A 231553-nucleotide genomic window follows, 5' to 3' on the forward strand; every position below is an offset into this window, starting at 1 on the left:
ATGCCCAGCGCGAGAAGGACGAGACGGCACAGCCGACACTGTGAGTATGTGCACGCCTGCCTTGGCGCGAAGAACAGACAGACGTGGAGCGAGCCTATATAAGAAGGGCGTTGACCGCCCGAGCCGCCGTTTAAGCTTCAGTGAACAAATTGTGCTTTTTTTTGTTTGCCTCTCTCTCTTGTGGTAGTGCACGTTAAGTGCAATAATTCTTTTGTATTCTGATCTCTCTCAAGTGTATAAATTTGCACGAGTTGCATTGTTTTGTCAATCACTTTGTATGTGCGTGTACTAGACACTGTGAAATCCTCTGTATCATCTCATTGCAGTATAAACTTTGTTTCGTGAACCTTTGGCTACGACCCATTCTCTGGCTTGCGACCGGCGAAAGATGGGCACCAAACGACCAAAAACCTCTTGTCACTTGGTAGCTAGTCTCCGCTGAGCTTGCCACGCTGTGCCGAGGGCATCTCCTTTGTGTCCGAGACCGCCACCCCACACGCCCTAAGTTTGTCTGGGAACGCTCGCAGCAAGTGCGCGGAGTTGGGTGACAACCGCCCGAGCCGAAACGCATAGCCGCCGCCGTTTGTCACTGCGAAGCGCCTGCTAATATAAATAGTTTACTCTCTGCAACTTCTTTGTGAGCCATGAGCGAGGCAAGCGGTGTAAGTCCTTCGTCTGCCGCTGCTGCTAAACCAGAGCAGAGCCAGAGCAGAGGCCCAGCGCCGTCGCCGCCAGAATCCAGAGGTGCATGCCGCCGAAGCAGAAGCTTCCCGCCGCCGCCGTCGAGATGATCCAGAAGTGCGCCTCGCTGAGGCACAGGCTAAGCGCCGCCGCCGAGAAGACCCTGCCGTTAGCGCCGCTGAAGTGGGGGCTTTAATGTAGATATAAAGATGTTGTATTGAGTTGTGTTTTCATTTTTAATTCTTTATTCCCAAGGGGCAGCTTCTGTTCTTCTTTATATATATGACTGTAGATTTGAATAAACGGGCTGTGTTTGCGTCGGGACCGCTGGAGTCTTTCACCTTCGAAAATATCACATTGGCGACGTGGATTCTGTGAACGTACCCCCCAGCCCAGCTGCATCATCCGGATCCGCCCTCCATGAGCTTCACCGGGCTTGCCCCGCCACCGTTTTTCCTTCCGACAACCGGCCGCACATCATTGCCATGGGAGCAGTGGGATCAGATGTTTAACTAGTACTTGCTGGCATCCGGAGTCGCTACATTCAAGCCGGAGCAACGCAAGGCTGTTCTTTTGCATTGCTTGGGGGCGGAGGGCCAGCGTATTTGTCAGACGCTTCATGCAGGGACCAGCGCCGCAGCACCGGTAGCGCCAATTCTCGCAGCACCCACAGCACCCGCAGCCGCAGCACTCGCCGATGACAAGTCTGTCGTGGCCCCTCCTGACGAATACGACTCTGCCCTCGCCGTATTACGGCGCCAGTTTTCGACATCGTGCAACGTTATTGTCGAGCACCGTCGTTTTCATCGCCGCAGCCAAAACACAGGCGAGTCCGTTCATGACTTCGTTGCCGCTCTACGGAGCTAGCGTCACATTGTTCGATAGATTCGCAAGATGAGGCTCTGCGGGACCAATTCGTTGCCGGCGTAGCTTCCAATCGCGTACGTGAGCGGTTACTGCTCGAGGGTTCCACACTGTCATTCCATGATTCAGTTCGAATTGAACTTCAGGTTGAGCAGCCGGCTGGAGAGCTAAAGGAGCTTACTGCTTCGGTCGACGCAATTTCATTGCGGGAGCGTCGTAAACCATCCTCGGACCTTCCCAAAAGAGAAATGCACAGCCGGCAGCCCCCTTTCAGCAGAATTTAATGAGGAGCGCGGGCGGCTCGCGTGCGCTTCAGCGGAACCGCCCCCCTGAGCGGAACCGAGAACGGAGTAGCCGCTCCGGTTCACATTGTTTCCGATGCGGTTCGTGGGGGCACTTCGCATCAGCGCTGCATTACCCAGCGCATGGCAAGATTTGTTCGTTATGCGGTCACAAGGGCCATTTTCTAAAAGTATGCAACTGCAAGCGAACTGAAATGTAACGCCGAGTCCATGAAGTTGAATTTCATGAAGATATTTCGTCATTTTGTAGTGCTGAGCAAGTCTTGACTGTGCAACGTTCCGCGCGTAGCAGAATTCATATTCAAGTGCAAGTCGCTAATGTCACTTTGACATTCCTTGTCGATTCAGGGTCGTCTGCTTCAATCCTGTCGCAGCAAGAATTCAGTCGATATTTTCAGAGCGCCCCGCTCCTGCCTGCTCCGCTTGTCGCTCTGTTTGACTACTCTAAACGGCCAATTGCCGTGATAGGCTGTTTCCAGGCAGACGTACGGTTTAAAGGCCGCACAGCGTCACTATGTTTTTATGTTGTTCACCGAGGAACTTGTCTGATCGGTCTTGGCGGCATTAAAGCCTTGAATCTTCGCATTAAGGGTTCTGCCCTTAAATGCTTGTATACGTTCGTTGCTCCGCTGCCGACTGTGATTGACCCGCTATCCCGTTCCATTTCCACACCATCAAGCGCGTTGCCCCGTAACAAAGTTCTTCCACCAGCCTTAGCACATGAGTTCAGTTCGCTTTTCAGTCCCGAGTTGGGTCTTGCCAAGGGGTTCACGCATCGCATCAAAACGCGGCAAGGTGTGCAGCCTGTAGCCTCAAAACTTCGCCGTCTGCCATATTTTCTCTGGTTACCAGTATCGAATGAGGTTCAGAGGTTGCTGAGCCTTGACATCATCGAGCTCATCGATGCTTCTGAATGGGTGTCCTCGATTGTTGTTGTTGACAAGAAAGATGGCAGCATCAGTATAAGTGTAGACTTTCGAGAGCCGAACAAAGGTATTGTTCCAGACAGTTTCCCATTGCCCCATACAGAGGAGCTGCTTCATGCTTTGGTAGGCGCTGCACATTTCTCAAAACTTGACTTGGCTTCCGCTTGCCATCATCTGGTTTTCCTGCACCCTGACAGCAGGGACCTGACAGCTTTCATCAATCATGACGGGCTCTTCCGTTTTAAAAAGAGTTTGCTTTGGGTTGGCTTCTGCCCCAGCGGCATTTAAGAAGTTGACGGCGACAATCCTCTACCGCTGCCCTGGCGTGTTGTTCTACATTGATGATGTGATCATTTTTGGCAAGACCGCAGGAGAACACCTTTCCAACTTGAAGACCAGGCTGCAAAACATCAAGAACGCAGGCCTGAACCTGAACAACAAATGCCTGTTCGACGTTCCAGAACTCGCGTTTCTAGGGCATAAGATCACTGCACGTGGTATCTCGCCACTTCCAGAGAAATTCCATAATTACCACACCAGTGCAAACTGATATTTCCGCCCTCCGTCTGTTCCTGGGTCTCGTAGAATACTACTACAAGCTTGTTCCACACTAGGCACAAGTGGTCGAGCCTATGAGAATCTTGGTTCGCAAAAAATGAGCCGTCCGTCTGGTCAGCCGAAGCAGACAGCAGCCTCAGAAGGGTTAAGGAAATGCTATCGTCGAGTACAGTCTTCTAGATGTTCTATCAGTCACTTCCAGTCATTGTGTCGACTGACGCGTCCGACTGTGGACTGGAAGCTGTCCTGCAGCAACAAAGTGGCCACGAGCTCCGGACAGTCGCTTTCGCATCCCATACACTGTCGCCTGCGGAGAGGAAATATTCAGTCGGTGAACGAGATGCACTTGCATGTACTTGGGCAGGTGAGCGATGGCACACTTACCTTTCGGGCCACCATTTCACAATTAGGACAGACCACCAGGCACTGGTGTCCTTGCTGTCGTCAGAAGGACATGGAAGACGCCCACTCCGAATCGCACGCTGGAAGGCACGACTGCCTTGCTAAAATTTCACTATCCAATACCGCAAGGGGTCCAGAAACACTGCAGCAGATGCAATTTCTCGGCTGCCAGCACCTGCCTCGGAGGCAGAAATTGCTAAGCAAGAAGAAACTGTCTCGTTCATTGAGCAAGCCTGCATGGCAATGGAGATGTTCAGGCAGGCCGCCCTCGACGACGTTGCTTGGAATCCATCAAGTCATTCGTGCTTTCTTGGCCGCCAAAGAAGTCAATACCAAAAATACAGGGGGCACTTTGTTGACCTAAGTGCGGTGAGGCGGAAGCCTTGGTTAAGATGTTAAGCTCCGCCTCTAAGAGTGGAACACGACAGCGTCTTGCAACGCTGCGAGGGAGTCCATAGAACGCCATCGCCCGTTCGGTTGTACGCATTGCTCCTCGGTAAATTGGTTTTTGAGGAAAGGAAATGTGTCTGTCTCGCATATCTGGGGACACCTAAACCTCGCTGTAACGGAAAGGGAAGAAGATGGGAGTGAACGAAGACACCGTATTCACTAGACGCGTCTTTGTTCTTTCCAAACGATCGAGCTTGACAAGGACACAATTCAACAATGCAGAAGTAGTTGTGAGATCTCCACGCGAGCATTTCATTGAAGGTGTCATACGTCTGAAGGAAGTGTATCAGGCACTACCTGATCAGCCAACTTGGTTAAATGTGTTGGATGACTTGGTTGAACTGAAAAAATTTTAACCTGCTGTGTCAGTGCAAGTGTTGCTGACAAGTTTTACTTCTTTGTACCCGTTGTGAAAATGCAATAAAGAAAAAAAAGCTGGCATGGCGGAGTGGTTAGCATGCTCGTCTCGCACTCCGGAGACCGGGGCTCGATTCCTGAACTCGACCAATTTCTTATTCGGTTTTATTTATTTATCTTGCCTGACTAGAAGGGTTAATTAATCTAATTAAGTAATTAAGCAATTCACTAAAATTAGTCCCACTTACGTGGAGCATCACTATACGATCCCTTTAATTGGTTGGATGGATACTATCCAAAGTACAATTGGCCCCGTCTGAAATTCGCGCACTTTGACGTCACGACAGTTTCGACCAATTGAAAAGCGTGACAATTCTGTCGACAACTCCGCCTTACAACGATGAGGCATTAAAGGCTTCCGCCTTAAAAGAGGCGAAACCATTCTACCCTATTCGGGAAGAACTTTCTGTTGCTGATGACCTGCTACTGCGTGCAGAGCGTCTCGTTGTTCTGTCCTCCATCATGGCTCAGATCATCGGCACCGGGCACGAGACACATCCGGGTAACACGCGCACGAAGGCGCGACTGCGTGAGCGGTTCTGGTGGGCACGAATGGATACGCAAGCGGAAATGGCAATAAAAAACTGCCACCTCTACCTGGAGGCAGATAAGTCCGCCAGCACATCACCAGCACCGTTGCAACCTTTTGAATCGCCTGAGCAACCGTGGCAGAAGCTTGGCCTAGACATTGTTGCTTCTTTGGTGCATGGAGCTTACAACAGCAGATTTGCTGTAACGCTTGTTGACTACCGTTCTCAATGGCGGGAGGTACATTTTTGCAGCGAAGTGTCCACGATCACCTTGAAAGGCTTTTAACAAGAGTTTCTGCCCGTGAAGGCGATCCAGAAGAAATCGTTCGTGACAAAGGACCTCAGTTCACTTCACCTGAATTCATAACCTTCCTGCAAAACAGAGGCATCAGTCTTTGACATTCTTCGGTATACAATCCCCAAGCGAAAGGGCAAATAGAGCTGTTCAATCGCAGAATTAAAAACTTCATTCAAGTCGCACTCCTCCAAAGACGACCACTCCGGCAAGAAGTCACACAATATCTTGCCATTTACCGATGTACTCCGCAGGCCACCACAGGGGTCACCCAAGCAGATATGCTGCATGGTAGAATGCCCCGAACCAGGCTAGATGTCCTGGGTTTCTCAGCACCAGCATTTGCGGAAGACCACGCCATGGAGTTGGCGCGACTCCGCCGAAGGGAACGGCGTCAACAGCAGAGCAACAAGCACTACACGGACAAAAGGAGAACTGCCAAGGAGACGAATATAGACGTAGGCGACTTTGCTTGTGTCAAAAAACCGTCCATTCGTTTCAAGGGAGATTGCGCCTTTTCTTCACCAACTAAAGTTATCGAGAGGACGGAACGAGCCTTTTTCCGACTAGGAGACGGCCATGCGTGTAATGCCTCCAAGCTTTCCAGGGTTCCAGACAGGGACACCTGTAAACCAGGCCAGTTTATTGCAACGCCGCAGCCGCGGTCTCCTGGTGTGCCGTAGCCACGGTCTCCTGGTGCGCCGCAGCCGCGGTCTCCTTATGTGCCGTAGCCGCGGTCTCCTGGTGTGCCTAACCGCGGTCTCCTGGTGTACCGTAGCCACGGTCTCCTGGTGTGCCGTAGACGCGGTCTCCTTGTGTGCCACAGACGCGGTCTCCTGGTGTGCCGTAGCCGCGGTCTCCTAGTGCGCCTAGCCGCGGTCTCTTGGTGTGCCGTAGCCACGGTCTCCTCGTGTGCCGCAGCCGCGGTCTCCTGTTGTGCCGCAGCCGCAGTCTCCTGGTGTGCCCTGCCACGGTCTCCTGGTGTGCCGCAGCAGCGGTCTCCTGGTGGGCCCTAGCCACAGTCTCCTGGTGTGCCGGAGCAGCGGTCTCCTGGTGTGCCGTAGCCGCGGTCTCCTGGTGTGCCGTAGCCGCGGTCTCCTCGTGTGCTGCAGCCGCGGTCTCCTGATGTGCCATAGCCGCGGTCTCCTGGTGTGCCGTAGTCGCGGTCCCCTGGTGTGCCGTAGCCGCGGTCTTCTGATGTGCCACAGCCAAGGTCTCCTGGTGTGCGTAGCCGCGGTCTCCTGATGTGCCTTTGCCGCGGTCTCCTGATGTGCCTTTGCCGCGGTCTCCTGATGTGCCTTTGCCGCGGTCTCCTGTTGTCCCTTTGCCGCGGTCCCCTGATGTGCCTTTGCCGCGGTCTCCTGGACTGCGCGGTCCCCCGATGTGCCGCAGCTACGGTCTCCTGGTGCGCCGCAGCCGCGGTCTCCTGGTGTGCCTTTGCCGCGGTCTCCTGATGCGCCGCAGCCGCGGTCTCCTGGAGTGCCTTTGCCGCGGTCTTCTGATGTGCCTCTGCCGCGGTCTCCTGGAGTGCCCTTACCGCGGTCTCCTGATGTGGCGCAGCCGCGGTCTCCTGGAGTGCCTTTGCCGTGGTCTCCTGATGTGCCGCAGCCGCGGCCTCCTGGTGTGCCGTAGCCACGGTCTCCTGGTGCGCCGCAGCCGCGGTCTCCTGGTGTGCCTTTGCCGCGGTCTCCTGATGCGCCGCAGCCGCGGTCTCCTGGAGTGCCTTTGCCGCGGTCTGCTGATGTGCCTTTGCCGCGGTCTCCTGGAGTGCCTTTGCCGCGGTCTCCTGATGTGCTTTTGCCGCGGTCGCCTGTTGTGCTTTTGCCGCGGTCTCCTGATGTGCCGCAGCCGCGGTCTCCTGGAGTGGCCTTTGCCGCGGTCTCCTGGTGTGCCTTTGCCGCGGTCTCCTAATGTGCCGCAGCCGCGGTCTCCTGGAGTGCCTTTGCCGCGGTCTCCTAATGCGCCGCAGCCGCGGTCTCCTGGAGTGCCCTTGCCGCGGTCTCCTAATGTGCCTTTGCCGCGGTCTCCTGGAGTGCCTTTGCCGCGGTCTCCTGATGTGCCGCAGCCGCGGTCTCCTGGAGTACCTTTGCCGCGGTCTCCTGATGTGCCGCAGCCGCGGTCTCCTGGAGTGCTTTTGCCGCAGTCTCCTGATGTGCCTTTGCCGCGGTCTCCTGGAGTGCCTTTGCCGCGGTCTCCTGATGTGCCGCAGCCGCGGTCTCCTGGTGCGCCGCAGCCGCGGTCTCCCCCCTACGACGCAGCAGCGGTTGCCTTCCCCTACGACGCAGCAGCAGTCTACGAGCCCGTCGCCATTGTGGACAGTGCGACGTCCAACCCGAGAGCGCCGGCCACCGGCCTGGCTCCAAGACTATCAGACCTATTAGTTGGCGGTCTGACGTTATGTAGTAGATGGTCTGTAAATATGTGTAAATAAGTACGGCGTACATGCCTTTAGATTTTCTTACTAATACTTACTAACAACTAATCACTAAAAATAAAGGGGGGGGCAGTAGGTTGTATTAAGTTTCGTTTTGATTTTAAATGCTTTTTTCTTCAGGGGGCGCTTCTGTTCTTCGTTATGCATATGATTGTATGTTCGAATAAACGAGTTCTGTGTGCGTCGGGACGGCTAGAGTCTGAGTTCCACCTTCGAAAATATCACAAAAGACAAGCGGCAATTTCTTCCCACTTATACGGGAGAGAGCGAAAGAGAGAGAAACACTTTATTTGAAGAGGAATTCGGGGCACGCCCCATGGTCCCCGCACGACCCCACTGCACTCATAACAGAACGGGAGAACATCCCGTTCTTCTGGTTCGTAACAGCTCCCACATCTGTGACAACCTAGAGAAAAGCTGAAATTTGGCCGAGTTGGTAAGTGTTTATCTTATGGGGAACAGCACAACAAAGGCGGGACACACACACAGAAATCAGCGCTTGTCTTCTGTGTGTGTGTGTCCCGCGTTTGTTGCGCTTTTCCCCGTAAGATGAACCTCGAGAAATACTTGCGCAGACCTCGTCTTTGAGAACCAGGCATTGGTGCAGCAAGTCGAGCATATATCCATCTATTTCTCCGTCCACAAAGCTGCTTTCAGTACAATCAAGAAGTGTTAGCGGAGTGTTTCTTGAAGAAGGAATATGTGTGAAAAATAATACGTTGTCTTTAATTGTACGTACATGTCTTGCTCGAATTCTTTGACTCGATCTATCAAAAAGCTGGAACAGCTGATGAGCTGCGCTAAAATTTCGCATTAGGAAGTGACGCAATCGTCGGCAATTTTTGTTTCAGAGACGCTCGCAGCCGCTGCATCTGCATGGCGCGCTTATTCTCCACAGTGCCTGCACCTGGCTGCTTCAGGTCTGACGCGAGCAGTCGTTGCTTTTTGCCGCTCCATGGCGCTGGTGTCAGAGTGGAAAGGCCGACAATACGCCGTCTTCCGGCGACGTCTTGTAGCATTAAATTTTTGCTCATGCTTCCAGCAAGGAGTGTCGGAGGACCGTTTCGCCGCTTTTATCTTGAATTGGCTTTAATCCCAGCAAAGGTTTGCTGTCCAGGCTGCATCCCTCTTTCATTTTCGTCGTTGTTTATACTTTCTGAGAAGAGCATTAAAAGGGCAGAAGGGCTGATTCATATTACCATTTAATGGCACGATTTCACGGGCAACAGACAGACAGCTTGATAACAGATCCGACGCCAAAAAGATGGCCAACGATTAGCGCACTTAACATTTGCTGTGGGCCGCCCTGGCTGATCCTGACGCCCACAGCAACGCCTTGCACCGTCCATCCCTCGAGCAGTGAGCGTGGTCCATGCATCGGTCTCGCAGCTGCGTAAACAGTCGCTTCCTAAATGATGTAGTCACACTCACAGAAACCGGGGCCGTTTTGAGGTTCAACAGGGAGGCCCCGCCTGAGGGTGAAAAAGAGGAAGACAAAGTTTGAATTAAGATCCTTCAAGGAAGCCACTAAAACTAGTTCACGCACTCTCCTAAGGCACACAAATTAGTTCTTTGTGATACTCTTTCAAGTTGGGCTAGGTTGCCCGGCTTTCTAATCGAGTCACGTGCATTGAAGTGTAAGCACAAATCCCAATTGGCGGGCAGAATAACATTTTCGACTTGCACTCTGTCACCCTAGCGAAACATTGATTGTCCGCTCATCCCATCCCGTGGCCGTTTGTTCCGTGAACCACTGCGGTCTTCCTCTTGACGTTACACCAGCCTGTCCGCATTCTTTGCTTTTGCTCATGCTCTTCCTTTGTGTTTGCAAGTAACCCCCTTAGGATAATCCCCAGCGGGCGCGGCGGGTATTTGTAATAAGTAAATAAATACACAAGCAAATCGATGTGTGCTGCCCGATTTAGGTTTCAGCCTTTTCGTTAGGCCAAGTAGCTTCCCCAGAGGTGAACACTGGAAAGATACAACTACTATACATTATTTTCTTGTCTGCTCGGCTCACAACCTGAGAACGCCTACCAAATGGAACCTACAGCATTGTGATTTTTCAGATTACATCTTTCCCACGGCACGAACCTACGGTGATTCCTTGGCCTAGGCCGATGTACCAGCTTAAATGTTCAGCCACTTCAGCACCTATCGTGAACTGAGGTCCACTTTTAAGAAAGGTAAATCTTAGCTTATATTGAAATGAAATTTAAGCGCACACGAAAAATGCACACAAGAGGAGGATACACACAGGACAGGCGCTAACTTCGTCTGATTTATTCGCAGGTAAGCGAGCGCAAATATATACATAAAAGGAGACATGCGCAGTAAAGAAACAGATCGTCATATCACAATGCGTGCTCAAGGTATCTGTATTCTGCCTGCAAAAGATTAACTGACGTGTCACTCACACAGTCATGCCCCCTCTTCCTGATGTGAAATGCTTCTAATAATTCACGTGCCGTCTTATCACCGCTTCTGCCAAGTATCTTTATCTCCTTCAGCCGCGGCTCGCACGCTCTGCAGTTCGCACAGTGGTCTGCCAAATGTGTCCCTCCACCCCTTAATGCCCGCAAATGTTCCCCCGCCCGGTCATTGACACACCGCCCAGTCTGGCCTATGTAAGCCCTACCACAGGTCAAAGGTATCTCGTAAACGACACCGGAACAGCAGTCGACATACTTCTTTGAGTGCTTCTTCCTGCAGCCACTCTTCTTTTCCGCGTACGAAATGCGTGAAGAAATTTGGGCGAGTTTCTTCGGTGCGGAGAACACCACAGGAACGCCGTATCGGCTTGCCACTTTCTTCACATGATGGGCAACCTTGTGAATATACGGAACTACTACTGGTTTAAACGAGTTCCTTTCTAGTACGTTCGCTTTGGCGAACATGACCTGCTTGGTTTTCCGAAGTAGGACCTCGGCCACAGAAACAATGACCGCGCAGGGGAACCCAGCCGAAAGTAGCCGGTGTACTTGTTTATTAAAGCTACACTGCATAGCATGCGGGCACGACTTCGAGATAGCAGACCCCAGGCATAGGCCGGCAATAGACCTCTTGACAGTTTTCGAGTGAGCGGAATCAAAAGGTAAAAGCTCTTTCTGTGCCCGCGGAGCGTACTCCCAACATACATGATCAACTCCTATAGTAAAATTGACATCTAAAAACTGCAACGAACCTTGTAAAGGGAGTTCATGCGTAAATCTCAATCCCCTCCCGTTCTGCTGAAAGCTCTCCAGGATGCTGCCAACTGCTTCGGTGTAAGAAATGTTGTTCAGTTGTTTCAAAACAATAAGAAAATCGTCTACGTACCTAAAAACTTTCAGCACTCCCTTCCCATTAAAGCTTTGCTCAAGGGCGCGGTCAATAAAAGCTAAAAACAGGTTTCAAAGCACGGGGGCTACGCAGGACCCAATGCAGATCCCTTGTCTCTGACGATAAAATTTATTCTCAAAAGAGATAAAAGTAACACCTAAATAAAACTCAAGAACGCGCATAAAATTGTCCACTGTAAGACCATATGAGTTCTGGAAATCCACCTCTCCGCTTTCTTCTATCGCGCTCCTAACAACACCGAGGGCACAGAATGAAACAGATCTTCCACGTCTACCGAGAACATATACCCAACTGAAGAATTACCCTCGAGAAACCGTACAACCTGTAGCGAGCTTTTTACAGTGAAGGGGTCATGAACCTGTAGAGAGCCTAGGTGTTTCTACAGGTACCTACTGAGGACGTGCTGCCATGTACCGTTTTCGCTTACTATACACCTAAACGGTGCATCTGCCTTATGGGTTTTAGCTTATGGGGGGGACACATTTGGCAGACCATTGTGCGAACTGCAGAGCGTGCGAGCCGTGGCTGAAGGAGATAAAGATACTTGGCAGAAGCGGTGATAAGACGGCAGTGAATTATTAGAAGCATTTCACATCAGGAAGAGGGGGCATGACTGTGTGAGTGACACGTCAGTTAATCTTTTGCAGGTATAATACAGATACCTTGAGCACGCATTGTGATATGGCGATCTGTTTCTTTATTGCGCATGTCTCGTTTCATGTATATATTTTCGCTCTCTTACCTGCGAGTAAATCAGATGAAGTTAGCGCCTGTCCTGTGTGTATCCTCCTCTTGTGTGCGTTTTTCGTGTGCGCTTAAATTTCATTTCAATATAAGCTATGCACCATCTAGCCCAAACAGAAGTTTTGTTAAATTGACTAAATCTTAGTTTTCTTTTAATCTCGTGTGTTCGGCCCAACGATGCGCTAAGCTTGACCCTGCCCTGAAACCCGCACTTGAGTCCTTCCCCTTAGTTACTTCATAGTACAGGGTCATCACTAACGCTAACTCTGAGACCAAATTCGTTTCCCCCGACCATCTGAGTGTATCCTACAATTACGCAGAGAATAACAGCATAGTGACTGTACAGGTTTTTTCATGCTTTTCTTGGTCGTTTTGCATCTCCACTCAAGAAGAGTGCTTTGGTCACTGTGCATTTCGTCAATGCTTTTTTATCGCCGTTATAATTTTTTCCTTCTCCTGTTTACAAGCCCCCTCGACAGCTGCTGATGTTTATAATAAACTTAATGCTTTTTACTTCGCTATCAAGAACAAAAAAGGGCCACATTCTACCCACTTTCGGACACACTGACAAAGAATTAACAGGTAGTCTATAGATTGTTCCGGAGAAGGTTGGTTGGTTTATGGGGTTTAACGTCCCAAAGCGACTAAGGCTATGAGAGACGCCGTAGTGGAGGGCTCCGGAAATTTCGACCACCTGGGGTTCTTTAACGTGCACTGACATCGCACAGAACACGGGCCTCTAGAATTTCTCCTCTAAAGAAATTCTAGCCGCCGCGGCCGGGATCGAACCCGCGTCTTTCGGGACAGCAGCCGAGCACCATAACCGCTGAGCCACCGCGGCGGCTGTTCCGGAGAACGTACTAAAATAAATTCCTGGATATAATGCCACTGTTATTATTCTATAGAACGCCACAGTCGGTACTTCGTAGACAATGGTCAGTAAGCTAATCTGTCTATAATTTTCTAATCTTTTTACGCCGCCTTCCACATCACGTTTTCATTCCTCCGCGCTTTTGGTGGCATTCTCAGAAACGCTTTCCTAGCACAATATATGGGCACTCCTTTCACCGCTTGTAGGCTTCTAATTGTGACCTGCCGTGTTTTCTTGCTGGACTGCTTTTGATTACTTTATGACTGCGGCCTCTATTTTCTTTGCGCCCGATACTTCCCCCTTTACGTCTCTGTTACGTCAGCTCGTCTGGGTATCCCGGTAAAACTGTTCGGCTCCTTTAACTGCGCAACTAAATTTACAGTAGCCGAGCTCTCTTGGTGTCACTGCGTACGCCCACGTAGAATATTTTTCTTAACGTCTTGAGAAAAACAGCGCTTGCAGACAAAGGACCAGAACAAGAAGGACACACAACTGCGCAGTTTGTGTCCTTCTTGTTCTGGTCCTTTGTCTGGAAGCGCTGTTTTTCTCAAGATGTACCCCAACCAACTCGGCCAGCGACACACCTTGCTCAAGTTCATTTCTTAACGGCCTCCGTGCTCACTTTTATTGATATTAGTGGTGTTGTGAGGGCAGCTATTAAATTCGGCACGACGCACTTCAAAGACGACGTTGGTATGTGGCCCCTGCACGAACCTCGATTCATACAAGTGCTGTTCGGTTTGCCGTCATGTCAAGCGCATCACGCGCTCCAGGTCACTGCTACTAGCACGCACACAACTGAGCTGCCGAACTGAAGCCGCAGCAAATCTCGCGCACCTGAGCATCCTGCACCGGTGTTCCTCCAGCCTGGGCGCCGCCTTCTCCGCGCTGTTGACGGTCGAGGGACTCCACAGGCGTTCGGCGGCCGCCGACGCTCGAGGCCTGCAGACAAGGTCCGATATCAGCGCTCGCGTTCCAACGGAGTCAGCAGCGCTTTCCGCTAGGGCTCGTTAGTGAACCGCCAAGTGTGAACGGAAGAGCCCAGAAGCAACGCAGCTGATCAAGACAAAGGAGCTAGATGGTCACTCCAGGCGGTGGTTTTCAATAGGTTCCAGCCAGATCTTTTCGCGACAACCACACTTGCTAGGCTTACAAGCCCAGGGCAGAAAAACCGCTGTTGCGGTTTGACTCCGGTCATTCTAGAATAGTAAAGTGAGCTGTAGCAGCGTATTGCCTGAAACTAGCTATAAAAAAATCTTGCATCCACTCGATAATTCACAGCGTAGACCAACATGTCTCCAGATTGAAGGAGAGCGGCTATCCGGAACAATTACTCTGCGGCATTGCTGAAAGTTTACTAAGAGAACCTGCTGGGTCCCAAAAAACTAAGAAAACGAGCACCGAGGGACGGCCTGTTGTGATGCAGTTTATTCATAATGTCTCCCACAGAATAATTAGGACAGCTAACAAATACGGAGTCCAAGTGGTTTTTTCTGCTCCCAATAAGCTCATTGGAATGTGCAAAAAGGTCCACAAGAATGAAGACCACAAAAAGAAACCTGGATGCAGCATCAAGCACGAAATCACCTACGTAACGTGTGACGAAAATGTCCTTTACACCATTCCGCTCACCTGCCAACGAACCTACGTAGGGCAAATGGGCAGGCGCCTTAACAAGAGGCTCATAGAACACGAAATATCATGTGAGCAACTTGCAAAATCCGGGAATCTGGCACCTCATTGCGCACACTGTTAATGCACACCATTGCTAAAAAATACCAAGGTAATAGGTCGGGCTAGAAAAAGACGGCAACGAGAAATTATCGAAAACTTCTCCATGCACGTTGTTCCACATAAGCAATGCGTCAGCTCGCCTTCGGTAATGTTAGGGGCAACTGAATTTACCTACCTCAAGAATAGTAACCTTCGGCTATTGTAAGCGTACGTGTTGATCGTTTTTTCCTGGTTCTTTCTCCTGTTCTTCCCTCATTTTTCCATCCTCACATACTTTCTGGGTACAGCGCGTAACGTGTTTTTTACACAACACGTGGTTGGCCCTACAGCCGAGCAGCCGCCGGCATTTTTCGTTAACGTGCGTCGCACACTGGCGTCGTTGTCTGCCAGCGTGCCCGATCTGGATGTTGATGAAACCCCGCCCTCCAGGATGTGTGAAGCACTAACGGTAGCTGAGCTGACACGCGAACAACTCCAGAAAACGAGACGGGCACGCTGCCGCCAACTGACCTCAGCTCCGCTTCCTGCAGATGTCAGGGACTTCGGCTGGCTGCGAGGCTGGCGGGTCCTGCCCACAAGAGACCGCCTTGCGGCGTGGGGCGTGGCGCCCTCCGCCCGATGCCCGCAATGCGATCTTTTAGAAACGTTGCGGCACGCTATTTTCGACTGTGTAGTGGCGCGCACCTTTTGGGTACTGGTGTCACGGATGTTTTTAACCCGCCTCGAAGCGCGCACTAGTTCACGCGAACTGTTTACAAATATGCTCTTGTGTGTCGGCATGTTCGTGTTGTGGCGGCAGCGTGGAGCAGCTTCCTTAAATGGGCGTCCGCAAAGAGCAATGTTTCCAATGTTGCAGCGCCTCCGCACGCGTCTCTTTGAGCAAGCATGCGTGAACGCACTGACAATGAGCGAGGCTGAGTTCTTGCGCAAATGATCGACATACTTTATCGTCCTGCGCGGCGCTCGAGTGTCGGCTTTCATACTGCCATACTGACGTGCTCAGTGCTGCGTCACTGCACATGTGCTTGAAAGATCAGACTTCAGTTCAACTGTTTTGTTTCGTATTTTTGTTCCTTTCGGAAAAAATAAACTTCTCTTTCTATGCCCGAGCTCGTCCAGAACCAGCGAAGTTTTTTCGGCGCTGGATTCCTGAGAAGTTTCAACGATAAGTGCAGGCGGGCCCCGGATCCACTGCGACCCGGAGGTACCGCAACCAGCCTCCCTGCCCAGGCGCCGTGCCTTTGCCGGTGCTCGGGCAAACTGCGTGAAGTTCGGGCAAGCAGCAGCCCAGTCGGCCGCCCGTGACGTCATGGGAGGCCCGGGACCTGCTGCCCCTCCGGTGTTCCGTGCGCCGCCCCCAAAGGCGCATTGTTTTCGTTCACAGTTACTTCCGACGCGACAGCTGACGACATCGTCGACGGCATCGAGTTGGTTGTCGGCCCGAAAGGACTAGAGAGCCTCCAGCACCATGGACGCATGAAGTTCTGCGTCGCCATGGCGTCGGCTGCGGCGGCGGAGAAGATGCTCGTGGAAGGCGCCTTCAACGTGAACGGCACTTCCGTCCCAGTAGTCTGCGTGGGTGCTGCCGTGGTCCACGTGACGGCTTTTCGTGTGCCGCTGGTCGCGGGAGACGCGGCGCTGGCAGCGGCACTGAGCTCCTACGGCAAGGTGCTTGACATCACCCATCCCGTCCTCAAGGGCCGTCGTCACGTCGGCAACGGGACGCGCGTGGTCCGGATCGAGATGAAGCAGGCGGTGCCGAACTTCTTGACCGTCCAGGGCCACCGCGTCATGTTTGACTACCGAGGCGTCCGGAAGGTGTGTTCCCGCTGCGGGCAGGACGGCCACATCGGCGCGGCGTGTCGAACGCCGCGGTGCGCTCGCTGCGAGGTGTTCGGCCACGACACGACCGGATGCGGAGCGGCTTGCAGGCGCTGCGGTGGAAGCCACGCCACAGCGGACTGCCTGCGACCACGGTCCTATGCGGCGGCCGCCGCCTCGACAAAGGAACCGAGCAAGGACAACGTGGTCGCAGAAACGCGGAGCACACCAACCTTCCGGACGCCTGTTGCCGACGCGGACCCTACGACCAGCAGCCCGAGGGAACCCGAGCCCACCCCCGCGACGGAGGTGCCCGTGAAGGAGCAGCTCGAGGGGACGCCTTCAAACGAGGTGGAGCCGTTCGGTGCTGTTTTCGCGGAACCCTTGCCGCCGCTACCCCGCACAGCTTCCTTCAACACCGAGAGCAGCAGCGGCGATGAGTCGAGCGTGGCGTCGGGCGACCTGGTGGACGTACCGGACAAAGTCACGCCGCTTCGCCTGACAGGCGACTTGACGTGCGGCCAGGTGTCGGGACCGACGACTCCTGGAGGTGCGGACGACGCGCGCTTCCGGTCACCAGCCAGCCACACCCTCCCATCGGCGACCCTGGCGTCGGCATCGGCTTCAGCTGCGAGCGTCGCCAAGACCACGCAGCAACCGGTGAGCGAGGCCACAAGCGCCGACGACCCCGAAAACATGAACTTTTCCCGACCAGACTTCAAACGTGCCCACCCCCAATCATCGGAATTTGAAGGGACAGTTAACGAACGTTGTAGTAAAAAAGTGCCGCGCGCGTGAAGCGCCGCCCATGGCAGCGCTATTTAGGTTGTATGTTATGCCGTCGGTGCTCTTGGCAGTCATGGCGGTTGTGCATCTCCTCTCCCTGAATGTTCGGGGATTTCAATCCGTAGACAGACAGAGATGGTGATGCACTTTGCCAGGGCTAGGGGCGTCGACATCCTGTTTTTACAGGAATGCAACTTCCGTACTTCACTTGATGTGCTGAATTTCACCACCCGGTTTCTGTTTTTGCTTATTTTTCGTTGATTGATTTTCATATGTGCGGTGTTGGTGTCGTTTTTGTAAACCCCCTCCTGCGCGCGGGTGCTCATTGCACTTTCGGGCTGGACGGCCGCACTCTTGCGGTCGACTTCACACTAAACCAGCGGCGGGTACGTGCGGTGGTTGTATGTGCGCCAGCACGGCAGACTAGTAGTTCTGATTTTTTTGAGCGCCTCGACTCATTCCTCCTTGATCCCTACCCCACTTTCATCGTCGGTGACTTCAATTGTGTACTTAACATCGACCGTGACGTCCGCGGACAGGGTCACGGTCGCCGTTATTGCGGTGCCCCCGCGCTCCGCGATCTCGTGACTCAGTTCCGCTTGTCTGACGCGTGGGTGCAGCTTCACGGGGATGCCTTTGGAGCGACGTGGGAGAGAGCACAGTCAGCGAGTCGGAAGACAAATTCTATTTTCCACCAGAGCTCGCTTCTTTTGTCGTTAGCTGCGAAGTTCTCGCGTTCCCTGCAGGCACGCCGGTGATTTCCGATCACCACCCCTTGTCAGTCAGTCTCGACTTTGGTGAGGACACCCCACGTACTGTTACGTGGCGCACGGACACGAGCCTACTGGCGGACCCGGAAAGCGTGGCGTCGCTGCGTACGGCGTTGGCCGCATCGTGCAAGAGCTTCGTTGCGACTGATTCATGGGACACACTCAAGGCTCGTTGGCAGGCAACTCTGGTGGCAGCCGGTCAAGACCGCAGACGCCGGGTAACTCATGCACTGAATGACACCCTCAAGTGCATCCGTATAGTGCAAAGGGGAGCACCCTTAACCTTTGCCATGAGCGATTACCTGAGCCTACTCAAAGCACGTTACCACGTGTTGCTCTGCCAGTCATCACGGGCAGCTAGTCGCGCACACCAGCTCGGGCGGCCTATATCAGACCCGGCTGTGCTACGACACGTACGCGCAGGCACGGCAGAGGAATTCGCTCCCGCTACTGTGCCTTTCGTGACACTCCCATACGGCACCCAAAGCAAAACCGCGTCCGATATCTGCACGATCTTTGCAAGTCACTTCTCGAACCTGTTCTCTACGGACAGTTGGCTAAATCTTCAAGATGGTTATGACGGGCTTCTACAAAGCTTTTTTGGAAACTTGCCACGAGTAGTTGAAGAGCTGCATGAAAACCTTTGCGCACCAGCCACAAGCCAAGAGCTGCACGCCATCCTGCAGAGTATGAATGCAGCCTCTGCCCCCGGTCCAGACGGCATTCCAACAAGTTTTTATTCAACGTTTTTTTACCAGATCCAAGGAGCACTGCTGAATATGGTCAACGGCTTTCTCACGGATCGGTTACGTCCGAACTCTTTCCGCGAATGTCGCATCATACTCATTCCGAAAGCGGGCGGTGACCCCTCCGACCCGCAAGCATGGCGGCCCATAAGCCTCTTAAACACAGACTACAAACTAGTCGCATCTTTACTAAACAGAAGAATGCGGACGATCCTGCCTCACCTAATCCACCGGGCTCAAACCAGCAGCGTGCCTGACCGCTCTGTGTTTTCTGCATTGGCACTCATCAGAGACCTGTTCACATTTGCCAGCAGGACGGGCTTCACCGGGTGTTTTGTTTCGCTCGATCAGGCGAAAGCATTCGATCGGGTGGAACACTCGTATTTGTTCGGAGTCCTCGAAGCCTTCGGATTCCCGCCGCAAATTGTCAGCAGGCTGCACCTACTTTACGCAGACCTGAACGCTCATCTCTCCGTAAACGGCCACCAGAGCGCTCCCTTCTCAGTCACCCGGGGCATAAGGCAAGGATGCCCTCTCTACCCAACATTCTTCGTGTTATGCCTGGATCCACTCATCCGGCGCATTAACGACAGTCCATCCATACGCTTCTTCCGTCTGCCTGGCGAGGGCCAAATCAAAGTTTCGGCCTACGCCGACGACGTGTCGCTTTTCCTCAAGGACGAGGATAGCTACGCCGCTTTTTCGCGGCTGTTTCTCGAGTACAGCGAGATATCAGGGGCCCTATTGAACAGGAGAAAAAGCAAGGCACTAAAGTTTGGCACCTTCACACCGACCCTTGCGGGCGAGGTGGAGTGGGTGCAGGGAGTGAAAGTCCTGGGAGTAGTATTCCTCGCCAGCGGAGAAGTAGCCCGCGAAACCTGGACTAACCTCCGCACGAACGCTGAGAAACGCCTCTCGGTGGCGTCAACTTTCCGCCTTTCAATGGCACAGCGCTGCTATTTAGTTAAGTCCACAATCCTAGCCGCATGTTTTTTTGTCGCCCGCGTCGCAAACCCACCGCGCACGTTTGCTCGCAGGCTAACCTCGGCCTGTGGCTCTTTCTTTTGGGCGGGCAAAACCGAACTTGTGTCACGAATGTTCATGCGCCTTCCATCGTACATGGGTGGGTTTGGTATACCTTGTATCCGCACCATGTGCAATGTGCTCGCCTTGCGAGGAGTACGAGATCTTGTACGCAACCCAGACTATCCCGGGAGAACACTCCTCACATACTTTCTGGGTACAGCGCGTAACGTGTTTTTTACGCAACACGTGGTTGGCCCTACAGCCGAGCAGCCGCCGGCATTTTTCGTTAACGTGCGTCGCACACTGGCGTCGTTGTCTGCCAGCGTGCCCTATCTGGATGTTGATGAAACCCCGCCCTCCAGGATGTGTGAAGCACTAACGGTCGCTGCGCTGACCCGCGAACAACTCCAGAAAACGAGACGGGCACGCTGGCGCCAACTGACCTCAGCTGCGCTTCCTGCAGATGTCAGGGACTTCGGCTGGCTGCGAGGCTGGCGGGTCCTGCCCACAAGAGACCGCCTTGTGGCGTGGGGCGTGGCGCCCTCCGCCCGATGCCCGCAGTGCGGTCTCCTTGAAACATTGCGGCACGCAATGTTCGACTGTGTAGTGGCGCGCACCTTTTGGGTACTAGTGTCACGAATGTTCATAACCCGCCTCGAAGCGCGCTCTAGTTCACGCGAACTGTTTACAAATATGCTCTTGTGTGTCGGCATGTTCGTTTTGTGGCGGCAGCGTGGAGCGGCTTCCTTAAATGGGCGTCCGCAAAGAGCAATGTTTCCAATGTTACAGCGCCTCCGCACGCGCCTCTTTGAGCAAGCATGCGTGGACGCACTGACAATGAGTGAGGCTGAGTTCTTGAGCAAATGGTCGACATACTTTATCGTCCTGCGCGGCGGTCGAGTGTCGGCTTTCTTACTTCCTTACTGACGTGCTCAGTGCTGCGTCTCTGCGCATGTGCTTGACTGATCAGAGCATTGAGTTCAGCAGTTTTGCTTTGCATTTTTGTTGACATTAGTTGAAAATAAACTTCTCTTTCTACGCCCGAGCTCGTCCAGAACCAGCGAAGTTTTTTTTCGGCTCTGGCTTGCTGAGAAGCTACGACAAGTGCAGGCGGGTCCCGGATCCACTGCGACCCGAAGGTTCCGCAACCACCCTCCCAGCCCAGGCGCCGTGCCTTTGCCGGTGCTCGGGCAATCTTCAGGACCTTCGTGCCAGCAGCAGCCCAGTCGGCCGCCCGTGACGTCATGGGAGCCCGGGATCTGCTGCCCCTCCGGTGTTCCGTGCGCCGCCCCCAAAGGCGCACTGTTTCCAGTTTGCAGTTACTTCCGACGCGACGGCTGCCGACATCGTCGACGGCATCGAGTCGGTTGTCGGCCCGAAAGGGCCGACACGAGTAGCTGAAGAGCTGCATGAAAACCTTTGCGCACCAGCCACAAGCCAAGAGCTGCACGCCATCCTGGAGAGTATGAATGCAGCCTCTGCCCCCGGTCCAGACGGCATTCCAACAAGTTTTTATACAACGTTTTTTTACCAGATCCAAGGAGCTCTGCTAAAGATGGTCAACGGCTTCCTCGCGGATGTAATACGTCAGAACTCTTTCCGCGAATGTCGCATCATGCTCATTCCGAAAGCGGGCGGTGACCCCTCCGACCCGCAAGCATGGCGGCCCATAAGCCTCTTAAACGCAGACTACAAAATAGTCGCATCTTTACTGAACCGAGTGGGCTCGGCAGCAGCACATCGGACACAATGGTCAACCCATTCTGCTTTGTCGTGCAGGTTCTAGCTCTCTTGCTGCAAATGCAAGCGCCGCACACTTGCGCAGAAGATGGAATTGCCATGCAGCGCCTGGTCATCGACGTATCTGCACGAGACAGTCACTGCCCCGTAGACAACATCTTCCAGCTACTCATCGTGGGTACTACGCCTGCGCCGGCATCAGTTACGTCGCATCATAGGCTTCCACCAGCGGGTATAAGAAGCAGCAGCCTGACGTTGAAGACCAGTGGGCTCGACCCGAATAACCTGCGTGAGGTTATACGGCAAGTTGTGCGAGAAGAGCTCCGTCGATTGCTGCCAACGGGAACGCAGCCGCAGCTTACATCGCTCAGTAACGTCTTCTGGAACGAGGTTCAACAGGCCTTAGGTGTGACGCCGAACACCACGCCGCCTATAGAGCCCCAAGCCAAGACAAAGACTGGAACGGCCTTCCACACAACGTCGCTGCAAACACCTGTCCATCCTCATTTTTGAATTGTATAACTGCCATATTTAAAGAATAACATCTTTGTACATAAAGTTTGATTCTTACTGTACCCACCCCTTATGTAATACCCCCTAACTGGGGGTCTTTAAGGTAATAAAGTGATGTGATGTGTGAAGACAACGTGCAATATGAAAACGCGAACAAGTGACCTTGAAGTTATGATCGACGGTCACGCGGTTATTGCCTTGGTGGACACCGGAGCTGACTACTCCGTCATGAGTGGGCCACTCGCTGTCCAACTCCGGAAAGTAACAACAACTTGGGACGGCCCGCTGATCCGCATCGTAGGTGGTAACCTGATTACGCCGTCAGGACACTACACCGCGAGAGTTACTGTAAATGGGCGAACCTATGCTGCAACCTTCCTGGTCTTACAGCAATGCTCGCGAGATGTGATTTTGGGAATGGACTTCCTGAATGAACATCAGGCGTTCATAGACCTTCGATCTAAGTCAGTCAAGTTTTCCACGGACAAAGCCATACCTTCTGCGACGAGCGCAACTCATCACGTTGCCTTAAACGTCCTCGATGAAGCATTGAGCGTGCTGCCCCGATCGAATGTCCTCGCCTGCATAGGTACAGGAGACATCGAAACTGCCGAAGGCGTCATCGAGGGGAACACCCAGCTACTCCTGGATCGAGGACTGGGCGTCGCAAGGGGAGTCGCCCAAATCCGAAATGGCTAAGCCCAGGTGTTGCTAACGAACTTCACCGAAGAATACCGGCATCTAAACAAAGGTACTACGATCGCTTTCCTCGACGAGGTGGCAGACATCAGAAACATATTTGCCCTACCCGACCAACCTGTAGAACAATCTGACCAAGGCCATCAAACAACGTTTGATATCAACCCAGCATTACCACAGAGCAGACAACACCAAATACGCAGTCTTCTTCAAAAGTACAGCGATTGCTTCTCATCAGCATCGAATGTGCGACGAACGAGGCTTGCCAAGCACCGCATTGTCACAGACGAACACGCCCGACCACTTCGACAGAGCCCCTACCGCGTATCACCGTTAGAGAGCCAGGCTATCCGCTAGCAAGTTGAGGAAATGCTTCGTGACGACGTCATCCAGCCATCGAGGAGCCCCTGGGCAGCATCAGTCGTCCGAGTGAAAAAGAAAGACGGCAGCCTTCGCTTCTGCGTCGATTACCGCCGCCTGAACAGCATTACGAAGAAAGATGTCTACCCCGTCCCCCGCATCGACGATGCATTGGACCGGCTGTGCAACGCTAAGTACTTCTCATCGATGGACCTGAACAGCGGCTACTGGCAAATTGAAGTCGACGAAAGAGATCGCGAGAAGACTGCGTTCATCACACCAGACGGATTCTTCGAGTTCAAGGTGATGCCATTCGGCCTCTGCTCTGCAGCACCCACGTTTCCTATTACGTGAAAACATGCCGTTAGTGTCAGCGACGCAAAACGCCTCCGATTAGACCACCCGGACTCCTGAACCCCACATCGCCTACAACTAAGCCCTTTCAGCAAATAGGGATGGACCTCCTCGGCCCTTTCCGGCTTCAAGCAATGCAGGAAGTTGGGCGAGTTGATAATACATGTTGAACTTAGCAAAGTGGAATAGAAAGACAGGGACACGAAGAAGCACACAGGACAAACGCTTGACATCAACTAGTTCTTTACTCGGGAAAAACCCATATACAGAAACATAGAGGGCGGAAACAAATTACAAACCAAGCAATGAATCGGCTTTATCACAATTGTGTTAAGCGTGAACAGGCATCAAGGAAGGCAATTTCTTTGACGGAAATTGCTTACCTTACAATTTCCTTGGCAGTACCTTGACGTTTGTTTGAGTATAGATAAGAATAAAGCCTGCTGGGTGTATAAGCCGCGTACCAAAAAAGGCAATTTGAAATATGATTCGTCCCACTCAAAGGTAGTAAAGAGGGGGATTGCCCTAAATTGCATACGTGAGGCCCTCAACAAATTGTGCCAGCATAAAGTCTCGGCCAGTGTGCAGATGCAGTCACAGCGCCTGAAAAGGGCTGGTTTCCCACAAGAAATCATCGCTTCTGTGGTGGAAAGCCTAGTGAAGGAGCTAAACTATGGGAAGCGAAAAGAAAAGGCTCCCCAGACTAGGCGTCCGGCGGTGATCCCCTACATACACAATGTGTCGCACCGGCTTAAAAAAGTGGCCGAGAAGTGCGGGGTATCCGTAGTGTTTTCAGCGCCCAATAAGCTCTCACAAATGTGTCGAGCTGTCAACGAGGTGAATGACTATCCTGGGTGCACAACGAAGCATGCCACCCGTTTCACAGCGCGTCAAAGGGGTGGTCTACGAGATTCCACTCTCGTGCAAGTAGTCGTACATTGGCCAGACAGGCAGGTGCCTGAACCATAGGTTGAGGGAACACCGTCGTGCTGTGCAAGCTGTAGCAACGGATGGGCACCTAACAGAACACTGCAAGTCATGTAAAAAATATAAAGCAAATGAGCCGCAGTTCAATGCCACTCGCACGTGCGGTAAAGGAAAAAAGAGGCTTGACAGACAAATTATAGAGGCTTATTGCATTATAAAGAAAGCTGAAAAATATATCAGCATTCCTTCCCTGACCTTATCACGCAAGGAAATTGCTTAACTTGATGCCTGTTCACTCTTAACACACTTGTGATAAAGCCGATTCATTGCTTGAAAAGGGTGGGAATTTGGGCTGGTTGGTGCATGATCCGAGGCTAAAAAACAGCGCAAACGGGGACGAAGCAGAGAGAGGGACACGAAGCTGACTAACAACCAAGTTTTATTGCACGTTCACCGGTTAAATACCTCTCGTTAGGCGATGCGTCAGCACCCGACACGACGACGAGGTTGTTGAACATGGGACCCAAGTTTTGCGTTCCCCCACGTCCTAACAGGACCGAGCTCTTGGGACTTGTGAGGAGCGTGGCATCCAAGGCAAAGAATGGCGGTAGAGACAGGTGCATTGACAGCGCAGTGGAGTGCCTTCCCAGAAGACAGCCTCAAGCGGGCCTTGACCTTCTGAGGTCAACGGTGACGACCCTGCGTGAAGCTGACCTGCGGCTACTGCAGTCGGACAAGGAAGGAGGATTTGTCCTAGCCTCACCTCATGTGTACAACGATAAAGCGGACAAGGCAGTGTCAGACGACTTCAAGGAGCTGGTAGGTGTGAAACCGGCGAGATTGAAGAAAAAAGTGATGACGATGTGCGAGAATATGGGCCTGACGAAAATGGCATCTGCCATAAGCAAGTGCGAAGAGACAAGTCTGACAGTCTTCTTCACAGCCAAAACTCACAAAGAAGAGTGTCCTTTCAGAGCCATTGTGTCGGAAAAAAGAACCTGGCAGAGTATTGTGGGCGGTTTTTTACAACGGGCCCTCACCGAACTCACGGTGGACGACCCGTTCCTGATACGCAAGCCTCAAAGCGTGGACGACTTTCTTCAGGGTGCCTGTCAGCCCAACGCGAGTGGCTTATCGATAGATGTGAAAGACTTGTACTACTCGCTCCCGCAGAATTTGGTGTGCAGAGAAGTCGAAGAATGCATTGACCGACACGGCGTGGTAAAATTTCAGAACTCTTGCGGCCTGTGGAAATGAAATTTTATGGAATTATTAACGAGCAACTTACAATGCCCCATCATCAGTCATAAGGGTAGTTTTTACATTCAGCGGGAGGGGATATGCATCGTGTCTTCGCTCGCCCCCATTCTGAGTGATTTGTTTCTGGCGCGTATTGACAGAAGTCTTATGACTGCTATTCAAGTGACAAGCATCATTAAGGTGTTCCGTTATGTAGATGACTATCTAATTCTTTATAAAGAGGATGAGACAGCACGACAGCAACAGCACGTTGGCCAAATCATTGACGTTTTCAAAGAAGAACTAAAAGGACTAGAAATAACGAGCGAACTCCCAGGAAACAACGTTCTGCGATTCCTTGACTTGACGCTAACCTTTTTAGACAGTCATGTTTGTTGGCGGTATGGACCACGAAGCAAAGAGGGACTGCTTCCCTACACCTCAGCCCACTCCAAGATCATCAAACGGGGAATAGTGAAAGCAGCAATGAAAGCCGCATTGACAAGATCTTGCCACCATGATGTACAAGCTAGTTTCGACGCCCAAATTTGTCGGCTGGAAGCAGCAGGTTACCCGACGCAGCTACTGTCCAGTGTCGCAGAAGGAGTACTGCAAGAGCTTAGAGGCAGGAAAAAGATCAAGGCCACATCACAAGAAAGGAAGCCGTATGCAGTAATTCCGTACATTCATGGCTTTTCACACAACCTCAAGAAGGTAGGCGAAAACGTTGGCGTAAAAGTGCTGATGTCAGCACCTAACAAGTTAAGGAGCATGTGTGCCAAGGTAAATAGTGAGCGACCGGGAAGGAAGCAGTGCCAAAAGAAGCACAAGAACATGCACGTGAAATGTATTAAAAACGTCGTCTATCAGATACCACTGTCATGCGGGCACACCTACATCGGCCAAACAGGGCGCTGTTTAAATGAAAGGCTGCAAGAGCATAAAAGATCTTTGAAAGGCGCCATCAGCAGTGAACTGGCAAGACATTGCCGAGAGCATGAATGTGCTCCCCAACTTGGCAACCCCACAATCATATCTACCTACCCAGACCAACGGACGAGAGAAATTGAAGAAGCCATCAACATTCGGCAAAATGGTGAAGACTGCGTCAGCATCCCTTCCATTTCACTTCGCGACAGCGAAATTAACTATGTTTGAATGCATAATCTCACGCCACGTGTTTTTTCGTCTATCACGCCTTCCCTCTTCCTCTTTTTTCTTCTTTTTCCTTCCTTTTTTGCACGAACGAGAGGTATTTAACCGGTGAACGTGCAATAAAACTTGGTTGTTATTCAGCGTCGTGTCCCCCTCTCTGCTTCGTCCCCGTTCGATCTGTTTTTTAGCCTCAGATCATTGCTTGCTTTGTAATTTGTTTCCGCCCTCTATGTATCTGTATATATGTGTTTTTCCCGAGTAAAGAACCAGTTGATGTCAAGCGTTTGTCCTGTGTACTTCTTCTTCGTGTCGCTGTCTTTTTATTGCGCTTTGCTAAGTTCAACATTTCCGACTTCATCATTACGCAACAAGTGGATCATCATGGCCACGGACTACATGACCCGCTACGCCGAAGCAAAAGCGTTGCCTAGTGGTACCACAACACAGGTCGCAAAAATTTTTCATCGAACGAATTCTAATGCGACACGGCGCCCCCGAAGTGCTCATAACAGACAGACGAACGGCGTTTACAGCGGAGCTGACGCAAGCCATTTTAAAGTACTGTCAGACAAGCCATCGGAGGACAACTGCCTATCATCCGCAAACAACGGACTCACAGAGCGTCTGAACAAGACCATCGCAGACATGCTCTCCGTGCACATCGACGCCGTGTATAAGACGTGGGACACCATTCTGCCCAACGTGATCTTCGCCTATAACACCGCCGTCCAGGAGACAACCAGGTTTACCCCATTTCCAGCTTCTATACGGCAGGAAGCCCAGAACACACGACGTAGTGCTCCCGCACGTTTCTGGCGGAGACAACCTCGACGTCGCCGCCTACCTGCATGGCGCCGAGGAAGAACGAAGACTTGCGCGGTTTCGCATTAAAGACCAGCAGCACACCAACGCCCGACGCTACAATCTGCGCCGTCGAGGCACGCATTACATTCCAGGTGATCGTGTTTGGATATGGATGCCAATTTGCTGCCGTGGATAGACTGAAAAGTTCTTGGGACGCTACTTTGGCCCGTACAGGGTTCTCCGTCGCATCGGTGACCTCGACTATGAAGTCGTCCCCGACGGCACGACAGCATCTCAGCGACGACGCACGCGCACGGAAGTCGCACACGTCGTAAGCCTTAAACGATATTATGAACGCTAAATAACTCGAAGTTTGTTTTATTGCCGCCGCGGTGGCTCAGTGGTTATGGTGCTCGGCTGCTGACCCGAAAGACGCGGGTTCGATCCCGGCCGCGGCGGTTGAATTTCTTTGGAGGAGAAATTTAGAGGCCCGTGTACTGTGCGATGTCAGTGCACGTAAAAGAACCCCAGGCGGTCGAAATTTCCGGAGCGCTCTACTACGGCGTCTCTCATAGCCTTAGTCACTTTGGGACGTTAAACCCCACAAACAAACAAACAAACAAACAAACAAACAAACAGACTCGAAGTTTGTATTATCCGCGTTTATTTTCATTTTTGAAGCAATGAGGTGGCGCTTCTTCGGGATGGGGCTAATGCCATGTATCATAGTAGTGTCAGTTCGTTCGCGCTCAAAGCCGCAGGAAAGGGGTGTTATAATTTTGTTCGTGACGCGAGATACGATCAGACTAATCGCGATTGATCGCAGGCATGAAGAGCTGTATCTACGGTTTTCCAGATTACTGTATATGATCTTGACCCGCTATCTCGAAGTTTCCTTGTGGCTTTAAATTGAGAGATGCAGAGAGCGGCGGGCATTCGTAGTTCGACGACTGACGAGCACGTTTGTTGCTTACGCCGCCGCCGACTCATTAGGTTCTTTTGAGGGCGCAGTAACTGTGAGACAGTTACTGCGTAATTTTCTTTCCTCAAATACAATTTTCATTTTCTTCATTACGGGCCATCTTCGTCTTTCTTCTTTCACTCCCACTTCCTCTGTTCCTCTACGGTCCGTGTTCGCCAAATGCAGCCGGTACGATGGATGAATGGATGGATGGATGGATGGATGGATGGATGGATGGATAGGAGCGCCCCCTTTGAAACGGGGTGGTGGCAATTGCCACCATGCTCAGCTTTTCTTTATTTATTATTTTTTTTGTTTACTGTGTTGGGAATTCTCATTAAGATTCTCCATCACCTTTGCCTACGGTTTCCTACTATTCTAACCTTATGCCACATCTCTGCTTTTCAGCCACCAATCCTCCAATCGCTTTTTGCTGACTTCCACTGCAGATTCATTTACATGACCATTGTTATCTTTAAACTTTAGGGCCTCAGAAAGAGTGACTGTGCCTGCATCGACATCCGGATGGATACCATCACATTTGATTATGAGGTGTTCAATTGTTTCCACAGATCTACCACACACTGCACATGTGTCATCTTCTTCGTTAAATTTCTTTTTGTAGCTGCGCGTTCTAAGACATCCTGATCTAGCTTCAATAAGTAGGGCACTGCCTCTTGAGTTATCATAGAAAAATTCTTTCCTGATCTGCCTTTTCCAGAATCGATATAGTTCTACACTATGTTTCTTTTCCATTGAATTCATCCAATTTTTAACTTCCGCGTTTTTAACCTGTCGTTGAATGCTCTTTCTTTCTCCGTCCTCATGACCGGCATACTTACTGGTTAGTTTTCTAGTTCTTTTCCGCCACTGTGAGTCAACGTTCTTTCTGTATAAATATTTAAATACCTTAGCTGCCCATCTGTTATCGTCCAATTTCCTCAGGCGTTCTTCATATAGTATTTTACTCTTAGCTTCCCGCGCCTCCAACGATGCCCAGCCCATATCCCCTTGTACTGCCTTGTTTGTGGTTTTGCCGTGGGCACCTAGTGCTAATCTTCCAACAGCTCTCTGATTTACGTCTAATCTCGACTGAACTTCTGCCCTTAAGCACAGAACCGCATTGCCGAAAGTAAGTCCCGGCACCATTATTCCTTTCCAAATACCTCTTAGTACTTCATATTTGTTGTACCCCCATAATGCCCTATGTTTCATTATCCCGGCGTCTCTTCGTCCTTTTGCCCTAAGAGCCTGTTCATGCTTTTCCGTGTATATCTGCCCTTCGTTTAGCCATATCCCGAGGTATTTGTATTCGGCCACTTTGGGTATTTCGTGGCCTTGTATTGTAAGCACCTGATCAGTTGTATCTTTAAAAATCATCACACCTGATTTAGTTGCGCTAAAACTGAATCCTAGAGCGTCTCCTTCGTCTCCACAGCAATTAACCAAAGTTTGTAAATCTTCCTGGCTATCTGCTAACAGTACAATATCGTCCGCATACATTAAACCCGGGAGTCGCTTCTCAACTACATTTCCGCCTAATCTGTACGATAGATTATAACCCAGATTACTTTCTTCTAGCCTTCTTTCCATATTTATCACGTAAAGCATGAACAGCAGCGGTGATAGAGGGCAACCTTGCCTTAATCCTTTGTGCACCCCTACAGTTGTGGTACTTTTTTTCCCTTCCCATGTAATTTCAACTTCATTATCTCGGTAGATTTCCTGTAAAAAATCAATTACCCCATCACCAATACCTAAATCTTTAATATGCTCCACAGGAGTTCCCTGTTCACGTTATCGTATGCACCGCTTATGTCTAGAAAGGCTATAAACAGAGGTCTATTTTCCGCCTTAACTATTTCTATGCATTGGGTAAGCACGAACAGGCTATCATCTAACCGCCTACCCCTTCTGAACCCATTCTGAAGTTCTCCGAGTATCCTATTCCCTTCTACCCATGACTGCATTTTTAATTTCACCGCCTGCATTGCCAGCCTGTACATAACAGATGTTATCGATGGCTGTTCGATGTTTTCAAAGAAAAAAATTGCCGACGGTTACGGTACTTGCTAATTCGGACTTTGAGCGCAGCACATCAGCTTTTCCAGCTTTTCGATACATTGAGGCAAAGAATTCGAGCAAGGCATGCACGTACAATTACAGACAACTTATTTTTCACATATATTCCTTCTTCAATAAACACCCCACTAACAGTTCTTGATTGTCATGAAGAAAGCCTTATGGTCGGAGAAATAAATGGATATATCCTCAACTTGCTGCACCAATGCCTGGTTCTCAAAGACGAGGTCTATGCAAGTATTTTGCGAGGATGTGATAGCCGTGGAAGGCGTTACGAGCGAACGGAACAGGATGTCCTTTCATATGAGTGGTAAATAATTCCTGTTTGTTTGTCTTTATATGTACATAAAAGTCCCCACCCACCCTGGCATGTGGCAGTTAGTAGTTGATCGCGAGAGTTCGCTGACTATTGTCAGCGGTGACACATACGGCTAGTTCACCTCTCTCTCTCTCATCACCCCACGTACCTATAAACGCGTTCCAAGCGTCCACTGACCCAGGGAGCCAGTTATGCGCACTTCCTTTCCTTGAAATGATCGGAGTGTAAAACATTCTCAACGCCAACGCCCATGAACACAAAGAACGCCGAAGGCTTATGGCTTCAGCGCCGCGTTTCTGGCACAACGTTGTCATTGCCAACGCATGCAGTGCACATCTGTCACTGCCGCCACGTTGCTTCAAGCACGATTGCAGTGTACAGTCTTTGTCAAAAGTAACCAGGCTGCATGGTTTGCTTCTGGCTCGTACAGTGGAGCCCTTACAGCTTCCCTGAAGCTCAAAATGGTCGTTAAAGGTAAGGACTGAGGGTCTTCTTACCTTCCAACACGTTTTGATATTTATGAAAGCCACAAGGGCTCCAATATACAAGCTAGAAGCAAGCCATACAGCCTGGTTACTTTTGACAAAGACTGTACACTGTTTCAAGAGGGCAGATATGCGCCTTCCCTCTGGTTCAGGTGTCCACCGAGATGTGTGAGACAGATAGTGCTCCATTTCCTGTCCTCAAACACCAGTTTGCCTATTTTTGTCCTGTGCTTTTCAAGCTCCCGCTCCATTGGTTTGACAGCTTCAAGCGCAACTAAGGTGTCCACTGCTGGTTACAAGGGACAACGGCGACGGCGATGCCGTGAAACGCCGACACGGGTGCCAAAGAGCTGCGCTTTGAAACAACAGAAATTCAACAGAAATTATCCACCATATTTGCATTGAGTTTTTGGGAACAGAAATTCTCTTAGGTGAGTGTTGTGTAAACTCAATACAAGTTGAATTTCCATTGAATTTCTGTTGGCTCAACACGTTCTCAACATTGCGTCAACAGAAATTTAAAGCTCATTTTTATAAGGGTCCAGAGACAAGCCGGCCAGTTCACCCCCTTCTATTTACTCCCCAAAATGCGGCACGCACACCACACCAGCTTCAAATTTAGGCTCGAAGGCTTCTGTTATTGCTGTAGAGTCCAACTTGCCCATGGGTTCACCATCGAAGCAAAGCAAAAAATCATCCACATACCTCAAGCACGAATTTGCACCTCGATTGGCTACAACAGGTTTCAAGGATCGGCTGCCTTTCGCCATGTGTATTTCCGACTGCGGTGGTTCAAAGTGAGAAGAACCTATGGAAATTCCTCCCTGCTGTCCATATCGTTTTCCATTCCAAAGGATGTTAAGGCAATCTACGTCGGGTGAGAGTACGTCGAGAAATCCAACGACCCCTTTGCCATACATATTGTGGAACTTCGTGGCACCAAAGTTTTCGATAGCCTCTTCTACGGCCTTCATACAATGAGCTTTGTTGTTCTATAATACATGTATTTTACATTAACAGACTTGCAGGTGACTGGCGATTCCTTCTGCAAAAAGCTGATAACTTGATTCGAGCCTGGAACTTTGAAGGGGCCTACTACCGACAGCTTCGACAAGTTCGCCTGCAGATATCTAGCGACATGATGCTGCGACGTTCCTTTATTCACTATGATGAGTCCTCTTTATGGGTTTTTATGGCAAAGAAAGGTCTGAACACGGAAGTTTTGAAAGCCCTAATATCCTTCTCCAACCTGTCGAGGCTGAGTCTTGCACAGATTTTGCTGCAGTCTGCTTGACTTTTTTGAGACTCTTGTCGCCTGACGCAACTTGTTCAAAATTGTTCAGAATCGCTTTTCGATTTTTGCTCCTGTGCTTCTCTCTTCAACACCTCCAAGATGACGGTCTCCTCTGAGAGCTGCTGCATGAGACCCTTGTCTTTTAGAAACCGAATAGTGATGCTCGGTGCATAGTCACTGTTTCTTGGCTCAGAAAATGACTTCGCAATGCCTGAACCTTCAGCTATACTGGATGACTTGAATAGCTCCGGTTTCTTTTTGCTACATCGTGAACCCCGCCAAGCAGCTGCACTGGTTCCACTGTAATGTGCCTAGCAAACATGGGGTTAGGGTGGATCCTGTCTTTGGTGGGAATTCGATAACTGTGGGGTTGATGTGGCTTTTCTCCGTTCTGCTCGTATTCCTTTTCCGAGGAAGCATTGCAAAGGAAACGTTTCCACTGCTCCTCTCTTAGTTCTTCCGCGAGTTTGTTGAAGTATCTTGCCATGAACCTGTTAGACACGGTTGTCAAGCGTTGCTTCACATGTGGTTCAGATATAAACCACCAGATGCAACTCTTACACTAGTTCTCCGCACGTGGAATTTGCCCATGCACCCCGAGGATTCATTTACGACATGGGACCGCTTTGTAGAGGAGCTAAAGAAGTGTTTCGGCGACTCTGTCACAAAGAAGGAGCGGGCTGAACAAGCGCTTGCGCAAAGGGCTCAGCTTCCAGGAGAGCCCTGTACAAAGTACATTGAAGAAATCATAAAGTTATGCAAGGTCGTCTCTCCTGACATGACTGAAGAGGATAAAGTGGGCCACCTGCTTAAAGGATTTGCAGGAGACATTTATAATTTTCTCATTAGCAAAGCAAGTCTCGAATCCGTGTCTGATGTCATCCAGCACTGCCGCACATTTGAGACATTGAAAATGCGTCGCATCACGCCGAAATTCGGACGTTTGGCCGGAGTGACAACGGTGGCAGCCGTAGACACAACATTGTCATGTGATCTGGCTTCCACGGTCCGCCAGATCGTGCGCGAAGAGTTGACCAGGTCGCTGGAACTCACTCGGGATAACTTCAGTGCTTCCCCCTGAGTGTCCCACGCACCCTCCTCCGTCAGCCGCAGTTAACGCAGCGGAATTTCAGGACCACCGGGTGCCCCGACGGCTGCGGCCGAGCAACATACCGCGATCGCCTCCAGAGCACCGGCCCCGCTTTTTACCAACATCCGCCGGCCACATACGACGAGAACATTTGGCCCAATACTAGGCACGAAGACTACTTGCCGGCTCGACGTGCTCCTGGTCCCTCTCTTGCATGTTACCGCTGCGGTCAGCCCGGTCTCATCTCACGATTTTCTCCCCACCGCCGACCATCGCGTTACGGCTCCTCAGGCTATCCTTCGCGGCAAGATTACCAACCTGTACCTTCTCGGCGCCCGTCCTACCCGCCTGATGTCGACAACCGATGGTCTGCACAAATGCGGAATAGTTCACCGGCATCGGATAGAAGCGTGACTCCACCTCCAGCTTCACGCACTCGTCGATCTCCATCACCCCGACGCTGCTCCTCCTCGCCTCCGTCGCCAGAAAACTAGTCGGCGCGACCGATGGGGGTGAGGTCGCTGGAAGTCTGCCGCCGGAAGAGATACCCCTGCCTGTAGTTATGTTGCGGAACAAAGTGAATGTCCTAGGGAATGTCCTAGTACCTGTGATGGCTTTAGTAGATACCGGTGCTACTGTTTCCGTTATGAGCGCTGCTTTTAAGTGCCTCCTTGGACGCAAAGTTTTGTTTCGGTGGGACAAAAATGTACAGTTTTGTGGTGTGAGTGGCGAACCGTTGCCTGCAATCGGAGTGTGTACTGTTAAGTTTTCTTTGAGTGGTGAAGTGTTCAGCACGGAAATGGCGGTGGTCGCCCGATCGACGCATGACGTCATTCTTGGGCTCGACTTTTTGCAAATGTGTGGCGCCAACGTCGACTGTCGCACCGGTGACCTCAGCGCCGGCAAATGTTTTACCACTGGCCTTTTGGAAGGCTCTCACCCTGGAGAGAGTGTGCTCGTTGTTACCGGAGATACTGTCGTCCCTCCTTCTTCGGCCGTATGCGTACCAATTTCCTGTCCCGATACCACTGTCGACGTGTTTGATGCGACTGTGGAACCGAACCAACTCACCTGCATGAAGTAGAATATTTTGGTTCCGCATGCCATGGTTTCCGTCACCAACGGTCGCACTGAACTGTGGGCAGTGAATTGTTATACAAAATCTGTAGTTGACCAAATATTTAGGGGGAATCACCCAAGGTGGAGAAGATTTGTATGGCTGCGCTCGGGGGGACGTCAATGAGTAATTACTCCCTTATTACAAATCTTCTCCACCTTGGAGGATTCCCCTAAATATTTGGTCAACACTGTTCCCACTTCGAGTTATTGATCAATTCACTCTCGCCCTACCATAAGCTTGCCGTCCCGGTTAGCTCAATTGGTAGAGCGACTGCTCCGGTGTAGCGGTGGTCCCGGGTTCGAACCCCGGACCAGGATGAATTTTGCTTTAACTACGAAGTTTCTGTGAAAGCTGTATAGCTTTCCTTTGTGGCCGTATGGCTGCGCTCGGGTGGACGTCAATGAGTAATTACTCCCTTATTAAAAATCTGTAGTTCTCCCTGAAGGCCAGAAGCTTGCGTCGTGCAGCCACGCCTGACAGGTGTCCGTTGCTTTGGTTACCGACGCCTTGCACACGGAAGCGCCAGAGTTTTGTGACGAGCCCAAGCTACTTAGCATGATTGACAACTCGCTCTCGACGCGTGAGCGCCGTGCTCTCTTGGCCGTTCTTCTGCGACACACCACCATATTTGACTTTTCCCAGCCCGGTGGCCCACCTTCCATCCCCTCGTCTCGGACCCTTCACAGGATTGACACTGGCGCCTCACATCTGATCCGGCAAAAGCCCTACCGAGTGTCCCCGTCTGAACGTAAGCTGATCAATGAGCAAGTGAAGGTGATGTTAACTAAAGGTGTTATACAAGAGTCGTCGAGTCCCTGGGCTCCTCCAGTAATTCTTGTTTGGAAGAAGGATGGGTCATGGCGTTTTTGCGTGGATTACCGTCGCCTGAATGCCGTCACGAGAAAAGACGTATACCCTCTACCTCGAATCGACGATGCCATCGGCTGCCTTTTTTCAGCCTCCTACTTCTCTTCTATTGATCTTCGGTCGGGATATTGGCAAATCCCTATGCATCCCGCGGACAAAAAAAAACAGCATTTATTACACGTGATGGCCTTTATGAATTTAATGTGATGTCATTCGGCCTTTGAAATGCGCCCGCCACTTTCGAGAGATTTATGGGCACTATACTCCGCGGTTTGAAATGGGAAATATGCATGTGCTACCTCGACGACGTTTTAATTTTCGGAAAGACGTTCAGTGAGCACAACGACCGTTTAGCTCTCGTCCTAGACTGTATGCGCCAAGCTGGCCTTGTGCTTAACTCTAAAAAGTGCCACTTTGGTGCGCGTCAAGCGTTAGTGCTTGGACACCTCGTTGATAAAGACGGTGTCAGACCTGATCCAGCCAAGACTGCAGCTGTCGAGTCGTTCAAGCCACCACAATCTGTCAAAGAGCTGCGGAGCTTCTTGGGCTTATGCTCTTACTTTCGCCGCTTTATTCATCGCTTTGCGGACGTAGCTTACCCCCTGACAGGTCTACTTCAGAAAGATGTGGCTTTCGAGTGGACACCTCAGTGCGACTCCGCCTTCCGCCAACTAAAATTCCTTCTGACATCCCACCCTGTACTTCGCCATTTCGATCCCTCCGCTCCCACAGAGATTCATACTGACGCCAGCGATGTTGGGCTCGGCGCTGTTCTCGTCCAGCGATGCGACAACAAAGAGCACGTTGTTGCGTATGCGAATCGCTCGCTCAGCAAGCCGGAGCGCAATTATACAGTCACCGAGCAAGAATGCTTGGCCGTCGTCTTCGCCACACAGCGTTTCCGTTCCTATCTGTACGGACGACCGTTCACCATCGTCACCGACCATCATGCCCTCTGCTGGCTCGTTAACCTTCGTGACCCGCGCGGGCGCCTTGCACGGTGGGCTCACCGGCTACAAGAGTTCGATTACACAGTCGTATACTAACTCTTTTAAATTTTCTTTTTTCCCGAAAACTATTGACGAATGGAACGCCCTGCCTCCACAAGTGATATCGGCTGTTGATTTTGACAACGCACTTTGTGAGCTATTTTAGATTGTATATGTGCTACACTGTTGTGTGAATGTGTTTTTCTGCCCTCCCTGCCTGGACCCAAATGAGGGTCTGCAGTATTGTGAAAATAAATAAATAAATAAGAGTGGTCGCCGTCACGCTGACGCGGACTGTCTTTCGAGGCTGCCCCTTCCTGAGTCGGAGTCAACCATCGCTACTTTGGACCACTGCGTCGCGTCAGTGTCACCTGCTTTTCCTGATGTCGCAACATTCAAAGCGAAACCGCGGAAAGATTTAACCGTAAGGTCTCTCCTTGCGGAGGCTGAAGATCCTTCCAATGTCAGCCACTTTTGTGTGCGCGATGGTTCTTCTGTGGAAGAAAAACTATTATTCTACGGGCCACCGCTTCCTGTTGGTAGTACCGAAGACAGTGTACAACTCTGTCTTGCAGGCCATGCACGATGACCCTACATCTGGACATCTTGGTTCGGCACGGGCGCTCCACCGTACCCAGACACGCTTCTATTGGCCGAAAATGCGGGCCACGACTGAGCGGTACGTCGCCAGCTGCATTCAGTGTCAACGATACAAGCGATCTACAAGCCTTGCATCTGGTCAGCTTCACCCTGTGACACCGCCTGCAGCACCTTTTGAGCAAGTTGGCATAGATCTCCTTGGCCCGTTTCTGAAATCATATCATGGAAACCGCTGGATAGTGGTTTGTGTCGAATACCTTACTCGTTATTGTGAAACGCCAGCCCTACCCGAGGCTACAGCGTATCATGTGTCCTCTTTTCTGCTACGATTCATGGCTCTGCGTCATGGACCTCCAAAAGTTATCATCAGTGACCGTGGTCGGCAGTTCACCGCTGATGTCGTGGAGCAGCTTCTCGGTTCCTGCGCGTCGCATTTTCGCCATTCCTCGCCTTACCATCCCCAGACGAATGGACTCACTGAGCGCACGAACCGCACGATCACCAACATGCTGTCAATGTATGTTGATTCAGGGCACAAGAACTGGGACAGCGTCCTGCCGTTCATCACGTACGCGTTCAATACCGCGCGCCATGAGACTACTGGCTACAGCCCCTTCTTTTTACTTTATGCTCGCCCCCCCCCCCCCCCCCGCTACACTCTGGACACCATACTACCCTTTTCTGACGCGCTTCCTGAGGATCCCTCCATCGCTGCGACATGGTGTCTCGCCGAAGAAGCCCGGCGCATTGCTCGCCTTCGTGTTCTCGGTCCAAAGCGCGGTCCAAAGATCGGTCCAAAGCGCGCTACGATGCCCGCCGCCGTCACGTCACTTACAAGCCTGGTGATTTGGTCTTGTTGTGGCGGCCTATCAGAAAGCAAGGATTGTCTCAGAAGCTGCTGTGCCACTACGATGGACCGTATGCCATTATTGAGCAATTTAGCGAGCTCAATTACCGCATAGCTCGTCTCACGGCAAGCGGCCGTCGTTCAGCGCGAACTGAAGTCACTCACGTTGTCCGGCTGAAGCCCTATAATTCGTGCGGCGCTCCTTAACTCGCCCAGCGGCCTTCGCCTGCGTAGGGGAAGTGTGACGCCCATGAAAAGGCGATACCTATTCTGCATGGTCGGCGCTGTTGTCTAAGCCGAAGTTGAGGAGAACGAGGTTGGTGGCGTCTCGTGCTTGGCTAGCGGACCCAGCTGTTTTCAATCCTCCGTCCCGGTCCTAATAAGCCCTTGGACGTAACAATGTGTGTGTATATATATATATATATATATATATATATATATATATATATATATATATATATATATATATATTATCATCATCGGCCTGACTACACCCACTGCAGGGCAAAGGCCTCTCCCATGTCTCTCCAATTAACCCTGTCCTTTGTCAGTTGCCGCCACTGTATCCCCGAAAAACTTCTTAATCTCATCCGCCCACCTAACTTTCTGCCGTCCCCTGCTGCGTTTGCTTTCTCTTGGAATCCACTCCGTTACCCTTAAGGACCAGCGGATATCTTGCCTTCGCATTACATGCCCTGCACAAGCCCATTTCTTCCTCTTGATTTCAACTAAGATGTCATTAACCCGCGTTTTTCCCTCCCCCACTCCGCCCTCTTCCGATCTCTTAACGTTACACCTATCATTTTCCTTTCCATAGCTCGCTGCGTTGTTCTTAACTTGCTGAACCCTCTTTGTTAGCCTCCACGTTTCTGCCCCATAGGTGAGTACCGGTAGGATACAGCTGTTGTATACTTTTCTCTTCAGGGATATTGGTGAGCTACCATTCATGATCTGAGAAAACCTGCCATATGCGCTCCACCCCATTCTTATTCTTCTAGTTATTTCCCTCTCATGATCCGGATCTGCGGTCACTACCTGCCCTAAGTAGACATATTCTCTTACTACTTCCAGCACCTCGCTACCAATTGCGAACTGCTGTTCCCTTGCTAGGCTGTTGAACATTACTTTGGTTTTCTGCATGTTAATTCTTAGCCCCACCGTTCTGCTCTGCCTGTCTAACTGATTGATCAGGCTTTGCAGTTCTTGTCCTGAGTGGCTTAGCAGGGCAATGTCATCAGCGAATCGCAAATTACTCAGGTATTCTTCATTAACTCTTATCCCCAACTGTTCCCATTCCAGTCCCCGGAATACCTCCTGTAAGCAGGCAGTGAAGAGCATTGGCGAGATCGTGTCTCCCTGCCTGACACCTTTCCGTATTGGAATTTTATTGCTGACTTTATGGAGAATTATAGTAGCTGTGCAATCGTTATAAATATCTTCCAATATTTTCACATAACACTCTTCTACACCCTGATTCCGCAATGCCTGCATGACAGCTGAGGTTTCCACTGAGTCAAATGCTTTCTCGTAATCAATGAAGGCTATATATAGGGGTTGGTTATATTCTGCGCATTTCTTTATCACCTGATTGATACTGTGAATGTGGTCTATTGTCTAGTATCCTTTACGAAAGCCTGCCTGATCATTTGGTTGACTAAAGTCCAAAGTTGTCCTGACTCTATTTGCGATTACCTTAGTAAATACTTTGTAGGCAACGGACAATAAGCTGATTGGTCTGTAATTCTTCAAGTCCTTGACGTCTCCTTTCTTATGAATTAAGATAATGTTAGCGTTCTTCCAAGCTTCTGGTACTCTCGAGGTCACAAGGCATTGCGTATACAGGGTGGCTAGTTTTTGTAGCACAATCTCACCTCCGTCCTTCAACAAATCTGCTGTTACCTGATCCTCACCAGCTGCTTTCCCTCTTTGCATTGCTCCTAAGGCTTTCTTTACTTCCTCCTTCGTTACTGGTAGGATGTGCCATTGCTGTGCTCGACTGCCTCCCTCAGTAACTTGATGATTACATTCGCTACTGTATAGATTTGTGTAGAACTCTTCGGCTAATTCAACTGTCTTATCCATATTGCTGATGACATTGCCCTGTTTGTCTTTTAGCGCATACTTCTGGTTTTTACCTATTCCCAATTTTCTCCTCGTTGATTTTAGGCTACCTCCATTCCTTAGAGCATGCTCGATTTTCTCCATGTTAAATTTTCTGATGTCGGCTACCTTGCGCTTATTTATTAACTTCGATAGCTCTGCTAGTTCTATCCTGTCTGTGGAGTTAGACGGCCTCATGCTTTGGCGTTTCTTAATCAGATCTTTAGTCTCCTGAGATAGGTTGCTGGTATCCTATAGAACTATCCTACCACCTACTTCTGCGGCGCACTCTGTAACGATAGCTGTAAGATTATCATTAATTGTTTCAACACTATGGTAGTCTTCTGCAGTTAAACGGAAAATCTGTTTTGCTGCGACATTCTGAATTCCTCTACCTTCCCTCTCAATGCTGACTCGTTAATAGCCTTTCGCTTCACCAGTTTCCTCCATTCCCTCTTCAAATCTAAGCTAACACGAGACCTTACCATTCTGTCGTCGCTACAACGGACCTTACCGAGGACCTCCACATCCTCTACGATGCCAGGGTGTGCACACAGTATGTATTTCAAATAGTATTTCATACTATTTCAATCGTATATATGATTGTATATTTCAATAACCGTGTCGTGTGTACATCGGGGCGGCTGGAGTCTGACTTCCACCTTCCACCATCGACGACAGTGCGACGTTCAACCCGAGCGCACCGGCCACCGGCGTGGCTCCAAGGCTATCAGACCTATTAGTTGGTGGTCTGACGTTATGTTCATAGTCTGCAAATATGTGTAAATAGTACAGTGTGCATGCCTTGGGGTTTCCTTACTAAAACCAACAACTAATAACAAAAAATAAGGGGTAGGGTAAAATGTTATATTCAGTTTAGGTTTCATTCTCAATTCTTTATTCCCTAGAGGGCGCTTCTGTTTGTTACATATATATATATATATATATATATATATATATATATATACGTTGTAGTTACGGCAATCCAGCGGTCAGGAAGACACCAACAAGACTTGGAAACGAAGCTCTTTATTTGGGCTGACTTGCGCCCGCAAAAGAACTGAATAACTCGGCGACGGCATAAGCAACAAACGTGCTCGTCAGTCGTCGAACTACGAATGCCCGCTGCTCGCGGCATCGTTCAATTTAAAGCCGGCAAGGAAACTTCGAGATAAGAGGTCGAGATCATCTACCGTAATCTGGAGACACGTAGATGCAGGTCGGCATGGCTGTGCTCAATCAAGATTAGTCCGGTCGCTTCTCGCGTCACGAACACAACTGATAACACTCCTTTCCTGCGGCCTTCCTCGAACGAACACTACAGTGATACGTGGCATTACCCCCTTCCCAAAGAAGCATCGTCTCGATGCTTTAAAATGAAAATAAACACGGAGAATGCAAACTTTGATTCCTTTAGCGTTCATAATATGGCTTCAGGAGTACGACATGTACAACTTCCGGGCGTGTGCGGCGTCGCTGAGATGCTGTCGTGCCGTCGGGGATGACTTCATAGTCGAGGTCACCGATGCGACGCAGAACCCTGTACGGGCCAAAGTAGAGTCGCAGCAACTTTTCACTCAATCCACGGCGGCGAACTGGCGTGCATATTCAAACACGATCACCTGGCTTGTAATGCGTGTCTCGTCGGCGCAGATTGTAGCGTCGGGCGTCGGTGTGCTGCTGGTCTTGAATGCGAAGCCGCGCAAGTCTTCGGGCTTCCTCGGCGCGATGAAGTTAGGCGGCGACGTCGAGGTTGTCTTCGTCAGAAATGTGCGGGAGCATTGCGTCGAGTGTTGTCGTGGGCTTCCTGCCGTATACCAGCTGGAATGGAGTAAACCTGGTTGTCTCCTGGAGGGCAGTATTATAAGCGAAGATCACGTAGGGCAGAATGGAGTCCCACGTCTTGTGTTCGGCGTCGATGTACATGGAGAGCATGTCTGCGATGGTCTTGTTCAGACGCTCCGTGAGTCCGTTGGTTTGTGGGTTTTATGCAGTTGTGCTCCGATGGCTTCTCTGACTGTAGTTGAGAATGGCTTGCGTCAGCTCCGCTGTAAACACCGTTCCTCTGTCTGTGATGTGCACTTCGGGGGCGCCATGTCGCAGGAGAATTTGTTCGACAAAAAATTTAGCGACTTCTGTTGCGGTACCACTAGGCAACGCATTTGGTTCGGCGTAGTGGGTTATGTAGTTGGTGGCCACGATGATCCACTTGTTACCTGATGATGAAGTCGGAAAGGGGCCGAGGAGGTCCATCCCTATTTGCTGAAAGGGCTTAGTTGGCGGTGGTATGGGGTTCAGGAGTCCTGCTGGTCTAGTCGGAGGCGTTTTGCGTCGCTGACACTCACGGCACGTTTTCACGTAATGGGAAACGTCGGTAGCTAGAAGCGGCCAATAGTATTTCTCCTGGATGCGGTGCAACGTGCGAGCAATCCCGAGATGCCCTGCAGTCAGCTCATCATGACTTGTCTGCATAATTTCTTGCCTGAGAATTTTGGGCACGACAAGAAGATGCGCTGTCCTGTTGGGCGCGAAGTTCTTCTTGAGGAGGACATTATTGTGAAGGACGAAGGACGACAGTTGGCGCTTGAACCCCCAGGATGGCGATGCAGTCTTGCCTTTCAAATAATCAACTAGGCTTTGCAACTCAGGATCCGAGCGCTGCTGCTGCGCGAAACTGCTGGCGCTTACAGGTCCTAGGAAAGCGTCGTCGTCTTCCTCTTCCGGTGCTGCGTCTACGGGGGCTCGCGATAGGAAGTCTGCATAGGAATACTTGCGGCCAGATTTGTAGACTACAGTTATGTCGAATTCTTGAAGACGTAGGCTCCAACGAGCAAGGCGGCCGGAGGGATCTTTCAAATTTGCCAGCCAGCACAGAGCATGGTGATAACTCACAACTTTGGATGGTCGTCCGTATAGGTAGGGGCGAAATTTGGACGTGGCCCAAATAATGGCGAGACATTCTTTCTCTGTCGTCGAATAGTTGGCTTCGGCTCTCGACAGTGAATGGCTAGCGTACGCGATAACATTCTCCTGTCTGCCATTTTTCTGAACGAGGACCGCTCCTAAGCCCACGCTGCTTGCATCGGTATGAACTTCGATTTCGGCGTTTTCATCAAAGTGCCAGAGCACAGGAGAGGACTGTAAGCGGCGCTTCAGCTCGTTGAAAGCTTCTTCTTGCGGCCTTTCTCATTTAAAAGGCACGTCAGAGTTGGTAAGTTGGCTGAAAGGTTCAGCGATGCGCGAAAAGTTCTTGACGAATCGCCGGTAATAAGCGCACAATCCAATTATTCTGCATATAGCTTTCTTGTCATTAGGCTGTGGAAACTCTGCGATCGCAGCCGTCTTCTGGGAGTCTGTGCGAACTCCGTCCTTGCTTACGACGTGACCAAGGAACAACAGCTACTCGTAGGCGAAGTGGCACTTCTCTGGTTTCAGTGTCAGGCCTGAAGACTTGATCGTTTCCAGCACTATCCGAAGCCTTCGTAGGTGGTCTTCAAAGCTTGAGGAGAAGACAACAACGTCTTTAAAGTAGACTAGGTAAACCTTTCCACTTCAAGCCTGCGAGCACCGCATCTATTACTCGCTGGAACGTCGCTGGGGCAGAGCAGAGACCGAATGGCGTCACCTTGAACTCAGAGTCTGTCTGGCGTGATGAACGCTTTGTTCTCGCGATCTTTTTCGTCGGCTTCAATTTGCCAGTAGCCGCTCTTCAGGTCCATCGATGAGAAGTACTTAGCGTTGCATAGCCGATCCAGTGTGTCGTCGATGCGGGGGAGGGGGTAGACATCCTTCTTCGTAATGCTCTTCAGGCGGCGGTAATCGACGCAGAAGCGAAGGCTGCCGTCTTTCTTTTTCACTAGGACAACTGGTGCTGCCCAGGGGCTCCTCGATGGCTGGATGACGTCGTCACGAAGCATTTCCTCAACTTGCTTGCGGATAGCTTGGCGTTCTAGCGGCGATACGCGGTAGGGGCTCTGTCGCAAAGGTCGGGCGTGTTCGTCTGTGACAATGCTGTGCTTGGCAAGCCGGGTTCGTCGCACATTCGATGCTGATGAGAAGCAATCGCTGTACTTTCGAAGAAGACTGCGTATTTGGTCTTGTCTGCTCCGTGGTAATGCTGGGTTGACATCAAACGTTGCTTGATTGCCTTGGTCAGATAGTTCTACGGGTTGGTCGGGTAGGGCAAATATCTCTCTGATGTCTGCCAGCTCGTGGATGAAAGCTATCGTAGTACCTTTGTTTAGATGCCGGTATTCTTCGGTGAAGTTCGTTAGCAACACCTGGGCTTAGCCATTTCGGATTTGGGCGACTCCCCTTGCGACGCCCAGTCCTCGATCCAGGAGTAGCTGGGTGTTCCCCTCGATGACGCCTTCGGCAGTTTCGATGTCTCCTGTACCTATGCAGGCGAGGACATTCGATCGGGGCGGCACGCTCAATGCTTCATCGAGGACGTTTAAGGCAACGTGATGAATCGCGCTCGTCGCAGAAGGTATGGCTTTGTCCGTGGAAAGCTTGATCGTCTTAGATCGAACGTCGATGATCGCCTGATGTTCATTCAGGAAGTCCATTCCCAAAATAACGTCTCGCGAGCATTGCCGTAGGACCAGGAAGGTTGTAGCATAGGTTCTCCCGTTTACAGTGACTCTCGCGGTACAACGTGCTGACGGCGTAATCAGGTTGCCACCTGCGGTGCGTATCAGCGGGCCATCCCAAGTTGTTGTTACTTTCCTGAGCCGGACAGCGAGTGGCCCACTCATCACGGAGTAGTCAGCTCCGGTGTCCACCAAGGCAGTAACCGTGTGACCGTCGACCATAACTTCAAGGTAACTTGTTCGTGTTTTCGTATTCCATGTTGTCTTCGGTGTACGATCCCGGCTTTGTCGGGCAGTGAGACTGCGGTGGGCGTACTCCGACGTTACTTCTCTGGGTGGTGGTATAAGGTTCAACACTATAGCCAAACGGGCGAGTTGGTGGTACATATTGAGTGCAGGAAATTGACTAGAGAGCCGTATCCCTCCCTATATTTCTCAGTCTGCGTTCTTGATAAAACCGCGGTACACTCCTCAACGCATCTCAACGGTTTCGAAAAAACCAGGAAAGGTGAAAGCCGGAGCTCTGCGTTTGCTGGAGGGTATGAACCTGGACCGGCTTAAAGCAAGTGTCAATAAGGCAAAAGGACTTAGTTTAAGACAGCGCTTGTCCTGTGTTTTCTTCTACTTTGTCTGCGTCGTTTGCGCTGTTGGCATTCAATAAGGTTCAAGTCTGGCCGTGTCGTCGTCGTCGGTGTTGTCGTCGTAGTTGAGGCATGGTCTTGCGTTTTCGTCGATGGAGGATCTTTGATCTTGCGCTGAGAAGCAACCTCACCTCCAGAGGCTGCTTTATTCAGTTCAACCTTCGGGGGCTGGGGGAGCGTCCACGCATCGTGTAACCTCGGCTAGGAGATATAAAGCGCGGTGACGATGGCGACGGGCAACGTGATAGGCGGCTCGGCGGTGAGCATCCTTCCCGACGCAAAAACTCCTCGATTTCGGCTGTTCGCTGGCCGGGTAGGGGTCGTGGAGCGTTGTAAGAGAACCCTTAGATGCCCAGTCTTCTGTATTGGCAGTGCCGGAGGACGTGACCGGCTTCGCCACAGTGGAAGCATAGTGGGCGGCGCTGGTCGGGAGTTCTCCACTCGTCGCATTTCCTCGGCTGTGTGCGACGCTCGTAGGACGGCCGGGTTCGGGCGGGAGGGCGGCGGTCCGACGCAGCTGGCTGAGGGCGATAGGGGCTTGGGTCTCGTCGTCGACGTGCAGGACGGCGCACAGCTGCGGCGTAAGTCATAGCTGTGGGCTGCAGAGGATGCGTGGTTGTCGACGTCACACCCAAGGACTGTTGAACCTCATCCCGGATGACGTCTGTGAGCGATGAAAGCTGCGGACGCGTTCCCGTTAGCAGCAATCATCGGAGCTCTTCTCGTACAATTTCACGTATAAACTGCCGCAGGTTATCGTTGTTAGCGGTGTCCATGCAACTTGCTGACACAAAGAGCTGCTGGCGGTCACACTGGCGGGCTCTGGCATCCAGAGTTTTTTCCATGGTGGATGCCTCTTCGAAGAATTCCGCGACGGTTTTCGGTGGGTTCCGTACGAGGCCCGAAAACAGCTGCTCTTTAACTCCTCGCTTTAGCAGCGTTACCTTTTCTTCTTCCTTCATGTTTGCGTCGGCATGCCGGAAGAGACGCTTCATCTCCTCAGTGTACATTGCAACGGTCTCGTTTGGATGTTGTATGCGAGACTGTAGCAGCTGCTGGGCACTCTCTTTTCGCACGACGTTCGTGAAGATCTTCAAAAGCTGCTCCTTGAAGGTTTCCCAGTTCGTGAGGCTAGCTTCCTCGTTTTAAAACCAGATTCTTGCTGGTCCCTCCAAGGCGAAGAAGACATACCTAAGTTTCGTAGCATCATCCCAGTTGTTGAAGACAGCCACACGGTCGAACTGTTCCAGCCATTCTTCGGGGTCGGCGCCAGGCGAAGCGTCGAATGTTGGTGGTAACCGGGGCTGGTGAAGCATTATTGGAGTCGTCGTCTGGGGCAAGCTCATGGTGGACGTGGCTACTTGCTTTCGCTTCCGGGTAGGGTCTGGCAGAGTCCCGAACTCTGGTGCGTCGCCTAGCAGACGTCGGCTTGCGCGGTGGACTGGACTCAGGTCCTGCGGTGGATGACTCAGAGGGCTGGCGTCACGTCTTGTAGGGGGTGTCCGGAAATTGGAAAGCTACGCAGCACCTCCACCAGATGTCACGTTGTAGCGACGGCAATCCAGCTGTCAGGAAGACACCAACAAGACTTGGAAGCGAAGCTCTTTATTTGGGCTGACTTGCGCCCGCAAAAGAACTGAATCACTCGGCGACGGCGTAAGCAACAAACGTGCTCGTCAGTCGTCGAACTACGAATGCCCGCTGCTCGCGGCATCGTTCAATTTAAAGCCGGCAAGGAAACTTCGAGATAAGAGGTCGAGATCATCTAGAGTAATCTGGAAACACGTAGATGCAGCTCGGCATGGCTGTGATCAATCGAGATTAGTCCGGTCGCTTCTCGCATCACGAACACAAATGATAACACCCCTTTCCTGCGGCCTTGCGCGAACGAACACTGCTGTGATACGTGGCAATATACAGGGTCTGCTCTGAAAGTAGTAGGACTGGTTTTTTCCTGGGCGAACGGGCGGACGAGAGGTGGTATGCGCGTGCACGATCGTTGTCACGTGACCATCTGCTCGCTCACTTTTCTGTCCCAATGTGCACCCAAAGTCTCATCGAGGAGAGGACTTCAGAAAAAATGGCTGAGGCTTAGCTTAGGTTAAGCCTAGTCAGATGCGAAGCATATTGTCGCCGAGTTGCATATCGAGCACGCCGCTTGGCTAGACGTTCTTCACGCTCTTCATCAGTCTCTGTAGCACGCCGCAACTTTTGCTTCTCATTCCAACGAGCAGCCCTGTCTCCAGGAGGCATCTCTATCCCGTGTACGCCTAGCAGAGGCAGGCGCACCCCCTTGTATAGACCAGATTTTTTTTACCCTCGCACGCAGGCTGCGGACGCGCACCTACTCTCGACGCCAGTCGCCATCTGTCGGCGCGCGCGGCCCGAGGGACTGCGGGTCGCGCCGGCGCCGCGCATAGAACGCATGTTTACGTGTTCGCTTCTGCCGTTTTGTGCTCCATCAGCTAACGTATGAGGGTGTGTGCTGTGCGTCACTACTCACATTTGCCCTCTTCCAGACAGTGCTGCGGTTATCTTGTGCGCAGTTACTCGTTAACGTGACATCCGAGGGTAGTCGACCAGGTAGTGTACGGACTGGAAACCGGCACTTCAAAGCAGATTTCTGCGCTGTCGTGTCGTTTGTTGTCGCCTTTTATGTGCGATATCATCTATGATGATATTATGCATCAGAATGTAGATCTATTGACTTGACTCAGTGGAGTAGTAACTGGATAGGCGAGCTGCAGACTGAAGGTTGTCCCGACGGAGCGCGTGTTTTCGATCACCAGTACGTGTTCAGCATCCTTGCGCTGAGCTTGCTCTTGTTCCCATTAAGAACATTTCATGCACAGGATTGTAAGCACGACCGCTACCGATTTCAGCTGCTTTTTCCGCACGCATGTCAGAGGTATCTGGGGGGTAAAGGTTTATCTATAGTATCTTTCTGCTGTTGGTATCTACCTTAGCTTGGTTTGGTTTATTAAGGTTTTACGTCCCAAAGTGACTGAGGCTATGAGGGACGCCGTAGTGAAGGGCTCCGGAAATTTCGACCACCTGGGGTTCTTTAACGTGCACTGACATCGCACAGTACACGGGCCTCTAGAATTTCGCCTCCTTCGAAATTCGGCCGCCGCGGACGGGATCGAACCCGCGTCTTTTGGGCCAGAGCAGAGAGCCGTAACCACTGAGCCACCGCAGCGGTGCGGTATCTACATTATTCATAGGAAAATATGCGCGATTTCATTACGTTTTCCACACTTAGCCAAACGCCTACGCAACGCTCTCACAAGCGGCGAGAGCTCCTGAATAAAATAACGCGACTTCGGACCTCAGAATTAGTGAAAGCTGGATTAGCTGCTCATATCTATTCAAGCTTTTATCAATTAAGCGAAAGTACGTTTTTATGCATCAGGTTGCATAAACCATGACAAAATTTGTTTTCTGTTGGCGCTGCGACTCAGTTGAGCTCACAGCGGTAATTTGTTGATAAACTGGCGCGGCGACAAGAAAGCCGTTTGTGGAAGGGGGGGGTGCTTTATGGCCGGCAGGAAGGAATAAGAGTGCATGGGAATTGGAACTGCATACTAGCCGCACACCTAATTCTTGATATTGAATAAAAAGTTTCTTTGCGGTGGAGCACCAAGACGGAATTCGATTAAGCACGAGCGCGTTCTAAGCGCCGGCACAATTAACCTGAATGTCAAACTAAATGTCATTAAAACGCGTCAATGTTATCGCTTTGATAACGTAAATACTTCCTGCAACACAGCCACGCAGCGGAAGTATGCTCGACAATGTTTTTTTAGCGCCCGAAGCGCGGCTATATGCAGGCGCGGCCGCGGAACTGCCGCAGCCCCGCAGTCCCCAAAGAAACGCCCGCACCGCGGCGCGCCAGTCGGTGCAAAATGGCCGCGCCCAGGAGAGGCTAAAAAATCTGGTCTATACCGCCGCTCCAGCATCACGTGTTCACTACAGCGCACCTAGCGGCAGAAGCAGGAAACAGATTGGTCGCGACACTTGGGGCCCCGTTTCTCCTATGTCGTTACGTCACGCATCACGTGGTCCTCCTTGGTCGCGACGCCTCGCGCGACGGCGCGAGCTGGGCCCCCGTTTCTCATCTGCTGTGACGTCACGCACCACGTGGTCATCCTTGGTCACGACGCCTCGCGCGATGGCGCAAGTTGGGCCCCCGTTTTTCATCTGCTGTGACGTCACACATCACGTGGTATGACATGGAGGTCACGAAAGGTCAATGGTAACGACACCGCCGCGCTCGAGGAGCTGGGTTGAGCTATTTTATTATGCTTCGCATAAAAAACGGATTTTATTCTTTAAGGCGCGTCATGGGACGTTGAAGTGGCACAGTTGTCATGTGGAAGCTTTTTCTCATTGTGCGGGTTGTGGTTAAAGGCCGGTAAAAAAAAGTACTTTACGTAAATATTGCGTTGCTGCAAATGTCCCAGTAAGCTGTTTCTCAAAGCTATCTACAACTTTTCCGCTTGCACTTTGTTCCTCAAGCCAATAATTAAAAAGTTAGTTAATTAAGCTTAACTAATTATTCAACTTTGAGGAACGAAAAAAATACTGCACACTAGGTCACGCGACTCTAAACAACCCTCAATTGGTTTCAGACGGCTAGGACACCCCGTGTTTTTTAAAAGCTTGGTTGCATTTAGCTGGGACACCTGGTATATGTGTGATCGTATGCTTGAATAAACGTGTTGTGTGTGCATCGGGACCGCTGGAGTCTGACTTCCACCTTCGAAAATATCACAACTTTGTGTGCGCAAAAAAGAATTGTGAGAATGATCGAACTAGCCCCACAACGCATATTGCTTATCTACCCAGCAATGTTCGGGAAATGATATGGCATGGCTGGCCAAAAAGTGCGCCTGATGAGCTAAAACCATTCTGGACGCGCCGACTGGAGCTGAGTATAGACGACGGATGCCTTGTATGGACAAACAGACTGGTCATTCTTGAGTCGTGTCAGAATGTTGTGTGGGGTTTGTTGCACGAGCAACATCTGGGCATTTGTAGAATGAAAGCAGCAGCGAGATCCATGGATGTTATGGTGACATGATATCCATGATGCTGTCGCGAAAATTGGGCGGAAGTGTGAAACACCCGCTAATTGTTTCTGCGAAGGCAACTGCGGACTCGCCTCTCGTTACTGCGACCAAACCCGGCAGAGGCAATGAGTGCGAAGGCCGAGAAAATTGAAGCATCTGCTGATAAACGCAGAGGTGGGCAGGGAGTGTGTGCTGTTGGCGATCGTGTGAGGATTCGCTCTGTGCGTGATGACGTGGTGAAATAGTGGCCTGGAAGAAGTACCCGAATGAAGTCACCGTCAACGTACTTGGTGTGTGTGAGAGAAATAATGCGGTTTGCGCACGCGCACCGCCTGTGACGATCCTGCATCGCATCAAGTGCACGATCGATCGTTAACCCAGAGGAGGAAGTTCCGCATGAACCAAGACATGGTGCCTCATTCATACGCTACAGGACAATCGGCTGAGCCACCCCAGTCTACCCGACCAGCACAGCGAGCAAGCAACCGGGGCCACTGAGAAGGAGCACCAGCATCCGCCTGACTTGAGCTCCTTTCTAGACTGTAAAGTGGAGGGAGTGTCTTTGCGTCGTATCGCGTTAAAGGCTGAGCGCGCAAAACTAACGCGAATGCGAAGGCCATGGTGGCAAGCGACGAAGCTTTCTTGCCGTGTCGCTTGCCTCGTCGCTCGGACGAGCACGAACAGAAAATTTCGCTCGTTGCCCGCAAGTCCCCCGGGATTAGCTCACCCACTGGCCGTTTGTTACCGGTTCTCCTCCGAGACCTCTCTTCACCTCAACAAGCGCGTCGTTGCTGCGGTAGAGAGAATATGTGCTTTTCTGCAGCTGTTTGGCAGACTCGGAACATTTAAACAGTGAGAACGGCCTGCTTGTCGGTTACGGAGGGCTGACAAAATTTGGAGCGCTCGGACTGCAGGGAGAGATGCGTGTCGGGTACCGGCCGGCGTCTGGATGCAGCTGTGTTCATTGAACATAATTCGAATATGCTCTGCCGAGTGTGCGACGTTTTTAGGTGGATGTGTGACGTCTACGTTGAACTTTATCCTTCATTGGTTCCTGATATATTACCTGCACATAACGGCACTTTATCTTGCTTTGTGTAATGCTTTCACTGTTTTTATTTGTGTGCATACGTTGCCCCACCACTCTTCAGCGGGAATGCACTCACCACGTTCTGCTGATGAGGTTGGTGGCGTCAACGTACTCGCCCCACATGCAGGCCTCGCCACCGATCACCAGGGCCTTCTGGGCGGGAGTGCCTGCCGGGTGGAAAGAGCATTGCAGTTCACTTGCCTGGACGCCAACGGCGCGAAAGCGGAGCAACGACTTTGTCAATTTTCATCAGTGTCTCGGATTAGCTCTTTTATTAAATGGCAAGCCTTTCTGGTCGTGATGAATCTGTTTATGGAAAGGACCGCACAGATTCTCGAGGGGGTGGTGCACAGATCGCTTCTGGACCGGAATTATCTTGTTCACCCATCCGTCTCCCATCTAACTTAGGGATACTGTGGCTTTTGTGCTGTACTTAACCACATTCAGTCATAATTGGTGTGCGTTATAGGCCTCCGCATGCTAGCCGAAACTTTCCCCGTGAACTCAACAACATGATAAACTAGCTCATGACATCTTATCCGAACGCGTATATTCTTCTATTTAGTGATTTTAATTATCCAGGAATAAACTGGCTCAACCGCTCTCATTCACTGCCAATCAGTGCAGAATCAAGGGATTTTCTAGATGTTTGTTTGAACTTCAATCTTTACCAACTAGTAACCAGCCAAACACGCATCGCAGGCGATTCGAGCAGCATTTTAGACTTAATACTAAGCTCTCATCCTGACAGTTCGTCATTCATTACATACTTAGGGTTTATTAACGACCATAAAGTCATTCAAGCAGATTTTTTCTTCCGCACCGAGCGCCATGAAACACAAAAGAAAACAATCAAAGGGTAACTACAATGCCATTAATCGTGAACTGAGCATTTTTTCCCACTCTTCCAAGCCGGTTATAACCAGAGATCTGTTAACGAGAATTGGCTAATATTTAAAGATAAACTCCATGAACTAACACAAAAATTTATCCCTAAATAACCTTTCGTGAAAATCGCTCTAAACCTTGGTTTTTTAAGAGACTAAAAAGACTCGAGAACAAAAAGAAGCGGCTTTTTCGCGCTGCCAAATTTAAAAGCAATTCCTAAGCGTGGGAGAAATACTTTTCAGCCGAAAAAGAATACTTGACTTCCGTCACCAACGCTAAACACTCATTCTTCAACAGCGACCTACCACTCATGCTATGCGATAACCCCAAAAAGTTTTGGCGCGTCATCAATCCCGCATCATCAGACTCAATCACTCTCACTCATGCATCCGGTATTCAAGCCTCCGACACAGAATGCGCTAACATCTTCAATACGGCATTCTCATCAGTTTTCACCCAGGAGCGCAACCCGTCTCCAAGGATACCTCCTACTAATGCCACCTCACCGATGGACGCAATAACTCTTTCTTTAACAGGGATTTCATCTTTAATTGAGAAAATGAAACTTTCCTTGTCAGCCGGCATCGACGAGATCAACACTAAACTACTAAAAAACACGAAATGTATTAATGCAGTGTATCTTGAATTGTTTTCGCGATCACTCTCTACAGGTCTCATTCCGGAAAACTGGAAAGTTGGGAAGGTCGTTCCACTCTACAAATCAGGTGACAATTATTCCCGCCCTAAACTACCGTCCTATTTCTCTAACTAGCGTCCCCTGCAAGATCATGGAACATGTCATTTACTCTCAGGTAATAGGCTTCTTAGACGCTAATTTCTTCCATCCATCCCAGCACGGTTTCCGCAAGGGATATTCATGCGAAACACAACTAGCCATGTACCTCAACGACTTACATGCTGACCTGGACGCTAACCTTCAAGTTGACGCCATCTTTCTAGATCATGCTAAAGCATTTGATAAAGTTCAACATCAACGATTAATACAAATTCTACACCTACATCCTAACGTGCTTAACTGCATCAAGGCTTTCTTAACAAATCGCTTTCAGTCAGTCATTGTGAATAACCAGTCTTCCAACCCTCTCCCTGTAACATCCGGCGTCCCACAAGACTCCATTCTTGCACCCCTATTGTTTTTAATATATATTAACGATCTCCCGCAGTATGTATCCTGCCAAATTCGAATGTTCGCTGACGACTGCGTAGTTTACCGCCAAGTAACAAACATAACTGATCAAGAAGCCCTCCAGCAGAACCTTAACCAAATTGAACAGTGGTGCGCAGGTTGGCTCATGACCCTCAACCATAGCAAATGCAAGCTTCTTTCCATTACCCGTCGCAAAAAAAGTAATGCCTTCCAATACCAAATCGCTAACGAGTCGGTAGAATCTGTATCATCTTTCGAATACTTTGGCGTCACATGACCTAATGACCTAACATGAAATGCACATGTTGCTAACGTTGCTAACGTGATTTTTCTACTTAAACAGGCTGTCACGAGGAGGAGGCGTGGCCATTTATGTAAAATCTTCTTATAAATGTGAACTCATTGCAGAACTTTCAGCCTCGACAAAAAACTATGAAATACTAACATTACGTCATAACAAATACATAATATCTGCAGTCTACCGGCCTCCCAGTGGAAACTATGATCTCTTTTGCCAAAATCTAAACCATCTTCTAGAATTCTGCTCTTTAAACCAATACAGCTTAATTATGGGTGGAGATTTCAATATTAATATGAATGAGAAGAGCCCAGCATCATTAACATGTTTCAGCATAATTGAATCGAATGGATTTACTAATGTGATCTCTTCTCCAACAAGAATTACGCCATCTAGCTTAAGCATCACTGACCTTTTCATAGTTAATGTTGGTATCACCGTTCATTCTGCTGGCACTTTGTCATGTGATATCATTTGCTAGCAATCTAAACAACATTTTTTGTTCATGATAACAAATTGCATTGTTTTGTACCTTTTCTGCTCATCCCACACCTTATGCAATACCCCGCGAGGGGTCTTTAAGGTAATAAAATGAAATGAAATGAAATAAATGAAAGGATCCCATCTTCTGGATCACTGCCAAGCCTGATGGGTGAAGAATCGTGTCAGCTGTGAGTCTCACATATCGGAATGTCAAGTGTGAATGAAAGTCGTAACGAAATAGAACGTGAACTTGTAGAAGCCTTTTGCAGTGAAACGTACAGCTGAGCTAGTTTGTACATCATTGCAGATGGTAGAGCGCAATACGGATGAAAGACATGGGCGAGGTCATTGCACAGCAGTGGGCGTAGTCAGGCTGATGATGAGGATGATCAAGACAAAACCGCACGGACGAGCGCTTACTAACAACTGAAAGTTCCCTGCAAAAGGCATGGATAATACACACTCAATCCACAACCACGAGCGCATGCGCGTCCCCAACCGAAACAGAACGCGTTGCTGATGGCAATCTAGATACGCAGTTCGCAGACATGGATAAGGACCGAAGGAGTGTTCACACATGTGTCGCTCTCCTTGTGAATTTGATACGCCTCGCAGATTTTTCTTTTCAACTGACAACATTAGCTTGATTAAAAAGAGGAGTGCGTGCATTTTTATTCCAGAAACTGGAATTTTCAAGAAACTTTAACAGAGCTAACTTCTGAGCTAGTTGGTTTTCAAAAATATTACAGAGACATTGGCGCAACGAACCCATACACGGAACAGTACAATACGGGCGCTGACTACAACTGTTTAATCAGGTGGCATTGAAGCGCCCTGTTGAAGCGCACGTCTTGAAGGCCACACGAAAACCTGCACCAATGTTATCAAAATAGGCGTGAAAGAAATTGCCACTCAGCCTCATAGACATAAACTGAAGTGTCACTGAAAAAGCTCGAACCCACCTATTTAATGTAAACGGCTTCCAGAGCTTCACGCTCTGTCTGTCTCGACTGTGAATCCTCACATCGCGGAACCGCGGTATACAATTGGTGCAAACCCAACGGCGTTCGAGAAGTCTCTCACCCTAATTATTTTTAATATCTTTTGCATATTCCACGAGTCGGTCATTCACACAACGTCCAGTCTGTCCAATATAGGATTTTCCGCAAGACAGCGGAATTTCGCAGACGACCTTAGTCGTGCACTTCACGAAACGCTGGCCAAGTCTCTTTTCACAGCCGACCTTTGATTATTGATTATTAAAGTTAGGTTGCACCACATGAACGCACAACTTCCGGAGCGAGGAGTCGAAGCAGATGTTTGCGATGCTCCTTTTCAGAAGCTTTGACTGGGCAGAAATAAACGGCAAGAGACCCTTTTGCGCACGAGGGGAATAAGCGCAGCAAATCTGCCTATCTAAAAACTGTAATGTAAATCTGGAAACTGCAAGCACGCCATTATCCGTTAGTTCAAAAGTAAAAGTTAGCCCTCTCCAAAGTTGTCTAAGAACGTATAAAGACTGTTTACTGTTGTCTCAGAAGACAGTCAGTTGGTTGTTTAAAACAATTACGCGTAAGGTGAAGATAAGGCCGTTAGTTACGCGTCGATGAAAAGAAGGCACTTTGTTGCGCGCTCAGTAGTTAAGCTTTTATTGATGTCTAGCCCAGTTTGCATGCCAGGGGTGAAGGTAAAAGAGTGGAATGAGAAAAATGGCGTTGTCGGCAAAAAGTTCAGCCATCGTCGCCTTGGCCTGTACCCCGTGCCAATGCTTCGACGAGCTGCGCAAGGAACGCCTTTGCGCTTGTTGCCCTCCCACGCCTGCAGAGTCAATCTCTGTCCCGCACGTCAGGAATGACTTGTTCGCTCAAGACATCGTGCGGGATGAGTTCATCCGGCAGCTTTCGCTCCTGTCAGGCACGCCCCCTTCCTGAGATCCGGCACATGACTATGCCGATCCTGGTCTTTGCCAGCTGGCTGCTCCCATCGCTCCCCTTGCCGGTCTTCTTCCGATACAGCCCTTGAGATGAGGCCCTCCCGTAGCTGTGCCTCTCCGGTATGCCGAAGGCGTCGCACTACCATCGCTGCCGTAGGCATGCGTCTCGACAGCGGTATCTGTGCCTGTTGCTTCCTGACAACGCTCCGCGCACAGCTGACAACAACCGGCCCATTTACTGCGCCTGTGGTCTTCCAGGCCACGTGGCGCCCCTCTGACGCCGTACTCTGCCTTCGCCTGTGCCCCCTCAGCCGGACTATTCCCATTCGTACCGCATCTTTCGCCGGCCTTCAATATCTCCCCCAGAAACATCTCCAGGCCACGCGCAGTCGCTCCTTGTCGCCTCTGCAGATTCGACGAACTAGCAGCAGCAGTTCCAGGTGCAAGAACTGCGAACTCTTCATACTAATTAAGTCCTGGCCTTTCTCTGCTTTCGGCGTGCTCGTTGACGGTGTCAGAATATTAGCGCTTGCGCACCCTGGCGCCGCCTTTTCTGTCATCAACGAAAACTTCTGCCTTTCGTTCCGAAAAGTTACCACCTCGTCTTCTGGACTTGTCTCCACAGCGCCGAGCCCGTTCATACCTCTACCGCTTGCGCAGCGCAAGTCTTAATTGAGGTCGTTTTATGCGTTGCTGAATTTATAGTGGTCCGTGCAAGCTCCCATGATGTCATTTTTGGGCGCGATTTTATATCTCGCCGTGGTGCCGTCATTGACTGTTCCCGCGCTCACGTCCTCTTCTCTTTTTTGTACGGTGCGCCCTTCGACGATTCTACGTTTGGTCTTAATGTGAAGACTGACACCGAGGAAGCTGGCACTCCACACCGATAGTACTCTGCTCGTCTTTGCGTGCGCCGCCTCAGTTCATGACGCCACCGTTCACTTCTCGCCGTCCCCTTTCTTTGCCTCTCGCTAACACGTTTCTTTTCCCTTCGCCGTCATCGACATACATGGTCTGTTCTGAAAGTAGTAGGACTGCTTTTTTCCTGGGCGAACGGGCGGACGAGAGGTGGTCTGCGCGTGCAGGATCGTTGAAGGGGGATATTGGGAATGCTGTGGAAAATCGGCAGTCGGCTCTCGGCCGTTAAAAAGAGGAGGTCGCTTGTACTGTGAACCCCTGTCGAAACGTCTCGTCACGCAGAATCGTCGAGCGTTTACTGCATCAGCGATACGCGATCAAATTTTGAGTAAATCTTGGTAAAACGGGCAAAGAGACTCACAACATGATTAAGGAGGCCTACGGTGACGCTTCCATGGGTAGATCGGGTGTTTTTGATAGGCACAAGCTTCTCCGAGAAGGTAAGGAAAGAGTGGAGGAAGACGACCGCTTCAGACGCCCTTCGACCAGCAAGACCAACGAAACTGTGTAGCGAGGGAAACATTTACTTAACAGTGATCTATCAGAATGATTGCTGATGACTTGAGCATTCCTAAAACCCAAGTTTTTGGGATCGTGACAGAAAACTTACCCATGAGGAAAGCGTGCGCGAAGTTGGTGCCGGGAGTGTTGTCAGAGGAGGAAAAGGCCAACCGGTAGGATCTTCTTTGTAATCTGAATGAGGACCCCGATTTTTTGTCCCGCACAGGGCGGCAACGCTGTCTCAGCCCCCCTACAGCCTCGACTTGGCCCTGCCAGACTTTTTTCTATTCCCGAGAATAAAATCGACGCTCGAGGGGAAACATCACGGATCGGTAGAGGTGGTTCAACAGGCCGTGACGAGGGAGCTAAACAGCATTCCGGTCCAGGCGTTCCTGGAGGCGTACGAAAATTGTAAAACTCATTAGCAGCAGTGAATAGGTGCGGAAGGGTGCTACCTTGAAAAATTATAATAGTTTGTACTATTCTCTTGAATAAATTTTGTTTAAAAAAATGAGGCCTACTACTTTCAGAACAGACCACGTATACACGGTGCTACAAAAATTATTCTCCGGAACACTTCATGCGCTGCGCTTTCCTTGATCTGTGGAGAGCGCCTAGGCCAGTTTCAAACCTTTGAACTGGTCTCTTCCTCAGACGATGATGTGACTTCCCATTCTGCCCTCATTCCAGGTAGCGCTACTCCGAACCACCCGATCTCCTCGGACATTTTCCACCTCTCCGGGGACCTCGACACGGCTCACCGCTCGAGGCTTTTTGCCCTGCTCAACCAGCTTCGCTCATCATTTGGCCATCAGAAAACTTCCTTCGACCACTGTCCTCTCCAAATCAACAACGGTGCCCATGCTCCATCCTTTAGGGCCCCTACCGTGTGTAGTCCCAGAGCACCGCGTCATCATTGAGCAAGTTGACGACAAGGTAATTTAACGCGAGAGGGTTAAAGATGCCGCTCTCCAGAAAATCCGGCGTCGGCTTTATCGGCGTCGACGTTGTGAGCGAAAAATCACGAGTATGGCTGTGGCAGGTGGTCTCCAGGGAGGCAGGTGGGCCGCCTAGACCAGGTGATCTTGCGGCGTCATACTAAGCAAACTGCCCACCGTGGCAGGTGGCAAAAGAAAATGGTCAGTTGGTAAGAGCAACTTGCGTCGTAAAAGGCCCACCACTTGTAGGCAAACCTGTTTGCACAGCCGTCCCACAAGGCAGCATGCTGGGACCTTTACTATTTAACCTGTACATCAATGATATAATTAACATATACAAGTCTGCTACATGTATTATTTATGCAGAGGACGCGAGCATTTTTTTTACTGAATCCACAGTACCTGAACTACAAGAAAGGGCTTGATCGACTACTCAACTGAAGCACATCTTCATCTATGAAAATTAATGCGACAAAAACGAAGGCTATTATACTCTGCTCTAAAAACAAATCCCATGATTTTAGTCCCATTCTAACACTCGGTTCCGACACATTAGAAATTGTGTCTTCAATAAATAATCTGGGTATTATATTTCATGAGAACATGCTCTGGAATAATCATATTAATCATCTTGTTGACAAACTTTCTATAGTAGTAGGAATCATCTCCAGGATACGCTTCTAACTGCCTCAGAAGCTTTAGGTTGACTGATTTGATTTATTGGGGTTTAACTTCCCAAGGCGACTCAGGCTATGAGGGACGCCGTAGTGAAAGGCTCCGGAAATTTCGACCACCTGGGATTCTTTAACGTGCACTGACACACAGTACACGGGCCTCTAGAATATCGCCTCCAACGAAATTCGGCTGCCGCGGCCGGGATCGAACCCGCGTCTTTCGGGCCAGCAGTCAAGCGCTGTAACCACTCAGCTACCGCAGCGCGTCAGAAGCTTAAGGTGTTATTATATATTTCATTGTTTCATTACAATCTGAAATACTGTCATTTGGTATGGGCCACGACAACGATCTCAGACATAATAAAATTGAAAATTCTGCAAATAAAAGTTCTTCCCATTACTGCCAGCGTAGCTTACGATGCCCACACGTCTAGGCTTTTTGCCTCATAATAATAACACCTGTAAATGAACTTTACATCATGTTACTAATTCCTCGTTATTGAACCCGCCGAAAAAACAAGACACCATTTTTCGACATTATAGCTCCTTAGCCCCCAAAAGACAAGCCCTACACTACACGAGCTAATGATTATTGGTACATAGCTCGCCTCCGCACTAATTATGGTTGCCAAATGCTTCGAGTTCTGTTTCCCAAGTGCTTAATAGTATATATAACTCATGTATTGGTAAATTACCACCTTAACGAATTTGAATGATGCATTTGCTTTTTTTACGATGTTTTGTTGTTCTGTCTATTAGTAAGCCTGTATAGTGGTCCTATGCAATTAATAACCTTTGCTGCTGCACACAGATACCGCATGATGTTTTTATTGTTTATTTGTTGATCACCCCACTAATGTAACCACCTATAATATACCCTGCACATGGAGGCACATTCCCCGTCAAGCCCTTTTTTGGCTTTTTGAGTGTGTCCACGCAACATGACGATATTAAAATAAAGCTTTATTGATTGAACAAATAAATGGCAGCGCAAGGAGACGAGGACAAGTCGAGACAACAAGGACAGCGCTGGCTTGTCCCCGTCTCCTTGCGCTGCCATTTATTTGTTCAAGACATGTACCAACACGCCCAATTTTCCACGTTAGTCAACTTTATTGATTGACCGATTGAAATTGCTACACTACTGTTTTACCAGAATTTATTAAATCTTACCCCAAAAGTTCTGGCGCCATCTGCGGGAATCTAGGGATGAAGGCGTGAAGTTAAAAATAAATGGAGAGACCATCACAGATCCAAAAGAAATTGCGAATTGTTTAATAAGTATTTTCACATGTCTGCTATCATGTTGAAATCACCTTGATGGTCTGACGATAACTAATGAGGCTATTGTAGATACACTGCTTAAATTGAATATTGTCACCGACAAACAAAGCCGAAAAGCGGGAAGCACAGCATTTCCTAGGACGAAGCCCGCTGAACCGCCGCGCTCGAGCAGAACGAAGACGACGCTCAGCCACGCGCTGGGAGCCAAGGTTCGACCACCAGGTGGCGCCGGCAGAGTGCCAGCAGTGTGGCATTGCCCCCCCCCCCCTCCCCCCTCTTTCAAGAGGCATCGACCCGATGCCGCATGGGCGGAAACAAAATAATAAAGGGGAGGGCGGAAAGTGAACGGCGCGAGTGTCTGCGTGAAAAGGGGCTAACGGAAGTAATAAGGCTTCAGGCGCGCCACGTGGACTACTTCGGACGTCGGTTGTTGTGAGGACCGGACAGTTCCTTGAGGGAGCACCACGTAGGTCACCGCGCTTAGGCGGCCTAACACCTGGTAGGGACCAAAGTAACGGCGAAGAAGCTTCTCAGAGCGCCCGCGCAAGCGGATCGGGCTCCACACCCAGACTTGCTCACCGGGTGTCTAAATCACTTCCCTGCGGCGGAGGTTGTAACGCTCGACGTCGCGTTGCTGTTGGTGCCGGATTCGCTGTCGAGCAACATGGCGAGCGGCTTCGGCGTCACGAGCAAATTGGTTCGCTACGAAAGAAGAGGGAGCAGGATCCGGAAGAAGCATGGCGTCCAGCATGGTCAAGGCTTCGCGACCGTGCACCAAATGGAACGGAGTGAAGCGTGTCGTTTCGTGTAGAGCAGTGTTGTAAGCGAACGTGCTGTAAGGCGGTATCCGGTCTCAGTTCCCATGGTTATCTCTACATACATCGAAATTATGTCGGCAATTGTCTTTTTAAGCCTCTTAGTCAGTCCGTTCGTTTGCGGATGATAAGCTGTAGTCCTTCGATGGCTGGTGCCACTGAGTCGAAGTACCTCGCTCGTAAGTGCCCACGTGAACGCGGTGCCAGTGTCAGTATATACGACTGTAGGGGCTCCGTGACGAAGCACAATGTTGTGAATGACGAAATGCGCAACTTCGGCTGCGGCACCACGGGGAAGGGCCTTGGTCTCACAGTAGCGGCTAAGATAGTCAGTGGCAACAGCAATATACCGGTTACCCATGGAAGACGCCGGAAATGGGCCGAGTAAGTCCATGCCGGCCTGTTGAAATGGGAGGCGCGCGGGATCGATCGGCTGCAGGAGCCCGGCTGGTTTAGTCGGCGGCGTCTTCCGGCGCTGGCACTCACGACAGGTTCGGACGCAGCGGTGGACAACCGTAGCGAGCCTGGGCCAGTAGTACTTGTGACGTATGCGCGCCAACGTGCGGGAAAACCCGAGGTGGTCCGAAGGAAGGTCGTCGTGGCACGCACGCAGAACTTCGTCACGAAGCGCTGTAGGTACGGCAAGCAGATAGGCAGTGTCCGTTGGGCCGTAATTGTTTTCATAGAGGACACCATCGCGCAAGCAAAACGATGACAGCCCGCACTTGAAGATTCGAGGAGGAGATGGAGCGGCTCCTTCGAGATACTCGATGAGAGGAAGCAGTTCGGCGTCGACCCTCTGTTGGCGGGCAAGGGTGGACGCGGTGACAGCATCGAGAAAAGCGGAATCATCGTCGGACTCGCCCGTGGGGCAGGGAATAGGAGCGCGGGATAGACAGTCAGCATCGCTGTGTTTCTGGCCGGACTTGTACACGATGGTGACATCAAATTCTTGTAGCCGAAGGCTCCATCGAGCAAGCCGCCCCGAGGGATCTTTCAGATTCGCCAGCCAACACAGTGAATGATGATCGCTCACAACCCTAAATGGGCGGCCATACAGGTACGGACGAAATTTCGTAATGGCCCACAGCACAGCCTGACATTCCTTCTCAGTGGTGGAATAGTTGACTTTAGAACGGGACAAAGTGCGACTGGCGTAAGCAATCACGCGTTCTAGACCATTCTGCCATTGAACAAGGACCGCACCGAGACCAACATTACTGGCATCAGTATTGCCACCTAGTATTGCCAGGTGGCGCATACGAAGTAGAGCTCGCGCCGTGTGGAATCTGTCGCTTTTGTTGCCCCAGCTTGCCTGGCCTTCCATTTCGTGCCTGCTAATAAAGCCCCCTTCGTCAGCAAGTACGCTACAGTCTGGTGGAGTGTGCCGGCTACCCGTGAGCTCATGTAAGAGACCCCTCCAGGCAGCCGTCGAGCCAGCCCTGTACCGCTTGACACCCCGGTACATCGCTTCAGCCGGAGGATCCAGGGACTGCCATCGGAGGTTGGACCATTAGAGAGCGGCGCCATGGCGACAGACGCTCCTCCTCCTCTGCAAACCGCTGCTGCCGCGCCATCCCACTACACCTTGCAGACTCCGCGGATTCCCAAGACGTTTCGTGGGGAACTTTTTGAGGATGTGGAGGACTGGCTCCTTCACTTTGAACGCGTAGCTGCGTTTAACCAATGGGACGACGCAGCCAAACTCCGGAATGTTCACTTCAGCCTCGAGGATGGTGCTCGCACCTGGTTTGAGAACCGAGAGGACGTTTTAATCTCGTGGCATGAGTTCCGTCGTCGGCTGCTGGAGGCCTACACAAGCGCTGATCGTCGCGAACGAGCTGAGCGTGCGCTACAATCCCGCATCCAGCTGCCGAACGAAAGCGTTCAGATGTACAGTCTTTGTCAAAAGTAACCAGGCTGCATGGTTTGCTTCCAGCTCGTACAGTGGAACCTTTACAGCTTTCCTGAAGCTGAAATGGTCGTTAGGGGTAAGGACTGGGGGTCCTCTTACCTTCCAACACGTTTTGATCTTTAGGAAAGCCACAAGGGCTCCACTATACAAGCTACAGGCAAACCATGCAGCCTGGTTACTTTTGACAAAGACTGTACGTCGAGGACATGACGCGCCTCTTCAGAAGAGCTGACCCGGCCATGCCGGAAGAAAAGAAACTCCGGCATTTGATGCGTGGCGTCAAAGAGCAGCTTTTCGAAGGCCTCGTGCGCAGCCCACCATCGACCGTTGCTGCATTCCTTACAGAGGCCACAACGACGGAAAAGGTGCTGCAACAACGTTCTGCGACCTACGACCGGCCCGTGCATGCTGCTGCTGTCACCGCATCGTTTGCTACCTCCGGGAGCCACCCTGAGGATCTGCGCGAACTGATTCGCACCATCGTGCGTGAAGAGGCCAGACGCATCGTTGCCTCTCGAGTTCTTCTTGTACAAGAGACCTTGCCGCAAACAGAAGGAGCCAAGACGTCGAGAGAAGTGGCGAGGTATAGCCGTATCACTACCTTGAAGGGCGTCAATGAGAGGGCGAAGGTCCGAGTCCGACCTCTGCCGAGTCAGTAGGTCGGAGGCGGTGAGAGTACCAAGGAAGCCGCTGTCGTCATCGGGCGCTGCGTCGGCAGGATCAACTGGTGCACGCGACAGTGTGTCGGCGTCTTCGTGTCTGCGGCCGGACTTGTAGACAATAGCAATGTCAAATTCCTGGATCCGTAAGCTCCAGCGTGCCAGGCGTCCAGATGGGTCTCGCAAATTTGCCAGCCAGCATAGGCAGTGGTGATCGGTGACCACTTTGAATGGGCGGCCGTATAGATAAGGGCGAAACTTCATGGTGGTCCACACGACCGCAAGACATTCTTTTTCAGACGTGGAGTAATTGCTCTCGGCGCGGGACAGAGTACTGCTAGCATAGGCGATAACCCTCTCAAGGCCCTCTTGATGTTGAACAAGGACAGCGCCAAGACCGATGTTACTGGCGTCGGTGTGGACCTCGGTATCGGCATCTTTGTCGAAGTGCGCAAGAACGGGAGGTGTTTGAAGGCGCTGGCGGAGAGTAGAGAAAGCGGTCTGTTGCTCAGTGGTCCAGACAAAGGAGGTGGTATTCCTGGTGAGGCGCGTCAACGGCTCAACAATCGTGGAAAGTCCGCAATAAAGCGCCGATAATACCCACAGAGACCCAGAGGCCCGCGTGAATATCGGGCAACAGCAGAGCTCGGATGCGCGCCGTTACAACCTTCGCCACCGACAGGTTGACTACAAACCTGGTGACCAAGTCTGGGTGTGGACTCTTGTTCGTCGCCAAGGCTTGTGTGAGAAACTGCTCTGCCGCTATTTTGGCCCGTACAGAGTGGTACAGCGTGTGAGTGAGGTTGACTATGAAGTGGTTCCGGACGGTGCTGCGCAACCACGACGCCGACAGCCCGACTCTGACATTGTGCATGTTTTGCGGCTTAAGCCGTACTATACACGGTAACGCAACCGTGCTGATGTTTTCGCGCGCTTCAGTTGCGACACTTTGCATGTTTTTTTTGTTTATTGTTTGTTTCACCCTTACGTCGACAGCGACCGCGCTCTTTTTTTGTTTCTTCATATGGGGGGAATAATGCCAGGTGGCGCATACGAAGTAGTGCTCGCGCCGTGTGGAATCTGTCGCTTTTGTTGCCCCAGCTTGCCTGGCCTTCCCTTTCGTGCCTGCTAATAAAGCCCCTTCGTCAGCAAGTACGCTACAGTATGTAGTTCCGTGTCGGCTTCCTCGTCGAAGTGGCCAAGCCCAGGCGTACATTGGAGACGGGACATGAGTTCCGTGAAGGCTCTTTCCTGGTCCTGCACCCATAAGAAGGGTTCAGCGTCTTTCCTCAGGCGGGTCAGAAGCTCAGCTAGCTTGGAGAAATTATGAACGAACCGGCGGTAGTACGCGCAGAGGCCCAAGAAACGACGCAGGCTCCGTTTGTCTGTGGGCTTGGGGAAGGCAGCTACTGCGGCCGTCTTTTCGGGGTCTGGACTAACGCCTCGAGCGCTGACAATGTGACCGAGAAACTTCAGCTGATGAAAAGCGAAGTGACATTTCTCTGGCTTGAGAGAGAGACCAGCGGAACGTATGGCCTCGAAAACAGCACGCAAACGTTTCAGGTGCTCATCGAACGTGTCGGTGAAGATCACGACATCGTCGAGATATACGAGGCACGACTGCCACTTCAGTCCAGATAGAACGGTGTCCATCATTCGTTGGAATGTGGCAGGGGCCGAGCACAAGCCAAAAGGGAGCACCTTAAACTCGTATAAACCGTCCGGGGTAATAAAGGCGGTCTTCACTCGGTCGCATTCGTCGACCTCTCTTTGCCAATACCCACTGCGGAGGTCAAGAGACGAAAAATAGGTGGCATGGCGCAGGCGGTCTAGAGTCATCAATGCGTGGCATAGGGTACACATCCTTTTTCGTGACGTTATTGAGGCGCCTGCAATCCACGCAGAACCTGAGGGTGCCATCTTTCTTCGTGACGAGGACAACAGGTGACGCCCAGGGGCTCGTCGACGGTTGTATGACGTCGTCGTGGAGCATTTGTGTAACTTGGCGACGGATGGCGTCACGTTCTTTTGAAGATACCCGATAAGGGCGCTGACATATTGGTTTTTGGTCGGCAGCAACGATAATTCGGTGCTTTGTAAGCGGCGTCTGTCGCACCTTGGAAGTTGACGCAAAACAATCGCGGAAGGAATAGGTGAGGTTTTCTACGCAGCGTTTCTGACTGGCCAAGAGGTGCGGGTTGACGTCGGTCGGGATGGCTGTAGCTGTCGCCTCGTCGTGGTCTGACGTCGTGAACAAGGAGCACTGCCTGGTATACTCTCCGAGCTCGTCACAATAAGCGGCGACCTCTGTTTTCGTGAGATGTTGCGGTTCACGGGTAAAGTTCGTAACTAAGATGTAGGTGCGACCGTTGGTAAGGTCTACTAGGCCTCGAGCTACACAATCATGCCGAGCAAGTAGCAGCGACATGTTCGCTTCAGCGATGCCAATTGGGTGCCGGTGCTGCCATTACACTCGACTGTGACGAACTTGCTGGCTCGCGGTGGGATCGTTACATGGTCGTCACATAGGCGCAACATTACTCTGCAGGGCTCGCTGTGGGTGTGAACGGCTCGCTGGGCGGAAAAAAATACCATGAGTTCCCGAAGGTCGATGACCGCACCATACTCTTGAAGAAAATCCATGCCTAGAATGAGGTCTTTAGAACAGTCACGTAAGACGGCAAAGGAGCCAGTGAAAGTAAGACCTCGGATCTGGATGCGGCAGGTGCAGGCGCCGATCAGCGTCACTAGGTGGCCACTGGCGGTGCGAATCACGGGTCCACACCAAGGCGTCAGAACCTTACGGAGAGTCGTGGCGAGTTGACTGCTCCTCACAGATAAATCAGCGCCGGTATCGACGAGTGCGGTCAGTTGATAATTGTCGGCGGTTACAAAAATTTCAGATGAAGCTAATCGTTCGCAGCACGTCGGTGAGGTCGTCGGAGAGGTCGTCGGATAGGGTCGCCATCCCCCGGGCAGTCGCGTCGAATAGTCGGGTGGAGGCTGTTGACTCTGTGCAGTGGCGGCGTCCCTACCCCCGGAGGACGCCGTCTTCAGTTTTCCCGGCGAGGGGACGTGCGTCTGAACTGACCAGAGGTTGAGGGCCGACTGGGCGAAGTAAAGCGCCTCGGGGACGGCGATCGCGATTGGTGCTGCTGCGAGGCCGGGGGCAGCACGTGAGCGGCGAGGTACTCGTCGATGTCCTGCGGTCTTTCACCATAGCGAGGCCGAGGCGCGTCGGGCGGAAATCCTCTCAAACCCATACGCCGGTACGGGCAATGCAGCAGAATATTGCCAGGCTCCCCGCAGTGGTAGCAGAGCGGGCGATCGTTGGGCGTGCGCCACACGTGCGCTTTGCTGATAGGAGGGCGCAGGTAACGGTGGGATGGTCGAGGTCCGGCAACGGGGCGAAACTCTTGCGGCATGGGGGCAGGTCGGCGCAGGGCGTCGCTGTAGGACATGACGTGTGGCTCCGGTAGCGGTGATGGTGGTGGCTGAACCGCTCGCTGGATTTCGTCACGGATGACGTCCCCTGTAGAAGGTATGCTTGCCGACGGAGCATCCATGCGGAGGTGTCGCAGTTCTTCGCGGACAATGCTCCGTACAAGCTCTCGCAGCGCCTCATCCCCGGGGCCTGGCAAGGGCGCGAAGTATTGAGTGGCCGCTACATTTGCCTGACGGCCGTATTGGGCGCTCCGTTCCAGCAACGAACGTTCCATGCTCGTAGCTTCCTTGGCGAAGGCGGCGACGGGTAACGGAGGGTCGCGCATGAGGCCAGCAAACAGCTTCTCCTTCACCCCACGCATAAGGTGCCGCACCTTTGTAGCTTCTGGCATGGTAGGATCGGCCCGATTGAAGAGGCGCGTCATGTCCTCTATAAACATGCACACGCTCTCGTTGGACTGCTGTGACCTGGAGCGAAGGGCAATTTCAGCGTTTTCCTTCCGTTGGCTCGAGCTGAATGTGGCGAGCAACTCACGGCGAAAAGCTGCCCAGTTGGATAACGACGCCTCGTGGTTCTCAAACCACGTTTTCGCCGAGTCGAGCAGTGCGAAATATACATTCAGCAGCTTCCGCTCATCGTCCCACTCGTTGAATGCGTCCACACGGTCAAAATTGGCTAACCAGTCTTCTACATCCTCGAACCGGTCGCCGTGGAAGGATGGTGGCGGCCGAGGTGCGAGAAAAACGCACGGCGGGGCACTGCCGTAGGACTGACCTGTCTGGCTGCCAGTGGTGGACGTCATAGCTCTCACATGCCTTGTCAGTGGTTTAAACTCGGGTTCAAGGCCTCGCAGGCGACGGCTCGTTTTGTGGACGGGTGTGGCGTCCGCGGGTCGGGGAGAAGCGTCACGGCTGTCGTTGGGGTCAGCGTACATGGGATGGTACCCAGCACGGCTCCACCAAATGTCACCGACAAACACAGCCGAAAAGCGGGAAGCACAGCGTTTCCTAGGACGAAGCCCGCCGAACCGCCGAGCTCAAGCAGAACGAAGACGACGCTCAGCCACGCGCTGGGAGCCAAGGTTCGGCCACCAAGTGGCGCCGGCAGAGTGCCAGCAGTGTGGCAATATTTAGGAATCCGCTGGGCCAGACAATGTGCCAAATGTAATTTTAAGTCGTTATGCTGAATATATTGCGCCCTTCTTAACTAAGCTCTTTACGGTATCGCTCCAATTTGGTGCTATACCGAACGACTGGAGGATGGCAAGGGACTTCGGCTACATGCGAACTACCATCCAGTGTCAATTACTAGTGCATGTTATAAGGGAGTAATTACTCATTGACGTCCACCTGAGCGTAGCCATACGGCTACAAAGGAAAGCTATACAGCTTTCTCAGAAACTTCGCAGTCAAAGAAAAATTCGTCCTAGTCCGGGGTTCCAGCACTAGTACATGTTTCCAGATTCCCGCACTAGTTCATGTTGTAAGTTTATGGAGCATGTTGTTGCAAACTTCATAGCGGAATTTTTCACTGAAACAAACTTTCTGTCTTCTTGCCAACATGGCTTTCCTGAAGGTAAGTCTACGACGACACAGCTTCTCCTGACAGTATATGAGATTGCCCAAGCACTTGACACATCCGGTCAGATTGACATGTTATTCCTGGATTTTAGCAACGCCTTCGAGAAGCTGCCACATGCAAGCTGGAATTATTGGCCCTACCTCCATTCATTATCTGTTGGATAAGTTGTGATCTAAAAAGCAGGAAGCAGTTCGCAGAAATAAAAAAAAATATGCATGAGGAGTGCTTCCAGTAGCATCTGGTGTTCCTCATGGCAGTGTGCTGGGGCTACTTTTGTTTCTTATTTATGTAAATGATTTAGTTGATATTGTGCGGTAGGATGTCACTATTGGGTTGTTTGAGGATGACGGCATTATTTTAAAAGAAATATCAGAGGACCGTCATATTGCCTTTCAAAAAACTCTTGCGAGCAGGTTTGTTCGTATTGGGGAATGGTGCTAAACGGTCAGAAAACAGTGCTTTTACGAGTAACGAGAAAGAAAAGCCCCAGTCTTTTATATATTTTCAACACGACACTCCTGTTTTAGTAGTTTGTAAACACAAATACTGAGGTGTCACGCTTAGCAACAAATTTGGTTGTCTGATCTTATTGCTCATTTTTCTAGCTTTGCTCTGCATAAGCTCTGGTTTCTTCAGAGGAGATTAAAAAGTTGCCCAGCAAGCACTGAACTTCTTATATAAAACATTCATACGTTCTAAACTGGAATACGCGGCTCTTGTGTGAAATGCTCAACTTCAAAAAGATATACAGCGACTTGAAAATATTCAGAGGAAAGGTGTCACATTTATTTTCCCGAAACATAAGATGCAGGATTCGCCGACCTCATTGATGAAGCTTAACAACATCCCCACACTAGACATAAGAAGAAAGATTAGCAGGCTTTCATTCCAACGCGACTGTTTTATTGGAAAATTGAAAATTGATCTCCCAATGCAAGTGAGGCCCCTCTAGACAAGGACTACAAGACAGAGTCATAAATATTCTCTGACACCTATTTTCGCTTGTACAGAATCTTTTAAAACAGTTTTTTCCCCGCACGGTGGCTGAGTGGAATTCAAAACCTCCTAATGTTTTCGAATCTACAAACTACGTGGCTGAGATTGAACGCCTGTTCTTTTCTCTCTGGAAGTTTCATGCTTTTTTTAGCAGTGCCTGGTGTATTTTATTGTGTTGCTTGGTTTTGCTCTATTCTTAACATTATCTTTTCTCATGATGTTATTTATTGTGGATGCATTCTTTTATTGTCCCTCCTGCTTGGGCGAAAATGGCCTGCAGTATTTCGTAATTAAATAAAAAGTAAATAAATGTTCAGCTAACCCAAACGAAAGTACTTTTATAGCGATGGTGTCAGGTGGCGGCCAAGATATCTGTAGGATAATGCAGGGTCAATAAAAATGAGCCAATACTATATTGATGCTGACTCACAGTGCATTTTCTGGTGAGCGAAATTTACTTGCATTTCTTTTTAATCTCTATGGCGAGCAGGGAGTTATCACACCAAGAGGCGAGTGCGTCAAGATTCTACTGAAGCAAAGATGAATCGTTGGTCGCCCTGTATAAGAGGCAGCCAAGTGCAGAAAGCCTCAGTTCATATTTTATGTTGTAAAGGAGTAGTGTGAACAGTCGGGCGGCCTGAGGTGCGCCTCATAATACAATGTAAAGAGGGGAGCGGCTGGCATCTGTCTAAGTCATGTGTTTGCTTCCTGAAAGGAAATTTCCGATCCAGCGAGTGAAGTTGATGAGAACTCCCAGTGATGGAAGCTTTTGAAGTAAATGATTACGGGGTACGTCTTGAAATGCTTCACAGTACCCTTAGCGAAAAAGAGGATTTGCTAAAAATGTATTTCAAACGTATTGTATTAATTTCATATTTATTTCGCATTTTTTTGTCCCTATGCTTAAACTGCAATACGAATGCTTTTTAAGTATACTAGGAATAATATTTTGAACGTTGTTAAAAATACGTGAAAAATACATTTTTGCCCGCTTAGCATATTTATAATGCATTAAATATATACTAAAAATATACATTATAAATAGACTAAAAATATACATTTAATACATTAAACATATATTTACTCGGGCTTAAAAAAACGTCTACAGGGCGGCTCCATGGAATAAGACGGGTTAATGCTACATCTGGAGAACAACTTGTACACGAGTATTTATCATCAATTAACAGGAATCTGAAATTATAAGGTCACGTGACTGAATGGGAACGGCAGATACCTACACACACCATACCAAGACTACAGTGACGCGGCAAACTGGAAATCCTACCACAAGCGCTGTACTTGGCTTGCCTTATATATACCCACCGAAAGCGACGCACTATGAGGCCCGATGAGGCCTTTTTTTGCGCAAAGACTGTGGGCTGCCAAATTATCGCAGTAGTACCCTACTGATTGCGTTCGAATGTGCGGCTAATCAAGAACGGAATTGCTAAGTTGAAACTTGCGTCAGGCATAGGTCAGGAGTCAAACTGTCAACCAAAAGATACATGGGCGTCTAAGGAGCCGGTCGGTCTTGCCAGTCGGGGTCCTTTCCGCTGGCGTATTCGGGCCCAGAAGTACCCAAGGCGCTTTTGCTGGTATAATGCTACCACGTTCCCACACGGAAATGTTCAAATGACATCTGAGTCGAATGTCATTCGAAAATTGGAGTGACATTCGGAATCGACGGACTCCTGCGGTGCTACACGACACTTTCCAAACGCATTCGAAAGCCTCAGCTCGTTTTTAGTGTACAGCGACGACGACGGCGGCGGTCACACTAGTCCGACAAGGACAGTAATATCACACTTAACAACAGCATGTGATTATAGTGAACTATCTAGTATACTATAATATGATTGCAGAGGGACATGTCTTTCAGGCCAACGACACCGACGAATCCGGTCGGCGGACGGTGAGCCTTGTCGGCGGCTGAGCGAGAGCACGGTGATGAGGCGGCGGTGTGAATATGCTCGCGCTTCTAAATGAGCGAAACGAACGGCTATATTTCACATGTGCACACCTGAACACTCACCAGCGATAAGCGCTTGCCAAATCAGTTTCAGTCGACGACGGCTCTCTTTCCTTCAGCGACCACTAGGCCCAGCGAGTCCGCAGGGTTGGATCAGTGATTGCGGCGGTTGTGAAGAGCGAATCACAAGCTTTAGCGAATGCAAATTGTCACCGGGTATAGTTTTGGCAACAGTGACCTGAAATATGGGCGACCAACTCGTTCCTTCAGATAGCCCGACTGCAGTTACGGTGTGTGTTTGCCGCGCCGCGCGCCTGTGGCGCTACTGCCGTTGTGACGTCATACCAGCTGTATATTATGTCTTCTTTCTCTCAGTCGCAACAACATCAAAAACAAAATATACAATAATTACCGAAGACACTTTGAGTCGTCGCGCAGCGGCGGCCAGTAGCCACGCGTGACCTGTAGACGCGGCGCACTGCGTTCCTTCAGTTGGAGGCGCTGCGCTTTTGCTTTTGCAACCTACCACGCTTAACCAAAGCTAAGGCCCCGCCAGTCTTTTTGTGTACCTGGTGGTCTCCTCTGGAAGAGCTAGCTTTGCTCCGTGGGCGCTCATTTCCTACTCGTGGTTCGACAAAGCTTTCTGCCGTCTGGTTTGCGCGTCCTGCACGACGGAATCAAGTGTGGTCATCTGGGATCGGTTCGAACACTCCGCCGGCCGCAAGTACGGTTTTGTTGACTGAAAATTCTTTCGACGACAGAACGGTACGTAACCATTTGTATGCAGTGTCAAAGCCACAAACGCGGCATGCCGCTGCTCCAGCCGGTCTACTGCATCCTGTGACACCTCCCCGTGCTCCTTTCGAGAACGTCGACATAGATCTGGTGATCAGTTACCGAAGTCTTCAGATGGCCGTCGCTTGGTCGTCGTCTGTGCACTCGCTGCTGCGAAAGAGCAGCCCTCCCATTGGCTGCTGCTGGCCCAGTGTTCCTGTTTCTAATCCTCAACGATATCCTACGCCATGGACCACTGCGAGTGGCTGAGGCCTTGAGTTCACTGCGGATGTCGAGGAGGCGCTCCTGCGTCTGGGCACAACTTTACGCCCATACAGGTCTTACCTTCTACAATGAAAGGCTTGGTTGAGCACGCGAACAAAAATTTGACCAACATACTATCGATGCATATGGCCTCTATACGTCCAAAACGGGCACCCATCCTACCTTTTATCACCGACACTTTCTACGCTGCGACCCATGAGACGGCGCGCTAAAGCCCTTTCTATCTCTTGTACACACGGCCACTGCGCTACACCCCTGAAACCATCTTCCCTTTTTTTTCACCAGTGGGGACCCCTACATCGCATCGCGGGAGCCCCTGCCTTACCTGCGAAGCACGGCATATCGGCCGCCTGCGGACAATACATGGTAACGTAGCGGTGACTGCAGTGCGGAGAGCAGGAAGGCGGCGAAAATGGCTTCTAAATAAAGTTGTATTACTTGGGCGGATTTGTGACCGCTAAGGACTGAATAAGTCGGCGGCGGCGTAGCAACAAGCGTGCTCGGTGGCCGTCGAATCAAATGCCAGCCGCTCTGGGCCGTGCTGAATTTAAAGCCGATAGCAAACTGTCGACATAAAGTGTGCAAAGTTACTAGAACGTTCTGCAAAAACGTAGAAGCGACTCCACATAGATGCGATCAGTCGACATAAATCTGGTCGCTCCTTGCATCACAAAGTGATAAAGCGGCCTGCTGGAAGCTTTAAGGAATGAACAATGAAACACTAGAAAGATTCGAGACAATATCTTCGCAAGAGTGCTCTTAGGCACGCTACGATGGGCGCCGTTTGCACGTTACCGACGCTCCGGGCGATACGGTCTGCTTTTGGATACCGCTCAGGCAACGCGCCCTTCTTCCTTACACTACAGGCAGACTACGACGGGCCTTGCATAATTATTGCTCCCCTCAGTGGCGTAACCAACCTGATGGCTCGTCTTATCGCAACTCGTAGCTATTCAACAAAAACCGAACTCTAACACGCGGCACGGTTGAAGCCGTGCACCCTCGTCAAACTCCATAAATAGCCGTCTGGGCTTCGCCTACTCAGAGGGAAACTGCAGCGACCGTGACGGTGTTGAATCACTCTGTGCGTACAAAAGAAAAGCACGGTCCCAGCTCTCATCCGCAAGGCTCTCAAGGGAATCGCTGCTGGCACACGGACTCTCTTTACCTCGTTCTCTGAGAGGGCTTCAACTCGAAACAATTTATCAACCAAGATCGTAATCATCGTATGCCTGACTGCAGAGAGAGGCCTCTCCGATAACTGTAAAATTAAAACGGTCCTCTGCCAGCTGCTGCACCATATTCCTGAAAAATCCATCATTGCCCCCGCTCATCACCGCTCTCTGCTACGCTTGCTTTCTCTTTGAATCCAGACCATTACAGTGTACGACCATCAGTTATCAGACCAAACCAAAATCTTCCTCTTGATTCTGAAAAAGATGCGACCGTTAACCCCTGTTTGTTCCCTGACCCACCATGCCCTCTTTGTCTGTCTTAACATTACATCTAGAATTTTTCTTTGCAGAGCCCGCTGCGTTGTCGCCCACCTCATTTAGATCGGTAAGATGCAGCTGTCATATACTTTTCTCTCGAAGTATTTTTATTATCTTTCATTTCGCAATCATGCAGACCAGTGTTTTGGCCCTAGCAGGAGTCACACAAATTAAATCGTAGTGCAAGCAAGAAAATGAAGAAAAGACAAGTCACCTGTGCAACTAACAATCTAAGGCAATCTAATCTAACCTAATGGCAAGAATTCAGTGGAGCAGAAGGAGCGAAGGGAAAAAAGAAGTTATCAGTACATCAAAATAATCAGTAAATGCAAAAAAGAGTGCAAGAACGAACGAACTTCTTCCATCAGGGTCCGAGGAATATTGGTAAATTACTATTAATTGATTTAGAGAACCTGCCTTACTGCCAAATGCGCTGCATATCGGCCTTATTCTTCTACTTATTTGACTCTCGTTATTCAGATCTGCGGTTACCATCTACCCTATGCAGATATATTCCCATACATTTACAACTCCATGCTACAAATTGTAAGCTTCGGTTCTATTCCGAGACTGTTGACCATTGCTTTGGTTTTCTGCATATTAATTTTTAGATCCACTGTTATTCTCTGCTTAAGTCATTGATCATTCTTTGCAGCTCATGCGTTGAGTTACTTAGCGAGGCAATGTCGTCAGCGGATCGCGGAAAATTGGGCTATACTTTAATAACTGCTATTAATCCGGTGTTGTGACATTCGACAGTCATATCATTTCCCTTCATCCATGTGCGGTCATCCTTTCTGGTCACTGTAAACGGTGGGCTACGCACAGGCGCACTGATGTTGCACCGTAAAACCTTCAGTAAAAACCTTCAGTTGCTAGTTTCTTATCGAACTGTCTATTAAGCTGCCCTAAGTTCAGTCCCATGTAGCGGTTCCTTTTCTTTTCGAACATGTCGAACCCCAAGACTTCACCCTGTCGATATTCTTTGTTCCTTCGACGACCGGCTTGCAGGGTCTTGCAGGACGTCTTGCAGCTGCTACACGACGTCCGACCGCGTATATGTCACGATCCACAAAAGGCCGCAACATATTGTACCCTTAGCAATGCATTGACTTTTTCGGAATGTAACATATAGCATTGACACAAGTGTTTTGTGTGCGTGGTTGGGTGCCAGATTTGCTAGTCATGCACCAAATTCTGCATTGGGTAGCAGGATAGGTGTGTAACGTAACAAGCGCCTTCTCGAGCCCAAATTTTGGCTTTCTAGCTCCCCGTCCTGGCATCTAGAGATCCGCTGTGTCGCGTGAAAGACTGTACCCCCCCCCCCCCCCTCCCCCCTTTGAAATTTTTCGTGCCGTACAAGCATTGTGTCCAGCTTAAGCGTGAGCTTATCGAGGTGTACCAAATATGAATGTCTGGTCAATCAAAACAGAGTAGGTTTTTCGGCATACATTCTTTTTGTAATCATGAGTCCGTCTTGTTGTAATCTTTTTTTCTCATTTCGGTCACCCGCAACACGCGCATTCGGTACGCACTGCATCTTTCTTGCCTGTCCTTCTTATGTGATGCGTGGCCTCTGCGAGACGTTTTCCTTCTTGTCCTGCCCTAGGTTTTCCTTCACAATTCACCTTGAATAAAGGTCAGTTGTGAGTCCCGCGCTGTGTGTGTCGCACTTCCTTCTGCAGTCCTGTCTTGAATTGCTCCGTTATGGGTACGTACCGACAAGCCAGATCGCCACTCTTCAGGAGTAAGCATTCGAGAAGGGGCTCACAATCCTACCAAGGCAGTCGGTGCGCGCGTAGTTCTGCGCTGCAAACATGATCCACTCTATTACGCCACCTGATCAAACTATTACCCTTTCTGAAAATGTAGGTAGTTGGAACCAAACTCGTGTGATGGATCACAAGTCATTTTTCGTGGAAATCACGCTGCTGTGACTTTCGCTTTACTTTGCGAAATAAATAGCAAAATGCAGTTCGTCCAATAATGCGAGTAAGACACAATTCGTGTGCCTGACCAAAACTTTTTCAATGTGCGGTGTTGTAATACTTCGGCATTTAATGATTTATTATGGTCATGCTAACTGGCCATGCACGAGTTAATTCGGGCCGAAGAATTTCAGCTTGCGATGAATGTGCTTACCAGGGAAGTTGTGCGGGTCGCAGATGTAGTACTTCTTCCAGTCGCTGCCGTACGATATATGGTCCAGGTACCAGCAGGCGGAGAGCAGAGCCCGGTGTCCGGCAGCCGTCACCGAGGCCAGCTCCAGCTGCTGCGGCTGCTTCCATACGTGGACCACCGTATCCGGGGCAATCTGCAACCAAGCTATGCTGCCGATCTTGTGGGGGGTTTGTACAAGCGAGTTGAACGAATTGCGCGACTCTGCAATTTAATAAACGATTTTCTGCCTGTCAGGGTGCATGGGGAGCAAAAGCGCCGCAGAAAAACCCCAAGGAGCGATCCTCTAGACTCCTGCTATTACATCATATGCACAATACCGGCTCATACACCAAGCACAGACTGGATAGCTTGAAGAATAATGACGGTTATTTTCATATAGCGCTCTTGCTTCACTTCACCGCAGGGCACAAAATACGAACACGGAAGGACACCACAAGGCACCAAAAAGCGTTGACTATTCCATTCCTGCACGCTGCGCTTTTAATCATACAAATAAGCGCTTTAGCAGACCCAGGAAGAAAAACATAAATATCAAAGCGATATCTGTCATCCCTCCGTCATAGCAGTCATGGCTGCGAGGCTTCTTCCTTTATGTGCATGTTCCCGGGGACTGCCGGCGTTCGACTCCACTGCATTGTTCAAGAGTCACGTCAAAATAGCACCGACTCAACAGAGGTGCCGTCATAAGTCGCAGGCAACTAAGCATCTGTGGTTGTTTCCATCTACAGCTGTGCTGCTCGCTTTATGAAGATCGCAGCCAGTGCGGAGTAGCAGGCCAGGCCCATGTTACCACCGGCCGACCTGTCCTCCTTTTCTTCTCATAAAAATTCCTTTCTCACTCGCAACCGCTGAACGAACATCGCCTATTACACTCGCTTGTGAATGTTCGCTGCGAATAATTCAAAGCAAGGAAATGGCAGACAATCGCGGACAGAACGCATCAAAGGATCTCGAAGAAGCTCCACTATTCAAAGGCATAGCTCGGAAGAGTTCACGCCCACGGCATATTTCGAAAAATATAAAACGAGCACGATAATTCCTCGGGTTACTAGTGTAGACGACACCATTCTGTTTCTGTTTCGATTACAGAAATGTAATCGATCTGAGTGATCTGAAATGGTTTTCTTAGATAGATTTCTGTAATCGCGTACCTTTGGATTTCTTTTGGTGTTCTCTGGTACCCACGTGCTTGTAATTCGCACAGTGGTGCTTGGGTAAAGCGAAGGTATACTAACGGTCTACGTCGAATAAAGCCTGTTGATAGTAAGCGCTCGTCCCTGTCTACTTCTATGGCCGTGTCTTTTATTGCGCCCCTGTGTCCTCCTGAAAAATTGAACACTCTCTCATCTGTGTCCTTCATATTTTTTACCTTTCCCCGCCCTTTTGGCTACTTTTTCATAGTTTTTGTTAATGTTACCTACCTGACCACTGTTACGCGGCCCTTTACACCGTCTTTTTATCGCTTATAACTTTCTTTTGTTGCCTGTTGTGTTTTTGTGTCATCCTGTGACGCGACCACACTGACTGCCGGTAATCGCTGAGCAGCCCTGTTACCCACCCCCTCATGTTTTCTATTTAAGGGTCTTTCCACCCGAATAAACTTTCAGTTGTGAGTCAGCGCTCGTGTGTGTGTCATTTCTTCGTGTGTCCGTGTTTCGTCGCGCTGTTTATTCCTTCAAATGCATTACCAACTAGCCCGGAACATTGCTCTTCTGAGTCATTTCAAGAGTGGAGCCTTTAGTCTTAACACATCATTTTCACTTGACCAAATATTTTTAGGGGAATCCCCCAAGGTGGAGTAGATTTGTAATAAGGGAGTAATTACTCATTGACGTCCACCCGAGCGCAGCCATACGGCCACAAAGGAAAGCTATACAGCTTTCACAGAAACTTCGTAGCTTGCCCTCCCGGTTAGCTCAATTGGTAGAGCGACTGCTCCGGTGTGGCGGTGGTCCCGGGTTCGAACCCCGGACCAGGACGAATTTTTCTTTAAATACGAAGTTTCTGTGAAAGCTGTATAGTTTTCCTCTGTGGCCGTATGGCTGCGCTCGGGTGGACGTCAATGAGTAATTACTCCCTTATTACAAATCTACTCCACCTTGGGGGATTCCCCTAAAAATATTTGGTCAACACTGTTCCCACTTCGAGTTATAGATCAATTCGCTCTCGCCCTACCATAAGCTTGCCGTCCCGGTTAGCTCAATTGGTAGAGCGACTGCTCCGGTGTGGCGGTGGTCCCGGGTCCGAACCCCGGACCAGGACGAATTTTTCTTTAACTACGAAGTTTCTGTGAAAGCTGTATAGCTTTCCTTTGTGGCCGTATGGCTGCGCTCGGGTGGACGTCAATGAGTAATTACTCCCTTATTACAAATCTACTCCACCTTGGGGGATTCCCCTAAAAATATTTGGTCAACACTGTTCCCACTTCGAGTTATAGATCAATTCGCTCTCGCCCTACCATAAGCTTGCCGTCCCGGTTAGCTCAATTGGTAGAGCGACTGCTCCGGTGTGGCGGTGGTCCCGGGTTCGAACCCCGGACCAGGACGAATTTTTCTTTATAACTACGAAGTTTCTGTGAAAGCTGTATAGCTTTCCTTTGTGGCCGTATGGCTGCGCTCGGGTGGACGTCAATGAGTAATTACTCCCTTATTATCATTTTCACTTGCTTGCTCTGTGCTTTTTGGTTTTTTGTCCTGCAGTTCTTTGTTGATATCCGGGATATCAGCCGAAGACCTGGAACCCCTTCATGTGCGCCGCCTGGTTTCCGGGCGAGAATTCTTTTATATGCTCTCTAACAACCGGTTTGCCACCTGCATTTTCTCTGAACCCCATAGATTCAGAAGGCTGAACCACTGCGACGTAATCGGCCCCTATTTTGTAAGGACGAAACTTTATCACAGTTCCTACTTTCCCCTCACAACTTACCAGTAGAACTGTTTGTCTTCATTTACTGTTGATTCTACCAGTGAATAAAGTTTTGCTGAATAGTTACTACAGCATATGTAACCCTCTCCTGCTTCGGCAGCATTGCTGCCTGCAGTGTTTGTAAATAAATAAAAAAGGGTGCTCCGGCGACATTCTTTCAGAAGTTCAAGCTAGCGCCTGAGGTGTTGGGAAAAGCATCGTGAATTCGTCAGGGCCGCCCGCGCCAAACGCAATGCCGTCACATCCGTTCACGGTGTTACTGTTGACCACATATCTGACAGCTAAACAACGCTGTTGCAACTGGTACGTCGAGTGAGCTGCAATAAATGCGGATAATTCTACCGTATGATATATGCGTATTTTGCTACGACACATGCCTGTACCGCCGCACATCACTGACGGGCGGCAGTGCCGAATGCGCTTATCAGAACGCCGAAATCGTCGCGCCAAAAAAACCTGACCGTTCGTACCTTCCGCCCCATTCCTATATGCATGCGCAGTCTCAACTACGCGTGAGAATGGGCCTCGAAAACGATCGTGCGTAGGCCTTAAACAAGTGGTCCACTCGAATCCCCTCCCTCCTGCCCTCTGCGCTCCACAATGGCAGCAGGACATGATTGTTTTCGGCAGGCGCCACTAAATGTGACGTAGGTGATCGCGGCAAGCAACACGGATTTTGTGACGCACACAGCGGCCTGCCAGGAGTGCAAAGTCTACAAAGCGAAGTTCGAACTGCGGGAAAACAGAGTGCTCACTCCGACGTACTCATTTTTTCCTTTGTAGAAGTTACGAAGGACGTTGAAGCCGCCGACAACCCTCGCGCATGTTTTGTGGCTGCTGCCGAAGTGTGCGCTTATCGCAGCCGCTTAAGTTGGACGCGATTTTCGTCTTTTCGCTTCAGGGAATATGTTCGTCCAGGGACGGAAAGATTGCAGCCAAAGAAAATTTAACTGCGCTTACGTGGCGAGAAATTTCACCATTTTTTTTTGTAAATAAAAGAGACACCGCACAAAAACGACGCCATTGCAGAAAGAGCCATTATCTTTGCTTGCGCTGAATTTTCGCCAGATGCGCACACGCCTCGCAAGGTATCATCGGCAACGAATGAACCGCGAACAAGAAACCGTAGGTGGCAACCCAAAAACACCAGCATATTGGCTCATTGAGAGCAAACGCCAGCAAGGTTGATTAACCTTTCCGAAGAAAGAATCTTCACGCTTTCGAAGTGAAATTACCCTCCGCTAGTACTGACCTTCCCCTGGCTAAGGGAAGCTCTTACCGATAATTGTAGAAGCGCATCTTGTTGGTCCAGTTAGCGCATAGGTACTCGGGAGAGAAACCAGCAGAATCGTAGAAAAGAGAATGAATTCACATGGAAGACGCTGGAGCCAGAAGGCAGCCTGCTCTGAAAGATTCTGAAGATGTAGAAAGTTGCCAAATATGAAGCGTTGTGCCCGCGTCCTGGTCTGCTGGTTTCTCTCCCCCAGTACTCTTGCTGGTAGTATATACCGTCCAGACAGATGCAACAGCAGCGGGTCGCGCTGAGCGGAACACACCGCTGTACCAAATGTCCACCCCGTGTTTTGCTCTGACCCGCGACGGGTTTCGCTATGTTTCACTCACCTGAACCCTGTTGTCGAACACCTCCTGCCACACCATGTAGCTCTTGCGCAGCCTGTGGATTATTTCCAGCAACCTGCGAACGTGAGACGCATTCAGTTAGGCCGGCCATGTAACAGGGAAGCGAGCTGAGGTTCACCTTCCCGCTGTTTCCAGCTCCCTTGTGGCACAGAAGCCGCGAGAGTTTCACATCATGGTTGCAGCTATCACAGCGCGATGAGACACAAATACCAGCCCAATGTGCGCACCAGATGTCTTTGCCTAGCTCGCACAAGAGCCGCACCTATGCTACTGCTGAACTTTCGGTTCTGAGCCCGTTCATTTATCCTTCTTAATTGTTGGTTGTCTTGGCAAGTCGACACGGAGATGAGAAAGACGCATGAGGTCGCTTCATTTGGCCTTGCTTGGCTACATAGAAGAGAGCCCGTGGTACTTGACAGATGTTTGAGTGCAACTTGTGCCAGTTGGTTCTTTCTATCCATCCGTAATGGACCATATAATGTGGTAAGAGCCCGCCTGTACATTGTAGCTCATAGTCTTCTGGGTAGATTGCGTGAACTCCTGCTGGGCATGAGTGTGTGCTTTTTTCTACTCTTCTCAGTGTTATTTCTTGTTCTTTGTCGTCCGGTGGGGCATATTCCCTCCTGCCTAGCCCGTATGTTGCAGGATATCTCAGTATGTAACCAGCAGGTTTAAGTAGGTGTGCTTTGAGTGGGGCGCCCGCGGGCTACGAAGTGTGCGCCCCCCCTTACCTCTGCGGACAGATGCGCTGGTGTCCATGTTCATCAGACCGCCATTGGAAACTGAACTTGGCAACGTTTAACGCAAGAACCTTATCAAGTGAGGCTAGCCTAGCAGTGCTGTTGGAGAAATAAGCCGGTATTAAAAGAGGTGTCATAGGGCTCAGTGAGGTTAGGAGGACAGATGAGGCGTATACAGTACTAAAGGGCGGGCACGTACTCTGCTATCATGGATTAGCAGATAGGCGAGAACTAGGTATGGGATTCCTCATAAATCAGGATATAGCTGGCAACATCGACGAGTTTTATAGTATTAACGAGAGAGTGGCAGCTTTCGTAATTGGGCTTAATAAGAGGTACTAGCTGAAGGTGGGGCAGGCCTACGCGCCTACGTCAAGCCATGATGACCAGATAGTTGAAAGCTTCTATGACGATGTGGAATCGGCAATAACCAAAGTAAAATCACAGTACACTGTACTGATGGGCCACTTTAATGCGAAGGTAGGTAAAAAGCAGGCTGGAGACCAGGCGGTAGGTGACTATGGCATGGGTTCTAGGAATAGTAGGGGAGAGTTATTAGTAGAGTTCGCAGATGGAAATAATTTACGGATTATGAATACCTTCTTCCGCAAACGAGCAAGCAGGAAGTGGACGTGGAAGAGCCCCAATGGTGACACTAAAAATGAAAAAGACTTCATACTGTGCGCTCAAACTGGCATCGTAGAGGATGTGGAGGTCCTCGGTAAGGTCCGTTGTAGCGACCACAGAATGGTAAGGTCTGGTATTAGCTTAGATTTGAAGAGGGAACGGAGGAAGCTAGTGAAGCGGAACGCTATTAACGAGTTAGCATTAAGAGGGAAGGTACAGGAAGTCAGGATATCGTTGCAGAACAGATTTTTCGCTTTAACTGAAGAAGACGACCGTAATGTGGAAACAATGAATGACAATCTCACAGCTATAATTACAGAGTGCGCCGCATAAGTAGGTGGTAGGATGGTTCGTCAAAATACTAGCAAGCTATGAGACTAAAGATCTGATTAAGAAACGCCAAAGCATGAGGACGTCTAACCCCAAAGAGAGGATAGAACTAGCAGAGCTCCCGAAGTTAATAAATAAGCGCAAGGTAGCTGACATAAGAAAGTTTAACATGGAGAAAATCGAGCATGCTCTAAGGAATGGAGGTAGCCTAAAATCCGTGAAGAGAAAACTGGGAATAGGTAAAAACCAGGTGTATGCGCTAAAAGACAAAGCGGGCAATGTTATTAGCAATATGGATAACATAATTAAAGTTGCCGAAGAGTTCTACACAAATCTATACAGTAGAGAATGTAATCGTCAAGTTACTGAGGGAGGCAGTCGAGCACAACAATGGGACATCCTGCCAGTAACGAAGGAGGAAGTAAAGAAAGCCTTAGGAGCAATGCAAAGAGGGAAAGCAGCTGGTGAGGATCAAGTAACAGCACATTTGTTGAAGGACGGAGGAGAGATTGCGCTACAAAAACTAGCCACCCTGTATACAGCCTTGTGACCTCGAGAATACCTGAAGCTTGGAAGAACGCTAACATTATCTTAATTCATAAGAAAGGAGACGTCAAGGATTTGAAGAATTACAGACCAATCAGCTTATTGTCCGTTGCCTACAAGGTATTTACTAAGGTAATCGCTAATAGAGTCAGGACAACCTTGGACTTTAGTCAACCAAATTATCAGGCAGGCTTTCGTAAAGGATACTCGACAATAGATCACATTCAGACTATCAATCAGGTGATAGAGAAATGCGCAGAATATAAACAACCCCTATATATAGCCTTCATTGATTACGAGAAAGCAATTGACTCAGTGGAAACCTCAGCTGTCATGCAGGCATTGCGGAATCAGCGTGTAGAAGAGTGCTATGTGAAAATATTGGAAGATATTTATAACGATTGTACAGCTACAATAGTTCTCCATAAAGTCAGAAATAAAATTCCAATACAGAAAGGGGTTCAGAAAAGAAAAAACAGCGCTAAATTTTACATAGACCACAAAGAAAGACGGACAGGACGGGCGCTGACTCCAACTAAGTTTATTGAAAGCCACATGTAGCATATATATAGCCCGAAGAAGGTGAACGCATGCGCATTTCCCACATGGCAACAACACCCACACACACAAGTACGATAACTTGTCATAATCGCGTATTTTTTAGCAATCTGTGTTCACTTCCTCGTAGGGAAATAGAAGTGGTGCTGACGCACATGCCACCCCTCTCTTTGATAAAAAAGGCTTCTGCCAGTTCGCGAGCTAATCTATCTTTACTTCTGGTTAGAATTTTAATCTCTTCAAGTCGTGGTGCACAGTGCTTTTTATTTCCATCAATGCAAGAGCGGCAATGGGCGGGAAGGTTTTCGAACGAATCCGATGCGTTCCCTAAGGACCTTCTGTGTTCCCCGGCACGCTCGTTGACGCAGCGTCCGGTCTGACCTACGTACACTTTGCCACATGTAAGGGGGATCTCGTAGACCACTCCCGTGGCACACCTTACGTACGGCTTTGAGTGCTTCTTCCCACACCCAGATGTGGCTTTCGCACCGCTGCTGATCTTGGGGCACATCTTTGCCAATTTGCAGGGGGCGGAAAAGACCAAGGGGACTCCGTACTTGTTGCCAACTCGTTTTAAATTGTGGGACACCTTGTGCATATACGGTATCACCACTGGTCTGGCTTCACCGAAAGGTTCTTTCCTCCGTTTCCCCTTTGGCTTGCCCTTAAGCTTCTGCAGCAATGCCTCGGTTACGGCAGTCAAGACGTGGTCAGGGAACCCTGCTTTACGCAGTCTGTTCACCTCGCCCTCGAAGCTCTCCCGCATCATGTGAGAGCACGACTTGAGGAGTGCTGATTCCATAGAAAGGGTGGCGATAGCCCTCTTGACAGTTTTGGATTGAGCCGAATCATACGGTAAAAAATCTTTCTTGGCCCTGGGCAGGTAGCGCCAGCAAACACTTCCCGCTCCGAGAGGGAAAGCCTTGACTGACAAGGTGATCGCATATTGCAAGGATAATGGCCTGTCCCTGCTGCAGGCGGACAAAGAAGGGAACTTTGTTCTCATGCCTTCGGGTCTCTACAATGAGAAAGCCTGTCAAGCAATATCGAAGAACTTTGTGGAACTCAAGCCGTCCGCCACCAGGATCAAGGGCAAGGCTGTTGACCTGTGCAAATCCATGGAGCTGCAGAGCCTGGCAAGAGGTGTTTTGAACTCTTCCGTGAATTATCTGTCAATCTTCTTTGCTGTTAAGACCCATAAACCAGATGCACCGTTTAGGGCCATAGTTAGTGAGAAAGGTACTTGGCAGCAACACATCAGCCGCTTTTTGCTTAAGAACCTGAGGGATTTGCACGTTTCTGATCCTTTTTTCACGAAAAATTCTTTAGATGTAGTGGGCGCGTTGGAGAAGGAAAAGGAGGTTGGTTACGCCTTCTCTATAGATGTTGTAGATCTCTTTTACTCTGTGCCCCATAGCGACCTGTTCATTGCTGTTCGACAATGTATTGAGGCAAGCGGCACTATTGCATTCCAAAATAAGGCAGGGGTGAGTGTTGATAACTTTATGTCTCTTTTAGAGTTTTATATTAAGTCCACCTTCATCCAGTTTGACAACCGGCGGTTCCTACAACGCCAGGGCATTTGCATCGGTTCATGTGTCGCGCCAGTTTTATGTAACATTTTTCTCGCATCCATTGACAACATTTTGGCTTCACTAACTGACGACGGAACTGTCCTAAAGATTTTTAGATATGTTGATGATTTTTTAGTGATCTTAAAGAGACATGACACAGGCCGCTATGAGGAGACTGCCACAAAGATTTTAGAAATGTTCGGACAACATGGGAAGGGGCTCTCTTTCACATTTGAGCTTCCTGAACAGGACCGCCTCCAGTTTTTGGACCTTAATATTAAGCTGGGGGACGGAAGTGTTTGCTGGCGCTACCTGCCCAGGGCCAAGAAAGATTTTTTACCGTATGATTCGGCTCAATCCAAAACTGTCAAGAGGGCTATCGCCACCCTTTCTATGGAATCAGCACTCCTCAAGTCGTGCTCTCACATGATGCGGGAGAGCTTCGAGGGCGAGGTGAACAGACTGCGTAAAGCAGGGTTCCCTGACCACGTCTTGACTGCCGTAACCGAGGCATTGCTGCAGAAGCTTAAGGGCAAGCCAAAGGGGAAACGGAGGAAAGAACCTTTCGGTGAAGCCAGACCAGTGGTGATACCGTATATGCACAAGGTGTCCCACAATTTAAAACGAGTTGGCAACAAGTACGGAGTCCCCTTGGTCTTTTCCGCCCCCTGCAAATTGGCAAAGATGTGCCCCAAGATCAGCAGCGGTGCGAAAGCCACATCTGGGTGTGGGAAGAAGCACTCAAAGCCGTACGTAAGGTGTGCCACGGGAGTGGTCTACGAGATCCCCCTTACATGTGGCAAAGTGTACGTAGGTCAGACCGGACGCTGCGTCAACGAGCGTGCCGGGGAACACAGAAGGTCCTTAGGGAACGCATCGGATTCGTTCGAAAACCTTCCCGCCCATTGCCGCTCTTGCATTGATGGAAATAAAAAGCACTGTGCACCACGACTTGAAGAGATTAAAATTCTAACCAGAAGTAAAGATAGATTAGCTCGCGAACTGGCAGAAGCCTTTTTTATCAAAGAGAGGGGTGGCATGTGCGTCAGCACCACTTCTATTTCCCTACGAGGAAGTGAACACAGATTGCTAAAAAATACGCGATTATGACAAGTTATCGTACTTGTGTGTGTGGGTGTTGTTGCCATGTGGGAAATGCGCATGCGTTCACCTTCTTCGGGCTATATATATGCTACATGTGGCTTTCAATAAACTTAGTTGGAGTCAGCGCCCGTCCTGTCCGTCTTTCTTTGTGGTCTATGTAAAATTTAGCGCTGTTTTTTCTTTTCTGAACACAATGTCACACCAACTAGCCCAGCAAAAGGTACTGTTAAACAGAAAGGGGTCAGGCAGGGAGACGCGATCTCTCCAATGCTATTCACCGCCTGCTTACAGGAGGTATTCCGGGGCCTGAAATGGGAAGAGTTGATGATAAAAGTTAATGGAGAATGCCTGAGTAATTAGCGATTCGCTGATGACATTGCTTGGCTAAGCCACTCAGGACAAGAGCTACGAAGCATGATCAATGAGTTAGACAGGCAGAGCAGAAAGATGGGGCTAAAAATAAACATGCAGAAAACCAAAGTAATGTTCAACAACCTAGCAAGGGAACAGCAGTTCGCAGTTGGTAGCGAGGCGCTGGAAGCCTTTCGAATGACCTTAAAACTAGACTGACATAACACATGGCTTGTTTTGTTATCATCATCATTATCATCATCATCCTGACTACGCCCACTACAGGGAACGGCTCTCGCATGTCTCTTTAACGCTGTCCTTTGCCAGTTGCGGCCACCGTATCCCCGGGAACTTCCTAATCTCATCCGCTCAGCTAACTTTCTGCCGCCCTCTGCTACGCTTGCCTTCTGTACCTATTCCGCCGGCCAGAAATGGCTAGTGGATCAGGCTTTGCGTGAAGCACAAGCCCGTGGACTCCTGGACCAGTAGGGGACCACCCTGGAAGTTTTTTTTTTTGTGTAATAAAGTTGTTTCCATCCATCCAATCCGTTACAATTAAGGACCTGCCACTATCTTGCCTTTGCATTACATCCGCTGTCCAAGCCCATTTCTTCGTCTTGATTTCGACTAGGATTCCATTAACCCATGTTTGTTGCCTCACTCACTCCGCCTGTTTGCGATCACTTTATGTTACATCTGTCATTTTTCTCTCCATAGCTCGCTGCATTGTTCTTAACTTAAGCTGAACACTCTTCGTTAGCTCCACATTTCTGCCACTTAGGTGAGTACCGGTAAGATAAAGCTGCTGTATACTTTTCTCTTGAGGGATATTGGTAGACTGCAATTCATCATCTTAGAGAACCTGATATATGCGCTCCACCTGATTCTTATTCTTCTAGTTATTTGCCTCGCATGGTCCGCGTCAGCGGTCACTACTTGCCCCAAGTAGACATATTCTATTATTACTTCCATTACCTCGCTACCAATTGCGAACTGCTGTTCCCTTGCTAGACTGTGGAACATTACTTTGGTTTTCTGCATGTTAATTTTTAGGCATGCACAAAAACATTACCATGTCTGGTCCACTTAGTGGACTACCTTTGAGCATGCACTTTGACCTTGGCCTTTCACCTTGAACTTTCTTCTTGGCCTTTGATTTTCATCTTTGACATTGCATTTTGATCATGCAAGCTGTCGGCAGAGGCAGTAAGAAAGCCACATGGTAATCGCTTTGTGTCACGTGATTCAATTCAAAGTTGTGGCGTCACGTGTACGGTCAATATAGCCAGAGCGGTGCGCTTGACTTATACGCTTATGGAGGAGAGCGCGCTGAGGAGAGCACGCATAGTGAACTACACCTTCGAGCATTGTGGCAAGCCGCTTCTGATTATCCGGCACACATTGCTCGCCTTGAGCGGGCTCACAGGAAAAAAAATGAGACTGGCAAGGCTAAACGAGCAGTGGAAACCCCAGAAGAACGAGAAGATCGCCTTGCCAATAGACGGTGCAGAGACGCGGAGAAGCGACGAAGGCAAGGCACCGGCGACACATCGGTCACTACTACTTCTTCCATCGACTCTGAGTGGTTGATGGACATCGTTGCGCACACAAATACGATTCACGCGATTTGTTTAAGTTAAAGTGCCACCTCTGCGAGACATTTCCACCAACAGTTTACCGATAACCCGCTTGGCAGTGTGTGTGTGCCGTGTGTGCCTATGCAAACTATCGTGTTTGCTCTCAAGAGCGTCTACGCGCGCAATCATCCACGTACCCTTCGTCACGCTCTAGTAAGATAAGACCATCAAGGTCTTTGGCATAGGCCCGACAATAGATCAGTCTTTTCCTTCATCACGCCACTCAATGAAGACGAATAAGCGGCTGTGACGTGGTGGAGGGAATTAGGAAACAGCAAAGGATGTGCCAAAGAAAAACTATGTTTATAATGGTTACGTAGATTTCGTTACGTAAAACTCGGTTCGGCACAGTTGAGCCGGTTCTAACTTTTAATCTTTTTTATTCACTGTTTTATAAATTGGCCTTAATATTCGCCATTTTCTTTAAACACGTTTATAATCCACTCAAAGCGGAAAGCTGGGCTAGTTGGTTTGACATAGTTAATTAAAAGACTAGCGCATAAAACTAGGACAAAGACAGAGAAGGAGACAGGACGAGCGCTAAAGCGCTCGTTTAGCGCTCGTCCTGTCTCCTTCTCTGTCTTTGTCCTAGTTTTATGCGCTAGTCTTTTAATTAATTATAATCCACAACATATAACCATATGTCACCTCTCTGCTTTCGAGACACCAACCTTTCCATGGCTTTCTCCTAACATCCACCGCAGATTTATTTACATGGTCATTGTTATCTCTAAACCCAAGGGCATCAGAGAGAGTGACTGTACTGGCATCGACATCCGGACGTATGCCATCACATTCTAGTATGATGTGTTCTATTGATTCTACAGATTTATCGCACACAGCACATGCGTCATTGGCAGCGAGCGCAATCCCGCTGTGTTTGTGGGCCTCAAGTCACCGCTATGGCCTGCCGATTCCTGCCGCCCCACCTCACCAAAGAAACGCTCGCCCAGGTCCTCAGCCAACATGGCAAATCCTTCCTGGCGTTCTAGGTGGGCTCTCGCACGGGAGTTGGGGTTAATTGTTAATTAAAAGACTAGCGCATAAAACTAGGACAAAGACAGAGAAGGAGACAGGACGAGCGCTAAACATCAACTGAAGGTTTACTAGAACAAACAGGTACTTAAAAACACTTCAGTGGCACATGCGCACACTGGGTTACAAAGAGCTCAAATTAATCAAGAAGTGGCAAACTGTTTCGAAGATACATGGTTTCTTTCCTGGTCAGGGCAAGTGACGTCGTGCTAACACACGGTGCCACGGACGCGGTATGCGCGCGTATAGATGTCTGCCGCGCGACCAGTCCCAACTACCTGCTCGTCGCTGATGATGATGTGACGCTTGACTACCGAGGAATGCACGCGTTTCCAGGCGGCGTGCTCCTGGGGCCAATTTCGGTCGCAATGCTCGCCGCCGTTCTGCAGGCGCTGCGGTGTCCGCAGCTACCAGAGTGAAGGCTGTGCAGTGCCCTGCCGGCGCTGGGGCGATGACCACTCGAATGTGGCGTGTCCTCTACCCCGCTCCTCAGGTGCCTTTCCGCCCCTCACACCCACAGCGCCCGATGGTCGACCACGAACCGAGAGGAGTCATAAATGGACCCTCCGGAGGGCCCCACGCCAAGTGTGCTGCCGCATTCATATTTTGGCGCAGAGGCGTAAAGAACGGCCAGCAATGATGATGTGGCGTTCGACAAGACTGCGGCTGGTCGAGCCGAGCCTGTTGTTGCTGCATGCGCGTCCACAAGTGATACTGCGGTGGCCCCCTCGGGTCTGCCTTCCGCTGTAGAGGTGGTTCCTTCTGTAGTATCGACGCCTCCATTCCCGTCGTGCGCGTCTCAACTTCGCGGCGTCCAGGGCAAGCAAGCGGTTTGCGGAAAGAAGCTGCACTGAACACCCGTCGCTTTAAGCACATCCAAAGTCCTCAGTGCGCTGGCAGGATCGTGAAGCTGACGTCGACTCGGCGCCTTCGCGAAACAAACGGGGAGCGTGGAAAAGCTGCCGGCGTTGCGCAAAGACTTACAGGGGCATCCACGGTGGCATACCAGCTTGCGCCGGAGTCCAACTCGTCCTCAGCGAGCCCAACTCGTCCTTAGCGCTTTTCAGTTTACCGACGCGATCGCACTCAGCGACCAGGCGGTGGTGTCTTGCTTGCTATATCAAAAACAACAGTCCTCTCACATTCCTGTGCAAACTAACCTAGAATCAATTTGGGCCTGCGTAGAACTAAACCATCAAAAATACGTGTTTGGTGTATGTTATCGACCTTCCAATTATCCTTCCACGTTCGCGTTAGAATTGCATGATGTGCTTGACTTTGTTGTTACGCGGCACCCTGCAGCACCCATTACTTTGTTAGGCGATTTTAACTTTCCTGAGCTGACATGGTCTTCGGAAATAACTCCTAAAACATCCCCATCGTCGCAAGGCAATGAGTTCTTGAACCTATATTCACTCTTTTTTCTCTCTCAGCTAGTATCACAACCAACCCGTCTATCAGACGCCACTGCTAACATATTAGACTTAGTGTTAACATCCCATTCTGATCTCGTTTCAGACTTGACCTGCATGCCCGGCATAAGTGACCACTTCCTAGTCTCGTTTAATTTCTGCATTCCTTCCAATAACTCTGACAAGAAAGTCAAGCGTATCCGTGATTATAGCAGAGCTGACTTTCAGGCTGTCAACGAAGAACTATCTTTATTTCTCGATGCATTATTAACAGCTTTTGATAGCCGGGAGGGGCAGGTGAACTGGAACATTTTCGTTGCTAAGGTTAACGAACTAACGGAAATATATATCCACCTACGCACCATTGCAACCCATAAAAATGCACTGTGGTACAACGCTCTCATAAGAAGGCTTTGTAACAGAAAAAAACGATTTTACCGAAACGCAAAAAATGTAACTCCGTTTTTAAATGGGAAGCTTATCAAGCGGCAAATAGCGTGTATGTATCGGCAATGGAAAACGCAAAAGCTCATTTCTACAGCCCACACTGCATAACATGCTCACAAATGATCCCAAAAAAATTTGGCGTGCCATTAATCCCAATAGAAATCATTCAATTAAATTGTTAGATGAAAACGGTTCAACTATCGCTGATACTGAATGTCCTAAAAATCTAAATGAAACATTTTGTCGCAATTTTCTTCTTTCTTCCAACGTCACGTTTCCTACAGTGGAGGACTGCCAATTCTCAATGATGGATGCAATATTCATCGAGCCCCTAGGTATAGAAAAATTAATAGAAAATCTTAAAACCTATACAAGCCCTGGAACAGATTTAATTAACGCGATGTTCCTGAAGAGTACCGAACTTTATTCCTCAATCATCCTTTCCAAAATTTTCCAGCAGTCACTTGAGACGTCAGTGCTTCCAGCGGACTGGACGATCGGGAAGGTGTTTCCGTTGCACAAGTCAGGTAGTAGTAATTCCCCTCTTAATTACCGCCCAATATCACTAACCAGCATACCATGCAAAATTTTTGAGCACATTCTATACACTAACTTAGTTACCTTTCTCGAATCTAACTCCTTCACTGACGCTCAACACGGCTTTCGCAAATCATTCTCGTGCGAGACGCAGTTACTTACCTTCACGCACAAACTTCACGCTATTCTGGATCGTCGTTCATGCGCGGACTGTATCTTTCTAGATTTCGTCAAAGCTTTCGAAAAGGTTAGTCACAAACTACTACTTTTTAAACTTAGCAAGCTAAATCTTCTCCCGAATGTTTTAGCATGGTTAGAATATTTCCTTTGTAATAGAACACAGTTTGTAATGGCTAATAACATTTGTTCTCCATTGACTTCCGTGCATTCTGGGGTCCCACAGGGGTCCGTCCTTGTTGGAACTTGGTTCAGCGCAAAAGACGAACACAAAAAAAGGAAACGCCACACACGGAGCGCTCCGTGTGTGTCGTTTCCTTTCTTTGTATTCGTCTTTTGCGCTGAACCAAGGTTCAACTATGTCCCGCCAACTATCCCAGGACGAAGTTTTGTTATAGTCCGTCCTTGGGCCCCTTTTGTTCCTGATATATATTAATGACCTCCCTAATTCCGTTACCTCCCACATTCATTTATTTGCAGATGACTGCGTAATATTTCCTGAAATTAACGACTCTAACAACACTCTTTTGCAAAAAGGTATTGATGGAATTCGTGAGTGGTGTAAAACGTGGTAAATGGAACTAAATAAAACCAAATGTAAAGTACTACGTGTGTCACGCATTTCTACACACCCCACTTCTTATCATCTAGATAACATCGAACTGGAACAAGTGTCTTCATACCGCTATTTAGGCGTTCACATAACAAGTCATCTAACTTGGTCTTTTCACATCAATTCAATGATTAACAACGCCAACCGTGCCCTCGGCTACCTTCGCCGTAACTTTTTCTCTGCCCCCACCTCCTTCAAACTTCTCCTCTATTAATCTCTCATTCGTAGTAAATTGGAATATGCTGCGTCCATTTGGGATCCCTTCACGGAAAACCTGATCAGTTCCCTCGAAATAATTCAGAATAACTCGGCACGTTTCATCCTTCAGAACTATAACCGTACCGCTAGCGCAACCTCTTTGAAGAATACATTACAGTTACCATCTCTTGCTAGCCGTCGAAAGCACGCTCGCCTTTGCTTAATTCATAAAATAATGTATCATAACCCAGACGGGACCGCGATCTTATACTTCCTCCGTCATATGTTTCATCACGAGTTGATCATGCGCATAAAATCGGCATTCCTTTCTTTAAAACAAAATTCGCAGCTGAGTCTTTCCTTCCACGAGCAGCAAAGGACTGGAACCACCTTCCCGGAAGTACAGCCTCCATCATCGACCATCAGCTTTTTTGTTCCGCCTTAGCTTCCATTCTATAATTAGAAATGAACCGCCCTGTACTCACCCACTGTATACAACTCCCCTCTTCAATGCCCTCGGGCCTTGAGGGTAGAATAAATGAAATTCAATTCATTTGAATTGAATTCAAATGAAATTAAATGAGCCGGGAGAGGGACGAAAACGACTCCAGCGACTCCTTGGTGTAGGACATTCCCCGACATGGACTGAAATCAGTGAGTGTGATGAGGGCGTGAGGGGATAGGCATCCAACCTTTGGTTCGGACATAGCACGCGATGGCCGCCCGGAGGAGTAAGAAGTCCCTTCGGAGGGGCGGGAAGCCCCGCCTAATGTGAGTGAGCGGCGCCTGAGTGATGCCGTCTTAAGGCGCCCTTTCCGGCCTTCTAAACCCGATATTTGATACCCGATATACCTTTCCTATATTAATATCATATTTTTTTTTCTAATCAGCTGTGTCTCGCCTACTTTATCTGTCCGATGCTGTGACGAGAAGTGCGACTCGCGCGTACGAGTTAAAGTTTGAAAGCACAAGCTGATGGGCGAGTTGGTTATTCATTGTTTGATTTCAAGCAGCGCAAGGCCGAAAGCCAAAGAAGAGAGTAGAGCAGAGAAAGAAACGGACGACACAGCGCTGATGGACGACACAGCGCTGTGTCGTCCGTTTCTTTCTCTGCTCTCTTCTTTGGCTTTCGGCCTTGCGCTGCTTCAAATCAAACGAGTTAAAGTTGTTTCTCGCAATACCTGCCTCAGGCCAGCTGCCAAAGCTATTACAGCCCTCGCTACCAAAGAGAACAATGCCACGTGAACACGTGAGAGGACCATGTCAACTGAGAAAAGCGTGAGAAAAGACCTAAACGCCTTCTGGAGGAGGAGAAGGTGCGCGGAAGACACTCGGTTTGTCGTGTCCAGCATAGGCCAGCTTATCAACTGTGTGCACAGCTAAACTCGCCGGCAGTGAAGAGGGCGGAGAGTTGTTCGCTGGACTTAGCACAAAATAGAAATGACATTGCCGCCGCAAGATTGCTGATCTCGTATTGGACACAGCTACGAAAAGAGCGCTGTTACATTGTTTCCGTCAGCATGGGTAAGCCAGAGCGTAGGGGAGGCACAACACCACGGAAGGAAACGCGTTGCGCAGATGGGACAACTGTTTGCCAACGGTCTCCTCCGCGGCCTGCTACGTTGGTTCAGAGGATAGGAACGTCATGCTATGTGCTTACGAGGGTGTTATTGCAGGCTAGTTGGTTTAACATTACTCAGAAAGGAATAGCGCGAACACAGGCCAAAGAGAGGAACGTAGAACACAGGCGCTGTGTTGCACGTTCCTCTGTTTGTCCTGTGTTTGCGCTATCCCCTTCTGAGAAGTGAACTTAACCACAGTTGATGTTGCTGTTGCGCGCTGCTCCTGTAAAACAGAACAAACGCAAAAAATTGGTACCTACCTCTGGATGTAGTACTCTTCCAGCTTATCGAAGCGCATGGGGATGCCCATTTTTCGCATGAAGCTGGTGACGTTCGGGTTCGACATCCTGCGGAAATAACACATGGAAGCAATGTGTTCCTCGTTCGTTAATCTCTCCTCCTTTCAATTCAACAACAGATCTGCAGGCCAGAGAGATACCTAGAGTACAAGACAAGAGAGGATAGCGGTGTTGGTACAAGGCGGCAAAAAAAAAAGGCAACCTAGAAGATGACACTAGACACACGCGTAGGCGCTTTTGGGCGCCTTTAAATAAGAATGTCGAAGCAACTCACTGCCCCCCCTCCCTTCCTCCTGTACGTGCTTAGGGGATAGCAGCAAGGCAGTGAGCCCCCGTTCGCCCAAATGGGACTCAGCGCAGACTGTGTCTCTGCGCACGCTTTGCCTCTCGCCACTTTTCTCCCCTACGGCCGGCGTCCAGCTGCGTACCAATGGCGTCGTAACACCGCTGCAACGTGGCCCGTTTTTTGCAATAGAGTTATCGTTCCCTGCAGTAGAGAGCGTCGAAGAACACGAAGGCGCGGAACACATTCACTGCCGGCAGTCACCGCAGCGTTGACGAGCCACAGGTCGGCCGCGTCAAATCTTAACCCTGGGCGCATTTCCTTCCGTTAACCTTTCAGCGGATGCTGTAGTGGGGGCACGCACGGCTGGCCGCTTCAGTGCTTGCGCTCTTACGCGGAGAAGCTGTTTTGTGGATCTCGTCCGCAGTGACCTTCAGAGTTCTGCTGCAGAGCTACTCCCACTGTTTCAACCCTCACACAAATAATACAGACGCACCACCTACACGTAACCGTTTATTAATTAATTTATTGCGCATACCCTCAATCGCCGAAGCATTTCAGAGGGGAGGGGTTACAAAAAGCAAAAGCAGAACACGAAAGCGGCAGGTATATCGTAAAAATACAAAATTACTCCTATAGCGTGAAAGGTTAAAAATCGAGAAAATGAATATAACTGCACTAGAAAAGTAAATCGAAATGTGAAACAAGACATGAATAACAATAACGAGAAAACGGCAAAAAAGGAAAAAGATACTAATAAACAAACCCGCCGAGGTGGCTCAGTGGTAAGGCGCTCGTCTACCGAGCCGGAGTACTCAGGTTCGAACCCGACCGCGGCTGCCGCGTTTGGATGGAGGCGAAACGCAAGAGGAGCCCGTGTGCTGTGCGATGTCAGTGCACGTTAAAGATCCCCAGGTGGTCAAAATTACTCCGGAGACCTCCACTACGGCACCTATTTCTCTCTTCTTTCACTCCTACCTTCCTCTCTTTCCGTACGGCACGGTTCAGGCGTCCGCCGAGATATGTGAGACAGATACTCCGCCATTTCCTTTCTTCGAAAACCTATTTACCATTAATAAACACTTAGGTGACATCACAAAAATGATTGCACAATGCTTGCCTGGAAAGAGTGTAATCTGATATATGGACGATTTCTTCGAGGAGGTGGTTCCAGTCGTTAGATGTGTTTGGCAAGAATGAGCAAGAAAAAGTGTTAGTGTGGCAATTAGGAAGAGCAACCTTGTGACGATGGTCGACACGTGAGGAGTGGTAGCGAAATGATGAATTCACGAATTAGAGGCTCATGGTAGAAAACTTTATGAAACAAACAAATGCGAAAAACTTTACAGTGCAAAGACAGGCACGGCAAACAGACATTAGACATCATTAGCGCTATGCTGGCTGTTCGGTTATAATTAGAAAATACATAACGAATAGTGTACATTAAACGGCGTGGGATAAAGTCTTTTGGTTGGGATCCCAGATGGAGGCAGCATATTCTAGTTTGGGTCAGTATAAGCGTTTTATAAACGAGAAGCTCTAATGGAGTAGGGGATTTACTGAAATTACGTTCTAAATATCCAAAGGTGCGATTGACGTGCTAATAATTTGGTCAGTGGAGCTTTCCATTTAATGTGTAAGATTATGATAACAAAAAGTAACTTCGCAAAAGGACGGGACAAGAGAAAGAGAACCACACGGGACAAACGCAGACTGACAACTGATTTATTCCACCAACTCCTCTTTCCTTCAGCAGCAAAGCGCATGCGCACGAACCACAAAAACAAAAAACAAAAAACAGAAGCGACACTCATCTCGTGGAATCAAGGAACTCGAACTCCTCGCGGTACAGGTGTACTGAAGCATCGCTAATACACTTATCAGGCCCTAACCTCGCGATTTCCAAGGCCTCGATAATTTCTCGTTCTTTCTTATCCCTCGAGCGTCCGATAATCTTAGTCCTATCGAAAAGCGGATTACATTCTTTCTCATCATGCTTGCAAGTGTGACAATGCTTAGGCAGATGCTGCCCCCTTGAATCTTCTAAGGAATTCGCGTGCTCTAATAATCTAATGTTGACGCAGCGGCCAGTTTGCCCTATGTAGAACATTAGATTATTAGAGCACGCAAATTCCTTAGAAGATTCAAGGGGGCAGCATCTGCCTAAGCACTGTCACACTTGCAAGCATGATGAGAAAGATTGTAATCCGCTTTTCAATAGGACTAAGATTATCGGACGCTCGAGGGATAAGAAAGAACGAGAAATTATCGAGGCCTTGGAAATCGCGAGGTTAGGGCCTGATAAGTGTATTAGCGATACTTCAGTACACCTGTACCACAAGGAGTTCGAGTTCCTTGATTCCACGAGATGAGTGTCGCTTCTGTATTTTGTTTTTTGTTTTTGTGGTTGGTGCGCATGCGCTTTGCTGCTGAAGGAAAGAGGAGTTGGTGGAATAAATCAGTTGTCAGTCTGCGTTTGTCCCGTGTGGTTCTCTTTCTCTTGTCCCGTCCTTTTGCGCAGTTTCTTTTTGTTCTCATAATGTCGTACCAACTAGCCCCTCACCGAACTCTTCTAAATGTGGAAGAAAAGGTTAGGCCAAGCCATTTATATGAAGACACGGACTCAAGGGGAGTGTTGTTAAGTGTGTACACCGAGGTACATTCACCTTGTCGAGAGACATGCATTATTTTACATTTGTTAATGTTTAGTTATATGCTGAAAGAAGGGAATTGCGATAAAAAGACACGGACGAGAAAGGACAATGAACGGGCGCAAACTCGCGACTGATTTTATTCATAAATAACACAAATATAAATATATACACCTAGCTGGATGCTTATCCATTCATTGCCTAAGCGCACATGCCAGGAATGTTTTCTCTTTCATTGAATGGATAAGCAATGAATGGATAAACATCTAGCTAGGTGTATATATAGTGAACTACGGCCTCTCATTGAGTATCTTGAAGGAAACGCTGAGTCTCCACCGCGAATCTTCTTACGTGTACTGTCGTCGTTCTGTTTGCGCGATGGCGTTCTGTATAAGAAAAACTACCACCCGACGCAAGCTGTCTATCTGCTCGTCGTACCTGCGGCCTTGCGCGACGAAGTCCTGCAGGCGTGCCATGATGACCCATCTTCTGGTCACCTGGGTTTTTCCCGCACTTTGGCGCGGATACGCCAAAAATACTACTGGCCCAGGGTTGCTGCAGTTGTACAGCGTTACGTCAGAACTTGCCGCGAGCGCCAACGTCGCAAGACACCACCGACTAAGCCAGCCGGACTACTGCAGCCTATTGATCCACCTCACGTTCCTTTCTACCAAGTCCGCATGGATTTACTCGGCCCCTTTCCGGAGTCTTCGCTGGGTAACCGGTACATTGTGGTCGCCACAGACTACCTCAGTCGATACTGTGAGACGAAAGCTCTTCCCCGTGGAACAGCTGCGGAAATTGCCGCCTTCTTCATGCACAACATCGTGCTTCGTCATGGCGCACCCACGGTCGTTATAACTGACAGAGGGTCGGCCTTTACCTCGGCGCTGACAGAGGAAGTTATGCGACTCAGCGGCACCAGCCACCGACGAACAACAGCTTATCACCCGCAAACTAATGGACTCACTGAGCGCCTAAATAAGACGATCGCCGACATGATTTCCACGTATGTCGACGACGACCACCGCAACTGGGATGCAGTACTCCTTTACGTTACTTTCGCATATAACACTGCGCTGCAAGAGACGACTCACTTCACACCGTTTCGCTTAGTCCATGGTCGCGAAGCCACGACTATGCTCGACGCAATGCTTCTTCCTGGTAGTGTAAACTTCGCTGTTGTGGGGGCCGACCGCTTTGTTCACGATGCTGAGGCCGCCCGCCAACTTGCTCGGCAACATATCCGGCATCAACAAGCAAAAGACGCTCACCGTTACAACCATCGCCACAGGGATGTCACTTACCAGCCCGGAGAAAATGTTTGGGTGTGGATCCCAATTCGCCAACGAGGGCGCTCTGAAAAGCTGCTTCGGCGGTACTTTGGCCCCTATAAAGTGATACGCCAACTCGGCGAGGTAAACTATGAGGTTCTCCCTCAAGGAACTGTTCGTTCCTCTCGACGACCAACGTCCGAAGTTGTGCATGTCGCACGAATGAAGCCGTACCACGCCCGCTAGCAGCTCCCTCGTGTCTACCTGCGGGCGCCGAAGACTAAGGTGTTCAGCGTGCGCGCCCGTCGAGATGGTGGTCGGCCAGAACCGCCTCATGGAATCCCACACTCCCCCTGCTGTCCAACCACAACACGCTGCCGCTTGAATACTCCGTCGAACAAAGTTCCCACGCCTCGGTTTCGGGAACGCTCAACGACCGCGTGCTGCTCGAACTGGAAGTAGCAAATATCCAGACGACTGAGAGTTCTGCGCCCATCGACGATAACTGCTACATGCACCAGGACTACTGCCCCTCTGCACGGGCACCCCATGAACACCAGGTGTTCGTGTGCCTAAATCAAGTGCCCGGGGAAGCCCCCCTCGGTCCACACGTCCTGCCGCACCGAGGGCGGCGCTTTCCAGAGGGGGGGATCAATGCCACATTCCTGGGCACTCTCGTGGCGCCGCCTCCTCGCCGAACTGCCTTAACAGCTATTCTGTCTAGCCTTAGCCATGGTGGCGGGCAGTGCTGTTTCTTCTTCGTCGTCTCTTCTGTGTGGTGCCCTCGGGAGTCCGCTGCTGCCTGGCGCTTCACAGTACAACGTGTCCTGGCCGTCCCGACTGTCTAGCCGTGACAATATATATTTGTGTTCTTTCTGAATAAAATCAGTCGCGAGTTTGCGCCCGTCCATGTCCTTTCTCGTCCGTGTCTTTTTAGCGCAATTCTCTTCTTTAAGTATGTACGACAGAGTCGCCCAACAACGTGCTCTCTTGAATTAGTTATATGCGCCATTTTGTCACCAAAAGAAATGTTACTTAAATCGGACTGAAGTATTAGTATGTCATCATCATTACGAACCTCGCGATACATGGCACAGTCATCAGCGTATAAGTGCATGCAAGGAGAGACGCAGCTCGGGAAGTCGTCAATGTATATTACAAATAAAAGTGGCCCTAAAACGAAGCCTTGGGGCACGCCTGATGTTATTTCGGTTAAGGGAGAATTACAATCATTAATACAAACGTGCTGGGAGCGATTAATCATAAAATGTTCAAGCCAGTTTAGGACAGCACGGTCAAGATCAGTGCAAATAATTTAGTAATTAAGAGCTTATGAAGTACTTTTTCAAAGGCCTTGCAAATGTCCAGAAATATGCAATCTGCCTGGGAATTCCGATCAAGTATGCTGTGTAACGAATGCATGAAATGAAGGAGTAGAGTTTCACATGAGAAGGAAGGGCGAAATGCATGTTGAACTGATGCAAAAAAGGAAATACAGTGCAAGAAACGATAGATATGGGAATATAATACATGCTCCAATAATTTGCGTCGTGAGCGATATGGGTCGATAATTTAAAGGCGATGTGATTTGCTACTTGATTTATGAAGAGGAACGACATTCCGGATTTTACAGTCCATCGCAAAATCCCTTGGTCGAGCACAGCTGGAATAGTTTCAAGAGAAATACAGGTGAATACATTTTAGTTTGTTTCAAGAACTTTAAATTGATGCCATCTACGCCACATGAGGAGGAAATTTTTAATCAATCAATTAATTTTAATATTCCAGCAGGGTCAAAGACAATGGGCGGCATGGGAGAAAACTTATATTGTAAAGTATTTTCAAGCGAACTTCCAGTCGATAAGAAAACGTTCTTGGAAAATACCTCATTCAATGTGCAGACACACTCAGATGAGGACAGAAGTTCTGGTCATCATTGTTAAGCGAAGTTGCATAAATGCCGCGAAAATGAACAATATTACAGAATTTTCTCACAGTATTTTTTTAACATTGAAGAAAGAGCGGTATTGAATAAAAAGTCTTTAGCGTCACGCATCGCTCTTAAGTAATGTACTTCAACCGTCCAGTACCTTTCCAGAGATTGGCACTGTTCAAACGCTTTGCGGAACGGAAAAGTCATTGTTTTTGTTGCAAAGCGTTCAGTGTTTTAGTGTACCATGGAGAATTTCAGTCAGATAGAATATGTTTTAATGGTACAGGTTCATTCGCGAGTTCCTTTATTTTATTGCGAAAGAGGACTCAGTTTTCATGGACACTTCGCTGGTCGAATTCTGCAAGGTACGAGTCCAAATAAATGGCAAGCTTAGAGTCTATGGCATCAAAATTTCCTTTTTCGTAATCACGAACTCGTTTCACCACTGAACTACCACGCTGCAGAGATATGTTGAGATCGAAATGAAGTAATGAGTGATCACTCAAGACAGGTAAGTAGGTCATAGGAGATACATAATCCGAGTGAGTACAACGTATTAAATCTAGCGCATTAGCTGGCTGCGCATTATATATCGTGGACATGTTAAGACTAGTGTTAGATGAAAAGCTGAACATAAACCTCAGAAATCTTCACACTGTGAAGACGTTGATTTGAGACGGGGATGCGGACCACACCAAATGATATTACGAAAGTTGAAATCCCCGAGGAGAACAATGGGGCTGAGGGATAACGAGAAACCACTGAATTGATGGCGTCATAAAGATTGTCAAGAAAAGAAGCTGGAGCGTTCGGAGGACGGCAGCAACAACCAAGAATTATTCGCATGTTTTTGACGGTGGTAGAGATCGAGACTACTTTAAAATCGCTGATAGTGAAGATTGGAAAAGAGGGAATTGCGTTTGATACGGTTCTCAGTGTGCCACCGCCGTGTTGAGAGTCGCGATAGCCGCTGCATAACCTGTATATCTTTGGTCCCCGAAAATTTCTGCGCTAGAAACCTTTGCACTAAGCCACGTATAAGTCAGAACAACCATGTAGGCGCCACTTTCGCATACAACATAGTTTTGTTAATCGCGTTATTCATGACGATCCGAACGTTTGAACAGGTAAGTACTTGCGCGAAGACGGGGCGCATCAAAGGAACACACACGTCAAGTTGTGTGGTTGTGCGGTGTCTTTCTCTCATGCTTATTTTGTGTTTTTACTCGTGCCATTTCATTTATATGCTGCCTCAACTGTAGCAATAAACCATTTGGTTGTTAGCGCTGGTGTTTTGTCCTTCTTGTGTCTGGTCTTTGATTGCGCTGTTTTTCTAATTCGTAAAACATGTACGGAGCGCAACTTTCAACAAGTTTATTTTCGTAGAAGGCAGATAAATTTATACCCACGCAGGGCAAACACAAGATTAACGGGCAAATATACGCACTGTTTATGTCAGCATCCCGCCGCCAGGTGTGCCACCAGATAGCAATACGTGTAAAATTGATATCCTACAATACCATATTCATATAAAAGAAAAGATCATGGCGAAAGGAATTATAATGCATGAGCTGAACGATGAACACAGCTTAAAAACATTTCTTAGCAAAGGCACTGTCAAAATAAATAAAAACACTAAAAAAGTATATAAGTGAATTGCGCAACAACTTACATGACAACCAGTTTTATCTGCGGCGCAAAGGCATTTGCATAGGTTCATGTGTTGCACCCATTTTATGCGACATCTTTTTATCTTATATTGACCAGTCATTGCAACTAACCCTAAGTGACGGCCCGGTTTTAAAAGTTTTTAGATATGTTGACGATTTTTTAATCCTTTAAAAGTCTGGGACCTTTACATCCCTTGACCAGGTTGTTTCACAGATTTTAACTGCTTTTAATCAGTTAGGACGAGGATTGGTTTTTACACATGAACTCCCAGATAATCATGAGTTACATTTTTTAGACCTCAAACTTATGTTCCGTGGCAGCCACGTTTGCCATATGTATTCCCCCCGTGCTAACAAGGAGCTACTGAGATACGACTCCTCACACTCCAAGGTTGTAAAAAGAGCCATTGCGTCTCTCTGTTTGGAGTCGGCGCTTCACAAGTCGTGCCCTCATAGCATGCAGGAAAGTCTCGACTATCAGGTTTGCCGCCTCTTGGCGGCAGGCTTCGCTGGTCCGGTCATATGTGCCGTCGCTGAAACCCTCCTGCAGAAACAAAAAGGCTTCCAAAAAAGACCTGACTACTCGGCTTCAAAGCCGGTTGTGGTCCCCTATGTGCACCAGGCGTCTCATAACCTGAAGAAAATGGCCGGTAGACACCATGCACTTTTGGTGTTCTCAGCCCCCAACAAGCTATCAAAGCTTTGCTGCCGCATTTCTGGCGTTTGTGAAAGGGGTTGCAAAAAAAGGTATGGCACTTCCTATGTTACGTGCGTCACAGGAGTGGCATACAGCTTGCCCCTTTCTTGTGGCTCTTCCTATGTAGGACAAACTGGCCGTTGCGTTAATGACCGGCTACGGGAGCATGCAAAAAATGTTGACCATAATGATAAAAATTCCAACCTTGTAAGGCGCGTTTCTTCCTGCAAGTGTAGGGCAAGATTTGAGATGACAAAGATTCTAGGCAAGAGTACCAATGTAAAAGCCTGGCTTGTCTTAGAGGCCGTCCATGTTAAAAAACTATCTGATCGCTGCGGAAGTGATGCTTCGTTGCAGATCTATGATGTTGAAGTTTCATATCTTGATTCGTTTGTATAAAATTGCGGTCTTTGTGATGTGTGTGCCTGCTCTACCTTTACGAATGCGCTGCTTTTCTGTATATATGCTGTTGTTGTTTCACCCCATTAAGCAGTTGGTAGTTGCGCTCGTGAACTGTTGAGTGTGTTTCTTTCTGTGTCCTGTCTAAGTTGTTGCACAATTCACTTATATACTATGCAGAACCAACTAGACCGACAACACGCTCTTCTGAACAATAAAAAAAACTCTTTCATAACATATACTACTCCCACATTGGCATTTCACGCGAAACATACGTCTTCAAACCACATTACGTATCCGCACGCCTTGACCATGATCAAAAACATATGGCAAGCAGGAGGGCCTATGTGCCCCTCCTGCTTGGGCCACATAGGCCTGCAGTATTTTGAAATAAATAAATAAAAGGTACTGAAATATAAGTGCAGGACGGCAGCAGCAAGCAACTCTTTTTTTCCGAAGACCATTCGTCAGTGGAACCGTTTACCGGCCGTTCTTACTTCCATCTCATCAAATGAATCCTTTTATTCCGCTTTGAACAATGTCACGTCATTTCATACCTAATGGTGCGTCGTTATCTGTGCGCGGCTTCCTGGTTTCGTGCGTTTCACTGTGTATACCTGTGTCTTCCTGTCAATACGCAGTATACCTGCGTGAAATACAAATTTGAAGTTTTTTGTTTTGCATATTCATGTCTACTGCGTTGGTGCTTTGGTCTAAAATACACGTTTATTGGGTGAACTACACAGTTGACATTCTTGTACCCCAAATTCTGTACACAGATGCGTATTGCGTCAATGTTGTTATTCTTTGCTGACTTTGTGAATGACTGGGTCTATTTCTCTTTTCTGTATTTACCTGCATTTATGAGCTGTGTTATTGAATCAACCCCCCCCCCCCCCCCACCTCCCTTTAATGCCAAATGGCTCTCTGGGTAAAAGATAAACAAATAAATTAACGGGTCGATGCGTAAAATTTACTTATCGTACCAAAAGTAGTGTCTGTAACGTAAGAAAGAACTAAAACCGAAACACCAGCAACCAGGTAAAAATGATGGAGAAACCCGTATTGAAAGAAACACGAATCGATGGCTAGGACAACAGAAAACTACCAATAAAACCAAGGTAAGGCAAACAAGAAAAGGAATTCACACTTGTCCATCTAAGAATGTTATCTCTTTGTCCAGCAATACCACAGAAGCAATGCCAATGCATTTGTCACCAGTGTTAGTAATATGAAAGGCTTCTACTATTTCTCTCCTAATTTTAGTTTTTGCGTGTGCCAGGATTGCGGTACTGCTGAACAAAAGCTTGCAATTGTGAGTCGTAACATGCTCTGGCAGGCGGCGTCTTTCACAGTTTTGTACTGTCCTCTCATGATCCCGCAGTCTGTCGTTGACGCATTTTCCCGTTTGTCCAATGTATACACGGCCGCAAGCTAGAGGAATGCTGTACACAACGTTGGTGGTGCAACCGACATACCTTTCTTCATGCTTTTTTTCACATGACTCCCGCTTCCTGTACAGGACAGTGCAAATACTAGACAGCCAATTGGGTGCGGAGAAAAGAAACTTCACGTCACGACTCTAGCATATCTTCTTTAAGCTGTGGGAAATTTAGCGGATATACAGAATAACCTTCATGAGGTGTCTGGGGACTGTGCGGCTCGAGTTCTTCTTGTTTCCTCCTTTTATCTTTTGTAGAACACTCAAAGTAACACTCCTGATGATGTCGTAGGAGTAACCTGCTTCCTCGAGACGGGTGACCTGATTTCCGAAGCTATTTTTCATGAGGTGCGGACAACTTTTGAAGAGCGCTGCTCGAAGAAGAGCCGAGACTATGCCACGTTTTATAAATTTAGAGTTGGCACTCTGACACGGAAGGAGACTCTTCTTTGTGCGTGGATTGCATTTGTAGCAGAGATGGCACCCGGAATCACTAACGATGATCTGTATATCCAAGAACTGGATGCAATTGCCTTGAGAGAGTTCCCAGGTAAACTTGAGTGGGCTCGGCAGACCAGGCAGCGGCATGTGGCCTTACGCACCCTTCTTCTGTCTAACCCAGGTTTTCCTGCTTGGTCATGCTGGAGCGGACTATCAGCAAGAGCCTGATGACATCACGAATCTGGCTACGTGCGTCACGCCTACAGCGCCGCCGAATCAGCATGTGACCTCACCGGACATCCCTTTAAATAGCCGACCGCAAGAATTTCACTTCAGTTGGCTCGGCAGACCAGGCAGCGGCATGTGGCCTTACGCACCCTTCTTCTGTCTAACCCAGGTGGGTGCCTATTATTGTATTTATTTATTTATTTATTTAGTAAGGAACCCACAGCGCCGTGGCATTACAGTGGGGGGGGGGGGGCAATGTACAACAAAGAAGCACACATGACACCTCCGCTCGCAGGCAGAGTTACAAGCATAAAACTTTCACCATGTACATCTCACTTCAAAAGAACACATCACAATCGCATCACATCTGGCAGCAGCAGCGGACACGCACACAGCATATCAAGATATTGTCTTCAATTTTTCAGCATTTCATCGATGTACTGCCCCGTGTCATCGTCAGAGGATAACCGAGGTGGGCGTGTCTGGCACCCACAGTGAGCGCCACCTGGACTATCGCTTACCTGCAGCCGTGCGAAACACGTATCTTCACATTCTGGCAGCAGCAGCGGACACGCACACAGCATATCAAGATATTGTCTTCAATTTTTCAGGTTGGTGCTTGTTCGTATGCTTTATTGTAAACGGCATCATCATCTTGCCGTCGCTGCTGCTGCCAGGTGTGTTGTGGTGTAATTTTGTCGCCTCTAGGACTAACTTTGTCGGGTGCTTTCGCCGAGCGCCTCAGCGCGAAAATGGACAGTGCAAAGGATGCCCTACAAGATTTCAGGGCTCTCGGGGATAAGCCTCCAGGGAGCATTAAGGAAGTAGCGAAGATCCTTACCGAACTGCTAACTAAACTTGATGTATTTGCATCCGACATGAAAAACAGTGTCGAAAAAATGGGCGGCTCAAGCACTGAAATTCGCGCTGAGCTCTCTGGCATTAAAGAGTCAATTGACTTCATGAATGAGGGGTTTGAAAGCTTCAAGGCAGATGTGGAGGGTTTTCGTCGGGAGCTTGCGGAAGTCAAAAAACAAAATGAACATTATCAGAAAACAAATGAGCTTCTGAGAAATGAACTGCAGGAGACAAAAAAAGAGATGTTAGAGGTAAAGCAGTTCACCAGGAACATAAATCTTGAAATCAAGGGACTTCCGCTTGCTCCGAATGAGGACCTTGTCAACTCTGTTCAGAAGGTGGCTTCTTGCCTGGGTGTCGAACTTGCCGAGTCTGACATTGATGTAGTGCATCGAGTGCGCTCTAAAGATAGGGATAAGCCAAACGTGGTGGTCAAGTTTGTCACAAGGTCTATCCGAGATAAAGTACTCAATGCTGCTAAAAAGACCAAACTGAACACGAGACTGCTTGGTTTTGAAGAACAAGAACCATTGTTTGTTAATGAGCACCTGTGTGTTGAAAACAAAGTACTACTATCTAAAGCAAAGAAAGCAGCTAAGGACCACAACTGGAAGTTTGTTTGGTTGTCACAAGGAAAAATTTTGATGCGTAGGGCAGACAACTCCACTGTTCTGCACATCACAAGTGAAGGTGACTTGGCCAACGTTGTGTGACTTTTCTTTTTTTTTTTCTGTCGTTTAGATCTTAGCATGACATTTTTTCTGTTTCTTTTGACATGGCTTTTACGTTTCAACAAGTTGACGATTTGATGCGTGATAAAAGCTTTTCAATTTTGCATTGTAACGTGCGCAGCATACGAAGTAACCTAAATAACTTGATTGTACATATGGCAAGGTATAAATCCTGTTTTGATGTAATAGCCGTGAGTGAAACGTGGCTCAAGCGTGATGAAGTAGTCTCTTTCCCGGGTTATAAATTTTTATCCCAGCCACGGGATACACGAGCAAGGGGAGGTGGGGTAGGGATGTTTGTCAGAGATAGTGTCTCCTACCAGCTAATGGGAGTTGCGTCTGTTAGTTTTGACTGCATTGAAACCCTGTTCATAAAACTTCAAGATGGTTTGATGGTTGGTGTGGTTTATCGGCCACCAAACACATCGATAACGCAGTTCCTTGAGAAGTTCGAAATGATTCTAACAGAATGTTTTCATGGGCGTCGCTCTAATATTGTCATAATGGGCGATTTCAATTTAGATCTAACACATGGAGTACAGAACAGCTACACTTTCCTTCTCGAATCATTTGCCTTACGCAACCTTATTACAGAACCTACCCACGTAACAAGTACCTCAAGTACTCTAATAGATCACGCCCTCTGTAATATTGTCCCAGGTGTACTGGCCGGTACCTGCGCTGAGGTGGTAGCTGACCATTCACCTATTTTTCTTGTAGTAGAAAAAGACCTGCCTCCACAAGCGCAGCTGACGCAGTGTAAAATTCGAAGTAAGATAAACTATGTAGCACTACGTGAAACACTAGAACAAGCCGACTTCACTACGGCATATGATGAAAACGTCAGTACTGAGTGTAAGAACTTTTTAGATATCCTTAAAAATGCCATTGAACAGAGCTCTCTGCCGAACACTAATAAATACAGCCAGCCAACGTGTCCTTGGATGAATACTGAAATATTAGCCGTGTTAAAAGATAAGGACAAATGGTATCACAAATGGAAGCAGTTGAGATCAAACGAATACTACCTAAGCCAGTATAAGCGTTGCAGGAACTTGTCTGTATCTCTTATGAGAAAAAGAAAAAAAGAATATTATTCATCACTGGTGAAACAGGCGCATGGAAATACAAAAAAAATTTGGGATATAGTGAACGACGCAATCGGCTTGCGATCCAGTACAGCAACACTCCCTGAGACAGTTGACGAAGACACAGCAGAATCATTTAATACCTATTTTACATCCATTGGGCCTACGGTAGCCGCGCAGGTTCATGCTGACGCACCTACGGCGAAGATGCCGGAACGTGTTAACAACAGTTTTGCTTTGCCTGACATAGACATAGAAGAAATAATCACTGCAGTCGGCAGCCTTTCAGCCGGCAAGGCGGCAGGACCTGATGCAATACCCGTTACACTGATAAAAAACAACATTGATATACTAGCGATCCATCTACTACACATCTTTAACCATTCATTGGCAAATGGAATATATCCTGACGAGCTGAAGGTTGCAAGGGTTGTACCTATTTATAAAGGCGGTGAGCGATCTGATCCGCGAAACTACAGACCAATATCGGTATTAAATGCAATTAATACAGTTTTTGAAAAGGTTCTTTGTAAACGTATACAAAATTTTCTAAATAAATATAACATTATATGTCATAATCAGCATGGCTTCAGGCCCCAAAGGTCAACGTCACCCGCAGTTCTTGTTCTTTCACAACTTATAAATTCTGCACTGCATAATAACAAGCTGGCCATAGTAGTATATTTAGACATATCAAAAGCTTTCGATACGGTTGATCACACAATACTACAACAGAAATTGGAAACCTACGGTTTAAGAGGGAAAATTTGTGATCTAATTAGAAGCTATTTTACAGGACGGAAACAATATGTTGTCGTGAACAATTTAGCCTCACTACCACAAAGCATTAATCTAGGTGTGCCTCAGGGCTCCGTGCTTGGGCCGCTATTCTTTTCCCTGTATATTAATGACCTTCCATCAATGCTGAAATATCCGAAAGCTGTAATATATGCCGATGACACTGCATTACTTTTTACAGGGGAAAATTTAGAGGCACTTAAATGTATAATTAATGAAGAGCTTAGTGAAGTTTCGCAGTGGTTTAAAAGTAATCGGCTAACCCTTAACACTGAGAAAATAAAGTACACCGTGTTTCACTCGCGCAGGAAGAACATGAACTACGAACATATATCTCTAACAATCGACAACACGACTCTGCTGAGGGTGCCTCAATACAAGTATCTTGGTGTCCTGTTCGCGTCTGATATGCACTGGAAAGAACAAATTAATAATATTTGCTCCAAATTAGCCTATGGTTGTCATATTTTACTAAAGGCCAGGGACTGCTTTGATCTTCCAATTCTACGCATTCTGTATTTCGCCTTTGTGCACAGTCAGTTATCTTATTGCCTGGAAGCATGGGGTGGTACATATAAAACATACCTAGATCCTGTTTCTCGCCTTCGAAAACGAGCTATTCATATGATAACTTATTCAAATAATGCATACCCCAGCAGGCCACTCTTTCAGCAGCTTCGTATCTTACCCCTATCAATGGCATATAAACTGAAGATAGCTGAAATAGTAAACAATGTAATAAAATCTAACAACCCCCTACCCCTCAGTTTATTTAGATTACCAATGAAACAAACAAGAGCTGCAACCAACAATCTATTTAATTTACCACCTTGTTACAATATGTACGGCCGGAGACTCCTAGAATACAACGGAGCCCATGTGTGGAATGAAATCCCTAATCAAGTTAAAGAAGAAAATAACTTTTCGGCATCTTTAAAACACTATTTAATTTCCATGGAAATGTAGGAATGAATGCAATTGTGTGCGTTAATCTTGAAGTTTTTTTTTTATTTTACACGTTCTGCAGTAATATTGTACTTGTTTTGTATTTGGACCCCTCACTAGCCGTAAAGGCTATGGGTCCAAACAACAGTTTGTGTACTGTTTCTGAGAATAAATAAAGAAAAAATTCAAAAAAAAAAGAACGAAAGAACGCATCATTTGATGTCACACTCACAACATCGCACGGTAGTCTGTTCCATTCTCTAATGGTTTTCGGAAAAAAAGACATTTTAAACAATTCAGTTTTTGCCGCGAATTCGCGGACTTTAAAAACATGGTCAACACGGTTGGATCTATAAAAAGGCTCCTGCACATACCTTTCGCGTTCAACCCGAACAGTTGAATAATAAACAGCATGAAACAGCTTCAGACGCAACTTCTTTCGGCGCGTGTCAAGCAATTCCCACTTGAGTGCATCCTTCGTACGCGATGCACTGTAACGAGCCCCGCGTGTGCCAGACACGAAACGAGAGGCAATGTTCTGCACCCTCTCCAACTTATCTTTATCTCTAGCAGTAGGCGGGTCCCAGACAGTGCACGCGTAGTCCAGAACCGACCTGACATAAGTCTTGAATAAAATGTCACGACATGACAGTGGAAAAGTGCTTGCATTTCGGCGAAGAAATCCCAAGTTTCTGCATGCTTTAGCAGAGATATAATCGACGTGACGGCGCCAGCTCAAATCAGGAGTAAAATAAACGCCTAGATATTTAAATTCGAATACCTGTTCTAACATTGTGTTCCTAATAACATATGAATACACATCAGGATTTTTCTTTCTTGTAAACTTCATATGGACAGTCTTGGACAAATTCAAATTCATATTCCATTTAACGCACCACTCTAAGATTCTGTTCAAATCTTCTTGGAACATTTCCGCATCTCGATCACTAGTGACAACACTATAAAGAACGCAGTCATCCGCAAATAGCCGCATTTGAGATACTATTCCGTCACCAATGTCATTCACGTAGAGCAGGAACAATAGTGGTCCTAACACGGAGCCCTGGGGAACACCAGACACAACCTGCACTCTTTGAGACTCGGCGCCATTCATAACCACAAACTGCTGCCGTAAACATAGGTAATCTTTTACCCATGATATCACTTGAGGGCTAATATTGTAAAAAGACATTTTTTGTATTAGTAAAGAATGCGTCACGGTATCAAAGGCCTTTTTAAAGTCCAAAAACACGCAGTCCACGCTAAGTCGCCTGTCCAGTGCCTCAGCCAAATCGTGCGCAAATTCAGTCAGCTGCGTAGTACACGATAGGCCCCTTCGAAAACCATGCTGACGAGGATTAAACAATGAATGGGCGTCCATATGTGCTGCTATACTGGTGAACAAAATATGTTCGAGTGTCTTGCACGCAACTGAAGTTAGAGATACCGGTCTATAATTTGATACAGTGTTGCGAGGGCCAGATTTGTAGATTGGCACAACACTTGCAATTTTCCAGTCATCTGGAAGGCAGGATTCTTCAAGCGATTTTTCAAAAATTATCTTTAAGTAGGATGCAACCGACTCAGCACACAGTTTGTAGAATTTGTTTGGCAAGTCATTAGGACAACCAGCCTTAGCAATCTTCAGATTCTGCAACAGAGACTGTATACCGTTGATGCTGATCACAACATCATCCATAACACTCACCACTGGCTGGAAACTCGGGGTATTCATATCGGCATGTTCAATTTCAGAGCTGAAAACAGAGCTGAAATATTTATTAAAAAACTCAACTTTTTGTGCATCATCATCAACAAAGGTGTCACCAGAAACAAGAGGTGGTATAGTTACGGAGTCTTTTCCATTTCTCTTTACATGTTTCCAAAATTCCTTTGGATTTTCTTTTAATTTCGTCTCCATTGAAATGCCAAACGAATTCTTTGCAGCTGCCACAGCAACTTTCATTCTTCCGGCAATTTCCTGAAGCTTGAGCCAATTCTCACGCGTCGGATTTCCTTTAAATTTAACGTAAACACGTTGCCTTTTGCGCGTAATACTGCGTAGCTCCCGAGTAAACCATGGTTTGCTTTTACTCCTCCTCTTCGTTAATATCCATGCCGGAACAAAGCACTGCCTCAGTTCAAACATCTTATCCTTAAATCTAGACCATAGTTCAACGACTCCAGAGTTATCGGCATGCGTTTCAAAGATCGTTCGGTACTTATTCAACTCTTCGTTTATCTCCCTTACGTTTGCTTTTTCATAGTTATATACTCGCCTATGTGCTGTACCAGCGCTCCTTACATGTTCAACTTTCATTTCACAAAGCACAGCACTGTGATCGCTTATTCCAGGTAGCACCTGAGTGGAATGGACGAATTCAGATTGATTTGTGAACAACAAATCTAGGATGTGATCCCCACGTGTCGGTTCCAGAACCGTTTGACGCAATGCATAAAGTTCAACCAAGTTGATCAGTTCTTGGCAGGAGCGACTCGTAAAGGGCTGGAAGTGGGGTTGATGAGTCCAGTTAATGCTAGGCAGATTGAAATCACCTCCGATCACCATAAAATCTGTTTGAATTGCGTCAACTGTCCCCGCCAGCTGCGCAAACACATCAACTGATGAATCAGGCGGGCGGTAGAACGAACACACAGTTATAACTTTGTTGTTATTAAGCATCAGTTTACACCATACAGCTTCACATTCATCGGCAACATTTATTTGGTAAGAAGAAATTGAAGCATCCACAAGAATAAATACACCTCCTCCATGCAAGTGTCTGTCCTTTGTATAACATTTAAAACGATCTGGGAATACTTCACCATCTGCAATTTCATTTGCTAACCATGATTCAGTGCCGAGAATAACGGACGGCTTCACCATATCAATTAGAGCTGCAAATTCATCAACCTTGTTTTTAATGCTACGGCAGTTTTTTACGAGAAAGGAAATAAGCGTTGCATTACGCCGACACCGTCACTCAACCGGTCCTACCTCCTTTGTAGCACTGGCCTTATCACCTACTATCGGTACGACCTCATTTGTATTATCATCAAACAAGTACTTCTCGCCGTTTATAATAAGAGTGTCATACCTGAGGCTGATCTTGTCGCCACTTTGTTCACGTGATTTTGCGAACTGCCATAGAAACTTTCTCTTTCTACGTACTTCCTCAGAAAAGTCCTCTGAAATACTGACATCACTTCCTTTTAATTTAAAAGCCCTCTTTAAAACCTTCTGCTTGTCAGCGTATGAGGCGAAAATCGCTTTTAGAGGACGGTTGCTACCAGACTTGAATCTGCCTAACCTGTGAGCAATTTCTAGTTTTACGGATTGAACTCCTAATTTCGAATTACACACGTCAATTACGCATTCTACTGAGTCCTCATTTGACTCGTTTGGTTTTGTATCCTCGACACCAAAGAAAAGCAAATTGCAGCGCCTCCTCTGGTTCTCCAGATGCTCAACCTTTGCCATTACTGAACTCAACATCCGCTGCTGATCTTCAAATCGTTTTTTCCATTCACCAACTGCACAGTTCATTTCATCAAGGCTCGCTATTCTTGATTCTATCGATGCAATACGGCTGCCGAGATCATGCATGGCTCTCTTACTTTCAACTTTGGTCAGTTCTATTGCACTCAACTTGGCCTTAATCGTATCTTGGCCATCTAAAAGCATCTGCAGAGTTTCTGCGGTAGACGGACCTGGGTTAGGCTCAACATCACCACATAGAAGTAGCAGCAACAGATAAAAGGAAATACGACGCAATAACCGAAAACGACGACGCGAGTAACCTTTCGGTTGCGAGTGAGTTCTGAGGCAAGCAAATAACACATGGGGTGGAACCGGCAAAACGAAATGCGCGCGAAAACAGTGCAAGTTCGTGTTACTAACCTGCAAAAGCAACAGGAAAAACGTGAGCGGCAGTGCTTCAGCCATGCCGGTTCCACGCCCCCCTGGTTGACTGCCAGATCTCGGTATTTGTAGACTGTCGATAAGGGAATTACTGCACCAGTGTTCATAGACCGGTACGGCACATATGTCGAAATCAGCGGCGACGCACGTCGAATCGTCCCTGGCAGCAGCAGACGAAGTTGCGTTCCTTGATCCGTCGGCGCATATCCCAGACGAAAAGGGTGAACTCGTAGGCGATGAACACGAAACGGCACAACCGCAACATTCCTTCAAAGCTGAGACGTCATGTGTCTGCAAAAGCAACAGGAAAAACGTGAGCGGCAGTGCTTCAGCCATGCCGGTTCCACGCCCCCCTGGTTGACTGCCAGATCTCGGTATTTGTAGGCTGTCGATAAGGGAATCACTGCACCGGTGTTCATAGACCGGTACGGCACATATGTCGAAATCAGCGGCGACGCACGTCGAATCGTCCCTGGCAGCAGCAGACGAAGTTGCGTTCCTTGATCCGTCGGCGCATATCCCAGACGAAAAGGGTGAACTCGTAGGCGATGAACACGAGACGGCACAACCGCAACATTCCTTCCAAGCTGAGACGTCATGTGTCTGCAAAAGCAACAGGAAAAACGTGAGCGGCAGTGCTTCAGCCATGCCGGTTCCACGCCCCCATTTTAAAGTGATTGCCGTGGTATCCTGGTTCTGCCTTGCCCTCAGCAGTGCATTCGTATCGCATGTGATGTATACCTAATGTGCGAGTTGATGTTGTGTGGCGACGTCGAACTTAATCCTGGCCCCGAGACAGACTCTGACAGTATCAGCACGCAAGAGATGTTGAAGCAACTGATTCTGGGACAGCAAAAATTGACAGACGAAATGGCAGCATTAAGGACGCATAACGCAAAGATGGAAAAAATATTGTGCGAATTCACTCAACAGCTCGATCTATTAAAAGACCAATCAGCCCGTGTAGATAACCTGGAAAAACCAGTCACCTTCCTACGCGAAAAAATTATTGACTTGGAGGACAGAAGTAGGCGTTCCAACTTAGTTGTGTTTGGGGTAGAAGAAGACAGCGATGAAACAGAATCTGTCCTTAAGGAGAAAGTTATTTCTGAGGTTTTTCAAGAGAAGCTTGGTGTGACATGCAACTCAGTCGCCAGAATCCACCGTATTGGCAAAGCTGGGAAAAAGCGACCCGTCATATTGTTCTTCCAGGACTTTAATGAAAAACAAGAAGTAATGCGGAATGCCCGTAAGCTTAAAGGAACCAAATATTCGGTACAAAATGACTATTCACGTGACACGCTCAGAATAAGAAAACTTTTATGGGATAGTACAAAAATTGATAGGGATCAAGGCAAGAAGCCTATTCTGGTGCATGATAAACTAAAAATGGACGGGAAGACTTTCGCGTGGGATGAGGCCAACAATTGCAGAATCAAGATACGAAATGAGCAGAGTAAAGAGTGACTCGCATCACCGCTTGTCAAGGAACTCAATCTTCTAAACTTAAATGCGCGCAGCGTGGTAAATAAAAGCGATCATCTTGAATCCATAATTCTAGGGTATCAGCCACACAATGTTGTAATCACAGAGACACGAACAACACGGAAGTTAGCGCTCGTGTTGTTCGTGTCTTCTTCGTGTGTCCTGTCCTACTCTGCGCTATTATATCGCTATGTAAAGTGTGCCTCTAATAACCAGGTAGAATCAGATAAAACCAAAAAGAAAGGTTATTTTCTTTCCAGATAGTGAAATAGATGGGGTGCTTACGCAACCTTCCTTAAGCCCTGAGATGTAGGCGGCTTCAATGATTTCGCACGTTAGTTGGTTTTTATGCTTTTTCAAGACAGTTGCTTTCTTAAAATGAGGAATACCTTTCTTTTTGCTGTCACATAACCGGCAATGGGCGGCCAAGGTCCTCAATGGCGCCCGAGTTAAATAATTTTTATGTTTCATTAGCCTACCATTTACTGTTTGGCCTATGTAAGCCTTACCGCATGTTAAGGGATAGAATAAACAACACCCTCCATACAAGGCACAATAGGGTCTCGGTACCTGGTTGTGCAGCTACTGTTCTTTTTCTTTTTGTTGCTTTGTTGCTCAGGCTTGACAGGCGCAGAGGGGCTGAAAAGGCTACGTGTACGCCCGCTTTCCTACCAATTTTCTTCAGATTATGAGATATGTGGTGCAGGTACGGCAGAACGGCGACTCTTTTGTTCCGCTGTCACGTATTGGAGCAGGGCACTTTGTGTAGTATACAGATTTATGTTTGGTGGTGCAACGCTTCTTATTTCCACCAGACATAATTCGTGCACAAAGACCTGAATAAGAAGCGTTGCGCGACCAAACATAGAACTGTGTACAAAAAGTGCCGGACCGAAGTGATCTACAAGATCCCGCTGACCTGTGGAAAATTTTACATAGGTCAGACGGGGGGCTGCGTTAACGAGAGGTTGCGCAAGCACAGAACAAAAGTCGGCGCTGGTGAAGATAGTAATCTTGCTCTGCATTGTAGTAGTGTCCCGGAAAATGTTCCCCACGTTTCGCAGATGTCACCATCCTGGGTTACGGAAAAACACGGAAGGCTCGTGCAATCTTTGAGCCCAAACATGGTGATTGCCAAACATGGTGATCCTTGCGTCAGTTTCCCTTGGATAGCGTTGACGACAGAAGAATTTGATTACTTGAGCGATCATGTTCGAGTGTTTGCCTTGGCTCATGCGCGGTGATTACCAGCAGGTCTGTACTCAATGAAAAATTCAGTTGTTAGTCCAGCCGTTGTCCTGTGTCGTTCTCTTCTTGTGTTTTCGTCTTTTTTGGCTGGTTTTCTCCCTTGGCTGTCGCGTATCATCTGGGGCTTCACTTTCATGCTTCATACCTATCTGGACTTCTTTTGCTACAGACGAGAGGAGGAGTTGCGGGTACCCTGATTGCGTCAGCCTCACCACTTGGTTCGAAAAGCTGTCTTGCAACTTGTGCTCACAAGACTTTGTGAGTGAATTCTTAAAAGCTGATTTCACTGTGTTCCAGAGCTTTAATTATCAGATAAGCCGGCTTGTGGCTGCAGGGTTTCCCTGGTCGGTTCTGACAGCAGTCTCTGAAGCCACCCTTCAGAAGTTCAAACGTGGAACGAGACAAAAAACGGCTGATGCTATTCAAAGGGCCCCTAGGTTGTGCCCTACCTCCACAAAATCTCACACAACCTCAAAAAGGTTGCTAGCAGGCATGGAGTACCTGTTTTGTTCTCGGCTCCCAACAAGTTGGGAAAGCTGTCCGCGCATTTGCAGTGCAAAAAAGCGCGAGTGCCTGAAAAAGCATCAGACGCCATTTGTAAGGTGTTCCACTGGAGTGGTTGATTACATTCCCCTGTCTTGTGGAAAGTTTTATGTAGGCCAAACTGGACGTTGTGTCAACGACAGTCTAGGGGAACACGCCCTAAATTTAAAAAACAAAACGATAAATACGAGCATCTTGTTGCACATGTAATTGCGGAGCATGTGTGGCCCGGTTTGAGGAGACAACGGTTCTAGGTAAAAGTAAAGACAGAACAGCACGGATAAGCCTAGAAGCCTACCACATACAGAAACTTGGCAGCAAGTGTATCAGCGAACCTTCTTTATCTCTGTTCCAGGCTGAGATTGACTATTTTAATGCAGCTACCTGTTGATTAGATGGAAGATAAACGGAAGTGTGATGCCTTTGCCTACCCGCGCATGCGCTCGCGATTTGATGGCTCTGACACAACCCTTGTTTTTGTTTTTTGTCATTTTTTTGTCAACATTTGTCTCTCACTATCCTTTGGCCTATAAAAGGTGTGGCTTTCGACAAATAAATCCAGTTGACAGTTAGCGCTTGTGTGTGTGTTTCGTCTCTCTTGTCCGTGTCTTTGTTTGCGCTCTAACATTTCTACTTCAAGGGTATAGGTCAGGGACTGTGGCCTTGTTGAGAGCCCGGTAATCACCGCACGGGCGCCAGTCGCCGTTTTTTTGGGGCATCATGTGGAGGGGCGACGCCCAAGGACTGTAGGAGGGACGGATGAAGCCAAGCTCTAGCATACAGGGTCTGTCCTGAAACTAATGAGACAAGCCGTGGCGTGGCGACTGCATGCGCTAGATCTGGAAATCGCTTCTGGGGAAAGGAGGGCGAACCCTCAGCTTCACAATGCGACGAACTTAGTTGGCTTCGATCAGGCGAAGTGAGTGAACGTCGAGGAAACCATGGTGCGAACGTTGGAACAGCGCTCCGCGGTCAAGCTTTGCAATAAACTGAGTAACTCACCTACCGAGTCAATTAACGTGACCAGGACAGCATGCGGGAACGATGCGATGTCCAAGTCGCGTGCTCTAATGGCACAAAGCATTTACAAACGGTCGTAAAGACGTTCACGACGAGCAACGGTCCAGGCGCCCATCGATGACGGTTACGGACGGTAATGCTGACTGTGTGGTCCTGAACGTCTTCACGGCTCTCTGCCATTGGAACTTTTGTTATCTGGACATTGCTTCTTTACCACATGCTGTCAAATGTCCTGGTAGGTGATTTACTGAGTTTATTGCAAAGCTTCACCGCGTAGAGCTGCTCCAACGTTCGCTTTATGGTTTCCTCGACGCAGCGACGAAACAGGGGTACACATTCGAACACGTCCACTCACTTGACCTGCTCGAATCAACTGAGGTCTTTGCATTGTGAAGCTGAAGGCTCCCCCTCGTTCGCCCAAAAAGGGTTTCCCGATCTAGCGCATGCACGCGCCATGCCACGACTTTGTCTCATTACTTTCAGGACAGACCCTGTATGCTCAAATTCTTGTTTGGCGACAGCCAGGCGATCCGGGGCGGGGCGACGTGCGCTAGCAAACACGGGAGGCCGTCGCTCAATATGGTGAGTCACGCTGTGAGTGACCGGTGCTTGGAGGGACGGGGGTCGGAAGACATCTGGATACTCGGCCAGTATGCCCGTCTGTACGATTTGTCGTCTGCCACAGGCGAGGCGGATGCTTATACCACACCAACTTCACATTCAACAAAAGGTTTGGAGCGCTTAATTTTGCACATAGGCCCCTTTTTGGCATGTGCTTTTTGGCATGGATGCATGTGCCGCCTGGTAAATGATGCCAATAAGAGGCCTAGGTGCAAAATTAAGCGCACCAAACCTCTTGTTGAATGTGAAGGTGGTGTGGTGTACAGCATCCCCTCTCCTGTGGCAGACGACACATAAGACAGACGGGACGCTGCTTCAACGAACGCTTGCCAGAGCATCGCCGGACAGCTCGTTCGTTATCTGGCGGAGCTCACTTACGAGGGCAATCCCAGAAGTAAGATCTCCAAAGGGCGGCGGCCACATGGAAACTATTTGCGTTGCTGCTCGCTAGACTGCTTTGTTCATTGTTCCCGTCTTCCAGACAAGTCATGACTCAGCGCGAGAGGGACTGTCATTCTTGGCACAGCAACCATTTTAAATGGAGCTCCCGTTTGTCGCTACCGCCAGGTGCAAAGTTAGCGCAGTTATTCAACGGCAACGCGTTGACTCCTGTTGCGAATTTCTTCGGCGTTATGGAGATAAAAAGAAGACCTTTTTGGATTCTATTCTTATGGGGTGCGAAACCTGGGCATTCCACTTCACACTTGAGACCAAACAAGAATCACATGAGTGGTGGCACTCCTCTTCGCCCAAGCCGCGAAAATTCAAGCGAACACAGTCGGCCGCAAAGTCATGGTAACTGTGTTTTAGGATCCAAAAGGGGTATTGTTGGTAGACTTCATAGCCCCTGACATCACAGTAAACGCAGACAGATAATGTGAGACCCTTAAGAAACTCAGACGGGCGATTCAAAATAGCAGGAGAGGAATGCCGGGCAAGGGCGTGAGTCTCCTCCACGTTGCCTGCCAAACCGTCGCTCTCCTGCAACAGTTTGGATGGGTCGACATCAGCTACCCACCCTACCGTACAGACCGGACTTGGCACCAAGTGACTACCACTTGTTTCCAAAGCTAAAAGAACATGTCGCTAGAAGGCGCTTCATCGATGATGACGAAGTGGAAGATGCGGTCAAGCGCTTCCTCAACGGCATGGCGTCAGGCTGGTACGACATGGGCATACAAAAACTGCCTAGCGTCTGCAAAAATGCATAGACCGCAACGGCGATTATGTGGAAAAGTACAAGAAAGGTCTGCCTGTTAAGCGATTTGTGAATTGCTTCAAATAAACATTTTTTTTTTCAATTTATAGAAGAACTGGAGACCTTAATTTTGGGATGACCCTCGTAGCTGACCACTTTCACCGTTGCTCACACAAACCAGCATGCAAGGCGTTTAGAAAGGACAAGTTTGGTGCGCAAGTTTAAAGTTCAAAAGAGCCGAGAAATTTTTGAAGTAGCCGCCCTTCTCTGGCGCTACGCAAAAAAGAAATAGATTACCTCAAGGCAAACGTGTTAGTTAACCACGTAGGCGATAAATAGAAGGTGCGCCCATAGGGCAAACATGAGTGGCATGGACCTCGTGCCTCCTGCATTTGTTCGATAATGTTTTTTTTTTATCTTGTCACGGATTACTGCTCCTTGCGCCCCCTTTGTATACAATACTTGTTTCTGGAATAAACCTCAGTTGAAGTCCGGCGTTCGTCCTGTCTCGTCTACCTTCGTCCGTGTCTTTTGTAGCCGCTGGAATGTCTCACAAATATATTGTCAAGCTGTTCGCTTGGACAGATTTTAGCGCTGGGTGAACGTTCAGATTTTTCTTGTAAATGAAATTGCTGTTATTTTTTGATTGATTGATTGATTGATTGATTGATTGATTGATTGATTGATTGATTGATTGATTGATTGATTGATTGATTGATGTGGTTTTAACAGAAAGCTGCAGATGCAACGCAATAGTTTTACAAAGACTTATCTTCTGTGTTCAGCTGAGCGCTGCAATTCCACTTAATTATTCCTATTTTTGGTGAGTGCAACTACAATTATTCTGCCAAACAAAACAAGAATTCCCTCTCACCGCTCGAGACCGCCGCTTCCCGAGGGATGCTGCCTCATGTGGTGGTCGCGATGCTGCTGACGCTACAAGATTTACGATTTCCATAAATATAATTCTCCCTAAAGTACGCACCAATTATTGCAAGCAAACAGTTTATTTTTCATCATTTCTTTCTAGAATAGCTTATCAATTCAAAAAGAACGAAAAAACCTCATTCTCCATAATAATAAAGCTGGCTTCCCAAACATAAGTTCTTAATATAACTGCACAGGAACTAATAGCACATTTATGCACTGTTCATTATATTTATTTAGGAATACTGCAGACTCCTTCTGGAGTCCAAGCAGGAGTGGGAAACACATGAATAATACCAAAAATACAAAACAAAGCCACAGAAAAAAGTCATACATTCAAACTTTTCAAAGCAGCAATGAATTCCACTTCGTCAGGAGAATCAACATTCTGAGGCAGCCTATTCCAGTCGGACACAGTCATAGGAAAATAGGAATATTTAAATGAATCGATGCAAGTCCGGTATTCTTTTAAGATTTTCCCGTGGTTAAAGCGTGTGTTAGCTCGAGGAGGAGGGGTAAGGTAGAGAGTCTTCTTTATCTGCGTCTTATTATTGTACAGGAGGTACAAGAACTTAAGCCTGTATTCTGTGCGTCTGGATTGGAGGGTCTGAAGATCCAAGAGATTAACCATCTGTGTTACGCTATCTGTTCGTCTGCAACGGTTGCAAATAATACGGACGGCCATTCTCTGTACCTTTTCCAACTTATCTATATTTGTTTTGGTGTAGGGGTCCCATATTCATGACGCATACCCCAAAATCGGTCTAACCAGGAATTTGCATGCAGTGAGCTTCACCTGTGTTGGGGCTGTCGCCAATTTTCTTCGAATCTCCCATAAATCCTTACGTGCGGTACAACATATGTTATCAATATGTTTGTTCCAGGTTAAAGTTGATGTTATTGTGACTCCTAGATGTTTTACAGCTGATACTGCGTTAATTACATCCCCGCCAATATTGTATGTGTGAGCTAATGTTTGCTTCTTGTATGAGACACGAAGAACAGAGCTTTCTTTATGTTCAGAGCCATTTCCCACTTTTCGCAACAGGTTTGAATATTGCCAAGATTCGCGTTAAGGAGTTCTTGATCGTGTGGTGACCTGACCGTTGTGTACTCAACACAATCGCCCGTAAAAAGTTTAACTACTATTCCAGGGTCTATCTCGGTAAAAATATCATTGATATAAATAAGGAACAAGACCGGGTCCAGGACAGACCCCTGGGGTACACCTGATGTCACTGGAAGGTTATCTGAAGAACTATTATTTACGTTAACACACTGTGCACGGTTGTCAAGATAGGCTTTTATAAAGTCAATAAGTATTCTGCTTATTCAAAAGTTATAAAGCTTTTGTATCAATTTATTGCGTGGCACCTTATCAAAAGCCTTGGCACACTGCACACTGCAAAAGCAGGAACACTGCATCGATTTGGCCTCTGTCATTAATTGCTAGAAAAAAGTCATGGCAGGTAGTAATTAACTGTGTGACGGTGGAGAGACCGCGCCGAAACCCATGCTGGGCATCTGACAATAAGCGGTTTTCTTCCAAATATTGAACTAGTTCTCTGCAAATTATGTGTTCCAATAGCTTCGAACTAACTGAAGTTAAGGTAATGGGGCGGTAATTGGATACCGTTGTACGATCACTGGATTTGAAAATAGGGACAACACGTGCGTTTTTCCAGTCGGCAGGCAGTGAGTGCTAAGCTCGACAACGAAGCAGTAAAGACTGCGTGCAAGTAGTGCGATATCCACTCTGCGTAACGATGCAGAAATGCTGTAGGAATATTGTCTGGCCCCACTGCTTTTTTCATGTCCAAGTTTAAGAGTAAATTAAAAATACCTTCTCGAGTCACAACTACGTCGCGCATTGTCGACTGGAACTCCTCGGGTGCATAACCAATGCTCTGGTCTTTAGGCGCGAACACTGAATGGAAATACTTGTTAAATTCATTGGCTACGTATGTAGAATCTGTAACTTGTATGCCATTAACACATAAAGAAATTTCATTTGACCTGTTCTCACTTATAAATCTCCAAAATTTTGCCGGTGCCTGTTGGAGAAAGTTTCCGAGGGTAACGGAAAAAAAGTTGTCTTTAGCTTGCTTTATCCTATTCCTGACTTCATTTCGTAAGCTTCTAATGACAGCTAGTGGCCGAGAAGGCATTCGACGGAGTCGTTTTAGCTTCCACGTCATATGTATAATATCTCTTGTAATCCATGGATTATGTTTTTTCTTTGTGAGCTTGTTCGGAACATACCGTTCCAGACATTCGAAGGATATTGTTTTTTTTTTAAACCTGGACCATAACATATTTACGTCCTCGTGGGTCTCAAAGCCCTGGTAATGTGTCTCTAGGTAGTCAAGAATACTCTCATCATCTGCTCTATTAAAGTCTTTAACAATAACAGGTGAATTATTGCTTTCAGACCTACTTTGGAGATAAAAAGTTGCTGATACTAGTTCATGGTCAGACACACCACTCATAACATCAACATGAGTACAGGAAATATCAGGACTAACGAACAACAAATCTAAAGTGTACCGCGATGAAGGTGTGATTCGTGTAGGCACGTGAACAACCTTGGTGAGGTCACATGAAAAAGCAACGCTTAGAAGCAAGTTGGAATGTTTTAAATCGCCACCCGATAATGTCATATTTGGCCAGTCAATATGAGGCAAGTTAAAATCACCGCCTATAATCAACTTTGTATGAACTCCCCTGAAACGCTGCACATAGTCATAAAGCTGCTCAAGAAAAAGAATGCCCGCGTTAGGTGGGCAATACACAACACCGATAACAACAGTATTACCAAAAACTTCTACCTTGGAGAACAAGCTTTCATGTCCAGGGATGCCATCGAGGGGTGTCAGATTTATGGAGTTCTTTACAATAATAGCTACTCCTCCCCCACGAGACGGCCGGTCACGCCGTACTATTTTGTACGAAGGTGGTGCAACATCACTGTCCGGTACATCGTTATGTAACCATGTTTCAGTTAACAACATGGGGATCAAGATCGTAAAGTAAACCTTCAATATCGGTTGTTTTGCTAATGACACTGCGAGCGTTCAAAGACACGAATCGCATAGACTTTGTTTCCCTGGGCTGTCACTTCGGTGCCATGTCGGCGATTTTTTTCTGCTTACGGCCTCTATGTTTATTCGCTTTTGGAACATCGGCATCGTTGTCACTTGACGCATCTGCGATTTGGTGCAAGTGCAGGAAGTGCAAGTTTATCGATCATGTTTTCCTCTCCTTTGTCTCTTTAGTTATGTACTACTCGTATATGCATGTGTTTGTTTGCACCTACTTTTTTTCTTATGAACTGCACCGATGGCGAGAACTGCACAAGTTTTAATTGACTTTTTATTGCAGTTGCTGCGCTCCAGTAATTACTTCTGTTTTACTTATTGATAAAGGAGGCCCCAGTACAGGCACTGAGCACGAGACCTTCTTCTATATAAATTTGTCCACCTTATATTTTGTTTTTCACTACAGTAAACTGATTCCGATAAGTCTACAACACCGCCGTCTCACATTGCCAGCCACCGTCGTCGCGCGAGAATTGCTTGCTCTATTCCTCCGTTACTCGTTCACGGGAGCGTCATCGCGCTGTGGGAATCTCAAGGCCAATATACCAACTTACACACTTCGGCACCAAGAATTCTGGCACGTTCCAAGTTCTAGAACTCAAATCGGTTGCCAGATGTTGTGTTCCACTATGTCACGACTTCTAAATACCTTTTGTACCAGCAACGTACAATTGGTAAAATGCAGCTTGCGTTCCATCAAAACAAGGTTCCTCTCATAACTTGTGAATGTAAATGAATGGTGGAAGAGTGATCTGTACCATGTGTATATTTTTGTTTTTGTTTTCTTAACAGTTTTTCATCTACAAACTAACAGAGTATGAATTGATATGTGATTACTTTGTGTGCTGTTTCGCTGTATGCCATGTACAGGGGGGCGCCGGCGCTTTTCAAGCGAAATTTTTTCGCTTTTTGCCGGTGCCTACCCACATCTTTTTGATGTAAATAAAAATGAATGAATGAATGAATGAATGAATGAATGAATGAATGAATGAATGAATGAATGAATGAATGAATGAATGAATGAATGAATGAATGAATGGAATCTTCAGACGCACGTAAGATCCCGCTGGTAGTGCGTGTGGTCGTACCATGCAAGCTTCTTGAAATATTCAAGGGCGATAATTAAACCGCGACGCCCGTAATACTGACAATTCGAGCCCCAATACTGTTTCGGGGTGCCGCTATGATAATCAAGAGCAGGGCTGGTTTACAAACATGCGCAGACAAAGCACGTGTGCTGCCTGATTTACGGAGTGCACGACGGTGCCTGTGAGACACGCAGTTTCCTTCCTCACCAGCAGAGGAAGCTGACCTCGTCGCCGCCCAGGTGCAAGTACTGGTCAGGAAACACGCTGGCCACCTCGGCGAAGAAGTGCGCCAGGAAGGTGTAGGACTCGTTGCGCGTCGGGTCCACGGGCCCCAGGCGGCCGTTGGGAACGGGGCCGTTGTAGCACGTGGTCAGCAGGTCCGGAAAGGCCTCGCCCCACGACCGGGTGTGTCCTGCAGCGGCAAGCGTCGGTGGAGATAAGGCATGGACTGACCTAAACATTGCGCGGTACTGTCTGGCACCTGGAAGCGGATGAAAGCTGCGAATAAGGTAAATATTTCTATTCACTATGGTATTAAACATCTCCCGACGGCCGAAAACGCGATCTGGAAGCGCCAAGCATCTTTCTTTTCCGCCAATGGCAAAGAGGCATTCTACATTCTAACACTGACTAAACTGTCGGTGGATGACATCATAAAAGGATTTTAACGCCAAAATAACTTTATGTTCTCTGACGACCAGCTGGCCAAAGTTTACTCTTTTAGGTTGGCGAATCTGAGTGCAAGACCTTCCACTAAGGCAATGGCGTAAAAGGTCGGAAAAACGTCGGCGGAAAAGGTCGGTAAAAGGTCGGCGGAAAGGCCGCCGTCGGCCTTTCCGCCGGAAAGGCCGATCTGGAAAATCCCGATTGGTAGAGAGGGAAGTTAGGTAGCGAAGCAGTAGCGCTTAAATGAAGAGAGGCAGTCAAGCGCAACCGAAACGCTGTCATTTGAGTCGGGAACCGCGAACGGAACCTGAACACAAGTTAGGAAGGTTCGTTCAGTGGCATAAATGAAATAACCCGACCGTTCGTTCAATGGGAGTTGCCACAGTGCGCTGGAAACTCGCAACGCACCGTGGGCGGGTTCAATTACAGGATCAGCTAGTCAGTGAATACGTTTTGAGGCACCGAAAACACCGTACACCAAAAATCCGAACAAATTATGGAAGACAGACAATGGCGTATCAAATACCTACCATCTTAAACAAATTTGAAGGCAAGCTAAACTTTGAATGCAAATTAAAAGCATTTAAATGCCAACTTAGGGAGCTATTGTTATGTTGTCAAATTAAATATAGTCATAATTGAACAGTGTTTTTCATGTTTTCCTGTCGTCTCATAAAAGAAACACAAAACTCTGTATAACTCAAAATGACTTTATCAGTTGCTTGTATCTTGCTTTGGTGTCGTCTCAAACAGTATTATGAAGTTTTCACTGACAAATTAAAAAGTGCATTATGTATTATTGTATTATTTTGTAAAGCAGTTATTTGTGCTAATTTATTCAAGTTATTTGTGTAACGTCCTATTATGTGCGACTTGTTGTTTGTGTGTGCACCTGTATATGCAATACGTTTATGTACAGGTGTCAAATGTTGCGTTTTTTTATCTTTTGTGACGACAGCTGGGAGGCACGATTTATGCTTTTGTTTCTAAGATGCGTATTGTATCTGTACCGCTGTGGGCTGTGTAGGGTCGGAGGCCTCGTCAGGCACCATTAGCCTTTAGCTTCTGTCCATGCATCAGGCTCTGTGTTTCGTCTGATGCTGAAATAAAGTCTGAAAGAGTCACCAATTATAGTCACCAGTTATATTGACGATGCTGTGCAATAAAGCAGTACCTGATACACTAATAGAGACACTAATAGAGTACGTGAAACTAATAGAGTACTAATAGAGTACGTGAGACACTAATAGAGTCAGGACAACCTTGGACTTCAGTCAACCAAATGATCAGGCAGGCTTTCGTAAAGGATACTCGACAATAGACCACATTCACACTATCAATCAGGTGATAGAAAAATGCGCAGAATATAACCAACCCCTATAATAGCCTTCATTGATTACGATAAAGCATTTGACTCAGTGGAAACCTCCGCTGTCATGCGGGCACTGCGGAATCAGGGTGTGGAAGAGTGCTCTGTGAAAATATTGGAAGATATTTATAACGATTGCACAGATACTATAGTTCTCCATAAATTCAGCAATAAAATTCCAATACTGAAAGGTGTCACGCCGGGAGACACGATCTCGCCAATGCTCTTCACTGCCTGCTTACAGGAGGTATTCCGGGGCCTGAAATAGGAAGAGTTGGGGATAAGAGTTAATGGAGAATACCTGAGTAATTTGCGATTCACTGATGACATTTCCTTGCTAAGTCACTTTAGACAAGAACTGCAAAGCATGATCACTGAGTTAGACAGGCAGAGCAGAACGATGGGGCTAAAAATAAACATGCAGAAAACCAAAGGAATGTTCAACAACCTAGCAAGGGAACCGCAGTTAGCAATTGGTAGCGAGGTGCTGGAAGTAGTAAGAGAATATGTCTACTTAGGGCACGTAGTTACCGCAAATCCGGATCATGAGAGGGAAATAACTAGAAGAATAAGAATGGGGTGGAGCGCATATGGCAGGTTCTCTCAGGTCATGAATGGTAGTTTACTAATAACCCTCAAGAGAGAAGTATACAGCAGCTGCATCTTACCGGTACTCACCTGTGGGGCAGAAACGTGGAGGCTAACAACGAGGGTTCAGCTTAAGTTAAGAACAACGTAGCGAGCTATGGAAAGGAAAATGATTGGTGTAATGTAAAGAGATCAGAAGAGGGCGGAGTGGGCGAGAGAATAAACGCGGGTTAATGACATCCTAGTTGAAATCAAGAGAAAGAAATGGGCTTGGGCAGGGCATGTGATGCGAAGGCAAGATAACCGCTGGTTTTTATGGGTAACGGAGTGGATTCCAAGAGAAGGCAAACGTAGCAGGGGACGGCAGAAAGTTAGGTGGGCGGATGAGATTAAGAAGTTTGCGGGGATACAGTGGCCGCAACTGGCAGAGGACAGGGTTAATGGAGAGACATGGGGGAGGCCTTTGCCCTGCAGTGGGTGTAGTCATGCTGATGATGATGATGATGGCAACACGCGTGTCAGTGCCTGCGAAAGGGGGCGACTGGAGACGCTCAAGCGAACTAAGGGACCCTTTATCGCGCAATACTCTAAAGGTGACGTTAAGTGTTCTCCAAAGAACACACACAAAATTCGACATCTTCATTGAATGACAAGTAGCGAACCACGCCGTTCCGCCTGCTACCGCCAGGGCAGATCACTGACGAATCGCCGACGAAGACGAAGGGCCGGTGAAAGACGAAGAGCCGCCGCGCTGCACGAGATCGGTTAGGGTGAACTGGCCATCATTCAGCCTGAGGACATTATCATCATCATCATCTGCGCTGCCCGCCGTTTTGCGGAACTCGCGCCAGCACCCAGGGAATACTCGGCCATGCTACAAAACTATAGAGGCAGAAGAATGCGATATCCCTCGCCGCACAAATCTCTGAGCAGAGAGGATGCTGTCACTTGGAGACAATTACAAACAGGCTCTTTCCCAAACCACATACACTAAGCAAAATGCACCCTACGATATACGCGGACAAATGTCCCTGGTGCGACGAAAAACCTACTCTATATCACATCACATGGGCCTGCCAAAACATGTACGTGGTACCCAAAATACAAAACCCGAGTGCGGAGTAATGGGAGACTCGGCTGTCTAGCGACCGCTGTGAAGACCAACAAGGCCTGGTACAGCGAGCTCAACGAGCGGCAGTGGCCAGCGGAGCCCTGGACTGGGGACAGCCGTCCATTGATTAGAGGCGGACGACTTCGACAGACAGGCTCCTGGGGATAGAACCAAGACGTCTCTGAAGATGCCCCCAAACCACAAGAAAAAGCATGAGTGAAAATAAAGTTGTCCCTTCCTTCCTTCCTTCGCCCATGTTCTGTCGCTCGCCGTGAACTCTGTCCCCGTGCTACTTGTGCAGAAACCCCCCTTCACCCGTGCTACTTGTGCAGAAACCCCCTTTCAGACAAACTTGACAGGCGATTACGATAGAGTGCGAAATCTGAGCGCATCTCTTCAGTCGTGGCAGCCGTGGCTGCTACCAGCTGCCACGGCTGGCGGGTGACGCATTGCGCTCCTCCACCGGGATCTTCCCCCTTTTTACCCTTGTATTGGTCCTCTCAAAAAAGAGGTAAAAAACATAAAAGAAAGAGAGAGGATGCCTGGACCAGCAATGCTTTGCCAGGCTTAACGCCTGGCAAAGCATTGCCAGGCGCCGTATACGCGCCAGGCGCGTTGCCAGGCGCGTAGTAACAAAACTGCCGCTTTGTTACTACGCGCCACCTGTAAGGTGGCGAGGAATTCATGAACGGCCGTCTAAGAGTCTTAAATGATAAGGGCAACGTTGAGATACAGGCAGAGGCCACTGTGGACTTATGAAAAAAGAAAGAAAACACCAGTTAACTTTACCTAAGCTCAAATCAAGAAAAATTTGCTTGGGCGGAGGATGGAACCCGGGAGTATTGATGGCTTGTCAGGATAGGCTTTGGCAACGGCGCGATATCAGAAGCTCCGATTGCTAACCGAACCCCTGACAAGGACACAAAAACCAAAATGAAAACTGAAGTCCACAAAGCCGTTTTAGGGAACAACCAATTAACATCCACTTGAGTGTAGCCATATGGCTCTCCTTCCCACTGGATGTTTACCATAAAAAAAAGAATACTTAGAACTGACCAAGGCTACATCCTCTTGGCTACCAAGCCAGCTGGCGCTAGAGTAGCCGTGTGAAAATTTATTTTTTCTGCTGACGAGGAGGTTGGCCCGGCGGTGTCCCCACCTGGAGTGTCGAATTCAGCCATGACCCGGATGCCCCGGACAGCGGCCTCGTCGACGATGCGCTGCACGTCGGCTGGCCTGTACACGTGCGTCTCCGGGTCGAAGGCGCCCTGAGAGATCGTCAGTGCAGCCGTACTGAGCGCGCGCATGAGAACGGCGGCTACTTCGACTCGTTGTTCTTCGATGCACCAGCGCTAAAAGCCAACGGACAAGCAAAAGAAAGACGTCGCCCTTCTACTTGTCCGGTGTCCTTTCTGCGCTGGTATATCGAAGACAACGGAAGAGCAACTAGCCCAGCAGCAAATGTTTTTCTCATTCGGCTGGTTGTTACGTGGGTCCACAAGAAGGAATGCCGCGACAAAAATCGAAAAAGGCACGTGTTGTCTTTTCGTATCGCCTTTTTTTTTTGTCGCGCCGTCGCTTCCTGTGAGAGCGCACAACGTGTCACAAACTTGCTGAAATGACGATTGTCCATTCAGCAATGCAGCATGGCTACCCCACAGTTAGATGAACAAGTGGCGCAAAGTCATATTTATTTATCACTTATTTCTTTACTTACAATACCTTTCACTTGCAACATAGCGCTAAAAAGACACGGACACAAGGGAGGCACACAGGACGGGTGCTAACTTACAACTGAACTTTATTGCATGAAACCAGGCAATATAACAGAGAAGAGGAGATAAAAACATTTGAAATAAGGAAGCACTCAAACAACGTTATCGTCAAAAGGATAGAAAAACAAACAAGTGTCCTGGCTGTTATCCGGATTTCAAAAACTCTGTTGTCATTGATTGCCACAAAGATCAGCTTACGAGGGAAATTATAGAGGCATTCAATATACATTCACAAAAGGAAGATACGTTAAGCGTAGAAAGTTGGGCTAGTTGGTTGGTAGTACTATTGTGAGACATTCCAGCGGCTAAAAAGACAGGGACGAAGGTAGACGAGACAGGACGAACGCCGTTCGTCCTGTCTTGTCTACCTTCGGCCCTCTCTTTTTAGCCGCTGGAATGTCTCACAATATGAAGATACGTGCGTCAGTGCTGCCTCAGTGTTTCTATCTGACAAGCAAATGCTTTTCATGTCTGCTAATCTGTAAATATTGTTTGACGATAACGCTGTTTGAGTTCTTCCTTATTTCAAATGTTTCTATCTCCTCTTCTCTGTTATATTGCCTGGTTTCATGATATAAACTTCAGTTGTAAGTTAGCGCCCGTCCTGTGTGTCTCCCTTGTGTCCGTGTCTTTTTAGCGGTATGTGGCAAGTGAACCATCACCAACTCGCCCAAGCTTTTACTCTTACAATAACTGCCGCCCCCGAAGGCATTATTGCAGGGGGGAAAGAGTACGGATTTCTTGCATGAGGCCATTCTAAGGAAAGGAAGACAAGAAGTGTAATGGTACTACAGTGAAAAGACAGACATAGGGAAGGAACAAACAAATTTCCGAATGGCAACAGCAAACAAAACAACAATGTCTCGCGAGCCCGATACAGAGCCCGAAAGAGCGTTTCATCCTGGCATTCAGTAATTTTTTTGTTGTGGTTAATTGCATTCAATGATGGTGTGTGGAAAAATGATTAGTGAAAGACTGTGGTGGTAAAATCAGGTTCCATTATTTTAAATTTATGATCACGCCTCCATATGAATAAAGGTTGCAAGAGTGTATATCAGTTGAAAACAACAGTGCTCAAGAGCGATTGGAAGAAAATAGCGATAAAAATTAAGTCACAGAACCACGGCCGTTTTGTGGTGGAAAGAAGCAACGTAATAAGTAATCTACTTTGAAAAACACCGATACCCATACCCAACGGTTATTATGTGGCTGACTATCTTGCAATGAAGAGACTATATGGTCTCAAAGGCTGTTACATGCGTTTAATTATTATGTCTTTGGTATCTTCTCCAGATGTTACATTCATTCGGGCTTTGCATATGTAAAGCATAATACTGCAGAAACTAAAACGAAACCGAATGAGGCTACCTTCCCGTCGCCCACTCAAAACACCTGCAGGAAAGCTTTTTTTCAACAGTTTCACAAAATTCGTTGAAGGAAACTGCGATGCACTGCACGTTTTTTTTCTGCCCTAGAGAAGCGCCTGCAGGAGGGGCTCAGCCGCAGCTGCTCAGCCTACGGCTTCCGCTCAGCACAGCCTGGCAGACCTGAGTTCTGTCAAAGGCCGCTTCAGTGTACGGGTGTTCGGGGCACCTCTATTTCCCTCCGGGAAGGAGCTGTGCATCCGTCAATCTCCTACCCAAAAAGTGAATACCAGTTTCTCATATCGTAACTTTTCATTGTTATTTTGTTTAGCTTACAGCAATACTGTAACTTTCAGGTTGATGTGCTTAAATTACGCTCCAAATTTCCTCGCCTGGTGTCGTTTGATTCCCCAAAATACACTTTCTACCAATTTTATTCCTCGTTTCTGTATAAAATCGCACCTTATTGCCTGACAAAAGAGAGAACTTCCATTCCTTGCTCTTATTCGCTGAATGTTTCTGAGTGTTTCTTTTTATTATCATATTTTGGCCTACACTACTGTCTGCGCTGATCATATGTATTTCCTTTTTTATTATTCGACACTGTTATTGCACTCTTTGTATTTTTCCCAGGAATTTTGATTTTAGTATTGGTGGTTTGGTAACATGTGCATTGATGTGCATTATGGCAGTCTTTTTACCACTGTGGCGCGTAAAACGATAGTCATCAGCGAACAATACAGGTCAGCGTGGTAGTGTCTCTAATTTCATTGCTTGCTGACAGTTCATAAAACCGCACAGACAAACTTTGAGGCACAAAAAACTGGACGCCAAGGAGGCGTATATGCGAGCGGCGTCAACAAAGAGCAGCGCACCAACCTTTTCGCTCAGCGCCGGGAAGGTCCGGCTGACGTAGGGGAAAGACTGGTCGTCCGTCACGTGCCAGTGGAGGACGTTCATCTTGTTGTAGGCCATAGCGTCCTGCAGAGTAGGGCGCCGTAAAAGCAGGTGGTTCACCAATTAAAGAGTCGTTTGGGAAATAGCAGCACCCATTTCATAACTGTGTGTAGCGCTGTATTTTCTTTTTCACATAACTTTCTGCCTGGTGTAAAGGTACGAACACGCTAGCGGAAAAATGCGCGGCACAGCGCTGGCGGCGCAACCCCCGCCGCGAAAGGGACGGCCACACCGGCGGCACGAATTACATATTCCATTACATATTGGTCGCTCCATAGCTCTTTTATGCTTACTTCATAAATATCGTCAAAGCACCAGGCCATCTCTCTTGCCCCTCGAAGAGCCTTCACGCATTTCACGCCGCCTACATAACCAGAAGAGCATAAAACGCATTTACAGAAGAACCCTAGCCTTCAATTCATCTGCACTTCCACGTGCCATTGTTCTTTGGTTTTGTTTGGTTTTGTGCGGTTTAACGTCCCAAAGCGACTAAGGCTATGAGAGACGCCGTAGTGAAGGGCTCCGGAAATTTCGACCACCTGGGGTTCTTTAACGTGCACTGACATGTTCTTTCTTTCACTGTTCTTGGACACTGTTCTTTGGAAGGATCTTCCCAACTGTATCACATCTATTGGAAACCACCAATCATTTCAAGACCATCTGCACAAACGTTTTCTTTAACGACATTGTGTCTTGTTACAGGTTGTTCTATGTCGTTGGTTCCCTTTTCTTCTCGTTGGTATTGCATTAAGTTTTGGTTTATTGTGCAATTTCAACCATTCGTTTGTTTTTATCGCTACTGCTTTTTCTTTAGATGCATATTGGGCACATGCGATGCATTCTTGCTACTATTTTAAGTTTTGTTGCTCGTGGTGATGTACTATCGCGCTCAATATGAGTTGCAACGCGCGGTCATCGACCGGGGTTCGTTCCGTGGTGTGCCTCCTCCAAACAGTCGCTCGGAATTCTGGGAGAAACTTTTTTCTGAGCGGGGGTGCAGTTGTTTCCTGGAACAGCAGTTTCTCCCAGAATTCCGAGCGACTGTTTGGAGGAGGCACACCACGGAACGAGCCCCTGTCGATGACCGCGCGTTGCAACTCATATTGAGCGCGATAGTACGTCTTGTGGTTACGTTTTGCCCTTTATATTTATAATTGTTTTTACTTTTTGCCTTGCATCACACGTTGTTTTTAACTTATTGTTCCTATTGTGCTTAATCTATTGTTTTTGGCCCCCTTACCCAATGCCCATCTGGGCCCTGCAAGGTATTTTGAATAAATAAATAAATAAAAGGCCGACGTCAAAGTTGAAGGTGATGTTCGAGGTCGAAGGTGGACCATAAACTGTACCACGCATGGTTAGGTATATGCGCATAGTAGCATTAGCCATGGCTTATCTTAAGGTAGTTTCAAGGTCATTCGTGGGCTCACAGCGAAATACGTCCCTGCTATAGTATCGTAGCTTTCGCTACAAAAGTACATGTTTCCCATGGGAAGGAAAGAGTATAGTCCCTCATGCCATGCAGTGATACGACGGCGCGACCCAGCGATTATCAAAGCACCTTGCATGCTATCATGAGTGGCGACGCTCAGGCAGAGTGACGCTGACGTGTGCAAAGGCAAACTTCTGTGAACGCTGTCGGGATTATTCTGAAGAGCTGCGCTCGTGGTTCGCGCACAAAAAAATAGGAGGAGTGTAACGAAAAGGCAGAAAAAAAAGAAGTCCTTCGATTTCCTGCTCACGAAAAAGCTGCAGTTCATTCCCTAAATTAATGACGCCACGAATAACACGTGCTGTGTGAGCAGTATGAGCTGAAAAGGTGCTGAAAGGACAACGTCATGCGCAACTAGTGTATCTACCAGACTGAGAAAGTTTCCAATGTAGCGCTGGGACAGTGATGATTCTTGGCAACTTTCGAATTAATGGATTCTGAAAAAAGGTCTATTGTTATTTCTGACATTGCACGGTACAATGCATCCAGTATAGCTTCACCACCGTCACCTGACTACACCCACTGCATAGAAGACGCCTCGCCCATGTTTTTTTCAATTAAGCCGGTCCTTTGTCGCCTGCGGCTTCCATATCCCAGAAAACTTAACCTCATCCACCCACCTTTCTGCCGCTCCTGCTACGCTTGCCTTTCCTTGGAATCCACTCCGTTACCCCTCAGGACCAGCGGGTATCTTGCCTTCGCATTACATGCCTTGCCCAAACCCACTTCTTCCTCTTGATATTGACTGGGACTAGCTTAGTGCCCAGTATAGCTTATCGCCGAATCTTCGCACTGCGGACTTGTGACCGTTCCGGGATCCTTTTTTTTTCAGGCGATAGCTGTCAGCACCCGTTCCTGGGCTTCGCGTCGTCGCCATCGTAGTAGCAATAATAGTAGTGCTAGTATGTCTATTTCAGTAGTAAGTCTATTTCATTTTTAGTTTCTCCACTGGAGCTCTCCCACGTCCACTTCCTGTTGGCTCGTTTGCTAAAGAAGGTATACATGATCCGTTTGTTATTTATATCTGCGAACTCTACTAATAACTCTCCCCTGCTACTCCTAGAACCTATGGCATAGTCGCTTACCGCCTGGTTTCCAGTCTGCTTCTTGCATACCTTCGCATTGAAGTCGCCCATCAGTACAGTGTACTGTGATTTTATTTTGGTCATTTCCAATTCAACGTCTTCATAGAAGCTTTCAATGACGCAATCACCATGACTTAATGTAGGCACGCAGGCCACCACCTTTAGTTTGTACCTCTTATTAAGCCTAATTACGGTAGCTGCCACCCTCTCGTTAATACTATAAAGCTCCTCTATGTTGCCAGCTATATCCTGATTGATGAGGAATCCCACACCTAGTTCTCGCCTGTCAGCTAATCCACGATAGCACAGTACGTGCCCACCCTTTAGTACTGTATACGCCTCATCTGTCCTCCTAACCACACTGAGCCCTATGACATCCCATTTAATACCGGCTGATTCCTCCAAGAGCACTGCTAAGCTAGCCTCACTTGATAAGGTGCTAGCGTTAAACGTCGCCAGGTTCAGTTCCCAATGGCGGCCTGTCTGGAGCCAGAGATTCTTAGCACCCTCCGCTGCGTCACTGATCTGACCGCCACTGTGGTCAGTTGCTCCGCAGACGCTGGGGACTGAGGGCAGGGGGTTAATTGGTTTGTTCATAGAAGGTTGTGGCCAAGTACTACACCAGGGTGGCCAAAACCGGTTCTGGTGAGGAAGTGCGTTGTCGGTGGTGGTCTCTGAGATAAGGCCGCAGCCCAGGCCTGGTTATTCAATTCCATCTACACGCGGAGATTCTTGCTCCTTTTTATAAAATCCGGTTGAGAGTTGGGAGACACCGAGATTCGAACCTCGGTCCTCTTCGAGACGCGGAGTGTCGACACGCGGAGTGTCCTCTTTTAAACACAAAAAAATCCGATGGAAAATTGCGAACACAGGGGCCGGTCCTATGCCTTGCAGGGCTAAGCCACAGCGCGAGGCCCAGAGTTTCAGTGTCGCGAAAAACGCGGCCAAAAAAAGCCAGCGCCCCATAAAAGGGAGCCGGCAAGGACTGCGACCACGCGCGGAAGGCCGATTAAACGGCCCACCTGAGTCTTCCAGTGGCGCAGGCCTGAACCATACATTTATAAATTCGCTCTTACATCGTCAAGCTCGAATTGTTGTCAAATATGAATACCTTAACAGCTGCCTCCAAACTTGCGTTGAACAGTTGTTTTGTCAACTTCTTTAAAAACGAAATTGGTTTTGGAGGAAAGGAATGACGTAGTAATTGTCTCGCATATCTTGGCGAAAATACGAACCACGCCTTAAGGGAAGGGCTAAAGGACGGACTGAAAAAAATTCAGGGGGGCACTTTGTTGACCTAAAGTGCGGCGAGGTGAAAGCCTTAAGCGCGGTGTTGTTGCTTGTGTCACTGATGTGTGGTTATGATTTAAGCTTCGCCTCTAAGAGCTTTTAAGCTTCGCCTCTAAGAGTGGAACGCGACAGCGGCTTTCAACGCTGTCAGGGTGTACACAGAATGCCATTGCCCGTTCGGCTCTACGCCTTGCACGTCTGTAATTTGGTTTTTGAGGAAAGGAAATGTATCTGTCTTGCACATCTCTGTGAGCACCTGAACCTAGCTGTAACGGGAAGGGAGGAAGCTGGGAGTGAAAGAAGACACCGTATTCACTAGACGCGCCTTTGTTCATTCCAAACCAGCGAGACTGGTATGGCGGAGGGGTTGGCGTGCTCGTCTCGCACTCCGGAGATCCTGGTTCAATTCTCCAAATCGACCAATTTCCTACTCCGTTTTATTTATTTATCTGGTCTGAGTAGAAATGTTAATTAGGCTATTTCGCTAATTAAGCAGTTAACTAATTTTAGACCCATTTACATGGAACTTCAATATAGGATCTCTTTAATTGGTTGCATGGTTACTAGGCAAAGTACAATTGGCTCCGTTTGAAATTCGCGCACTCTGACGTCACTACCATTTTGACCAATTGAAACAAGGTAAGCGTAGCTACGTCGGCCATCGGAGGTCTCGCTTTGGCGGTCAGAGTGTTGCTTTCGCTACTAAAGAGGAAAGAGGCGCCATAGTGGAGGACCTCGGAATAATTTCGACCACATGGGGATCTTTAACGTGCACTGGCATCGCACAGCACATGAGCGCATTTTGCATTCCGCCTCCGTCGAACGCGGCCATCACTCAGGGATGAGCCAACAGTGCTTTCGGCAACGAACATCAATCACTCCAGCCGGGCCAAGGGATTGCGGGGGACGACCGAGAGAGGACAGCGGCCCCTTCTTTTCTAGGCGTGCGAATGGACTGCGAGCACTTGGTGTGGCCTGTTGGTGGGTGTTCAAGTGCCGTTCAGCGTTAGCTGTGACAGACGACGTGTTCTACCTTATTGGAGAGACGCTCACCAGGGTTTCGATGATGGACTTGAGCGGTAGGAAGTGCCTCGACGTGTCAATCAGGAGGCCTCGGTGCGTGAATCTGGGTGCATCGTGGATGACCGTTTCGTTCAGGGCGAACTGCACAGGGCAGAGGGAAGGTGTAGTTAGCGCCCAGCGAGGACCCGTACAGAGTGGCCGAGGTCACAAAGCATCCAGTTCGGATGCTTTCTTTAAGGGGATAATTACGTCTTGAATAAACAGCGCGAACGAAGACGAGCACAAAAGACAAGAAAACGGACGACACAGCGCTGACTAACAACGGAGGCTTTATTGCTGATTACACAAGTATAAATACATAGATGTCGGTAGAGAGGGAAAGGTTTACAAAGTGCAAAAAAACACACAAAAAACACAAAAACACACACAAAAAAAACATAAATATGAAAACAGCAACACAAGCGCGCTAGAAATCAGCGGAGATTATCAGCCCCCAGAAGTAACAGCTCTTTTTGCAGTAGTGTTAGCGAAGGAGTGCTTATACATGCATTTCCCTGCTTGAATATGTAGTAGGCCTCGATAATTCCCCTCGCAGTTTCTTCCCGATTTTTGGCAATGACCTTGGTTTCATGATATAGCGGTACGCACTGTTTTTTCTCTGTCTTTGCCCATTCACAATACCGGCAATGAATGCCGAGGTGACCGGAAACTACTTTTGAGACTTTATAGCTGTGTTCGCTCAGCCTTTTATTGATACATCGTCCCGTCTGTCCAACGTACTGCCCTCCACAGGCAGAGGGATGTTGTAAACAACCCCCTTATCACAAGGAACGAAGCGTGACTGGTGCTTAGTTGTGCACTTCGCCACTTTTCCTTTGATCTCATTAACAGATCGGCACAAACCAGCCAGACGATCAGGCGCGGAAAACACAACATCGACACCTGCTTTTTTCCCCACTTTTTTCAGGGAGTGTGAAATTCCATGTAGATATGGAATCACAGCGACACGTTTGCGGTTGTTGTCCGATTCCTGGCCATCTCGTGTAGCTGGTTCTGACTTGCTCTTCTTTAGGGCCGACTCAGCTACTGACGTGATAAGTTCTAGGGGGTACCCTGCCGAGAGCAACCTTCTTACCTGATGTGAAACGCTGGAGTGCAGTTTGTGGTGGCAGGATTTTGTTAATGAGCTGTTCAAACAGGACCCTATGATACCCCTCTTAATGAGCTTGGAATGGCAAGATCCATAGGGAAGAACCATAGGGATAATTACGAGATGCTAACGTCACTAGCGTAATGCTGTCAAGCGCTGCGTTTGCGCAGTAAAGTTAATCTATTTACTGTATAGCCTGTCATGCACCCAGCGATTGTTTTTGCGTCAAGATTACACTTAGTCGACCCTCGGATGACTTGCGTATTCTTATTTTATTTATTTATTCCATACTACAGACCTCCCAAACATCCGATCAGGCTGGTAAAAACAACAATAACAAATATAAACAATGCATCAATTGGTGGCATTAGGCAACAACGAGTTATTTCAGTCTGTTATCGTTCGTGGAAAAAAGTGAAAACTTAAATACATCTTTTATTTCAGGGTGGATGTTTGGGCGAGTTGGTTGCTCGTGATGAAAAACTGTAGCGCTCGAGACGAGGACACAACGAAGACGACAACACATGCGTGTTGTCGTCTTCGTTGTGTCCTCGTCTCGAGCGCTACAGTTTTTCATCTTTTATTTATTTATTTTATTTTATTTAAAACATACTGCAGTCATTGAAGACCAAGCAGGAGGGCAATACAGGTCATAAGTAAACGCAATTCAGCGCCACCATTAGCAAGCAATCACAAAAAAGCAACACAAGCAATCATAAGCAATCAAAGAGTATAAAACGCGCAGCATGCAGTGCAAACACAGAAAAAGAAGGAAAAAGAAATGAATCAGTAAAAGCGAAGAGTAACATCAATCCAGAGCTTTTCGTACACGTTCTTCGAAAACATTTACATCATGCGGGGAAAAAAACTTCTATTCTCAGTGTATTCCATTGGGAGACAGTGCGTGGAAAAAATGAGTTCTTAAATCTGTCAGTACGCGCAAAGATTGGTTCCAGGTTGTAAAGAAGGGAGTGCCGAGTTTGACGACCCTCACGTGCATGAATGAACAATCGCGCGTTGATACCAAGTTGGTGATTGCAGAGCCATCATCATCATCATCATCATCATCATCCTTTATTGAACCCTTAAAGATCCCGTCTGGGACATTACATAAGGGGGGGGGGGGGAAGACAGTGGTGTGAAACGGTCATACAAAGGTATGTAAACATAAAAAAGCATAACAAAAAATAACAAGAATAACAAGTTTGACGTGCAATTAGCGTCAGGTAATTCAAATAGTACAGAATATATGAGGCAAAGCAGTTGTATAGAAAATTAAACGTTAAAATGTACGGAAATTAAATAAGTGGGAAAACACTTGTGGGGTGGAGGGGGAGGGGGGGCGCAATGGGACGATTAGGCGTAGTGCAGGGAAGTTAAAGCATAGTTTGTGTAAAAGACAAAGAATTGATACTTTTCTGCGGAGTGCTAATGGTTCGAGGCCGAGAGACGATTTTAGGTTGGTAACGCTGTGTCGAGACGAATATTGCGACGTTATGAAGCGCGCTGCCCGATTCTGGATAGCTTCGAGCAGTTGTATTAAGTAAGCCTGGTGAGGGTTCCATATTGCTGAGGCATATTCCAATTTAGCGCGAATGAAAGTTTCGTATGCTTGTTGTCTGATTGATGGAGGGGACATTGATAGTGATCTTCGGATAAAGCCAAGTGCTCTGGAAGTGCTTGCGCAAAGTTTGATAATGTGGTCTGACCATGTTAATTTGTTTCTTTATTTCGACGCCAAGGTACCTGTATGAATTCGTGTATTCGAGTGTATTCGATACAGAAACCGAAGCCTGGAAATCTTTCTTCTGTTTTCTAAGGTCAAAATGTTGTCAGCACTCATTAGAGACGAAGGTGAATCTAATCTCCGGTATGAATTGAATATGAAACGAACTGCCTTTCTCTGTACCATTTCTAGTTTATTTACGTCTTTTTTCAAGTGAGGGTCCCATACTGTACAGCCATATTCCAGCTGAGGTCTGATAAGGGTATTGTATGCAAGCAGCTTAACATTGGAAGGGGCCTACCTTAATTTGAAACGAAGAAACCCTAGTTTCCTAAGGGTTGTTGTACAGATTTTATTAATGTGGCTGGTCCAGTTCAAGTTGTTAGTTCTCGTAACACCTAAGTATTTACACTCGTTGGCCTGAACTATTGCACATTCGTTGATTTTGTACAAAAACTGAGCCGGAGATTTCTTGTTTGTTACCCGAAGAAGGGCAGATTTTTCTCTGTTTAATTCCATAGACCAAAGATTACACCACTGGTTCACAGCATTAAGGTTATTGTTCAAAACGATTTGGTCATTGGTACAACGGATAGTTTTGAATAGGACACAGTGATCTGCAAACAGCCTTATACTAACGGATTCGGTGTCAACTGAGGCAACGATGTCATTAATGTTTATGAGGAATAAAATGGGGCCAAGGACACTTCCCTGGGGGACCCCAGAGCCAACCGGTAGAATTCCAGATGAGCAGCCATTGACGTGGACGAACTGTTTTCGGTTATTAAAGTAGGCTTGAATCCATTTCACAATCGGTAGAGGAAGACCAATGTTCTGGAGCTTTAGGATTAGTTTGCTGTGTGAGACGCGGTCAAATGCTTTACTGATGTCAAGAAATATGTCAATTTGCTCGCCCTTATCAAGTGAGGATGCCACTTCGTGAATGGTAGTTACTAGTTGAGTAACAGTTGAAAGACCTCTCCGAAATCCATGCTGGAAACGCGTTAAAACATTGTGTTTTTCAAGAAATGCGATTATGAAATTGGACAAGACATGTTCTGTAGTAGCGTGCGGCAGCCGAGCGGCCGCAGCAGAGAGCCAGCCAAGACCGGTGCAGGACAAGGAATCAGCGTTTATTCGTCTGACGCTTCTTTTATAGGCAGCGGTTGCGTATCCGCTGCTGCTATCAGTGCGCGTCATGGCAAAGTGACGGGTCATGCACTTGACGCTATCACAGTTCCATGAGTTTACACGTACTGGAGGTTAATGAAATTGGGCGATAGTTACTAACATCAAGGCAGTCACCTTTTTTGAAGATTGGAATCACTCGGGCTATTCGCCAATCGTCAGGAAGAACACAGTCCCGCAATGATAACTGGAACAGATGAGTAAGAATATGGGCCAGGGGTTCCCATAGCGGCGCAGGAATACGTTGGGTACATCATCAGGTCCTACAGAGGTCTTCACTTTAAGATTGAGTAGCATATTAATGACACCTTCGTACGTAAGAAAATCAGATGACAGATATGGGAGGGAAGAATCAAACTGAACGTCGTCGTGAGTCGTGGTGAAAACAGAGTGAAAGCAGTGGTTCGCTGATCTTTCGGATGCGCCATTCGAGTATCCGGCACAGAGTGTACGGCGCGAGGTAGCTACTTTGAGGTGTGCCCCTGTCGAAGGGCTACCAAATTGGTGTGCACAGCTTTGTGCAGGGTTTCAATGCCTGCAGTCGTCATTTTTGTGGACACCGGACGTTTTTTTTCTTTGTGCCTTCTCGTTTCCCTACGTGTGAGTCATTCGCTGTGCTCATGTACATACATAACTTATTGTCAGGACGCAGGTGTACAGTGGCTGGTCGGTACGCGATGCGGCGCCGATGGGTTGTTTGAGCTTTGGGTACTCAGAAGAGGGCCCTGGTTAAGCTAGAGTTGCCACTGAGTGCTTGACCACTCAACGACAGCTTTCTTCTTTTTTTTTATGAAGAACCTTAAGTGATTGCTCCCGAGGCATACGTATGTCCCGTATGCACGTATGCGGAGAAGAAAACGTAGAGGAAGGTAGCGGCTCGGAATGCAAGGCCATTAAGCCTGAGGACATCATCATCATCATCATCATCATCAAGGAATTCAGTGCTGCTTGTATGTGGGCTCAGAACCCTTCATTTCCCAAGTATTTGGTTAGCCGATATCCTTTCCCCAGTCTTTGATTAGCGGGCGGAAACTTTATTTTCCTCTCCCTGACCTTAGATTGGTGAGAAGTGTCGCTTGATTTACAATTGGATGCTGTCCCCGCCAAGGGCGGAGATAGAGGGCTTCAATCTAAGCGCTCTGGGTTAAGCTGCGGCTGATTTCGTGTAACCAACGGTGCAGTCATTCTGTAAATAGTTTTCTCCTTGCTCATTTCTTCTAGTTTATTTATGTGTAAATTAACAGTTAACCTTCTATTCCTGCCTTCAAATAATGTGAATGTTTGCGAGTCCGAACAATCAATCCGTCAAGAAACCCGATTTCATCATCAACATGTGTTTCCTCTCGTCGCCACGTGAAGGGGAAACTCAACTGCATCCGTCCGTGCAAAATGAGGGGTTAGTAAACTCAGATGGTGGTGCCGAGTAAGCCCGGACATTGAAGAAGAGAGACAGGACGAATGGCTAATTGCTAAATCTCCATTAAACTGCGTGGAAAGTAACCGGAATCGCAGACTTTTCCTTCGCTGCTCAAGAAGCTCAATGCCATTATCACGCATTATTTGTGAGGGAATGCCATATCGAGAGAAATTTGAAAAGATAAATCGCACAGCTTTCATCTGTACCTTTCGAAACATTTTCTATTTTGTTTAGCAAAAGGCTCTCAGAAACCGTCCTCATATTCAAGTTTAGGTCTAATTACTGAATTATAAGAAAGCCAATTTACGTTAGGTGGGGACTTTTCAAGTTTATATCGCAAAAGAATATAACTCACGCAAGGCCCAAGAGCAAATACTCTCACTGTGCCAGTTCTGTGATAAATTGTTGGGAAATGTGACACCCAAATACTTACATTTGGTTTCTTCCTGCAATGGTGTAAGCAAAGGATAGTGAAGCTCCTTGACGAGGGAAGCGATGAAAGAGCGTATTTTCAGTGTTTCCGCCTTAGTGGTATTTAATAGTAATTAATATTTTAGTGTGCTTTGCATAAGAATATGCTGTTGATTTTGATGACACTGATTGCATACCAAAGCACGCATGATATGACGGCAGACATAAATGGCCCTGACTAGTGTTCTCTCACTTCTGGAAGTTCCATTGGACGCAGTTTTCACAGCCTCAGCCATAGATAATATGAGGATGCCCCGACTTGCCTATGTTTTCATATAATATTTTCACGTTGCTGTCACCAGATGTCACGTTTTAACAGCGGCTGAGGGTCAACAGCGACGTATCCCAGACGTGCGCTTCCAGATGACTTTCACTTTCACACACACACTTCCTCTTCTTCTTGAAAGGCGCTTCCGTCTGCACGAGCACTGCGTCATTAGCCCCCCTCCTCCGAAGGCATCGACGCGATGCCGCCACGAACGCAGGAGTGGTCTCGAGAAGAGTCAGTGCGCCCGTTCGTAGCAGGGCTTCAGGCGAACGACGTGGACCACGTCGGGGCGGGGGTGGCGGCGAGATTGTTGAGGCACGTGAGGGACGACTTCATAATTCAGCATAGAGTTTCTTACTATTACCTAGAGGGAAAGCTGGCAAGCCGTCTATGGGAGTTTGCATGGAGACCCCACGTGACCACCTCAGCCACCATGGGCGCTCAAAGCATCATGGGGCGGTGAGCTACTTGTTGCGGAACTGTAACTTTTGGCCAAAAAATAATAAAAAAATAAAGCTGTTTGATAGCTACAAACGTCCTAACATTCAATATCTTGTCTAATGATTGCAACAAACGAGCAGAAAAGCATTTAAGTGCAAAGTTTGCCTAAAATAAGACATGACTAGCTTTCCTATTGGCCAAGTGATGAACACTAAAAAAACTAATATTTCGTAATTAACAGGCGCACTTTTAAAAGTAAATATGTTTTCAAAAAAAATGTTGTTGTTTAGATACTTTAAGAGGTTTTTAATGGCATTTCGGAAGAGTAAAACCTTTTATTGGCGTCGTGTGTCGTCGCGTCTTCACTACTATGGCTTTTGCACACTGCGTTCGCGTGAAAGTCGTCTGCGCACACACGAACTACGTTTTCGGAATGAAACGCCTTAGTACTGCCACTCTGTGTTCCCGAAAAACTACGACTGTGCCGCAACAAGTAGCTCACCGCCCCATGATGCTTTGAGCGTCCATGTTGGCTGAAGTGCAGCGCCGCCAGCTTTCCCTCTAGGTAGTAGTAAGAAACTCTATGTAATTCAGGGCTCCAAGGCGTCGCACAATTCGGTAAGGACCGAAATAGCGGCGCAAGAGGTTTTCACTTAGACCTCGCCGTCGGATTGGGGACCAAACCCAGACAAGATCACCCGGGGGGTATTTAACAAGCCACCTCCGTAGGTTGTAGCGTTGCGCGTCCTGGCCCTGTTAGTCTTGAATGCGAAGCCGTGCGAGTTGGCGGGCAGCTTCGGCGCGTTCTAAGAAGGATGCAACGTCGTCATTTGGGTGGTCGTCGTCATGGACTGGAACTCATTTATATCACGAAATAACAAAGATACCGCCTACGATAACTTTGTTTTGGTTCTTAAAAATTTAAAAGAATCCTGCAAAAAAAGTATCATTGCCAAAAAACGAAATAATAATTGCTTCTGGCTTACAGCTGACATTCTCGCAGCCATTAGATGCAAAGAAGCGCTGTGGTCAAAATGTCGCGCTTCACCAAAAAATGCAAACTTACGAAATGAATTTCGGGCTGCTAGGAACAAAGTAACCGCTCTTCTTCGGTCCTCTAAAAGGCGTTACTATGCTAGCCAGTTTCGCAATTGCCACCATGACGTGGCCAAAACTTGGGCTATCGTGAACGAACTGCGCGGGCGTCAGCGTAGACCGGTCAAGGACGCAATAGAGCATAGTTTTGGTCACTTGACATCCTCTTTGGCAAATGATTTTAATAACTTCTTTTCTAAAGAACAGCGCATTGCCCGTGCCACATCACGTTCGCCGTTACTTCCTTCTTCTGTGATTGACTCAGCATTTCTTCCACACATAACAGAGCCAGATCTTTTCAGCATAATCTCCAGTCTACGGCATAACAAATCGGCTGGAATTGATGGAATATTTATCAGCGACCTTTCCAGAAACTTCCAAAGCTTGAAGTGTGTCCTTCTTTTTATGCTAAATGATATGATTGAAAGTGGCTTCTTACCATGCTCTCTTAAACAAGCGCGTGTTATACCACTTTACAAGGGTGGCAAAAGAAATGATATCACGAATTATCGCCCAATATCTATCGTGTCGTGTATATCACAAATTTTAGAAAAACACGTCTTATGTACAATGTCAGCATTTTTGCTGAGGCATAACGTGCTTAGCCCACATCAATACGGATTTGTTGCTGGTTCTGGTACCCAAACGTTATTAGAAAAGATGTCGGATTCCGTTCATTCTAGTTTTGATCAAAATGAAGTGGCATTTGGTCTCTTTCTTGATGTCAGGAAGGCATTTAATACTGTTCACCATGATATTCTCTGTGAAAAGTTGTTTTGCTATGGTTTTCGTGGTCCTTTTCAAATGTTACTAAGAAATTATGTGTCTCAGCGATCTCAAATGGTGGAACTTGGACCTGTGCAAAGCAGAACTATAGACTTATATAGTGGTGTTCCCCAGGGATCCATCTTATCACCCCTCTTATTTAATCTCTATGTTAATGACCTCCCCAGCATTATAACTTCATCACAGATTTATCAATATGCAGATGACACCCTCCTCATCTCATCTAATACAGATTTTTCTTGCGCACTCCGTCAACTTCAACAGGACGCTACTAATCTATATGATTGGTTTCAATGTAACCTGATTGATATAAACCCCCAAAAAACTCATCTAGTGTGCTTTAAAAATGCACACAAGCCAATCCCGAAAAACGCTGCGGTTTTTTTGCACAGCTCCAGTTGCACTGCATGTTCTTGCTACCCCATTACATGTGTTCCGTCCGTGAAATACCTTGGCATTTACTTTGACAGTGATTTATCCTGGAACACGCACATGGCACACCTCAGTAAGAAGCTTAGAGGCGTCGCATGCTTGCTCTATGCTCTAAGGGCCTACCTGCCATTTGCCATAAGACGTTTAATTGCACAGTCTTTGGGGTATTCTCTGCTGAGATATGGCATGTGCTGTTTCTTCAACTGTTCTGCAACATGGAAAAATAGGATAAACCGTATTCTCAAGAATATGGCTAAGAGTGTCATCTATTCAATACCCCATAAACAGCAAAGTGTATTCCTTTCTTCAGGTCTGCCTTCCTTTGACATTGTGTTCAAACAAGTCACTGTACTCAGATATTTCTGGAACTCTGAATTTCGGTTCCACAACGTTAAACCAATCCCATTAAGAAAAGTTTCTCGATATATTGTCCCTGCAGTGCGAACTCATTTTGGTATGTCTATGAGGTCATATTATATCCCATGTATATTCAATGAGATGCCTGATAATGTTTTCAACTTGAACACTCGCAGACAGTTACGTGATGCTATTGCCGAGCTTGAACAGCTCTAGTGCATATGTTTTAATGTAGTACACAAAACAATGAATTGATTTGGTAACACAGGTTGTTGCTGCTGCCGGACGGCGCCCTACAAGCCCAATTGAGGCTTTGGCGCGTCCGCGTCTTGTATTGTTTCTTTGGTGTGAATAAAGTATTTATTATTATTATTATGAGGCAGCATGGCATCGAGTGTTGTCGTCACCTGAGGGCCATAAACGAGGCTAATGGGCGTCATGTTGATGGTTTCTTGTACGGCTGTATCATATGCGAACGTGACATAGGGCAGGACGTCGTCCCAAGTTTTATGTTCCACGTCCACGTACATGGAAAACATGTCTGCAAGCGTCTTGTTTAGACGTTCCGTCAGTCCGTTAGTTTGGGGATGATAAGAAGTCGTCCTACGGTGACTGGTGTGACTAAAAAGTAGAATATGGTGCAAGAGCTCAGAGGAGAAGGCAGCCCCTCTGTCCGTAATCAAAACTTGTGGAGCCCCATGACGTAAGAGGATTTGATGCACAAAGAACTGGGCTACTTCGAGGGCGGTGCTACTGGGAAGGGATGCTGTCTCTGCATAACGCGTGAGATAATCAGTGGCTACGATTAACCACCTTTTTCCAGAGCCTGATGCAGGGAAAGGTCCCAGAAAGTCCATGCCGACTTGTTGAAATGCTTGCGAAGGCAGCTCAATGGGCTTGAGGAATCCGGCTGGATTCACGGGCGGGACCTTACGGCGCTGGCAATCCCGGCAAGTGCGTACGTAGTGTGCAACGTCATGACCCATGCGCAGCCAGTAGTGCTTCTCTTCAATTCTGCCTTGTGTTCTAGTAATCCCAAGGTGGCCGAAAGCTGGTTCGTCATGGCAGGCGTGAAGAATTTCATTGTGTAGGGACAGAGGGACGACCAGCAAGTACCGCCTAGTGTTGGCAGCGAAGTTCTTCTTAGAGAACACCGTTACGTATGCAGAGAGACGACAAAGCGCGCCTGAAGGCTTTAGGAACTCTGCTGCTGGCTCCTTCAAGATAACGAATGACGCAAAGCTGACATTTGGGCTAGTTGGTGTGAATTCATGGTGGAAAAAAGAGCGCGAACTAAGACAGAAACACAGAAAAGAGGAGAGACACTACAAGCGCTCTTTTTTACTTGCAACTAAGGTTTATTAGAAAGAACAGAACAGAATATATATATAAAAAAAACACCCACGACTGCGTACGTCATAACAGATTACGTGCAAGGCGTGCAAGATGATCTAAACAGGAGCATCGCGCGTGTGCACCCGGTTATTTAAGTACCTAAATTCCAAATCTGACAAGGCCACTGAAGGATCCCTCACACACCGTTTGCCGTTTTTTCGGATAAAGAACGCTTCCATCAGCTCCCGGGTCACCTTATCTTGGTGGAAAAAAAGCACGTTAGTTTTCGCGAAAAGGGGTGTGCATTTGCAAACCCGGCAGTGTGCGGGAAGGTTGTCTCGCGAGTCACTGCCGAGTATGTTGCGGTGCTCAAAGAGCCTTACATTTACACAGCGCCCCGTTTGCCCGATGTACTCTTTACCGCAAGACAGTGGCAACCGATATACAACACCCTTTTTGCAAGGAATGAAAGGCGCCACACGTTTTGTGTGTACAGGCCTCGCGATTCTTGTGGACACCAGCCGCCAGTTTTTTGTCCACTTGTGGGCAAATTGCAGCAAGCTTCTTAGGAGCCGAGAACACCACCCTAACATCGTAACTCTTTGCCACGCTCTTTAACCCATGGGAAAGCCTGTGAGCGTACGGAATGACAGCCGACCTACGGCGCTCACTGTCAACACGGCCTCTTCCGTTGGCCCCTGTCTTGACCCACCTCAAAACTTTTTCTCTTGCCCTGGAGATGACGTGGTCGGGAAAACCACTACTTTTCAATCGTACCACTTGCTCCGACACACTTTCCGCAACACGGTGGTGGCACGACCTAGATGTGGCGGCCTTAAGGCACGAAACAGCGATACTGTCCTTGATCAGTTTTGAGTGCCCTGACTCATAACCGAGGAGTGGCTTGACGGTGCGCTGGCGATACATCCAGCAAAGGTGTCCCGGAGTAGCTCTCAAAGACATGTCAAGAAAGCGTAGCTCGTTGCCAACAGAAACCTCCGTAGTAAAACTTAGACCACGGCTGAACTGACTGAACCCCCTCAGAACGTCCACATCGGCTAGTTTTGAGGTACGTGGGCTCAAGAATCGTCGGCACGGCTACGGAATTCGGCATTGGTTGAGAACTGTCTTGTGGCGATGGAGGATCTTGTATACTTTGTCGTTGAGCAGCCGCACCTCCAGAGGCTGCTGCATCTAATTTCCCCTGCGGGGACTCTGAGACTGGCCTCTTCCTGGGGAACTGTAGCGACGCGGTGATGGAGATCGAGAGAAACGGCGCTGTACGGAGTCCGCTTGCGAGATGTAGTCCGCGATCTCCTGCGGTCGTTCTCCATACAACGGACGAAGACAACCGACGGGGAATCCTCGAAGGCCGATCTCCTTGTATCGGCAGTGGCATGGGAAACAGGAAACAATGGGAAACAGGGAGCAGTCCCAATTCGGGAGGTAAGCCCTGCAATCGGCGACTGCCCTGGTGGACTGGCGTGTCTACCTTCGGTATTTGTACGGGGTTTGAATTGCCGCTTGAAGGGGGCGTTTAGTAAGGCTGAGATCTGGGCGAGTTGGTATGCATTCATACTGGTGAACAGCGCAAAAAAAGGCGGCACAACAAGACAAGCGCTTGTCTTGTTGTTGTCCCGCCTTTTTTTGCGCTGTTCACCAATTTGAAGGGGGCGTACGGTGCATTAACGACGTACCCAGCACCTCCACCAGATGTCATGTTGGTGTCACCAGATATCACGTTTTAACAGCGGCTGATGGTAAACAGCGGCGTAGCCCAGACGATGATAATGATGTCCTCGGGCTGAATGGCTCATACGTGCGCTTCGACATCACTTTCACTTTCACACATACACTTCCTCTTCTTCTTGAAAGGCGCTTCCGTCTGCACGAGCACTGGCGTCAATATGACCTTGTTTAATTCAATGCATAGTTATTCGTTCTGATAGAGCGATGGCGTAGAGGTGGAGCATGCGTCCCGCATGCAAGAGGAGAGAGGTTCGAATCTCGGTGTCTCGCAATTCTCCACCGGATTTTAAAAAAAGGAGCAAAACTCTCCGCGTGTAGATGGAATTGAATAACCAGGCCTGGGGTGGGGTCTGATCTCGGTGACCGGAACAAACAAAGTATTTCCTCACCAGAACAGAATTTGGCCACCCTGGTGTAGTACTTGGCCGCAACCTTCTATGAACAAACCAGTTAACCCTCTTACCACTAACTCGTTAATGGACGTCCGCTCCATTAGTTCCCCCCGTTCTCTCTTCAAGTATACCCTAATTCGATAGCTTACCATCATTTGGTCGCTACAGCACAGCTTTCCGAGGTCCTCCACACACTGCACGGCGCCAGGGTGAGCACGTATGTTCAATTCAATTCAATTCAATTCAAAACTTTATTTCCAACGACTCGTTGGGGGTCATGAGGCAAAAAAGCTGCCATTGGCAGCTTGAGGGTGCCTGATGCCCGTACAAGGCAGCAGCATATAGCGAACACAAAATCTGAACACTTTCACATAAATTGACTCATCGAAACACATTCCAATCACATCAAAACACAGCACAAGAAAGTATACAGTACGAAAAACATAAAGGCAATGAAAATACATTGAATACGATTAGCTGCACAAAAACTGGGATGAGAAAAAAATTTCACGTGTCTGTTTTCTATTACATGCGCTTAAGTCAAAATTTGCTGACAGTAATTTGTTAAGCAAGCACGGCAAGTTGTGCGTGAGCGACTGTAGCATGTAATTTGTACGTCTTCGTGGTATCAGCCATGTCTCAGATCCACGGGTGCGACAATCACTTTTCTGTTTCTGCAAATGCGAAAGGAATTTTATGAGGCTCTTAAACTTTTCATCGGAAAATAAGTGTGAGTACAGTAGACGGAACTCGTAAATTTTTTCGACGCTTATTATGTTATACCGTGTGAACAATGGTGCAGATGAATGTAAATAGGACACATTTGCAATGCAACGAAGTGCTTTCTTTTGAAGAAGGAGCAGTGTTTGAATATTTGTTTGTGTGGTTGTGGCCCAAACCAGTGTACAGTAATTTATGTGAGAGGAAAACAGTGCATGATAAATTTGAAGTTTTGCTCTATCTGGAAGAAAATGACGGCACCGTGCTAGTGCTCCGACTGACGTAGATAGTGTCCTTGATAATGATTGAATGTGATGATTCCACGACATGTCAGCAGCAAAGGTCACGCCAAGAATTTTATGTTTCTTAACAATTTCTATGGGTGCACCCCCAAGGACCAACCTTTCTTCTATCTGTGCTTGCTTCCCTCTAGCCATGAATAATATGGCCTTAGATTTATTGCCATTTATTTTTAAACAGTTCTTGCAAGCTCTTTATTGCAAGCTCTTTTTTGGCTTCTATTAATAGTTCGTCTACATTTTTACCGGTGAAAAAGATGCTCGTGTCATCTGCGTAGAGCACGTATATTGCATTGCTTTCTTTTTGCACGATATCGCTCACATAGATGTTGAAAAGAAACGGCCCTAAAATACTTCCTTGTGGCACGCCGGAAGTTAGTAATCTGTGTGATGAGTCACTTTCAGCGATAGAGACGCGCTGCTGACGATTCAAAAGAAAGGATTTAAGTAAAGCGAAACCAAACTCCTCGGACACCATAACTGAACAGTTTGTCTAGTAATATTTCGTGGTTTAGGCGATCAAATGCTTTGCTGTAGTCAATGAAAATTCCGAGGGTAAGTCTACCTTCATCAATATTAGAGATCATTAATTCCTTCTGAGTTAATAGTGCTGTTTCCGTTGACCTGCCTTTCCGAAAGCCATGTTGAGCATCGTGCATGTCACAAAATTTGCGCATATTAGGAATACCAGCGCCGCGCTGAAGCAGTCTCGCCAGCGAACGCCGTTAAAACAGGGGAGAAAGAACCCCCGGAGAGCGCCTAACCTTGTGTGTGTTGCTGCCCTCGCCACATCGCTCGTCGACGCGGCGCCAAGAGAATTTACGTCAGCGCGCGCCACCGATTGTTCCTGAATATGCGAGTAATTTGTGCACATTGCCGCGCAGAGCGCAGGATCCGACTACGCCGTCGAGGCCCGAGAACAGGCAGTTGACGCGGGAAGTATTCCACAAAATGGGGTCATTGTGCACGAGGACGAAATCCCCGACCTGGAGCAGAGTGGAAAGCATAGGAGGCAGCTTGACGGGTGGAGCGCAAAAGTAGCAAATAGCTACGCTGCAGTAAAGTTCAGGTTCTTCTTCTTCCTTGCACCAGAGGTGCCCCGCCAGAGACGGTTTGTAGAGTAGAAGACTGAATCGCTATCTTCGCACCAGGGGTGCCCCGTCAGAGACGGTCTTACGATCAGGTACGATGCAGGGATAAAGCGAATACTTGAAGATTTATATACAGATATTTACATCACATACAAATTTAGGCGCTGGAGACAAATTTAGCGGCAAAAAGAGAAAACAACAAAAAGGTGAACTGTTTAGCACTAGGGGAGGCCCCTACTCGGCATAGCCGAAGATGCATAGCCCCTGACCTTAGCCCAGAAACCTTTTTCTGGCGCCGGAGCCCGGTTTTAAACACCTCATGGCCCGGCCCTTCTACACTTTTCATATGATTGGCTAATCGAGAGAATGGCCAGCCCTCCAACTACCGTAGGGTAAATCACCCTCTCCACCACAAAATAAAAATAAAAACAAACACAAATACACATTTGTGCCAGCACGTGCGCGAATCGGTACCGCGGGGCGAGGGACACCCGTACTTCCCGGCGCATTCGCGAGCGGCCGCGTTTCCAGAAAGGAGACGCTTCGCTTTGAGCGCCCCGTCCGCCCCCTCACGCCGTTGGCGTTCACTGAAGACAGCAGCGGCAGGGTGCTAAGAGAGGATTAGCGGTACTAACGACCCCGCTCGCACTACCGATCCCTTACAGCTGCCATGGAGTCCATGGATGGTCAGTGACGGCCTGTCGATGGAAGGCGCGCCTTGAATACAGAATGCCGATTCAACTGCTGCTTAAGGCACGTAGCATGCTTTTCAAGCAAGAAATGAGGCGGAGTAAGGGGGCCGGCTCGTCTAGGTCGCCAGCCAAGGATGGCCGGATGTTGATGTTGGCTTCTACCGCGCACAACACTGTCTGCAGCTCCTCGAATGTGAGAGAGCTGCTTCCAAGAGTTCGCTTGAGTCCGGATCATCCGCTCCCATCAACCTCCCCATCAGGGTGCTCGCTCAACGCTAAAATTCCACGTGAGGTGACGCTTACTGCACAAGTCTCGCACAGTGCGGAATACACGGGCGCAGTGATGAAAGGTGAGGCCGTTTTCGGAGTAGACGGAGGAGGGCATTGATGAAGCGTCGAAAGGTCATGAGGAACTCGAAGGCAGTAATGTCTGACGTCAACTCCAGCTGGATGACTCGTGCGATGCCGCATGAAAACACTATCATGCAAGTTTTAGAAGATCCTCGTTTCGATGAACGATGATACAGAGGGTCACACAAGTAGGCGCTGAGTATTTCAAAAAAATACGCTTAGGCTGCACGCTTCCGAGGAAGAGCAACGACAGGGGCTGCTTTTGGAATAAGTCGCCGCCGGCGACAAAGAAAGCAGGAATCCAGGGCGCTCTTTAGTGACTGCCATCCTCTGAAACTCAGAACCACTCCCGAATCTCGCTCTCAGTCACCTCAACGCCCGAGTGCAGGATTCACTCATGAGTGGAGTGAATGAGAAGCCTCACCAGGACGTGGCGACCGGGAAGAATTATATTGTATTTGATCTTAGTGGTGCATAGTAGCTCGTGTAGACGTCCACCCACACGAATAATTCTAGCTTCGTAAAGGAAAGGTTGCGATTGAACAATGCGGGACGATGGCATCACCCACCTTCCGGACGCCAGGGTGTCTACTTTGGTCTCGTGTTGCACTTGGCGAATCCAGTGATGCTCTGCTTGGAGAATATCCGCGCAGGAGAGAAGACTTTTCGCAGAGTTGCTCCCAACGGCTATTTTGTCTGTTAAGCGGGAGACCGAGGCCGTGGCGCGCAGCGAACGAGATTAATGGCTGTAGTCGGCCACTCGAACGAGACTCTCCGTTTGGGAAGTGGTCACAGCGAAGCAGGTCTGGGCTGCAGGGATATTGCCGGAAACTGTGGTCTGCTCACGCTGAGGCCGGTGAAGTGCGCCCAAAATGAGCCACGACGGGCCGTGCCCCCAAAGATGGGACGTGGCGGTCACCTCGCAGAAGAACACACTTGTGATGAGGTCCGCCGGGTTGTCTGCCGGCACAGTGAGCCCAAAGGTCAGCTGCTCGATTTCTCTTTCTCTGACAAACAGTTGCCAGCGCTCCAGTTTGCCGAATATCCAATGAACGGCGATCTTGGAATCGGACCAAAGAATCGGGTTAGGTCCGGAATTCGCGATAAGTAATCATAAAGCCGGGCAGCCCCGAGGCTTGCAAGAAGCTCGAGACGTGGTGGCAACGTGGTTTTCGTCGATGCGATAGGCCGCTTGCTGATGAGGAGGTGAGTGCTGTAAGCGTCCGACATGCTTAGCCGGTAGCGGAAGTTATATCTCTGAGAAAGGCCTCTAGCACAGCCTTGCGGAGAGAAGACATTCCGGCAACCCGTTCAGCGCGGCCAGCGCTCGTGGTGTCTTCTTATTCTATGTGTCCTGTCTATGTTTTTGCGCTGTTACTTCGAGATGGATCGCCAATAAGCCCAAGCTGCTGTTCTGGTCAAAATAAGCTTTGATGGTATGGTCATATTCGTTCAACTTGTGCAGCTGGCTGCGAAAGCGACGAAGTTGTGTAGGCTGAGGAGAGGTCTATTTTCTGAAAGCTGTCTTCGAACAGCTCCATTGCTGCTATGCACCAGAAAGCTATGCACCAACTCGCCCAGCAAGAAGGTCTTCTTCAGAAGTGATGTACAGTGTGGATTCAGGAGTATCGCTAATGCCAGTGGCCTCGAGGCGCCATACATCGGCTGGAACGAGGCTGCCAGTGTCCTCTGCGGATGCTCCCTAGGCTGAGGGTTTCCCGAGGGTCCCTGGTCTCAGCACCAACAGATTCGGAGGAGTCAGAGAGAACGTAGTAGAACGTCTACCCTGTGTCACTTATGGAAGCAACTGCCGCGAGCCCCTCGCGAGCGCGCTAGCTCGGGCCAAGGCGCAGATTCGCCTTTATTTTCAACACTGATCATGCTTTTCATAAAAAACGACAGGCGCCAATGGCGGCCGGAAGGGAAGAGGGTTTAATTGAAAAAACATTGCGGAGGAAAATATGCTTGAGAAACCGGGCTAGGCTTTGCCAGCAGGCCTCCTTGAAGAATCAACGCACGGGGGTGCACAGCCGTCTATGCGCCTGAACGGCTCACCGGACAGGACACTTGTGCCACAGCTGGCTCTATCTTGCATGAACATTCCAATGGATCATCGTTCAGCGCACCTCTTTGAAGCATGTATCGGGCCCCGTACGCAGCGGCAGTTACCTTAAATACGCGGCTAGTACGTCACCCGGGTTCTCTAGATAAGTGCGAGAACGACTGTACTTGCAGCTGGAATATATCGGCACCCATGTAGCGTGCAGGAATCTGCATATTTTCTCAGTAGAAGGACAGTCAGAAGCAGCAGTCCTTGTTGGCCCTGTCGTCGACAGCGGCACTCAGCGAAGAATAGAAAATACTACAGAAAGAACACAAGCACAAAAACGCTTGTTCTTCCTCTGTTGATCACGTCGTCCGCTTTTGTTTATGCTGTAGAACAACTTATGAAGCAGCAGGACGTTATATACGTCCTTACATCATGCTGCAACCTGAAAAAAAAACGATGCGGATAGCCCAACGTCAAAGGGCACTTCTCCTGATGTTGACAGAGCAGAACACGAAGAACATCTTTCGTCACAGACAAAGAAAAACATAAAGATGCAGCACGTCCGTAGTGCCAAGCGCACAGTCCACCAAGGAAGATACTGGATTACGCAAACAAAACATTTCATCAGGCCAAACATCCAAACACAACTTCCTCGTTAAAACAAAGAAGGAGAAAAAATAATCCATGAAAGTGGTGCATTTCCGAAACATTGCTTAATGCCTTGAACGTGATCTTCTCAAGACAAGTGTCTCTAACATCTAAGCAATTTACTCTGCCAGGTGGTTTGTTTTGTCGCATATGTAGGCCCTGTCTATCTGGACTCAAAATGATTATACTGAAAATTACTTTCTAGATTTGGGCATTTTGTAAAGAAAAAGAGTGTTGCACTATGTTTCTTGTTTTATCAACTTCTAAAGGCGGCAGCACGCATTTTACTGCGTTTATAACGCTGCTGTTTGTTGGCGTTATGCGTAACCAGCAAGCCGAAGTTCGCACGCTTCTCACCTTCTTCGTGCATGCTGCTATCATGTGGTGTGAAAACGGCATGGTCGTAATTAAAGCCTTCATAACTGAATAGATCTAACAACGTTCGATGCTTGATTGTCAGCCGCAGCGTCATGTTTCTGCACTTCCAGGCGTCGTCACGTGAACTTGCGTAAGGCGTACGTAAGGCGTTGGCGATCACGCACGCTGCTTAGCGTGCGTGATCGCCATGCATGGCAGACTTTGCGCAGCTTCAGCGTCGCGCTCATTTAGGGCCAGAGGTTTTAACTTGAGTGAAGTTTGCTGGCTTAAGGCGGCCCCAGCAGTGTTACTTGAAGTAACCGGGAAGAAGTGTTTAACCTGCTGTGGACAGTAATTAGGGTAATCATCACGATAGCGTATTTCTGCTTGCTTCGGTTAAGGCCAAAGCTGGTCATTACAACGGACAGCTTCTCTGAATGCAGTTGCGGACGGCGCTTCCCGTGAATCGACGTCTTCCTTTTCGCGCCTAGCTCCACCCCGAATGGTTCGCGCGGCAATGGATTATTCTGCTTTTGCAGTCTGGTGAAGGTCTACAGAGAAGCCAGAATGAGGCCACTCTGTTTTCCTTTCTGGCGCCCGTGTCAGCTTTGCGTGCCCTCTGCACCTTTGCGCTCCTAGTGGCAGCGTCTGTGTTGTAAGCTAAGTGTATAATATTGCCACATTCCTGGGCACTATCGTGGCACCGTCTCCCGGCCGAACTGCCTTAAGCGCTATTCCGGCTAGCCTTGATGATGATGATGATGATGACCTCGGGCTGAATGGCACATACCCACGGCGGGGGATTGGCCAGGGTGCATAGCGGATACAAACGCACTCATGTACAGGGAATGGAGTATAATTAAATCTAAAATTTGGGCCGCAGAGCTATAATTTGTACAATACAAAAAATACGGAGAAATAAAAGTTGTGAATTCACATTCTAGCAGAGGAATCTACCAGATGAAATTATATAATCGTGAATAGAATCGAACACTGGTTTCAGGGCATATCCCTTGGCGGGCAGTGCTTCTTCTTCGTCGTCTCTTCTGTGTGGTGCCCTCGGGAGTCCGCTGCTGCCTGGCGCTTCACAGTACAACGTGTCCTGGCCGTCCCGACTGTCTAGCCGTGACATATTTGGTGGAGCCGGCTGAGTAACGTCCCATGTACACTGACTCCGAAGACGCCTTTGAAGCCAGTTCTCAGGGCGTAGACACAACCCCCGTCCACAAAGTGAGCCGCCGCCTGCTAGGCCTACAGCCAGAGTTCAGCGGCCTCACGAAACCAAGGAAGATGACATCAACCACTGGTAGCCAGACCACTCAACGTTTTGGAGCTGACGCTCCGTTCGTGCTCCACGCGCCCCGGTCACCGCCGACGTTCCACGGACACAGGTTTGAAGACGTTGAAGATTGGTTAGCCAGTTTCGACCGTGTGGCAGCCTTCAACCAGTGAGACGGTGAGCGGAAGTTGAGGAATGTCTACTTTGCGCTAGAGGACTCGGCAAAGATCTGGTTCAAGAACCACGAGACCTCTTTTGCCACCTGGGAGGTTTTTCGGCGTGAGTTGCTAGTGACATTCGGCAACAGTGAAAGAAAAGAGAAGGCTGAAGTCGCTCTGCACTGCAGGTCGCAGCAGCCAAATGAGCGCGTCACCATGTTCGTTGAAGACATGATGCGTCTCTTCAATCGAGCCGATCCTGCTATGGCCGAGGCCAAGAAAGTGCGGCACCTAATGCGGGGTGTCAAGGAACAGCTCTTTGCTGGACTTGTCCGCGACCCTCCAAGCACAGTGGCCGATTTCACAAGGGAGGCAACGGGTATCGAGCGCTCTCTGCAGGAACGAGGCGCGCACTACGGACGCCAGGCTACCGTAGAAGCCGCTTCCCAGTACACGCCTACGTCGCTGCCCGCCGAGGAGCTTCGTGAGCTTGTAAGAAGCCTTGTTCGCGAGGAACTGGCGAAAGTTCGCCTTGAAGTTCCCCAGGCCAGTGTCGCTGCCGTAACGGACGTGGTGCGTGACGAAATCCGACGAGCTGTGCAGCCGCCCCCCCCTCCACACCCGGCGCCTTCCATTATGGCGTACAGCGAAGCACTACGAAGTCCTGGGCCAGCGATGCAAGCCTTTTCCCCCGTCGTTCCCGTGCCAGTACCATCCCTGCGTTACCCAACCGCAGCAGTACCACCACCCCACCCGTGCCGCAGGAGTTCAGGCCCCCCATGAGCAAAGCGCACGTGTGGCGTACGCCAAACAATCGGCCGCTCTGTTACCACTGCGGGAAGCCCGGCTACATCCTCCGCCACTGCCCCTACCGCAGAATGGGCTTAAGGGGGTTTTCACCTGACGCACCTCGACCACGCTACGGTGAAAGACCACGGGATATCGAGCTGTACCTGGATGATAACGTGCAGTCCTCGACCCCGCAGCGACGCCAGTCCCGATCGCCATCCCCAAGGCGGTTCTCTTCGTCCAGCCTCCCGTCGTCCTCTGGCCAGTTCAGAGGCGCGTCCTCACATCGGGAAAACTGAAGACGGCGTCCTCCGGGGGTAGGGACGACGCTACTGGAACGTGTTAAGAGCCTCCACCCGACGATTCGCCGCGACGCTCCGATCAACGACGACGTGACCCGACGACCTCAACGACGCGCTGCGACCGCCTGGTTTCCGCCGAAATTCCGGTATCCGCCGACAACCATGACGTTACCGCACTTGTGGATACCGGCGCCGATTTTTCTGTAATGAGCAGTCGGTTAGCCACAGCCCTGAGGAAGGTTCTAACCCCTTGGTCCGGGCCGCAGATCCGGACAGCTGGTGGCCATGTCGTAACTCCGATTGGTGTCTGCACTTCCCGAATCCAGATCCGCGGTGTTACTTTCCCTGGTTGCTTTGCTGTGTTACCCGAGTGCTCCAAGGACCTCATACTCGGTTTGGATTTCCTTCAGGAGTACGGTGCCGTCATCAATCTTCAGGAGCTAATCGTGTCGTTTTCCACCCAAGGCCCTGTCGACGACGATACCGTACCACGCAGGGCTACGTTGTGCGTCTTTGATGACCAGGTGTTGATCCCGTCAAGAGCCAGCGTGTTTGTTACCGTAGAGTGCGATAACAGCCCCAGCACTCGTGGCATCGCTCAAAACCAACATCTCGCTGCTCCTGGGTCGGCAAGTGTGTGTACCTCGCGGAATTATTGAATTGAACAGGGGGCAAACCGAACTTCTGGTGGCCAATTTTGGTTCTGAACCTCAGTGTTTGCCTGGCAAAACAGCTATTGCGTATTTCGAAGAAATTTGTGAATTCGCGGGACAGCACGCGTTGTCCGAAATCCCGGCATCAGTGGAGGCGCCGACCACTCCCATAAAGACCGACGTGAACCCGAACCTCCCGTCTCATCAGAAACGATGCCTGGAGAGCATTATCGAATCTTTCCGCGACAGCTTTGCCTCGACCTCCAGAGCACGTTCGAGGCACTGCGCGATGCTTTAAAAATGTAGTGCTTGCCATTAATCGTTGCTGCCTAGTTCTAAGGGCGCGATCGACATCGTCGTAACAGGCCATTCATTCTTGTCCTTGTTTTTGCTTGGCGATTTCAATACTCCAAACATCGCATGGAATAATGAACCCACCATCATCCGTTCTCCACGTTACCAAAACATTTTGATGACTTTAGTGCATTATTCACTTTCAATCAACTCATAACACAGCGTACCAGAACCACACCGCAAGTTGCTAGTACTCTTTACCTACTGCTAACAACTTCGCCCCAATTTATTTCGAATATTAGTTTTTTACCTCCCCTGAGCGGTCATTCTCTTATTAATTTCAACATCAACATTTCAAGGCCAAAAATCAGAAAGAAAACCAAGACCATTCGGGAGTACTATAAAGCAGATTTTGATCTCATTAACAAAAAGCTCTGTATATTTATTGACCCATTCCTCACAGATTTCGACAACCGCAGTGCGCAAGTGAATTCGGACATGTTTACTGTTGAAACCACTGAATTAGCAGAAATGTTCACCCCTACACACATTGTTTTCGCTAACGGTTACGCTCCCTGGTACAACACTGTCACCAAGCGCATAGCTAACAAAATAAAACGTTTATCCAAATCAGCTAAACATCTGCTAACAGTGCGAAATGAGCAGCCTACAAACTTGCATCTAAGAATTGCATCACAGCCCTTAAGGATGCAAAGGAAAAATTAAAAAAAAAACATGGCCACCTGTGCTATCTACTTACACGAAAAAGTTTTGGCGTACGATTAACCTGAAGCGTGGCGACATAATAACCCTTGTTGATGGCGCTGAAAACGTCATCCCGACCCGCTGCGATGGCTCAGTGGTTACGGTGCTCGGCAGCTGGCCCAAAAGATACCGGCCGCGGCGGCTGAATTTCGATAGAGGCGGAATTCTAGAGGCCCGTGAACTGTGCGATGTCAGTGCACGTTAAAGAACCCGAGGTGGTCGAACTTTCCGGAGCCCTTCACTACGGCGTCCCTCATAGCCTGAGTCTCTTTGGGACGTTAAACCCCAATAAATCAAATCCAAACGTCATCCTGCCTGCCGTTTCTGCATCTATCTATAAAGAGGTTTTTACACGCAACTTTTCAAAACACACCCATGCCACTCATCCAACTACACATTTTTAGGACTTTGCTGTAAGATACCCTTTATCTAGTGAGCCAGCCGGCGTAGAAAAAATAATCCTACCGCTGAAAGTTTGATCTGCTTCTGGCTGTGGCCTAATTAATCCACAGTTTCTTGAAAAACACTAACTCATATTGTTCCGCTACACTTTCAAAGATTTTTCAGCAATCACTTTACCATGATTCACTGTCTGCTGACTGAAAAATTGGGAAGGTGATTCCACTCACAAATCAGGACGAAACATTGCCCACTTAAATATTGGCGCATTTCTTTAACCAGCATACCATACAAAATTACTTTTTTTTCAAAATCAAAATCAAATCAAGTTTATTTCATATTTACAGTACATGGTTATGGGGTATATACATCAGGAGGCCCAGAAGTCGAGACTGCAAATAGGGCCTCCTATGGCTAATGAACAGAATACATAAACCGGCGCATGTACAACAACTCGAGGTAAAAAAAAGGAAGGCAAATAAAGCGACAAAAAGGAAAGAAGTGTACAGCAAAGTGTACTGAACAGATTCTCTTTTCTCAGTGTGCCAACTTTTTAGAAGCGAACTCATTTTTCTCGCAATTTCATCACGGCTTTCATATAACATGCTCATGTGAAACCCAACTAGTATCGTGTCACGCATAAACACACAGGAGTTTGAGTTTCAGCTTATTCACTTTGGATGACGGTTTACAAACAGGGTGATAAAAGCATCTGATGATAAAAGCAGGTTAGGTTAGGTTATGTTAGGTTAGGTTAGGCATCTGGGTGATAAAAGACAGGTTAGTTAGGTTAGGCTAGGTTAAGCATCTGGGTGATAACAGACACACAATGCGCTATCAACTTTTATTGTCAGAATATGAGAGAAGCCAACAGCCACAGAAACCAAGGAGCACAGGGGATTTTTTTTAATTAATTTATTTTTTTGTGGTGTTGATCAAGAAAGAATATTACTGAATATGATGTCGCTTAAAGCTAGTTGATTAGAAAAAACAGAAGAAAAAACAACCACATGCCGCCGGTGGGATCCGAACCCACGACCTCCGAATTACGCGTCCGGTGCTCTACCTCTGAGCTACGGCGACGGCTGTCAAACCTTCTGCTTTCGGGGGTATTTATGTTTACAAATAACCTAACCTTGAGAGTGTTGATCAGCGCCACCCACGTTCGTAAGCGGCGGACGTGGATGGCGCTTCAAATATGGCCCTAGCTCGAGTATATCAAATATGGCCCTAGCTCGAGTACGCCGCGTAAATTTGAGATTCAGGTCAAACAAACATTGGAAATGGTTCAGAATAATTCTTCTCTCTTCATTCTTTCTAACTATACCAGAACAGCAAGCATCAGTGCCATGATATCTAGCCTTAAATTACCATCCTTGTCATCACGTCGCAAAATTTTTCATCTTTGCCTTTTTCGCAAGTTATTCCATCACCCGAAGTTTGTGCCGAACTTATCTCACCTCCTCAGTACGTATCGTCGAGAGTAGACCACATTCACAAGGTGGGCATCCCTTTCTGCAGAGAAGAAACTTTTTGCCAGTCATTCGTACCTCGAAGAGCGGAATAACCTTCCTCCGCCGATGACCGCCGTCACCGAACATCAATTATTCAAGAACGTTACAGCTAACATTACTTAAGTGGGATACATTTTATACTGTGTTATTTTTTCTCTCTCCTGAACGCCTTAGCTAACAATACATATGTAGAAGTCATATTTGTACCTTGTCTGTTTCATTAACTCCGGTTTGTTAAACTGATGTCCTTTTTTCGTAACAACTTCCCTCTGTAATGGCGTAGTGGCAGTGATGATATGATAAATAAATATATGTATTTTCGAAATTATAACAAAGAGAGGCAAAATAAATGCAGACACCTGACGTCACTGCAGAATAGATTGCTGGATAAAGCTCTAACGGATGGCAGACAAAAAGAGAATATTTACTTGGTCAAGGAACAAGGTATTCAAGAACTTTGGCATGATATTGTGACGAAGACGAAGCTGGCAGTGGCGCGGGACGGAGCGCTCGCGCTAGGCCAGCGGCCATTAAATCATCTCATAGCCATGGTTCACCACGTCTCATTCTTCGGCTGGCCGCCGCGTAACAATATATACCTTAACATAAAAAGCCCCGTACTTAGTTCTAAACTTTTGTAATACAAAGTTACTCTTTATTCTACTGTCTCAAGATGAGTGCCGACATGTAAGTGAAAAATTTCAGAAATGTCACTTTTTATCATTGTTTCATAAAAAAAATGCAAATCTGTTGTCGAAAAATTTGTTGGCAGGTACAGTATTATAGTGTTGGCAAACATGCCTATCAGGCGAATCATACTACCCATTGACAACCGCACGGAGCACTTCCTTTTGTAAGGTTAGCGACGTTAGAAACCGCTGTATTCTCCCAGACAGGGGGACAAGAGCCAAGATGAGAATACAGAATGCGCAATGCAAAGTAACCAAAATAATCATTGGCAGAATATGCCTGTTACGCGAAGCAATTCCGAAGATTCTGGAAAGTTTTCAAAAAAAGGATTACTAACATGGGCATCCCATGCAATTGTACTGTAGAACATCACGCCAAATGACTTCAAGGGGTCTACGGATTTGATCACTGCGCCACTGAGGTAGAGCGAGGGGCTGTGAAATAATGTTATGTTTTCTCCTACGGAGAAAGTTTAGTTTTTTCTTTGTCATACTTCAATGAGTTAATTGATGACCATGTGGCAATTTATGAGAGCTCGCGGTGTGCGGTATCTGCTAAGTATTGTATACATATGTGACTGGAAGAGAATAGGCTGGTGTCGTTGCATATGCAATGTATTTTGCATGGCTACTGATGTTACGGATATCATTTATGTTTATATTGAACAAGACTGGCCCCAAAATGCCACCCTGATGGGCGCCATTTGTAATTCTTGTAATCTCTGCGGAGGAATGATTAACGACCACGTGCTGAAACGATTGACCACGTGCTGATTGACGATTGAGACGATTGAACACGAATGTCTACGTGCTGAGACCACGTGCTGAGATGATTTATTAGGCTAAGAGGATGGCCGAGTGCCATAGTGATCAGGTTTTTCTGCAAGAATATTGTGATTTAAATAATCGAAGGCTGAAATCAACGAACTGCTAATGGTTAGAAGCTAAGTCTCGAAATTCCTTGATATGTATTATTTTTGAACATGTAGTGCATACTCCGTAGACCTGTTTTGTGTAAAGCCGCACTGACAGTCAGTCATTATGGAATATTTGAGAAGAAAATTCTCAAGACGAATGCGGGTTAGTTATTCTAAACCATTAGAAAAATACGAAAGTACGGGCAATGCTCTATAGTTTACCAACTTGTTCGCATCGCCTTTATTTAATATATTCCAGCTACCCTGGCTAGCCACATATGTCAGAAGGGAATTGAGCTGTCGTAGGCGCGGTGTAATATGTATGTGTTAGGCACGGCATTATTAGGGTAAGAATATTGGTAAAAATTGACAGCGATTATTTTGCGCCTCAAGGCTAGAGGTATCCTTTCATTTTCCGCATATTGTGAAAACCTCATATTCGCCCGTTGGTGTAAAGAAGAGCAATGCCTAGGAATAAATCCTAGGAATGCCTAGGATTACGGAATAAAAAGAAGCGCCTATACAGAAAAGCTAGATCTGCTCCTTCTTCGACCTTGTTGGAAAGATATAAAGTGTGTTTGAAAGCGTACTGTTCTGCTGTTACCGCTGCCAAAAACAAATACTTCACTCATGATCTGCCGTCACTTTTGCAGACTAATCCTAAGAATTTTTGGCACACTATATCTCCCGAAAGTAAACATGACCTCATGCAACTACACAATACTGATGGCTTGCCGCTAGCTGACACTGAATGTCCAACCGCGTTCAACAGATTTTTTGCATCAGTGTTTACTAAGGAAGATTATTCCAGTATGCCAATTGTTCTCGAGTCTGACTACCCATTCATGGAGCCCATCACCATTAGTGCTGAGGGTATCGCATCACTAATTAAAAATCTAAAGTTATCATCATCTGCCGGAGTGGACAACATTAACTCGAAGATACTTAAAAACACCATTTCAATTTCTAGCCAGATTTTGTGTCATATATTTCAGCAATCACTATCCTCCGGAGAACTGCCCACTGACTGGAAAAAAGCCAAAGTCATCCCTGTGTTAAAAACGGGTAACAAAAACTCTCCTGATAACTATCGGCCTATTTCGTTAACATGCATATGCTGTAAATTACTTGAGCATATTATCGCTTCTCACATTTACAACCATCTGGAACGAAATGACTTCTTCTTTTCAAATCAGCATGGTTTTAGAAAAGGCTACTCATGTGATACCCAGATATTTGAATTTACTACTGACCTGCATTTCAACATGGATGACAACCAGCAAACAGATTGCATTTTTTTGATTTCTCAAAAGCATTTGACAGAGTTGCACATGGCCGGCTGTTTACAAAATTATCTACCCTTTCCCTTGATTCCCTCACATTATCTTGGCTTCGAAACTTTCTCTCATTACGTCAGCAATTCACAGTTGTCAATGGCTCTTCCTCATCCCTATGTGACGTAACCTCAGGCGTACCACAGGGAAGCGTACTTGGACCCTTATTTTTTCTAATCTACATTAACGACCTTCCCACTAACATTTCATCCCGCTTACGCCTTTTCGCAGACGACTGTGTTGTTTACCGTAAGGTCGCTTCTGAGACTGACCACCTGACCCTTCAAAATGATCTTCACACTATTGTTGATTGGTGTAAAAACTGGCAAATGATTCTTAACCCTAATAAATGTAAATCAATGACTTTTAGCCGCAAGCATATTATTTCTAACTTCATATACTCTATAAATAATACCTCTCTATCAAGGGTTACGTCGTACAAATACCTTGGAATTCAGTTCACACCAAATCTTTCATGGTCTTCTCATATTTCTGCAGTCTGCAACAAAGCATCGAGGACATTAGGTTTCATACGCCGGAACCTTCGGAACTCACCTAGCTCCGTTCGAAAACTTGCATATTTTACATTTGTTCGCCCACAGCTGGAATTTATCTCACCTATATGGTCTCCCCATCAAAAATATCTCATAGATATGCTCGAGTCCATTCAAAGCAGAGCTGCCCGGTACATTTTTAGCAATTATAGTCCCCTCGCAAGTGTATCCCAGCTTAAAAACCTTAACGACATACAGATACTTGAAATTCGTCGCTCCATTTCACTTCTGTGTTTGTTCCATAAATATGTTCACACCCGTCCTTCGTTGTTACCTCTGGCATCACCTTTCCGCTCTTCACAACGCTTACACAATCAACTCAGCTTCAACCGGATATATGGGAAGACCCTGTCGTTTAATTTTCTGCATTACCTAGAGCAATAAAACTCTGGAATGATCTTCCTGACAACATAATCTCTTTCATTGATCCTGGTGAGTTTAAAAAACATCTATGTATACATTTATTGCCATAGTGATGTTCGAAATGTACGACAGTTTCATTTGTTCTTCACGTTGTTTTCCCATTTACCACTTCTGTTGCCCCTGGTTGCTTTTTTTTTTCTCTCATGTTCGTGTTTCGCTTTTTTTTTCTCTCTCTATTTTCGTGTCTGATGTTATTTTAACTCCGTTTTGTATAAATGTCGTGTTCCTTTCTTTTATTTGACTTGTACCGCGTTCTTGTACCGATATTACGGTTTTTTTCCATCTGTATATACCTTTTTTTCGATTTGCCCCCCTCACCCAATGCTCTTCGGGGCCTGTGAGGTACTAATAAATAAATAAATAAAACTGGTGATGCCAGCATTAAATTGTATAGGACCTACTTCAGCGAAAAATTATAAATAAGTTCACGAGATATGAACCCGATGTCTCTTTGCCATCGATTATTGAACTTGTTATATTCCTGCTACGTTTCCATTTAAGAGCAAGTAGTTTTTCAGTTTTTCTTTGGGGTTGCTAGGAAGCTGCTTATCGAATGAGTAGTTATAGTAAGCGGTCCTAGCCATACTAATTTATTGATTCGAAAGATTTCGTAATGATTTATACCTTCCTAAGACATATGGCAGGTTCACTCAGATCATGAATGGCAGTTTGCCAATATCCATCGAGAGAAAAGTCTACAACAGCTGTATCTTACCGGTAGTCGCCTATGTGGCAGAAACGTGGAGGCTAACAAAGAGGAAAAACTGTAGCGCTCGAGACGAGGACACAACGAAGACGACAACACATGCGCTGTGTTGTCGCTGTGTAGCGCATGTGTTGTCGTCTTCGTTGTGTCCTCGTCTCGAGCGCTACAGTTTTTTCATCATGAGCAACCAACTCGCCCAAACATCCACCCTGATTAACAAAGAGGGTTCAGCTTAAGTTAAGGACAGCGCATCGAGCCATGGAAAGAAAAAATTCAGGGGGCACTTTGGCTCAATAAAGTGCTGCAAGGCGAGCGCGTTTCCTGGCGCACTGTTGGTTTTTTACTTTTTTTAATTTCTTATCTCATTTTTTGTTTTTCCTTATTTTTGTTTTGTTTCTTATGTTTTTTATTTCATTTTTATTTTATTTTCTTACATTTTTATTTGTTATTTTATTTAACAAACCCATGCACTCTCTAGGTGCGCCTTTATTCATGCTCAAACCCTGAGCCTTCGTGGCGGAGTGATGGCGTCTCTACTTCAAATGCCAAAGGCCCTGGTTCGATTCCCCGCCTCGACACAGTTTAGTGACGCTGAAACGCGGACACGCTTGCTAACATTCCTTGGTCACGGCAGTATGAGGCAGTAAAGGCTTTCGCCTTAAAAATGATAGGTGTAACGTTAAGAAATCTGAAGCGGGCGGAGTGGGTGTAAGAACAAACGCTAGTTAATGACATACTGGTCGAAATCAAGGGGAAGAAGTGGGCTATGGCACGGCCTGCAGTGCGAAGGCAAGATAACCGCTGGTCCTTAAGCCTAACAGAGTGGATTCCAAGAGAAGGCAATAGTACAGCGTGGTGCCAGAAAGCTAGGTAGGCGGATGGTGGTGGTGGTGTGACACTTTTATTAGAACATCCTTTATATTAGGTTTATATTAGGCGAACAATAGGTCCTGGGCGAAGGCGACGAGGGCACGTTGCAGTTTCAGATCCAGGGAGGCGAGCCAGATGGGCCACGGTGGGGGTGGGGGAGGGCGGGAAGGATAGGCGGGGGACTGGAATGCTGAGTGGCACTGTGTAAGGCAGTGTTCTATGTCTGCATATGTGTCTGGACAGTTTGGGCACTGAGGTGTGGAAGTGTACCGGTATAGATAAAGTTTGGCTGGTGTATGTAGGAGATTAAACTGTACTCGGCGAAGAAGGCGAGGTTCACTGATCGATAATGATGAGCGTGGCGGTGCTAAATCAGGTAAGTCCAATTTTTGCTTCGTGTAGTATTCGTCGACAGTGCGTTTGTAAGCCCTGACCATCTGCTCATGACATTAAGAAGTTTGCGGGGATACGGTGGCCGCAACTGACGAAGGACAGGGTTAATTGGAGAGACATGGGAGAGGCCTTCGCCCTGCAGTGGGCATGGTCGGGCTGGTGATGATGATGATGATGTACATATGCATCCCCAGCTTTAATGAATTTTGCAAACATCTTGTGTTTGTTACGGATGAACCGTACCCATCTAAAGCGACGGTTCATCTAGAATTTACTAGCGTTCTTACACGGCGTTATGTAAACGACGGGGAGGCAGTCGTACATTAAAGCAAACTTTCTAGGAAATTGTGATAAGCACCCTGAGCTGTGTTTTCGGTACATACGGAATTCCACTTCACTATAACAATACGCGTCATATACTATTCAGGTCGCCTTTGTACGGATTTGTTTCTCTAGACGCAAGAAAATGGGCAAATGATCAGTGATATCTACTGCAATATGGCCTGTTCCTTCCTTCCCTTCGCCATAAGCAAATAACACCACGTTTTTCGCTCAAAGGTCGCCAAAGCGTAGTGAGAAAAGCGACCTGTCTGCTGTCGTACGGGTAGACGATCTGGCTGAAGGTCTCCAGGCCCCGCAGCAGACCCCACACCGAGTTGGCCGAGAGGGAAGGCTGGGAGGCCGCCGTCAGCTGGAGAGTGTCTGCGCCACAGGGAAGTCTTCCCCTGAGTGCGTCGCACCGAGCGAATTTGAGCAGCAGTCTGCGCTTCGCATTCGGCAAACATTTACCGACACTCTCGCGGAACTGTTTGCCACAGTTAAACGTACAAAAAGGCGTGGTGCTGAGGTAGAAGGAGCAACATATTGGCCCTTTTTTGCAGCAGGACCGTCTGCCTTGAAAGAAAAGCTTGCAGCTTTAGGTGATTGCGTTAAATCGAAATGAAACTCACCGCGAGATTTAGGTTCTGATCTTCACTCGCAATAGCTTCAGGTTATCGCTCCATTTCATTTCGCTCGAAGCGTAGAAATTATTGGGAGCGTGGGGTGCAGATTGCCGCCACTCACATGCCTCGTCCATGCCGTGCTGCGGGGTGTGCTCGCAGGGGCCCCGCAAGTGGACCAGAAGCGAGCTGATGCTGGCCACGGCTCCCCCTGCCAGGGGCCGACGACGGGGGGTGGTGCAGCCTCCGAACAGGAGCCGGTCCCGGTAGCGCTTCAGGGCGCGGTCGGCCACATCGCAGCCGCCCGGGGGACCCACGAACACGAAGGCGAAGGTGCCCGGATCCAGCAGCAGGAGGCCCGGCCCCGTGGTCTGGTTGAGGGGTCGAGGCCACACCTCCCCGCGCGTCGGAATCACCTGCGTCCGCAGCGCTGCCGTCAGGCTCCCGCACAATTGCAGCCCGGTCACTTCGAGTAGCGGGACTGAATAAACCGCGTGGCTATAACGAGGCCCGGGACAGATGTTTGTAGTCACTTTATGCTAGTTTACAAAGCTTCGAGTGCGCAGATTACTTCAGGCAGCCTCTCTTTTTCATACGCACGGCAACAATCTCTCCGAAGCGAGGAGAGGTACACGGGAATGTTACTGTTTCTTTTAGTTATCACTTTCGGTGATAAGAAATATTTAATCTGGCAACGGATATACACGTACGACAAGCTATAGAAAAGTACAATGAAGCGGCGGGCCACACGACTGCGCTGGAATCAAAACCAATGACTGCTGGCTTGCTTCTCGACATGCCTCAACGAGGCGCTCAAAGTTCGTACTGCATATTCTTTTTTCTTTGTCCTGCGTATTTCGCAATGAAAAAACGCATTCTACGTCCCCTATTCCTGTTTCGTTTAGACATCCTGAACAGCCTATAGATTAATTTTTATTTTTTACAAATACCTACACCCCCGTTGGCCATTCTCAAAGGGGGGTTATTAGCAAACATAAAGGTAAAAACAAGCGTGAACAAAACCACAGAAGATTAATGAGCAAGCAATGTGTGTGTGTGTGTATAATATATCACCATCATCATCATCAGCCTCACTACACCCACTGCAGGGAAAAGGCCTCTCCCATGTCTCTCCAATTAACCCTGTTCTTTGTCAGTTGCCGCCACTGAATCCCCGCAAACTTCTTAATCTCATCCGCCCACCTAACTTTCTGTCGTCCCCTGCTACGTTTGCTTTCTCTTGGAATCCACTCCGTTACCCTAAAGGACCAGCGGTTATCTTGCCTTCGCATTACATGCCCAGCCCAAGCCCATTTCTTCCTCTTGATTTCAACTAAGATGTAATTAACCCGCGTTTGTTCCCTCACCCACTCCGCCTTCTTCCGATCTCTTAGCGTTACACCTATCATTTTCCTTTCCATAGCTAGCTGCGTTGTTCTTAATTCAATTTCAATTTCATTTATTTCCAGAAAATTCTGGCGGCTGCCTGGACTAAAAGCTGTAGGTATACAGCTTGACGAGGCCCAGGCAGCCGTTACAAGGCATAGGAGCAGACTTTGTTGAGAACATTGACATACACACAAAAAAAATAAAAACGAACACATAGTCAGGTTACAGTTTTCACAAAAACAGGACATCCAGAAAGCACAAAATCATCAATAAATTACAATAGGGAAATACAGAAAACATATTTGCTTAAGATACAAGGGAGCAGCTGTACTTGGGCGCGAATTATACGTCAGGAATTATTTTTGAAGAAATAATTCACGCAATGCTTTCTTAGTAGGGTTATTTATGTCTTTATATCTATTTAAAATTACTGGAAGATTGTGCTGTAATGCTTGGTACTTATAGTCAGTGCGAAAATGGGGAACAAACCAAGTGTCTGTGTTGCGAGTATTAACTGTATGATCGTTCTGTTTCAATAGCGCAGTGCCTTATATCATAGACCTAAAGGATGACGACAGATGAAATGAAAGGAATATTCGGAATTCATACATATTTTGAATTTTTAACACACTGAATGTTTCAAAAGCTTGCCGTGTGTGGCTTAGGTAATCAAGATTGGCAATGTGACGTACAGCTTTCTTTTGCAGAAGGTAAATTTTTTCTAGGTTGGCCTTAGTTGTTGTCAACCAGACTAATGAGCAATAGGTTATTTGCGAGACAAATAATGCATTATATATTTGTAGCTTTATTCTACTAGGAAGGAACGCGCGGCAACGAGCAATTGCACCTGTTACCAACGAGAGTTTTTTTTATTATCTTCTCAACATGCAAATCCCATGTAAGGTGTGAAGAAAAAGTTACACCTAGTATGGTGTGTTCGTGCACAATTTCAATTTCTTCACCACCACAAGTGATCTTTTTTTCTAGACGAAAATTTTTGTTTCTTGCACAAAATAACTTATTAATTCGGATCCCACCGGCGGCATGTGGTTGTTTTTATGCGTAGCATATTGCAATCACTCAGTTCAGCCCTTGGGCGCGGCCGGGGAGCCACCAAACCCCGTGACGTGGCGTCACGACAGCCGGAGGAAAATCTGGGGCCCAACTCGCAACCATGCAACCAATTAAAGGAATCGTATAGTGATGCTCCAAGTAAGTTTGACTGAGTTTAGTTAATTGCTTACTTTACCAATTAGTGTAATTAACCTTTCTAGTCAAACCAGATAAATAAATGGCTGAGGCTTAACTTGGTTAACCCTGGTCAGATGCGAAGCATATTGATGGCTAGGCTTGTTAATACATGGCTTTCCTTGGTTTAATACTTGATAATTTTAATACAACCACTAGAAGCCTTCGTCGTGGGGGAAGACAACGGCATGGCTACAGCGGAACGCCGACTAACCCCGAGACGCGCGTTGGGTGGGAGCCTGGATTGCCACGGAAGCCGCGTCCGCCTGCCCGGTGGAGCGAGCGTTTCACCTACACCGAGTGTGAAGGCGCGTTCGAAATGCGCGGGAATGCCGCTCGAGGACATTCCGGTGTCTGGGCGATGGCATCGTCCTCCCTCTCCCAGCGCGTGACGGCGATCTGTCGTGACGTCATGTGTCACGTGGTATGTCACGTGGTGTGTCGTCACTGTACCACGTGGTCTGCACGGCGTGCAACCACAGCGACGGCGCGAGGTGGACCCTCATCTTCCTCTGTCGTGACGTCATGTGCCACGTGGTGTGCACGGCGCGTAACCACGGCAAAGGGCTGTAGTGTACCTCTAGTAATATGCTTCGCATAATAAATAAAACCAAGTAGGAAATTGGCCGAGCTTGGGAATCGAACCCCGGCCTCCGGAGTGCGAGTCGAGCACGCTACCACTCTGCCATGCCAGGTCGATGGTTTGGAATGAACAAAGGTGCGTCTAGTGAATACGTTGTCTTCGTTCACTCCCATCTTCCTCCCTTCCCGTTACGGCGAGGTTTAGGTGTCTACCGAGACATGAGAGACAGATACATTTCCTTTTCTCAAAAACCAATTTACCGACGAGCAAGGCGTATTTCTCCGCGTTTCATATTGGTCCAAATTGTCGTGACCTCACCGCGCGCGAATTTTGACGGGTGTCCACCAAAATATGTGAGGCAGTTACTGCGCAACTTCATTTCCTCAAAACCCCGCCGCGGTGGCTAACTGGTTACGGCGCTCGGCTGCTGGCCCGAAAGACGCGGGTTCGATCGCGGCCGCGGCGGCTGAATTTCTTGAAGGCGAAATTCTAGAGGCCCGTGTGCTGTGCGATGTCAGTGCACGTTAAAGAACCCCAGGTGGTCGAAATTTCCGGAGCCCTTCACTACGGCGTCTCTCATAGCCTCAGTCGCTTTGGGACGTTAAACCCAAATAAACCAAATAAACCAATCATTTCCTAAAATACAATTTTCGACTAGTGTCTACTGAGATATGTGAGACAGTTACTGCGTCATTTCCTTTCTTCAAATACAATTTTCATTTTCTTCATTAGGGCCCCTCTTTCTTCTTTCACTCACACTTCCTCCCTTCCTGTACGGTGCGGCTCAGGTGTCCACCGAGATGACAGAGAATACCGCCCCATTTCCTTTCCTCAAAAAGCGTTGCGCGCCGAAAAGCGCGCCGAACGGCTGGTGGCGTTCCTTGGACTCCGTGGCAGCGCTACAACACGCTGTCGCTTTCCACTCCTAAAGGCGAAGCCGAAACGTCATTAATTGGCAGTTAATTAATGCACCAACAAAATGGGCACTGAACAATCGCGTAGCAGAATGCAGCACTCAGGCTGTCGCCTTTCACCACTTTAGCCGCTAGAGTTCCTGAGTATCCTGAGCGCAGGTCCAGTGAAGAATTCCGCGCCTTGCAGACAGTCGAGGGCATCATCAATACGGGGATGTGGATACACATCCTTTCGGTTAATCTTGTTGAGGTGACGGTAATCAACGCAAAAACGGATGCATCCGTCCTTCTTCCTCACGAGAACAGCGGGGGAGGCCCAGGGGCTGTGAGAAGGCTGGATGACACCGCGCTGAAGCATGTCGTTCACTTCTTTGGTAAAGACGGTGCGCTCTGGGGCCGACACGCGATATGGGCGCTGGCGCAAAGGGGCATGCGTGCAGGTGTCTCTGCTGTGTGTGACGACGGATGGGCGGCCAAGAGAGGTATGTGGGAAGTCGAAGGACGGTCGGAAACGTTCAAGTAACTTGACAAGCTTTGCACGTTGGTGTGGCGAAAGGCTGGCATCGATAGATCGGGAAAAAACAGCAACGGTGTCTTGGTTTGGCGCAGAAGGATGCGAATCAATGGCATCTATTTGGACAGGGGCAGGTTCTTCAGAGACGGAGTATGGGAGACCATGGTCGACTGATTCGACATGTCCCAGGCATTCGCCACGTAGAAGCGTTGACGGGAAAGAAAAGGGGTTCGTGACGTAAATTGCTCTGTGGCCATCGCAGATAGTGAGAAGAGCGAACGGAAGGAGGAAACGGTGGCGACGGGCAGCAGCGACAGTCAGAGTAAAGAGAACAGTCGAATCGGGAACGCAGAAGCAAGAGAGGGGAACCAGGGCGGCAGAGAAGGCAGGGATGTCAGTGTCTTTTGCGACCAGCATTTTACTTGGTTGGGGAGAGGTGTCACACGGCTGGGTGGCAGAGAGCGGAGACAGTTCAATGCTGGCAAGGGCACAGTCGATGATCGCATGATGAAAGGTTAGAAAGTCATAGCCCAGAATGACATCGTGAGAACAGCGGGACAGCACGAAAAACTCGGCGATATACACAACATCCCGAATAACAAGGCGAGCTGTGCTTGACGCTAGAGGTTGAAGGCGGTGCGAGCTTGCAGTGCGGAGGCAAAAGTTCGAAACAGGCGTCGTCACTTTACGGAGTCTTCGGCAAAGGGCTGCGCTAATAACGGATAGAGTAGCGCCCGTGTCTACAAGGGCGAGAACGGCGATGCCATCAATAAACACTTGGACAACATTGGCGGGTGACAACGGAGGACTTGGAGAGTTGGATAGAATCGCAGTTCTTGGCTACGGAACTGCGACTGTTTTCCTCTGGACGGGAAGGTGAGCATCGGCGCATGGGAGAGAGAGATCGGCGGCGCGGAGAGGGCGACCGGTGTGAAGAATAGGAAGAGCGGTCAAGAGGGAATGAGTCCGTATGGGTGCCGGAGGAAACGGGTAGTGAAGGATGCGCAGGGTCGTAGCGGTATGGGCCTGCCCCGTCCCGGAAACTCGGCTCGTGTTGGCGACAAAGCCGCGCGACGTGGCCGCGGGCAAGCCACAGGCATAACATATGGGGCGGTTCTCGTGTGTGCGCCATGGGTTCGTGACGGCGCGGCGAGGTGGCAGACGACGACGAATAGGTGCCGGCGGAGGTGGCAGCGGTGCGACAGGTGTGGGGGGGGGAAACATAGGCGTCGTGGCGTGGTGGTCTGGCGGCAACCTCGGCATATATGAGAGGGGCAGATACAGGTGGGAGCCGAGGGCTGCAGGGCAAAGTGTCGGCGACCTGGTGCGTCGAAATGTGGGATCAAGGGATGGCGCAGGGTCGCCAGACACAGGCAGGAAGGACAGTTGGCGGGCAACCTCTTCCCGAATAAAGGCCTTGATCTCGGGAAGCAGCCAGGCCGGGTCAGAAACCAAACTGCAGACAGGAAGTGACGCGTCGTGCAAGCCGGAACGACGAGTAGAAGCTCTCTGCTTCCTGAGGACGTCATAGCTTTGGCATAGCTGTATGACATCCACCACTGTTTGTGGATTCCTTGCCAGCAACATCTGGAACGCGTCGTCAGAGATACCCTTCAAGATGTTATTAATTTTGTCGGACTCCGGCATCGATGGGTTGACGCGCTTGCACAGCTAGGTCAAGGACGTCTTCTATATAACTTGTGAAGGTTTCGGTGGTGGACTGAGCGCGGGAGCGCAGGCATTGTTCGGCGCGCAGTTTGCGCACAGCCGGGCGGCCAAATACCTCCGAGAAACTGGTCTTGAAGGACGACCAGGTCGGCAAGTCGGCCCCATGATTTCTGAACCACAAGTTGGCTCCGTCGGTGAGATAGAAGAGGACGTTACCAAGCTTGGTAGCATCCTCCGACTTGTTGTGGGCGCTGACGCGCTCGTACGACGACAACCAGTCGTCGACATCCTGGTCGTCGGCACCGCTGAAGACGCTGGGATCGCGGTGCCGGAGCCCGCCAAAACAGAAGATGGTAGGCGAAGGCATGGGGGTCGTCTGGCTGGTGACTTCGGGCATAACGGACGGGGAAGGTAAGGTGCGGCTACGGAGCTCCAGGATGTGAGGGGGAACGTACAGCAGCCTCCACCAAATGTAAGAGGGGGTTGTGGCTCAGCAGTACCTTGGTCGCCTTCCAACGTCCAGCAAAGATCCAGGCAAACGTTCGGGCTGCGAGGGAGCTTCACGCCTCTGAATCGTCGTTGTCTTTCACGCACACAGCTCCCCACTGTATAGATATATTATATATATATATATATATATATATATATATATATATAAACGTAATTCGGTTGACACACGGTAGAAAAACAACAACTTTATTCTAACGTTTCGACCAGGGTCTGGCCTTCGTCAGAGTGGACACTCTGATATATATATATATATATATATATATATATAAGAAGGGGTGAAGATCGGATGGATCCGGTAGAACATAAACGTAATTCGGTTGACACACGGTAGAAAAACAACTTTATTCTAACGTTTCGACCAGGGTCTGGCCTTCGTCAGAGTGGACACTCTGACGAAGGCCAGACCCTGGTCGAAACGTTAGAATAAAGTTGTTGTTTTTCTACCGTGTGTCAACCGAATTACGTTTATGTTCTACCGGATCCATCCGATCTTCACCCCCTTCTTATATATATATATATATATATATATATATATATATATATATATATATATATATATATATATATATATATATATAGTCTTGAAAAAGGACAGGCGCTGTCCGAAACGTCGACTCCCAATAAACGTTTGCTTAAAAGAAGCGTTTCTCAGTTTCGGATCATATATATATATATATATATATATATAGGTTTATAGGTTGCGAAAGCGTGAAGTACTAGACTGCTTATAAGAATATATAGCGAAGTATACGCTTCGTTAAAGGAAACATTTATTCAACTCGACGTTTCGATCGGAAGACCGATCTTCTTCAGGAGTGAAGAAGATCGGTCTTCCGATCGAAACGTCGAGTTGAATAAATATGTTTCCTTTAACGAAGCGTATACTTCGCTATATATATATATATATATATATATATATATATATATATATATATATATATATATATATATATATACATATATATATATATATATATATCTCAAATCAAATCAAATCAGTTTATTTTGCCACCTAGAAATTTCCATTTTTTCACGGTGACGTGTTCGAACACACGGAGGATTGGCTCGAGACCTTCGATCGGGTCGCCCGCTACAACGGCCGCTGCGACGAGCTCAAGCTCAATAACGTGTACTTTGGCCTGGAAGAGTCTGCCCGGACGTGGTTTGAAAACCACGAGGCTACCCTTCCCACCTGGGAGCTGTTTTGCCATAGTCTCCTGGCCACGTTCCCCAACGCTGACCGCCGGGAGAAGCTGCGCTGCACTCCCGAAATCGGCGCACGAGCGAAAGCGTGCTCATTTATACCGAAGTCATGGCCCGTCTTTTTAATCACGACAACATGACAGAGGAGAAGAAGCTGCACCATCTCGTGCGTGGGGTTAAGTAGGAGCTGTTTGCGAGCCCCGTGCGCAGCCCACCCCGTACGGTGGCGGAATGTCTTACCGAGGCGACCACGATGGACTCGACGCTGCAACAACGGGCCCGCCAGTGATATTGCGACATCAACAGCATGGTGCCCAAAGGGTTTTCGTCGTGTTTCGGCGGCAGTGCAGATACCTCGCGCGAACTAACTCGCTTACTCGTCTGGGAACACGTTCACCGCACCCATCTGCCCCAGGTTGCGCCTGCGCCGCTGGCAGCGCTGACCGAAGTCGTCAGGAACGAGGTGCGACAGGTTGGACAGGCACTTCCTGTCCCCGAAGCGCCGTGCCGGTTGGATCACAGACCTAAGTACGCATCCGTTGAATGTAGCACGACTGGCTACAGTCCCATTACCCTGACGCCTGGAGTCAGCAACAGCGGCACATGTGACGCAAATGTGCCTGACTACACTATTGCCCCGATGTCTCCCGTGAGTAACATTGCCATATATTCCGCAACCGCACCTGCTACAGCTGGGCCACGCCCTCAGAAGTCTGATTTGTGGCGCACACCGGACCGTAGGCCCCTCTGCTACCACTGTGGGGAGCCCGGTCATGTCTACCGAGCATGTCCATACTGCCAAGTGGGTCTTCGCGGTTTCCATCCCGACGCACCTTGTCCTCAGAACGGCGACCGTCCGCATGAGTATGCGGAGCATCTCTAGGCTCGCCAGAACCCTGTTTACTCTGGAAGGCGCGAGTCCCGTTCGCCTTCGCCTCTGCGGTATCGCGCTTCCAGCCCCGGCCGCCAGAGTAGCTCTGCTGGCCGTCGCTCGCCGAGTCCGCGTCGGGAAAACCAACACCAGCGACCTCTGGAGGCAAGGGCGCTGACGTCGGGCTGATGATAATGATGATGACGATGATGATGATGAAAAATTTATTTTTAACAAGGGAGTTTTGGACACGTCGGTCCTTGGGCCCCCGCACGGCCCCACTGCACTCAAACGTTCATGTCCTGGACGTGTCGAGATCCTCCACCGCGAAACCCTCGAGCCGGCGATACCTGGAGAGAGAGAGAGGCAGCGACAGTATCCGATACGCTGCATCCGATTTGCCTGTGACAATTGATGTCACTGAGATTACCGCGCTGCTCGATACCGGTGCTGGTTATTCTGTTATGAACCATGCCTTTGCTGGAGAACTTAAAAAGGTTCTGACAACCTTCGCACCGCTGGTGGGCACCTAATTTTCCCTTTGGCCAGGTGCACGGCTAGAGTTGGAATTAGTGGTTTCACGTACGTTGATGAATTTGTCGTGATTCCCGAGTGTTCCAGAGACTTGATTCTGGGGATCGACTTCCTGCAGTCGAACGGCGCTGTGATTGACTTTCAGGAGGCACGTGTCACGTTCTCGACCAAACAGGCCGTGGACCGCTTTGACTCCCGAGATCTCTGCAGCAACGATCTGCGCATTGTCGAGGACGACATTACGCTGCCGCCGCGGTGCAGTGTCCTGGTGCTCTTGCGGAACGACCTATTTCACGACTACGATTGCCTGGCGGACGGCCATACTCCACTGCTGCTTAAGCAGGGACTTGCCGTTGCAAGAGGTCTCGTCCAACTACGTGACGGCCGTACCCACTTCCTCTTGACTAACTTTGCCGACGAATACCAGCACCTGGCCAAAGGCACGGCGACTGACTTCCTCCACGACATTGCTGAGGTTCCATGTGTGTGCACCGTGGCAGGACCCACTCCAGACAGTGCTGGCCCGCAACACTTTCATCAGTCAGTCAAAATAAATCCTGCCCTGCCGTCGGTTCAGAGGGATCTTCTGTCGGACCTGTTAGCAGACTGTGTGAACTGTTTCGTTACGTGTAGGTCGGCCGAACTCCACTCGCCATGCATCGTATCACTAATGAGACTACGCGGTCCGTCTGCCAGCGCCCATATCGTGTTTCCCGGTGGAGCGACAAGCCATTTAGAATCAGGTTGCCGAGATGCTTGCAGACGATGTCATTAAGCCGCCCACCAGTCCACGGACATCGCTTGTGGTGCTTGTCCAAAAAAAAGATAATACTCTGAGTTTCTGTGTTGACTACAGAAAACTTAATGACGTAACCAAAAAAGGACGTTTAACCGCTGCCCGGGACAGATGACGCGCTCGACCGATTCCGGAATACCCGATACTTCTCGTCATTAGGTCTTAAAAGCGGGTACTGGCAAATCGAAGTGGACAAGAGAGACCGTGAGAAGACGGCGTTTGTGGCGCCCGACAGCCTAGATGAGTTTAAAGTGCTCCCATTTTGTCTGCGCTCAGCACCGAAACTTTCCAACGCATGATGGACACCGCTCTCTCCTGCTTGAAGTGGCAGTCCTGCCTGGTGTACCTGGATGATGTCGTTATAATTTCGACCACCTTTGACCAACGCTTGGAGCTGTTGCGCATTGTGCTAGAAGCGCTCAAATCCGCGCAACTCACCATCAAAGCCGAAAAATGTAATTTTTTCTTTGACGAACTTCGCTTTCTTGGTCACGTTGTGAGCGCACAAGGTGTTTGCCCGGACCCTGACAAGACCGCTGCCGTCTCAGGTTTTCCTTGCCCAACTGGCAAGAAGGCCGTTTGCCGGTTTTTGGGCCTGTGCTCCTATTATAGGCGCTTTATTCAAGATTTCTCGACAATCACTGAACCGTCAAACGCACTGACCCGCGACGACACGCCCCTCCTGTGGGGACTGACGAAGAGGTTGCATTTGTCGAGCTTCGCAGCCGTCTACAAAGTATTCCGATACTCGTCGAGCACGCTGCCATTTCGACGAGCACGCTGCCACGGACATCCACACTGATGCCAGCAATGTATACAGCCTCGGTATACAGCCTTGAATATAATATTCTAGGCACTATAGCCTGTGTATACTGCTGTGAATATAGTATTCTAGGCACTACAGCCTTGGTGCAGTGCTGATCCAGTGGAAATACGGTGCAGAATGGGTCATCAATTATGCCACCCGAAAACTTAACGCGCCCAAGACCAATTATTCTACGACGGAGAAAGAATGTCTTGCAGTGATGCAGACAGCTGGGTTAGTTGGTGTTTAGATTGAGAGGACATAATAGTAGCGCTTAAAAAACAAGGACGACAGGGTAGAGAAAGACAGCACAGGCGCTAGACTAGAAAGTAAGGCATTTAAGGCAGACAGCTGGGCTAGTTGGTGTTTAGATTGAGAGGACATAATAGTAGCGCTTAAAAAACAAGGACGACAGGGTAGAGAAAGACAGCACAGGCGCTAGACTAGAAAGTAAGGCATTTAAGGCAGACAGCTGGGCTAGTTGGTGTTTAGATTCAGAGGACATAATAGTAGGGCTTAAAAAACAAGGACGACAGGGTAGAGAAAGACAGCACAGGCGCTAGACTAGAAAGTAAGGCATTTAAGGCAGACAGCTGGGCTAGTTGGTGTTTAGATTGAGAGGACATAATAGTAGCGCTTAAAAAACAAGGACGACAGGGTAGAGAAAGACAGCACAGGCGCTAGACTAGAAAGTAAGGCATTTAAGGCAGACAGCTGGGCTAGTTGGTGTTTAGATTGAGAGGACATAATAGTAGGGCTTAAAAAACAAGGACGACAGGGTAGAGAAAGACAGCAGAGGCGCTAGACTAGAAAGTAAGGCATTTATGGCAGACAGCTGAAACCAGCCGGATCTCTCCCCCCCGTCGATCCACTGAAGACCCCTTTCCACCAAGTGGGCATGGACCTCCTTGGTCCATTTCCAAAGTATGTGTGTGGAATGCGTTGGATAGTCGGTGCGACCGACTACCTCACAGGGTACGCTGAGACCACGTCTCTTGTCAAAGACACTGCTGTTGAAGTGGCGCAGTTTTTCGTCCACAACGTTGTCTTGCGTCATGGAGCACCCGCAGTTGTTGTTACTGACCGTGAAACTGCTTTCACGGCCCGCTTAACCCAGTCCGTGATGGCTGTGACGCACACGAGCCATCGACGTGCTACGTCCTATCACCCCCAGACAAACGGGTTGGTAGAGCGACTCAACCGCACACTAGTCGACATGCTATCACTGTACGTTCACGTCGAGCATCGAACATGGGACACCAGTCTGCCGTACGTAACGTTTGCGTACAACACCTCCCTGCAGGAAACAACCCGACAGACCCCCTTTCAGCTTATCTTCGGTCGGCAGGTGACCAATCCGTTGGTATGTTGCCCGTCGACCCCTACTGCGACTCTGACACTGACCTCGACGTAGACACCTTCGTTCAGCGTGCTGAGGAAGCGCGGCAACTGGCACGCCTGCGAATTAACCGTCAACAGGATGCTGACGCCGCTACGTACGACCTCGGCTACGCGCCCAGCGACTTTGTGTGGGTTTCGATACCTGTTCATCGCCGCGGGTTTTCTGAAAATTTGCTGCGCAGATACTTCGGCCCTTGCGAAGTAGTGCGCCGCATCAGTGATGACTTATGCAGTTGCTCCCGCCCTAACAGCTTGTTCATCGCCCCGATCGCATCGAACTGAAGTCGTCCGCATTGTTCGCATGAAGCCTTACCACGACCGGGTACCTGGCTGAACTGAGGCTCACAGCAGCTGTGTCCTACCCTTTCATTGACTTTTCTCTCCTAGCCACATCGTGTCGAGGCTGCAGAAGAGGGGGGCAATGATAGATGCCTTCGAAGAAGCAGAAGTAGCGCATGCACAAGTAGAGGAAGAAGTTGGTTGCCGCTCGCTCGCGCTCTCGGACCACTGAGGGACAGCCGCAATTTTTCGTTTCTGCTCCGGTGTTCTACATAGCGTTGCACGTTTTCAGCTGCGTCATATCATTCAGACCTTCTTTTATACTTCCAACTTCTGCCCTTAGTTCTCGTTGAAGGCATTCAATTGCTTTGGAAGTTTCACGCCCCTCTCTCGGCATTTTGAATTCAGGCAAATGTTTCACATATGAAAAGAAGCGCAAAACAAGAGCAATAAACAGCACCGTTCGGCAGCTGTGCACTGCTGCCGAAATAAGAAATAGGAGCGTCCCTAGGACCGATCCTTGCGATACGCCTGAAAAAAGCCCCGTCGTGGTGGCTAAGTGGTTACCGTGTTCGGCCGCTGACCGGAAAGAAGCTTGCTTGTTCAATCTCGGCCGCGTGGTCGAATTTCGATGGAGGCTAAATTATTGAGGGCTGCGTACCGTGCGATATCAGTGCACGTTACAGAACCCCAGGTGGTCGAAATTTGTGGAGTCCTTCACTACATAATAAATGATTTTTAGCACAATGGCGGCACAACACAAGAAAAACGACAACACGGGCGCTTAATCCTACTGTTTAATTAAGAGACAGCACACGAAATATATAGCTTCCCAGGGTATGCGCACGCGCACAAGGCACCCAGACACACCATGCTTCGATCTTACCACAGTAGGCGCGAGAAACATTTTTGCTCAGCTTCATATAGAAAAGCAGAAGTAATAATAATAATAATATTTATTTTCCATATTTATTGCCATTGCCTTTATTTTCCATCACAATGATGAGGGAGGCAGAGAGAAAATGCTAGGGATGTAGCTTGACGGACTCTCGCCTCCCCGAAAAGAGAAGTTTGGTTTGGTTCGGTTTATGGGGTTTAACGTCCCAAAGCGACCAAGGCTATGAGAGACGCCGTAGTGGAGGGCTCCGGAAATTTCGACCACCTGGGGATCTTTAACGTGCACTGACATCGCACAGTACACGGGCCTCTAAAATTTCTTCTCCAAAGAAATTCTAGCCGCCGCGGCCGGGATCGAACCCGCGTCTTTTGGGTCAGCAGCCGAGCACCATAACCGCTGAGCCACCGCGGCGGCCAGAGATAGAAGTTGTACAGGAAAAAAATATGCAGACAGCATACCAGCATACCAGCAAAGCTTAAAAAAAGAAAGAAAAAACCAGCAGTAATACTAAAGAAATAAAGGAAGCACGAACAGAACCTATTTTTCAACGCAACTGTAACTCTTTGTAACGCGTAAAAATCAAACGTAAAGGCAAAATTACATAGAAATTACAAATTGCAAAATTATAATCACATAAATTTAAACACAATTACAGGAATTACAATTCAAAAGTTACAAAATCAGAACACAAAAAAAATTATACAAAATTACAGAAAATACAATTCAAAAGTTACACCCGGTTACATATATTTGAAACATAGTGTTGCAACTCTTTTTTTTTTCGAGTGCTCAACAGTCATGTAGTGGCTATGGCAGAGGTTAAGATAGTGCGGTAGACTATACCTAAGCATCCGTTTGCCATAACCTGTTCTGTATGCATAAATGTGCCATATGTTGTTGCTTCTTGTTTTGTACAATGCGTGTTTTTGCATAATGAAGCCAGTGCTGCAATGAAAGGAGTATTGTTTTTATTTTCGGTTTTGTATTTATAGAGTAAGCAGTATGCATACAAATCATTAATTGGCAATATGTCCCCTTTCTCAAAAAGTGGTTTGGATGGGTGGTCATATGCAACATTATATACTATTCTAAGCATTCTTTTTTGTTGGGTAAGTAATTTTCGGAGGTTTGTGGAAGATGTATTTCCGCATACCAAGTGACAGTAATTTAGATGCGAGCAGAACAATGAATTATACAGAAGCATTTTTTGAATTTTTTTTTTTTACAGAAGAATGTTTTTGTGAGCGTAAACTGTTCCTATGACACGGGATAATTTAGGTGCTATGTAATTTGTGTGCTCGTCCCAAGTCATTTTCTCATCGAAAAATACACGTAGTATTTTGAAAGAGCTAACAACATCTATTTTATAATTGTCAAGCAATATACCATTGTTATTTTGGATGTTCTTGTTCTTGGGGCGGAAAATATTGCCATAAGTTTTTGAGGTATTAAGCTTAATGGCGTTAAACCTTGTCCACTTTTCAAGTTGAGTAAGCTTTGTGCTTGTTTTTGCAATCATTGATGAGGCGCATGACCCGGAAAAAAACAAGGTGGTGTGGTCTGCATATATGACAATTTTTGTTGGTTTGTCTATTTGTCTTATGTCATTCACGTATATATTAAAAAGGAATGGGCCCAAGATGCTGCCTTGGGGCACACCAGATAAGATAGCTACGACATCTGATCGGTGACCGTTTAATTCTACATACTGCGGTCGATGTTTAAGATAACTGCTCAAAAGAAACAAGGATTGTCCACGGAAACGATATACTTGAAGCTTTTTAAGCAGTAACATGTGGTTAGATGATCAAAGGCCTTCGAAAAATCTACATATATTCCTAAAGCAATATACCATCTGTCATCAAAAGAGCTTAAAATTAATTCTTTTTGTTCTAACAAAGCAAGTTCCATAGACTGATATTTCAGAAATCCAAATTGTGAAGGTATATATGCTCATTACAGAAGTTATTCATGTGGGACAATATTATTTTTTCAAACCCTTTGGAGAAAACAGGCAATATTCACAATTGCCTATAGTGTCACTAACTCAGCTCAGACCCGGATTTTAAGCACAGAATGCTTTTAGCTCCCGTTGTGGGCAGTGTGGTGACGTCACGCAGAGACCGAGAGCCAACTTCCGGGCACTGAATTCTGCTCATCGGGGCAATGAATTCCACACGTCCGGGAGCTGAAACGAGAGCATCCGGGCGCCGTACAAGATTTAACGAGACTCATACGTGATCTGTTAGGGGCTTTGAGAGAGGGCCGCTTAGAGCAAGGGGGAGCTCGAGGGCGAGAAGGGCTTTGGGCGGAAAAACTGCTTCCCCGCCGTCCCCAAGAATGGCGCCGCGGTCCCACACTCACGCATGTAAAAGACCAGCCTCTAGGCCTTTAGCTCACGACGTTTGCCCCTTTGGCAGGCAGATGTATACACGCTCGCGGAGTATTCGAACGCACTGCATATACATTCTTGTCAGACCTGCGTCTCGTCGTGTCCGCGTACGCTTCTGTATCGTCCTGCATTTCAATGCCGCCACCGTCCCAGCTGCTTAAGCCGAGCAATGGTGCCTGATGAAAGGAGAGGTAGGAAGCGTCTTGCGGAAAGCGATCGCTTTGAGAGTGATACGCCACAGCAGAAGACTGCTCTCCCCTGCCGACAACGCCATGATTATGCGGCCGCTCCTGAAAGCGACAGGGCCGCCACGGTTCGCGGCTGCCTACCTAGGCGCGCACTATTGTAGGCGATCGCTTCGACGCAACAAGAAGTGTGTGGTGTGGTGCCCGTAAACGTTTCATGCTTACTCTACTCTCGGTTACGGGAGAGGCAGAGATTTTTTCATAGCAAAGGCTTCCAGAATTTCACGAGCCGTCTGATGTTGCTCGTTAAAAGAGATAAAAGTGGTACTAAGATAAAATTGTTAAAGGGCTAAAAAATTATTTACCGTGGTACCATCAGCATTTCAGATAGAGACAGCGCCGCTTTCATCAGTGCATGCTTTAACAGAAGCAAAGAGGGAGAAAAAAGAGCCGTCGCATAACTTGCGAAAGCCAAAAGATCGGCTGCCAGAAGAGGCATGGCCAGCGTTTCGTGAGGTGTACAGTCGCGGGTAAAAAAGATTAGCACACATGACGGAACACCAGAACGCCGGAATGACAACGCGTGGCGCTGCGGGTGGCGAAGAGGCTGATAACGAGAGTGCCGGGCCGTTCCCATTCTACAGTATTAGGGGGGTTCAGCGGACTGCCACGGACAGCAAAATTACTGGCTAAATGCAGCGCTATCATCTATTGTTCCCGCGAGTTCTTTGTGAAAAACCATCACGGACATAAAAAAACAGTAATAAAAAGAAACTATCTTTGCTCATGATAACCGAGCCAAAATAAATCCTGCAAGCCCAGTCACGTAGGGTCGGCACTTCTACCCTCGGACGGTGCACGCTTGATAAAACTTACATCCTGCCGTCCCACCCTAGGCTGCAAACATGGAAACGGCCCGTTAGGCAGGTCTGCGTACCGCAGCGCCGCGTGGTGAGATATACGAATTCTAATCGCCTGTTATCTGTGCTAATATTTTTTGCACGCGACTGTACCACCAACGTTGTCTACGAAATTCCGTTGTCCTGCAGAAAATCCTATATTGGACAGACGGGACGATACGTGAATGACAGACTTAGGGAACACGCAAGAGATATTGAAAATAATGAAGGCCCGTCACTTGGTGAGCACTGTAGGGATTGCACCAATTGTAAACCACGGTTCTGCGAGGTGAGGATTTTGGGCAGAGGTAGACATCAGACGGCTCGTGAAATTCTGGAAGCCTTTGAGATCAAAAATGCGGGTCTGAGCTTTGTTAGCGACACTTCTGTTCTTCTACATGAAGCTGAGCAAAACTTTTTGTCGCACCTACTGTGATAAGATCGATGCATGGTGTGTCTGGGTGCCTTGTAGGCGTGCGCATACGGTGAGAGGGCTATACATTTCGTGCGCTGTCTCTTGATTAAACAGTTGGAGTAAGCGCCGGTGTTGTCATCTTTCTTGTGTTGTGCCCCCATTGTGCTAAAAATCATTCATTATGTAGTGAAGGACTCCGGAAATTTCGACCACCTGGGGTTCTTTAACGTTCACTGACATTGCACAGTACACGGGTCTCTATAATTTTGCCTCCATCGAAATTCGGCCGTCGCGGCCGGGATCGAACCCGCGTCTTTCGGGTCAGCAGCCGAGCGCCGTAACCACTGAACCACCGCGGCGGGGCGATTTATAGCTTTTTGCCTCGAGGCTAAACAAGGCACCAGTGCATCCGAGCACAATGTTTTCGAGTTCGGTTCGGGTTCACGCCTTTCGGGTTCAGTTCCGGGCTGAGCAAAATCTGAACCGGTTCGAATCGTTTGAAGCAGGTTCAAGCGTGATCTGGAGTAAAAACATTTTCAAACGCAGATGGGTTTTCTAACCAGGCCAATTGATGTTTTGTGTCCTTCTCTATGTGACACGGGTATGAAAACTGAAATAAATATTTTATGTTTCTGTCGTGTCCGGTCGCTGTGTTGAATGCAGCGAAAGACGCACACGGTACTTTAAGACTTCGTTTATTTAAAGCCGATGAGGGTGCGACCAGCGTCGACCGAGGCAGGAGCCGAACTGGCCGCCCGAAGAAAGGAGGGAGTGGAGAAGCGTCCACGGCAGGGAGTGGCTTCCCAGAACAGGAGGAGGGTGCGGGGGCGCACCGTGGGGGGGGCATCCGGCGACAGCGTGCGACGAGGGGCAAGCGGTCGTTAGGAGGAGATGCGAGTGGTCGTTAGGAGGAGGATTGAGTGGTCGTTAGGAGGAGGATGCGAACTGTCGTTAGGAGGAGGACGCGGGGGCGCACACACACAAAAGCAATAAGGGGACACAACACTTCCTTCCCCCTTAGAAAGTTGCCTGGTATCGTGCAGGGGGTCGGCGCTCACGCGTGGAGGCGCGCTGGCTTTGTGCGCTCGGGGGAGAAACACTTGTAGGCTGGCTGTTGTTCGCTGTGTCTCCTAGGTCTGTCCTGGGCGAAGTCTCTTCTTCCGGGAAGAGGTGCCAGGCTATGTGGGAAAATGGTGCACGTGTTCTCTCCGCTGGTGGACAGCTCTCAGACGGCGTCGTAAATCTACGCAGCTGGTTGAGATGTCGGCGTGCTACTGTGCCATGTATGTTGACGAGCCAAGAGCGCAGGCCTATGCGTCTGACAATTGTAGCTTCCTCCCAGCGTGGCTTTTTCAGAAACTGTCGGGCGAGGACGCGCTGCCCATCATTAAGCGTGCCGCAGCGCGGAATTGCTTTTTCTTCCCGGAACGTCTCTGCCTTTGGCTCGGGGAGGATGGCTGTGAGCTGGGTTCGCATTTCACGCTCGAACATCATTTTCGAGGGGGTCTCGCCTGTTGTGCTCTGAACCGTCGTGTGCTGCTTGAAGAGAAAGCGCGCAAGGCGGCGCTGCAGCGAGCCTGTCTGATCTCTTTCAAGGGCGCGTTTTAGCTCGGCTACGTAGCGCTCGGCTTGTCCGTTTGTCGCTGGGTGGTAGGGGGCCGATGTAACTGATGAGATCCCGTTGTCGCGATAAAACTTGAGGATCTCCGCAGACACAAACGGTGTTCCGTTGTCCGACACTACCTTGCGCGGCAGGCCGAACGTTGCAAATAGTGATCGGAGGTTGTCAATGACTGCTGCCGAAGTCGTCTGTCCCATTTGCCTTATCTCAAGCCACTTTGTGTAGGCATCTACGACCACAAGGAAAGTGCAGCCCTCAATTGGTCCTGCAAAATCAATGTGCAGTGTGTGCCATGGTGTGTCTGGCTTTTCCCATTCTGGGACAGGAGCTTTCGGCGGGGCGCTCCGGCTGCTCTGGCAAGGCTTGCATTCTCGCACCACTGTTTCGATGTCGTTGTCAATGCCAGGCCACCACATGTAGCTTCTGGCACACTTTTTCATTGCAACGATGCCCCGATGTCCGGCGTGGATGAGAGACATAGCTTGTGCGCGTAGTTCTCTCGGCATCACAACTCGGGACCCAAATATGATGCAGCCGCGATGGGTGCTCAACTCTGTAGCTCGCCTGCGGTAAGCGTCGAAGTTGTCCCCTTTGAGTTTATGCACGTTGCCTTGTTGAACAGCTGTGTAAACTAGCCGGAGAGCTGCGCACTTCTGCGTAGATGCTGCAACTGTGCCTGCTGTAAGCGGAGGTTCTGGCAGTGCTTCGAACATCAGAACGTCTCCTGGTGGAAATGGTTCGTCAACAGTTGCGTCTAGTGGCAGACGGCTTAGCGCATCGGCGTTTTGATGTTTACCGCATATCATCACGCCTAGTGGAGAAAACCAGTTTCTCCCTAGAAGGCTTGATCCTGTGCCCTTCACAACAAGCAGAGGTAGCGTATGGGTCTGGCCGTTGTAGTTAACCTGCACGTTGGCAGAGCCCAATAGTGGCAGATTCTGTCCTGACCACGTTCGCAGGTGCGTGTCGTCTTGTTGCAGGGCGGGTGCGTCAGATGGCCATGAAGTTCGGAACGTGTCCTCACTGATCAGAGTACAGGCTGCGCCGGAGTCCACCTCGAACTTAATCAGCTGGTGATGTACGCTTACTTCTGTAAAAATCTTCGGTCGCGTGCCGAGATTCATGGTGTTCAGGTCGTACAACACAGATGGTGTTGCTGATGTTGTTCCATGGAGATCAGATAGCGGCGTATTCTCTGAGGCGTTGACGCTGTGATTAGGCTGGGAAGGTGACTTTATCTTGGCAAGTCTCCGTTTCGTAATGCATGCTCTTTCGATATGCCCTCGCTTGTGGCAAAAATTACACGTGGCTGACTGGAATCGACATCCCTGGGGGTTGTGTTGGTCGTCACACCGCCAGCAGCGTTGTGCCTTTTTGACCGATTTTACACCAACAGAAGGCTTGCGCACCTGGTTGCTTGTCTGGTGTACCGGCTCGGTGTTCCGGCGAATCCCTCTCTGCTGGTGACCGGCGCTCTCCGCTCGAACGGCGATGTCGTAAGCTTTGCTGAATGTGAGGTCCTTCTCAGCGAACAGGCGCTGCTGCAGTGACTCGTCACTCAGTCCGCACACAAATCTGTCGCGTAACATCACGTCCAAGGGAAGCATGGTGGTGTTAGCAGAAGAAGCTGCGTCTCCCTCCTGCCCGGTAGCTGTTGTCGACAGCGTTCCAAAATTGCAGTCGGCAGCGAGCTTCTTGAGCGCGGCTACGTAGGCGCTCACAGTTTCTCCTCCCAGTTGATCTCGTCGTTGGAAGCGAGCCCGGCTGTAGACCTCGGATGGCCTTGGGTCGTAGTGCTTTTGCAGCGCTTTTACGATGTCGTCGTAACACACTGCCGCTGGTGTGCTTGGCTGAATAAGGGCGCAGACAGTATCGTAGGTCTGCTCCCCGCACAGCGTCAGCAGGTTGGCCCTCTTCAAGGCTGGGTCTGTGATGTTGTTAGCTTCAAAGTAGAACTGAAGGCGTCCAACCCACGATGACCACGATGAGCCGTTGAACTCTGGTATCTGATTGGGAAACCCTCGCGTAGCCATGGCTTGTCAATAGCGTTGCGTAGCGCGGGTCGAATCCACTTTCTCGTCGCCACTGTCGTGTCCGGTCGCTGTGTTGAATGCAGCGAAAGACGCACACGGTACTTTAAGACTTCGTTTATTTAAAGCCGATGAGGGTGCGACCAGCGTCGACCGAGGCAGGAGCCGAACTGGCCGCCCGAAGAAAGGAGGGAGTGGAGAAGCGTCCACGGGAGGGAGTGGCTTAACAGAACAGGAGGAGGGTGCGGGGGCGCACCGTGGGGGGGCATCCGGCGACAGCGTGCGACGAGGGGCAAGCGGTCGTTAGGAGGAGATGCGAGTGGTCGTTAGGAGGAGGATTGAGTGGTCGTTAGGAGGAGGATGCGAACTGTCGTTAGGAGGAGGACGCGGGGGCGCACACACACAAAAGCAATAAGGGGACACAACAGTTTCCAAGATGGTCTGAACTGGACACACTTAAAATGACACCACCACGAAGAGCATAGAAATTATAATAATTTTAAAATTATTGCTGCCTCACAAAGTTATTATTTTATTTCAAACTTAAGGAGCAAAATTATGTTCGTCAATCAGTTTTTTGCATCGTGCATCGTACTTTCAGGTAAAAACGGCTTTCGAAAACACCTGGGCGAGGATAAGACATGTATAAGGATCTTGATTATTATTTCAAGACGGAAATTGTTATCAGTAACAGCAAAACATAATAAAGGTTTTTTAGCGCAACGGGGACACAACACAAGAAAGACAACACGGGCGCTGCGGTTTATCTCCTGAGTGACATAGGAAGGCAACGCAATCAGCGAATCTCACATAGCTTAGGTATTCTCCATTCACCCTTATCACCAGCTGCTACCAATCCAGGCCTCGGAATACCTCCCCTAAACAGGCGGTGAATAGCATTGGCGAGATCACGTCAGCCTGACTTACGCCTTTCTCTATTGAAATTTTGTTGCCGACTTTTTAGAGGACTATGGCAACTATACGCAGTCGTTACAGAGATCTTCTAGTATTTTCACGTAAGTCTGTTCTACACCATGACTCTGCAACGCCTACATGGCTCCTGAAATTTCCACAAAACCAAACGCTTTCTCGTAAATAATGAAGGTTCTATACAGGGGTTGTTTATAGTGCCGCTAATCTTTGTAGAGTTTGTTCGTTCTTCAATGTTGCCTGTACACCGCTTTATCGCTTGTTTGTGATGCAAGACGCGACCATATTTATCTCGATTCATCGCATCCAGGCGGAGCCGATTTTACGTTATCCCAGCATGTTCTAGTAACATTGCACGCTTCATCACTAATGTTCGCTATCATCTTTATATTGAGCACGGCCCAGAGAGGCGGGCATTCGGTTCGACGACCACCGCGCACGCTTGTTGCTACGTCACCGCGGACTGATTCAGTTCTTTGCGAGCGTCAGTACGTCCAAATGAAGAGTTTTGTTCAGAAGCCATTCTCGCTGTATTCCTCCTCTCCGGCCTGCAGTCACCACTTCGCGACATCTGGTGCAGGCGCTAACAGATCTTCCTGTCGTCATCACCCCCTGGGAACCGCAAAAGCATCCCAAGCCGTCTGGAAGAAGCAGACCACGAGAAAGCCGCAGAAGCCGTCCCACCCGAAGACGAAGTGCAAAGCAGTTGCTGTTTCCAGAGGCATTCACCTGATTACAGAATTCTACTAAACCGCACGCGAGCAAAGACGGTCTCCTTAATTCCGACGTCCACCATGGCTACGACACCAGCCTCCATTTTTTTTTATTTATTTATTTATTCATTCGATACTGCCAACTGTGCCGCCGCGGTGGCTCAGTTGCTATGGTGCTCGGCTGCTGGCCCGAAAGACGCGGGTTCGATCCCGGCCGCGGCGGCTGAATTTCTTTGGAGGAGAAATTCTAGAGGCCCGTGTACTGTGCGATGTCAGTGCACGTTAAAGAACCCCAGGTGGTCGAAATTACCGGAGCCCTCCACTACGGCGTCTCTCATAGCCTTAGTCGCTTTGGGACGTTAAACCCCACAAACCAAACCAAACCATACTGCCAACTGCCCCTTGGCAGTCCAGGCAGGAGTGAGGAAAGACAAGACAAAGTCGGCACTACAAATCAAGGTAAACAAGAATGAGAGTGACAAGAATGCATAAAGAAACGGCTTGCAATACAGACTATTGCGTGAGCAAAAGCCGCTTATACAAAATTACAAAAAAACGAACACTGACGTCATTAAAAGAATAAAAAACACACATCTGCAAACTGCAAAAACAGGAAACTGGGCACTCTAAAATTAATGCGCTTCATTGCAAAGAGTGCACGGCAGACGCAAAGGATTCGACCGAGGGCATATTGGCGACTTCTTGCGGTAGAGCATTCCACTCTGCTATAGTTCGAGGGAAGAACGAGAAGCGATACGCACTAGTCTTAGCCTGTGGCATCACAATTGTTTTGCTGTGCTTGCCTCTTGTTTCTCTTCTTATATTAAAATTGTTGTAGATGTCGGAATATATTTGTTTGTTTATTAACTATATTAAACAAATGTTGTAGGCAATGGAGTCTACGCCGAAATTCTAATGTTGGGAGGCCGGACCGTGTTCTGAGATCAGTGATCGAGTTGAGTTGAGTTTAATGGCGCATAAGCGACTAAGGCTATCATGCGCCAAGCTCAGGGCATAAAAAATTGTTTTACATAGATGTTATACAAAAGTCTCAATAAACGGCGGTGTAAAGGGCCTAAAAAGGTAATTCGTGCAACCTAATAAAAATATCATACAAAATTTGAGAAGTGGTTTATGGTAAAAGCTTTAAAGAAGGTCGGGGACCTCAGCAGCCATCCTGGCTGTTCAAGGATCTCGTGGTCCCCAACCGATGGAATAGTGACCTCAGCCATCTTCTCACGGCGAGAGGTGTGGTTCGAAAAAATTCGCAAGTTCTAAGCAAAACTGACAATTTACAATTTGTTTAAAACACCTACACTATTTAAAAACTTAAAAATCTGTGAAATGTCAACAAGTGCATGTTCTTCTAAAAGCAATGTTGGATAGAATGGTATGTGTTCGCTATAAAAAACTATAAAATGCTCTTTCCTCAGTCTTTCTAGTTTTCGGCATGAAAATGAAACATGGTTTATTGTTAACTCGTCTTGGCATAATTCACATTGTGGCTTGTCTTCTTTTGTTAGTAGGAAATCATGTGTGAGATCTGTGAGCCCTATACGAAGACGACCGATAACCACTTCTTTGAAACGTTCCTGGTGGATGCAGGACTGCCACTCACCTAAAACTGGCTTTACTAAGTGTAGTTTGTTAGAAAACCCCATTGTTCCAAGATAACTGTCATTTTTCTCTCAATTTACGCTGTATTAAGTTCACGCAATCTATGAAGGGCATATTTACTTTCTTTATTGCCTTGCCCCGAGCTTGAGCAGCCCAGAAATCTGCTCTCTCGTTTCCTTTTATTCCGACATGACTCGGGACCCAGCAGAGTTTAATGTTCTGTCCTTCACCTGTGGCTATTACTATGTTATGTATGATGTTACCAAGTAGTGGAGTGATTGAATTTCTAGAGTGGAGCGCAGTAAGTAAACTTAGTGAGTCTGTGTAAATAATACTGGTTGTGAGTTTCTTGTTTACTATTTTCTGAGTGGCTACACAGGCGGCGTAACATTCAGCAGTGAAGACTGATGCACATTGCGGAAGCCTTACTATTTGATTCCAAGTCTCCTGTACCACTGCGCTTCCAATGTAAATATCTGTTTTTGAGCCATCTGTATAAAAAGGGGTAAAAGTACTGTATTTCTCCTCGAGTGCAAAAAATTCTTGTATTATAAGCCGCTGTGGGGTTTCTTTTTTACGGAACTTTGTAAGGCTGAAATCGCAGATTGAAGGAAAAAGGTACCATGGAGGTAATGGATCTAGTCATGGAGCAATGCTAGTATGCCGAGGTTTTCGCACATCTCTTCGAAACGCAAGAGCAGTGGCCTAGTAGCCTGCGGTTTGTTATTAAATAGTGTTCTTGTTGGGCACTTTGTGACTATTTGGTAACAGATGTGTTTAGGTAGTGAACGGATTTGTAAAATGTATGAACACTTGAGCATCGTTCTTCTGTCTGTAAGTGATGGTTCAGTAGTTTCCGCATAAAGACTATTTATGGGCGAAGTCCTGTATGCACCAGTGGAAAGACGCAAACCTAAATTATATACCGGGTCCAGTCGTTTCAAGTACGATGGTCTCGCTGACCCATATACTATACAATCGCAATCCAGGGAGGAGCGCACTACTCAGCGATAAATTTGCAAAAGACATGACCTATCGGAACCCCAGTGCTTTTGGGGAGAATACTTTAAGTATATTAAGGGATCGGGAGGCTTTCTTTTTTAATGTGTTTATGTGAGGCAGGAAAGTGAGTTTTCTGTCAAATGTTATGCCTAGAAATTTATGCTCGTTTTTTACAGGTAACTCTATTTTATTCAGGTGTATGGTGGGATCTGCCTGTAAACCTCGTTTTAGCTAGAAAAAAATGGCCACTGTTTTCTGTGGAGAAAACCGGAAACCATTTCTGTCTGCCCATGTTGCCAATATATTTATTGTTAACTGTATTTGTCTTTCACATGTTAATATGTTGGAGGATGTGCAGGCTATCTAGAGGTCATCTACATACACTGAATACATAACGGATCTTGGGATTACTTTACTAAGAGAGTTCATTTTTACAACGAAGAGTGTAGTGCTTAAAATACACCCCTGTGGTACCCCATTCTCCTGGACGAAGTTCTTCGAGAGGGTCGCACCTAGGCGTACAGGGTCAATCACACTTAGCGTGAACACGGCTCCGCGTGGCTCCGCGCTCCGCGCAGCATGGAGGAAAAAAAACTAGGAGAGAGTGCGCTCAGCCTCTGCAAGCCATCCTCCTCTGACGCTGCTGCCGAGGGCCCTTTTGCGCAATGACTCTTGGAAAATAGGCCCTCCTCCACAGTTACCAGACTGCCAACCAGCGGTGCTTTTTAGTGAACGTCCGTGCACCGATGTAGCGCAGAAGCGCAGCGCCTGCGTTGCAGATTTGGCGGAATGCGTACCCAGCTCGAGGTTGTCTGAAGGCTCCGCGTCTCAACGCTTCTGTTGATTACACTCTCGAGTTTTTGGGTGCACTGTAGAAAACTCCAGGTAAACTTTTCATCAAAGGGTGCGGCCGCGACCTCGTCACTGTTCAGCTGTGGTTCATAAAGAGAATAGAGACGAATTCCTTTCGTCGTTATACACACATACGGAGCGTTTATTTCAGCACATGCTATAAGCGGAGAACTCGACAGTAGGCGAAGAAAATGAGCCTCTCAAAAAGGGCGCAGTGGCTTCCAGAGCGCTCACGGCGCACGGACGTGTTTAACGACCGCTCCGGCGCGCTGCGCAAGATTCTATTTCTCGGGCAGGCGGACTTCGGCCCGCCCATGGGCCCGCCGTTCTCCGCCATTCTCGAGGCACAAGTCGCGCCGAGTCAACACCACCTAGACTAGACAAGGCCCCTCCACGGAGGCCGTGACGTCACTCCAGTGGCCCGGCAGCCCCCCTCGGCCGCTCCTTTCGGTCGCCACGCATTCGCGTTAGATATGTCTTGGGTGCTTGTTAGGATAAAAACCGGGGTGCGTTTTTTTTTTGTAGTAGAATATAGTGTTTGCGACTCCAAGGCATGCACCGCGAATATGTGAGGCTGCTTTTAGTCTTTACGACAGCATACTGAAACAGTGCCACAAATGCGTTTGTACAAATTGCTTTATTGGAAAGCATGGCTAGAACTGACCCTTTTCATTTCTTGCTTAATGTTTTCATCTTTCTCTCTGCAGCCTTCTTTTGTGCAGAGCTGTGAATCGTATCATTTTGTAGTCTACAAAAGTTGTTCAAAGCTACGTTCGTTGCAGCACGCACTACCTGTCGCACAAGAGTCTCTGTAGGGTGTCCATTTTCGCACGTTTCTGGATCAACATCTCCAATAATAGAGGCGGAAATGGAGCTGACAATGGCACGTTGGTTGTCTGATGCGAGAAAAGAATTTGCATTTTCTCCCGTGGTGAGTTTTTCCACAACAAGGGTTGTAATTAGCACCATATGCACAGTGCATGGTTGCGGGAACTTTAATCCCCCCCTTGATAAGTTGGCAATCATTTTCGTCGATTCAACTTCTATATTCCGATTCTCCAGAATGAGAACGCTGCGGCAAAATGTGCAAGACACCTTCTTGAGAGCTGAATGGGCACAGTATCCAGCGATATAGGCGACAACTTCCATGTCGTGCTTCGGGCTGGAAATTTCTTCATCAGAGACCAGCACGGAGAAGTTGTGTTGCGGAATTTCTTCCGTGTCGCTCGCGCTGTTGTTCTCTGGCTGCGGAAGCATCAGCAGCTTTTGTAGACGAATTTTCTTTTCTGATTCGAGAAGCTGTCGCACAGAAATGTGATACTGTGCACCAGCAAGCTGACGATATCGACAGAAGCGATCCTCAAGTGTGTCCGTCTGAAATTTGCCTAGGAGAACATACCTGAATTTCAGGTCTTCTAGGCAGTAACGCGACAACTCAACAAGAGAGTAGCAAGTTAGCCTCAAAGCAGTATGTGTTTCCTTCGTCATGCAGCCACTGGTCATGTTGACACTGCGCCAAGCGTCCAGCCAGTCTACCATGCCGTTCAGGAAAGTCAGCTGTTGATCCACCACCGTAGTCACAGGATTCTGCAGGGAGTCGTTCAGTCGGCGACCTTTGGAAGGGCTCTTTACGTTGACGACCTTCCACCAGTTCGTTATAATGTTGATGAAGAGGGCTGTTGAATTGGCGCTCATGAGTTGGAAGGCTTCGCCACGCATTTCAAGTGCGTTTGCGATAAACGGGTTCATGACGTTTAAAACCATCTTTACATTTTGTCTTTCCATAGGTGTTGGATTGACTGCTTTGGCATTTAGCTTGTAACCGAACTTTAAGAGCGATGTCTTCTCCGATGAATAGAGCTGTCGCACGGCTTCAAACGATGCAGCTTTCATTCTGGGAGGTCCTACGGGCAGTTCTCCAGACAGGCTCATTTCAGGAAAATAGAAACATGTTCCTTCGTTTTTCTGGTTGATCCAATTATTCCTGACGCATTTGAGTATGTGCACAGGGTCGATGACAAAAAAAAGAGGACGGCTTTTATCGACTGGGTGGGGATAAACAATGTTCACTTCATGGTTCCTTGAGAAAAGCGACATCATTTTCCGATTGAGCGAGTTGTTATCAGTAACTACAGCTATGACTTTAAGGCCCATAGATTCCACCTCCAAAATTATCTTCTTGCAGTACTCATGTAGGATTTCAGAGTTCATTTTAGAAACGGGCAGAATGTGTATCACATCTTTGTTGGCTGACAGGAGCGACTGAACCATGAAAACATGGGCCGTTGTGGCTGCTTCTTGAGAATTGGCTGATGATCCTACTATGCTGCCTCCCTTGTAATCGAAGTACGGCTTGATGTGAATTTCATCAAGCATCAGCACCACAGTCTTTTCGTGCGGCTCCATGCACTTCACCCTTTCTTTGATGTAGGAAAGAAAGTGGGCTTGGTTTTGTTCCTGTATTGGATCGCCTCCATACTTGGAGCAAACGCGGCGCAGTGTTGAAGGATGGGGTAACGTCAACATCGACGCCGACCTCGCAAAGTTATAAGCGTGCGGGGAAATGGAGTGCAGGATGCTAGAAAACACTAAAGTTTCAGCACTGTATCGACGAATGGGGGCAGCGAGTGTGAGAGAAATCTGCTCGTTTAGAAGACGAAACAAGGCACTTTGTTCTTTGGTTGTATCGTTGTCTTCAGACAGTTCATTGAGCAAGGAGCCGATCTGCTGCAGCACTCTCGTTGTTTTTGACGCACTTGTAGCTTCTGGCGTCTCCGTCATGTGATTTTCTAGCTGCTCGAGCATTAAGGACAACGTACGGGTGTCACGCACTGCATCTGGCACTGAGCGTCCACAGGGTAATGAAATAAGCTTAATCATACCTGCTGACACTGAAACTGAGAGATCAGCAAACACTGTGACGGAAAACCTAACATGCGGTGCAGGATTATCCTCGATGCGGAGAAACATTACACAGCGATGATTGACGCTGACGGTCCAGAACTGACTATTGCAGACAGCAGAAAGTTTGCCCTTCAAGTCTTCAAGTGATGACACTGCATTTCTCTCCTCTTCTTCTCCTTTTGTGTCTATGGAGTTCTTGATTGCCTTGCTCAAGGCCTCGTCTTCCATTCGTGCTCTCTTAGAGGCTGGAGATTCGCGACGAGTACTGCTTGTGCTCAGGTACGCTGGACAGTTAGGGAAAATCGACGGTACGGCATCTGGCACTAGGTGCACCCTCTCGCTGTCAACTGTCACAGTTTTTCCCGACGCTGCATCGAAATGTGACAGCTTCGTGATGAGTTCACTCCCTTGGAAGTGAAGTTCGCAAACCTGCGCCACACGTGAAAACGACTGAATTATCATCGATACATGGACACACTATTTTATGAAACATCTGTTATGATGCAGTTTGACACTGTCCTGAATATTTCTGCTCGTTTACACCGCATTGTCCTTCCGGAAGAGCAATAAAACTGCGAACGTTTTGACCACAAACCATACTTAATTGCTTCAAGAGTTACTAAGCGAGAACGCGAGTCATGCGATGCACAATGTAATGAAGTAAATATCGTCTGCTCACCTTGGAGTGTATGCTGGGTGTGAAATCCTTGCGCGGAATGGCTCTAATCCAGGATTGCCTCCGACCTTCATTCTTGGGGAAAGAGAAAACCCGCACTTTGGGCCCATTGTCGTAATTCCCGCGGCATCCCGGAACACAACACCGTCCCATGTCGCACAAAGTGAGGCGTTTGCTTTTGCTCAAAGCCACAGGATTGTTGCACGCAACACTTCCGCAACTATTCTGCACACAGACACACAAGCACGATCGCACACAAACGCAAAGATAGTAAAATAAGACACTTCACCAAAAACGAAAAGAGCGCAAAAAGAATGTCAGCGCAGTGCGACGCAGCACTGAACCTAACCAGAGGAAGCAAGGACAGGCGGGTGGCAAACACGTTCCGACTTGTCAAAAATTTTTGACTCGCCCCGTCCCCCCGTCGAGAGGGCGCCTGCCGGCAACAGGAGAATCGGACAACTAGCGTGACGTAGGCAGTCTGGAGAGGAGGACATGAACAGGCCTTGTCAAGTCAAGGTGGTGTTGGCCGAGTACGCTCGCGCACATACGCAGTTCCGGCGTGAAATCTCTCTCTCGCTGTCGAGAGAGAGTGCCGGCGGGTGTCTGCCCCTGCGCGGGGTCTCCCGGCCACTGCGCACAATCACTTACAAAAAAAAGTAAACTGTATGTACTACACAGCCGCGCGCACGTAGCGTCCTGTCTCGACTAATCGCGCGCGCGGCACACTGCACTAGCGGCCGGGGTGGGGCACCCGGCCGCGTATACCGTCCGAGGTAGCACCCACACGGAGCGTTCGTGTCACGCGCGCACTACCTGGCGAAGAGCAAGCGGGAAGTCAAGCCCGCCTGCTCGATGAACGCACAGAGGCTCACCATTGTTCTGTCACGGGTGCGCGCACTGCCGCGCGGCCACAGTAGCGCTTCGACACTGTCCGGTATGATTCCCAGCGCCCTGTAGGCCGCGAGCATCTCGCGACGCGGCACTGCAGAAGCGGCACAGCGAAGGAGCATGTGGTCTCCACGGCGCCGCAGTCATCGCACGCGTCGCTCGGGGGTGGTGGCCGCACCAGCGAGCGAGCAGTTTGCGCTCACCACGGAGCCGTCAGTGAACACAAGCAGATGATCGCGCAGTTGCTCGTAAAGCGAGAGAGCGAAACCGAAACCGAAATCCGGCTAAGAGCTACCGCTGCCTTGTCACGTGAGGGCCTATTTCCCATGATGCTTTCCATTATATTTTTTATGACTAGGCTTCAAGATTGTGACGTCATGCTCCCTCCTAGTTTTTCTTCCTCCATGCCGCGCAGCGCCGCTTGCAGCGCCCGCAGGAAGCGGCGGTGGATTCTCGGGCAGGCGCAGAGAGCGCGATGGGCGGGGCCACCAGCGCGTCGTCTGCTACTGCACGTCGCCTGCTATCGTGTACAGTATCGCCGCGAAGAGCGCTTGCCTGAGGTGCTGATAGGAAATCGTCGACTGTTTCAGACCGATCAAAATGCTCGTTACGCAGCACACACTTCTCCACAATTTGTACTCTTTGCTCCTCTGGGACACGAGACATTACGACGTGCTTCTCTGTTCACAGATTAACTGCTACTGCATTTCGGGGCTGCAATTTCTGACTGACAGCTGCCAGTGATCAGTCGATGACTGCCTAAAATCTCTGCAAACTCATCACGCAATCTTTCCGGGAGTGCGCCATTCTGCAGCTCATTGCGCTAACTCGGCTGGCCAGCCGCCAGCGGCGCTTGGTCTCGATCAGAGCGATAACCACGACGCCTCTTTATGACACATCGAGTATTTACCCTTAAAAGCAACGCCTGGCATTTTTTTCGTGCAAGCGCGCTACATGCAGCCACCGTGGTTTTCGAAGTGATCTAACCTCACCATCAGTGCCGGCTCCCGGCCGAGACAGCGCAATGACTTCAAGAATGCGGCACTCCGCGTTGCGTGATGGTTTTGCAGATATTTTGTTCAGCCATTTACTTGTCTACTACATTCGCGTGTAACGACCACTGAAATGCAGTAGTACAACTCGGAGATAAACATGCTTCGTGTGATAGTTTCATGCACCGTTCTTGTTTGAAATAAAACAGAGAAGCAATTCGAACTCTTTTCCCTCACTGCTCTTCAGAGATAGGCGAGGAAGGGAGCGCGGCATGCGGCTGCCATTCACTAGCCATTTCGCATTCCTGCAGTATGAAGTCAGAGCCATGCAATTGCCTTATTACATGCCGAAAGAGTTTTAGCAATGTTGAGCTACCGTTTTAGAGAAGTGTGTGTTGCGTAACGAGCATTTTGATCGGTCGACGGTTTCCTATCAGCACCTCAGGCAAGCGCTCTTCGCGGCGATAGTCTACACGACAGCAGACGACGTACAGTAGCAGACGACGCGCTGGTGGCCCCGCCCATCGCGCTCTCTGCGCCTGCCCGAGAATCCACCGCCGCTTCCTGCGGGCGCTGCAAGCGGCGCTGCGCGGAGCGCGGTGCCACGCGGAGCCGTGTTCACGCTAAGTGTGATTGACCCTGTACATGGAATGAACGGTTACATAAGAAGTCTTTTAGGCAGTTCAACATTCTGCCTCGGATGCCAAGCTCTGCAAGATCTTGGAGAATCCCGAACCTCCAGGCCGTGTCATATGCCCTCTACAAATCGAAAAATACAGCAAGACATTGCTGCTTGTGAACAAAAGCCTCTCGAACAGTATTTTCGAGACGAACTAAGTGATCAGTAGTGGAGCATCCCTTTTTAAAACCACACTGATGGCTCTCAAGGAGTTTAGACGAATAAAGGACAAAAGTTAATCTTATGTTAAGGACACTTTCGAAGGATTTTGCCATTCAACTGGTCAAGGCTATGGGTCTACAACTGGTAGGAGCGGTTGGCGGTTTCCCATATTTAAGGAATGGTACTATAACAGCTCTCTTCCACTCCTTAGGTATTTTACCTTCTATTAATATTTTGTTAAAGAAATGTAAGAGCGCCTCTACGGCAGGCGGGGAAAGATGAGCAAGCATTTCGTAGCGTATCCGGTCGGGTCCCGGTGCAGTTTTTTTCCCGGGAGACAGTACTCTATTGATTTCTTGAAGGGTAATTAGATTATTGTACTTTTCGTTAGCACCTCCACTTGTTGGAAGTCTTTTTCTCGACTGTGTTTTTGTATTTTAGAAAAGACTGCGTATAGTGTGATGAACTTGAAATTGTAGCAAAATGTTCCCCCAATATATCTGGCTGTTCCCCTATGCTTGTTTGTGTGGCAGGTATTGTCAGAAGAGGAATTGTGAACGGTGAAAAGTTGCCATTTAATTTTTGGACCTGCTCTAACATTTTTTAGATGTTATTTGACTATTAATAGATGAAATATTACTCTGCCATGAGGCTTTCTCAGCACCGCGACGTACGTACCGAGCTTTAGCTCACGCCTTTTTAAAATTTAGGAGGTTCTCATGGGTCGGATACCATCGAAACTTACCCCAAGCTCTATTTTGTTCTTTTTTTTTGCTTCCTTGCAGTCTTTTGTCCACCACACTTTGCGGTTCTGTGACACCACTACTGACGACTGCGGAATAGCTAACTGTGCAGCAGTTACGATATAATTTGTGAATTTTTGGTCTATCTGATCGACATGATTTGAACAGCGCGAACTACAAGGGACAAGAAAAGAAGGGACACAGGACGAGCGCTTCTTTTCTTGTCCCTTGTAGTTCGCGCTGTTCAAATCATGAATATCTACCAACTCGCCCAACTGAACGTTTTGCTATCTGATCGAAGCTCAAATTTTCTAAAACTATATTTTCTAAAGTGGCTTTTGCTCTAAAAAGTTGCCAGTCTGCTGAATGCAGCTTCCAGCGTCGTGGTTTTGTTTGAATTATTTCTGGTGGGGATGATAAAGTGATTAGTACAGGGAGGTGATCGCTGCCATATGGGGTGTCAATGACACCCCATATAAAATCGCTAAAAACAGAAGGTGAACTAAACGACAAATATAAACAGGTCATTTTCCCGCGGTAGGGGAGCAGTATGTGGCTTTTTCTGTATTTAAAAGACATACATTGTTTATAAGAATAAAATCTTCAATCACTTGACCCCTAGCGTCACAGCGTTCGCTTCCCCAAAAGGGGCAGTGAGCGTTAAAATCCCCAAGTACTAGATACGGTTCTGGAAGTTCATTGATGAGTTCCTGTAGATTGTGGACTTTTAATGTAAAATGTGGAGGAATATATACCGAAGAGATCGAAATTGTTTTATAGCTCACGACACTGACCGCAACGGCTTCAAGTTTTGTTTTGAGTTTGATTTCCCGAACAGGGACGCCGCTTTGTACGACAACCGCGACGCCTCCCGAGAGTCTATTGGCCCACTCGCGATCGCGTCTAAAAGTTTTATAATGTTTCAAGATATTCATATGTTGTGGACCTAGATTTGTTTCTTGAAAACATAAGGCTACGGGCCCTACTGAACCTAGAATATCTATTATGTCGCTTTAATTCCTCAACAGTCCTCTACAGTTCCAGTGAACTAGCAAAGCCATGTTTATGTTTGGGGATCAACCATAGGGGATTTACTTATTTTCCGGGGCCGTTATGACGGCCTTGCCTTTTTTTGGCTCAAGAGAGCTGTTCAGCCGCTGTAAAGCAGGCGGGCTGCGGGTTAGGTCCATCACCTCGCTAGAGGTGCTGGACGACCGCGGAGATGCCGCGGTTGTGTGGGTGTCAGGCCTCCCCCGACGGGGGGAAGTCCTGCGGGATGCTGACCCGTGGGCCGGCACTCCCTGCCTTAGAGTTGGAAGAGCAGCCTTCGCTGTCCCTGCCTGGGGCGTGGATGGCCCGCCACACGCGCGGTGGATGTGGCCTCAGCAGGTGCCGGAGTGCTGTGTGGTGCTACGCCCCTGCGCACCACATCAGCAAAATTTGATTTCGCTGAGAAGGAGGAAGTGTTCGTGAGTGCGAATCGCTTTCTTGCTTCTCTAAATGAAATATTTTCCTTTGTCTTTATGGTGATTATCTATTTTTCTTTTTTCCAGGACGGGCACGCCCTGGAGTATGCTGCATGGTCTCCTTCACAGTTTGCGCAGCGCGGGGCTGCGTCACATTGATCAGATTGGTGATCCTTCGAGGCACATTTCGCGCAAGTTTTGAGACCGCGGCAACTTTGTGAGCCGTGGCCGAACCTTTGACAATTGAAACATCGGCGAGGGTTCGGTATGTACGGTCTTACATTAACTTTCAGGTATCCTACTTCGACTGTGCCGGGCAGTGTGCTGGTCTTGAACGTGATGATCATGTGTTTTGTGTCAATTTCCTTATTATCCTTCCGGATCTTGATTCGACGAACGTCAATGACGTCTTGGTCACTCAGACCTTCGAGCATCTCTTTTACAGTGATGTGGACAAAGTCATTTTCGGATATAACGCCTCGCACAGTGTTCAGAGATCGGTGTGAAGTCACGGAAAAAAGAATATCCCCAACAGATACAATGTTTACGAGTTTTGAGTGTTGGATGTTGTCACGGAGTTCGAGCAGGAAGTCACCACTGGCCATTTTTGATACCTTGTAGCCAATGCCCAAGGCTTCTGTCAAACACTTTGATACTAAGAAGGGGGACAGGATTCTTGCTTCCTCATGTTGTACTTCGCTATGGATGACGTGGTATTTAGGAAAACTTACTTTTCTTTTTTTTTCGGAAAAACTCGTCTGCTTCGTTCCGCCCTCTCTTGAGAGAGCGATCAGGTTTGGAAAGCGGGGGAGCCATAAAAAATTCGTTTTTCATTCATGGTGCCAGCCACCCACAATGGAGCCCAACAAGGGGACGGGACAGGGACTTAGAAAACAAGCCCTGCCCACGCCAGCTGTACACCTCAACTATAACCAAATATGACGCAACTCAGGGTAGTTGGCCACACAAGGTTAACCCTAGCCGCCTATGAAAGTAAAAAAAAAACTATGAAGAGAGGAGGAGACAGGAGAGTTGTAAGAGCGAGATAGGAAAGTGAAAGATAGAGGGGAGGATAGGAAAAGGCGACTGCCGATTTCCCCCGGTCGGGTCAGGCCGGAGGTGCCGTCTACAGGAAGCTGGGGCCAAAGTGGTGTGTCGCTCCGCCGAGGGGCCTTAAAGGTCCAAACGCTCGGCATCGGCTCAACCCCCAGGATCCCCTTTTCCCCGGACACGGCGATGCCAAGCACGGCTAAGCGCGGGTGCTCGGGTGCGGGGTGACGCACTGCTCACCATCATCCCCCTGCGGGGATGTCCCTGCGGATGCTCAGGTACCCGTGGTGTCGCAAATCACCAACGTCTGCATGAATCAGACGTCCCTGCGGGGAGATAAGTGATCGAGGTTTTTCTACTGTAAGTATTATCAATAAACCTAAGGGCTTTCTTCTGCACGTTTTCAATGTTATTGATGTCAGTTTTTGTGTGGGGATCCCACACAACATCGACATAATCGAGCAATGGTCTAATGAGTTTCGTGTAGGCAGCGAGTTTAGTCCTACTAGTACAATGTTTCAGCCGGTGTTTAAGTAGCCATAGCCTCCTTAGCGACGCCGAAACGACGTATTGAACGTGAGCGCTCCAGGTTAGCTTCGAGTCAGTTACTACACCAAGGTATCTAAATTTGTCAACCGGCTTAATTGCTACATTGTTGATTTTATATGTACAGATTAATGGTGTTTTCTTCCGTGTAATGACCATATGTGTGCATTTTGAGGAGTTTAAGTTCATGAGCCAGGACTGACACCACTTATTGATTATGTTAGGTAATCATGTATGGCAGTCTGATTGCGCAATGATTGAATGTTATGACACGCAATGCAATCATCTGCGAAGAACCGGCATCGGACCGGGGAATCAAAGGTCAAATGGTTTAGGTAAATCAAAAAGAGAACGGGTCCAAGTACTGAACATTGCGGCACAACGGAAAGTCCGGGAGCAGGTGGAGAAATTGAGTTTCCTAAACGGACATATTGTGTTCGGTTAGATAAATAGGAGTCAAGCCAGCGGAGAATTTGCTCATTTTTTAGCACACATTGTAGCTTCAGTTTTAGTCTATTGTGACAGACACGATCTAACGCTTTCTGAAAATCAAGAAAAGGACGTCTATTTGCCCGCCCCGGTCCAGCGCTGCCATGACCTCATTGGTAATGTTTAGAAGCTGTGTAACTGTGGATATGCCACGCCAAAATCCATGTTGTTTTTCAGAAAAGAAGCTATTGTTTTCCAGAAAGTTACTCACGTGCTTAAAAACAAAGTGCTCCACCACCTTACTAGCAGTGCATTGAAGAGAGATGGGTCTGTAACTAGCAATACTGAGTTTATCTCCGGACTTACAAATGGGAATTACCTTTGCTGCTTTCCAATCATTAGGAAGGACACCTTGCTTTAGACTTTGACTAAATAGTATAAACAGATAATTTGCGCACCACTCCGCGTACCTAAAAGGAAAATTATTTGGTATGTCATCGGGACCAGCATATTTCTTTATATCTATGTTAGTAGGGACGAACGAATACCTTATTCAGAAACAAAAAGGTCTGGAAGTTCAAAGCCAGAACCACAAAATTCTGGATTATTATCATCACTACTGCGTAGAAATACCGAGGCAAAGTACTCGTTGAAAGCTTCGGCAATATTCTGATTATCACTTGACTCGGTGTCATTCGCTCTAACTGTGGTGACCGGATCTTATTTTTTCGTAATGTGCATACAAAACTTCCTAGGAGCATTAGTAAAAAAATGGTGTAGCTTAACATTGAAAAAATGATACTTTGAGTCTTTTATTTTGTTCTTAAGTTCTGTGCGCATTGACTGTAGCAGGGAACGGTCGACAGATGAATTGGAACGTGAAAGGTGTTTTAAGCGGCGCTTTAGTTGCATTATGTCACGAGTGATCCAAGGGTTGTTGCGAGCCATTCTCTTGCGTTTTGTTGGAATCTACCTGTGCATACATTCCTGGACTGCGTGTTTAAATTGCGACCATAAATAATCATCATCATCATCATCAGCCTGACTACACCCACTGCAGGGCAAAGGCCTCTCCCATGTCCCTCCAATTAACCCTGTCCTGTCAGTTGCCGCCACTGTATCCCCGCAAACTTCTTAATCTCACGATGAAAAACTGTAGCGCTCGAGACGAGGAGACAACGACGACGACAACACATGCGCTAATCTCATCCGCCCACCTAGCTTTCGGTTGTCCCCTGGATAAATATTTGAATGATACTGAGCTCCCGCTTACATCATAGTGAAGCTATTCAACCGTACTTTTCCCGAACCAATGCCTTTCGTTGTTCGTTCTTCCGAGAGTCAATAGAGCTGTGGAATAAGCTGCCTGCAGAAATTGTTCGCAGTTCTGATACTGCATTATTTACAAATGCAATCAAGGTTCTTTACTAAAACTGTGCCATGTGGATATTGTAAAGTGTTTTTCTTTTCTCTTTTTTTTCGGTTTCTTTTTTTTCTGTTTGTGTGCGTGCGGCAGCTGGTTGAACATTTGAATACATGTCTTACAGTCTGTATATGGCTAGGCAGTGGGCTAGGCAGCAGCACATCGGACATGATGCTCAATCAGTTCTGCTTTATCGTGCAGGCCTTGGCGCTCTTTTTTCAAGTTTAGCCTTCCCTTGGTTGCCCTGAAGAAGGATTTACTGCTGCTCTTCCGTAACAAACAGACATCAAGTCATTCGCATGAGCTAGCCGTTGCTCCGTCACCGAGATCGTCCAGCCTTTCTTCGTTTCACCTTCTGCCACCACATCGGTGAGGTCAAGTCACGTGGACATACCAGCGGGTATAAGAAGTTGTCCCCCGGCCATCTCAACCGGTGGGCTAGGCAGCAACACATCGGGCATGATGCTCAATCAGTTCTGCTTTATCGTGCAGGCCTTGGCGCTCTTTTTTCAAGTTCAGCCTTCCCTTGGTTGCGCTGAAGAAGGATTTACTGCTTCTCTTCCGTATCAACCAGACATCAAGTCATTCGCATGAGCCAGCCGTTGCCCCGTCATCGAGATCGTCCAGCCTTTCTTCGTTTCACCTTCTGCCACCACATCGGTGACATCAAGTCACGTGGACATACCAGCGGCTATAAAAAGTTGTCCCCCGGCCATCTCAACCGGTGGGCTAGGCAGCAGCACATCGAGCATGATGCTCAATCAGTTCTGCTTTATCGTGCAGGCCTTGGCGCTCTTTTTTCACGTTCAGCCTTCCCTTGGTTGCGCTAAAGAAGGATTTACTGCTTCTCTTCCGTATCAACCAGACATCAAGTCATTCGCATGAGCTAGCCGTTGCCCCGTCATCGAGATCGTCCAGCCTTTCTTCGTTTCACCTTCTGCCACCACATCGGTGACCTCAAGTCACGTGGACATACCAGCGGCTATAAGAAGTTGTCCCCCGGCCATCTCAACCGGTGGGCTAAGCAGCAGCACATCGGACATGATGTTCAATCAGTTCTGCTTTATCGTGCAGGCCTTGGCGCTCTTTTTTCAAGTTCAGCCTTCCCTTGGTTGCGCTGAAGAAGGATTTACTGCTTCTCTTCCGTATCAACCAGACATCAAGTCATTCGCATGAGCTAGCCGTTGCCCCGTCATCGAGATCGTCCAGCCTTTCTTCGTTTCACCTTCTGCCACCACATCGGTGACATCAAGTCACGTGGACATACCAGCGGCTATAAAAAGTTGTCCCCCGGCTATCTCAACCGGTGGGCTAGGCAGCAGCACATCGGGCATGATGCTCAATCAGTTCTGCTTTATCGTGCAGGCCTTGGCGCTCTTTTTTCACGTTCAGCCTTCCCTTGGTTGCGCTAAAGAAGGATTTACTGCTTCTCTTCCGTATCAACCAGACATCAAGTCAATCGCATGAGCTAGCCGTTGCCCCGTCATCGAGATCGTCCAGCCTTTCTTCGTTTCACCTTCTGCCACCACATCGGTGACATCAAGTCACGTGGACATACCAGCGGCTATAAGAAGTTGTCCCCCGGCCATCTCAACCGGTGGGCTAGGCAGCAGCACATCGGGCATGATGCTCAATCAGTTCTGCTTTATCGTGCAGGCCTTGGCGCTCTTTTTTCAAGTTCAGCCTTCCCTTGGTTGCGCTGAAGAAGGATTTACTGCTTCTCTTCCGTATCAACCAGACATCAAGTCAATCGCATGAGCTAGCCGTTGCCCCGTCATCGAGATCGTCCAGCCTTTCTTCGTTTCACCTTCTGCCACCACATCGGTGACATCAAGTCACGTGGACATACCAGCGGCTATAATAAGTTGTCCCCCGGCCATCTCAACCGGTGGGCTAGGCAGCAGCACATCGGGCATGATGCTCAATCAGTTCTGCTTTATCGTGCAGGCCTTGGCGCTCTTTTTTCAAGTTCAGCCTTCCCTTGGTTGCGCTGAAGAAGGATTTACTGCTTCTCTTCCGTATCAACCAGACATCAAGTCAATCGCATGAGCTAGCCGTTGCCCCGTCATCGAGATCGTCCAGCCTTTCTTCGTTTCACCTTCTGCCACCACATCGGTGACATCAAGTCACGTGGACATACCAGCGGCTATAAGAAGTTGTCCCCCGGCCATCTCAACCGGTGGGCTAAGCAGCAGCACATCGGACATGATGTTCAATCAGTTCTGCTTTATCGTGCAGGCCTTGGCGCTCTTTTTTCAAGTTCAGCCTTCCCTTGGTTGCGCTGAAGAAGGATTTACTGCTTCTCTTCCGTATCAACCAGACATCAAGTCATTCGCATGAGCTAGCCGTTGCCCCGTCATCGAGATCGTCCAGCCTTTCTTCGTTTCACCTTCTGCCACCACATCGGTGACATCAAGTCACGTGGACATACCAGCGGCTATAAGAAGTTGTCCCCCGGCCATCTCAACCGGTGGGCTAGGCAGCAGCACATCGGGCATGATGCTCAATCAGTTCTGCTTTATCGTGCAGGCCTTGGCGCTCTTTTTTCAAGTTCAGCCTTCCCTTGGTTGCGCTGAAGAAGGATTTACTGCTTCTCTTCCGTATCAACCAGACATCAAGTCATTCGCATGAGCTAGCCGTTGCCCCGTCATCGAGATCGTCCAGCCTTTCTTCGTTTCACCTTCTGCCACCACATCGGTGACATCAAGTCACGTGGACATACCAGCGGCTATAATAAGTTGTCCCCCGGCCATCTCAACCGGTGGGCTAGGCAGCAGCACATCGGGCATGATGCTCAATCAGTTCTGCTTTATCGTGCAGGTTAGTGATTATTATCGAATGAAGTGTTTTCGCAGTGATGACCGTTTTCTATATCTGTTCCCATGCCGACTTGGCTTACAAAGTGTTGTCTCTGCTGTTTCTTTCAAAATAAGCCTTTTGATCTGTGGTGACATCGAGTCGAATCCGGGGCCTACAGACCAAGAAATGTTGCAACAACTTCTCTTGGGGCAATATAGCATAACTGCTGCAATCAACAATGTACTGACTAGACAAGAAAAACTTGAAAAAAATGTAGCTAGCTTACATGAACGACTAAGTGGCATAGAAACTCAAATGGCTTCTCTTGGTACATTGAAGGCAGAGGTAAATGGCCTGAAATCAACTATAGCTGAACTAGAACAAAATGTTTCCAGCCTCTTGAATAAGGTTGATGAGTTAGAAAACCAGAGTCGAAGGAATAATCTGATAATTTATGGCGTTAAAGAAGAGAGCACTGAAACATTTGATGATCTTAGCAAGAAGATAAAAGAGAGTGTGTTTCTTGGAAAGCTTGATTTAACCATTAGTGGAATTGAACGCTGTCATAGGCTGGGAAAGAAGAAAGATGGTGATCGTCCAGTAATTGTGAGATTTTTAAACTACCGTGAAAAAGTATCGATAATGAAAGCCTGTCCCAAACTCAAGGGCTCTGAAATATCGATTTCAGAGGATTCTTCTCTTGGCGTTCGTCAGATAAGGCAAAAATTATGGGAAAGCTCTGCAGAGGAAAGCTCGAACGGTGCGAAGGTCAAGTTATTCTTCGATAAATCCAGTGTGAACGGGACTTTGTTTGCCTGGGACAAAACTGAAAACAAGCGTTACAGGATTACCAAGCACACCTGACAGAAGAAAACTAAAAAAACTTGTTTTCGAGTTCTAAACACTAACTGTCGCAGTGCTGTTAATAAAGTCGTTGAGTTGGAAGGTCTTTTACTTACGCATGACCCTGATGTAGTAGTGTTAACTGAGACGTAGTTAAGTGAAGATATATATGACAGTGAATTTGTCCCAAATAACTACCAGGTCTTTAGAAAAGATCGTGACAGAAGAGGTGGGGGAGTTGCGATACTATACAAAGCACCTCTGCAACTTATAAGATTACCTGATGTCACCGGAGTCGAGGGCACATTCTGCAAAGTTTATGCTGATAACATCAAGTATTTACTAGGCGCCATTTACAGGCCCCCTAACTCTCCTGTCACTGTCTTGCACCATTTAAAAGAGTATATCCAGTGTCATGTAAAACCGGGAGACAGGATAATTATGACGGGTGATTTCAATTTCCCGAATATTGATTGGTGCACTTTTTCTTCCCAGTCCGGTAATTTGATGGAAAACGAAATGCTGGACCTTGCCTTAAACTTTGATCTGGTGCAAGTTGTAAATGAGCCTACAAGAATACAGCACGGTTCGATGTCCATCCTAGATCTCTTTTTTTCTAAGTGGCAACATTACGGAAAACATCTCTTGTGATGTTGCTACTGGTATATCAGATCATAAGGCAGTTTTATTGTCACTAAATGATGTTTCTTTAAAGCATGAAGATGCTCTTCATTCCTTTCCATATTTTTCAAGAGCAGATAATGAGTCCATCATTGACATTCTTGACCTTCGTTATGACGATTTCCAAACGAATCCTTGCAGTATTAATGACTTGTGGCTCATCTTCAAGAACATGGTTCATGAATGTATCCGGTGTTTCGTGCCGAATTTATCTAAGCAGTCTTGTAGCCGCAACCCTTGGATCAGCAGAGAGACGCTGCACTTGCAACGTCGACTAAAACGTCTTAAAAAGCGAGCGAAATCAGCCACCCCTTCCATAGCCCCTGTTATTGAGGAGGTGTCGCAACAATTAAAAGATCAGATTTACTTGAGAAAGAAAGATAATTTGGTGTCCAACTCCCATCATTTATTAAAAAATCACCTGAAAAATTCTGGAGGACGATTACCCCGAGTTCCCGCAGTGCCGAAATGTTTGTAATAGATGGAAAATGTATACGCGATGATAATGCAGCCTGTGTAGCCTTTAATAACCACTTTAAAACTGTTTTTACTGCAGACAATGGTCATCTCCCATCATTCAGTCTGTCTTTACCCCCTATACCTGATGTTACCATATCTGAAAATGGAGTGTTCAATTTACTTCTAAATCTTGATGTTAAGAAATCGTTTGGCCCAGACGACATCCCAAATGCCTTTCTGAAGCAGTACGCGCAATGGTGCTCCAAGTATATACGAGGTCTGTTAGAAAAGTATCCGACCTTTGGCCGAAGAAAAAAAAATGGCATAACTGCAGCGTTGGAAACCTAATTACCTTCAAAGTAGTCTCCTTGGGACTTCACACACTTCTCCCAGATGTGCTGCCACTGTTGGAAGTATTCCGAAAAGGCCTTTTTCGGAATGGAGTTTAGCTCAGCTGTCGTTGCAGCCATAATGTCCTCTCCTGTCTGAAATCGCGCTCCTTTCAATGGCATCTTGATTTTGGGAAACAACAAGAAGTCGCAGGGGGCCATATCAGGAGAGTAAGGAGCCGGTTGAACTACAGGAGTCTGGTTTTTCGCCAAAAAAGTTCGAATCAAGTGCGAAGAAGGTTCAGGAGCATTGTCGGGATGGATACGCCAATTTCCTGTTGACCACAACTCCGGTCTCTTGCGCCGCACAGCATCACGTAGGCGACCGAGTGCGAAGTTGTTGTACTGTTGTACTCTTTGGTCATTGTTTGACCCTGGGGCGTTCGTACTCGTGGTGTGCCACACAGCGAGAGTCCGAGAAAGCAGTCAGCATCACTTTGACGTTGCTGAGCATTTGGCAGGCCTTCATTGGTCGTGGGGACGTGGAATGCTTCTACTGTGACGACTGGGATTTGGTTTCCGGGTCGTACCCGTACACCCAAGACTCGCCACCAGTGATTATGGTGTTGATGAAGTCGGGGTCACTGTTTGTGGAATCCAGCGTGTCCTGTGAGACTTCAACACGAAGCTGCTTTTGCTCCACCGTGAGCAGCTTCGGCGCGAATTTCGTCGCAACTCTCTTCATGGCCAAATCTTCGGTGATAATGGAATGTGCAGAAAAAGTGCTGATGTTCACCTCTTCCGCAATTTCTCGGATAGTCACACGACGGTCCCGCATCACCAGAGCGTTCACTTCGGCAATGACCTGGCCATTTCGGTATGTTGATGGCCGACCGGAGCTTGGCTCGCTCTCCCCCGATGTGCGGCCATCTTTAAACCAGTTGTACTATTGCTTAATATGTGTGCTGCTCTAAGCATCATCACCGAAAACCGTCTGAATATTCCGAATGGTTTCCACTTGGCTGTCGCCCCGTTTCTGGCAAAATTTGATGCATTAGCGCTGCTCCTGTCGCACCGCCATTTTGCTTGCACTAAAAAACCGACGAGAGCACTGTGCACTACCTCACTCAAACGCTGCCTCCCAGCGACTGACGCTATCGGCAGGCGCGAAAAAAATTCGTGCATGCGCACGACGGCTCAAGGTCTGCTGGTGCAAGCGCGCTTGTTTCATATCCATCAGGTGTTCGGAAAAAAAAAAAAGAAAGGTCGGATACTTTTCTAACAGACCTCGTATGTGTCATTTTTAGAAGGTCTATAGAGGAAAGTACCCTACCCGATGACTGGCGGGTTGCCAGAGTAAACCTTTACATAAAACTGGTGACAAAACACAGGTGCAAAACTATCGCCCTATTTCACTTACTTCCACAGCGAGTAAGATACTTGAGCACATTATTCATAAACATTTATCTACCTTTCTTGAAGAACATAACGTAATATCGAAAGCTCAACATGGTTTCAGGAAAGGATATTCGACATGTACACAGCTAATACAAACAATTCATGATTTTGCAGAAGCCATAAACGAAGGAAAACAAACTGACGTAATATTTTTATATTTCCGCAAGGCCTTTGATACGATTTCTCATAACAAGCTAATATATAAATTTAGTTCTGTAATAAAAAACGATAGACCAATAACCTGGATTAAGGCTTACCTGACAAACAGGCGCCAGTTTGTTACACTGAATGGTGCCCTCTCACATAGCATTGCAGTGTAATCGGGAGTTCCCCAAGCATCTGTGCTTGGACCGCTTTTGTTTATTATTTATATTAATGATATCGTCCAAGATCTCTCTGTTAATGTTAAGTTATATGCTGGTGATTGTGTCCTCTCTGAACGAATTAACTCAAGTGAAGATCAAATCAGGCTAAATAATGACTTTCGGAAGGTAATGCGCTGGTGTTATAGGTGGCAAATGGTGATAAATTTTGATAAAACAGTATATATGAAAATAACGCTTAAAAGGAATCCTCTTCTCTACCAGTATGGTACTTCCGATAGCGCACTCTCTGAGGTAACATGCTACAAATATCTAGGCCTATGGATTTCCAATAATCTTTCCTGGAACAAACGTATTGATACCGTCTCGGCAAATGCTCTGCGCAAAATATTCTTCTTGAGGCGTGCACTACGGTTCGCTACTCCTGAAACACGTTTCCTTGCGTATAACACTATTGTGCGGCCAATCTTAGAATATGCCGTAATGATCTGGGACCCATATACCAAGATTAGCATTAAGAAATTATAAAGGATTCAAAAGAAAGCAGTAAGATTTATTTATAATTCCTATGGCCGCACCTGTATCACTAATCTTATTAAAAAGAGTGGCTTACCATCCGTTACTGACAGAAACCGTATCTGTCGTTTGAAATTCTTTTTCCAGTTAATTCATGGGCAATACGACATTGACATCTCGAAAATTGTTAGTTACTCTAGTGGTTATGCAACACGCCTGAGACATTCTCTTTCCGTAAAACCTTTATCCACAAGAACGAACTGCTACAAATATTCCTATTTTCCTAGAACTATTACCGAATGGAACAACCTTGCTGGTCATATAGTCGAAGAGAATTAATTTGTCCCATTTTGAGGCGCTGCTGCAACAAGTGACGAAATTTTGAATGTTCGGTTGATGAGTAATTTGTTGAGATTTACTTAATTATAACCTGTTATATGCTTGGCTCTATGACTGCAGTATATATATTCTGAGGTTGTGAAACGATACAGCAAAGTGTGATGTAATAATTTCGCTGCTGTGACGCCTTGTCTGCTGTATTTTCTTTTTTTGTCCTTTGGTGTTACACAACTTATTTACCCACCTGCGATGGTCTTGTTGTTCAAGACAGCAGTATTTATAAATAAATAAATAAAAAATAAATCGCGTCTTGTGTTGTATCCGTAGGACACTGTAGTGCATGTGCATATTTCTTTTTGTATCTGGCTGTATCTTGTATGAACGTATATGTAACATCCCTCCCTGTTATGACCCTCAACTGAGGGTTGACAGTATTTCTAAATAAATAAATAAAATGAAATAAATAAAAATGTCGAAATGTTATTCTAAGTAGCCTAGTACACTTTCATCTGCCGCTTTCCTAAAATCCATGAATTCTTTGTCAGGACAACGTATCGTTTTTTGCGGTAGATTGCTTCTAAAGACGACCGCACCATGATCTGATGTGCCTGGTAAAACTTCTACAGTAAATCCTGTTTCAGTGACAGCTTCGGAGATAAGAACAAGGTCGAGGATAGTTCGAGAGTTTGAAGTGACACGGGTACGTGTTCCTACTACCTGTTTAAGATTAAAAGAAAATGCCAAATCGAGCAACAACTCAGCGTGCTGACAAGAAGGTCGTGCACAGAGATCGTCCGAGTTTATCATGGCCAGATTAAAGTCGCCCCCCAAGATAATATGAGTGTAGCGCTTACTATGGGTGTAAAGAAAATCGTGTAGCGATTATAAAATTGAGGGGTCTGCATTCGGAGACCTGTATACCACACCAATATGAACGTTGCGCCTGAACGCAGGCTCCGACTGCCGCCCACGTTTAACGGCTCACCATGCAAGGATCATGAAGAATGGCTGGAATACTTTGACAGCGTAGCCGTACAGTTGGGATGACCAGACTAAAGTAAGCCACGTTTTCTTCGCCGTGCAAGGACCAGCCAGATTGGTTCCAAAAACCAGGAAGCTTCAGTGGTGGCTTAGGAATCATTCAAGAGGTAGTCCCTGAAGGCATTCGCAAGCATTATCAGGAAAGAAAGAACTCAGCTGCTTCTACAGTCACGCATCCAGCACCCGAATGAGACAGTGACCGCATACGTAGAAGACATGAAGCGCCTTTTTCGACGTACCGATCCTGACATGACAGAGAAGAAGAAGGTCGACGTTTAATGCGTGGTGCTAAAGAGGCATTTTTTGGTGCTCACATACACGACGAAAGCGCGACCCGACGACGGGGATGACGTGAAACGCCAGAGCCAGGAGATCTGACTTAGAATGGGTATCGACGGCTGGAAAGTTGCCGCTCTAGTCGACGCAGGAGCCGACTATTCGGTGATGGTACAGCATTCGCTGCGCAGCTGAGGGTAGTTACGAGCGCTTGGGACGGCCCACAAATTCACACCGCGGGAGCCACCTCATTACGCCATCGGGACCATGCACGGCGAAGGTGACAGGAACGTACCTCTTCTCAGACCTTCGTTGTGCTACGGCCATGTTCCCGTGAGGTGATCTTTGGCATTGATTTGCTTAACGAGCATCAGGCGATCATTGACCTCCGATCCAAGCTGATCACGCTTTCGACGGGCGATGACATCCCTTCGATGAGTACTCCGAAACATCACTTTGTGCTTAGTATCCTGGCGGAACAAGTTAGTGCACCACCCGATCAAGCGTCATCGTCACCGTACGCGGCACGGAATAACACTGAAGTCTTCATCCAGGGGAACATGAAATTTCTCTCTACAGAAGGATCGGCATTACACATTTGCGCAAAGGCCAGAGAGAGAGAGAGACAAACAACTTTATTTGCTCGAGCTAAATACGACGTCTGCTTAGACGCCGTCGATGGGAGTGGTTCGCTCTTCACGGGACCCATATGCATCCCTGGCCACCTGGCCCCTGGAGATCAGGACGAGCTGGTCTTCCACGGCGGGGCTGGTTAGCAAGGTCTCCCATCGCTCGGTAAGGGAGGATGAGGGATGGGGTGTGGTAGTGGGGCAGGTAAGAGGTGGGGGGATTTCCTTGATGAAGTTGCATACTCCAATGACATGTTGGAGCGTGCCTAACTCCGTCTTGCAGAAATCACATTCCTTCTGGTACCTTTCCGGGTACATCTTGTGTTGAAGGTAAGGGTGCGGAAAGGATCCTGCCTGTATCTGCCTGTAGATCGCTTACTGTTCTCTGGTAAGCGATTTGTGAGGATCGGGGTAACGTCGCCTCTCCGTCTTGTAATAGTTCGTAATTTCCTTAAAACTAATAATGGACTGTGGCTCACCTTCCTCTGCCCGGTGTTCCATCTCTCTGGCGAACTGGTGGGCAAGCTCGTTGCCCTCCAGCCCAGAGTGAGCTGGTGTCCATATCAACTCAACTTTCCTGTCAGGAAAGTCGCGCTTACTCTTGAGAATTCCAAGTGCCGCAAGAGACACCCACCCCTTTCTGTAACTGTTATACGCCTTTTGCGAGTCGGTGACAATTCTTCCCACTTTGGGCTGCGCGAGTGCAAGCGCTATCGCGGCCTCTTCTGCCACCTCTGGAAAAGACGTCTCAATAGAGGTGCACGTTACGAGCATATCCCGCGTCGTAACTGCCAGCGTGGCTTTCGATGAAAACGTAGGTAACGAAGCGTCTGTGAAGAGAGTGACACCCTCTTCCTCTTCTTCTATTTTCTCTAATGTATCCGTCAAGGCCGCTATTCGAGCCGCTCTGCGGCCGTCGTTACGACCCGGCCTCATGTTTCGAGGCAGCGGTTTACTCACGATTTTATGCGCCCACAACCTGGGTAACGGTCCCGTTTCCTTCCGGTCTGCCTCTTGCCAGCCCAACTTGGCAAGAACGCGACGTCCCGCCGAAGTTTGACTGAGCCGGACTCTTTGATTAGACAGATGAGCTTCTATTAACTCTTCAACGTCGTTGTGCTTGGCCATGCCAAGAAGCTTGTCGGTCGAAGAATACGTCGGTATGCCCAGCGCCATCTTGGTTGCCTTGCGTATAATGATGTTCAACTGGTCCCTGTCTTTCTTGAGTAACTTCAGGTACGGCGCCGCGTAAACGATGCGCGACGTCACGAAGGCCTGGACGAGCGTCAGTGCATCGTCCTCCTTGAATCCTCTTTTTCTGTTCGTTACTCTTCTGATCATGTGCGAAATTTGTTCCGTTGAAACCTTGACCTTGGCGAGCGACGCCCCCGCCTTGCCGTTGTTCTGGAAGATGACATCCAGAATACGAGCTTGCGTGGTTGGCGTTATGTTCGCGCCGTCGATGGTGATGCGGACGTTTTCTTGGTCTCCTTTCTTTCTTATTGGTTTGACGACGAGTAACTCCGACTTCTGGGGCGAGCAACTGAGGCCGCACGATTGAGTGAACTCGTGCACGGTCTTTGCCACTCTCTGAAGGGTCTCCTCCATCCATCTCTCCGACCCTGCCCTCGACGTCCACACGGTGATATCGTCGGCGTAAAGAGCGTGATCTGTGCCCTCTATGTCTTTAAGCAAAGTCGGGAGAGGGAGGAGAGCCAGGCTGAAGAGAAGCGGCGAAAGAACCGACACTTGCGGGGTGCCTCTGTCTCGCAGGGCTATTGGTTTCGACTTCTCTTCTCCAATTTTGATTGTTGCCGTTCTGTTGCTCAAGAAATCCTGCACATACTTGAAGGTGCGCTTTCCGCACCCGTTTGGCGCAGGGTACGGAGGATACTTTCGTGTGTAACGTTATCGAAGGCCCCCTGAAGATCGAGCGCCAGGATAGCTCTTGGCGTATGAGGCTTGGCTTGCTTGATAACTAGCTCGTGTAGTTGCACCAAGACGTCTTGCGTGCTCAGGTGCCTTCGGAATCCGTACATAGTCGGTGGCATCTGATGAGTGACGTCCAAATGCCTCTGTAGTCTTTTGAAAACCATACGCTCGACCACCTACCCCACACACGACGTGAGGGAGATGGGGCGCAGGTTGTCGACGTGGGGTGGTTTCCCCGGCTTGGGAATGAAACGTACCTCCGCTTCTTTCCATTCTTTTGGTAACGAACACTTCTCCCAGGACGCGTTGGCGAGGTTTAGAAGTTCAGCTCGGCTTTTGTCGCTCATATTTTTTAGCATCTTGTATGTAAAGCCGTCAATGCCCGGTGCGCTGCCTTGATTACTTTCATCGATGGCCGCAACCAGCTCCAGCTCGGTGCAGGCTTCGTCCATCTCGACTTTGCTATCCCCTTCATACTCGGGAGTCGGATCACCGCTCTTCTCGGACTTGAGGTATTTACTTGTGAGTTCACGAATGAGCTTCTCCCCGTCCCCGTCGTAACTGTAGATCGTTCTTGCGAGGTCTCGAGCGCATGCGCTCTTGCTTTTTAACGGATCTATGAGGTGCCGCAACAGCTTCCAGGTCTTTTTTGTAGACAGTGTGCCTTGCAGGTCCTCACAGATCTTCATCTAATTTTCTCCGCATAGCTGCTCCGCATACTCGGCCGCCTGCTTGTTGAGCGTATGTATACGTCTGCGAAGCTTCTTGTTATGTCTTTGTCTCTTCCACCTGCGAGTAAGACCGTGCCTAGCCGCCCACATGTGGCTAAGCCTGCTGTCTGCGAAGGGAACTTTCGTAGTCGTAGTAATCTTCTGCGTAAATTTCTTTACAAACTCGCGTTGCTTTTTGGCCCACGCCTCATACGTCTTGGTGTCTTGGTCCTCGTCCTCGCCTTCACTGGCTGCGCTTCTACGTAACCGGTCCCAGTCTGTGATGTTGGCTTGACCCAGTTTCGCCTTGATGTCGGTCCCCCCGAGGGTTACACAAATGATGTCGTGATCTGAGCCAAGATTTTCCCCCGTGGTACGCCAAGTAACGTCGAGGTTCCCCCGAATTAACGTCAGATCAGAAGTAGTGTCTCTGACCGTGCTAGTGCCTGTCCTGGTCGGTACGCCTGGTTCATTAAGCACCTGCATGTCGTGATCCTCTATAGCTTTTGCCAATTGGTTTCCTCTTTTCGACGAATATTTGTAACCCCACATCGTGTGGGCCGCGTTGAAATCTCCTAGCACTAAAAGCGGTCTTGTTCTCGCTTCTTTAATGCAGTCCAATATGATGACTTGAAAGGCAATGATCCTGCAGGACGGTCGACAATACGCATTCAAGACGAAAATGTTCTTGTCACCCGCCACTCTTCTGCTGTGAATTTCGATAAATGTATGTTCGCAGCCTCGCTGAGCGGTCACGTGCTGTGTGGCCGCCACGTTGCTGCGGGCCAAGATCGCAGTACCCTTTTCGCTGGGGTCCGTATACGTAATGTATCCCGCGAGCTTGGCCCGTCCGTTGGTCTCTTGTAACGCTATGATTTCCGGTCTCTGGTCCAATTTATCGACGTAAAGTTGTAACTCCCCTATCTTGTTTCTAATACCCCTACAATTCCATTGAAGTAACGTCGCAGTCTCTGTCTGTTTTCCTTTAGTCTTCGTCAGTGTGTGCTTTTTTGAGCGGTAGAATTGCGCACGGAACCAACTTTTCGCGGCCTGACCCGTAGATTAAGTCGTGGTGACTTCATCTTGGCAACCGTGAGATGCTTATTTTTTGCATCCAACGTCATGACTCTAACGGAGAGTTGGCTGCATTTGGCCTCCACATTATCCATTCTAACTGTTAGACTGTTGACTTGCGCAGACATGTGAGAAACTTGGCTGGAGATATGCGTAAGCATGCTCATAACCGACTCTATTGTCGTAGGAACAGCGGCCTCGACCTTCCCTTCCTCTATGGCAACACCAGCCGCTTCTGTCGGTGGAGCTTGCGTCACAGACTGCGTCAACGCCGGCGGCGTGGTTGGCTTCGTCGCCGCCGGAACAGTGCTGGTGGTGTCTCTCTTGAGTACTTTCTTTTGAAGTACACTGACATCAGTATCACTGTTCGTTGTTCTACTGAGCGTCTCGATGCGCTCCATCATTGCCTGAATCTGATCGTTTTGGCTCTAGATTTGATTATTCTGCCTCTCTATCACCTGTTTGAGTTCCAGACAAATGTCTACACTCGTTGTCTTTGGAAGGGTGGGAGGAGCGGAGGGGAGGGGAGGCAAAAATTGCTATTGTCGAGAGCGACGGGAGACGCCGCTGCCCAGCCCACCTGTTTCTCGGCGCCGTTGCTCCGCCGGGTCTTCGAATTGGACCGCGAACGAGATTCGCGCCTGCGAGCCCCAGCTGCCGATGGTGACCTGGTATCGCTCTTGCTTCTCCCTCGCCTTGTCTGGGAGCGGCTGCGACGCCCGTCCGGCGCCTGCCACGCTGGCCCCCTCGGCTGCTGATGCTGCTGCACCTCTTCTCGTTTCTGACGTTCCCAACGCCGTTTTCGAACGACGTATGGTGTCTTAAATCTCGCTTTACACTCCTTGTCCGCGGTGAGGTGGTTGCCCCCGCAGAGGCTGCACTTGAGGTTACTGCAAACGTGGCTTTCTTCGGGATTCTCCATGCCGCAACCACGGCATATCTTGTCTTCGGGGTTAGGACAAACGTCCATCCGGTGGCCGAGGCGACCACAACGGTAGCGCATATCGATCTGCTTGCGATACAGCGAACACTCGACCAGCAGGTTGCCGTATCTGATGTATTTCGGGACCTTGCCGCCGTCGAATGCGATTACCACCGCTGTCGTCTTGCCGATGCGGTTGGCTTGCGGAGCAGTGGGATTATACTCTTGAACGATATAGTGGTTGATTTCTTGAATAGTGTCCGTCATCGGAACACCCCTGATGACGCCCTTAGCGGTGCCGTGGGGGGCGGTCTCGTAGGCGCTTATACTTGGTGTGCCGTGCCGCTGATAGTGAGGTGTCTGACTGCCGAGTAGCGGTCGGGGTTCTCTCGGTTAGGCGTACTGATAACGACTATGTTTTGCTGTTTGTTCGGGCAGATAACATCTTGCGTCGCCTCCTCGCCACTCACCTTCGCAGCTGCGATGATGGCTCGGCTGATCTCGTTTCTAGATACTTCCCCAAGGTTCAGGCCTCCCCTGGGACGCATGACGATCTTGATATCTTGCCTCGGCAACACAGGCATCCTCGCTGCCTTGAGTAGCTTGCTCTTGAAATTTTTCCGCTGCAGGCGACGATACCCGGCATCCGCCGGCGCCCCGTTCAGCGGCGTTAGACTTAGCTTGCTGTCTTGCTCGGAAACTTCCTCCGGCGTGATATCTTCACCCTCCACTTCGACATGCATAGCGGACGCCATTTTCTTGAAACAGTTCGCCTCTAGGGCCTTGGTGAGGTCGATGACCGCGCCGGAGCATGCCTAAGTCCGGCCGCTAGGCCCTGCTATCTGTAGGCTTAGCTCGCAGCGACACGGTGCTCGTAGAAGAACCCTTCAAAATTGGAAAAAAAATGGTTTCCCACCTCAAATTTTGGTATCCACACGGTCATTGTAACGTCACGGATGCGTTGTGTGGGAACTTGCATGAGTTGGGGTGAATGGCTATGCCTTTTGCCCAAAAATCGAGGAGCACACTTCCACAACTTCCACAAGCGCAGCTCACAGCGCGCGCCCACCGTAAAAAAAATAGAGGTGCGTACCTTGAACAAACGATACGCGCGCGCTGACCGGGCTCAAGTCCGAACAGAATCCGCAAAGGCCAAGCCGACGTACTCCTGACTAACCTCAGCGAAGAATACCGGCACGTTAACAGCTAGATGAAAGACGATTGCTTTCTTGTCGAGATATCCGACATACGAGACTCCTTCGCCTTCTCCGATCCATCCACAGAAGATTCGCGTGAAAAAGAAAGCACGCCCACTTCCGATATAAGCCCAGCCCTGCCCCCGACAGACAAGATCACATCCCCACTCTGCTGTAGCGAGTGCTTCTCTTCATCGGCGAAGGTCCGACAAACGCCAATTGCCAAGCATCGCATTATAACCGACCAGTACACCCGACATCTCCGCCAAAGCCCCTACCGAGTGTCGCCGCGAGGACGACAAGCCATCCGGGACCAAGTGGAAGAAATGCTGCGCGACGACGTTATCCCGCATTTTAAGAGCCCCTGGGCGGCACCGGTTTTTTCTAGTGAGAAAGAAAGACGGTGCACATTGATTCTGCGTTGGTTACCGACGCTTGAAGAACATCCCAAAGAAGGACGCCTACCCCTTTGCCCGCATCGACGACACACTGGACCGGTTCTGCAACGCCAAATATTTTTCATCGATCGACCTCAAGAGCGGCTACTGGCAAAACGAGGTCGGTGAAAGAGATCGCGAGGAGACCGCATTTATCACTCCGGATAGCCTCTTCGATTTCAAAGTGATTGTATTTGGTCTCTGTTCCGCACGAGCGACGTTTCAGCGAGTAATGGACACAGTGCTGGCAAATCTGAAGTGGCAGATTTGTCTGGTATATTTAGATAATGTCATTGCCATCTGCTCTAACTTTGAAGAGAACCTAAGAAGGCTTTGAACAGTGTTAGACGCAATCAAGTTATCCGGCGTAACTTTGACAGCAGTGTAGTCCGACTTTGCCTATGAAGAGCTGCTGTATCTAGGGCACATTGTTAGCAATTAGGGAGTACGCCCAGACCCGCAGAAAAACAGCAGCTGATATCGCACTATTTTCACCGCTGACCCATAAGAAAGCTGTGCACAGCTTCTCCGGACTGTGCGCGTATTAGCGACGTTTCGTCAAGAACTTTTCGCGCATCGCCGTGCCAGATGTGCCATTTAATTGGGAAGCGCCGCAAGTAGACGCCTTCAAGGAACTTCAGCGTCGCTTACAGTCCCCAGCGATCCACGCGTGAGCGTATGCGCGGTCCTCGTTCAAAAACCTGACGGGCTGGAGAAGGTAGTCACATACGCCAGCTGTTCCCTGCCCAAGGCCGTGGCTAACTATTCGACAACTGAGAAGGAGTTTGTTTGAATTTCAATCTTACCCAGTTAGTAGCTGAACCCACACGCGTAACCCATGAATCCTCCAATATCCTGGACCTCATTCTAACTAACCACCCGGAAAGTTCATCATTGCTTACTTCTCTCCGCGGAATTAGTGACCACAAAGTTTTACATGCTACTTTAACCTTCATCCCCGAATCGCGCCAAACATTCCCTAAAACGACTCGCCTTTATGACAGCGAATTACAAAGAAATCAATAATCATTTAATGGCGTTCTTTCCAAACTTTGATACAAGTTTCGATGATCGATCAATTGAGGAAAACTGGCTTATTTTTAAAACTAAAATTATAGAACTTACAGAGAAGTTTATTCACACCATCACATTTCGTGCCAATCCCAACAAACCATGGTTCACAAAGCATTTGAAAACACTTGAAAACAAAAAGAAGAAATTTTTTCGTGCAGCTAAACGTAACCCGAGTGCATGGGCATGGAACAGATATTACGCAGCCGAGTCAACATACTTGCAGTCTATCCGTGATGCCAAACGAACATTTTTCCAAACTGACCTCCCCAAGATTCTAACAAATAACCCGAGGAAATTCTGGAAAGTATTAAACCCTGAACAGGCACCGGTCATCACACTAGCTAACCCACTTGGCAAGATGACCAGTGGCATTGAATGTGCTAATATTTTTAACGCCGTTTTTTCATCCGTTTTCACACACGAAACTGATATGCCACTTTGTACCGTAACTGACAACCTGAGTTCGCATAAGCCTCCAATAATCTTTTCTGTGCACGGCATTATATCTATCATTGAAAATATCAAGATGTCATCTTCTGCGGGTGCTGATGATATCACCCCCAAGTTCCTAAAAAATACTTGCCATGCTTCCGCAGCGTATCTGACAAAACTGTTTGCACAATCACTTTCCACAGGTAGCATACCCAGTGATTGGAAGGTGGGGAAGGTTATTCCGGTCTTCAAATCAGGTAACAAAGAATCACCCCTTAATTACCGTCCCATCTCTTTAACAAGTGTGCCATGCTAAATCATGGAACATGTCATTTATTCTCATATAATGAACTTTCTTGACTCTATAATTTTTTTTCATCCTGCTCAACACGGCTTCCGTAAGAGCCTATCGTGCGATACACAGTTGGCTATTTTCATCCATGACCTGCATGTGAACCTTGACTGTAACCTACAAACTGACGCAATATTCCTGGATTTCGCGAAAGCATTTGACAAAGTACCCCACAAACGCTTACTACTAAAACTCTCCTGGTTAAACCTTCATCTTAGAAGAACTTGTTGTTGGGCTAGTTGGTAGTTATTCATCATTAAAATCAAAGGCGCCAAACCACACACACACACACACAGGAGAAGAAAGAAAGACGAGACAGAGCGCCACTCACAACTGATTTAATGTGCAGAAAGACACGTACATATATGTCACTGTCGGCGCATGCGCAAGGAAGACATTCAGCTTCGTGAAGATAAGCAGCGATCAAAAAACGCTTTTTCAGCCTTATACAGGTTTATCGATGTTTCGCTGACGCACAAGTTGCCCGTGTTTTCGATATGGAATGCTTCTATCAGTTCTCTGGCTTTTGTCACATTACTCTTTGCCAAAATCCGCACATCAGAAAAGCATGGTTCACAAGTGCGCGACGGGCAGGTTCTGATGTGCATGGGTAAATGGGGGCCATCTTTATTTTGTTCTACATTTCTTTGGTGTTCTCTGATCCGCTCATTGACACATCGCCCGGTTTGTCCGATGTAGGAACTGCCGCAGGAGAGGGGAACTTCGTACACAACCCCTACTGCACATTTCGTGAACGGTCGCCCATGCCTGGTACCGCAGCCACTTTCTTTTACTTTTTCTTTTCTTTTGGCTATTCGAGAGCAAAGGCTTCCGAGCTTTTGGGGAGCGGTAAAAACGAGTGGCACCCCATGCCTACTCGCAACCTTCTTCAGGTTGTGGGCCAACTTGTGCTCATACGGCACGGCCACTGGTCTCACCTCTTCTCGAGGGACCTCCTCCCCTACTCCTACTACCTTCTTCTTCAACTTCCGTAGGAGGCTTTCGGCAACCTGTGTCACGACCGAACCAGGGAACCCGGCTGAAGCCAGCCTAACCAATTGATTATCAAAACTCTGTCGCATCTTGTGAACACATGACTTCCCTAGAGCAGACTCAATGCAAAGTGAAGCAATTCCTCTTTTAACTAGTTTTGAATGCGAAGAGTCGAATGGCAGAAGCCCCTTTTTTGCACGTGGAGCATATGCCCAACACACCTGATCCATACAGAACTCAATGTTTAAATCTAAAAACTGTAAAAGATTGTTTTCAGGCAGTTCATAAGTAAAATCGAAGCCTTTACCGTGTTGTCTAAAAAGGGAAAAAACACTGTTTACTGTACCAGCGAAGTTAGAGCTGCCGTCCTTAGTTAAAACAATCAAGAAATCGTCAATATATCTAAAAACTTTAAAAACATGGTTAGTTGGCAAAACCTGCAGAAGCTTTTTGTCAATTTGTGACAGAAAAATGTTGCATAAAACCGGGGCGACACACGAACCAATGCAGATACCGGCCTTCTGCAGAAAGAAGCCTTGGTCAAAAGAAATAAAAGTAGACTCTAAATAAAATTTTAACATACTTAAAAAATTATCAGTAGAAATACCAGCTGAGTTCTGAAAGGACACAGGATCATTTCTTTCAATACAGTCCCGAACAGAAGTAAATAGGGCATCATGGGGCACGGAATAAAATAAATCAACAACATCGACTGAAAAAGCACGCCCAATCCCAGTCTGAGATTTCAGGAAATCACAAACATCTTCAGAATTCTTGGTACAAGACCCGTTTTTTACCAAGAATTCTGAAGATGTTTGTGATTTCCTGAAATCTCAGACTGGGATTGGGCGTGCTTTTTCAGTCGATGTTGTTGATTTATTTTATTCCGTGCCCCATGATGCCCTATTTACTTCTGTTCGGGACTGTATTGAAAGAAATGATCCTGTGTCCTTTCAGAACTCAGCTGGTATTTCTACTGATAATTTTTTAAGTATGTTAAAGTTTTATTTAGAGCCTACTTTTATTTCTTTTGACCAAGGCTTCTTTCTGCAGAAGGCCGGTATCTGCATTGGTTCGTGTGTCGCCCCGGTTTTATGCAACATTTTTCTGTCACATATTGACAAAAAGCTTCTGCAGGTTTTGCCAACTAACCATGTTTTTAAAGTTTTTAGATATATTGTCGATTTCTTGATTGTTTTAACTAAGGACGGCAGCTCTAACTTCGCTGGTACAGTAAACAGTGTTTTATCCCTTTTTAGACAACACGGTAAAGGCTTGGATTTTACTTATGAACTGCCTGAAAACAATCTTTTACAGTTTTTAGATTTAAACATTGAGTTCTGTATGGATCAGGTGTGTTGGGCATATGCTCCACGTGCAAAAAAGGGGCTTCTGCCATTCGACTCTTCGCATTCAAAACTAGTTAAAAGAGGAATTGCTCACTTTGCCTTGAGTCTGCTCTAGGGAAGTCATGTGTTCACAAGATGCGACAGAGTTTTGATAATCAATTGGTTATGCTGGCTTCAGCCGGGTTCCCTGGTTCGGTCGTGACACAGGTTGCCGAAAGCCTCCTACGGAAGTTGAAGAACAAGGTAGTAGGAGTAGAGGAGGAGGTCCCTCGAGAAGAGGTGAGACCGGTGGCCGTGCCGTATGTGCACAAGTTGGCCCACAACCTGAAGAAGGTTGCGAGTAGGCATGGGGTGCCACTCGTTTTTACCGCTCCCCAAAAGCTCGGAAGCCTTTGCTCTCGAATAGCCAAAAGAAAAGAAAAAGTAAAAGAAAGTGGCTGCGGTACCAGGCATGGGCGACCGTTCACGAAATGTGCAGTAGGGGTTGTGTACGAAGTTCCCCTCTCCTGCGGCAGTTCCTACATCGGACAAACCGGGCGATGTGTCAATGAGCGGATCAGAGAACACCAAAGAAATGTAGAACAAAATAAAGATGGCCCCCATTTACCCATGCACATCAGAACCTGCACGTCGCGCACTTGTGAACCATGCTTTTCTGATGTGCGGATTTTGGCAAAGAGTAATGTGACAAAAGCCAGAGAACTGATAGAAGCATTCCATATCGAAAACAGGGGCAACTTGTGCGTCAGCGAAACATCGATAAACCTGTATAAGGCTGAAAAAGCGTTTTTTGATCGCTGCTTATCTTCACGAAGCTGAATGTCTTCCTTGCGCATGCGCCGACTGTGACATATATGTACGTGTCTTTCTGCACATTAAATCAGTTGTGAGTGGCGCTCTGTCTCGTCTTTCTTTCTTCTCCTGTGTGTGTGTGTGGTTTGGCGCCTTTGATTTTAATGATGAAACCTTCATCCTAACATATTACAGTGGATAAGCGAATTCCTGGCTAACCGCACCCAGTTTGTTAACGTTAATAATCAAGCCTCTAGCTCTGTTCCGGTAACATCAGGTGTCCCGCAAGGATCAGTCCTTGGTCCGCTATTATTTTTAATATGCATTAATGACCTTCCAACGCATGTCTCTTGTAACGTCCGTATTTTTGCCGATGACTGTGTCATCTATCGCACTATCAACAACGCCTCTAATCAGTTCGCCCTCCAGAATGACTTAATCAGCGTACATGATTGGTGTAACAACTGGCTCATGGAACTAAACCCCAATAAATGCAAAGTCGTGTCATTTCACCGAAAACGTAATCCTGTCCTCTTCTCCTATAAAATCTTGTAAGTCACGGTAGAATTAGCTCAGACTTACAAATACCTCGGAGTAACATTGTCCAATGATCTAACCTGGAACGCGCATGTCACTAAAATCATATCATCCGTTAACAGAAGCCTTGGATTCTTAAAACGACATCTACGTGATGCGTCACAAAAAATAAAATTGCTTGCCTACAAATCACTTGTCCGTTCTAAATTAGAATACGCCTCTGCTATTTGGAGCCCTAACCAAAATTATCTAATAAATTCCCTAGAATGAGTACAAAATCGAGCCACAAAATTCATACATTCGTGCTATTCATATAATGTCAGTATATCAGCACTAAAAGCAGAGGCAGGATTAACATCCCTGGCTTGTAGGCGTCGTATTACTAGTATGTGCTTGTTTCACAAATTTTATTTCAGCTCACTTCGTCGTCCTCCCTACATCAATCCGCCGGCACGCATTTCCCTCCGCATTGGTCATCCCCTTCAAGTAGCCCGGCCATGTACGCGTACAACTACATTTGCATCGTCATTCTTTCCACGCTCAGCCAAGGACTGGAACAGCCTTCCACACGACATCGCCGCAATCACCTGCCCATCAACATTTGCGAACTGTTGAACTGCTACCTTTAACAGCGAATAATATTTGTATCTTACGGTTTTTCTTTGTTTATTCAATCTGATTTTTCAATGTAACCCACCCCTTATGTAATACCCCCCCTCCTGGGGGCCTTTAAGGTAATAAAGTGAAGTGAAGTGAAGTGAAGAGTGCCTTCCCATCATCTGGGCTAGTTCGAAATACCGCCCCTACCTGTACGGACGACCGTTCAAGCTGGTCAGCTATCACCACGCACTGTGCGGGCTTGCCAATTTGAAGGACCCCTCTGGACGCCTCGCTCGATGGAGCCCGCGGCTCAAGGACTTTGACGTCACCGTCATTTACAAGTCCGGACGCAAGCACACTGACGCCGACTGCCTGTCACGAGCCCCTGTATGTGAACCACCGTAGGACGACGATGAGGACGCCTTTCTGGAACCCGTTAGTCCCAGCTCTTTTGCACAGCAGCAACGCTCCGACCCTGAACTGGAACGCCGCATCAAGCACTTGGAAGGCAAAGTTTCTTAACCGCCCGCCTCGTTCAAGAGAGGAGCGTCTTCGTACTGTTTACAGAATGATGTACATCCTTGTGAAGAAGAACTTTGCAGGTAACAAAAGCAGCCTACCTCCTTGTTGTACCTGTAAGTCTGCGCGAAGTTCTTAAGGCTGTGACCTGTGACATCATCCAGCCTTAAACCGCCTTCGCCTACAACACCGCAGTGCA

At 48.2% G+C, this 231553-nt stretch overlaps 3 protein-coding genes and 3 pseudogenes across 3 annotated transcripts; 2 read left to right on the forward strand and 4 right to left on the reverse strand.

The window, feature by feature from the left end:
* The first annotated feature begins 1062 nt into the window (after positions 1–1062).
* LOC149345528 (uncharacterized) lies at positions 1063–1829 on the forward strand (annotated as a pseudogene).
* A 7214-nt stretch (positions 1830–9043) lies between these two features.
* On the reverse strand, positions 9044–170769 carry LOC149345529 (beta-hexosaminidase subunit alpha-like). Its single transcript, XM_089586106.1, has 12 exons — positions 170637–170769; positions 170158–170296; positions 138548–138658; positions 133550–133651; positions 130691–130799; positions 126005–126209; positions 95172–95258; positions 81386–81458; positions 76799–76970; positions 51716–51806; positions 13654–13758; positions 9044–9331 (listed from the first exon to the last, which is right to left on the reverse strand). Coding segments are annotated over exons 1-12 (1260 nt in total). The 5' UTR covers positions 170639–170769; the 3' UTR covers positions 9044–9267.
* Positions 170770–178794: 8025 nt separating this feature from the next.
* LOC149345530 (uncharacterized) lies at positions 178795–179424 on the forward strand (annotated as a pseudogene).
* Positions 179425–196537: 17113 nt separating this feature from the next.
* Positions 196538–201627, reverse strand: LOC149345531 (uncharacterized). Its single transcript, XM_089585242.1, has 2 exons — positions 200365–201627; positions 196538–200114 (listed from the first exon to the last, which is right to left on the reverse strand). Exons 1-2 carry the CDS (start codon positions 200512–200514, stop codon positions 197451–197453), a joined length of 2814 nt encoding a protein of 937 aa, XP_089441368.1. The 5' UTR covers positions 200515–201627; the 3' UTR covers positions 196538–197450.
* Positions 201628–218422: 16795 nt separating this feature from the next.
* On the reverse strand, positions 218423–220156 carry LOC149345532 (uncharacterized). Its single transcript, XM_089586105.1, has one exon. The coding sequence runs from the start codon at positions 220041–220043 to the stop codon at positions 218811–218813; it is 1233 nt and encodes a 410-aa protein (XP_089442231.1). The 5' UTR covers positions 220044–220156; the 3' UTR covers positions 218423–218810.
* A 2476-nt stretch (positions 220157–222632) lies between these two features.
* Positions 222633–223828, reverse strand: LOC149345533 (uncharacterized; annotated as a pseudogene).
* Between the last annotated feature and the right edge of the window lie 7725 nt (positions 223829–231553).

The sequence above is a fragment of the Amblyomma mixtum genome, chromosome 4 (assembly GCF_055824585.1).
Source record: "Amblyomma mixtum isolate Tamu chromosome 4, ASM5582458v1, whole genome shotgun sequence".
Classification (NCBI taxonomy): Eukaryota; Metazoa; Arthropoda; class Arachnida; order Ixodida; family Ixodidae; genus Amblyomma; species Amblyomma mixtum.

Bases quoted from the DNA above. Each gene is read 5' to 3' on its own strand.
- LOC149345529 (XM_089586106.1), bottom strand. The intron at 133,652-138,547 runs GTGAGCGTCTCT...CCTACTCTGCAG, and splicing joins AGTCCATCATCGAAACCCTG to GACGCTATGGCCTACAACAA. The intron at 76,971-81,385 runs GTGAGTGAAACA...GCTTGGTTGCAG, and splicing joins TGTTCGACAACAGGGTTCAG to ATTGCCCCGGATACGGTGGT.
- LOC149345531 (XM_089585242.1), bottom strand. From the start codon at position 200,514: ATGGGACGGTGTTGTGTTCCGGGATGCCGCGGGAATTACGACAATGGG. The intron at 200,115-200,364 runs GTGAGCAGACGA...CGTGTGGCGCAG, and splicing joins CACCCAGCATACACTCCAAG to GTTTGCGAACTTCACTTCCA.
- LOC149345532 (XM_089586105.1), bottom strand. From the start codon at position 220,043: ATGGAGGAGACCCTTCAGAGAGTGGCAAAGACCGTGCACGAGTTCACT.